General features: G+C 40.1%; 1 long non-coding RNA gene across 2 annotated transcripts; it reads left to right on the plus strand.

The window, feature by feature from the left end:
* The first annotated feature begins 73,889 nt into the window (after positions 1–73,889).
* LOC140125641 (uncharacterized) lies at positions 73,890–184,082 on the plus strand. 2 transcript variants are annotated; one of them, XR_011854664.1, is made up of 4 exons: positions 73,890–74,183; positions 128,771–128,827; positions 183,130–183,240; positions 183,508–184,082. It is a non-coding gene; the product is annotated as an uncharacterized lncRNA (long non-coding RNA). The 2 variants fall into 2 exon arrangements; XR_011854665.1 differs by lacking the exon at positions 73,890–74,183 and adding an exon at positions 74,607–74,984.
* Positions 184,083–288,358: the final 104,276 nt, after the last annotated feature.

The following is a 288,358-nucleotide window of genomic DNA, read 5'->3' on the forward strand; positions in this document are numbered from 1 at the left end:
TGCAGAATAGTTGCAAGGAATAGTAAGTATCGAAGTTTGCAGACAAATTGAAAAAATATCGGTCCCAGCTCTCTAATTAAAAATAGTAGCTTCCTTTATTATGACATGTTAACATACAGCGACAAAACTATCCATACTGAGCATCTGACGCATTTCAGCCAAAAGAAAAATCACATGCCCTTAGTCATAACCCAAAACGCGCCAGCTGCTTAGTATGGATAGTTTTGTCGCTGCATTTTAACATGTCATAATAAAGGAAGTTACAATTTTTAATTACGAAGCTGGGACCAATCCTTTTTAAATTTGCCTGTAAAGTTTTTTGGCAGCGGTCCAGGCAGCCTGGTCTCCGAGCTCAGACAAGAATCAATGGGATTCAGCTGTATATGGCAATTGGCTGAACTGTGAAGATCCTTACAAAGTGATTTTCTCTACTGAATACTTACTGAAGTAAAAGGGCCTAAAAATGGTCAAACATACTTTACCATCAATGGCCTTTTTAATTTTGCGTCTCCAATTTTTCCTCCCTTTGTTTAAAGATCTTTAATATTTTATGAGAAATTGTTTTCTGTGTGACATACAGGCGGTCCCCTACTTAAGGAAATCCGACTTACAGACGATCCATAGTTAAAGATGGACCCCTCTGCCCTCTGTGACCTCTGGTGAAGCTCTCTAGATGCTTTACTATAGTCCCAGACTGCAATGATCAGCTGATAGGTGTCTATAATGAAGCTTTATTGATAATCCTTGGTCCCATTACAGCAAAAAATTTTGAAACTCCGATTGTCACTGGGGCAAAAAAAAAATTTTGTCTGGATCTACAATTATAGAATATACAGTTTTGACTTACATACAAATTCAACTTAAGAACAAACCTATGGACCCTATCTTGTATGTAACCCGGGGACTGCATGTATTGTACTTTCTAGTGGTGCAATACATAATATTCCATGTCGTGTACTGGGAACAAGAAATACATTACAAATGCGTATAATTGACAAAAATTGTGCGCTTCAAATGACACCTGCACTTTATTCTCTGCATTGGTACAATCAGTAAAATACTGATATAGGTTTTATTAGGTTTTAATATAATGTTAACATTTCAAACCTTTGTATACATTTTTTTTCACTCTGTTCTGATGCTAACAACATCCTTCCATTCTGTTGTGTACAGAGCTACATAAGGTGTGCAGAACATGATGATCTTTTCATTTCTTCTATTTTTTGGGTGATATTTGCAAGGTTTAATATTTGGATAGGTTGTGATTTTTGGGATGCAACGATGTCTCACATGTTTAGGATTTTTTTGTTTATTTGGGTTTTTTATATTGTTTTTTTTTACCTTTGTTAAAAATTATTTTCCTGTTGACATTGACCCCTTAGGGTACTATAACCATAAAGGGCTCTGATCTCTCCTATCAAATACTGCAATATTATAGTATTGCAATATCTTGTGGTTTTGTGGAAAACCTGTTAAATTTTTCCAGTAGCGCACTGCAATGGATCTTCAAAAGTGACAAGTCCTAGAGTCTAGTACAGAGTCCAGGCTGTCATGATGACTGATTTTCACTTCCTGATGATGTCACAGGGAAAAGTGATAATGCCTACACTCTGATGGGATTTAAATTTGACGTGTTAACACCAGCAAAGCATGTGCGCCCTCTTCAACAACCTTAATGGCTTAACACCAACAGGGCCCTTTTAGCTCATTAGCATGATTTTAATAGATGATTTCAGAAGGAAGGTGGCCATGGATAAAAAATATAAGAAGATTACCACATTCACAACGACTGTTGTCCCTGTCTAAAATTCCCTTTGGGATTAATAGAGTATCATATCTTAACAGAATGGACACAAAGGTTACATCAGTAGAAAGTTAGTGGCATTAGGAGTTGGAAAATTAAGTAAAAGCTGTGAAAGTGCGTGAAAACTTCTTCAACATTGGAACCAATAATAAAGACCAAATGTACTACTTGAATGTATGATAGCATTCAAGCTCCCATTTTATTATGCTCAGTTAACAGCTTCTATTTTTTCATTCCGAAAATTATTTTAACAATCCAATGTGTCAGTCCAAAGTTCATTGCCAACAGCTTAAATGACCAAAGCAGAGTTAATATGAGCTGACAAAATGTTATTGAATGGATCACTGGGTTAAAAAGTGTTTACTTTAGGAAGTCAGGTAGGTTTATTATTACAGTAAGCCCCCACAGCTGCTGGATGTATATATCAGAGAAGGGAAAAATACCCAGTGAGATCCTATTTTGATATTTGCAATGTAGCAGAGCGGCTTATGTAAATATTAGTTTAATGTATTATATTAAGATTTCCTTACAGAACAGAATTATCAAAAATGTAATAATTGTTTAACAGGCATCAGATGCATTGGACTGAGCCGTATATGTGCTACAAAGCTCAATACTGACCTATGACTACAGGCATTAACAGCTGTAAATGGGAGAATGTGTTAGTTGCTAATGCCAGGTTTTACTTATATGGATTTATATGACTTTGAGTCTTCTGGCATCGAAACATTTTTTTCCTCAAATATAAAAAGAATAGTTTGAAGGGGTCAGCAAGTAGATTTAAATTCATAGGCCCAGATTTATTAAACTGGCTGTACCAGTGTTCTGTCTGACCTTGCTCATAAATACGTGTGAAAATTGCTTGGACTTGTATTCATGATGCGTTCACTGTGTCCGCTGAAACATATAACTCTGCACATAAAGGAGCGTTCTGGTAGTGATTCTGACTGTGCACCACATTTATGTCTAAAGTCCGTGATTATTATCATGACCAGTTTGCAATGGAGTTTTAGTATAGAGATAGTGGCTACTTTTTCTCTCATTAAACGGTTAAGGACCGGGCCCTTTCCTGTTTTTTCATGTCCATTTTTCACTCCCCACCTTCAAAAATCTATAACTTTTTTATTTTTACACGTAAAGAGCTGTGTGACGGCTTGTTTTCTGCGTAACAAATTGCACTTCTTAATGGTGGTATTAAATATTCCATGCCATGTACTCGGAAGCGGGAAAAAATTCCAAATGCAAGGAAAATGGTGAAAAAACGCATTTGCGCCATTTTCTTGTGGGCTTGGATATTACGTCTTTCACTGAGCGCCCCAAATGACATGTCTACTTTATTCTGTGGGTCGGTACGATTAAGGGGATACCAAATTTGTATAGGTTTTATAATGTTTTCATACATTTACAAAAATTAAAACCTCCTGTACAAAAATAATTTTTTTGATTTTGCCAACTTTTGCTAACTTTTTTATACTATGGTGTACGGAGCTGTGGGTGGTGTCATTTTTTGCGAAATTTGATAATATATTCAATGATATCATTTTTAGGACTGTACGACCTTTTGATCACTATTTATAGATTTTTTTAGATTTTTCAAAATTTTCGACTTTGGGCGCTATTTTCCGTTACGGATTGAAAAATTGTTATCATATTTTGATAGATCGGGCATTTTCGGATGCGTCGATACATGATGTGTTCATGATTTTTACTGTTTATTTATATTTATGTCAGTTCTAGGGAAAGGGGGGTGATTTGAAATTTTAGGTTTTTTTATTATAATTTTTTTTTTTTACTTTTTTTTATTTTTATTTATACTATTTTTTACATTCCCTAGGGTACTTTAACCCTAGGTTGTCTGATCGATCCTATCATATACTGCCATACTACAGTATGGCAGTATATGGGGATTTTCTTCCTCATTCATTACAATGTGCTATCAGCACATTGTAATGAAGGGGTTAAAACGAAATAGCCTCGGGTCTTCGAAAGACCCGAGGCTACCATGGAGACGGATCGCCGCCCCCCGATGACGTCACGGGGAGCGGCGATCCCAGGTAAGATGGCGGCGCCCATGCGCCGCTATCTGTTTGAGGCTGCCGGCAGCTTTGCCGGCAGCCCATGCTGTGAAAACACCCGCGATCGGTGCTAGCAATATGCAGCAAAGACTTACCGGCTATGGAGAGGGCTCAGCCCGTGAGCCCTCTCCATGCAGCGCGACGCGACCGCCGCCGTGAATACACGGCGGGCGGTCGCGAACCAGTTAAAGAGCATCTACAGCAGTACATGCAGTCCCCTACTTAAGAACACCTGACTTACAGATGACCCCTAGTTACAAACGGACCTCTGGATATTAGTAATTTACTGTACTTTAGTCCTAGGCTACAATAAACAGCTATAACAGTAATTAAAGGCGTCTGTAATTAATCTCTATTGTTAATCTTGGTTCTTATGACAACCCAACATTTTTAAAATCCATTTGTCACAGAGACCAAAAACATTCTGGCTGGGGCTACAATTATAAAATATACAGTTCCGACTTACATACAAATTCAACTTAAGAACAAACCTACAGACCCTATCTTGTATGTAACCTGGGGACTGCCTGTACTAGATTTATCTGACCTGTTCTTCAAGCAGCATATTATAGAACCAGCGAAGCTAAGCAGACTCACATATAGTTTTTTGTATTTTTTAGGATCAGGTTGTTTATTTATTTAAATCTCAGATATTTCTACAAATGATAAGTCAATGAGATGGTCCAATCAGTGATTGACATATTCTCCTCTATCAGTAGCTGTCAACTACTATAAAGCCCTCCCTCTTGAAGTTTCATCATCGAACAACAGAAATTTTAGTGGATAAATAATAAGTTATGCTGAATTTTTTTAACACTAATTATCAAACTGATCAGCAGGAGGAAATGTGTCACATTCAACTCTGTGAACTTATTGCATTATAGTATTAAATATTATTTCACTATTAACTGCATACAACTGATGCACATTATATTTGATTATGTATTATTGCATTGTATTGTACTACTACATTTCTCTGTGTACACAGACATGCTAAAATATTCTAATCTGACTATAATCATCTTTAATCCATAGTAGCGGTGTGATTCCATGTCTTGCAGCTAGTCACATATTTCCATTGCCCGATGCTGCCATCAAGTGGTTCAAAATACCTATAAGACTACAGGATGAAGGATTAACACTATGACGTTGACCTTAAAACAACTTTTTGTTCATCAGGCGTGGAACTTTCCTATAGTAGCAACAATTATATCATAAAGTAACATTAAGTACCACAGAGAGAGAGAAATTACCAGAACTGCTACACCTGATATATTAATAATCATAAAGTAACATTAAGTACTACAGAGAAAGAGAAATTACCAGAACTGCTACATCTGATATATTAATAATCATAAAGTAACATTAAGTACTACAGAGAGAGAGAAATTACCAGAACTGCTACACCTGATATATTAATAATCATAAAGTAACATTAAGTACTACAGAGAGAGAGAGAAATTACCAGAACTGCTACACCTGATATATTAATAATCATAAAGTAACATTAAGTACTACAGAGAGAGAGAAATTACCAGAACTGCTACACCTGATATATTAATAATCATAAAGTAACATTAAGTACCACAGAGAGAGAGAAATTACCAGAACTGCTACACCTGATATATTAATAATCATAAAGTAACATTAAGTACTACAGAGAGAGAGAAATTACCAGAACTGCCACACCTGATATATTAATAATCATAAAGTAACATTAAGTACTACAGAGAGAGAGAGAAATTACCAGAACTGCTACACCTGATATATTAATAATCATAAAGTAACATTAAGTACTACAGAGAGAGAGAAATTACCAGAACTGCTACACCTGATATATTAATAATCATAAAGTAACATTAAGTACCACAGAGAGAGAGAAATTACCAGAACTGCTACACCTGATATATCAATAATCATAAAGTAACATTAAGTACTACAGAGAGAGAGAAATTACCAGAACTGCTACACCTGATATATTAATAATCATAAAGTAACATTAAGTACCACAGAGAGAGAGAAATTACCAGAACTGCTACACCTGATATATTAATAATCATAAAGTAACATTAAGTACTACAGAGAGAGAGAAATTACCAGAACTGCTACACCTGATATATTAATAATCATAAAGTAACATTAAGTACTACAGAGAGAGAGAGAAATTACCAGAACTGCTACACCTGATATATTAATAATCATAAAGTAACATTAAGTACTACAGAGAGAGAGAAATTACCAGAACTGCTACATCTGATATATTAATAATCATAAAGTAACATTAAGTACTACAGAGAGAGAGAAATTACCAGAACTGCTACACCTGATATATTAATAATAACAAAATAGCAGCATCTTATTTCTCTCAGCTTAACATAAATGTAGAGCTTTACCATAATTTATCTTAACACTACCCCCCCCCCCCCCGTTTTACAAATCTCCCATTATGTGTCCTAAATAAGTCACCTAGTCCAGTCACTGCAGATCATCAGATCATTGTGATGAGTTTGATTGGAAGCAGAGACAGATTATGGGTATCATGTGCCCTGGGCTTTATGAAAATTGTGGGCCCATAGTATTTTAAAATACTTTGCTACAGTTTTTCCTACATCCTCCACAATTTACTAAAAATTAGTGTGACAAGGGCAGGGACTGTGTTTCCTAACTTTTACGCCAGTTTTCTAACATAAAATGTGTGCTACAATTGAATCCAGTCCCCTACTAAAGCCAATTGCAGCCAGGCCTTGTGCCATATTTATGATGAGACTTCACATTATCATATAATAGGCATACCCTGCACTGAGTAAGGAAGGTATCAAGACCAATGTGACAAACACAGATCCCATTATAAGTCATTTGGGTCTGATAGGTACTGCTGGTGTCTACTACATGAACAATCCACACTGCTGGCATGGTCTTACTAACCACACAAAACACACACTTTAATATACTAACCATACTTAACACACAGACACAAACATCATGCACCTATATATACATATAATACCACATACATAGATACACATATGCATAAACTAACACATACATACACACAGCATGCACTTATACACACATGTACTAGCACATACAAATATGCACATAGTATCACACATCATCCATCATACAGATTACATATTCATATAACACCATTCACAAATGAACATATGTATAAATTACCACATACATATACACAGCATTCACTTACATCACTTACATACACCTGTACTAGCACATACATACAAATATGCTTATATAACACATTCAAACATACATCTTGCACATGCAGATTACATATACATACATACACCCACACTATGCAGTTAGTTTACACGTAAGCATATACTAACACACACAAAACACTTTATATATTTACACATGCAAACAAACATCATACACAAGGACATCATAAGCAGCTGCAACAGATATTAACATAGGGTGGGGAGAGGGTATCACAGTTTAGTGCTGTATAGACAGCTCCTTTCTTCCATCAGGCAGCGTCTGTGCAGTGTTTCTGTGAACCCTTGCCCCTCCAGCAGGACCCGACAGACGGGAAGTAGACGGAAGATGATTCAAGTGACCCTCAGAGCTTCTTGAGTTCCTGCTCTGCAGGAGTTTGTGATAAAAGATCTGCCTGCTGCTGCTCTCATATATCAGCAGCAGACATATTCTGTAACTCGGTCAGCGATCCGGATGGTGATGGGCCCATCAGAAGCCCCAGGCTGTTGCCAATAACGCCCCAATAGAGATGTGCTATTGATTGGAAGTTTTAACCTCATGACTGTATGTACAATGGATGTAATGTCACTGAAGCCCAGTGAATACCAAGATATGATGAGTGGAGATGAAAGCTTAGTGAAATAAAGAGACATTTATGCCATACACATCCGTATATACTCGAATATAAGCCAAGTTAACTCAGTGTATATTCGAGTAATAAAAACCCCAGTACCATGCTGATGCCCCCACAGGGCACATGCACTCTATGATATCAGCTGCTGCTGACCTTTCGGAAAGGTGGGTATTGGGTTACTTTTTTATATACTGGGGATGGGGCTGGTTGTATACGGGGGGATTGCGGGCTATATACTAGGGTGGGCTGGCCTTACACTGCAGGCTTACTGGCTGGCTTTATACTGAAACAGGGGCTGGCTGGCTTTATACTGAGGCAGGGTCTGGCTATATAGTGGGGGCTGGCTATATAGTGGGGGCTGGCTGGCTATATACTAGTACAAGGGCTGGCTATAAACTGGGGCAGAGGCTGGCTATATACAGATAGCAGGGGGCTGGCTAGCTATATATCAGGGGCAGGGGACTGGCAAGCTATATGCCAGGGGGCTGGCTAGCTATGTATTGGGGGTAGGGCTAACTATATACTGAGAGGCAGGGGGCTGAATAGCCATATACTGGGTAGAGGCTGTGACCAATGCAATTCCCATCCTAGGCTTATACTCGAGTCAATAGGTTTTCACAGTTTTTTTGGTAAAATTAGGTATCTCTGTGTATACTCGGGTCAGCTATACGGTTATATAATATATTCATACACAACATATATATGTATGTCTATACATGTTAGGATCTATTTTGTTTTTGAAACTTTGTCTGGGCTTGTGGTTTTAATTTTGTGTAAATTATGGCATTCATTCATACCCCTTTCCTTTATATTATATAACACCCATCTTTTGCCTTCAGTATGCACCATCACGTCACCAGATTTTATGACATACATTTCATGTGCGAACAATGCATGATAATATAGAGCTCATTTATTAAAGATTAATATGTATTGTACATTTATCCAAAACTCAGACAAGAATAGGAGAATACATTTCATGGGGTAAATCTTGCCTCAGGTGACACCCTTTAATGCCTGCAGATGGCAGCATTTTGTTAGCTATGTCTAATATCTTTGCACTGAAGGCTATTTCTTTAGTTTACACAGAATATTTACAAACATATTTACTTATGTCCCCTTCTTGTTAGTGTTTGCTACATATATATGATTTGATCCATATATTGTATCCAATACATTTTTATATTGATCTGTAATAAAATTTAATTATTGTCAACTTTCATAAAAGAGAAAACAACTAAGAATTTTAGATTGGTGTCCAAGACTACAGATTTGTACAATTCATCTAGTATCAAGTGGTAAGGAGGTTCAAAAGAAGGAAATCCCCTGCTATTTGCCTGGATGTTACTTTGGTATATAGTTGAACCACCTACCTAAACATTGTTGTAGACCAAGTATATTCCTTGATATTAATAATGTTCCCTAATAGCATTGACATCCTTCCACAGGACACTGTGTCCTGCTATATTGCAATATGGCCACAAGTTTGTTGTTTGAGGAACATCATTAGAAGTGTTAACAGAAAGGGTCCTTTCCCTTTTATTCCAGTTAAGTCATCCAGTTTTGTATTTTAGCCATGATACATCAAGGCTAATGTATCCATATATATCAGAATATGGGCCTAAAGATTTAGACTGCAAAGATAGGGGTAAAAATTTAAAGGAGTATTCCAGCAATGTGAACGTTTGATACGAAAACCTATAATTATATAAACAAATTCTTACAATAAAACTCAATGTCATTCATTACAAAATGGAGCTTAAATAGTTTGCTTTTATGATTTGCAACATTCTAATGATTTTCTAAAGTAGGCAAGATGACTGATACACAGGATACTACAACTCCCATGAGCCCTCAGTTCTCAGTAACAGCTCTTTCCTCTCATGCTATTCATGCCACTGATCTCTGAATTGATCTAACAGATTATTATGCTTTGTTACTACAGTAACTTATAAACTACATGTTTCTCTCACCTCCTATACCTCATATATCTATTTGTGTAACTGCCATCACTGTACATTACCGAAGCCTCACTGAGATGGCATTTCACTACAATACTGTCCATATTAGATGTGTCACATAATTTACTGTGCTGTTTTGCTCCATGTACATCATTAATCAGTCCCTTCCCTTTTTGTCAGGCATTGGTATGACTGCTTTCTTCTACAAACAGAGCTATATCTGACTACAGTGTGTGCTGTTATTGGAGTTCAGCTGTAGAAAAATTAATGTAACTGGTGTGTCATACCATATATTATGTGTTTATGGAAGGAAGCAGACATGTTTTTCAAATCTAAGACAACCTCTTTAAATCCACCTACAAGCAAAGTACCTAAATTCACCTAAACCAACATACAGTGCTACATGTAAAGGACACCATGAATACTTCCAACGTAGTCCCATGTGAATAAACACCCCCCGTCCCCCGTCCCTCTAGCTTATTAACTGCAGTGTCATGTACTTACATCCCTCTAACCCCTAACATGCAGTCCCATGTAAATATACCCCACTAGTCCATAAAGCCCCAATAAATGACAATAAATGCATTCATCTTCATTCAATTGCTACCAATTGTCCTGTCCCTGCCCCCATTATGCTGCAACCACCATGTTTCACTGGTGGGATTGTATTTGGCAGGTGAAGAGCAGTGCCTGGTTTTCTCCACACATACCACTTAAATGTAACACCAAAACACCAGAGAATCTTATTTTTTATAGCCTTGGAGTCCTTCATGTGTTTTTTTGCAAACTGTATGCAGGCTTTCATATATCTTGCATAAGAGAGGCTTCAGGCAGCACATTCTGCCATAAAACCCTGACTGGTGGAGGGCTGCAGTGATAGCTGACTTTGTGGAACTTTCTCATTACTGCATCTCTGGACCTCTGCTACAGTGATCTTGGAGTCCTTCTTTACCTCTCTCACAGGGTTATTCTCCCATGATCACTTACTTTGGCTGGTCGGCCAGTTGGAGCAGAAGTTGTTGTCGTCCCAAAATTCTTCCATTCAAGGATTGTGGAGGCCACTGTGCTCTTAAGCACCTTGAGTGCTGCAGAAATTCTTTTGTAACCGTAGCCAGACCTGTGCCTTGTCACAATTCTGTCTCAGCTCCTTGGGCAGTTCCATGATTTGCATGTGCTTTGACATGCACAGTTAGCTCTTAGGTCTTATATAGACAGGTGTCTGCCTTTCTTAGACAAGTCCAATCAGTTTAATTAAACATGGCTGAACTCCAATGAAGGAGTAGAACCATCTCAAAGAGGATCAGAAGGAAATGCACAGTATGTGAGTTAAACCTGAGTGTCACAGCAAAGGGTCTGAATACTTATGACCATGTGATATTTCAGTTTTTCTTGTTTTTCTGTTTTTTTTCTGTCAAGATAGGTGCAGAGTGTACATTAATGAGCAAAAAATAAACTTTTTTTATCTATCCAATTGGCTGCAATGAAACGAAGAGGGGAACATTTAAAGGCGCCTGAATACTTTCTGTACCTACTGTATATGACACTAGATTACATAGCAATACATGACAGTCCAGAGTAGATATCTTCTTAGTGTTGTTAGTTCTAGTGTGTTGCAATCAGACAGTGAGTAAAACAATTCATATGACTATCTTCAACCACAATTAAACAAGGAAAACCCCAGCATATTAATTATGCAAACATTTGCAAGTTTTTCAACAAAATCAGATTAGCTCCTTGGCCTCAGATATCCATACCATGCTAAAAGTATTATAATAAATGCTGACAGTGTATTACCAATGAGCTGAAAAACTTAGTTTTGTCCCCTCTGAAACTGCTATTCCGCAAAACTTCCTCAATTAGTTATGTTGACATTGATGTAAAAATAAAATAATTATAGTTCTAAAAAAAAAGCCATGAGAAAAAAAGAAAACAAAAAATAAGGTCTGGTCATTTAATGGTAAGTGTACAGTTGATTTGCGGTGCTGGCGGAGGCCCAGGAACTTGACACTAAATGCCAGTCAGGCACCTTTCTACATGGCTATAACTGGAATAAATAGGGGTTGCATCTATTTAACTATAAGACATCACTGGGGGACATGTATCTTTATTGTTGCTTTCATTTTTACAACTTTTGCAACTTTTCCCTTTTGCTGTCGTTTTTCAAGTACGTTTTGGTCTGCACCTTGTGCAGTGTGCCTTACTTATCTTTATTTTCCAGATGTTCTGTGTGACTGTTTAGGCGCAACTCTGCACCTGGTCCACAGGGTAAGTGCAGAGGAATTTTTTTTTAATGGACCCTGTTTTAACATGTAATTTGTAATTTATTCACATCCTTTAAATGTTTAATATTTTGCACATAAACCTGTTGGGCATTGAAAGTTTTTTTTTTAAATTGCACATTTTTGTATTCACATTTTATTGAAATGTATCTGTTACACTTGCATTATTTGTTACACATGGCATTAACGTTTGCATTTTCCAACAGATTTTCTTAATTACATTGCTGTCAACATGGTGTTTACAAAACTCATGTGTTAATGCAATATTAACACATATACATCAATACAGTGTTAACATGTGGATTTGTTAATATTATATAAACATTTGGTGTTAACAACTAACATTTTGTAAATGCAATGTTAACAGCAATGTAATTAGACAACTCTCCTCTTCGCAGATGTTGTGATGCACTTGAAAATGCAGGTGTTAACACCACGTGTGACTGCAGCCTTATATGTCATATCTCTATGGGGTGTGACTACAGTGTTTAAAAATGCAGGACATGGCTTCAAATGCTAAATTTACAGTAGTGTCCACTCCTGCATATAACCTCCTCAGACGTCTTGTGTCCATGTGGATTTGTGACATTTGCAACAAAAAGTCTATGAAAAAAAAGCCAAAAGCCTGGCTCCTGCCAGGATAAGAAAAACTGAACATGTATCACAAGAAAAAAAACATGATCATACAGGAGCTGCCAAATGTTTAAATTACACACCAAAGAAAAAAAGATACATGGTCCCCACTGTCCATATTTTATGCCTCACACGACAGGTCATTATGAAAGAAGAATCTCTATTTCTACAATTCCCTTGATAGTTATCCTTTGCTGCCATCTACTGTCTGAAAGGGGCATTTACCTTTGTATTGCATCATGCCTGCTACTATGGTGCTAAATGTTTATTTATGTTATCTTTCAAATGTAACTTTTCCTGCAGAATCTCCATGGTCCATTGATTGGTGTTCTGGAGATCTGAGAAACTATAAATTCTATCTCTGTCTGGATTACCAGATCTTTCCTCTGACATGTGAGCTCTGCTCACTGCTTGCTGCCTAGGCGGTAGGGTCAAACGTGCCCTTATTTCCAGCCCTCAACACCCAGGTAAAGGCTAAGGTACTATCAAATTCCTACTTCTCAACAGAATCAGCACATTCTGGATCCACAGCCAACCAATAGACTGCATTGTGTGTGAGAAGGATTATTTACAGATTATTACCTGCTGCTTCATTGGACTGTATTCCATTAAAGAGACTAAGAGACTTGTTCAAGATTTCTGCAATTCTAGGCAGACTCTGTATAGATGCAGAGCTGCAGCCTGAGCAGAGGGTAAGGCCTCCATGGGGAGAAAGCATCAGCAGGCTGCTAGTCTCTTGCCGTAGGAGCTTCAGCCAGAGGGATTATAAATACATTTCCACTCTGTATGGAGTTCCAGGCATGGTCTGGCTGGCTATATACTAGAGGGAATGGGCTGGATGTATACTAAGGGACAAAGGGCTGAATAGCTATATACTGGGGAGGTGCCCAATGCATTTCCCATCCTAGGCTTATAATCGAGTCAATAGGTTTTCACAGTTTTTTGGTGTTAAAATTAGGTTCCATGGCTTATACTCGGGTCGGCTTATACTTGAGTATATACACTATATCTAATTCTACACAGTGGGGTTTATTTACTAAGGGTCACTGATCGCACTTTCAGTTTTGACAGGTTTGTGCTGGGATTGTGGTGCCAGACAATGCACTTACATACACCAGGAAAAAGAAGGTGAACTCCGGCGGACCTGAGCGGGGAAGTGACACATGCAGGATAACAGGTGCACGATCTTAGTGAATCGCGGCACAGTGCATTATCGCCGGACAATGCACTTTTGTGAACTCCGCAGGACCGGGTAAGTAAATGTGCTCCAGTGTCTCAAGAAGGTCACGACTGAAACGCCACATTTTTCTGTGGATTACTGTTTAATAGTTGTATACAATAGAATAAAATATTCAAACTATATTGAGTGCCAAGTTTTAGATTTCATGGTGTTTTACCTTTGAATTATGCTACCAAATTGCACATGGTAATTTAAAATGTTCGACTAAAGAGCTTTGTTAGGGTCTGTTTTTTGCTAAATAATTTTTAGTTTTTACTGGTAACCTTTGCAGGTTGAATTTTTTTAATTGTAGTCTCTGTGTTAAGTGTTTTTTGCACAGTGGTTAAAAAGAAATAATGGTTTTTTTTAAAATTTTCTTTATACAATATTTACTTTGTGCTCTAAATATCAAGCTACAAATATAGATTAAGTTGCATCAAATATGTTAATGCCCAAAGTAACATACACTCACCGGCCACTTTATTAGGTACACCTGTCCAACTGCTCGTTAACACTTAATTTCTAATCAGCCAATCACATGGCGGCAACTCAGTGCATTTAGGCATGTAGACATGGTCAAGACAATCTCCTGCAGTTCAAACCGAGCATCAGTATGGGGAAGAAAGGTGATTTGAGTGCCTTTGAACGTGGCATGGTTGTTGGTGCCAGAAGGGCTGGTCTGAGTATTTCAGAAACTGCTGATCTACTGGGATTTTCACGCACAACCATCTCTAGGGTTTACAGAGAATGGTCCGAAAAAGAAAAAACATCCAGTGAGCGGCAGTTCTGTGGACGGAAATGCCTTGTTGATGCCAGAGGTCAGAGGAGAATGGGCAGACTGGTTCGAGCTGATAGAAAGGCAACAGTGATTCAAATCACCATCCGTTACAACCAAGGTAGGCAGAAGAGCATCTCTGAACGCACAGTACGTCGAACTTTGAGGCAGATGGGCTACAGCAGCAGAAGACCACACCGGGTGCCACTCCTTTCAGCTAAGAACAGGCAACTGAGGCTACAATTTGCACAAGCTCATTGAAATTGGACAGTAGAAGATTGGAAAAACGTTGCCTGGTCTGATGAGTCTCAATTTCTGCTGCGACATTCGGATGGTAGGGTCAGAATTTGGCGTCAACAACATGAAAGCATGGATCCATCCTGCCTTGTATCAACGGTTCAGGCTGGTGGTGGTGGTGTCATGGTCTGGGGAATATTTTCTTGGCACTCTTTGGGCCCCTTGGTACCAATTGAGCATCGTTGCAATGCCACAGCCTACCTGAGTATTGTTGCTGACCATGTCCATCCCTTTATGACCACATGTACCCAACATCTGATGGCTACTTTCAGCAGGATAATGTGCCATGTCATAAAGCTGGAATCATCTCAGACTGGTTTCTTGAACATGACAATGAGTTCACTGTACTCAAATGGCCTCCAGTCACCAGATCTCAATCCAATAGAGCATCTTTGGGATGCGGTGGAACGGGAGATTCGCATCATGGATGTGCAGCCGACAAATCTGCGGCAACTGTGTGATGCCATCATGTCAATATGGACCAAAATCTCTGAGGAATGCTTCCAGCACCTTGTTGAATCTATGCCACGAAGAATTGAGGCAGTTCTGAAGGCAAAAGGGGGTCCAACCCGTTACTAGCATGGTGTACCTAATAAAGTGGCCGGTGAGTGTAGTTAGTACAGTTAAAACAGACATATGTCCATCAATACAATTCAACCAGGCCTTCTCTTGCCTAAAACAGTTACTGTATATCCAGTCTAGGTAATGCTCTGTTGTCAAAACCACATAGACACTAACTTTATACAATACAGGAAACCTCCACTGGGATTTGTGTAGCAGCTACTGTTTTGAAATCACATAGTAATGCTTTTACTGGACACTTTTTTGTTGTTTTCATTTCAGCAGTCAGAGTTTAATTTCTAAAATTTTATATGGAGAAAAAAAGGAATTCAGCTGAGTTTTTTTGTTTTGTATACAAAATGTTTTTCTCTTTTATTTTATGGAGAAAAAAATGGAATTCTGTAAGTTATTTTTCTATTTTTGTTAGTATTTCTCTTTTATTATTGCTACTTTTTCACTTTAAAAAAGCAAAAAAGTAGATTTAACTTCTTTTAGCTATTAGTTTTTAATTACTTTACATAATAGATCAATTTGTTTTAAACTTTTTCATCATTTTGTGAATTCTAAGGATAAATGTAAATTAGGCAATTACAGAAAAGCTGGCTTCAATTTTTAACTTTTTTTTTTCATTTACAGAGCGGTATATGAGCTTGTTATCTTCCTACCGTCCATAATTAATATTCTATGAAATGTACTGGGAAACTGGAAAAAAATGGCAGAAACAGTAGTATTGGCAAACAAACACAGTTGCACCATTCTATCTACAGGCTTCATTTTTATCTTTCACTATGCGCCCCCAAATGGTACATCCCCTTTATTTGTAGGGTCAGTATGATCACAAAAATCTGACAAAATAACAAACTTATATTTGTCAATCACAGATTTGAATGGTTCTGAAAAATCCAATTAGCATGTCTGCTGCATTATTCAAAACGTGTGACCCTTGTCCCCAAGAGTTGCTTCCTAGTTGTCTGACTTCTACTTTTCAAAAACTTATGCCCAATCCTGTGATAATCCTGTTGTAAAAGTCTTGGTTGGTTTTGCAAATTGAATAACACCCTTGTGATTTGCTTACAGTTAAACTGGTTAAGTGTGTCTACATCATCCCAGAATATTCCTTAAATCATATCTGTCCCCCAATTATGTAAAATGTTTTATTATGAATTATAACTACCATTATTATTATATTGCCTATACTTACCTGTAGATATATATATATATATATATATATATATAGAACAGAAAAAAAAATGCAGCACTCCGAGATTTGTGGAAATCAGAAAAACATACTCATTTATTCACACATGTGTCAAGGCTACGTTTCGGCTCCTTGCATCTGGAGCCTTTCTCAAGCAAAGGTGCATGTAACACAGTGAAAAATTTATACAAAATACACAGGAAGTGACATCATCTTACAGGTCATGTGATCACAGCAATACCAAGTTTAAATCACATATTTGAATACAAAAAGGACTTTACAATTACATATAAACATTAAGTTAGAGACCTAGTGCAGTCATGTGCATAATAAAAGGAAGATCTGGCGCCTACCTAAGGATCAGTAGCTGGCAGGATGTGGAATAGTGGCGTGCCCCCATGGAGCACCGCCTCTGACACAATCATGTGACTCATATAAACAGAGCTGGCAGTCACGTGACGCCATCTTGTGAAAGGGAGAACCATGCTGACATCAAAGAATTTTTACTCATTGAGTCACCTAGAACTCCTGTTCTATACACCTTACCCAAGATCCATAAATGCTTGGAGAACCCCCTCGGCCGACCCATCGTGTTGGGGTCGGGGTCCATCTTCAGCAATATTGCGATCTTCTTAGACAAGTTACTAAGGAAATTTGCCATTGAAGCAGAGTCGTATGTGAGAGATACCTCTGACTTTTTGTTAAAACTAGGTGATGTTAGCCTACCCACCGACACAGAAACAATACTTGTCTCCTTTGATGTAGTGAGCTTATACACTTCAATAGACCACGCTAGGGGTATTGCAGCAGTGAAACACTTCCTCATTGAGTCTTCTCAATATTCGGAGGAGTGCAACACATTAATTTTAGCGCTCTTGGAGGTTATACTGACCTGCAATTATTTTCTATTCAGAGATCAGTTCTTTATGCAGACCCAAGGAACTGCCATGGGGTCGAATGTGGCACCCACTTACGCAAATATGTACATGCGTTTTTTGGAGGAACATCATATTTATGGTTCGCATCACTTCAGACAGGTCTTATGTTGGTGGCGTTATATAGATGACACATTCGTCATCTGGTCTGGAGATGAGACACAATTACATACATTCTTTGACTATCTGAACTGTATTGATCCCACTGTAAAATTCACCTACATACACTCCAAGAAGGAGATTCAATTCTTGGATGTCAAAGTGTTACTTGAGAATAATATACTTGCCACAGATCTGTACACAAAAGAAACGGACAGGAACAATCTTTTAGACTTTCATAGTTGCCATCCGAGACGGATGATTAAATCTTTGCCTTAAAGTCAGTTGCTACGGGTGAAGAGGATTGTTGATGGGGACCCCCCATTACAAAACAGACTAGATGACATGGCAGATAAATTTCGCCAGAGAGGTTATCCTTCGCACATCTTAAACACCCATAAGAAGAAGGTGACAGATATTGATCGAAAAAAACTCTTAAGCAGTACACCCCACAGATCGGAGACTGACAGACTCACATTTGTCACTACCTACACCGAGACTAGCCCACTTATTTCTAACATTGTTAGAAAACACTGGCCCATCTTGAGAGATGCTTTAGGTACTCCTACCATCTTTGACCAACCTCCTGTATTCGCATACAGACGAGTGAGGAACTTACAGGACGAGTTAGTAAGATCTGACATTGGCCCAAAGAAAAAAATTGTACAATCCTTCTTAACCACTAGGAAGAAGGGATGTTTTCCATGCTTGAATTGCGTTAATTGCAAAACCATTGTTAAAGGGAATACTTTCATCGACCGACATACTGGCAAGGAGTTCTTTATCAGACACTATCTCACTTGTTCTTCATCTTATGTTATATACCTTTTGGAATGCCCTTGTGGCTTATGGTATGTTGGGGAAACGAGCACAGAACTGAAGTTGCGATTGAATAATCATAGGCAGTCCATCAGGGACAGGAGAGTTGACTTACCAGTCTCAAAACATTTTGTGGAGGCCAAACATACGGAATTTCAACTACGAGTCAGAATTATTGACCATGTCCCACCTCATAGATTAGGGGGAAATAGACTATATAGACTTCGTAGGAAAGAATTGGAGTGGATCCATAGATTGGACACTCTGAAACCCAAGGGTCTCAATATTGAATTTAGAACCACGGAAGTTGCTCTATAATGGGCGTAAACCTATGTAGGTTGGAATCTTGGTCACCTTATCTGAATCAGTGAAACATTGGTGTATGATATTGTATATTTATAATGATTATTTCCTACCAAGCCATATACTTACCACTTTTTCTTCTTTTTTAGATCTCGCAAACACTTCACTAGAGGCACCCCACTGTTTTCTTCACTCTGCAGATGTGATCTCCGCTGATTATCCTAAGGATCAGACACTACATATCATGATTCACCTCCTTCAGTAACCTTTATTGATCTATAGGGAGACTGCACTTATTTTGGGTTGCAAATGGTCTCTATTATGGGCCAGATATAGAGTGATAACCTGACCTGCATTATGCACCCGCTGGACTCCGGTCCTGAAAGGGTTGCTGTGGATCGGGCAGTGCTGATAACTCAGTCACGATAATGTGACTGATGTCTGTGCATGGCACTCTGTGGACCCATTGAGACCCGGCACCCGTTTTAGAGACAATAATCTCGTATTTATTATACACTGCATGGTTCTCCCTTTCACAAGATGGCGTCACGTGACTGCCAGCTCTGTTTATATGAGTCACATGATTGTTTCAGAGGCGGTGCTCCATGGGGGCACGCCACTATTCCACATCCTGCCAGCTACTGATCCTTAGGTAGGCGCCAGATCTTCCTTTTATTATGCACATGACTGCACTAGGTCTCTAACTTAATGTTTATATGTAATTGTAAAGTCCTTTTTGTATTCAAATATGTGATTTAAACTTGGTATTGCTGTGATCACATGACCTGTAAGATGATGTCACTTCCTGTGTATTTTGTATAAATTTTTCACTGTGTTACATGCACCATTGCTTGAGAAAGGCTCCAGATGCAAGGAGCCGAAACGTAGCCTTGACACATGTGTGAATAAATGAGTATGTTTTTCTGATTTCCACAAATCTCGGAGTGCTGCCTTTTTTTGCTGTTCTATGGTTTGATGGACCTTGGTTCAGGTCCTGGGAATTGCACCCGAGTTCATAACTTTTCCCGAGTGCTGCCTCACCTCTTTGTATCTATATATATATATATATATATATATATATATATATATATATATATATATATAAAATTATAAGGTACACAAAAAACCTTAAATTTTCTCAGAAATCGAAAGTGCACCTTACAGTCCAGTGCGCCTTGCATACAACAGCTGCCTTGAACTGTGCACAGGTCTGCCACCTGCTGGTCATTCATCCTTATAATCAGGTGCACCTTACAATCCGGTATGCCTTATATATGAACCTAGACGTTTTAGCAGGCATTTATTGATGTTGTGCCTTATAATCCGGTGTGCCTTACAGTCCAAAAATTCGGTGTATATTTATTCTTGGAAATCTGTTTTATGTATGAGGACATCATAAAAACATGTGGAACTCAGAATGGCTTAAATGCAACTATAGATGAACAACAGCAATAACAAATTTGCAGACCAACAGTGAGATATTATTCACTAGTGAAAAACATTAAGAGAGATGAAGTCTTCCCATGAGTAGACATGGCACATAATTTATTCAAAGGTCTTCTGTGCAAAAAACACAAGATCTACAACTCTAACTCTACAGGCCTCAGTTAGCATGTAAAATGTCCACTAAGGCAGATTTCAAAAGAGACCAAAGTATTTCTAGAAAGGTTGCCATGAGAAGGCCTGTAAAAAAAAGACATGGTATTATGGTTTACATTTGCAAAGTTTCATCATAACAAACAATAAGCATGTAATAATGTTGTTTTGATAAACGAGACCAAATATGTCTGACTATAATGCACAGGTCTACATTTGTCAAAAACCAAACAGTTCATATAAGCATAAATACTTTATACCTACTGGCAAGGATGGTGAAGAAGGGCTGATGATCTGGGTTCCTAGCCACTTTGCAGTCATTGAGTCAGTCACTAGGTCCACTGAGTGCCAAAATATTTTGGACTCAAATCTAAGGCTATCTATTCAACATATGTTACATATTGTTATGGAATTCTCTAACATTGTGTTACAGAATAAATCAATTAATACATAAGATAAAAAAATAATGAAATAAAATTCCACATTTTCCTGCATGCAACTTCTAGTCTAAGAGAGTTTTCCAGATGCTTTTAATAAAAGGGTAAAGAATATCCTTCATAAAGTTTTGATTGACTTGAGTGAAAGTTTTTACAGCTTGAAAAGAGTTATTTTGCCTGGAAAAAAGAAGATTTTGGGCACTTTTTTGCACATGTTCTCTGTACTCTTGTAGCTTACATTTTAGGTTAGTGTTAGGGACTTCCATATTCAAATTCCTTAGGGAAGAATCATATTTATCGGCATGTTTTCTTCTGTAATGCCTTACTTCCTATCACTGAAAATATTTCTACAAAGACCATTCAATTAAAAGGGTTAGAGGTTTGGCCTTAGGTGTTTCCTTTCTGCCTAAGGCACATTGAGATTAATCTGTCAAAAAATTGTATTACCTTATGTAATTTTGAAATATCATCTGCATTATGTATTCTCGAGATGTTGAACCCTTAACAACTTGCAATATTGGGATTTTAGGGTCGTTATTGGGGGTACTTTTACTAATACGCTGCCCTGCACCAGCACTAACACTTGGACTTCAGTGTCTAGGATGCTTCAGAGGGAAAAGATTTCCTCTGTCCACATTGCCACCCCACAGCAGTGGTCTCAGTGTGCTGATGACATCACAACCTAGGTTCGCCACCACTGCCCTAAAACAATCCAGTAACAAAAAGGCTCTGAAGCATATTGCAATTAATATTAATGGAAACCCACAACTATTATCATCTTGTGATAACTCTATTTCTTTTCCAGATTCAATAGAATCCTCATATGATGATTTAACGTTAGCTCACCCCCCCCCCCCCCCTCTCCCCAGGGATTACAGAGGTATCCCTGAAAAGGATGTTTAAAAAGCTTCATTACGTTAAAGAAGATCTTGATGAGGTATCCAAAAAGGAGTTTGTTCAACTAGGAGAACGGAAGTTGCAGGTGGAGATGAATGTCTCTTGCCTCATTAAATATTGTATTAATTAATCAATGCATTAATTGATACATCACATGCTTTATATGATATCATTACAAAACAAATAGAGGACCCATCCCAACAGAATAATGTTCACTTAAGGGAAGTCCCTGAATCAATCCCTGATGCTGGTTTACTAACTTTAATTTGGGATTTTATGTGTGTTGTCCTATCTATATTCTATATCAGAATTGAAAGTTGACAGAATTAATAGAATTAAAAAACCTGTGTCAGACCCACAAGGTGCTGTGAGAGACGTGATTGCCAGGATTCACTATTATCATGCTAAATAAAACTTTGTTAAAACTGTAAGACAATTGCATAATCTTCCTGAGAAATGTAAAAACATACTGTATATGTAATCAATGATTTCTCTCCGGAAACTCTTGGAAAGAGGCAAGAGTTTAGGGAAGTCAAAGCAACTGTACAATCTGTAAGCCGCAGAGGACCTGTTGATAGAATGGAAATGCATGACAGAAGTTCAAAGATATAAAAGACGGTATTTATTCATTCCGGCTAAGATGCATGATGAATGGAAAGAAATATAACTGTTGCCTTGCTGTATCTTCTGTACTGTCATTGTACTGTCATTGTATATGAACTGTTCGACCCAAGAAATTGCTGTCTGCGTGAGACTAACTTGATCAAGATATTGCAAAGATGTATAATTATCTTTGTATTTTTTTTTTACTATATACAGTATATCTATTTTTCAATGCGATGTTCTACTTCTTCTTTGATCTAATAAAGTGTAAGTGCAGATTAAATTATCATATGATGCTATAGGCCGTTGCAGTATATGCATGGCAACTATATATTCTTTTCATATGGTACTGTAGATAGTCCTTTTGCAAGAAACTAACCTTTTGCTTAAAGATATTTATCAACAAACTTTTTACAGTGGCTCTAATGCTGTAGTGTCTCCAGACATCGATACAGCTTGTCAAGTCCAAAATAGAGGTGTTGGTATAAAGTTTTAAGAACTCCATGATATATGGAGGTGTGTATATGGTAATGAGAGGAATTATATATTTTTTTTATACCCAAATGGAACATACTCCAGAATTGATTTTTTTTCTGGTTGAAAAATATCTCCTACACTATATTCTTAAAAAATATAAATCCGACCCACATTATGTTCTAACCACACCCCAGTGAATTTGCAGCTTCGGGTCTCATCTCTAGTTACCGGTAATAGAAATCTGGATTGGAGTCTTAACTCGTCCTTTAAGACAGATAGATCAATAATAGAAGCAGAAATTAATATTTTGGTCTTATTTTGGGTAGTGTGGAATCAATTGCCTCACTGTGGTGTACCCATAAGATGGCAATTAAAAAAAATTTAGAGATGTGAATAAGATGAGGGACGATTTCTTAAAGAGATTAGAAATCCTGGAGGAGTGTCATAAACCGACACAAGATTGCGTTGTTTAGTCTATTAGTACAAGTACTCCAGCAGCTTTCATCATTAATATTAAAAGATTATGCAGAGAACCTCAAAGTGCAAAGCCATGAAATTTAGTCTTGATTTCAAATCCTACAAACAGGCCTGCTATAATATTAATAAACAAAAAATACATGGCGAAATAGAAAAAAGTCATAGATGGGACGTAATGGGATTTATGACCCACACAATATTTTGGATTAATTCATGGACTTTATAATTTAAAAGAAACTGGTGCAGTTACTGAACCAAGAGCCAATTAAATAAAGGCTTTTTTAAATAATATCAATTTACTACAACTAATTAAAGAACTAAAAATGGAATTTAAGGTTCACATATCTTTGCAAGAATTTAAGTCAGCAATTGACAAATTAAAAAAATTAAATCTCCTGGCCCCGATGGATATATTAATGAATACTTTATTGAATTCAAAGAAATGTTGGCATCTTACTTTACCTTAGTGACATTGTATAATGGTTTCTGTGTGGGTTTATATAATATGGTCCAAAATTATAGACGAAACTTCATTATTAATTGGGGAACTTAAAATTTTTGCCTCAATTCTTTCTACAAGATTGTGCATTCCTTTTTTTATTTCATCTATATTCATTGATATGTATTCAAATGTTTCCTATTACAAATATAAACTAAAGTCAAATCCTTCTAATCAACAGTGATACCCTGTTAGTAAATACGTTTTAAAACAGATTACACATTTACATGATCACAGAATGGGTATACATATTTGGGAATTTTAATTGGGCCCTCAATATAATCTATAATGAAGCTAAACAGTAATAAGTTACTTCTAAGAACTATGGAAAATATCAATAAATTGGTTGGAGCACCCTTAACACGGTTAGAAATTCAAATTTTTGTGCTTCCTGTTATACTTTATGTTCTGAGCTAAACTCCTTTTTCATTTTCTAAGAAAACTATTTATACTATACAGCTTTGGTTGAAATGCTTTGTTTTTGGCACATAAATCCCCTAGGGTGTCTAGTGATATATTATACACCTCAAGATATTGAGGAGGGGCAGGTTTATCAAATATTTAGGCATATATTCAAGACTGTCTGTTGGCATCAATTAAAGAGAACTGGTTATGTATTGAAAATAAAAATATTTAAAAAATCTTTATTAAAAATCTTTTAGCTAGTATTTAGTTAGGTGCAGATATGGTTCCTTTACAGTTGTTAAGTTCTACTCAAACAATTGCAGAAGTATAGAAAAATATTGTAAAGTGGTTAAAAATGTATTTCTCACCATTGATATAACACTCCATACTCTTAGTGTTTGTATCCCATTTTCAAATATAATCAATTGGATCAAAGCTGGCATTGAACAAGTATCCGCATTGATGGATAATAATACATTTATGCTCTTGAAACAAGAAAAGGGTGGGATGCGTACACAAGGCTAGACAGAAATAACAAAAAATGTTTATTGGATAAGTAACAATTTTAAACACAATCAAGACGGGACAACAATAAATATAAAAACACTTAAAAAGTACACCAGAGGGGTGTACAAAGCTGCCAAGGGCCAAGTTGCCCTAGAAACCCCCTACTACAGTATGCCAATAGTAGAACTACAGTAACCATAAAAACCAGAATATGAATAACCATATAGAGCTAAAGTGCAAAAAATGATGCATGAAAAGTGCAATTGAACAATGTTACAAAGCTCTGATGCATTGATCCCTACATGCCCAACATATACAATACCATATTGTCATAGAATGAGCCCATAAAGCAAGGCAGGCAGGTGTAGGCAGAGAGAGAGGGGGGGTCTCTCGTAAATTGATCCTATATATGGTTGCACTGCCCTAAAATAACCAAAATTTGGAGGGAACTATTACAATTAATTAACGGTATATGGTATTGTGCAATACACCTATACAGGCAGCCCCCTACTTAAGAACACTCGAATTACATATGACCACTGGATATTGGTATTTTATTGTACTTTAGTCCTAGGCTACAATAATCAGCTGTAACAGTTATCACAGGTGTCAGTAATGAAGTTTTATTGTTAATACTGATTCTTATGACAACCCAACATTTTTAAAATCCAATTGTCACAGAGACCAAAAAAAAATTCTGGCTGGGATTACAATGATAAAATATATAGTTCCGACTTGCATACAAATTCAATTTAAGAACAAACCTACAGACCCTGTCCTGTTATGAGTCATTAGCCTCCATTTGCTTTTTATAGACAGCCAGGAAGAGTCACTGGGCAGTGTGTCTCCGCACTCCAGGGAGTCCCTTTTGATCAGTTCTCTTCCTTAAGTGGTAGAATTGACACCTATGGTCAAAGATGGTCCAGGAAGTGGGGGGTGAAAAGAACCCGCAGACTTTAGTTTTTCCCTCCAAATTTAGACAAAGGGAATATCATAGCTGTCCATAACTGGGGTATAATTCATAATTATGGGTCCCCAGTTACACAGGACAGTTATGGGGTTTAGACACACTCCTGGAGCGAAAATCAGAATGTTAGCCCCAGAGGAAGGCAGCCAATAGCAGAACACCCTTGATATTAGGCTAAGACACCCCAAGTTTGGTATGTGGTTGATGGGAATAACGTACCCATTTAGTTGGAAGCCATGGCACAATCAAAAGTTATGAGCGCAGCCAACCTACAGCGGGGTCTCCCGCGCTCCACAGCTCCCCAAGCACCACAACGGTCATAGAACCGTATTCACACCACCGCAAGCCCAGCAATTTACATTTTTGGCGTGTTTTTCGGGTTTTGTTTTTACAGCGTTCACCAAGCGGGTCCAATAATGTTTCTCAGTTACTGTACGGATTGTTACGGATGCGACGATACCAAATATGTGGGGTTTTTTGACGATTTTGTGTTTTTCTCCCTTTATTGCATGTGTATAGGGAATATTTGTGTTTAGGGGACTTTAACTTTATTTAATTAATTATTTTTATTCAAAAATGTTTTTATTTAATGTTTTTAACTTTTTTAATTTACTTTTATAGGTAAGCTTGAAGAAGCGATCCATGGATCGCTTGTTCAAGCTATTCTTCACATTACACAGTGTAATACAGACGTATTACACTGTGTAATGTAACACACTGAGCATGCTGCGCATGCTCAGTGTGTTACAGCCGGGTCCTGTCAGAAGGCACGGACCCGGCTACAGGAAGGAGGATTGCGCAGCCCTGGGCACCGGCAGTCCCGGGGCTGCTATCGGAACAGCAGACACCCCGGTAAGCGCCACGGGGGGGTCTGATTCACTTTAAATTCCCCCTAACACGCCGCGGTCAGCCCCGATCGTGGGTGTTAGAGGCAGGTGTGAGCTATAATATAAAGCTGACACCCGAAGCTTCTGGCCCCGGCTTCGTTCAGGAGCCGGGGCCAGACGCATGACGTAATAGTACTGCATTTTGCGGGAACGCACCTCCCGCGATGCAGTACTATTACGTCAAATGTCGGGAAGGGGTTAAAGTGTTAACTTTTAATTAGTCTCTGCTTATAGCCTTAAAGAATCTGAGTCTCTGAAGGGAATCACCTTACCAGAGTTCATTGTTACCATAGTCTATGTAGTAAGCGATTGCATGTTCTGTGTGAATTTATCCTGTTAAAATCGTATAAGTAGTGAGTGCATGTGCTGAGTTATCATCAGGGTGCATTGTCTGTGGCCTACGGCCTTCTTTGCGTAAGTAACTCCTGGGTGGTGGCAGTGCGGATTGGGTGGGGCTGAGATTCTGTGGAGTAAATTTAGTGTAAGGACGCCATTTTGTGGAAGTGGGCAGAGCTTAAGGTCTAAATTCTGGGACTCCATAGAGTAGGTATCCTCGTGTGTGAACTCCGGTGTCCCACAATCTTCGATGTTATTGGTCAGGTTAATGAAAATTGGAGGGTAGAACAATGCATGTGGAAGTTTCAGTGCTATCTCCTGCATCTCCATCAAGAGTCTTCAATGTTGTAAATTATTGCAATGCAATATGGTGTAAGAAAGTATCTTTAAAAAAATTTCCCAAGGGGGTTGGTAGATTTAGAGATAGAAAAAACTGCTGTAAAGGTGGAGAACCATTGTTGCTCTGAGAAGAAAGTTATACCTTAGTCACTAAGGTGCAAAACAGGTGTGGTAGTAAGTAATAAGTAAGTAATAATTCTTGCATCAAGAAACATAATATTACAGTATATTATTCCAAGTTGTACTCCTAGGAGTAGCGGTTGCTGAAGGGGATCCCAACCCACTGTAATAACCAGAGAAAATCAAAGCACAGTAATTGAGTAAATGATTTTATGCAGTCCAAAAATATGGGACATTTTGTCTTGCTTTCCTACAGAACAGATGTGCAAATTCCTGCTATGGATCCCTTTTCTGCTCTTAGAGACTTAGAGCAATTCAAGAGCTCCATAAATATGGTTGTGCCACAGTATAAAGACAGCACATTGTTCCCAACTGAACTTTATATTCCTGATTAACCCTTTAAGGACCTGGCCTTTCTTTTGTTTTTTCATTTCCATTTTTCACTCCCCACAATCAAAAATCTATAACTTTTTCTTTACACGTAAAGAGCTCTGTGACGGCTTGTTTTCTGGGTAACTAGTTGCACTTCATAGTGATGGTATTTATAATTCCATGCCGTGTACTGGGAAGCGGGAAAAAAATTCAAATTGCATTGAAATTGGGGAAAAAACACCTCTGCAGCGTTTTCTTGTGGGCTTGGAATTTACAGCTTTCACTGTGCGCCACAAATGACATGTCCACTTTATTTCTTGGGTCAGTGCATTTCAAGGGGACACCAAATTTGTATAGGTTTTATAATGTTTTCATACATTTACAAAAATTAAAAACTTGTGTAGAAATTAATTTTTTTTATTTTGCCATCTTCTGGCGCTAATAACTTTTTCATACTTTGGTGTACAGAGCTGTGGGTGGTGTCATTTTTTGCGACTTCTGATGAAGTTTTTAATGCTCCATTTTTAGGACTGTACAACCTTTTGATAACTTTCTACAGATTTTTTATATTTTTCAAAATGGCAAAAAAGTGCCATTTTTGACTTTGGATGCTATTTTCCGTTACAGGGTTAAATGCAGTGAAAAACGTTATTATATTTTGATAGATCGGGCATTTTTGGATGCTGCGATACCTAATGTGTTTGTGATTTTCAATGCTTATTTATGTTTACATCAGTTCTAGGGAAAGGGGTGTGATTTTTAACTTTTCTTAATTTTTACTTTTACTATTTTTTAGACTCCTTAGGGTACTTTAACCCTAGTTTGTCAGATTGATCCTACCATATACTGCTATACTACTGTATGGCAGTATAGGGGGATTTTCCTCCTCATTATTACAATGTGCTGAAAGGGTTAAAACAAGACAGCCTCAGGTCTTTAGAAGACCCGAGGCTGTCATGCATATGTATCCTCGTCAAGATGGCGCCCATGCACAGCCATCTTATCGCAGCCGCCGGCAGCTTAGCGGATTTGCGGATTTGCGGGTGAACACCTGTGATCAGTGCTAGCACCGATAAGCAGCAAAGACTTACCGGCTATGGAGCGGGCTCAGCCCGTGAGCCCTCTCCATGCACTCGTGGACGACCTGTGACATGCTATTATGTCACAGGTTGTGAAAGGGTTAAATACATCAGATTCAAATCTAGATTTAAGACTTTCATACAGAATTCATATCAAATTCCAAAAGTACTATATACTCCAGACCTGCTAAATATGACATAACCCCATCATCTGAACATGCAACCCAATAAGTAGAACAGGAGAGAGGTAAGTATATGTTCTTTATTATTTTTAAACCCCCCCCCCCCTTTGCCATTTTTAAATATTTATTATATCCTTTAAAAGGATTTTCTGGTGACAGCAAGCTATCATTTATTCATAAAGGCCCCTATTGAACAAGAGAACAAAGGCTTCTTGTACCCCCAAATAAAAGTAGTGGCTGGTCTAGCACATGAGCAGACTGTTGGCAAGGCATTTACACAAACACAAACAAAATAAAGAGCCTGCAGAGGGTGTACAAGGAGGCAGCACAGCAGAGGCTCCTGGGGCATGGAATAGATTTTGCTTCCAATGCCTGGATGGGCTACTCCATGCCACAGTAGCCTCTGGCAATAATTAGCATATTTCTTATAATAGATTTCCTTTAATATATACAGGTACTGTGAACTCTGGTCATGTTCTCTGGATACTGGTAATATACTGAACTTCAGTCCCAGGCTACAATGTTTAGGTGTAAGGTGTCTGCATTGAAGTTTTATTGATAATCCTTGTGCATACGACAACCTGAAATTTTGAAAATTCAATTACTACAGGGACATACAGGGACATAAAAATGTTTGTCTCCAGTTACACTTACAGAATGTACTTTTTCCGACCCAAACAAATTCACTGTAAGAATAAACCTACTAAACCTATCTAATACATAACCATATTTATATATAGAGAGGGTGCAAACAGGGTGTAAGAATAAAGGTCCGGATGGTGCAAAATCTCACAGCATACATATCAGATCAAAAAATTAAAAAATAATGTCAAATATTTTTCAAAAATCTATCCTATCTGTCAAATGATACCAAACTTAGCCCTCTGGAAGTGGAATAAGGTAAACTTTAAAATCTTAAGTGCAAATTCAGCTTCCCCATGAAAATTATGCTGTAATCACCAAAAATTTAAATGCCTGCAAAAAGTGGATATTTTGATAAATATACATCAGATCCAAAATCTAAAAATAGACATGTGCAATATTTTTCTTAAAGGGAACCTACCACCACGAATCTACCTATAAAGGTAGATTGGGTGGTAGGTGGATGTATGGGACGTGAGGATAGCCCTTTTTAGAGCTAATCCTCACGTCCCCGCTAGCCTAGCATAAACTTTATTGGCCTAATATGTTAATTTAATTAAGCGGCTACCGGGGCGTGGAGTAGCCGGACACGAGGCTACCCGGCGCGGCTACTCCACGCCCCAGTAGCTGCTTTCCCCCGCCTACCCTGTGATCTTCGGCGCGCAGCTCCTGGCAGCTGCGCGCCCTCGTCCGAGAAGCCGGAGTTCTGCGCATGCGCAGTAACTCCGGCCTCGTTCCCGAGATCGCGCATCTTGGCCGGAGTTACTGCGCATGCGCAGAACTCCGGCTTCTCGGACGAGGGCGCGCAGCTGCCAGGAGCTGCGCGCCGAAGATCACAGGGTAGGCGGGGGGAAAGCAGCTACTGGGGCGTGGAGTAGCCGCGCCGGGTAGCCTCGTGTCCGGCTACTCCACGCCCCGGTAGCCGCTTAATTAAATTAACATATTAGGCCAATAAAGTTTATGCTAGGCTAGCGGGGACGTGAGGATTAGCTTAAAAAGGGCTATCCTCACGTCCCATACATCCACCTACCACCCGATCTACCTTTATAGGTAGATTCGTGGTGGTAGGTGCCCTTAAAAAGCTATCCAAAGTTACCAACTACTTAATGTGCAGTATTCAGCATTTGAAAACTTTTATAGGCAATGAGAAAAATCTCGGCCTTTAGATGGGAGGAGAATTAATTTAATCAAGATTTTCTATGAGAGGCAAGGTGACTCACATTAAACCAGTATCCTAAAGAGAATAGCGTTTCGCTGAATGTAGTTTCTACATAGAAAAATTTAAATTCTCCACCTCACCCCTAGGGGTGCAAATAAAGGGTCAACTTTAGTATAGTTGGATAGATTTTTAAGAAATATTTGTCACCCATCTTTTTTGTTTTTCGATCTGATGTGTATTTCTCAAGATATCCCCATTTTTGAAAATTCTTTCACCCATTTTGATTTTTGCAATTATAATGCCAGTGAAAATGACTTGAATAGTAGATTGAATCCGATAAAAAGTGGGGGTGCCCATTTAAGATTTTAAAGTTTCCCCCTGGTGGTGGTAGCGGCGCAGTTTGGTATCATTGGATAGATTTTTTTAAATATTCCACCTTCCTGACCTTTTTGTAAATATATATACCGTATATTCCGGCGTATAAGACGACTTTTGAAGACAGAAAAATCTTCTGTCTGGTCTGGGGTCGTCTTATACGCCGGTAATTGACCGCCCGCCGTGTATTCACGGCAGCGGTCGGGTCGCGCTGCATGGAAAGGGCTCACAGGCTGAGCCCTCTCCATAGCCGGTAAGTCTTTGCTGCATATTGCAGCAAAGGCTTACCGGTAACACCCGCGATCGGTGCTAGCTTTGCCGGCAGCCTCAAAAAGATAGCGGCGCATGGGCGCCGCCATCTTACCTGGGATCGCCGCTCCCCGTGACGTCATCGGGGGCAGCGATCCGTCTCCATGGTAGCCTCGGGTCTTCCGAAGACCCGAGGCTATTTCGTTTTAACCCCTTCATTACAATGTGCTGATTGTACATTGTAATGAATGAGGAGGAAAATCCCCATATACTGCCATACTGCAGTATGGCAGTATATGATAGGATCGATCAGACAACCTAGGGTTAAAGTACCCTAGGGAGTCTGAAAAATAGTATAAATAAAAATAAAAAAAAAGTTAAAAAAAAATATATATAATAAAAAAACCTAAAATTTCAAATCACCCCCCTTTCCCTAGAACTGACATAAATATAAATAAACAGTAAAAATCATAAACACATCAGGAATCAATGCGTCTGAAAATGCCCGATCTATCAAAATATGATAACGGTTTTTCAATGCGTTTAACCCTGTAACGGAAAATAGCGCCCAAAGTCGAAAATGGCACTTTTTTGCCATTTTGAAAAATATAAAAAAATCTATAAAAAGTGATCAAAAGGTCGTACAGTCCTAAAAATGATATCATTGAAAATATTATCAAATTTTGCAAAAAATGACACCACCCACAGCTCCGTACACCAAAGTATAAAAAAGCACCAGAAGTTGGCAAAATCTAAAAAATTATTTTTGTACAGGAGGTTTTCATTTTTGTAAATGTATGAAAACATTATAAAACCTTTACAAATTTGGTATCCCCTTAATTGTACTGACCCAAAGAATAAAGTAGACATGTCATTTGGGGCGCTCAGTGAAAGACGTAATATCCAAGCCCACAAGAAAATGGTGCAAATGCACTTCTGAGTACATGGCATGGAATATTTAATAAAATAAAAATGTAAGGTACAGTATGGTAACATTTACAGTAAAATGGACGATGGTAATGTTGCTGTTGTATGCCTTATGTTTATGAGCGACAGTTTTCCTGCTATATACCTGCATGTCATAAGAATTTAAATTAAAAAAAGGACCATGTTAAATTCAAATCTGTTTTTTTTAAATTTTTACCGGTGTTTTGTATGCGTTGGAAAAGGGGTAGTCTTATACGGCGAATATATCTTAAACTCTATATTTTAACAGGAAAGTAGGGGGGTCGTCTTATACACCAGGTCGTCTTATACACCGGAATATACGGTATATATATATATATATATATATATATATATATATATATATATATATATATATATATCAATCATGCTAAGTAAAATAAGGATGGTGCTATCATAAAAGGTCTATCTCTGTCACATCTACCACCCTATTCCCAGGCTATGTGGCCTTTTGTCATAATAGGTATTAAATAAATTAAGAGGGAAAGGGGAGATAACAATGAGTAGCAATACACAAAATACACAAGGGATGATGACTCTTATCTAGAGCTCTTCCAGATATATAATAGACAGTGTCCTAGCTGTACACATCTTTATGTGCTCTTCATTCTGTGAAAATGCATGAGAATTATCTTTGACTTATCTGAAATGTAATCAATACTTTAATTTCTGCATTAAAGAACAGTTGGCATTTAATCACATCAATCAAGTTGTTAAGGGAGACACAGTCTTTTCATTATGGATATGTCATTTACCACTGGGAGACTGTCATTGGCAGCTGAAGAGTTCACTCCAGATTTTTAAATGTGTTTTTATGGTGACCTGGGTTACCAGTATCCTATTAGTGTAACTGAGCCTGACTGGTGTCTCTTAGTATGGCTGCTGTCTATATTAATAGACTAAACACATGTCTTATTAGACATTCGTAGAAAATGTTATGAACTAGGCTTCATCAAATAAAATCATCTAATAAATTAGATGGAATAAAATCCATCTGACATAATATGACAATAACTGTACAAATTCATACACTTATATGTTTAAATAAACTTTCTCTACCATTACCATGTATGTGAACACCATGTTATTCATCCTTTTAGCTTCTGTCTTCATGTTAGAAAACTGTTTAGATATTTCATGTGGGTATTCCATTTAGCACTTGAATATCTATGAGTAATGCACTCTTATGAAGAGCTTCTACATGGGCTACAATTTGACAAATTACAGTTTATTCTTCTGCAGAAACACTAAATATATTCTGCACTTTAACCAGAGATGCTTTGTGTTAGTGCCACCGTACAAAATTGTCATGAGACAATGCTAAAGGCAAATAGGACTGCAACAATGTTATATTGGTCAATTTAAGTTTAATACTATTTACTAGTTCTTTCACAAAGTATATCTATTAGCGTCTGTATATTTGTAGCCAGAAAAAGATGCTTTACCTCAGCTGCATCTTAAAAAATTGGGACTAGATTTACCAACTATAAATTTTAAATACTAGAAAGAGACTCCATATGGCCTCCTAATACTCCTGGTCCTGGGTGCAACTGTAACCTCTGCCCTCGGTCAAGTTATGCCTAGGTGTCTTGTTGGCTGACCGAGGCATGCAGCTTGTGAAGGAAGGTAAGTATTACATTTTTTTTTATTACCTCATACAGGGCGATTTGGGCACTAAACCACTTGACCGTAAGAACCTGTGGGGGGTTTAGTGCCCTGAATCGACCTGACAGGTTTTCTTTAATTTACCCAAGAATAAATTTACCATATATTCTTTACTTTAGCAAAACGGCAAAATATAACATAATATTCAAAAATGTATTAGATTACTATATTACATAAGTTAGTTCAAAGTTCTGAAACCCTAATTCTTGCTTTGATTCATTGTCATCTTGACTACTGTAACTCCCTACTAATCAGTCATCCACACACTAAACTCTCCTCTCCTCTACAATCTATTCTTAATGCAGCAGCCAGACTTCAGTCCAGATACAGGAGTGATGCCTCCAGCCTCCAGTCATTGCCCCTCTCCTTTCAAATACAGTTTAAACAAGTCACCCTCATCAACAAAGCTCTGCACAGTGCTTCACCTTTCTACCTCTCCTCCCTCATCTCATTCTATCGTTCAACTGGTGCTCTTCGATCTTCAAGTAATCTAAGATTTCTCCAGAGCAAATGTGCTACCCCAGATTATTTGACTAATACCTAGCCTCCAAAGATTCAAACATGTTCTTAAAACCCCTCTTTTCAGGTAGGCTTCCTAATTGCATGTGCCTTCAAATCTGTAATTATTAACTAACCCTATGCACTTCTATCTGTTATCCTATAAGCAATAGATGCCTATACACAGAATACGCTGCAACCCTATTCACCATGGACTCTGTACATAAGATGATGACTGATAACTGATTCATAAAGCAACATTTACTTATTTATTTATTTAAATGATTTATGTTATCTATTTTTTCTGATCCCGTATAAGATTCATTCAACAAGCACATACTGCCTGTGTCTCCCTATCCTCCTCATAGATTATAAGCTGTTGCGAGCAAGGCCTCACTCCTATTGTTTCAAATGGCCATGAAATTACTTTATGTCTTATTTTGTTTGTATATGTCCCTCTTGTTTTGTAAAAGGATATGCAATATGATGGTTTTATTTAAATAAAGATACAAAAGGGGTAAGAAATTATAAATGGTTGTCTAGATTTTTCAGATTGCTTCAAATCTCAAAGATTAACTGTATGTTGTATTGCATACTGAAGACTGAGCTGTTGAGACTTCTTAAGGTCCCACTGCAGACCATAATTAAAGCCAAAACAATGCTGTTTCCTATTCAGCTTTTATAATGTCACTTGAGTTCAAACAAGCCACATTGTTTGGTTTTACAATCTAAAGCATGAAAATTTGACTGTGTTCTGCTTTCACCAAACCTGATTTCACTGTGAAACTCGAACCCAACAAAAATCTTGTTCACATCTAGTAACTGACTTTGAACTTTATATGAACTATTTTTTACTTCCTTTTTTGTTCTCTCGTGTAAACATTTTTGACCTGTTCTGCTTTGTTTCTGTGCTTAACACCTGAAGATACCTCTATGTAAGATGTAATACAAGGCTGTTGTATTGTATAAGGGTTTTTTATATTTATATCAATATGTGATGCATTTACAAAGTTAGGGAAGATTAGCTTAAAATATTTTTGTAATAAAATTCCTTTCTAAATGTGACTTTTTACAATAGATTAGCGGTGGATGACTCTCCTATAATGGATGCTCATTACATCTAGGGGGGTGATGCAACCGTCTCCAGCGTAATCCAAGGTGCCTGCAGTCTTTAGAAAATAAGGTTTTAAAAATATGTAAAATCAGGCTCACATGGGGGAGCGTAACGGCATGACGTAGCACGCCGCACGTCACGCTGCACAGCCGCCCTCCACACCTCCCGTTCCCCCACGCTGACCTGGCCCTTGGACCCGGCTCGGGACGGGAAGGGAGGACCCGGGCTTGTCCGCCCTGCCCCGCGGCGGTAGCAGCACCGCCGGGCATGCTGATCTTTTTTAGCCACGGCGCTCACCATTGAAGGAGGCTGGCCGCTCGCGGCACATCTTTGGCGCATCTTTGGCGCTCAGGCGCCGAAACAGCTGGGCGCCTGCACGGCTATGTGAGCTGAGCTGGGAGGACTGAGAAGACGAGCGGGGATCTGACGAAATCCGGAGCCGGATGCACGCTGACCCGGAGGAGGGTGTTCTGAGATCGCGGCCGAGGCAGTGTGGCTGGAGTGCTATCCTGGGTGTCGGCGTGACCGGAGACAAAGGCTACAAGAAGTTCGTCGTGTTTGGTCCCTGCTCTTCAAGCCTGAGATGACTGCATTCTGAAGCCGTTCGTTTAGATGGGTGAGATGTACCTGGCCTGAGATGTCGGCCGCTCGCAGCAGTTCGTTTGGATGGGTGAGATGTACCTGGCCCTAACCTTCCTCTCCCATGTATTAAGCTGACTGCATATGGTACTAACTCTGACTTTTTTCTAACCAACTTAACATCTGCATGACTTCTGCCTGCTATCTCTTTGCTATTTGTCCGCTATACGTCAGCCATTTGCACCCCTTTACCTAACTTTTTTAACATTGTCAGTAGCAAGCTATATCTCTGCAACTGCTTCCCATGGGGATAACATGCTATCAAGATCGCAGAAGATAAACTAATAACCACAACGTGGCATTTGTGTTATACTAACTCCGCACACAAAACTTTCTATCAACTGGACAATCCATTGGGGTGAACGGACCCTGCTTTTGGTTATGCCTGCCTTTTAGGACTCGCTTTCCTGGCTTGCAGAACATTCTGTGTTTTTCGATTAATCTAAATCTCTTTTGGTTTCAGCTTTCTATATTGCTTGCTATTTTTTCAGTGGCTTGTATCTCGCCTACCGTACCAATTTAATACTGATCATTGTCAATCGTGCAGTATATGTTTTGCTACCGTTAGGCTGCTGTAATTGGGTCCTTGTTTATTTGCCCAGTGGTATAATACTTTGGTTTAGAGGGTATTTACTTTGATATCAGGTATGCCTCCTAAAAATACCTCAAGGAAGTCCTTGGGGGCAGCCTCCCCCAAGGAGAAAGAGAAAGGAGGGGCTAAAGGAGACAATTCCACAAAGTTGGATAAATTATGGAAATCCCCCCCAGTTAAAACACGTACAGGTTCGACTATACAGAAAAATCCTGAAAATGAGGCTCAAGACCCCAAAAATAAACCACAAGGCTCGAGATTGGCTACGGTAGAGGGGGAGGAACAGGACGGGGACGAGTCAAATATGGGGGGAGAAAACGTAATGTTAAAAGAGATCTTAGACTCCATAAAAACATGCAATGCAGCAATATTGGGTCTGACAGATCAGGTTGGGGCCTTGAGAGGAGATGTCTCTCTTATGAGAGAAGAGCTGAATAGGGTAAGAGATAAACAAAAAACAGCAGAAGAGAAAATTATTAATATTGAGAAGGAGGTGGGCACTCTCAAAAAAATCACCTCCCGTCTGGAGGTAGAGAATAAGGCCCTTAAAGGAAAAATTGCGGATATGGAGGACCGCTCAAGAAGAGCCAACCTAAGACTAATAGGGGTTCCAGAAAAAGCTGAGGGGGAGAACCCTGTAAGTTATATTAAAGAATGGTTCTTGAAGGAAATAGGGAAAGAGCATCTCTCCCCGCATTTTGACATTGAGCGGGCTCACAGAATCCCGGCAGGTCCCTATATTCCGGGGAATACTCCCCGTACCCTTATTTGTAAAACATTACTCTCGAGAGATCGGGATATGATATTGAAACGAGCCCGTGATTTAAAAGTTCTATCAATCCAAGGGGCTAAAGTTGCAATATACCCGGACTTTTCTAAGGACACCCTCCAGAAGAGGAAGAGTTTTCTGGAGGTGAAAAAAAGGTTGAGAGACAAGGGAATCATTTATTCATTAATGTTTCCGGCCAAATTAAAAATTATTTTTCAAGGCCAGTCCCAGTTTTTTAGTACGCCAGAACAAGTCTCGGACTGGTTAGATCTTAAGGGACTATGAATATGGATATTTAGGCCATCATATCTTGTTTCAGGTCAGCAATGGGGGGGATGGGGGTGAGGGGGGGCGGGAAAGTGGCTGAAGTAGGTAGAGTTGTACTACGGTAGAACAGGTGGGGGGATTTGGGGAGGGAGGGATGATCCGATGCTGGGGATGTTGTTTGGTCGTTATGTGGTTTTTTTCTTTTTTTTTTCTTTTTTTTTTCTCTCTCTTTTTTTTTTTTCCTTTTGGGTCTGTTCGTGCTCCTTTTCCCCCGTCTTTGGTGTAGATATAATATATGGGTAGTAGGTTTATATTATGGAACATAAGAGGTTTAAAAGATCGCCTGAAACGCTGCATTATTTTTGATTATATTGTTAAACAACTACCAGCAATCGTTATTTTATTGGAGACACATCTCGATAAGGAATCTTTGGCTCTTGTAGAAAGGAGGTGGGCCAGTCAGGCGTATAATTCAGTTTTTTCATCATTTTCTAGAGGAGTCTCCATCCTGGTGCATAGATCAGTTGGCTTCCAAGTATTAGAAGCAAGGTGTGATCCAGACGGAAGATATGTATTTTTGTTAGGTATACTAGATGGCATTAAATGTGTTGTGGCAGGAGTCTATATACTTTAGATATGACGTCCTGATAAGTCTACTGCGGTTTATGGAAAAGGTGGGTGATTGCCCGGTTCTGGTCCTTGGTGACTTTAATGCTGTTATGTCGGATAAGAAAGATCGTATAGGGAAAAAAAACCCGGCAAGTATAGAGAAGGGAGACACCCCCTTCGCTAGGTTTTGCCAGGAAGTGGGTTGGAGAGATGTGTGGAGATCTTTAAAGGGGGATCAACCGATATTTTCATGTTACAATCGCTCCCATAATACTTTTTCCCGGATTGACTTAGCGTTGGCTAATGATCTTGCCATCGATTGGGTGGGGAAAATTCGGTATGATAACCGTTCCATCTCTGATCACTCCCCGTTGGTTCTTGAGTTGTCCGGATCTGGGAAACCTGCTCTTAAGTTTTGGAAGCTCAATGCGCATTGGTTAGTGCTATTGACAGACGAGGATAAAATCAAGGAAGAGATTTGTAGATTTATTGTGATGAATAGAACCGGGGCCAACCTTGGGTTAATGTGGGATGCTTTGAAATCCTTTCTTAGAGGGATATTAAATTCAGAAATTATATACCTGCGTAAGCAATGGGCCAGAAAGGAGAGGCTATTAAAAAAGGAGGTAAAAGAAAAAGAGGGGGCCTTTCTACAGTGCGGCTCGAGAGAGCGGCACGATAGCTTTATTAGGGTACAAGAGGGATATAATAGACTTATGGCAGATAAGGCGACGCAGAAACTATTTTTTTTGGATCAGAGGGCACATTGTGAGAGTGGGGTACCCTCAAAGGGGCTTTTGCAGAAAGTTAAAAAACAACAGGAGGAAAATAGAATAACAGCCATTAAAAATAATTTTGGGGACATAACTACTAATGCCGAGGAGATTAGAGATACTTTTTTAAAATTCTTTCAAGGTATTTACTCCTCAGATTTGGAGGTGTCAATAGGGGACATAAGACACTTTCTAGATAATATTCAATTCCCTTCTCTCTCGAGGGAAAGGTCAGATGTGCTATCGCGCCCTATTACGAGTGCAGAGCTGGAGGAGTCCCTCGCATCCTCCAGACGTAATTCCGCCCCGGGACTGGACGGGCTCCCCCTAGAAATTTATAGTAGATTTGGCTCTATTCTTCTACCTCTTATGGTGGAGATTTGGGAATCTGCGCAAAGGGAGGGTAGGTTGCCAGATTCGTGGTATGAGGCAAGTATAGTTCTGATCCAAAAAAAAAATAAAGACCCATTGGAAGCGGAATCTTATAGACCGATCTCGCTTATTAATGCTGATGCCAAGCTGGTGGCCAAATTAATGTCAAATAGATTAAAAGAGTTTGCGCCAGTACTTATACATGAAGACCAATGTGGTTTTCTGACTGGTCGTCAGAGTAAGACCAATATAAGACGGCTCTTCGCGGGTCTGCAGATGGGCCGGGGTGGGTCGCGCTCCATCCTGTCACTGGATGCCTCTAAGGCCTTTGATAGGGTGGAGTGGGACTTCCTCTGGGAGGCCCTGTATAGATTTGGGTTGGGTGCCCCGTTCGTGGATTGGGTCAGACTTTTTTATAAGTCCCCGAGGGTCTGTATTAAGGTCAATAGCGACTTCTCCCCTTTTTTTACACTGTCTAGGGGTACTAGGCAGGGATGCCCCCTGTCCCCGTTGTTATTCGCGTTCTTTATAGAACCTCTGGCAATAAAACTTAGGGCAGACAGGGAGATAGAGGGGGGAGGATTAGCTGGGTCCGAGGATAAGATAATGCTATACGCTGATGATGTTCTCCTATTTCTCAAAGACTCCGAAACATCGGCCCCAAAAGCCCTGAAGGTCATTCAGGAATATGGCAGATTTTCAGGCTTTCAGATAAATACCCATAAGTCGATCTTGGTCCCTTTGGATGATGACCCTCATCCCAATTATTTGCAGTCTGAACTGAAGGTCTCCTCTTCATGTGAATATCTCGGCTTAAAGATCACGGCCAAGGTTGATGATTATATTACTCTAAATCTTGTTCCCTTATTAACAAAAATAAAAAACAAGGTGAATACATGGAATACGCTACCACTAAATCGTGCAGAGAGAGTTATACTTATAAAGAGTGTATTGCTACCTCAAATATTATATGTATTATCTAATTCTCCTTGCTGGATAGGTAAGAGATGGTTTGGGTTTATTCGTGCGATTTTACATAAACTACTTTGGGGGAGAAAAAGGGTGCGCATTAAACAAGAAACTTTAATGTTTAATAAGGAAAGGGGCGGTCTTTCGCTCCCATCCTTTTATCATTATTTTTTGGCGGCACAGACCCAGTTTATCTTGGAAAACAGACAGTCTAACATATTCCATGCGATTTCTTTGCAGTTGGAGCGAAGATTTGATTCAATGCTGGCTCTATTGGAGTCAGGCCAACTGAAGTGCCTTAACGTTAAAAGATTCCCCTTGGCACGGTTATTGGAGTATACTTGGAGAGATCTTAGGAGTTTATTCGGCATTAAGGGAGGATTTAAATTTACTCCTCTGTGGGGTAACCTTAACTTTTCGGAGCTAGCTAAAATGGAAGACGTTGGGTTCTGGGAAAGAAAGGGGATTAAGTCCTTGGAGCAGTTGGAAGAAGATGGGACATTGCCCTCCTTTCAGGATTGGTGCCTTAGGGATATTTTGGAGGAAAGGGATTTTTTTAGGTATTGTCAAATTGTGCACGCATATAGGAAAGAATTACATCATGATAGGTTCACGATACACTTAGGGGGTAAATTTACGGAATTATTAGATTTAGATGTATCACGACTTAATTTATCAAGTATTTATTGTCGACTTAGGTCTATTATAGACCAGAAGTTTAGTCATGTTACTCAATTGAAATGGTCAAACCAGGTCGGTTTTATCACTGTGGCACAATGGCGAGATATTTATAAGAATGTGGTCAGATCAACGATCAATTTAAATCACAGATGCACACAACTACACATATTATATAGAATTTATTTTTCACCATATTTAATGTTTAAAATTGGCTTAAGTGAAAATTCTAACTGTAGGAGGTGTAATTGTTCCCAAGCCGATATCCTACATGTTTTATGGGACTGCCCGAAGATCAACCCTTATTGGGAGGAGATATTCATGAGATTAGAGGATCAGCTTCAATGCTCTTTCCCGCGTGTCGCCACCTTTGGGGTCCTGGGCCTGCTCCCGATTTCCTTAGATGATAGATTAAAAAGTGACTTGGCCTTGAAGATTATCTTCCTCGCAAGACTAGTATTAGTCAAACACTGGTTAGATGATAAATCCCCAACAGTGAATGAATGGAATAATTTAGTTAATCGTATAAAATCATACGAATGTGCGTATGAGAAACGTTATAGGAAGGGCAGCAGACTTAAGGATATTTGGAATCAGTGGAGTTTATAGAGGTTTTCTCTGTACTCCACTGTGTATCTATTGTGTCCACTCAGCGTCTCCAGCATCGGTAGAGGGTGGGGAGGGAGGTGGGGTTTGGGGGGGTTTATGCTTATTGATTTTTGGACATTCTTTGCGATAGGATGATGGCTCTTAATATGATGTCATTTACAACACGACATGTAATGATTCAATGTATTTTGGATTTTGTGTGATATTGCAAAAGATGTCTTGTAACATGTATGGATAACTGATAATATAAAAATAAAAAAAATAAAAAAATCAGGCTCACATAACCTAAGCATGCCGCCCAGTTCATTAATATTCACCCACTCGAGAACTTATCCCTTATGCAGCGGCACTGGTAAGCCGCGTGTGGCGCAAGGGTGAAGTTCTCATGAATGAATGATTTCCAGACAGCCAGATTACGTCCCGGGCTGTCTATTCTCGAGCGAGCGGACAGAGGGAGTGGATATTAATGCACTAGGGGGCATACATAGTTATGGAGCGGAAGAGTGATAAGAGGCATATTGATTTTTGGCAATCATAGCGCTATCTGTTAATGAAAATAAATTTGATTACATATTGAATCAATGAATTTTTTCCTAGTTAACCTGAATCTGCAAAAAAGAATGGGAGTTCCCATTTAAGATTTTAAAGTTGCTTCCTGATCATCACTGTTAGATTGGGGGATGGGGTTGAGTTTGGTATAATAAGATCTATTTTTTACAAATATTTGACAGGTATTTTTTACTTTTACTATCTGTGTATTTCACTAGATATTCACTGTTATGACCTTTTTGATAATAATTATATTTCCAGAGCATTCGATGAAAGCTCTTTATGAACCTCAGTGCTGACGCTGGCCTGCAAACAGGAGCTGCTCCACTGACAGACCCGCCATCTCTGCAAGCTGATTTACTCCTCTCACAGCCTCTACTCACCTTAGGGTCATCGTCCAGTAACCCTGCGTCCACGTCAACTCCAGAGAGTCATATGATCCTCCAAGTGCTGGAATCACACAATCTGCCTACACCCACGCCAGCGCTTTTGGTCACTCTGCAGCAGCCACAAGGGGATTCATCTCTTTACCACTGAACCATATGTGGTACATGCCAGCATTACCAGGACTCCCTGCCTTCTCTGGTGGAGATGGTACCAGCTCCGATCAGGCCCAGCGACAATGGTGGCCATGAAGCTACTGCTTAATAACCTTAATGTATTCAAAGAGCTGCAGCTCTCTCTCCAATGTATGAGAGCTGAAGTCTCCATCTAGGGAATGGTGGAGTGGACCTCTCAAATTGAGAATAAGATGGCAGAGCTGACGTGACCACAAATATGAAGGAAGAAAAAGAAGCTCTGAAATCCAAAATCCAAAAAGCCCAAGCAGTTAGCGGCTGACATACCATGTGATAGAATTACACATATTCACTTTTGCTTCAGCCGCAAGGTCTCCTCCAGATCTACCATCTAGGTTCTCTAAGATCTCTCTTTTCACAGATTTACCTAATGCCATGCTGCCGAAAATATGGGAATTTGACCAGAGCACTTCCATCCTGAGGGAGCACAATATTATAGGACGCCGTAATTCAAAATGTGGAATTTTGTCTCCTAGGAGGACCAATCCACCCCATACAAATGACTTATTCCCAGAGGAATGGCATATGGTCACAGAGGGAAGAAACTTGCCACTTAGGACTTCCAGGGTTGCTGCTGGAGTGGTGTCGGGCATTGGGTGAGATTTTGTGGGTTTTTTCTCTTTTCATCTGTACTACTACTCACCATATTTCTAACAGGCCAGCTTTAGGAAAGACCACAGATGGTACACTCTTACCGGTCTTGACTGACATGGTCCTAACATGGACTTATTTCTCTTGAACTGCAGACATCTTAGTCGGATTGTTGTTTTTGTTTGGATTTTAAGTTCCTGGTTAGTTCTATGTTTGATGGTTGAAAGGCAATCCTGTACATTCAGCATGCAATTAGGAGGTATAGAGTGGATCATTTTAGTAAGCCCTATGCCTGTAAGCCCTAAGCCCTATGTCTGAAGGACCAGTACTAGGCAACTACTCACACATTTCCCTTATCTAGATTAATGGTAGTTTCTATCAATCCTAAAGGTCTTAATTCACCTTGCAATTCACCTTGTCTTAATTCCCCAGATGGAAACCTGTAAGTCCAAAGCAGATATCATTGTTTTCAGGAGACTTCATTCAATGCTGAAGACTAGGCTTAAGAATAAGAGATTCCCCAATAAGAGCTTCCCCAATGTATTTCATGCTCTAGAAATTAACAAAAAATGTGGGTTTATGAAAAGGGACACTGTAGCATTTCAGATGTCTGACAAGCTTCTGCATGAGAAAGAGCAATTCATAATATTAGTTTGCTCACTGAAAAAAACCCATCCCATTTAGGGTTGTTTCCCTTAATGATCCTAATATTAAACAATATACCTACCTCAAGACGCTTTTCAAAAAGATTGTCAAACTTTAACATGGTCACCTTATAGTGGTGAGCAATTTCAACCATACCATCTGACCCTCAATGGATTCTACGTCTAAGAGTCCTGTCAGCATATTTTTAGGTATCTGCTCTTTGAGGCTTGTTGTATCCGCCACCCAACCAATCGGGAGTTCAATTGTTATTCTAAAATGCGTGGAATCTATACGATCATTGATTATTCCTAGGTGGGGCACCTTATATAAAGGAGAATTGGCACTTCAAACCCTTTCATTAGATATTGGGTTAAATGACTTGATTATATGGGTCATGGTAGTCAAGAAGAGTTGTAGAAGTCTATTGCATAATCTGTAAACGTCTTTCTTATTTCATTCATTGTACCTTGTAAGGTGCTCTTCTATATTGTAGTTCCTTTAATAATACTTGTGTAATGTATGGCGGAATTGCCTTGTTTCTCTAGTTTAATATGTCCCCCAATTCATGGTCTCACTTTAATTACTATACAAAAATGGTGAAAAAATGATGATTGTAATTTTTTTCTTTTGTATTTTGTTTTTAGTTGTCAAAACATTGCATGCTGATTTTTTTCTCAGTGTTTAACCTTTAAGCACATTAATTAATATTGCCTCTTTTAAATAATTTAACAAGTAAATCAAGTCATTTGAAGGTTGATGTATAATGAATAACTTAAACTGATACTGAACTTGACTTCATCGTTAACCAATATTAAACCAAAACAAAGAGATGGCTGATAAGAAAAGGCTAAAAAGTTCAATCTGTCTGAACATTGATCTATTTTACCCCATCCCAGATAATTACTCAGATAAGTAGTCTCATAATTCCAAATATATTATTCGACTGGTTAATATAATGTGACAATTTGTGTTACCAAAGATTTTAGTTATGTAGAACAATGCAAAACATGACTTTATCTACTGTCCCAATTCTCTTTAAATACTGTTCCTATTACAAGATAGAGTATATGCATACACATAATATAAAACATTAGATAATACAATTCTTATTTTATAAATAATAGCATCTGAAATAAGTATCAATTTAAATCACAAATTTAAAAAAATGTAAATATTCATATTACATACAGTGACTCTACTGATGTGAAAAGTAATCACAAATTCTATACAAATTAATCTGCTGATGGCTTGTCCAATGGGGGCAGTATAGAGGGAAAAGAGAAGAGGACCTAGAACTGAGCCCTGAGGAACCCTGACACTGAGAGGAAGAGGAAAAGACAGAGAACCAGATAAATAAAAACACAGAAAGAGCAGTCAGAGAGATAGGAAGAAAGCCAAGAGAGTGCCCTTCAGGCCAATGGAGCAAGACAGCCTAAGGAGGATCTGGTCGACCATAGCATTAAACACTGCCAAAAGATCCAGAAGAAGGAGGAGGGAATAGTTCCCTTTGGATTTAGAGATGAAGTTAATTGGAAACCTTAGTAAAAGCAGTTTCAGTAGAATGCATAGAGCAGAAACCAGAATGAAGGGGGTCAAGTAAAAAGTTAGCTGAGAGATAGTGGGTTAGTTGAGAATGGACCGGGCGTTCCAGGAGTTTGGAGATGAAAGGGAGATTAGATACTGATCAGTAGTTAGCAGCATTGGATGGGTCCAGAAAAGCTTTCTTTAGTAATGGGATAACAGTAGCATCTTTGAAGCAAGAGGGATAGACATGAGAAAAAGAGAAAGAGGGTGAAGATTTTAGTGAGGTGAGAAGGGACCACTGGGGAGAGAGAGATGTAAGGGTATCACTGGGGGTCACTGATACAGGTAGTGGGGCAGCAGAGGAGAGGGGCCTGGACTCTTCATCCTCTGTGACTGGTCTCAAAGGAAGATAGCGAACAGAGTTAAGTAGCCGAGGAAAGGGGATTTATTAAATTAGTGGATTAGGAAATTATTTCCTGGTGAATGCAGTCAATTTTATCTTTAAAGTAAGTGACCAGATTTTTAGCCCCATTGTGTAGGTTGAAGAGTAATTTTGTTGTATTGCATGGGTCTTTATGGACATGACAATGAATATTAATTTATTTTTATTTAAAAAACTTTTATTTTACTTGTCCCACTATGGAACATGAACACGAAATTGTATTATAATACCCTGCAGTACTGATGTATTTCAGGGTATTATCCCCGTCAGTCCATGCTTATGCATAGGCTAACACACTGGGGCACATTTACTTACCCAGTCCCTGCGCAATCCCCGAGGTGCATTGTACAAAGAGGATGAAGTCTGCAGCGATTCACTAAGATTGTGCGCCCGAGATCCTGCATGTGTTGCTTTCCCGCTCAGGTCCGCCGGAAATCACCTTCTTCTTCCCGGTGTATGTAAGTGCATGTCTTGTGACACAATTTGAATTTTAAATCCCACACTTAGTCCGAATCAGTCGGATTGTCCGACGGCCACGCCCACCGATTTCTGTCGCATGCGCCAAAATACAATATTGTGTGCAAAAAAACCTTTCTAAATGATAGTGGAGTCCTTGGACCCTTAGTAAATAAGCCCCACTGCCTTTAGAGTCCGGTCACAGACAGGACCTTACAGCCATTTATTACGGACATCCCTGGGATCCTAGTTCAGACCCCAGGGTTGCCATAGCAATGATCTGCGCCTCCACAAAAACGCTTCAGGGGGCACCGATAATGCAGGGAATCTTCCTGCAGCCATTTAAATATCACAGTTGCCCTGACTGTGGCACTTAAAGGGTTAACACCCACGATCAGAGCTTGACCAACCACATGTTTTACTCAGGGATGTCAGCATGAAATTACCGCAGACACCTGACGAAGAGCTGGAACAGCATCGGCTCCATGACGTACAATTATGTCATGGAGTGCTATTAGAGGGACTACACATTGTAATAGTATGCTGCGGAGCTGCAAACATTACTGTTTCTGTGACTAATCTTAACCTCCACAATGGTCACAATAATCAAATGGTATCTATGAGATCAGGAATCTATCAAGCTTGTGCTTTGTTTCAGCTTCATAGATCAGTGTTTAACCCCTTAAGGACCAAGCTCATTTTCACCCTTAGGACATTGAAAATTGTAAAAAAAAAAATCCTATTTTCCTGATTTCTAAATGTTATACTCATCATACAGCTAATCTAACTGCCCAAATTGGTTGCTAACTAACATTAACCATATATGTGCTTTATGCTAATTTTTTATATGTTTATTCATTGTATTAGGACTTAGGATTAGGAGGCTTACAGTTCGAAAAGCAATTTTCCAAATTCAAGTAAATTTCAGATTCAATTTTTCTAGAGGACAATTTACCTTCATAAGGATTTTCAGATTTTGTTTTGCAGTTTCTTTCGAGTAAGGCAATACCCCACATGTGACTGTGAACTACTTTAGGGGCCCACAGCAGGGCGCAGAATGGAAGGTGCCATTGAGCTTTTAGAGGGCAGATTTTAATGACGTTTTCAGGTGCTATTATATATTTAAAAAGTTCCTGAGCTACGAGTGAACAGTGAACCACTCCCCATAAATTATCCTATTTTGGAAACTACGGCACCCAGAGAATTTATCAATGTTTATATTGAGCTTTTTACCACCATTTACCACCTTAGATTGACGCATTTTGACGCATATGACCATGGTTAAGACTATGACTAGCTGAAACATGTCAGTGTAAGGGTTGCATCTTTGAATTTTAATGTCATAATAAAAAGGACTTTCATTTTACCATCCGTTGGAATACTGGAATACATCTTTTTTCATGCATACATTTTTCATACATTTACAAAAATGGAGCCATGGATGGTGTCGTTTGTTTGCGACTTTTGATGACTACAGTATGGCAGTATATGGAGATTTTCAATGTGCAAATCGTACATTGTAATTAATGGTGTAAAATGAGTTGGTTTCTGGTCTTTGTATGACCCAAGACTGTCGTAGTAAGTGATCGAATCCAATATGGTGGTGCACATGTGCAGCTAGGTTTTAAATGCTTCTGGCAACTTTGCTGTAGGCGTTTACATGGTTAACACCCGTGGTCAGTGCAGCAATTTGCAGCAAACGCCCAACTTGTATGCAGAGGTCTCAGCCTTCTTCATACACCCACAGCTGACATGTGTCGTACTATTACGTCGCACATCAGGAAGAGGTTGAAGAGTTACTGCAAAGGTTTTATATTTTTTACAAATCAATAGCTCTTGGGATGTAAAACAACTTTGCCTATTATATTTATTACCTATATTCAGTAGTTTCTTTGCTATAGCCCTCAGATTACCTTAGTGCTGCAATGTCTGCCTCCTCTCCATGTGCTGATAAGCCTTATGAATCAGTATGTTGTTTACAATTTGTTTCTGGTCAGTTTCCTGGGAGGGGAGGAGCTTTTGCTAACTGCTTACAGGGAATAGGTCATGTTTCAGTGAATAAAGCAGGGCTGGAAGCATGCAGAACAGTGAATGCAGATGTCTCCTTCACAGAATAGTGAGGTATAAGATCTCCATGTTCCCTATCAGTCCCTCCATCCCAGTCTGTGATTCTACAGAACTTTCTCTGCCTGTCTCTGCTCTTCTCGCTGCTCACCTCCCACACCATGTCATCAGCAGTATCAGCTCAGTCCAGATAAGCTATTACTCTTAGTGCTCACACAGAACAGGCTATAGACTGCATATAACTGGTTTACTTATGATTTATTTAACTTATTACATGTTCCCTGCTCTTCCATGTGATTGAAGCTGCCAGGTTGTCACCATATAAATCCTGTATGTGCAATGTGTATTGTTCACTGGATACGATTGTGGGAAACTAAATGGATTTAATGTTAAATTAATTTGAGAGAACACAAAGCATCATGAGATCTTTGGGCAAGCTAACTGGTCTCAGCCGAAGGGCATAGACTGACAGACATAAGTCTCTGCACAGTTCACCTCTGGTGCAAAAGATTTTTGTCAAACACTTTCAGAACAGAAAATGGCAGAACTTGGAAAGAAAAGGATAAGCAGGACAAAGTAGGCATCATTCTGTTTGTTTTCAAAGGGGGAATCACATATAATAATTTGATAAAATCACTATAGTTTTACAGTTACACTTTAATGAATCTGAGGGCAGCATAGAACTGTAGTAAGGAGCCAGCCTAATGATAATTTTCTCCCAATTAATCAGCTGTGATAGGAGTAATCCTTTAACCAGTAAAGGACAGGGTAATTTTTCTCCCCATTTTTCAAAATCCATAACATTTTACTTTTCCTTCTACAGAGCTGTATGAAGGGTTTTTTCAGCATAACAAATTCTGCTTCCTAATGATGGTATTTCAAATCCCATACCATGTATTGGGAAGCTGGAAAAAAATGTGGTTAAATTGTAATAAAAAAGAAAACATTTTCACTATTTTTTTGTGTACCCTTTTTGCAACTTTTACTGGGCAGCACAACAAATAACACCTCACATGTATTCTTTTGGTTGGTATGATCATGGGGATTCCAAATTTGTATAAGTTTTCTTATGTTTTACTAGATTTAAAAAAATTAAACCTTTTGTTCAAAAAAAATATCATACTTCGGTATACAGAGCTCTCTAAGGTATCATTGTTTTAAGAATAAGCTGGTGTTTTCACAGGTACCATCTTGTGGACTGTTCAACTTTTTGATTGCTTTTTATTCAAAATTTAATATGTGGTAAAATGGCGAAAAAAGTGGTGATTCGTATATTTGGCACAAGGGTTTCACCATCAGGAATAACTGTTTTTAAATTTGATATATCGGGATTTTTGGGATTTGGTGATACCTAGGATGTTTATGATATTATTTGCTTATTTTATATGTGTTCTAGACAAAGGGTGGTGATTAGAATTTTTACTGTTTACATTTTTTTAATATTTTTATAATTTTTTTTTACTACTTTTTTAGGTCCCTTTGGCTGTTTAAAGGGGTTCTCCGGTGACAAAGATTGACCTCACTATTCCTTATCTCCCCACATTTATCACTTTACTAATTTAGTGTCATTAAATCTTCTGCCCCCTTTTCATGAAATCAAAGTCATTCCTGTGCACTGCCAGCTCCTGCTAGTCTTACAGTATCCATAGAAACGACCTGTATACTGTCTCTGCTCTCCAGTCTGACATGTGCAGTCAGTTCCTTGTTCCCTGCTGTGGGGGGTGGCTGCATGTTCTTCTGTATGAAGGAGCTATGCAGACCAGGGGGATTGTGGGAGATGTAATCTTTTAGCAGAATGGGGGCAGCCATCTTGGAGTGATGCAGCTGCAACAGTGATCTGTGAAGTGACAAGTGAAGGAAAAGAAAATATACAGCCCTAGGTGCTGAGGAAAGGGTGTGTAACTATAATAAATGCAAAAGAACTGGTCAGTTAAAAAAAAAAGTACATATAGTGACCGGAGAACCCCTTTAAGTTCTAAGAGGACTGTATTGCAATATAATGTGAATACTGAATATACAGATCATTCATTACAGTCTGCATCCAGTAAGCTGTGAGAGAGAGCGTTAATTTACAGGCAGAAGAGCTTCCCAGAGACTCCTAGCTGCCATAGCAATCAGCAAACCCTGATGATGTTGTGTGGTTGCTGAACCCGAACACCAAACCTGAATTTAAATGCCGAGTTTCTTGCTTATAGCATTTTCTGGTTCCACATGCTTTGACATCACTTTGCCAATGATCTATGGTCCTTGTTAGAAAGGTTGCAAAAACTCTCAGAAAGTGCCTTAAATTGTTGATAAATGTGGTGTATGGCACATACATATTTTTGACATAAGTTATCAATATTATTATTTTTTTTTTATTTATAGAGCACCTTTAATAGCATGGTACTGTACAAGCGTTTCACACATATTTCATTAAGAGAACAATTGCAAGTACAAATACAAAACTACACAGATCAGGAAACAAGTGAAAGGAGGACCCTGCCTGAGAGGACTCACAATCTGTAGAGTTACACCAGATTTTTTGTAGTGAACCTGCCCAAATATTTTTAGGAACTGAATATCATCTAAAAATTCTTTGTAATGATTTTCTATTTCACAAATGCATCACAAGTGGTAATTTTTTGAGAACATATTTCGGAAAAATTTTAATTGGCCTTAATTTTCCACCTGCTGGAGTATCTAACTTATCACCTGCCAGTTATTTGAGGCCTTCACTCGCCACAGAAATGGGGCTTTTTTACATGTCTTATCTGCCATAAAAATGGTGGACAACACATGGTAAATTCCCCCAGTTGTGTCTACTTTAGCAATAAGTGCTTGTGATAATGTGAAAACTTAATGAAAGATGCAAGAATTCTTCACTGTATCAGAAATTGTTATGAGTGAAAGTGGGTCATCCCTCTTTAAGGAACAATTTCATTTTGTTACTGCACTTCCAAAAAATTATTAGTGGGATTCTTCACAGAAATCTAATTCTCAAAGTTTTGACTTTTGACAACTACTTAATATTTGGCCACATATGGAGGGTGCATGAAAGCTATTTCATATTAAAGGTTACAATTCTTATATTGGAGTTTTTATATATCAGTTTTTTTCCTGTGGGGACATTTTAAACGATTAAGTAAATGATAAGTCAATATTTATATGGGTATAAATCCCTGCATTCTATATAATACTGAGGCTTTCACCCATGTGCACTAGATGGCTCTACAGTATACATTTTAAAAGAAATAACATCAGAAACATTTCCATTATACATTAAAAACATTATATGTTTTGGGAAATTAGTTCATTTATAAAATCCCTTTGATACCTTTTTCAATTTGTTACTTCAATTGGAGGTCAATCAAGGAGGAATTAATTACTCCTACTTTGATATCAGTATCAGTTCTATTGAAAAATAATATTAAAAAGTTAGAAAGTAAAAATTAATTTACTTGCAGAAAAGTGAAAATTACTTAAATGTTTAAGATAAATGGAAGCAATTTATCTACATGAAAGTTGTTATTCTAGTATTTTTCAACAGGTACATTAACATCTCCATACAAACAGTAAAGATATACATTATATGACTTTAAATAATGGGAAATAATGTTGGCATGTAACCTAGGGTCCATGAACAGACACAAGCAGTGGGACCCTAGACTAATCTCCTTCCCAGCTGTCTCTAACTTCTTGCCTTAATATCTATGGTATTAACCCCTTCCCGCTATAGCCCTTTTTTCCCAGTAATCTGTTGTTTTAGAGAAAATTAAGTTTACATTTTTTACTTGAATTGGCTTCTTGTACTAGAGGTTTGAACATTCTACCCATGTATGTTTTTTCCATGCTACCCAATAAACCTCACTACACAATAGAGGTAATTTATCTTAGGCTTTTCCCTTTTTTTCTCTTATATTTGTGACAGTTTTTGCACATTGCAAATTTGCGCCCAAGTTAGGGACTTTTTCACTTGCTTAGCACAGTTAGACGTGCAAGAATTTTTCAGCGTTGCGCCTGATATTTCTTTAAATTTAAGATGTGGCTGTATTGAAAAAATATATACGCGCCAACAAGCTCCCATCCAGAGCATACATATGCAAAAGTTTAGAAGAGGATTGCAGAAGATTTTGTGACTTGGAGTTGGTAGACCCATTTAGGGTTCATCCCTACAATTACATGCTTTTTGTTGTGTACTATGGAATGGTATAAGCCACACTTAACCTGAGTAGATGACATGTTTCTCTTTTACCCCTGCACGTAACACAATTGTCTTGTACCTGTATTTAAATTAGCTTTAAATGCTACCTACATTAGTGACAATGTCCTCTTTCCATATTAATTATAAAAAAGCTTTTTATCAACCACATCATTGAAATAATCAATATCTGGCAGTATGATAGTACTTTTAAAAACAGAAAATTTTTGGCTGTTTCTCATTGAAAATAAAGTCTTTATCTAATATGGACGCAGTGAATAAAGAATTGTCTCCTTTTTGTTATCTGGAGCAACACCCAAATGATGCATACAAAAGATTCACACATTCATGTCCAAAGAATTCCATTGTGCAGTATTGTCATTCTGCCTACTGGTAATTGCTGTTGGCACCATTATTACTCCTGCACAGTTAAGTGTTTATAGTGGATAATGGTTTCCTGCTTTTGTTGTTAATACCCTGCGTTATACTACTAGTACAGTCAATATTTTATTGATATATGATAATTGATATATTATAACTGAAAGTAACATAAATGACATAAATGCAAACTGGTGAATGATGCAATTATTTCTCATTATCATACCATAACAGATTTACCTTTTAACAATTGCCACAATACATGTATTAAGTTTGTCGGCAATTCAAATATGTCACCAGGGTCTGCTTTGCTTTATACAGCAGAGTCCTGAAGCTATGGCCTGTGTCCATGCACTACTAACCTTCCAACTTGGGTGATCTACAGTAGTTCTCAGTGTTGTGTTTCTGGTTGTTCATCAATTGTAGCCTGTCCGTGTGAAAATACCATACACATCAATACCGTTTTTTTCAAAACATGCTGTACAGTGTTTGTTCACTTCCAACGCCACCACATTTGGCCTTTCTTTACAGATTCAAGTGCATTGCAAAGAATATTAACCCCCTGCTGCAAACTGACATAATACTATGTAAGGGTGTGGTAAGGTGAGTATGGCAATGGCTCTAGTGCAATTTGCAGTAAACACCCACCATTAACACCTGTGAATGGCGCTGACAAGATTACAGGTGCTAACCCTTTACATGCTGCCGGCAAAGTTGCTGGCAACATGTAACAACTGGCGGAGCTTAGTCGCCGGCATGTTGGTGGGGATGAGGTCACAGGAGGCTTCGATCCTTTATTTCTTCCCATCTGTTACAAAACTTCTTTGCCCTTCACTACTATACTGTAGTGTGTGTTCAAATGGGTTGAATATAAATGGAAAAACACAATTTTATTAGGCATGAATTTTACTTTTCAACAAGAACTCCAAATTATTAATTTATATTCAATTTATATCTTCATACCTGGCTTTGGGAGGTCACTAAATATATAACTGTAATACATATTGTAAAATCATTCATACAACCTAGGGTTAAAGTACCAAACAAAAATTTTTAAAAGTTAAAAAAATCTTTGTTTAAATAACGCCTCTTTCTCTAGAAGTGATATAAAAATAAACAGTAACAGTCATAAACATGTTATCGCCGTATTACAAAAGTCCCACTCTATCGATAAATAAAAATTGTTATTCCCAGCTGTTAACCCAACATTAGAAAATAGTGTCCCAATGTCCGAAAAGACACTTTTTTGTCATTTTGCTAATTAAAATAAAACGTGATAACTAGGTCATACAGTCCCACAAATGGTATCAATTTAAAGATCATTATGACCTAAAAAAAATTGACACCCTACACAGCACCATACATGTAGGTATGTAAAAGTTATAAGCATCAGAATAAGGGAGAATTAAGAACTTTTTTTTACAAAAGGTTTTAAACTTTTTTTACTTACTAAAACCCCATAAAACCTATATAAATTTGGTACCCTCATAATCACACCAACCCTGACAATAAAGGAGAGGTGTCATTTGGAGCTGACAGTGAAAGCTATAAAAACAGAGCCCACAATAAAATGGTGCAGAAGCGTTTTTTTGTCAGGCTCATTACATTTGGATTTTTTTTACAGCTTCCCAGTACATGGCATGGAAAATTAAATACCACTAAAGCTCTGTACACTGAAAAAAATGTTATGGATGTTTAAAGAATGAGAAAAAAACATTGGCATTGGCAGGAAGGGGTTAAATGCTGTCAGTAGGAAATATATTTTTTTCTGCAGCAAGTGTTCATACGTCTCTGTAAAAAATAGTTATGGCTGCTTAAACGCTGGGCGTAAAAATTTTTCATTTCTTAATAAAAGAAAGGTTAAACATGATTGGGGAGATTTATTACTACCTTTCTTCTAAATGTTAGAACAGAAAAGTCACATGCAGAGACTTACATGCAAACATTTTTGAGACTTTTCCATTTTTGCGCCATAATTTGTGGTGCACTGTTTTTCAATGGGTTTGTTGTGTTTATCTTACAAATCCAGCAGTTTAGGCTAAAGTTAGATGTATTCGCCAACTGGGACTTTTTGAAAAGTTTTTTAATAGCTGCAAATGCTATACAGCACTGACCTGTCTAACTTCACCACCTTAAAAAAAAGTTGCATCCTTCACACTAGGATGCAATGTCAGACTAAAAGGCACAAATGCAATTTAAACCAAGGAAAATCCACTTAAAACAAATTAGACTAATAAGTCAAGACAAATAAGGACCTAGACAGCTAGAAAGAGAAAAGATACATTTTCCCCGATGTGTTCAACATGCTTGTGAGTCTTCATTACACTTAAAGAAATGCAATAAAGCCTAAACTTTTTGGAATGAAAGTAACTGCTCAACTGTTTGTTCAACATTTCACTAGACTCAGTAATGACCTTATTGTTTATATTTTACAAAAGGGTGAAAAAGTGACTTTGAGCACTATTTTCCATTACAGGGTTAAACCCCGGGAATAACTGTTTTTATATTTTGATAGATTGGACATTTTGGGACGCAGTGATACTCAAATTGTTTACAATTTTTACTGTTTATTTATTTTTACATCAGTTCTTAGGAAAGTGGGGTGACCGACATTTGGAGCGACAATGTAAGCTGGTGGTGCCCATGCACCACTGTTTTTTTACCGCCACCAGAAAACTAGCACCAATCGTGGGTGTTACTGCAATATGCAGCAAATATCCACCTTGTATGGAGAGGGCTCAGCCCATAAGCCCTCTCCATACATTTGCATCTGACATGCGTCACATGTTGGTAAGGAGTTAAAACTATGGGGGGTATTTATTAGTTTGCTAGGCGGGTTTTCTGATGTTTCTCTGTAACAGTTTTTTCCCTGCTGTGTATTTTTGTGCACCACTTGAGCGAAGTGTACCCAAACTTGCCAGGACTAAATTGTTACTGAAATCAATGCAGTTTGCACTACAATTACTCATTGATGAGTGGTTTAGCAACCAATTTTGCGCATATTCTAGCTAAATCTGCATGTTTTTCTGTGACTTAACTGCTCTGCACTTCTGTACTTTACTTTACCTGTACAAGTAACTTTATTTTTATTTTAAGGAAGCCCAAGTCTTTCAGAGGGTGTCACCAGAACCCCTCCAGGCTCCAGGGGCTCTGGCTCCCCCCCCCCCCATGCATTCTCTCCTACTTCCCTGCTTTTTCTTCCAAAAAAATCTCTCAGCGGCAAGGATTATTAGCTCACTGCTAGCATGCTATTTCCAGCAGGCAGTGGGAGGGAGGATCAGGGAGGTGGGCGTTAAAGTGCTTTGGTAGGCCGGAGCCCATGCCTCCAATACAGCAATTCCTTGGCAGATTAATAGCAAATTCAAATGGACTTTGAATCCCCCCTTTACATTTGTACTGTACTGGATTGATTAAAAAAAATGTAGACACAATACAGGCAGTTATGTACAAGATAGGTTCTGTAGGTTTGCTCTTAAGTTGATCCAAAGGAGGGGAAAAGAAAGCAGGCAGCTGCATCTTCTGTGCAAATCTTGCACTATTAGGGTATATGACAAATCTTCAGACACTGGCATATATTAGGCTAGGTGGTGCACTCTTCTTGGAAATCCAAAATCACATATAATCCAAAATGTAAGAAAAAGGAAGACGGGTCACTCTCCAAAAATGCAGTCTTTATTCAAACCAGCAGGGTAACATCGAGAGGTGCCGAGCACGCCACAAACAACAGGCTGTTTCACACATGACGCGCTTTCTCAAGTCTGTGACATCATGTAATGGGCTGGAACCTCATATTAAACGAGTTCCGGCAAGGTTACCATAGAAAAATTAAACAGTGAACCTCCACCACATAATAAGACGATAATAACTACACAGGTTCTAACTACAATAGCTTTTTTTAAATAGAGACTTTCAGTTATTCATATATATGTGAAATTAATCATAAAAATACACCTAATTAATTGCGGTCATTTAGACCTACTGGTCCCATGACCATCTAGTCTCACATCTCAATAGTTCTCTACTCCTATCCCCACCTGATGGGCTGACATTAACCCTATCGATACCTGCAAATCATAACACCTCTGCACAACTAGAGTGTGTTGTCCTGATATGCTCTATAAGTCGGGGAGAGCTGTGTCCGGTCCTAATAGAGCTAATGTGTTCTCGGAACCGGGTATGTAAATGTCGGATCGTTTTCTCGATGTAGAACCTGCGGCAGGGACAGAATATGGCATACACCACATATTGTGATTTGCAGTTAAAGAAATATTTCACTGTGTGGCAGACATCACCCATAGTCACTGTCTTTTTTCCGAGATTAAAACTACAATAATAACATTGGCCACATTTAGAGTTGCCATGTGGGACAAAACGGTCTAACCATGTGCTCTGCCTCGGGGAGAATCCACTGTGTACTAATTCACTTCTCAATGTTCTGCTCCGTCTGAAAGAGATGAGAGTTCTAGTGTTCGTTATCTCTTGTAGTTGCGGGTCCATAGCCAATAGATGCCAAAAAGTAAAAGTAAACCTCCTTTGTTGTATATCTTTTTTCATTAGAGATGACTCAATTTTGGATCTATCTAAAATTCTGGTCGTTTAATTTTCGTAATTTTAGTTTTTAACACCCGTGTTATCCTCTTTCCTTCAAGCGGATTTCCAATTCGTCTGCCTGGGAATTAAAGTTATCCTCTCTGCTATTAATTCTACGGAGCCGCAGAAGTTGAGTGTAAGGGATACCATCCCTAGTGTGTACAGGATGGAAGCTTTGATAATGTAGGATAGAATTGGTGGCTGATTTTTTCCTAAACCCTTCAGTTGAGATCCCTTCAGTACTGATAATTACCACCACATCTAGGAATTCTAGTGATTCCAGGCTGAATTTAGATGGAAACTTCATATTCATACCATTCTTATTCAAGTACATAACGAAATTCTCAAATTCTAATTCTGAAAATGCCCATACGAGAAAAACATCATCCACATGTCTAGAAAAGGATTTAATATACTTTATATGTGGGTTGTTAGTCGTGAAAATGTACTCTTCTTTGAACACAGATAGGAAGATATTTGCTAGGCTGCAGGAGACCGGGGTACCCATACCCATACCCATCTTTTGTTAAACTGGAAAGCGTTATGGGATAGAATAAATTGGAGAGAGTCACAGACAAAGTTAACATATATTTCACTCTTGTTTGTGGTTTGTAATACCCTTCTGACTGCGAGAACCACCATCTCTTGGGGGATTGGGTATACAAGCTTTCCACATCTATTGATGCTATGCTATAGCTGTCTGTCCATTCTATCTCTTCAATACTTCTCAGGAAGGAATTTGTATCCTCAAGATATAAAGGAATGTCTTTAAGTAACGGACGAAGCAACCAATCTATGTATTTTGAGAGGGGCTCTGTCAGAGAGCCGATCCCGGCCACAATTGGGCGGCCTGGGGGATCTGTGAGAGATTTATGGATCTTGGGCATTTATGGAATTGGAAATCTGCTTGAAGTAAAGAGGATACCCCCCACAGGTGTTAAAAAAAGCTTGAACTAAAATTACGAAAATTAAACGATCAGAATTACTAGTTAGATCCAAAATTGAGTCATCCCTAATGAAAAAAGATACACAACATCACTTTTACTTTTGGGTACAGTTCTCAAGAAAACATCATTCGGTCCGCTATGTTAAACAATTGGCATCTATTGGCTATGGACCAGCAACTACAAGAGAGCGAACACAAGACCTCTCATCTCTTTCAGACAGAGCAGAACATTGAGAAGTAAATTAGTACACAGTTGATTTTCTTCAAGCCAGAGCACATAGTTAGACCGTTTGGTCCCACATGGCAACTTTAAATGTGGCCAATGTAATTATTGTAGTTTTAACCCCTTAACGCTCTGCGCCGTAGCTCTACGGCGCAGAGGTATAAGGGAAGTATGAAGAGGGCTCACGGGCTGAGTCCTCTTCATACAGAGGTGGGGGTTTTTGCATTTTGCACAAAACCCCCACCGCTAATAACCACGGTCGGTGCTTGCACCGATCGCGGCTATTAACCCTCTAAACGCCGCCCGCAAAGTCGCGGGCGGCGTTTAAAAGACGGCGGCGCGCGGGCGCCGCCATCTTTTTTTCGATCGCCACGCCCCCGAACGTCATCGGGGGGCGGAGATCGGTTACCATGGTAGCCTCGGGTCTTCTCTTGACACGAGGCTACATGGTTTATGCAGGTTCGTTACAATGAGCCAGTGGCTCATTGTAATGTAAGACCTGCAAAAACGCCATATATTGCAATACTGTAGTATTGCAGTATATGGTAGGAGCGATCTGATCATCTAGGGTTATTGTACCCTAGATGGTCTAAAAAATAGTGAAAAAAAAAAGAAAAAAAAAAGTTTAAAAAATAAAAAAAATTAATAAAATATTAAAAGTTCAAATCACCCCACTTTCCCTAGAACGGATATAAAACATAACAAACAGTAAAAATCACAGACATATTAGGTATCGCCGCGTCCCAAAATGCCCGATCTATCAAAATATAAAAACGGTTACGGCCGGCGGTGACCTTTGAGGCGGGAAATGGCGCCCAAATGTCCGAAATGCGACTTTTACACCTTTTTACATAACATAAAAAATGAAATAAAAAATGATCAAAATGTCGCACAGACCTCAAAATGGTAGCAATGAAAACGTCGCCTCATTTCGCAAAAAATGACCCCTCACACATTTCCGTGCGCCAAAGTATGAAAAATTCATTAGCGTCAGAAGATGGCAAAAAATTTTTTTTCTTTTTTGTACACATTCGTTTAATTTTTGAAAATGTATTAAAACACAATAAAACCTATATAAATTTGGTATCACCGCGATCGCACCGAACCAAAGAATAAAGTAGGCGTGTTATTTGGAGCGAAGAGGGAAAGTCGTAAAAACTGAGCCCACAAGAACGTGACGCACGTGCGGGTTTTTTTCAATTTTTCCACATTTGGAATTTTTTTTCAGCTTCGCAGTACACGGCATGTTAAAATAAATAACATTACGGGAAAGTAAAATTTGTTACGCACAAAATAAGCCCTCACACAGGTCTGTACACGGAAAAATGAAAAAGTTATGGATTTTTGAAGTTGGAGAGCGAGAAATGAGCCGGAAAACCCTCCGTCCTTAAGGGGTTAATCTCTGAAAAAAGACAGTGACTATGGGTGATGTCTGCCACAGTGAAATATTTCTTTAACTGCAAATCACAATATGTGGTGTATGCCATATTCTGTCCCTGCCGCAGGTTCTACATCGGGAAAACAATCTGACATTTACATACCCGGTTCTGAGAACACATTAGCTCTATTAGGACCGGACACAGCTCTCCCAGACTTATAGAGCATATCAGGACAACACACTCTAGTTGTGCAGAGGTGTTACGATTTGCAGATATCGATAGGGTTAATGTGAGCCCTTCAGGTGGGGATAGGAGTCCGGTGATCTTGAGTAGGGGACCGCCTGTATAATTATTATTTTTATGTTTGTTAAATATTAGAAGTTCATATTTTCCATTTTAAAAGCAAAAGTTAAAAAAAATACAGATACAAAATTTTGCTTTGATGTATCATAAAAACCTTACGTCAATAAGGTTGCAAATAATTGTTATTTAAACTGACTTTTTCATGAATATTTACATCATAAAATTCATGGAACTGACGTTAAAAAATAATCAGCAGATTTTGTGATAACAAAGTTGTGGTTCTGTCCGCGTACATCCTGGTTTCAGTGATAATTTGCATTTTTATCTCAAATCATTTTGTGCTTCCTTTACATAAGATCAAACATTTAGATTACTTATGAAGCAGCAACTGACGGGGAGAATGTGTGTTTTACAATTAAAATAAAACTAATGTTTAATACAAGTTTTATACAAGAATGTTGAAATATTTGCAACTTTCCACTTGTCTAGCAAAGTTAGCTGTGCAAACATTTTTTAGTCAGTGTTGAGACTTATATATCTTTAAAATACAGATGCGGACGAATGAATAAGTCACAATTTAGGTACAAATCATGGTAAAAAAAAGTTGCAAATAAACTCCATTCCCAATCAGGAGTAGGAAAAACTTTAGAAGGGGTTATGCGACTTTTAATAAAAAGTAGCAAAATCCCACAGACCCAGCTGCCTGATATATCAACCTCTAAGATAAATCAGATCTAAGGTGAAGTCTGAAACTCTGGAAAACCAAGAAAAGACATGCACAAATGTTCTGACCAAAGATAAATGACCTCTAATGACTTCTCCAAACAATGGACATATAGAAAATGGTGCTAAATATTTTATAAATCTATGAATGGATTTAATAATATTATATTAAGGTTAGAGATGAGCAAATTTGTAAACAATTCGATTCTCAGAGTTTGCCGAATTTTTCAGACAAAATTCAATTCGACCCGAATCAAATCATGACGAATCACGTTAAAAAACAGCTATTTCCTGGCTGCAGAGAGCCTGTAGGGTTTTGTAGAACATTGTGCCATGCTCAAATATGCATGGGGAGCGTGGTTTGGTCTTCAAGCAATCCTGCGTTTTAGTATGACAGCCGCAGCTCTTAGAATCGCTTCACTCTTCATGGGCACTTACAGAGACCAACTTCACCAAATAAGTGAAGTGGGAATGCAGCCTGACAAGGTAACTTCTGTGCCAGCTCGAAAGGACTGAGCTGAGGACCAAGATCCCACTATACCATCAAAGAGTGTACTATGTTGATTTGACACTGATTTACTGATATCTACTTTAGCAACAAAAAAAAATTGAAATTTGGGGAATACAGAACCCTAAAAAGTGATACCCTGGACTTTGAGAAAAAATCATTCCAGCAACTATGTGGATTTGACAAGGATTTCTTGATCTACTTTAGCAACAAAAACGAATAAAAATTTGGGACACCCTGGACTTTGAGGAAAAATCACTCCATCGGCTACTAAGTACAAGCAGCTAGTCGCTAGAGACAGCACATGCAGTGTGAAATAACCGGATTTCAAATGGCCGCCTGTTTTTATAGGGCTGTGACATTACATAAGCCTGCCGGTCGCTGATTGGCTTACATGTCTGCACATGTGATTGAGGGTGTTTCTTTCTTCTTCCTAGAGTTCTCTGCCCCATGTATCATGTTGTGCTTGCGGCCATTTTGCTAATAAAGGGGGGAAAAAAAACCTTCCCACCAATCACCGTAAACTTCGGAATCGTGCAGAACCAAAGTTTTCCTGAAATACTAAACGAATTCCACTACCAGTGACAACTGCTATAAGTGCTGACTGGGTGTTAACTGTTTAAATGCTGATGGAAAATACTTCAGCATCATGTAAATTTACTACGGCCACCAGCAGGAAATGACATGCACTGACAAGAGCGCTGCTAGTAAAAATTAATTGAAAATTAGAGGTCCCACTCTGAATATGAATGCTCTTATTTCTTAGATATTGCAGTCCCCGGGTTACATACAAGATAGGGACTGTAGGTTTGTTCTTAAGTTGAATTTGTATGTAAGTCGAAACTGTATATTTTATCATTGTAGTTCCCGACAATTTTTTTTTTTGCCCCAGTGACAATTGGAGTTTCAAATTTTTTTGCTGTAATAGGACCAAGAATTATCAATAAAGCTTCATTGCAGACAATTTTAAGCTGATTATTGCAGTCTGGGACTATTTTAAAGCATCCAGAGAGCTTCACCAGAGGTCACAGTGGGCAGAGGGGTCTGTCTGTAACTATGGGTTGTCTGTAAGTCGGGTGTCCTTAAGTAGGGGACCGCCTGTATATATTTCAACATATATAAGCCTTTCTACAGCAAACAAATTTCCCCATGTGTCATCTTGGTACATTTTATATTACCAAATATAGTTTTAGTCATATTCTAAGAATATTTCATAGTTCATATCGATAGAATGAAAAAGGAAAATGAATGATTGTAAACTGTTGGCCCTTGGGTTAAAGGGGTTGTGCACTTTCAGCAAATAATGGATATGACTTGTGTAAGGAAAAGTTATGCAATTCTCCAATATACTTTCTGTATCTATTCCTCATGGTTTTCTAGATCTCTGCTTGTTGTCCTGCTGTAGAACAATTTTATGTTTCCTTCCTGTGGATAGAAATCTGTACATGATCTTGTTATGGACACGTATGTGTACGAGTCATTATTATCACAGAGAGTAATCAGAGACTTGACTGACGGCTCGTGCACCTGCGTGACATCACATGGCCAGAGACAGATTTCTATCCACTGGAAGGAAACATAGAAGCTTTCTATGAAGTGCATAAAAAACTGTCACGGTCACTAGAGATTATAGAACTCTATGGAGAGTTTTTTTCCATACACTTTACTTCAATTAACTTAAGGAGAATGGGTAAGAGGAAACGTGGAATAATGAGTATATACTAAAATGTGATAGAAAATGCTAAATTATTCAATAAGAATTACTGCCAGACTACTGGACCACACAATATAGGGCATACTGTTAAAGTAAGTCTCTATTATCAAATCTAGTTATTCAGATACACAAGAAAGTAACACAGTATGCCACAATAATAGAGTCCACTTCATTCACTATTATAAATTGCACGTGTCACCAAAGTACACTAAATCTAATACACTACAATTCCCACCAAACTATTTTTGTCCCCTGATCTACTAAAGGATTAACACAGGAACACGCAAACAGGCAGTCAACCAGTGCTTACAGTAGAATCAGAAAGATTATATCATTTAAGACATTTGATTGTGTCTCATATTTCCTATCACATTTTAGTGTATGCTCAATAAAAGCTAGTTTTATCTTTTCCACTTTTCCTCTTATACAATCCCCCTGAATTCATAGTAATATAGATTTTACTGTGCAATATGAGTAGGCATGGAAATTTTGTCTTTCTTTTCCTCTTCTGCTTGCTTTTAATTAAGTTATAACATCCAAAGTTTCTTACTGGATCCACAAGGCAACTTTTGTTGAGACCGATATAACAATGGAAACAATGGAAACATTTTGATAACACATTTGGGATTAGCCAAAGCCAAATATATTTTGGTGATACAGTGGGTCCACACCTGCTGCATAACAATATGTTATAACATGAATAATAAATGTGTGAAATTATAATATACATGTATTTTTTATGCATTGTATGGAATATATGTAATGATGTATGTATGACAATAATAAAGATTGTACTGTATTATAATTAAAGAAATGTGTTCCAGTGTCCACCTTTTTTCTCCTTGTTTAGGAGGTCTGTGTAAGTCACCTTTCAGTCCTGTATTCCACTGGCAGCTAGAGGTAAAGGAACCTGAAAATCTTCCTAATGACCTAATCATTATCCTTATCTGTGTGAAGTGGACGGCCCTCAGAAATCTTTCAAACACACTGCTCACTACAGGACAATGGGGCAGATTTACTTACCTGGTCCATTCGCGATCCAGCGGTGCGTTCTCTGTGGTGGATTCGGGTCTTCCGGCGATTCACTAAGGCAGTTCCTCCGACGTCCACCTAGTGTCGCTGCTGCGGTGAAGTCTGACGAGGTCCGCCGGAATTCCCGATCCTATTCCCGAAGCGCCACAATCCAATCGTGTGCACCAAAAACCCTGGGCAATTCAGGAAAAATCGGCGCAAATCGGAAATATTCGGGTAAGACGTCGGGAAAACGCCCTTAGTAAATGACCCCCATTGAAACAGAATAAAGGCAGAGAGAGGCTACTTCTCTTAATTAGGTTTTTACAAGGTTTTGTATTATCACATGTTCTAAATACATTACTCTGTAATGATTTTCTAAATCTATGTGCAAAATAATTCATATATCTCAAAACAAATATTTGAGAACAGTGGTACAAAAGTGAAAAACAAAGTTTTATTTTATATTACCAAATAGTTATTAGTTTTCCTATGTCCATAACATTGTAACTGTATCCATCACATAGACCCACCACATGTTACATGTTATGGAATTATTGCTAACTCTTGCAAATCTTGTGAAACAGCACTCAAATTGTGCTGTGTGAATGTGACCAAATAAAATTTGGTTTCACAATTGTTTCAAGTTGTTTTATGTCCCTGTATTAAGGTATTAGGACTTTTGGAGTAAAGATCTAGCATAGGTTAAAATGAAATTGTATTGCAACCCTGTGCTAGGATGCTGTATTTTCAAAAATTTTCTTTAAAAAATTATTATATCCTAAAAATTATATCATTACATTTATCAGTTAAATACAATAATCTGCAATATCTATTTTATCATATATGTCTTCTTTGATAGTTAGCAATAGTTAGCAATAACCAGCAATAAGGAGATTAATTCTGCACCAAGATATTTTATATACATGCACTAGGGTGGATTTTGAGCCAGAGAGCTCATAGGAAATACACATAATCATTAGTAAACGGCTTTTAACTATAACTTTTGGAAAAAAAAACTAATATACTATTATACTAATGGACTAATATACTATTATATGCTAATAATACCATGTAATGGAATATGCCACTAACTTATATTACCATACTTATAATTGTAACAAAAGACCTACACATTTCACAGTTAATAACATATTATTTTTGTAAGGGAAATGGCTATAGAAATTACCTTCTGTTTGGAAAACATGATGTATCAGTATATGTCAAAGGTTGAAATGTGAACAAATCACTCTGAAAATTGCCTTGCCATTATGTTGAAAATGTTTTGGTAAGGAAGAGGAAATTAACTGCCCTAAAATAGTAAAAACAAGATAAGGGATTTCTAGTATGCATAAATCTAATAGTGAAAGTTGGACCTAAAAATATATACAAAGTGTATAAATTAATCAATGTGAGTTCTCAAGAATTCTGAACTTAAGTGGGTGTGTATTAGTTCACGGGTATGCAAGTGTCTGCCAGATAATCCGGAAGCAATATAAATGCAATGTTAGTTTTAAGAGATAAAGCACATTGTAAATTCTCTATTTCAGGGGCTACATGTGGTGATCTTTCTTCATTTTATATACATATAATGCTTTATAGTTTTATTACCAAATAACCTGTCAGTTGTTCTTCTGAAATGCTGGTAAATAAAAAAAAACTCTGGTAGCTGGTAGTCAAAAAAACAACAACCCCATACTCATACTCAATAATATAATTTTACTGGTTATTGTTTTGATATAATATTAACTTATACAAGTACATGTGTTCAAATGCATTGCACGGAGTACTAATAAGTATATAACCAGCTGTAAAAATTGGTGCAATCACTCCAGCAGTGGTGGTCATATCCAAGGACAAAAATCTTTTTTCTAAGGATCAACATGGCTAAATTTATGTGAAATTTTCTTTACAGGAGTACATTTTTTAACATCAAATTAAAGAAATGAATATAAATGGCAAATAAATTCAATTAAATGTCAATGCCCAGATGGGAATACCCCTTTAAGTGAATTTTGCCCTAACAATAGGCATCCAAGCCACATTGGTAACCCAAAGCGCAGGAGGAGTTCTTGAAAGAACCAATGCAAACAAGTTTGCTGCCTACATGCTAAATCATAACTTACACATGATAAATGTCATGTACACATTTGTATGTTCCTTGCATTTTAATGTTTTTATAGTAATCATAGATTTACTTGCCTTCCATGCAGACTAGAGATCAGGTATGAAATAAACTATGTAAAGTATATGTGGTATGTAATTTTCTACATCTCTACTTGCTGTCCTGCTATATAAATCTTCAATGTTTACTTCCAGTGGATAGAAATCTGTCCATGGTCTTGTGATGGGCACGTGGGTGCACAAGCCATTATTATCACACAGAGTAATCAAAGTCATGTGATAATAACAGGTCATACACCTGCATATCCATCACATATCCATCCACTGGAAGTAAACATAGGAGCTTCCTACAGGAATTGATATAGAAGGAATATTGGAATATTGTATAACTTTTCCTTAAACAAACCATATAAATTTTTAGCTGAAAGCAGACAACACCTTTAATTTCATAGTTTATACGGTTGAAAAAAGACACTTGTCCTTCAAGTTAATGATAGTGTATATTACAGATAGTAAGCAATTTTAAACATCTACAAAGTTCTGAGATCTTGACAAATAAACAAACCTTTAATAATAATTGTCAAGCAACATCATACATACATACTTCTTGATTCATATAAAATGTCCATGTTCAGTTTTGCTGTAGACAGTCTCCCCATGACTTACCAGATGTTGCTGGCTGTTAGCCAGGTAATGTGAAATAAAGTTTTAAAAAGTAGCGGTAGTATTCAAAATGCTAACACAGGCATTTAAATCAGCATAGGCTATTGCAATCTATCACCAGCTAAAAATGACATTTCTGGTGAGAGGTTCACTTGTTACATTACAGAGCAGCACTCTACACCAGTGATTTTCAACCTGTGTGCCGCGGCACACTAGTGTGCCGCAACACATGGTTGAGTGTGCCCCCGAACTATGGTGCCCCTGTGTAGCGCTGCCGCCGCGCCCCCATATTTCTGCGCCCATACTTACCTACAAGCCCCGCGTCGGCGATCCGCCCTTTTAATTAGTAAAGGGGGGCCTCTAGGGCCTTTTAATTAGTAAAGGGGGGCCTCTAGGGCCTTTTAATTAGTAAAGGGGGGCCTCTAGGGGCTCTTAATTAGTAAAGGGAGGCCGCTAGGGTCTTTTAATTAGTAAAGGGAGGCCGCTAGGGTCTTTTAATTAGTAAAGGGAGGCCGCTAGGGTCTGTTAATTAGTAAAGGGAGGGCCTTTAGCATCTTTTAATTAGTAAAGGGAGGCCACTAGGGGCTCTTAATTAGTAAAGGGAGGCCACTAGAGGTTTTTATTAGTAAAGGGAGGCCTTTTATGACTGTTTTAGTGTCATTTTGTGCTATTTTGGTTGGTGGTGTGCCCCAGGATTTTCTAAGTATAAAAAGTGTGCCGTGGCTAAAAAAAGGTTGAAAATCACTGCTCTACACCATTGAAACCATAGCAGTGTAGGCGCTGCTGTAAAGTTCATAATCTGTAAGGAAATATCATTTTGTAGATAAATTAATTATTTTGTACTAGAATTGATGTTTAACACATATTGGGCCACATGTATCACTTGTTTTTTTCTGTTGTTTTTGCGCCTTTTCATTCAGGCGCAATGTTTTTGCGACTAAACGCCAAATTAGCCACGCAGCAGAAATAACAAGCTTTCCCTCATTTATGATAGCAATCCAGATGTTTTGCTGCACCTAATGATATTCATCACTTGCAACGTTTTCATTTAGGCTCAAAAACGGGTGCAAAAACACTCCAGCCCAAAGGTGGCATTAACTGAGAAGTAAGCACTGAGCCCCTTTGCAGAACAGCTCATTTCTAGCAGCAAAGCTCAGCCAGACACTAGACAGTGGTGGCGAACCTATGGCACTGGTGCCAGAAGCGGCACTCAGAGCCCTCTCTTTGGGCACCCAGGCCATCACCCCAGCATGAAGTTCCCCAGACCTCACTCAAAGAATATTCCTACAGAATCTTCCTACAACGATAGGCAAATTTGCCCTCCTCCTTTCAACTGCGTTGGTGTCTTCAGGAGGCTGAGGGATTGAAAGCTGTCAAAGAACAAGGAGAAATAAATTACTGCTTAATTTGCTGTGCTGGCACTTTGCAATAAATAAGTGGCTTTTGGCTGAAGTTTGGGCACTCGGGCTCTAAAACGTTCGTCATCACTGCACTAGAACATATAATACAGACATTAGATACACTGCAGACAGGAGCTGCAGACTCTATTTACAGTTCATCACCTTCTATTTACAAAACATTCTGCAAAATCCTGAGCTCAAAGCAAGAGCCGAGAACTTTGCAGAATTTTGCAGAAACTACAGACAAGTGTTCCCAGTGTAATTCTGCACAGTTTCACCAGTGTGTCTAAGGGGGATACTGTGCAGAATTACAGGGGTGCAGCAGGAGACCAGCACTGGGCGATCCCCTCCAGGAGACGCCACTGCTGAGGAGATCACCGGGTGCTGGGTGTCACACACCTGGGTGCTGCTGTGAGTGTTATCTTCATTCTGGGATGTGGGAGAAGCAAAGAGGAGCTTGTAGCAGGATCACATGTAAGTGCCTGAATCTAACATTGCGTCTAAACTGCGCCAAAATTGTGCCTAAACTGTGTTAAAGTAAAGTGATTAATATGAAGCAGGAAATTGACTTATCACAGATGGTTGTAGCTTGTGATAATTCTGGCAAAACAGTGCGCCAGAATTTAGGAGCAACTACTACACTTAGGCGCACAAAAGTGATAAATGTGGCCCATTAATCTCAACAAAGGTCCACTATACAAAAAATCCAATAAGAAACATGTACAATTGCCTATTCATGTAAGAATATGAAGCTGCAAAAACTAACTCCCAGTCCTACTCTTTTTTCCTAGTGTAAAATCTTAAATTAAATTTCCAAACCCTTCAAAAAAGGGCAAAATAATTTGACTTGAGGTAAGACCAAACTTTAAGAATAGCAACCACAAGGACTCCCTATGTTCCCGTGTTTTTAGAAGGCTTGTTTAAAACCACCTCAAAAAAACATATCTCTTATTCTTCAGATGCCATACTTTGTTCTGTTTATTGTTGAGCTTTTCCCTATCACATGGCCATTGTGAAAGTGCCTCATCATATGAATACACTAATAGTACGATGTTAGCTGCCAAAGAGATCTGTCTGCACCTCAATATTGTGCTACAGTCTAGTTTCAGTTTAACAATTTTCATATATGATTTTGCATTTCTCAAAATGTTCTCAATATCTGCTTATTGGGGCATATGTATAATAGTTTTTTCTCTCTGAGGTGAATTTTAGAGACTTTTGGCGGCTAGTTTTTGCACCTTATATATGATCCTGTCTTTTTACTTGTGATACATGTTCAGTTTTTCCTATCCTGGCAGGTGCAAATTTTGGCTTTTTTTTTTTTTGAGACTTTTGTTGCAAATGAGGCGCAGAGTTAACACCCAACCATGGGTGTCAGCGGTAGGTGTTTGCTGCAATATGCAGCAAAGGCTCACCAGCTATGAAGAGGGCTCTCTCTGAACACCTGCAGCCGACAGGTAACTACTACGTCACACGTTATTAAGGGGTTATCATGCAATTTAATTTTAATTGAAACCAATTTCTAAAACTCAATGGTAACAGGAAATAATGTGTTATTTTCTTAAGTAATGTTAGTCACATACATTTTCAGAGAATGTTATAGTAATCGTTTCTTTGACATTTGGATTGGATTTGTGTATGTTGACATAAAATATTTCTTGTGAAACACAACTAGACTAATCATTAAAGTAGAGAAGAGCAGGGTAAATTCCCCAAGCTCATTTTGATCTGTACTTTTAAGTGCAATTATGAACTTAGCAAATATCTAGCAAATATAGTTCAGTGTATGAACTATGATCTTCAAAGACCATATTTCAATAGGTTGCTGTGTAGTTGAAATGAGGGTACACTGATTATGGGAGCTTAAAACCGCAGACAGTACTTTATAATATTGTAATGAGTTGTATCAGCAATGATTTGTCTCCGATATGTGAGGATTAAAATTTAACAGTCACGTTATTTTAAAGGGGTTGTCCATTTTCACCATGATGGATATGGTTTGTGTAAAGAAAAGTTATTCAATTTTACAATATACTTTCTGTATCAATTCTTCATGTTTTTCTACATATGGGCTTGCTTGCTGCCCTTCTATAAAATGCTTCTATGTTTACTTCCAGTGGATGAAAATCATGGTCATGCACTAGCTGTTATTATCACACAAACAGATTTCTATCCACTGGAAGTAAATATAAAATCATACCAACCCAAAAAATAAAGTAGACATGTCATTTGGGGCATACAGTGAAATCCGTAAAATCCAAGCCCACAAGAATACGGCACAAATGCGTTTTTTTACCAATTTCACTGCATTTGGAATTTTTTCCCCGCTTTCCAGTGTAATATTAAATATTAAATAAGTGTAATTTGTTACCCAGAAAATAAGCCATAAAACAGCTCTGTACATGGAAAAATAAAAAAAGTTACAGATTTTTGAATGTGGGGCAGTGAAAAAGGAAAACAAAAACGATAAAGGGCTGCGGCGTTAAGGGGTTAAGGACTCTACATCACTGAAACAAAAGAAGTGAAGGCACTGCTTGTAAAGTTAACAGTTTGTAAGAAAATATAATTTTTTTTAAAATTGATATCTTGCTAGAATAGTTGTTCAACACATATTAATGTCAACAAAGTATACAAAATCAAATAAAAACATGTACATATTGTATGACATGTGCCCAACACCCCGCTTAGTAATTAAAGGAGTTGCCGTTTCAAAGAATTGGTCTTTCATGTAAGAATATCAAGCTCATCTATGCCAAATCTAACAAAATAATACTCAGCTATGCAAAATAATTTGAATTGAAGTAAGACCACAGTCCGGTTGGCATTCCACTGTTTGAATATACCTTTAGACTGTGCTTGTCTGCACCTTTGTTCAGTGTGCCTTATGTATCTTTGTTTTCCAGATGTTTCATGCGACTTTTGCCGTTTTTGCACCATTTTTGTGCCATTTTTGGTGCAAATCTGCACCTGGTTCAGGGCGGGTGCAAAGGAAATTTCTTTTTTCATGGACCCGATTTTAACATGTAAATTGGAATTATTTCACATACTTTAACTGTTTAACATTTTGCACAGTAACCTCTTTCAAATTCAAAAATGTTTTTTTTTAGTGGTTACTTCTAAGGGTGAGGTCACACATAGCGGTTTAATTGCAATTTTAATGCATTTTGAAACTAATTACAGCTGAGGAAAAGGTGATTTGCTTTATTTCATTACTGTTAACATTTGCGTTTACAAAATGCTATAAAATGCCACATTTACACATGTGTCAACATTGCATTTACTATGCGTTTTGTAAATTCAAATGTTAACAGTAATGTAATTAGGAAAATCACCTCTTCTCCACTGTTGTAATAGGTTAAAAATGCATTAAAAATGCAAAATGATAAATCCCAAATTAACAGTAGTGTCCACTCCTGCATATAACCCCCCCTCACGTGGCTTGTGTTCTCTCCTGTATATAAATCCCATCACGTGGCTTGTATCCATGTGGATTTGAGACATTTGCAACAAAAAGTCGCAAAAATAAGCCAAAATTTGCACCTGCCAGGATAGGAAAAGCTGAACATGCATCACATGTAAAAGAGAGGATCATACATAAGGCGCAAAAAAGAGCCGCCAAATGTCTCAAAGTTCACCACAGAGAGACAAAACTATGATACATGTGGCCCATTATCATTGATTGTGTATTAACTCTTCAGCCCTTTATGTATCTCCTTGGTAGCTTTCTCATTTAAATACCTTAAAATAGTACAGTTTCTATTTGGGTTGTCAATTAGAAAACACAAAGAATTGAGAAATAAGCTTTTGATTATTTTATACCCTTTGACCCTTTAGACAATGTCCTGGACCTTCTTTAGACCATGGTATAATTACCTGTCTTATCTTTTCCAATGGTTAGGTTTGCCTGTCCCAATGAGCAGCACAGGAATGGTCCTTTTTAGTGTTAGGCTGACCTTGACCACACTGCTTCAATAACACTAACAAGATAATCAAATAATGATGCATTTCTTTTATCTCCACGAGAAGTCATTGTTAAACCTTCTCTTATGTCTTTTACATTTGACTCTGTGTTAATTAACTAAACTAACTTTGACTTTATTTTAGGCAGTTATTATTTTGATTCCAAAGTGTTTGAATTCATTTCATCCAGCTTCAAAGTATTTACAAATTTCATTCAAGTTGTTCCAAAGTCGAATTAAATTTAGATGGTTTTAATTATCTTTCCATCATCTGTTTATATAGCATAGCAACATTTTATAATAAGATATTTTATAATCAAAATGTATGTACCGTATTTTTCGGACTATAAGACGCTTCTTACTATAAGACGCACCCCAGATTTAGGCTTCCAAAAAAAGGAAAAATATATTTTACACCAATTAAAATATGTGTGTCGGTTGCACTAAAGCACAGCGCACACAGACATACATTTACACACACAGCTCACCTATACGCACACTCACACAGCTCACCTATACGCACACTCACACAGCTCACCTATACGCACACAGCTCACCTATACGCACACTCACACAGCTCACCTATACGCACACTCACTCAGCTCACCTATACGCACACTCACTCAGCTCACCTATACGCACACTCACTCAGCTCACCTATACGCACACTCACTCAGCTCACCTATACGCACACTCACTCTGCTCACCTATACGCACACTCACTCTGCTCACCTATACACACACTGCTCACCTACACACACACACTGCTCACCTATACACACACACTGCTCACCTATACACACACACTGCTCACCTATACACACACACTGCTCACCTATACACACACACTGCTCACCTATACACACACACACAGCTCACCTATACACACACACACAGCTCACCTAAACACACACACACACAGCTCACCTAAACACACACACACAGCTCACCTACACACACAGGTCACCTATACACACTCACTCAGCTCACCTATACACACACACACACAGCTCACCTATACACACTCACTCAGCTCACCTTTACACACACACACAGCTCACCTATACACACACACAGCTCACCTATACACACACACAGCTCACCTATACACACACACAGCTCACCTATACACACACACAGCTCACCTATACACACACACATACTTCCCCCATTCCTCTTCTTCTCACCCTGTCCCAGTGCAGCATGAGAGTATGAGACCTGCAGTGATGTAAGAAGCATGTGATCAGTCACATGATTCTGACATCACCGCAGGTCCCGTACAGTAGGACTTCGGGGAGAGGTAAGAGCAGTGCGGAGGCTCTTCTCTGGGAGAACGGGTGCAGTTCTGGGTAGCACCCGATCTCCCTTACAGAGGTCAGGAGGGTCTGGCAGTGCTGGATCCTCCTGACCTCCGGACTATAAGACGCAGGCACTTTTTAGCAAGATTTTTTCTTGCTAAAAAGTGCGTCTTATAGTCCAGAAAATACGGTAAATGAATATATATTGAAAAGAACTTCAAGTCATGATTCGGTGGTAAATCATAGTCCTCGGATATTGTTCTGCCTCCTGTAGGATGATCTGGAAGGGACTGTTACAAGTTTATAACTAATTATTGCAGTCTAACAGTTTCCACATGCATGTTTGATCAGTTTTTGCTGCATTTTGTCATCCCTTTGATCGTCACCAGCGACGCTGCGGTCAGCAGTAAAAAGTAGAAGCCACCATGTTGGCTTAGATATTCGTTCCCCATGATGTCAACGATTTTTAACATGGACCACAACTGCGACAAAACAATGCCAAAAAATAGACAAAAACCCAATGATAAATCCCCCAACTGTAATGAATCCAGCTGTTAACACTAAAGTTAGCTGTATACAACTTTTTAAAAGTCACAGAAAATTGCACAAAAGCTCACCTGGTCTCAGGAACTAGTCTGACTAGAAAGAGAAAAGCTAAATCTCCCCCAATGGGATTGAGTCCATTGCACATCACAATCAAGTGCATGAAAAACACCTGTGTGAAAGGAGCATCTTAAGGCTTGTTTAATTGATTGTAAAGATTCTAGTAATGCCGCACTGCTGGTGTCGTATTAAGAGGCCATGTAAGTGAAACCACAACCAACTATAAGTCACAGATGGGATGTGGCAAGAGGTCATGAAGAAGAGTAGTAATAATAATAATAATGACAATAATAATAAGATTTATAATCTTTATTTAACAGAAACATACCATACATCATACAATCAATTCATTTTACCAGGTTGAAGACACAGAAAGTGAAGTTCAAACAATCATATATAAGCCTGTTGATTTTATTCTGAATTATAATCCCACTTTATACATACAGTAGACCTGAAATTGTAGCAGATTTTCAATTTTTCATGTTTTTGATAGTACTACTCATCCAGAAATGAATATGATATGGAAGAATTTTATACAAAGAAGGCTACAATAGCAAATGTCATTTTATACTAAATATGAATGTACACTCACTAACAGCTCTAGGATTTTTGGTGAGCAGTAACTCATTTAGTGGATGGTGTTTACTGGCTAGATTTTTACTGAATTGCTGCTTACAAATAGTACTCTCAGATGGTGCTGTAATATTTGAAGGATAAGGAGACTGTTCAAGGTTACTTGTACAAAATATATGGATGCAGTATGAAGGATGAAGTAGTTATATAATATAAAGATTAGGAACATCACCCAGCCTCATCACCCAGTTATATACTTTATAGTGATCCTGTGGCACCCATAACATTTTAGATGAATACTGTTGGATTGCCCTTTTCTAAAATATTGTAAAATTAAAATAAAACACTTGCAAATAGCTCACTTCTAATCATGTCATAGTGTAAATTTGTTATTCTCTATTCTATCACATTGCTGTGCCAGCTATTATTATAGTTATTTCAATAAAATGGTACTAGTTTATGAAAAGTTGACAGGTGATGAATAGTTCTAAACACAGTGAAAAAATGTAAAATAATGATTTCCTGACAGTTTGATTATTTTTTTCTTAATTTAAAACCTAATAACTAAGTTGATAATGCCTTCTATATTGTAATCTTTTCATGTATTTCATTTCATCTTGTCTATAATCCTGCATGTTCCCTGTGATCTTAGTTGAATAGGAAAGGGTGTTTTGCATAAATATGCTTTTAGTGAAATGTGATGCATGAGTGGTTGGCAATATATAAAAGTAAAATTAAACAAATTGGGAATTATTAGGAGGAGTAAATGAAGTGCATGGTGTTAAGTTTATCTACTAGTATTTGTACGAACATGAAATATATGAAAATGATGAGGATATAGTTACAATTGCACCGCCCATGGTTCAATTCAAGTTCCATGTGACCTATCTGAATTCTATGTGAAAGGCAATGAAAAGGTTTTTTGTGAATTTGTAAATACTGTTGTTAATAAGGGAAAGCTTTCATAAAAATAAAAAGTAAAACATTATTGTGGAAACATACTTATTATTTTGGAAACATTGAATTTACTAGTACTGTAGGGAGAACCCAAATCTGATCAGGCAGATGTCTATCACAAGGTTTCAACTAATCAAATTTTTGTGTATCCCTAAAATGTCATTGTTACTACCTTAGTAATGTGATTGTGCCCTTTGTTCAGAGTATATAATGTTAAGAGCACTTTTTATTACCAATGCTACTATATCTGCAAAAAATACACAAAATTGTTGTAGAATGTTTCATCATTTTTCTCATTTTTTTTGCATGTTCAGGATTGCTCTTGGTAGCAAGTCCTGACTTTATTTCATATTCCAGATTAAAATATGGGCTAATTTGATTAAACCTTACACTGAATGTTTAAGTGGCTTACTAACGTGCATCTTATGATGTGCATTTCAAGTAACACCGAAACATGTAAACTTACTGAATTATATAATTTAATAATATTCCATCATTTTAATTTCACATTCACATTCACCAGTTGAAAAGTAAATTTAAGTGATAACAGGGAAAGTAAAACTTAGATTGGATATAATATATGATACAAGGAGGGTCATTTACTAAGGGTCCGATTCGCGCATTTTCGTCGGGTTTCCTGTATTTTTCTGATTTGCACCGTTTTTCCCTGATATGCCCCTGGATTTTGGCGCACACGATCGGATTGTGGCGCATCAGCGACGGCATTCAGCGCCGGAAATTGGGGGACGTGGCCATCGGAAAACCTGACGAATTCAGGCGCTTGACACGCGCTTACCTGCACCAGGAATAGCAGCGACACCTGGTGGACATCGGGTGCACTACCTTAGTGAATCGCCAGAAGACCTGAATCCACAATGGAGAACACGCCGCTGGACCGCGACAGGACCGGGTAAGTAAATGTGTCCCAAGGAGTCCATCTGTAGCTGAACAGCAGTGCCAATCAACACAAGTTAATTTCAATGTACCAAGCACATTTATGTGCAAGGGGCCTGGGTCTAAGGTTTTTGACATTGGGGTTGCCTTGGCAAACCAAATGTACAGTTTTGCTGTGATGTTATATTAAAACCACAGCAAAATTGCAGTGTGAAAACTGAGTCCTTTGACTCGACATTTGATCAATTAAGTTCATATCTGACAATATCATCAGTTAGAGTTTAGTCAAGAGACATTTTTCTCTTATATTTCATGTACTAAACATTGCATGTTTGGGTCTGGGCTCAACCACAGCAGGTAACCATTTAACTGCCAACACGATCAGGGATGCAGGTCCTCGAACACGAACCAGAATCAAACTTTCAGGATAAGGCTCTTACAAATTCAGCAAACCTGAAAGGGTTAACTCATTCCTACTGCAGGGCTAAGTTCACACCTACATTCCAACAGGTTTCATTACACATCACATGTTTAATACAGGAAAACATATTTTATTTCACTATTAATAACTGATGAGTAATGGAAGAAAATGAAGAGTCTATGATGATCAGAAGGTGAACAGTTTTCATTATGCTCTTCTTAAAGGGCGAATGTAACAGAAAACCCACATGCAAGTGTGAACTGGACCATAAATAACAGGCTTGACATGGAGTGAAGTGTAAATCTAAATCTAAAAATATTTTTTGTAAAAGCTTGAAATAATAATAATTTTAAAGCTACAGATACAATCAATTATAACAATATATAATAATATTAATAATATATCAATGTATTTATATGAGTAAAAAATAAGTTGTTGAACAAAAAACAAAGAGTCATACATACAAAAAATTAGCTAAAGTCAGCAGTGGTGAATAAAAAAACTCAGTTATGGGGTGCAATTGCCTTGAGAATGGAATATAAAGTAAAGTATATGTCTTTGCAAATTATATAAAACTTTGTAGAATACTGAGAGGACATGTACCATCAGTTTACTGATGGTAGAGTAGTCCTACCAAATAGTTCCTGAGGAACTATGCTTCTCGGGATTTCTTTTATTATTATTTTAAATGGCGAAATTGCAGCAATATAGAGTTATATAAGTTATGCTAATCAGTCTGGGATGCTCCAGATACATCACCGGAGCACATCAGAGTGGCTTATGTTATAATTTGCTCACTCCCCCATTACGATATAAGTTCTTCCTGGTCCCACCGGTTCCCACTGCATAGAGCAGCTGACGTGCGAGACCTGGTGGGACTTGGATTGTAATGGGTGAGCGAATAAATTAAACAATGAGGCACTCTCAGCTGCTCTGGTGATATAGCCAAAGCCCTTAGACTGATTGGCATAATTTTTATAACTCTATATTGAGTTATAATAGGGAGCAAAGTTCCTCAGGAACTGCTTAGTAGGATGCACCTACCATCAGTAAATTTATGATATATATCCTTTAATAATAAATTTGATTGTAAAGTATGAATATGCTTGTAACATGGCCATGTACTGTACATGGTAGATAAGGTTAAATGCTGATAAATATTAAATAATTCACCCAGACAACATGTAAAAATCTAATGCTGTATATATAATAAATGGTGTAAAATGTTATGTACAGACTGGCAGTAAATAAATCACATTAAAACATCTGACAGCAGGATCAAGGATTATGAGCCAAACACACTTACATACTGGTGTGTGCCCCTTTTGTCAAGATCCACTTCTCATGCCCTTGTTTTTATGAAAAAGGGATTTAAAAATCATGGAAGAGTGTCTGAGGGGTTCTAGGCTCCATTAACAGTTATAAAACCTGGAGCCCATCAGGCTCATTTGCATAACGTTTACAGCATTTTTTGTCAAATTAAAAAGGGCATAAGAAGCTAAAAGAAGAGTGCATCCTGCCAGAAGAGGCCCCCACCAGCATGTTAATGTGCTTGGTTTACAATCTTTGATCCTGGTGGTAGAAGTCTTTAAAAATGTTGTAATCTGTTCTTTAAAAAGTAGCAATTTTTAAAAACTTTCACAGACATTTAAAAAATAATATGTTACCAATTTTATAATGTAATCAGCATAGGTAGAGGTACAGAGGTGCACTTTACGGGGGCAGACAGACTGGTCTTGGGGCTTTCCATATTCCCCGTTTCATCAGTGTATGAGCTGTGCTCACTTGCCAATAGAAGAAGACAACCCAAGCCACAAACTCGGAGACAACCTGCTCTATAATTTGCTGAAATATATTTCTATATAATCAGGCAGTCAGCTCAGATGCAGAGCCATAGAACTTACAGCCATGTGTGAGACCATAGAAAGATATTAGGACGTGTGCTAACAATGGCTAGTACCTATCCAAAAATGATGTTTGTGTGCATGCATCTTAAGCCTCAGTAGGTAGAGTTTGTGAGTTTAGGAAAACTGGCCAGGATTTATACTCTAATCTCATGATTAGGTAATTTGAGAATTGGGCAATGGTGATTCAGCAGTATCTAGTAAAGGCAGTGTTCCGGTTCCTATTGGACCTAGTGATCACTTGTGGCGCTAGGATATATGGAACTGCTTGACCTTATAAACCAACAATGGCTCTGCAGGTCATTGCTGGCCTCATGGTTGACTACAAAAAAATCAAGTAAAAACTTCACTCACAAACACACAAACACAAAACATTGTACCGTATTTTCTGGACTATAAGACGCACTTTTTTTCCCCAGAAAATGGGGAAAAAACAGTGGTGCGTCTTATAGTCCAGATGTAGGGAATGGAGGGCATCTGGCTGCGCTCTGCCAGCTAATGCTGGCAGTAAGCGCAGCCCTTCACAGTGAAGCGCAGCGGCTGTGCTGAGTGCCGCTGCGCTCCTCTCCTCTTCTCAGCCCTCCACTGCTGGAGGGAATGGAGGGCTGCACCCCTGCGCTCTGCCAGCTCTGATGTATATCATGTATATCAGGGCACTGATATACATGATAATTATGGCAGCAGTGGAGAGAGAGAGGGGGAGGAGAAAATCACTGACAATCCCCGCTTGTAAGTAGCCCGAGAGGAGCCGAGCCTGTACAGCGCTGTGTCTGACCTGTAACTTCTCTCCCAGCACAGGATCAGATAAGTGATTAGTGCTCCCTTCCCCCGGGTCTCTGCTCTCACACTCTTAACCACTTGTTGCCTGGTATGTAGTGGCTGCTGTCCCCCTGGTAGATTGTAAGCTCTTGTGAGCGTTGTACAAGCACTGTCATCTCCTGTGTCCCCCTCCTCATAGATTGTAAGCTCTTCTGGCCATTGTACAAGCACTGTCATCTCCTGTGTCCTCCTCCTTATAGATTGTAAGCTCTTGTGGCCATTGTACAAGCACTGTCATCTCCTGTGTCCTCCTCATAGATTGTAAGCTCTTGTTACCTTTGTACAAGCACTGTCATCTCCTGTGTCCTCCTCCTCATAGATTATAAGCTCTTGTGGCCATTGTACAAGCACTGTCACCACCTGTGTCCTCCTCCTCATAGATTGTAAGCTCTTGTGGCTATTGTACAAGCACTGTCAACCTCCTCTGTCCCCCTCCTCCTCATTGATTGTAAGCTCTTGTGACCATTGTACAAGCACTGTCATCTCCTGTGTCCCCTCCTCCTTATAGATTGTAAGCTCTTGTGGCCATTGTACAAACACTGTCATCTCCTGTGTCCTCCTCCTCCTCCTCATTGATTGTAAGCTCTTGTGACCATTGTCACATATACTCATACCTATACAACCCTGGTAACTCTTGAGACCCCCTGACTACGTGCCAGAATAATTCTATCTAAAGATAGGCTGCTCGCCCCTGCCCCTCTCCAAAGAGGAACATGGCTGCACTGCCCAGTTATTTACTGTTACTTTTTTAAATACTTTGAAATACTATTTGGGGAAAAAACATTTTTCTTATTTTTCCTCCTCTAAAACCTAGGTGCGTCCTATGGTCCAGTGCGTCTTATAGTCCGAAAAATACGGTAATTGTTTGCCCAAGAGTATACATATTATATATCAAATTGACCTATTTAAAACATTATTTTCGTTTAATAATAAAAAATTTTAAGAAAATAAAAACTATAAGTACTTTTTTGAATAATTAAATAGCTGAATGTGTCATTGCAAACATTCTTTTCTGTATCTCACCAAGAGAAAATGTAAAGGTAGCTGAACCAACGCATCTGTAAAACCACTCAAAATTATCTGGGCATTAAGGCCTCTTTAGGCCAATTCATTAAAGAAGCATGTTAAACGCTTATTTAAAATTTAAACAAATCTATTTCTAAGCATATTATTAATCTTACAAAAATTCTGTGAACCTCCAAAGCAAACTAAAAAAATGTATATAGGTTCAAGATATCCAAAATGAATCCTTATAGCTAAAACAATTCACAGCTAATTTATTTTATCTATGCTGTATGAGTTTACTATTGAATAATTCATTAAAGTCCTTGGGATATGTTATAATATAACAATGTTCTCCAGTGTGAATATGCATTCACTTCCTTCGGGCAATCTCAGAATTAAGAAATTTAAAATGTTGCTCACAAAGCATTTACTTTCTTTTCAATACTTAAAAAATAAAGGTGCAAATCTAGTTTTCTGGTTGCAAAGTCCAGTTCAGTCATTTGTGTCCTGTAATGTTATGTACTGTACATTATTATTGCACCTGACCTCCTTTTTATGAATTAGATTTGCTGCAGAACTTGCATGGTGACTCAATTGTGTTATGAAAGAGCTTATTAACTTGGCTGCCATCCCAACTGAGTTTTCTGGCTCTTGCCAGCTGGCTAAAAATAATTCAGAACCAAATTAATTAATGAAGAACGTTTACACATCTGTACAGCTGGGAGGGTATGTAGCAGTGGGGTAGGAAAAGTACTGATCACTAGTATAGTAGATTCACAGGCATACATTCCTTAGAATAAAGAATGGTCTTCAATTAGAAGAATCTGAATTAATTCTCAATCAATTCAGAAATATAATGTACCGTTCTGCTAAAGTGAAATTTAGAAAACAAGATCTACATGTCCAAACTTCATTACACAGAGGAGACAGTCATAGGGTCTGTCAGGGTCCTCTCCTTTCTCTTTTGCCATACTTTTACCCTCCATCATGGTGTGAAGAGCTTTTTTGGATTGGGCAGATAATAAAGAAGGTAGAGCTGAAGATAGCGATATCAACATATACCACATTGGTGTCTTATTTGAAACAGTGCAGCATGGCACAAATGTCCCTCATCGAGGCCCAGTCATTGGTGCTTAGGTGCTGTTTGTCAATACTTCTAGCCAACCGGGCATTCTGGAGCTGTAACTCAACTACTGTCTGCTGCTCCTGCCCACACACCATTCCCAGTATAAGCAAAATTGAATTCTACATAGTTGGTACATCTCATATGAGGCTGTGGATGAGAAGGCTAAAGTTGTGCAGGGTGTGAATTCTGAAAATGTGCACACACACCACCCACTTTATGCAGTAGCTCAGGCAGGTCTGTGTAGTTGGCCAGGATTCTATATGCCAGTAAGTTCAGCACATGAGCAATACATGGGACATGTGTCAACTTGGCTTGGCCCAAAGCTGCTACAAGGCATGGGAACAAAACATTTTGAAAATAGTGTAAATGTAAATAGTGTAGGTTTTTTTTTTCAGTTTTGTTTTCGCAAATTTTTAAATTTTTTTTTAAAGTTTATGCTTTTGTAAATAATTGCAGTTGATCCAGAGAGTTACCGTAGGAATCCAGAGAGTTGCCCTAGGGGTCCAGAGGTAATTTTTCAAAATTTTGGGCGGTGTGCAGACTGTGGTATCTAAAATGATAGTATTTAAAAGGTCAGCAATTTTGGAATTGTCCCAGTCAGCACCAGGGATCATTGGTAAGATGGGTCAAATTTACACCTTGTTTCTATTGCATGGGGGCAAAGAAAGCTGAACACTTCCTTTGGATCATGTGAACAGGCTTGGTGATGGTTGTGTCACATCCTCCATTTGGCAACAGATTGCCTTGTCACTTGGGAGGCAATGGTAGAGGCTTAGACAACAAAAGAAGCAGGGGAAGTCTCAGGTGTTTCCTTGGTTTGATGTGTCATCCACTGCAGCTCTCGTTTTGTTTGCCAGGGTCCTGGTCATACACCTAGTGCTCAGATTGTTGCTCATTTCAGGGACACAAAGCAAGCAAATGATACATATTCTGTCTTCTGAAAATGGCCTAAAGAAAGCAACATCAGGGAGAGCCTCTGGATCAGCCTCTGCGTGCTAAGCCTGGGTACAGTGGGCAGTATCAGGCCACTTCATGGCTATGTGCTGCCCAATGTGCATTTGCAACCTTTTGTATCTGCTGCTGGCTACCTAGGGCTTTGCGAACACCACCTCTTCCTCTGAACTATCATTGACTTTGAGTTTAGGACATCATCATCCCCCTCAGATCACCGCTGCCCTCATTGATAGATGTCCTGCGATTGTCCGCTGTCCACATCCTCATCCTCCAACATAAGTTTTTGGGCATCTGGGAACTCTATGGGGCACATTTACTTCCCCGATCCTGTCGCTATCCCCACTGTGCATTGTCCGATGATCATGGATTCTGGCGCAATTCACTAAGATTGTGCGCCCAATATCCTGCACGTGTCGCTTGCCCGCTCAGGTCCGCCGGAGTTCACCTTCTTCCCGGAGCATGTAAGTGCATTGTCTTGCGACACAATTTAAATGTTAAATCCTGCGCTCAGTCCAAATCCATTGGATCGTCCGACGGACCGCCCCCCGATTTGTGTCACATAAAAGCCGGTGCGATTGGGCCAAAATCCGATCGTGTGCGCCATAATCACCTTTTAAATGCAGAGCAAATCAGTAATTGTCAGGCTATCTGATGTTTGTGCGGTCCGCGGACCCTTAGTAAACGAGCCCCTATATCTGCAACTGGATCAGGGGCAGGTAGATGGCCCACTGAATCCCTGCTAGGTGAGTTATCTTACAGCATTTGTGACTGCTCTTTGACCTGTGATTGAGACATCCTTGCCTTTTTGAAAAGGAGTGAGGTGGCTTTGCACAAAGAGGGGGAGATGGTTGAAGGCAATCCAATGGAACTTAAGGCACTCTTTTCAATGTAATTGACCAAAACTGCCTTAACTTCCTCTGGCATCTCCATTCTGGGAAGACACATGCAAAACTTCATTGTCTTGAAATGGACAATTATTTGAAATTTCTAGCTTTCTCTCACTGTCATTCTAACTGTCCCGGAACAATGCTACTCTTGTCCACTCATCACTAACCATACGTTAACATAATTTTTTAAAATTATTTTTTATTGTTTCTTTGTTTATTTTGATAATATGTTGTTATTTAGAGTATTTTCCATAGCCCATTTTTGTCAGTGAAACTGCCTGTCACGGGTGGTCCTGTGATGCATATCGCCTCCCAGGGCAAGCGCGCCGTCTTCTCTAAATTTAAAGGACCAGCGTGCCATTAAATGGCGCCAGTCACTTCCACTAATTCCATATAAGCCTGCTTCTATCTGCAAAACGTTCCGGATCTTTGTGCCTATGCCATTGAGAAAGCTTCCCTGCAACATTTCTGAGTGTTCCTGCGTGTTCCTGCTCCTTATTCCTGTGTTCCTGCTCCTAAATCCTGTGTTTCCACTCCTGTGTGTTCCTGCATTCCCGTGTATCCCTGCTCCTGTGTTCCCAATCCTGCATTCCTGTGTTCCTGTGTCCCGTATTCCTGCGTTCCCAGTCACATCTGTCTGGACCTCCTGTTGCTGACCCCGTATTGGACTTGACCTTGCATCTCTGCTGTCTGCCCTGAGCCTGTGCCTGGACCTTACCACGAGACTGTCTTGCGCTAAGGTACTTCGGCTGCAACCATGGGCTAGTCACACCTGTGGAACGACCTGGTGGTACCCTAATGCAGCAAGACCATCCTGCTTTGCAGTGAGCTCTGGTGAAGACCAGGTGCCACTTAGACTCTGGTCCCAGGTGTTGGCTAGTACCACCTTCCTCAGTGGTCCCGAGGATCCACACATCCTGAATCCTGACACTGCCATGTTGTTACCACCATTTTTTCAGCTCTATACCCCTTACTACTCCCATTTTACAGTGATTTTTTTGGTGTTATAATTAAGGTGTTCCATTGATATCAATCTGGTGCGTGATTGGGTTCAAGTTTGTGAAGAAGTCCTTGTTCTAAACCAAAATTTTTCCCAGTACTTGGGCGAACTCGATTTTGCCCAACCCACTCAGCACTACTCACAAACCCAAGTGATCTTAATTCTAGACTTCTGTAATCCTGGATATATACTGTAGTCAAAAAAAAAAGTAAAAAGGAATTAATTTGCATTGCTTTTCTCAGTTTACTAAGACAGGAAAGTTGTTTAGGATTGATAATGGATCTTATGATATGTAAATTAAAAATGATTTCTGTTTTTTATTAGATTTCTTTTATCTTTACAGCAAATGACTGACACCTGTCTGCTCGGAGGAAAAAAAAACTGATTGAGGGAAAAAAATTAAGAAATGTGATTAGCCAAAACAAAGCTACATAAATGAGTTTATTATATGGAAACTAAGAGTCATTTTACCAGGTGAGAAGTAACAAGCTGTGAAGTAAACACATAAGAAGGCTTCTCTCTTCTCAGAGTCTGCTGCCCTCAGGGCTCTGCTATTTTGGCCAAAGATACATGTTGCTCATACTTTTTAAATTAAATTATTTCAGGCAGCTTTTTGGCATGCAATATAGCTTTAGAGGATACATAAATCATACAAATTACCATCGCAAAAGAGAAACTGCAATTACCCACAAACTCTGACATGTCAAAAGGTGTTTTAATTTGATAAGTTAATAAATATTTCACTGTTCCAGGCTGTAATTACAGCTTCAAAAGTGACACTAACCATCTTGATGTCAGTTGCCAAATGATCCTGCATTTGTTTAATTCATAATATCAGTGCTATCACATTATTAGTTTGGAGTTCAATTAAACAGATACCATGATCACACATATATACATCTTTTTACCCCTTTGATGTTCTACATTATTTTTAATTTGCAGAAAATAACACTTTCAGAATGTAATGATTTTACCTAGTGCATAGTAAAGCAGTAGAACAAATATTCAGTATTCACATAAATTATTCATAAAGGGGGGCGCATGCAGGGGGGGTTACACAGAGGTAGATTCATGGGAGGAGAGTTCCGTGCTGGACCCGGTATTACAAGCTTACTAAGCACTAACTTATAAGCTTCACCACACCAGAATAAATCCATTTGACCAAGATGATGCCTCCCAAGCACCCAAAGTATGGTGAGTTTGAATGGATTCGCAGTCTATTCTGGAGATCTTTCGGGTTGATCAAATATCCAACATGGTACCCGGGCCTCATCGGCTGCACCCTCCACTTGATCTCCAGACCAGCTATAACTCAACATTCAGAGGCAGTTCCTGTCAGGATCAGAGGAAGTGGACCCTGTGGACCACCACGGACGATGACGTAAGCCGACACCTGGGACCGGAGTCTAAGTGGCATCCGGTTTTCACCAGAGCCCGTCGCAAAGCGGGTTGGACTTTCTGCGGCGTGGTACCACCAGGTCATTCCACAGGTGCACCATTGTCTGTGGTGGCAGCCAAAGCGTATTACAGAATCGTCAGGCAAACTCGTGGTCGGGGACAGGCAGGAGGTTGAGACAGGCAGCACAGGATCAGAGTCAGGGAAGTAGTGGTAGGACAGGCAGCACAAAATCTGAGTCAGGAACAGAATCCAGGTCACAATGGGAAATCAAGATAATTGCAAAGGACATGGAACAAAGCTTTCTCTTATGCATTGAAGCACAAAGATCTGGTAGGCAACACAGGAAGGGGCTGGAAATTTATCTGGGAAGGTGGCAGGCCAGCGCCAATTATCAATTACCAATTACCCTAGGAGACAGGGACTTGCACGCCGGACCGCAGGAGCCGCAGAGACTGTTGCTAGAGCCAGGAGAGGGGAGTTATATATGGGGCACTCGGAGGTACACGGGTGCGCCTGCAACCCGGTACATGGGTCGCAGGGGTACCCGTGACAGTTCCACAATGAACTAACCCAAGGGCTGTCGGAGGTCTCTAAGCAGGTACAGGAGTTTTTGCAGAAGGTGGCAGAGGTGGAGAATAAAACAAGAAATGAAACTAGAAAGCTTGGGGAACCGCTCATGGCAGACAAATATTCCCATTAGCACACCCCATAAGATGTTTACCACACCCTCTGTGGATTTATATATGGATGTAGCTCCCACTGCTTTGGAGCTTATAGGAAACTCATTTTACCCTTCAATCTTATCCAAAAGATTTACAGTAGATATCCATCCTTTTACATGTCTTCTTTCCACAGAGACATTTTCTAATGATTCTGGGCACCATGCATGATAAATGAACCTGTTTAGTTAACACTTATGCTCCTACAGAATCTCCCATTTTTTGGAGCAGATGTGTGACACACTTGAAAACCTACAGTATGATCATTTATTATGGTCTGCTGATTTTAACTTTGTGTTCAATGGCAGGTTTGATTGTTCCTATTTGGCTACACTTAGGCGTACAGGTCTATTGTTGGCTTATGTTTTGAGAGAGAATAATGGGACCAATATAAATTACTTTTATTACTTACCCAATCATTCCCACTTCACCTGAATTGTCTGGATACTTTTTGACAACGCTCTTCTTCCTCATTTATCCTATACTATGTATGTACACTATGCTTGATCTGATCATTATATTATCAAGATCCTACTGCTCCATTAAATACTGTGGAAGCATCGGAAATTGCCAAGTACAGAGTTTAGCCATCTCCAGCACTTTCATTCACTGTCAATGGAAGTACCTGAGAAAGTCAAGTGTAGTGCTCTGCCAGCTCTAACACTCCTATCTTGAATGGAGCAGCAGGGTGCATGCTCAAACCGCTGCTTCATTCAATTGATGAGAAAGGGACCTTGTGAACTATAGGTGTCCAAGCTTTTAAACCCCATATCCTTTGGATAGGGAATAACAATCAAAGTTGTTGAAACCCCTTTAAGATTATTCCTATTCACATCAAGGGCAGAATCTCTGGATGCTTCCTGACTACAAGGAGGAAGGGGGGATTTTTCAAGACAAGTGCATTGAAAGATTTGTACTGTACTGTACGCTAGACTCCTAAAAGGCTTCTGTTGCACAGTAAATATTTAAGTGTGCTTCACTGGCAGAATGAAATCTTTCAGATGAGATTTCATATGTAATCGATGCTGGTTTTCAAGCAGAGACTATAGTAAATATGGCAGGCCAAAGAGACAGGACCCCATCCAACTCAATTAAGGAAAAAGTGTCAAGCGGGTTGAGAAACGGGACAAAGTCACAATTCCCATAAGACAAGGCATAGTAAATGTCCCCCAGGGTACTTGAAGGGTACAGTTGAAGCTTAATTTGGTTATAATACTATAGACTGGTTTCAACTCACCAAGAAAAAATGAATGACAGGTCTGTGGACCTCTAACCTTGCTTCCACCTGTCCGTGGACATTAGGGCTCCTTTTCATTAGGAAGCCCCATACTATGCCCCAGTCTTATACCATTTTATATGAATAATGGCATTTCTTTTCATAAACATATTTCATAAACTGACATAGGAATTATAAACCAAATTAAGTTGAATAACCCAGATGTGGAATGGTGGATTATGATGATCTCTGTTTAATAAAGAACAGCACAGTCAGCTTGCAATCAGAAAGCACTGGCTCAATGGCTTTCTGTCACTGACACAAGGTTCAGGACAAAGGTAGGCAGAGGTAGGCGATCTCTGCTCTGGCAAGTGTGCAAGTGTGTATCCGAAACTCCTTCATGTGTCAGTCATACATGAAAATATGCAAATACGTTTTCCAGAATGGGTAAAAGACTCTCTCTCAGCTAAACCAGTTCCCTATACTGTACTGAAGAGACACAAAAATGTCAAAACAGCTGTCTACAGTTGGGAATCTGTACCTTCTGGAATCCACTGGTTTGGCTTTAATCCCACGTCATATCATAAGGCTTCCAGAAAGTCATGCTTGATGGTAAGGGGGCTGGCTTACAAGGATATAAAAGCAGCATGGTTCTCTTTCTTTAATTGGCAGTCTTCTTAAACTTGTATTCCAGGAATCAGCATAATGCATATAAAAAAGGGTCCTTAAAATATAATCTAATATGTAATTAGTTGTTATTTAAATTGTTGCTCCCCTTAGCAGAAAAATGCAGTTGACATACACTGTAATGAAGAATTTAAATGCTACTGGCCCTTTAATCAGTCCATTGATGTTCTGTGTGGAGCAGACACAGGACAGACGATGACTGCTGGTAACATGTCAATATCACATGTCCTGCACCTGCTTGGACAGAACATGTGATCATCTCTATATTTGGCTGTAGTTGGTTGTTTGCAGTGCATCCAGTATGGCCAGTGTTGTGGTGATCCATCATTTCAGTGAGGTAATGTGCAGTGATGGCAGTTACACATCATTACTATGGTAACAGAGCAAGAAAGTCTGTTACTCCATCACTGGGAGAAGAGCATACGAGGGAGGAGGGGTTTCTGAGAACCAAAGGATCATGGGACTTATAGTTCCCGTGCAGCCATCTTGGTGATAACTCCACCTACTTTAGAAAGCCCATTACTTTTGTATAACATAAAATCAAACTATTTAAGCTCAATTTTGTGACTTATGACATTGAGTCGTGTTATATTCATTTATTTATAGCATTATGGGTTTTTGTATCAGTTCATATTCATTCATATTACCAGAATACCCCTTTAAGGATAACTTTTACATCCTGACCCCAGCCATATGTAATAGGATAAGAGGGATGTATGATGTGTGGAATCATCAGAAATGATTGGTAAAGAATAGAAACTAGATGTAAGAATAAATAGGGACCACTGTAGGACCTAGGGACCTAACCCTATAAGGCCCGGCCAAAGAGCCACCTTTTACCCAAATAGCCTCAGATCAGGACCGTAGCCCTAAATGGCTGCCACCCTGACTGGAAGTTTTCCCTAGAATCACACTATCCCTTTTTTGTTTCCTAGGTGTATGGTGGTGTCCTAGTATAATGTGGAGAATGGAAATATTGAAGTCACTCAAGTCAAGATAATCACTGAACTTAAGATAATTCCAACATGACATGTTTCAGCAGGAGCATTAATTGTGACCATAAAAATCCTGCTTCACTCTCTACATGCAGACATAAGTATATACAAGCAAGCAAGTAATATGTCGGGTCAGGGGAAATAGCTGTAACAAATCTCTCCTTTGGGGGTAAGAAGTAGTGGGATTAAGTGCAGTGCTTCCGTGAGCCAATCCGGGGGAAGGGGGAGGGAAGATGAATGATCCAGCTTTCTCTTATCCCCCCCTGTGGTTGCCTTGTTTAGGGGACTAGCTTTATTGAAAGGCTTATGAGCAGCCCATCAACCAGCATTTAGCCATTAGCAATCAAAGTAACCCCCCCTTATGGGCATAGCTGCTGTTAGCCAGACAGGACACATGACCTCTCTGTACAAGAGGCAGGGTCATGTGTCCCAACAGCAATGCAGCTGGGAGAGAAAAAGGGAGAGGCTGCTGCTAGAGATATGGATAGTCATTCAGGGATTTCAAAAAATAAAATAATTATGTGTGTATAACCATATATCTTAAAGTCCAGTGGGAGGGATTGCAGTGATGAGGGCTCAGTGGATGATGGTCCAAAGGGTAATGACAAGGTACTAAAAGCAACATAGATTGAAGATAATAGTGTTTGAAAAGGTTTGTGGCCACACAACCCCAAGTAACGTACAGAAGGGTGAAAAACCATCCCATAGTCACAATGTTGCCGGCCACTGCCCACTTCATCCAAGGACTGAGTATAGAAAAGGACCCAGATGATCCCATCATCATGACCTTTTTTCAAACAATGTGCAGAAAAACATGTCATAGAAAACACATGTCATTTGCAGGCTGTTTTGACAGGGACGGGAAATCACAATAATCAAAGGGAACACAGAAAACAAGCTTTCTCCAAGGCACAAGGCACAAAGATTAGCAGGGGATATAGGCAGTCCATTTATTAGGGCAGATGACCAGCAGCACCAATTAGCAGAGCACTGGCACTTTAAATCTCACATAGCTGACGCGCACGCACTAGAAGGAAGATGCATGCGCGTCGGACCACAAGATATGCCACTGGAGCCGGGAGAGGTAAATAGAGCTGCGGACTGAGTGCTGGGGCACAGGGAGGAACACAGGGTCACCTTCGACCTGAGACTTGGGTCACAGGAGCACCCATGACGGTACCCCCCCCCCCTTCGGCATCCCCCTATTTTTGGCCCGAAGGAACCTCTGAAGAAGATTATGGTCCAGGATGTTGTCTTCAGGCTCCTAAGATCTTTGCTATGGCCCGATGGCCCGAACCCCTTCCAGCCGATGAGAAAATACTGCCTCCCTCTAACTAACTTCATGTCTAGGACCTCTTTGACTTCATAGACATTGGTGGAATCAGACAAAGGAGAATGGGGGAGTTATTTGCCAGGAGAAACAATTCAAGATGACCAGTTTCAGGAGACACATGGAAGGAGTTCATGATGTGCATGGTGGGAGGAAGACGAAGTTTGTATACCATGGGATTGATGCGTCTTAGTACCTCGAATGGACCCAGAAAACAAGGACTGAGTTTGTAGCCACGGATGTTCAGCTAGACCTATCTAAAGGACAGCCAGATTTTCTCTCCAGGAGAGAAGACTGGAGGCCTACATTCACTCCCAGATGGACTTAAAATCTTGTAGCAGTTCTTCTACAGCAGGAACATCAGAAGGAAAGGTAAGAGGGAGAGGTTGGCATGGATGTCGTCCGTAGACAATGAAGAAGAAAGCAGCAGAGGCGGATTCAAAGTCTAGCCTGTGGATGGTATGGAGAGGAGAATTCCAGCTTGACCTGCAGATGATTGCAAAGGGAGTGCTAAAACCTGGAAAGAGACTGTACCCCACAGTCCAAGACAATGGGGCTCATTTACTAAGGGTCCGAAAGCGCATTTTCGTTGGGTTTCCTGACGATTTTTGAATTGTGACACATTTAACAGGGGATTTTGGCGCACAAGATCGGATTTTGGTGCATGTGTCTTTCACGAGACACAAATCGGGGGTGGGCCGTCAGACGATCCGACGGATATGGACAACGCGCGGGATTTAACATTGGAAATGGTGACGCAAGACACGCACTTATAAGCACCGGGAAGAAGAAGGTGAACTCCGGCAGACCTCGGCGGGGAAGCGACGGATGCACGAAATCAGGTGCACGAGCTACATGATTGCGGCTGGCTCCAGCTCCTACAAAGGAAGCGCCATCTGCAAGCTGGAACGGTTTCTCCGTATCAGGCCGCATGGGAACAGGAGCAGAGGGAAAGACAGACTTCAACTTAGAAAATGCTTCTTCAGCCACCGGAGGCCAGAGCTTAGGATCAGCGTTTTTCTTTGTTAACATCATAATAGGTGACACGAGGGAGGAGAAATGTAGCATGAACTGCAGGTAGTAGCTAGCGAAGCCCAGGAATCTATGTATAGCTTGAAGTCCTACTGGGGGAGGCCAGTGGAGAACTTCAGACAACTTTGTGGGCTCCTTCTGTAGACCCTTGTCAGAAATGATATAGCCGAGGAACGGAACACTCTTCTGGTGGAACTGGCACTTCTCGAGTTTGGCATATAGGTGATTGGCCCTTGGATGCCTGAGAACTTGTCGTACGTGGGCCTGATGGGATTTTAGGTCAGTAGAGAACACCAGAATATCGAACAAGTAGACCATGATACAGGTATATAACAAGTCTCTGAAAATGTAATTGAAGATTATTTGAAACATAGCAGGCGCATTGCAGAGTCCAAAGGGCATGACCAGATACTCGAAGTGCCCATCTCAAGTGTTGAAGGCTGTCTTCCATTCATCCCCTTCATGGATGTGGATGAGGTTTATGCCCCCCAAATGCCCAACTTAGCGAAAACCTTAGCTTCACAGAGGCGGTCATAGAGTTCTCTGATCAAGGGTAGTGGGTAGTAATGGTAGCTTTATTAAGCCCATGATACTCTATGCAGGGGTGGAGAGAACCATCTTTCTTGGCCACAAAAAAGAATCCAGCATTGGCAAGATATGAAGACTTGTGGATGAATCCTTTCTACAGATTCTCCTTGATATAGGCTCATATAGCCAAGGTTTCAGGTATGGACAAAGGGTATACCCAACCTCCTAGTCGGCTGAGATGTGCTTGGCAGCTGTATAGGACAGTCGGGCAGGATGGTGTGGTGGCAAAGTATCTGCTTGCTTCTCTGAGAAGATGTCGGCAAAGTCAGTATGAGCAGCAGGAAGACCCATCAGAAGCTTGAAGGATACCGATGCAGACAAAGTGGAAACGGGCGGAAGAGTCATAAGACAACGAGATTGACACTCTTGACCCCAGCAAAGACCACAGGAAGGTGATATCGGGAAACCAGGACAACATCTATGAAATTTCCTACAGAACCAGAATCCAGAAAGGCAGAGACTTGAATTTTAGTTCCTGTCCTGGAGCTGCGTAGAACAGGCAAGTTCAGTTGTGGAGAAGCTTTGTTCTCACCAAAGGATGCTCCTCCCAAAAACCCTAGGTACGTGCATTTCCCGGAAGCTGCGGACGGACTTAACATGACTCAAGAAAGTGTCCCGGGCCGGCACAATAGAAGAAAAGGTTCTCCTGTCTTCATCGGAAGTGCTCTTGAGGGGGTCAGACAAGCTTTATCCACCTGCAAGGGTTCCTCAGCAGCAGGCATGGAGGAAGGCAGAGGTGGTGTTTGGAAGACAAGAGCCAAGCAGGGTAGACATTGGGTCCTGGTTTGCCCTTGTTCTGCACATTGCTCCTCCAGGCGCTCAGAGAAACGGATGTCGATCTGAGTAGCCAGGGAAATCAGGCCAATCAGGGAAGATGACAGGTCCCGTGCAAACAAGGCGTCTTTGATTTAGACAGCCCTTTTTTTAAAAGTGCTGAAAAAAGCAGCTTCATTCCACAAGAGCTTGGATGCTAAACTGCGGAGTTGAACCGTGTAGTCACCTGGCACAGATTCAGCAGGACGGTTTCTGCAGACAACGCCTGGGCTGGTTCCTCAAATTCTGCGAAGAAAGTGGAGATATTAGCCGTGACCGGGTTGTTTCTGTCCCAGAGGGGAGTGGCCCATGCCAGGGCTTTCCCGGGGAGAAGACTTAGCATGAATGCCCCCTTAGACCTTTCCGTGGCAAACTGGTGTGCAGAGAGCACTGTGTGATGAACCCAGCTTGGGGTTACAGTCTGTGTTCTGTCACAGATGATGTAGCCGCTGTAGCTAAAGGCATTGCAGGAACTTGTTGCTACTGCTGCGTGGCCAACAATTGCTGCAAGACGGAGGTCAGCTGATCAATTATGCTGAACCTGCACAGCGATCTTCTGGGATTGCTGGACAAAAATGGTGGAGAGATCAGCAACTTTGGGTAGCGGAACCTTGGATCCATGGCCGGTTCTTACTGTCATGGGTCAGGGGTAGTGGACCCACTACATCTGGGATCGGAGTCTAAATGGCACCTGGGGAGTCGAAAATGGAAATGAAAAAACAAGAAAGAGCTAGGTCATTAAGGGGTTAAAATCTTAAATTTGAACCCCAAAATTTTATTGCACATTTGGACAGAAATGTGCAAAAACGTTGAAAAGGGGGCTATTTCAATAAAAACACATCAGATCCAAAATCTGAAAGTCAACTTATGCAATATTTTTCTAAAAGCTATTCAAGGTTACCAAATTTGAGCACTTAATGTAGAGCATTCAATATTAGAAAATTTTGTAGGCAATGTGAAAAATCAACATCTTCAAATGGGAGGAAACTTAGGTTAATCAAGCTCTCCGATGTGTGCGAGGCAAGGGGACTATTAAACCAGCACCCCAAAAAGAACAGAAAGCTACTAGTCCACGTTGTTGTTCCTGGGTTATGCTGAATGTGGTTTTTACATAAAAATTTAGATTCCCTCCACCTCACACCCGGGGTTGAAAATACAAGGTCAACTTTAGTATCATTGGATTTTTTGTAAACATTTGTTTAATTTTTGGAAATGTATTAAAACGCAATAAAACCAATTTGACATGCTTTGTGCAGCGCTGCGTAATCTGTGTGCGCTATATAAAGAATTATTATTGTTATTATTAAAACCTATGCTGAGTTCAGTTCCGGTTTTCAGCGTTCGGGCCAGGACATCCTGTGTTTTTCACGTGCGTGTTCTGTGCACGCAAGTTTAGAACGGGCCTTAGTATTGTTACAGCACTAACAGCCACATTTTGCAGCAGGGAGAGGAGTGGGAATTGAGTAAATGCTACTTGACAGGAGAGAAAGCTGCTGGGGAGGAAAGAAAAGGCTCTAAGTACAAGTACAACGCTGCTAAGCAGAAGGGGTAGAAAAAAAATGGTAGAATAGTAAGAATAGTATTGGTAATAAGATGGAATAAAAATGGGCAATGAAAAGGCCAGTCCAGCCTACAGGTAAAAACCATTGCATAACTATCAGAAAGGAATTGTTGGGAATTGTGGGCAGAGGGAGAACCCTGGGAAGCGCGGCCAGGGACTATTACCTGTTTATATTTAACTTTGAAAGTTATTTTTATTCAATGTACAGTAGAGTATTATTATTTATGTATTGTTATGCACCTGAAGTAAACCACAGTAAATCGAATATAGAATTATCATAAAACACCAGCTGTGACAAACCTGAAACATTTTGGTTATCCTTACAAAGGCGAAAAGAAATCCAGGGGAGAGGTGGAATAAAACTATGGCATCTTAGCAATACATTCATGTCAACAGTTCACAGTGATACATAAATTGTTAACAGAGTAATTTTATAGTATTACTGTATGGTTGCCTAATTTGGTTGTCTAATTTGGACCTTTTTTTACATTTGCAGAGTTACCATGGTATATTAATGTGTGTGAAAATAGGTAATATTCAGGTAGGACAACTTGTATGGAGCGTATATTGAATCTGTAATGTGAAAAATAAAGAAATATAGCTTGTCTTTTGTTAACCGTGGATGTGCCAGTTGCCCCTGTAGAAATTGTACTATTTCGCTTGTGCTTTGGGCATCTGAGTCCAGAAACTCCCATAAGCACTTTCCACATGAATACAGTTGTATCAGAACTGTGAGCTTGCTATATTTCTTGTTCAGTGCTATTAGCTAACTGGACAATAATTTTTGTGCTTTATGAGTTAATCTGGCTAATATTCTGTATTTCAATGTGACCCTTAAAACTAAGCTTGAACATCTAAAGTATAGCTTCCTGCAAAATTTCCTACACCAAACTCCGGAGTGGTAATTATCTACCTACTTGCAATGATTGCATTTTACTTTTAATTACCAGTAATAACCTTTCAAAGAGTTTGGATGAAGGGACAATTTTCACACTTACTGTACGTTATTAAATACAAATGCAATTTTATAGATGAAAGTGTCCAGCGGGTAATTGTTTTACAGAAAAGTGTATAGATCTCATTGTTTTATTTTCTCAGATGTCATTCTGTAAGAAGACCATTTTATATGCTGTTTGTTTTCTGTGCTTGCCAATATGTTATCAAATGTGAACACTGTATAGCTTTATAGGCAGTATCACTGGAATATATACAAGTTCAGAACTCTAACACCTTCAAACAATGCCCTTTTCAGGGTTTGGCCTAAACAAAATAGTTTGTGGCCCATTCAGTAAATGTCTATAATGTCTTTACCAAACTGTCCCATTCCCAGTATCTGTCATGAGGTCACATGACCCTCCTGCTTTCTTCCAGTGAAGGATGAAATAACTGGGGACCTCAGTGTCACACTACTTCCAAATCAGACCTCTCCATTTCTTGAAAGCTCACCACTCTTCTCACATGGACTAGCTCCTCCTTCCAGCAGAAACCTTGAGCGTGGTAGAAACACATGTGTATGTGGCTAAGGCACATACAAATTAAACCCTGCCCGGCTGGGCACTGCCTAATACAATAGCAGGTCCCTCTCTATACATGCATCTGGCTGCCAAGCACCTACTCCATAACAAGCAGGCCTAGTACGGACCTTACAAAGGTGTCTATGCTAGCGAGGCCAACATAGACTAAAAAGACTGCTCCTGCTTACTTTTTTTTATGTAAGAAGGGGAGCTTCATTTACACCCCATTGTCTGCAGGGAGAGTCCGGGAGTCCGTGCATCATTGTTCAGTGTTATACAGGGAGTCAGTCATGTGCAATATGACCAGAATACAAGTCTGTTTCCAAGGGCTGCAGATGTTCGTCTGCAGCTGGCCCAAAACACACTTTATTTTCTTATTAGACCTGTATTAACCTTGTGGTAGGCTCCAGGAATATGCATGGATATTCTTAAAATTGTATAATTCTTTACCAACTACTCTACAGAAAGTATGAGATAAAATAAAGAGAATGGCTAAGCTAGCTTTAAGCGGTCTATATCTTATTTTCTGTTTTCATGTAAATACTATTTTGACTAAATCACAAGGTGAAAAACTTATTTAGAAATTGTAATGCATTCACATAGATGAATAACCTGCCTTCTAACAGCAAAGGCAAGCCTGACAACAGACAGTATTCTGGAACTGCAATGCATTTAGTCCATATTATCCATCCCAGAGAAGCTTTGACATGCATCTGCTTCTTAATCTCAAAATAAGCCTCTTATTTTTCTTGGGAGTTTGAGCCTATTTTGTTCACACTGGGCAGATTATGCCTAATGTTCATTTAATGTTTTGTATTTCAAATGAAGAACCATGTAAAATTGCCCTATGCACTGTAACAGGATCATTATTATAAACTAGTCTTCGGTTTAGGATAGTTTGCCTACTCTTTTTCTACAAAAAATATGATATGCTTGAAATATATTTTTGGGTATTTGAGTGTCCACAGTTTTATAATTATTAAATTCACACAATAGCATCAAAATATATAATGCGTTTTTTTTCATATATTGTAAATGTAGACATTTTCTAGTCGTTTATAATATTTTCATCTTTGTGATCCATTCATTTAGGCTCCACCAACACAACTGTATGGGGACCCGTAATACAAATCTCTATACAGCTCTATAGCACCCTGTCAAAGTGCGGTGAGAACAAAGTGGGGCAGATTTATGAAAAATGTTGTAGGGCAGAGATAGACAAGGCAGTCTTATATTGTTACTGGATGATATATCTGGTGTAGTATAGGACCATCTATTTGTATTTGGACCTCCTATTATTTGGTTTATTTTATGCCAAAAACTAAGACAAACTTCTGTTGTTTCAGCATAATATTTGGTGAAGAGTTCTTTTCACAGGTCACGCCCCTTTTGTCCAGCTAGTTGTAGGAGCCTTTATAAATGGGGTGCAGACAGTTTTTAGTGCAATTTAAGGCAAAATTCTGTCATGTACTAATTAATAAATATCCCACAGTGTCTATGTTGCTGCCCGGCTTTCCATGGAGAGGGAAGGGGTGAGGCCCCATTGAGTGCTATTATTAACTCTGCCACCGATTCAGATCACCAATTGGGATGGTGGCCTTGCAATAACTCTAGGTGTCGGGGCCCACTGATCCCCCAGGCCAACAGTGGGCCAATCCAACACCGAGTTTAGTAATTTTATTACACAATTATTCACAATTGAGGCAGAGAATAGTGCCAAAGAACCTGAAACATAAAAAATTCTAACACACTGGGGTGCATTTTTGCAAATTTGCTCCAGCTTTACATTGAGTCACCTCTAGAACTCTTGTGCCTTATTTTCATTTGTGTTGCGCCACTATTCTTACTCTTCTATGACCCTTACGACTTTTCAAAAAAGGGGCATGGCCTAGGGCGTGCGCGCGGCTCCTGCCGAAAATTTAAAGGGCCAGCGCACCGCTAATTGGTGCACTGGCTGAACACCTCACCTTTAAGAATCCTGCCTCTTCCTGTGTTCCTTGCCGGATCTTTGTGCCTCATAGCCTTAGAGAAAGCTTCCAAGCGAGTATTCCTGCGTTCCTGTGTATTCCTGTATTCCTGCGTATTTCTGTATTCCTGCGTTCCTGTGTATTCCTGTGTGTTCCCGCTCCTGAGTCCTGTGTTGCCGTGTTACCTGAGTTCCTCCGTGTTGCTGTGTGCCTGTGTTCCCGTTCCCACCTGCCTGGACCTCCTGTTGCTGACCCCGGACTTTGACCTGACGTTGCATCTCTGCCGCCTGCCCTGACCCTGTGCCTGGACCTGTCTACGAGATTGTCATCCGCTAAGGTACCTCGACCTCGGCTGCCACCGTGGGCTAGTCACACCTGGGAACGACCTAGTGGTATCCTGCGGCAGCAAGTCCAACCCGCTTTGCGGCGGGCTCTGGTGAATACCAGGTGCCGCTAGGCTACGGTTCCGGGTGTTGGCTAGTTCCATCTCCTGCGGTGGTCCAGAGGATCCACTGATCCTAACAAAACCCAGAAGAATATTTCAAGTTGTTGATCTTTAAACCAACTTGGACATTATATTCAGCAAAACCTTAATAGCACGTTCAATTTTGGGAAATTAATGTTCAATGTCCGGGCTTCTCTGCTCATCCCCTTCAAGTAAAGGCTACAAAAAAGCCTTTTGACTTCAAATATATGTCATTCTTTATTGTATTCTTTGTTCGACTGCAAAGGTTTATTTTAATTTTTATGGAAATATGTACATTCTATAGTATAGTGTTGACTTTAGCATACCTGTTTTAATTTAGACACACAGCTGGTTCATTAGGTGAAGTTTCGGATGCGGAACTTGTTCTTTACCATAGATAAGAATGGCTTTTGTCGTGCGTCTAAAAATAGACGCATGGAAAAAAGTTAGAAGCAACAAAATTGATAAATGCCACCAAGTAATTTTTAAAGACTGCCTACATCTTCTCTAAATAATTAATTACACAAATATTACATGATATTGGAACAAGATAATGGAGGTGGCTGTGAGCTGTGGAAATGCCCTATGCAAAAAAGGGTAGTGCTTATTGGTTGCTTAGTGTATTTTGGATAATGTTGGATGGTATGTTGCAACAGTCCAGTCTAGGTCCCTTATCTTTTATAAGGGAGAGGGGCATGTTTTCTTATGTGTAGTATGATTAATTATTGTGGATAGCCCCCTTGTCTACATTTTACACTCATAGGTGAAATTTATCATGTGCTTGTGCTCTGTCATATGATAGCAGCCATGCCCCCCTTGTCTTTCCAGATACATCAAAAGGAGTAAGCCTCCTATTGTAGCAGGCGGGTATAATGGCTGACAGACGCAAAAGTTTCGTGCATAGTTTTGCTTATAAACCTGCGTGTAAAAGTTTTAAGGTTTATAAAAAGTACACAGGCAAGAGGGGCAGGATACCCCCATGTCAGCCCACTGCACCGGCCACGCCGGTCTATGCCCTAGGCAAGGAGTTGGCATAGTGGCAATTACTATCACAAACTCTGGAAAGTCCGTGCAAGAATTTGCGATTATATCAACTGTGCAATGCCAAAAACTGCCATAGAAGCGTCAATAAATCTCTCCCACAGATTTCCACAGTGTTCAAGGTTGAAGAACATCTGTGTAATACGTTTACATTTATTTGAATGTAAATGTCAGTTTACATGCTGTACAATAGAGGTCTATAATGTAATGGCCCTGTGTGTATATTGATATGGAGGTGACCAGGGAGGCAATGTGTGTGCAACCACAGTAAAGTATAACATCTATTGCAGGGTGTATATTTTTCAAAAAGAGGTAGAAACTGTCGTTGAAAAACAACACCAGACCAAAAAAATTGTTGGAACAATTAAAGGGATTAAATGAAAACTTCTTCATTGGCTACCCTATTTGCATAGTGACAGTTTTGAATATTTAGCAAAATACACAATCTCTAGCAGCCCACTGTACACCAAGGGTAAGAAGTAGTATATGGTATGCTAGATATGTTGCATACTCTGTAAGATAGAAGGGTATACACAACTGTAAGATAGTTAATCTTTCATATAAAGAAGTGATTTTACACTTTGATGGCTTGCTCAATTTCGAATGGTGTATATGTATACAGATAAAGGTTGATGGGGTCAGGCATGGTGATAATCCAATTGTATTAGTACAAGTGTACCCCAATCATGTTTTTACCACTTGGTAAAAGTCCTCACATTTGTGTGCTTACAGAGTCCTTCAATTTTCACATTCTTTATAGAAATTAATCATTCATCAAATTTTTATTCTCCTTCAATTAATAGCAGCCATCCCTTAATCATAAATCATGTTTAATCCCTTTTAAAATGCCTTTGACACAACAGACATGAACATGATGTGTCACCAAGTGGAGTTGAAGTCTGACGATCTAATTGACAAAATTTTAGTTTGTACTAAGTGGAAAAATTGTCTTGGCAGAGGGATTTTACATATTAACGAAATGTGATTTTACATATGGTTGAGTAAATACATTTTATGGTAATGATTATATTGAACAATTATCATGTTGACCTTATCACACTTAGACTTTGTTTAAAACTTTGAAGAAAAACTTTTCTATGGGCCATTGCATTATGGAAAGTAGAGAAATCTTTACTGACTAAATAATTTTACACAATACTTATGGTTTATGTGAATGGCAACTGCATACCGGAGACTAAAAAGATTTTTTGCATTTGCCCCATATGTTTTTCTGTTAGCATGAGGCTAAAATCTGTGGGTATAATTAAAAAATATAAAATAAGCTTTATGTTAGATTTCTAAAATAAATTAAATAAAATTGCTTTATATAGTTTAATAGAAGGGAGGTTTACTAACAAGATATGTCAGTAGTAATAGCTTTAAAACGTGTAACTATTTGCAAGGCAAGTTAGATTTCTCAAACCAACATAAACACATAAATAAAATATGCCTAGAAAGCTGTAGAACTCTATTGTGCAGGACCCTTGCACTAAATACACTATATGATGTTCAGATCGGGTAATTTTAGAAAAGAAAATATAAAATAAAACATACAAAGTAAAATGTAGCAGCACAATATATTGCAACACATCCAACAAATTAAAATAAATAATAGTAAATGTGGGCATAAAAAAGTCTTGTTTTATTCTCTATTCATACTTAACATAAAATGCCATCATAGCATAGACTGTCTGTGTATGAATAGTCCCTTGGGACTATTATATATTGGGATATATTAGTATTTTGGCTTGGGTTTGAGGTATGACATAAATAGCATTGTAACCAATGGTATATACAGTAGGTCTGGATGTATACTCAGTAAAGGTAAAAGTGACTGTTCCTACTTGTGCAACAATGTATGGACATACTAATTTTAAAGGGGTTGACCACCCTCCTGAAAAAAAATAATAATAACCACTTTCTTAAAATTTATATTTTAATCTCCTCAGTACTACTGCTAAAGAAAAAAGAGTACTTTTTCTGCTTCCCTCGTCCCTGACTAAGCAGGATCAGCAGGCACCATCTTCTTCCTGCTGGCTTGTCTGTGCATGCGCAGTGTTTTATAGCTGTGCCTTCACTCACTGAGCGAAGGCATAGCTGTGAACACTCACAGGATGGACTGTGTCGCTGGAGCGCACCCAGTACAGGAGGAAATTCACATGTTCCCTCTTTCTATGGACTGGCCCAGACATGCAGCAAGGACAACAAGACATAAGATGAAGAAGATGCCGCCAGATCCCCCAGGAGAATCGGGACTTGACAATTTCATTTGAAGGTAAACAACAATATTTGTGTTTTCCTGCGCCAAAGCCCCACAGCATTAATTTATTAAAGTGGCCGACCCCTTTAAATACATACTAATGTAAGAAAAATATATAAATACCATCGTGTTTGGATTTGAGCAGATGTTGCATATCTGATGTTTCCAAAATTTGCTGTGCATAACTACATAAACACTATAAACCAAATGTACCTCAGTTGTAGATATCCAGATACAAGTAAACTCTTGATATAAAAAAACCACCTAACGGTGGTAGTTATCAGAGCTAAAATCAGAAAAATATGTACCTCAAACTTGAGGGAGATAACATATCAAAATGTGTGCATGACTGGGATGCACTGTGGTTTCAGAAAATCTGTGTGAGTGTTAAATCCACTATCTAAAATCTTACCTCTTTTTTTTTTACTTGCTGGTGCATTTCCTAATGCTTTACAATGTCCTATTACTGAAATGTAGAGGTTTCATTTAACTGATGACATTCACTTCTTATATCATTGGGCAATTGTCTTTAATATGTAACCTATTAGTCCACCATGGTCCCTTTCAGTACATTTTTATACAAGTTATACTTACTTCAGAATTTATGCATAAGAACATCTAGGAAAAATAAAACTATATTTATATAAACTTACATGAGGGATTAGAAATAAAAAACAACATTGTACAAGACAATTCATGTTTTAGATATTTTAATATGACATAAATCAAAAAGACATGAGTCATTTTAAGGGCATGTACCTTATTTGAACCCTTAAAGAAATAAAAACAAATCTTTGCATTGATGCATCACTGATGATATCATCCAGGAAACTGTGTTTATAACTAATAAAATATTACAACTAAATATTACGCAAATAAGATTGAACATGAAAACATTGTACAACACTATACCTGATTTTCAACAAAAAAAGTCTCTACATTATATGTAAATATTTTATATGATTCATCCATAAAGACATGTGATAGATTTTGTAATGTTCCTGATAAAATGTTATTTATCTTCCATATGTCTTTACTTGTACACAATAAAGGTAAAGGAGAGCACCCACAAACAGGTTTTTGGAACATGCTATTTAAAACCCACATTTACCAACTGCTTACTGTACTATGATTTTAATAATATTTAAAATTGTTCCTGATATGCAAATCCATGTTGACTTTCCTCTGCAGTTTTAAATGAGATTTTGATGATGACATTCACAAGTATTTGGGTATTTAGGTGATTAGATTAAAAAAGTGGCAGTTCTCTACTTTATAAAAATATTCTAATATTTATTTACTTAATGTTTTCCCCCCAACAAAGGTTTTTTAAGGCTTTGACTTTTTTGGATTCATTTTTGGACAGTAGGGTTGATGGCTCAGGATTGAAAACTTGTGTTGCTGCCTTTCATTATTATTTGAAAGATGAATATAAAACATACAACTATGTTTATGGGATTCAGCAGTTCAAAAAGCCAAGGATATAATTTGACTCATTTGCAGCCGGTTCCCTCCATGCACAGCTATGTAGGGTTTGTATCGCAAAGCCGCATTGAGGAGCACGTGCCTACGTACTGAGGGAGCTAAGTGCATGCACAAGCATACCCAAAAGCCAAGTGATGTCACTGGCTCTCCTGAACTGCTGAATCCGAGATAGGGGGCAGGATAGAAGTGGAGTAGGAGGCATGAATAAAGTATCAGCAGAGGAACACTGAGCGCCCTGTACATGCATATATGAGTGCCCAGTGCTTATTTGCATAAATTAAAAAGGCATGAAAAAAAGTTACAAGCTTTTATGGATAATGAAGACAAGTGCCTGAATAAGGGTGCCAACAGCTAAATGTGAGTTTGGTCTAGTTTACATTGAGCTTCTGCATTTAAAGGGGTATTCTTCACATCCAGATTCATTAATCTTCCATATATAAACATTTCTTTAATAAGATGTTATTAAAATTTTTTTACCTGTATGAAGATAATTTCTCATAAATGTAGTGATATGGTCCCTTAGAAACAAGACTGTCTCCCCGGATATGGCCACCTCTGCTGGAGTGATTGCACAAAGAAACAAAAGGTTTTTGTATATGAAATGTCTGTGAGTTACTGCAGGTCTCACAGCCGTCCTGTGGTAATGAATGCTTAGTCCAGGTGGTCAGGCAAGGCTCAATAGCGCATGTCTGGCCATTGCTGCCAGAGTGTGAGGTGGTCGTATCCGAGGAAGCTATCTGGTTTCTAAGGGACAACATGGCTACATTTATGAGAAATTATCTTCACACAGGAACATCTTTTTTTAATAACATCCAATTGAAGAAATGTTTACATATGGCAAATGAATTCAATTAAATTTAAATGCCCCGATGAGAATACCCCTTTAACTGGTAGATTTCCTTTAAATATATTATCTCGACATTCACTTGTTTCCTTCTTCGTTTTTTAGTGATGATTGTACCTTTTATTAAAATCAACATTACAAAATATTTCTTATTTAGTCTCTGATCTCTTTTTTTTCAACCAGCTCTTGTATTAAATTTACAAAATTAAACAGGGAATGTGGTGGATAATTTAAAATCGTACAAAGTGTTATTATTGAACAGCCACAAAACACTGAAACTTGAACCCACCATTTAGCCTACTTTTCTATTACATTTTTCATGTTTATTAAGATACATTCACTTCATACCAGTACTAAAGTTTATGAAACCACAGTTTCATAACACAATTTGCTTCCCGTGTTGGAGGAACTCTACCCAGGGTTATACTTTGCTGACAGCAAATTGTAGAGAAATACACAGTGATTGCACCAAGGTTCTTATTCCAACCTAAATGACTTCCCTATTTTCCAGCATTGCCCAAAGCTTCTCAGAGATCAGAGCAGCAGTTTATCTGATGGAGATTATAGTGGTCCAGGCAAGAATAGCTATGCTACAGGTGCTAAGGACACAGCCTTGGAGGACCAAATGCCTCACAAGCATTACGCTTTAATTAAATGGGAATTTCTCAAAAACATTATAATAAACAGAAAGTCATAGGCCCAAATTTAACAAAAATAGTGCAGAAAAAAAATGGTGCACAGTCCGACTATGCACCAGAATGCCCCTTTATGTGCAGAATAGTGCCATTGCAGGCACTTTTTAAATACAAGTACAAGCAGTTTGCACTAAAAAGTGATTTGTCTGTGCAAAATCAGACAGAAAATTGGCACAGGGGCTTTAATAAATCTGGGACACTGTGCATTTCTCTAAATCATGCAGCCTGTAGTTTTTAACGCTTGGTGGAGATGGTAGACTCCCATCAGAGCTTTCAACGGAAAAAAAAAATCTTTACTTTTCTAGTAGATCTTATTGTAATTTTTTTCCTCCACAATGAAATACATATGCATTGCAGAAAAGGCCTTCTACGTATACATAATAATAATTATAATAATAATGATTCCTTTATTTATAAAGTGCACACAGATTATGCAGCACTACACAGAGCTTGCCAGATCAGTCCCTGTCCCCATGGGGCTCACAATATAATCAACCTACCAGTATGTTTTTGGAGTGTCTGTATGATCACCTGTCCGTAGTGCAATGGATGCCTACACATTTGTGCAATTGTTAACATACAGTGCCATTGGCATCATGTTTTTACTTGCCAAAACCCTAGCAAGATGAAATGAACAGATTTTCAGTCTAGTAAATTTACTTGCTACATTTGCTATATTTACTACTGATTGTTCGAAAGTATCGGCCTGGCAGAAATATTAAAGAGGCTTTGACCCTTTAATAAGTCTGTCTGCAGTGTTCATCTACAATGCTATCTTTTTGTGACATTTTTCTTAAAGTCACATAACAGTTGCATGTACCAGGTTGAATCTGGAGTGAATTTTGTATCTTTTTATACAAGCTTATAAAAAGTTGCAGGCCTGTCATTGTGAGGCACTAGCAATGTTAATTCTGTCTGTTAGTGATTCTATGTTCAAGTGGGGAGAATCGCTCCGTGTCACTTTATGATGGTAAAAAGTCTCAATAAACAGGGATGGGACTATTTGTAACTTAGTGCTGCAAAAAAAAAGTGCTTATAAAATTAATGATAAATGTCTTCCATATTCTCTGTTTAGAGGGTAATGATTACAGCTTAATCACTGGTGATGCAACCCAAAAAGTCCCCCTTAGTGCTTCATGTGAATGTAGTTCAGGTGCATATGCTCGGAATATTTAGAATATGCATAGGAATTCATGACCCCTAATTTTACTGGATTTTCATATGGATTACAGCCTCCACTGACCATCAATATTGTAACTGCTAGGGAGTTGAGGACTGAAAATCCCAACTAACTTATCAAAGTGACCTTATCAGTTTACCCTTTGAATTTCTGAAAAATTTTCATCATATAAGAGTGAAATTACTTTCCAATTGCAAAATTGTGATTTCTTCACTCCAGCCTGATTAATAACCCCAGTTATCACCTATGGGGAAAAATTTTAGGTTTTCAGACCAGCCCTAGAACCACTTAATGTACATAAAAAGATAGATTTCCGATTTATTTGTTTATCTATTACCATATCTTTTCTTAATTACACATGACATATGACACTATGGTTTAGGGGAAACATACCCAGCTAAGCATTGTTTTTGAAATCTGTTTCTCTAAAAACGAATTTGGCAAAGCTGTGTTTCTCTATAACCTGAAGCTCTGTATAAATTACATTTCAAACCACAAATATACGGTTTTATACAGCAATTATAATGGTTTTTCTCATTAAGTGTTTATTGCATACAGATGTTTAAAAATATGCCATCACGCAAGTTCTAGCAAGACAAGGTCAATTAAATAATTTATTGTTCAATATAAGACCAAAATGTACTTTATTAAATAGCTCATATAGAAATAGCCAGCTGTCATATTCCATTAACCTATATATCATTCATGTCATACATTAAACTGTTTAATGAACACTTAACTCACCGTTTTATTGCTGTAAGCACAGATCTTATGAATACAAAGGTAAAGATTTAACTCTCAAATGGCATAACAATTTATTTTGTACTTAGAAACGATCACCATCAGATATATTTTACTAAATCAGAATAATGCGTTTTACTTTCATTTCAATAAAAATGTTCTTTATTCACATGTATTGCTATGTTAATTGGGTAATGAGAACAAATATCAACACCCGGAAACTTTTTACACATGCCACTAGGAAAATAAGCATGGCTACTATAAGTCATGAATACAACACTTCACCTAAGTCTGAATGTACCTAGGTAAGAAGCTGCTGTATTTCCACTATTACAACAGATTTCAATGCTAAAGTACATATAATACATCTATGATTAACGGTCTGCTTAAGACTTAAAACACATAAGATACATTTCCTTATATGCCATTTATATGTAGATGTGTGCTGTGTGTCTAATGGATTAAATAATCAAGGATGGATTTTATTTCACATTGATAGACTTGCTAGCTATTCTTTCTGTCTTGTACTAAATAAGTCTGTAATGCTTTAAATACTTGACCAAAACCTATATTTACCATTAAAGGGGTTGGCACTTTGCCTCATGTTTTTTGTAATGTGTGTCTAAGTGTGGGGGAGGCAGGGTTTCAGGTAATTTACCAATATACATCTATTAAAAGTTCTGCTCTGCTTTCTTGATATGTGAAGTGAAGCCTCCTGTCTATTACTTCTTCAGACAGACCTTCCTGACCATAAAATGGCCTCAGATGGAGGGTCATGTGTCCTTGAACAATTGCCAGTTAGAGATCACATGACCCTCCATCTGTGGCCATTTTATGGACAGGAATGTCCGTCTGATGAGGTAAAAGACAGGATCTTCACTTCACACTTCATAGAGGGAGCAGAACTTATAATAGATGTGTATTGGTAAATTATCTAATACCCTCCCCCCCCCCCACACACACACACACACTTACACACACATTACAAAAAATATAAGGTAAAATGGCCAACCCCTTTAAGGTATTTTCCCCAGTGAGAGACCACTACATACAGTAATATGAAAAAAAATATCAATTTCTCCAGATGTCATTGGTTATAACAAAATATACTGGGGAGATATTTTCCTGGTGTTGAGAAGAAAGGATTCATCATTCGCTTGTCTTCATAACAGTTTACCATCTAAGTAATGCCAGGTTCTCTTGAAGATAATAACCAAATTGGTGAGCCAACTTAATCAAATGACTGTGTTATCAAAAAAGCAGTTAAGAAACTGATCTATTTTCAATGATGTTGGAATAGTTTACTTTTATATTTATTTTATTTATTATATATTGTGTCAAATTTTAGGTACAACTTTCTAGATTTGTCTCACGTGATAAAACTTAATTAAGTATTTTGTATTTTTGGAAAAAAAGTTGAAAGGAATAGCATTGGAATTGTACAAATTAAAACTCCAAGTTTAAGTATTTTTACACCTGGGACCCAAACATCTCTACGTTCTTTGGATTATCAAAGGTGCTTAAAGTTCAGCCTTGAGGTTAGGACCCTATATATATATATATTTGAAAATGGAGAATTTTTTGAATTTTCACCAAAGTTATAATTTTTTCATAAATAATCGCAAGGCCTATCACTTAATAACCTATCAACAAAAATAATCTCCAAATCCCCTGGATATGTTAAAGTTTCCAAAGTTATAACCACTTACAGTGACATTTTAGATTTGAAAAAAAGGATGTCATGATGGTGCAAAACGACCATGTTGTTGAGGTGTTAAATCTATTAGCCCAACAAAGAGAGTTAAGGATTGGGACAACCTATTCTATGTAAGGAAACTGAATTGAATCTGCCTAAATGATCAACTCAACTTTTTATTTAGGTTAAGGATGATTTTTAGATGATGACCATTTGGTCTAGTTCTGTTGGAGACTTGTACTAAGGTGGTTTTCTCCTTTTAAGCATATTCCAGCAAATAATTTATATTGTTTGTGTAATGATGTAACACCATGGACTGGTGTTTGTCTACAAGTAAACATTAAAAAGAGATTTAGAAAACTGTGAGAAATTGATAAAGAAAGGATAGTGAAATATTTTATAACTTTTAATTTTACAAACAATATCAATAAATTGTTGCAATATGCTGAAAGTGGACATAACATTTATTGTATCATCATAATTGAGCTATGTTAATGAAAGCCATACTAGGTAGCTATGATGCTGCTTTTGTTTTGAAATTCGGTAAGCTGACTATAGAAGGAAGTATTAGACTTGTATGATGTCCATTGCCATGATTAGCCATGGACTGCTTCTCAAATTATGTGTTAGGGACCCCATCTATATTATCTTGGTGTCTTCGTAGAAGAGTGTTGCTATTAACAACAAACTATCTATATGGTAAAATCATATCTTACATTCCCTGAGGCTAAAGATGTTTGAGAAACATGTACAGTCTTTAGTAATGGTCTGGGGCAAGAGATGGGTGGACTGACCCTTGCTATATTGCATTTGTGAAGTATATCACTGCATTTCTTGAGCACCGGTACTACTCCATTGGTAATAAACCAAACTCAAGAGTTGTTCAGCTCCCTCCAGATGCATAGACTCCATCCCCAAAGTTCTTCAAAGGCAAACACCAAGCAAGAACATTAGTACCCAGCATGACTCCAATGCGAAAAAACTTTCTGTCATGCAAAATGTAGAAAATCTTTAAATCCAAATAAAGCGTACAAGTATAGCCAACAGTCAAAAATCTCCCATGTGTTTCAACTGCAAACAGTTTTATTCATGGTCGAATATAAAATACTGTATAAATATATAAACTAACACGTAGGTCATTTTTGACTGTGGACGATTTAGCTTTTAGTGGACTTGAATAAAGATTTTCTACGTTTTTTGCCAAAGAAAGTTTGTTGGCCTTGGAGTCATGCTAGGATTTATGGTTCTTACTTAGTAATACTCATTTAGCCAAGGAAGGTAGTCTCTTATAAATCAATCAGATCCAAGGTGACATGATCAAATACAATAACACTTCCTGCTTTCCTATTAGTAAAAAAGTACTAAAATGTTAGTAGTCTTTATACAAGTTACCTTTCGTATGCAAATCATCTTTAATATTTAACCAAAGATTCTGCCTCACTGATGATCCCTTTTGGTTTGTTTTTGAAAAGCCAGATTGCAGAATTAATAGTGAGTCTGTGTTACGAAGTAAAATACATGATATTACACTTATTAAAGCTTCCTCTTTATATATACATACTAGACAAATACACAACATGAAAATGTATTTTTGGGACTTAGCATTCATAGGAAAAATCTAGACTGTTGATGAGTCTTCTTGATGTTATCAGTATAATGTCTTGCACAGAAGATCATTTATCATTTAGGTATTCAAAGTGAAATTACTTAGTAAGGAAAACTGTACTTTCCAGATCTACCATATGAGCAGTACTTCACTAAAAAGCACGCACTAATTTAAAAGGGTATAAAAAATAATTCTTATCTCAGGAAAATGTATAAATATGAACCAGTTCATGGTCTAAAGATATGCTTTAACCAGTTTTGACCCTCTTGATGTCTTTGTTTGATGTCATAGCATACAACCACCAGAAATGTTGCTTTTGGTAACCAAACACGAGCAGTTTCTCTGCATCAGATTTTCTAGCTGCAGTAGCATACATCTATGCTAACATGGATTTAGAATCTCAGCAACACTTGGGGACAGCTAAAGGGAGGTAGTATGACTATGTCTCATAGCCAACACTTACCCTTTAATAAGAACGTATGTGTTATGAGAGCTATAACCTTTTTGGTCCTCAATTAAAAGTGAGGTAAGATAAACTTTTAACTGGTTCTATTTGGGGTATGTCTGACTTTTTGATTTTTTTTTAGTTTCAAAGTTGTTTATTGATATTTATCATACGTTATGCAACAATTTACCTCACACAGGATTAAAGTATAAAATATCAAAAAAAGCAAATAAAGCTAAATTTTGAACACTTTTTATTGCATTTTTTCGGGAGTTGAAGCAGGAACCTATAAAATATCAATTTGACATTGTTTTATAAATTTTTTTAATTACTTTCATGCACTGTTAGATGCAGCATTGCCCGTTTTGAGTTTTTAAATTATAACATATAAAAATATAAAATATACCAAATAAAATTACCAATGGGAAAAGGGAGGGTTTTTTTTGTTTTTCATTTTAAATATTTATAATGTTTATGTTATTTTACCAAACAAAGCTGTTGTAATGTATTACATAACGCAGTCAAAACAGGACGTGTGACCTCACCGTTAACACCACGTGTGACCGCAGTCTCAAATGTCATCATCTCTCTGGTGTGTGACTTGAGTGCTTAAAAATGCAGGACACAGCCTCAAATCCAAAATTGTAGTGTCCACACCTGTATATAACCCCCTCACATGGCTTGTGTCCATGTGGATTTGAGACATTTGCAACAAAAAGTCTCAAAAAGAAGCCAAAGTTTGTGCCTGAAGGAAAAATATACATGATCATACATATGATACATATATACAAGACGCAAAAAAGACCTTCCAAATGTCTCAATTATACAACAAAGGAAAAAAAACTATGATACATGTCCCCCTTTGAGTTTGTTTCTTTCCTCCTCCTCCCTCTCATTTCAATGAACAAGAGTTGCCACATGCATATATCCAATAGGCATGTATGATTATGTAATGAAGGAGCATTAGAGTTTTTCTCTGCTGCTACAGGCTGTTATCAGTCTCTAAAACAGTGTTTATCGCTGCAAAGGGGCCTTCCTGGGACTTCTCAGCATCCGACAAATCACAGCAGATCAAACTGCTTGTATGTGACATTGGCTAAAAAACACTTTTTTCAAGAAGTTGTTTTTTTTTAAACGGCTGATAATTGTAGAACATCATAAAGACGCACAAAATATATTTACATATTATTAACAAATGTAAGGACATTTTCTACTAGTACAAATTGCAGATTTATTGACTACAAAGCGAGATGACCTTGCTTTGTGAAATATAGAATGCACATAATGGCTACCCCTATACCTGTCACTAGAGTGACAACTTTCCTACATAACAGTACCAGTATGCAGTTATGCAGTATGACATTACCTCTTACATTTCAGTATCTGTACACAGAGCTGAGCTATTTGTGCTGAAGAGTAGAGTAAATAATCTGAAACTAAACATTCTTAAAACATTTTTCATGATGGCATTTCTTCGAAGCAAGCACTTTTTTCCTATGCATATGAAACTAAATGCTAACATTGCATTATATTATCTGATGTATCAAACTTTAAAGGGGTATTTCAGGAATCAGCATAATTCATATACAACTCGGTCCTTAAAATATAAGCTAATATACAATTAGTTACAATTAGAAAAAAATGCTGCTAACATACACTATAATGAAGAAATAAAATGCTACTGGCCCTTTAATCAGTCCTTTGATTTCCTCCTTCCAGACACAGGACAGAAGATGGCCGCTGGTCACATGTCCAAGCATCTGCCTAGGCAAGTCATGTGATCATCACTTTGTTTGGCTGTAGTCGGTTGTTGGAGTGCATCCTGTATGGCCAGTGTTGTGGTGAGACATAATCTCAGTGAGGTAATGTGCAGTGATGGCATTACTATGGTAACAGAGCAGGACACTCTGTTACATCATCACTAGGAGCAGAGCATAAGAGGTAGAAGGAGTTACAGAGAACTAAAGGATCATGGGACTTGTAGTTTCCAGTGGCAGCCAGCTTTGTAATAACTCTACATACTTTAGAGAGGCCATAACATTTTGTGAATCATAAAATAAAACTATTTAAGCTCCATTTTGTGACTAATGACATTGACTTTTGTTATATTCATTTATTTATAGCATCATGGGTTTTTGTATCAGACGTTCATATTCCCGGATTACCCCTTTAAGGATAAACCTAAGATTGTATTCAATTTGAGCAAAGCCAAAATTTAAAAATATTTATGATAAATTATAGTAGATGGTGAGCGTTATAGCAGCTGTTTCCAGAAAATACTTTTCTTCCAAAAGTTTATTATATTTCAATATTCCTTACAGGAAAAACAGGAGGCACAGTTAAGGCCTCATTTCCATGACTGTGTGCTCGCCCAGACCAGATCAAGGGCCAACACAGGGCCGGGAAGAGGAGGTGGGAGGGGTGAGCCCTCTTCACCCCTACTCCAAATGAAATAGGAAATATGATATAGATTTATACATAAATGATAGATTTAAAGGTACGTTTATAGATGCATAAATATAAAGTAGATTAAATATGAAGTAGATAACCCGATAGATGATAGAAGAGATATAGAAGATTGATTGACAGATAGTAGATAGGAGATAGATAGAAGATATATAGATAAATAGATAGACAAAGAGCTAGACAGATAAATGTTTAAATAGACGAATATATAGATAGGAAATAGACAAATTATAGGAGATAGATAACAAGACAGATAGATGATAGACAGGAGATAGATGATAAGCATCTTCTCCTGGTCATTCACCCAAGGAGTATTAAAGGATCAATGCATCCTCTGCCCACAAAAGTCCACATTCAGGGGGTCCTAGGCAAATGCCAAGTTTGCTGCCACCTATTGTTGGACCTGGATGTGCCATTTTTTGGCAGACTTGCACATTCTTTTATGTAGGTACTGCAAAGTCCAACAAAAATGTCACACCCCCTATGTTTAAGGTGCACCAAAAAGAAGGTGCACTCTGTCGGGGCAGTACAGGGAACACCAGATTATGCAGAACATGCACCAGAAATCCTGAATCACATAGTGCAGCTTGCACTGTTTTTAGTAAATGTGCCCCACTGTATGAAGGTTCAAACAAAACTTCCCATTATAGGTTCCTGGTATTGGCATGCATAATTTAAAGGGGTTGGCCACTTTACTTCAAGTTTTCAGTAATGTGTTGGGAACAGAATATTAGGTAATTTACCAATACAGCATACATTATATTTATCAAATATTCTGCACTGCTTTCCTGAAATGTGGGGCACACTGATTCAGAATTTTTCCTGTCATCATCACCTGTCATTTCTGTCCATATAATGGTTGCAGATGGTCATGTGATCTCTAACTTTCCATGAACAATCTACATTCCAGGACCTTATGAATACAAAATAAAGTTCCAGAAAGGGCAATTGGCCATGACCAGTTACAGCCCTCAATCCATTTCATGGACAGTAATCTCACCTGATGAGGTAAAATACATTTTTGTAGGGAGCTTCACCATCTTTTAATAGATGTATTTTGGAAAAATACCTAATATGCGGCCCAACTACACATTACGAAAACATAAAGTCAAGTGGCCAAACCCTATAATATAAAATTAAATAAAATAAATAAAATTTTGAGTAGAATATTGTCATGAGATAAATGTTGGACCTCTTGCAAAAAACTTGTACAGAACAGTATTGTGTAATTGATCCTCATCAGATTCCAGCATATAAAATCTAATAAATGTTATAATCGGTTGCTATGGGTAACTTATCCTCTTTTTGACAATATGAGGGCCAATCTGTTGGTGGTAGTTTCTTAGTATTTGAGTGTGCACAAATGTTCTGAGTAAAATGACAGATTTGCATTAAATCCAAATATTGAGTTGCATATGGAAAGCTATTTAAATATTTAATCTTATTAAAATGGCACAGCACAAATGATAAGAGAAGACCTAATGACAGTGATCATAGTGTACAACACCCTGCCTCAAAACCTAATTTTACCATGGAAATATGATAGCATGTTATATTTCTGTGAAGAAATTCAGCTTCCATGCCTACAAACTATTGATGAACATAATTTCTCATATTTTCGCTCCAGTGGTTGAGAGTAGGGCAGGTAATAGTCTTTTATTACAGACTTCCTTCACCACTCAGACTAGCAATTAGTCCTCAGCCATGCTTCACGACCCCTGGCTGCCTGTGTGTTGGCTTTGATCAGAACTTTGCTCACTGACACACATCTAATAACCAAAAGTGGCACAAACTTAGCTATCACATCTGAGATTTATACCCAGCCTACATCCTATGCCAAATAGAGTTGTAATTACCTATAACTTAAAATCCTAGGTTGACCTCGGTTCTTGACCTTTTTCTGTTACAAAGCAGACTGAAATCTTTCTATGTCTACACCTACATTGTATCTGATGCATGGCTGGCCACAGATGTAGGTTATAGAAGTAAACACTTAAGTTATATGGACACAAAGAATATGCAAAGTTTTCTTAAAGACTGTAAAAGGTCAGTAGGGTCTTATTGGATAAACATTCCAGTTACTATAGTTCATTAAGAACTTCCCATGCCTGAAGGATGTTGGTGTAAAAGTCAGCCATACCTGAAAATTTCATTATAAGTAGAATAAGCAGGGAATTGGTTGCTCTTTGAAAACAGAAATCAATTACAAACACAAATCCTAATCCACCCAGACTTTAGAAGATAAAAGGCAAGTCTATATCTTTACTTAATAAAAAAATAAAATAAATAAATGGCTGAAACAGTTCATTTTAAAGATTGTAGACTTATCAAAGCAAGGTAAGAAAATGAAAAGTAAGGCAGACGCTAAAATGCGTGAGCTCCTTTGTGTCATATGGTATAATCTAGCTGTAAAAGGAAACTTGCTTAAATTTAATATCAATGTAACCAAGGGCAACCATTCCAAATGCTGCACCCTCTCTATAACATAATAAACACACTATTTCCTGAAGATATATATATCTTGAGAAGGGATTCGGATGAAGTTGAAACATATCAGCTTGGGAATAAAAACCACTTGAATTTGTTCCACAACCTGGCACCCTTTTCTATTTTTTTTATTATAGGATCTGATCCGGTCCTTAGTCTTGGCACCCGTAATTATCACCATAGCGGTAATGTTGAAACATTTTTGTTTATATATTTATATATAAATAAATAAACATTTTGTATAATATTATACATTACACATATCTTGGCAGATATAGATTTCTATAGGAATGTAAGTACAAGAATATGATAAACACAGGGGTGTTGGTTGGGTGTTGGTTTCCTTCTCATTATATATATGTAAGATACACTCAAAGTATTTTCATACGGTGCTCACACAGCATGCAGTTACAGTTCTATGTGGGAACTGAAGTATATCTTTCCAAAACTGCGAATCTATAGAATATTTGCAGCAAAAGTTTAAAAGCGCAAAAAACCAATGAATTGATATTGAAAGAGCTGTAAAATGTCTGCATCATTAATTTAACATCCCAGCTTTAGAAACTATAGACGCACAGCAAATATTGCCATAGCTGGCTTTACCAGTGTAGTGCCAGCCATTAAAATAAATGTGATTGTTATCGATAACATTGATGAATGTCCTCCAGAGCTATCATATGTTTTTAAACTATGATATATATGTTATTCTAAAGTTCAAACTTTCAGTTGTAAGATGTAACATTTAAGTGCTGTAGTGAAATACTGAATGGGGCGAATTAGCAACTCCTTATGACAGTTCTATGTCTGTCTGTTGAGTTCTACTGCAGTCAGATTCATTAAAATGGCTTTGGCCCTTGATAAATATCCTGGCAGTGTTTTTGCTGTGTGGGTTGTTTGTGACAGTTGCATGAAAAGTTGCAAAAAGCCCCAACAGAAGTCGCAACATAGAACAGGGTGGGGACTAACATAAATTAGCCCCAAAACTTACTCCTAAACGGAAATTTGCACCAAATTGCGAATCATGAATTCAGTCGTATTGTGAAAACTAGTCTATGCGAATAATGAATTTGGAGCAAGTAGGGTCTATGTCAAAGTGACTTTGCCACGTCCTATGTTCATTTGCCACAATGGAAAGTTGCAAAACAGTATTTGTACCACAACTGCGCCAAAAAAACGCCAAACATAGACAAAAAACCCAATGATAAATCCTCCCAAATGAATACATGTCAGTGTCTATCCTATTCATTTATTGTTATTGTGCTGCATAGAACAAATCCACTTAAAATTGTGATAAAACATCTACATTTGATATTCATTTAAAATATATTTTTGTATGTAAACCTTACATGAACTATTACAAGAGTTGCCGGCTATTAATTACATTTATTACACCATTTGATGCCCAAATTAAAGTAACAAATTACAACTCAAAAGGGAAATTTCTTTAGGATGAGTAACCAGGTTAGTATGCCCAGAACTGTTCTTTTTATGCCAAGTAAATGACTCTTCATCCAAAATTCTGTAAAGTAGCTGGGTGATGTCTCTTCAGATTGGTATATTGAAAACATTGTCTTGCATTTAGTGGGAATTTTTATCCCATGATTGAAGTTTTGGAATGTAGATAAGTGAATCCTGTTTATGTGGTGGCAAAGATCCCAAAAAACACAATTGGTCTTTTCTTAGGTAATTGACAAATAGTGTGGCCAAATTGGTAGATCATCCAATTCTGCTTGAATAATTGGTACCATCAGTCACTCTAACTGACATACCTATTTATTATGGAAGTGTACAGTGAAGAATAGATGATTTAAAGCCATCCACATAATCTGTTCATTCCACTTTCTTTTGCTATTTGTGTTTTTATTTTTAAAATATGTAAATTCATATCAACATTATATATTGATATACCAAATACTAAAACATTTCTGAGTATCATTCTTATGATGATTTGTTAATGGAATGAATGTTAGATATTCCAAACATTATGAGATAAAGATCTGAAGGGAATCCACATTGTCTATGCCCATCCTAGTGCAGCAGTTTATGAAATCACTATGTTGATGTTATACAGCATAATGGCACTTTGGTAGTATTATTTGGTTACTGTTTTGACTTTGTAATGCAATTTTGTTCAACAGTGGTCGACACACATTAAGTTTTTGTAGCTTTCTTGGTGCTGATTTGGCTTTGGGGTTTTTTTTAGTACAAACCATGAGTGGGTTAAGAAGCAATGGGAAACATAAAGACATGACTCGTTTTGCTAATTTCTGCTGAATTCAGTCTTGGCTTTGAAATAACCAACCTGTGGCATTAAAGTGGGGGCACTGTGTAGCAATCTTATTTTTACACTAGTGGTTTTATTAAGAACAAAGCTAAGCTTCAGTGATCAGCGCACCCAAACTGTAAAATTTGGGTCTCTACTGAATTTCACGTGTTTGGTGTCCGCTTGAACATCTACCACTATTCATAATCTGGGTTCGTATTCAGGAAGAAGCTCCAAGCAGCTTGAGTGACTGCTGAAGTAGCCAAACAAGCAGCTGGAAGCAACAGTCATATGGAACAATAGGAGTGAGGGCCTTGCTGTCCGTCAATAGCAAGGGCTGATGCATAGATCTTAAAAGTAATGTTGTCCATCAACAGCGCACACCGATACATGGATCCTTAATGTACTGTCGTCAGTTAATAGCACCTAGTAATATCTTGATCATATAAGTGCTGTCATAGTATAGTCTTTTGAAATAAGGAAAACAGAAAATAGGAGAAAAGTGGCCGTGGTGCTCCTGGTGGTGGTAATGGAGCTGGTGCTGCAGGGGGAGCATGTGTTCCGTCTCTGCTTGCAACAATTTTTTTGTTGTAAAAGTAGGTGCCTTGGTGTGCAGCGTGTATTGTTAGGCCCCAATAGGCCACATGAAGTTGAAGTATTGGTCAATTACATGGCACAAAGTGCATCAACTTCCATGGGATAATCTTTGCATGCTCAGCCTCAATTGGAAGTGCAGAGCCCTCCATCTCAACCCCCTTTAAATTAGCAGCTACAATTCATGGAGTAGTGAGCCATGCTGTTTGATGATTCTCCTAGCTGATAATCTGTGGCCCATCCACCTGCTCCTGCCCCAGTCCCAGAATTGCAAGATTCCCAAGAACTTATATTGGAGGATGACGTCGTGGGTGACAGACCATCAGAAGAAACCTCTGATGAAACACAAGTGCAGATGGAGAAGGAGGGCAGCGGTGAGGGCTTGGTGAAGGGAGGGTTGATGTGGAGTTCCTGGACCCGAAATGGATAGAAGGCACTGATACTTGTATTAATAGGTGGTGGCCAGGAAGCAAATGGGGGCCAAGGCACAGTGTTCATCTCATAGCCTCATTGTCGACTGCTATTGCCCACGCCCTTGGAGCCAGCAAACAAAGGTCCTCCCACAGGGTGTTTGCGGCTTGGAATTTTTTCTCACAGAATGCAGAAGACAGAAAATATGTCATTTTCAGTTTGTGCCACCAGTCCATAAAATGTGGCAAAACAATCTGAGCACTTAACGTATGACCAAGCACCTGCAGACGAAACATGAGCCCCAGTGGCTGAAACACCAAAAAGCCTGGAAACACCTAAGATTTCTTCTGCTTCTTCAGTTGACCTAGACTGTTCCATTCCCTCTCAAATCAGCAGTGAAAAATTGATGTTAGTATCTATTTTTCATAGATCCTTATGAACTATAAGCTATGAGTTATCTGAGAAAAATATGCTTTACTTTTCAGAGATTATTTGCATGGTCTGTTACAACAACAGCTTTTTAATATTTTCTTTAATATTCTGTGTAATGCAGCTATGTGGCATCCATTTAAAAAAACGGGTGGCATGCATCCAATTTACTTATCACGTGTGGGTCTGTACATAGTATTTTACAAAATCTCTTTAAAAATGTTTACTATTTTAATAAACTAAATGTAATAATTATATATAATAAATGATCATTCCCCATCATTTTGTACATATATTAAAATATTTAACAAAGAATGAATATAAAAATTTACAACTGACACATATGCTATATTGTGAATGTGAAGTTTCAATAAAATACAAATGAACTTTCGTCGTATATCTATGCATTTCAATTTAAAGGAATTGTTTAACATTATCACTAACCCCTTTTGTGTATAAACAAATCTTTTTATTTTTGTAGATTTGCCATCAGCATGTTTGATTGCCTTTGTCCTCTATCTTATGCTGATAAAGGTTATTCTTTTCATAAAATCATTCATTTATTAGGGTAATTTGCATCTCTCCTATTTCCAACCAAACAATAAAGCATCTTTAAAGGCTTGCTCATATTTTTTCATTGACAAGGCACTGACAGAATCAAAGAGGGCTTAAGCAAACATACAAATGTGTCATCTAATGGCCCATCAAACAGCCCTTGTCACACAGATAAACCTTTTATCTCTCTTTCCCAGATTCTAATCAGAGGATCAGTTTGCATGTTTCTAATGTCACTGCAGCAACAATCTAAAGGAGATTCTTTATGTCCTGGGAAATAAACTCATTCTGGGCCAAATTAAACATTTCAATGCCTTGTTTTATCTCTCTCTCTGTTCACATTAGCATAATGGTCTTTAATTGGATTTTATTTTGTGATTAAAAACAAAAAAGGTGAAGCTGGTCTGCCGGGATTAGTCAGAAGACTTTCTGCACCACCAGGGAATTTAGCTGAAAGACAGAGAATGATGATCTCTAGAAATATGATTACTGGTAACTTCTATCCAACCTCTAGATGAAAACTGAAAACAATCTTCTTGGATTTTAGCTACCCTTTTGGAGAGTGTTCAGATTTACATTGTATTCTAGAAAAATTGTGTTTAGTGAATGGAAACTAGATTTATTATATTTGCCAATAACACAAAACATTTTCAAGAATATCCTTCCTCTTACATTTTATGTGGCCATATGAACCCAGGGTTTTAATAAACAGTTAGAATGACTATTGATCCTAACATTTTGCAGGTTGTGATGTAATGATGTTATAATATCGTATCATGTGGGCAACTCAGCCCCATTTATATAAAAGGGTCTAAGCTTCGTAATGAAATCATTACACAATTTCCTGAAGAAGTGTTACATACAAACAAAATATATGCTCTACCCAATCATACCCATAAAACATATTGGAATGTAAATTAATAAAATAAGATAAAGTAGCCAGGAATGGGGGGGAGTAGTGCTAAAGAATAAATTGATATACATTGCCTTTGATATGCACTTTACAGATTGAAATCTGGAAGAATTTTTTGTACTATTTTATATAATTTATATATTATTTTATGCTACAGGTTTTGTTTTTGTTGGTTTTGGGGTTTTTTGTTATACAAAATGTTGAAAGTTGCACCTTAATATATACGTGATAATACATTTAACTTTATTCCTCAAGTTATTCCCATGTTCTCAAAGCATTTTGGTTATGCCCAGTCTCATCCAGCCACATCAAGTAAGAGATCCTTGAGCTAAACATTCCTGTTATGCATAACTTTCAGCAGACTCTACTGAAGATAATAGTGACATGATTGTTTGAAGGATAATGACATTGGACTCAACTGCACTTTTTCTCTGAAATATACAATTTTTAATGTTATATTATCATATTTAATGTTAGAATAACATATTTCTGCCTTTGGTATTGCTTAAGAATTCATGTTTTGAAACATTTTCCTGTTTAAGGCCTCTAACACACAAAGTGATCATCACCCTAGTTTCCACAGCTCGTGTATGAGACAACTGCCCAAAAAACTCAGGGTAGGTCGTATTCCCGTCTTTTCTGTCATCAGCGTGTAAGGGGAGATCAAATTAATGACCCCCATTTATATAATAGATTAGAGCGCCACTCTTATAACATTACTTTGGTAGTTATCAAGGCATTGTTTAAAAGGGAACCTATCACAGCGATTTGGGACACTAAACCACCCACCGGTCCTTACAACCTATGATAACAAACAGCTGAATTAAATGCAATAGATTTATATGGAACAATGTACATCTCTGTCAATTTATATAATGGATCATGTTACAGTAAAAAGTAGAGCATGCCCTAGCCTGAATGATTTTTCCCAGATCACAGATCCACATTTTATGTGGGTTGGAGAAAGAACAGATGCCAAACAGATGCAATAAAAAACACAACTTAGCATACATTTTTCATGGGTGAGGAGCAGCTTGGTTGTGGGCAGGTTCAAAGTTGTCCATTGGCAGTTTATTGTATATTAAACTAGTAAACTACATTCCTTATAACCCGGCTATGACATAGTTAACTTTTGAAAATTCTTTTATCATGTTTAAAAAAACACCTAAAAGCCTTTAACTGTAGAAACCCAATACTGAAATACTAAAAATAAATAAAAGCAGTTGTGATTGTTGTTTTTCTTTTAGTTGTGACATGCCTTATAGCATAGGTAGTTTGTAGCTGACGCATTAAAGGGATATTCTCACCTGGGCATTGACATTTAGTAATAATAATTCCTATATTTACATAGCACTCACAGATTATGCAGCACTACCCAGAGCTTGCCAAATCAGTCCCTGCCACAGGGCTCGCAACGTAATCAACATACAAGTATGTTTTGGAGTGTGGGAGGAAACTGGATGACCCCCACGCAGACAGAGAGAGAACATACAAACTCTTTGCAGATGTTGACTTGGATGGGACTTGAACCCAGAACCCCAGCACTGCAAGGCCATAATGCTAACCACTGAGCCACTGTGCATTTCATTTAATTTATTAGCCACGTTGTCCCTTTAAAACAATATTGTTGTCCTTTGATACGCCACTGCTGCTAGTGCAATTGCACAGAGAAACAAATTGTTTTTGCATATGCAATGAAAGGGAATTACTCCATGTCCCATAGGCATCTTGTGGTACTGATTCCTGAATCTAGACACTTAAGAAGTGGAGAGGTGTGTAGTAACCCAGTGGTCATAAAATAGCCCACACACTAAATATAATAACATGGGTCCCTGAGGTTTGACCGAAGCTTCCCACCTCTTGATTTTGTGACCTCTTTTTGCCTTGAGTACCTAGGACGTGCTTTGTACCATTGAGTTACCCTATCACTCGCCAGTTGTTTATCTTTCTACTGTTGAGTACCTCAGCGAACTAGGGACCCATGTTGATTGATATAGGGACTACTGCAGAAGTCTTTCTATCCTCTACCTCCCATTATCCTAGCTGTCCAGGACTGTCTTGTATGGGTTATTGTGATTTTGTGGGAATTGATTGTATTCCTCTTAGTATTCGTGGCTGAGTGTGGACCGACATATATTGCTTTGGTCCACTCGTTGTTTCTTGATGTGTGTCTCCACACTTTTAATTGTTTTTATGCAATTTTAGATGCATGGCGTTTGTTTAAAGAAATATTTTGAATTAACAAAAGAAATGTACTTTATGCCTATACATACTATTCTTTTCTTCTTTGTTACGATTTCTGAATCTAGGTGGTCAGGCGGGGCTCATTAGTGCATTTCTAGCAACCACTGCCAAGCTGCAGGGGTGGTCATTTCCAAAGACAGCTATCTCATTTCTATTGCTATTTGTTATTGCTATTTTTTATGGGAAATTATCCTCTCCCGGGTAAGAAGCAGATTTATTAAATTAAATGCTAATACCCAGAATGGAAAATGTCTATAAGGTCTATGGAGCATTTACTGATGAATGTAGCTAGATGTAGAAACAGTAAGCTGTGTGTCAGAACTTGCTAATGCTTGCTGCAAGGTTCAGAGTTTTAGCCACACCTGTTTGCTGGAAGCCTTGATTGACAGCTGCCTTGCAGAGTCCAGAAACTCCTTTGCATATCTGCCCAGTTCCATTACACCTTGCTAATTTTACTAATCTCCTAAAACATTTGTCCTATTTCAACTTGCTATTGCTTTTGCTATTCTGTGTATCTGACATCTCCTATGTTATTTGACCACTTTTTTGTTATCTGATTATGTGTTTTTTACCATCTTGGTTTTGACCCAGTTCTGAACAACTTTACTTGTCTACCTGTTATCAGTTGTTTGTCTCTCTATGTTTGGTCATCTTTCCTGTGCACTCACTCTGTAGGGATTGTTAACCAAAAGTCCATAACCCATAGGATTTGCAAGACTTTTCCTGTAGGGGACAGGGGTTGTGGGTGAGTCTAGGACCTGCAACCCCTTGTCTATTGTGACACTGTGGCATTATCTATTGTCAGTAGTTGATGTAAATATAGTGGTTTCTATAGTTGTGTTTTCTATTGTAATCTTTTTTTTTGTGATGTAAATGATTTAACTACTGCAAAGAAAAGCCCTACAGCATTAGAAAGTGTCAGTCTACTATAAAGCCTGTTGGCCAAAGTGATAATTGCAGAATTTTAGGATTTTTTAAACATATAGATAGTGACATGAGAAACTTTATAAAACATCATCTAAAATCACAAAAATATTTTAAACATAAAAACGGGCATGTTGAATCCAAGGGATTAGACTAATATAAAGGGATACTCCACCAAAGAAAACTTATTTCCAACATTCTTTGTCTACCTGTGATTTATGCTTTTCAAGAAGTCTGCTTGAATGGATACTTAGATTCAAAAAAAGGCAGTAATTTTATTTTTCATATTGGTTCATGGCTTTTTAGAAGTCAGAAATGTCCCTTGATTGTTTTTTTGCTAAATTAATTACACCTATTCCCAACCAACAAGACACCGGGAGTCCAATAGTTGGACCCAAAGTGATCATAACAATAATTCACCTTAAACTTGAGGTTTTTATTTGAGCATGGAGTACTAAGGGACCCTTGTGGTACCTTGAGAACTAAGGGATGCTTGTGGCCCAATTATTTTTGCACTTGCACAGGCTTCTATGGAGCAACCATGCCCCAAATATGGGCGTAAATAGGACATGCTCCATATTTTGTGGTGCAATCGCACAGGCTGCTCTTGGTATGATGGGAAATACGGCCATCAATTGGATGACTGTATTTCTCATTAAAAACATTTGGCCATGTGCCCAGGTTGCCATACATATAGCACATGTAAACTCACCAAGAAAAATGGGTCACAAAATAATAGTATCAACATCTGAAACAATGAGTCAAAATGAACCAGATAGAAAGACAGATGTTATGTTGAAAAATACATTTTATTATGATCAAGTGAACATGATGATAAAAACAATTAAAATTCCCAAAACAAGGGAAAACAATAGAACCCCCGGCGTTCAGCCCCCGTAAAGAGTACATGAAAAGTGTGACAGAAGGTAAAACACAAGTGTCAGAGTAGATACAAAAATTATAATATAAGCCACATTACCAGATGAATGATGCCGGGCTGGAGAGACCAGGGGGTTACAAGTGGGGGGGTCACAAGGCTTCCTCAAGGAAGCCCGCTTGACGGGCGATACGCGTGGGGCACTTGTGACCCCCCCGGTCTCTCCAGCCCGGCATAGTTCATCTGGTAATGTGGCTTATATTATAATTTTGTATCTACTCTGACACTTGTGTTTTACCTTCTGTCACACTTTTCATGTACTCTTTACAGGGGCTGAACGCCGGGGGTTCTATTGTTTTCCCTTGTTTTGGGAATTTTAATTGTTTTTATCATCATGTTCACTTTATCATAATAAAATGTATTTTTCCACATAACATCTGTCTTTCTATCTGGTTCATTTTGACATATAGCACATGTCCAAGAAATACGGTTGTACGCATAAGGCCTAACTTGAATACCAATGAAGAAGAAAACATGCATATAATTTTATCAACATGTAAGGTACAGTTCTCTTATACATCATGGGTGTCCATTACACTATTCTTTTATAGAAAAGCATAACAGAGACAAACTATAGAAGGTAAACACAAGGTTTTTCATTCAACTTATGTTCCCTATAGGATACCATATATGGTACAAGCATTATTTTGTCCTTAGGACCAAAAAGGGTTGTCCAAAAGTGTTTATTAGTTACATGCAAAATATATGTTAAACAAAATAAATGAGGTCAGTACAGGCAGTCCCCAGGTAACATACAAGATAGGTTCTGTAGTTTTGTTCTTAAGTAGAAATTGTATGTAAGTCGGAACTGCATATTTTATATATATTATATATTTATTTTGTGACTCCAGAAAATTCTTTTTTGGTCTCTGTGACAATTGGATTTTAAAATGGATTTGGATAGGCATAAGAACCAAGAGTAACAATAAAGCTTGAATAAGCTTAACCTTTAATAACTGTTATTTATTGTTTATTGTAGCCTACGGCTAAAGTACAGTAAATGACCAATTACCAGAGCTCCGTTTGTAACTAGTGGTCGTCTGTAAGTTGGGTGTTCTAAAGTAGGGGATCGTCTATATCTAATTTTTTATTTTTATCTGTGAAATGTCACCAAAATAGCTGGATATGATTTGATTTGATCTTTGTATCTTTTGTTCAGATTATAAAAAAAAACATTGACCTTATTCCCAGTTTCCATGCTACCTCTTTATAATCCATGCAGAGAACAATGCAGATTCTTCTGTTTATTGTGAATTGGCATATTAAATCGGAGAACATTTTTTCAAAGACATATGAGGCGGCATGCATTCTTTTTCAAAGGCACGTACTGGAACCAGGATTAAAACCCCCAGTATTTCAGGTGTCTACATTTAAAAGGCTTTGTTTATGTTGAAGCGCAGGTCAACTTAACAGGTATGTTTGAGTGAAAACATTACCTCTTGCTGACCTGATAGATTTGAAGGTGAAAATGCAGTCAGCAGAAACTGGAATCCTTATTGTCATGGATGAAATCTTAAGCTGCAAAGCAATGTATTCTTCTTTGTCTCTTCTACATGGCCTACATATTTCTACCATAAAGTTAGGGAGTCAGGTATAGCTATAATTGTCAGCTTATATATTAATATAAGCTTAAATATAATATATTATATAGGCTTATACCCATTATATAAGATATGAAAACATATTTTTATTAATATTATAGACTGCAGTCAAAAACCTCAACATTACATTAAAAGGATATATCCTTCACATAGTATGTAGCTGACAACTCTAAAACTAGATTGCTCCCTCTGTAAGTGCTGGCACAAGCAGGACGCAAGGTCCTTCAAACTTGCATCAGAAGTACCCTTAATGACTGCTGGGGAAAATCGATTTGGCTGTCATTAAGGGTTTAATCTATCCTATATGTCAATTAAATCAGTTGTCAATACATAGGATATGTCAAGATTCGGAGGTAGTGGATCCTGTGTGCCATCATGGACGATGACGTAAGCTGACACCTGGGACCGGAGTATAAGTGGTACCCAGTTTTCACCATAGTCCGCCGCAAAGCAGGTTAGACGTGTTGCGGCATGGTACCAACAGGTCATTCCACAGGCACAACTTTGTCTGCGGTGGCAGCCAAGGCAAAGTACATAATCGTAAGGAAAACTCATGATCGGGAACAGGCGGAAGGTTAGGACAGGCAGCATGGGATCAGAGTCAATAACGGAACCAAGGTCACAACGGGGATTCAGAAACACAGTGAATCGCATGGAACACCTTTCTCTGAGGCAACAGGCACAGAGATCAGGTGGGGAATGCTGGCCGGCTTTTATTCATATGCTGGAAATGGGCAACACCAATCAGTGTTGCGCTGGCCCTTTAAATCTACGAATGCCAGGGTGCTCGCCCTAGGAGGTGGTGGCATGCACACCAGGCAGCCAGGATGGGAGCAGGACCACTGAGAGGTGAGTGAACCCAGGGGGAGCATGGGGCACATACAGGGGCACGGCTGCACCTGCGATCAGGGAGATGGGTCGCATGAGCACCCATGACAGGATATTTTTGAAAGAAAATATAAAGAATTATCTTATAAGGATCTGTATACGGATCACATCATTTTAGATATCAAATATTATTCTTAATATTTTCTTAGTTTATCAAAAACAGCATTATTTTTTTTTAAATGTATTTTATGATTTCCTAACAATTATTGGTTAATATATATAAATTTCCAGTGCAATAATTCATGCCTTCTATTGCAGCTTTACCTCCTTAATTCATAATGACAGGCTACACCTATTAATCATGTCAAATATTGCAATGACTACACAATAAACATTTTCAGTTTTCATGCTCCAGGATATATATCCCATTCTACCTGCTGTATTTCTCTAATACTAATGACTAAATATGATTAATGAACGACTTCTGTTGAATTTCTTTTTCTTTTCCTTTAAGGCATCTACAATGAACCAATATTTTGAGACACAGTACTTTCCACAAGCAACACAGTAGGTATGGAAACAGATACTGTAAATCACATGATCATATATCTCTGTGCCAAAAATATGTATTACATTGTGAGAGGACTCTATATACTTTGTTTTCCTTAAACTTATATGATAAAGAGCTTTGTATAAGCAGATATAAACTATGTACATGTTTGTGTTCATTCATTAATCAGAGTTATCAAGTTTCTTTTTCATTTTTAAAAACAAGGATCTATCAAATGCTATATAGTGACTCTTTGCTGTTCATCATTAAGAAGGCAATTATAGCAGCGTAAATTGTTCTAAAGGAATTTGCACAAGGTTGGTTTCTGACTTTGAGGCCATGGCAACCTGTCCATGAAAGTATAGGTGCATTGACTTCTATTAACTAAAATGTGGTAGTCTGATATTGAGATTTTATGTTACTTGTCTACCAATACATATACAGCCTAAGGCTAAGCCATAGATGAACTCTCAAATAAGTCTATGGCTTAATTCCAAGATTTGTAACAAACAAAGCTCTCTCACATACCCTGTGCCGTTTAATATTACTTGTTATGTGACAAAGGTTCCTGGCTCTAAGATTTCGGGACCCACTTGAAACTGCCAATTCTACATCCCTTATTGCTAAACTTTTGAAGAGTAAACAGTCTCTTCTGTGACCATCACAGTGGACAAGAAGGGGATTTACTCACAAGTGCAGCTTTGTTAGAAAAAGAAGATTGTTGTTCTTCTGAAGTTGCTCAATATAAAGTACACAGTAATTCATTATATTGAAGTAAATACATTGGATAATTTTAATAAAACCACAGTCATTCTTCTAATAAATTATTTTATAAAGCATAGATTGGGTCACCTTTAAAAATAAATTCAAATGGATGATTTCTCATAAATCTGTTCCCTCTACAGTTTATTAGCTGGGAAAGCACAGTTTAGAAATGTTAGTATACACAAAATACTTAAAATAAACTATAAAACGCCATATTTCCTCTATTCGATGAGGACTGCCAAGACTGAAGACAATGCAGAAAATGGTTTAAATTATAAACAGCTTATAGCCTGAATTACTTTACCCAACACAGAATTCCTTAGTAACAGATCAATAGGTATGACCTATTAGTATAAACCTTTAATGATGACTTCACCAATGGGAAATTATGTACCTACTCTTTAGAAGCTCAAAAAGAAAAAAAAATAGTGGAAGATAACTGTCTTTTTTCATTTGTAAACTTTTTGACTGGCTTGTCTTGCTGTGTGGATCCAAGCAGGAGGAAAACTAAAATACTTTGGATTTTCCTTTATTTCAATAACTTATACTGCTGGTCCCTAATATATTACGTGCTTGTGCATATATAGTCACTCACTTTGTTCAATGCTTTATGTCTGCATAGATTTCAACACATATTACATGACAGGATAGAAAAACCACACAAATTCTGTCTCCCATGTTTTAATTTAGAGCCAAGTGGGATTTCCTGCGTGCTTCTTCCAGTAAAGGAAGTTTATTTGAAATCAATAGCAAGTGTACTTTTAATGTAGTCATAGGATTTTGGTTTGGTAAAATACTCCAGTGACTCTGCTGCTTCCCAGAGCTGCTCCAGTGACTCTGCAGCTTTCCAGAGCTGCTCCAGTGACTCTGCTGCTTTCCAGAGCTTCTCTAGTGACTCTGCAGCTTTCCAGAGCTGCTTCAGTGACTCCGCAGCTTCCCAGAGCTGCTCCAGTGACTCCGCAGCTTCCCAGTGCTGTTCCAGTGGCGCCCAGCCTCCCTTAGCTTGCCAGTGCTGCTCCAGTGGCTCTCCAGAAGTCCCCCCAGCCTCTGTAGCTTGCCAGAGCTGCTCCAGCTTTTCCAGAAGCCGCTCTGGTGACTCCGGAGCTTCCCATGGCTGCTACAGTGGCTCTGCAGCATCCCGCGGCCACTTCGGTGACTCTGCAGCTTCCCATGGCTGCTCCGGCCTCCCCTGAGGCCGCTCCAGAGTCTCCACCAGCCTCCCCTGAGGCCGCCCCAGAGTCCCAGCATCCCCTGCCGGATCTTCAGGTCATTCTACTGAAGAGAAAGCCTCCTGAGTGTCCGGTAATCCTGTGGCTTTACTGTAATCCTGTGGTGGTCCGGTAATCCTGTGGTGGTCCTGTAATCCTGTGGTGGTCCGGTAATCCTGCGGCGGTCCTGTAATCCTGCGGCGGTCCTGTAATCCTGTGGCGGTCAGGTTATCCTCTGGCGGTCCGGTTATCCTGTGGCGGTCCAGTTATCCTGTGGCGGTCCAGTTATCCTGTGGTTTTCCGAGGTCCGGCTAGCCGTCCTTCCGAGGTCCTGCCAGCTGTCCTTCCGAGGTCCTGCCAGCTGTCCTTCCAAGGTCCTGCCATCCCGAGGTCCTGCCATCCTTAGGTCCTGCCTTCCTGTGGCCCTGCCTTCCCCTGGCCCTGCCTTCCCTGTGTCCCTACCTTGGCTGCCACCGCGGGCCTAGTCGCACCCGTGAAGCGACCTGGTGGCTCCCCTCCGCAGCAAGACCATCCTGCTTTGTGGCGGGCTCTGGCAAAGACCAGGAGTCCACTTAGACTCCACTCCCAGGTTGCGGCTAGCATCGTTATCCCATGCGGTGGTCCAGGGAGTCCACAGACTTTAGCCCCAGAGACCCCGCACCCTGTGGCAAGGTATTAATTTTTTTAATGTATGAAAACATTATAAAACCTATACAAATTTGGTATCCTCGTGATCGTACCGGACCTAAGAATAAAATAGACATGTCATTTGAACATTCAATACCATCACTATGAAGTGAAATTTGTTACACAGAAAACAAGCGCAAACACAGCTCTTTAAAAAAAAAAATAAAAAGGTAAAAGATTTTCGAAGGTGAGGAGCGAAAAATGAAAACGCATAAACGAAAAAGGGCCACATCCATAAGGGAGCTTAAAAGCTTATTATTGCAAAAAACAGCACAGTGTGCACACCACCCTGCTAATGTGCTTGGTTTACAATCCTTCATCCTGGAAGTAGATGTCCTTTAAATGTCCCTCTTTCTGTAGGCCGAAGCTTATACTCCCCTTTTTGTATGAAGAAAATGATAAGCTATGAAAATGGCTGAAAACATGGATTATTGTACATGAACATTGTTCTTCAGTATAGGCAAATATCTGGCATGAACCCCTTTCCAATGAGAGCCATAGTAGTATGGTGCAACGGGAAGGTATTTGCCAATAAGCACCATACTATTATGGTGTTGACTCCACTTATAAGTTGGCACCATAAAAAACAGGTGTGACACCCTTCTGTGACACGCACGATCGAAGATTCCTCCGATTGTGGGTGTTAACCCATTAAACACCATGTTAAAGCATAACATGGTGTGTAAAGGGTATGTGACCACTCTCCACATTGATCAGACCCCCCTACATACTGGGGGGGGTCCGATTTGTACTTGGGGGACCCAAGTGTAAGTCTCTGAGCATGCGCAATTGTGTACTGCAATTGTGTATTGTACTGAAGCAAATTAGGTGCATCAGAGGATAGCCAACCTGTTAAAAAATAAATAAATACACATACATTTCCAATAAAGTGCAAAAAAATTCATAAAAACTCCCAACATATTTGGTATCACTGCGTACATAACAATGTGTACAATAAAAAGAAAACATTATTGGACTTGCTTTAGGAATGCCATTAAAAAAATTTTTCATCAAATCCCTTCACAAAAAATGTTCTTAAAAGTGATCAAAAAAGTTACAAGCAACAAAATGGTACCACTAAAAAGAACTTGTCACGGAAAAAAATAATCCCTCAACCAGCTACAGTATGTCAACCAAAAAACACTAAAGTTATTTCGTGTTTATTATTTCTTTTTTTGTTCCAAAGTTCTGACCACTTATAGTGCCACATGTCAGATTTGACAAAATTGTCCGTGTCAAGAGTCATAAAGGGGTTAAAACTTAATTTAAGGTAAATTCTTCTTGATATTTACATGAACAATGCTTCCCATTCTTCTACTTGTTGCTTTGCTCTATTAGAATTGCATTTTCAGGCGCATGTTTGGCACCACATCTTTCATTCCTCTTGACCACTTCTGTTGTTTGCTTGCAGACATTGCTGTCAATATATCAATTACAAGTGTCCATTGAACCTTTGCTGGTGACCCAATGCATCCCTTGTTCCCATTCGGCTAAAAATTTCATAAGGCTCCAGCCAAGCCGACCGCTTGCAGTACCTACTGACCTCTCTATAGTTAGCCTTATTATGGTAATTGCATGACTGAATACAGCAGAGACGAGGCCAATTACACCTGTCCCTGTCTAATTCAGTAAGGGCTTAAATTACTTTGCTGGAACATAGAAAAGTAAAGAATCTCAGGTGAACAACAAATTTTTCTTTATTCACATGATGACTTTAGACAGACATCTCTAATTATGCTTGTCATTAATGCACTTTAAGTTGGAATTCTCAGAAAATCATTATAATGAACTGGGACCCAGTACTATAAAGAACTTTAATAAATTGAATGTATGTTTAAAGACTGCAGTGATTCTAAAATACACTGTATTCATGAGTATGTTTCCACATTTTACAACTTCTTTTCTTTATACACTGATTATTTAAGAAACACTAAGAAAAAACCCCATAAAAACAAAATGTTACTTTTTAGCCTTATTTTATTCTTCCCGTATATATAGATACATCAATATTCAATAAAAAAAAAGAAATACCGTATATTCCGGCGTATAAGACGACCTGGTGTATAAGACGACCCCCTTACTTTCCTGTTTAAAATATAGAGTTTAAGATATATTCGCCGTATAAGACTACCCCTTTTCCAACGCATACAAAACACCGGTAAAAATTTTAAAAAAAACAGATTTGAATTTAACATGGTCCTTTTTTTAATGTAAATTCTTATGACATGCAGGTATATAGCAGGAAAACTGTCGCTCATAAACATAAGGCATACAACAACAACATTACCATTACAGCACAGCCCCCAGTAGTATACAGCACAGCCCCCAGTAGTATACAGCACTGCCCCCAGTAGTATACAGCACTGCCCCCAGTAGTATACAGCACAGCCCCCAGTAGTATACAGCCTGCCCCCAGTAGTATACAGCACAGCCCCCAGTAGTATACAGCACAGCCCCCAGTAGTGTACAGCACCGCCCCCAGTAGTATACAGCACAGCCCCCAGTAGTATACAGCACAGCCCCCAGTAGTATACAGCACTGCCCCCAGTAGTATACAGCACTGCCCCCAGAAGTATACAGCACAGCCCCCAGTAGTATACAGCACAGCCCCCAGTAGTATACAGCACAGCCCCCAGTAGTATATAGCACAGCCCCCAGTAGTATACAGCACAGCCCCCAGTAGTATATAGCACAGCCCCCAGTAGTATATAGCACAGCCCCCAGTAGTATACAGCACAGCCCCCAGTAGTATACAGCCCAGCCCAGCATTAAAAAAAAAAAATACTTATATACTCACCCTCCGGTGGCCCCGATGTGCTGCGCTGCTCCCCCGATGTCCGCGCGGCTCGTCTTCAGTGTTCCGCACCCGTCTTCTTTCTTCTGCCGGGCGCCGCCATTGATCTTCCCCGGCAGGCGCCTAGTATGATGCCCAGCAGAAGAAAGAAGACGGCGCGGAAGACTGAAGACGAGCCGCGCGGACATTGGGGCCAACGGAGGGTGAGTATGCGCCCCGATGTCTTTTTGAGGCTGCCGGCAGCTTTTTGAGGCTGCCGGCAGCCATCGCTGTGCAAACACCCGCGATCGGTGCTAGCACCGATCGCGGGTGTTACCGGTAAGCCTTTGCTGCAATATGCAGCAAAGACTTACCGGCTATGGAAAGGGCTCAGCCCGTGAGCCCTCTCCATGCACCGGGACCCGACCGCCGCCGTATAAGACGATTACCGGCGTATAAGACGACCCCAGAGAAGACAGAAGATTTTTCTGTCTTCAAAAGTCGTCTTATATGCCGGTATATACGGTACATTTTGGCCAAGGTTGTTGTATTGCTCCCAAATTTCTATTTCTCATAGCAGTGTAAAGAGAAAAGAAAGGAGAGATTTACTATTATTGTCCAATAGTAATAGAGCATCTACCTTGATCAAGCAGTTTAACCCTTACACGACAATGTGACAATGTGAACAAACAATGTGATGACACATGTCAGCAAATAAACAGGCAGTAAAAGATTTTTTCTTTTTTAAAACAATATATACAAATAAAGAAAGGTAGGAAATGTCGGATCCGAAAATACAAGTTTTCAGCAATTTGCTTCTTTAACAAGGGATTAACCCTTCAACAAACATATTTATTATATAGCGATTCTCCGGTCTAAGACCTTACCCTATAAAATGCAGACAGGTCTGGGACCTGAATGTACGCAACCAATAACCGTATGTGGTGCCTGAAATTGTTAGCCTCATAACTGAGGTTTGTAATTGGACTTATCCGCTTATGAAGTAGCTCATTTCCAGCAAAAGTCCTAATACACAAGAAAGGAAAAGAGAACCAGTAGAAGAGAAACAGGGACCTCAGTCATACCCACAGGGACAGAAGACAACATATAAATTTCAAGACAGAACCTCCTCAAACAGTTGGATTCTCACTTCACTCCTCCCCGCGCCCCAACTCCTCCGCCCAGAAGCGATCCCACTGACCCCACACTTTATCGAAGGCCAGGATGCGATCATCCAGGGAGGCAGTTAGGGACTCCATAGTGCGAATACCCCTCACTCTGGAAAGGAGGTCCAGACGGGAAGGAGGGGCCTGCCTCTTCCAGAATTGCGAGATCAGGCATCTGGCTGCCGTCAGAATGTGAAGGCACATCTTGGTGATTGTCTTGGCCAGAGGCCGGGGAGAAACATTCAGTAGGTAAAATAAAGGGGATAGTGGTACATCTACCGCTGTGACTGCTTGAATCAGGGCCTGCACCTCTTGCCAGAAGGGCTGTATGAGTGGGCAGCTCCAGAAAATGTGCTGAAGGGTCCCGCCGGCGAGACCACAGCACCAACAAGTATCGGGTGTGTCCGGAAACAGTTTATGTAGTAAGGAGGGTGTATGATACCATTGCAACATTAGCTTGTACTGGTTCTCCTTGCACGTGGCACAACGAGATGTCTCCGCAGCCCTCCGCCAAATCAACTGCCAAGTCTCCTGCGTTATCGCCTCCCCCACTATGGCCTCCCACTTTGTCATGTATGGATGTGAGATTACTTCTTCTGGGTCTGGGTGCAATAAGACCATGTAAATGTCTGAAATGAGACCAGCCGTGTGGGTAGCGTTTTTACAGATATGCTCAAATACCGTGGGTATCGAGACCGTTTCAGTGCTCTCCAGGGATTGCAACAAGTGCCTAACCCGCATGTAATATAAGTTGGCGGAGGGCGGAAGATTGAACTTATCTCGCAAGTTCTCAAAGGGTAAAACCCTCCTATCTAGGTAGTCCACAATATCTGCAAATCTGAATAGACCCTTTTCATGCCAGGGCTTGGAGTCCTGTGCACTCCCTGGGCATTGCAAGGAAGGAGTGTGTAAGAAGGACTGCATTGGGGAACACTGTGACACCAAAGGGAATTAGTTCATACAAGCTTTCCAGATTCTGATTGTGAAAGCAATGGGACCTAGTAAGGAGCTAGGTGTCGGGGGCGGTTTCTTAGACCAAAGGTAGGAGTTGAGATGAAAGGTAGCTAACCACAATTTTTCAATCTCCATCCATTTGGAGAAGGCCCACAGGGTGGACCAAGCTGGGATTCGTCTCAGGTGGGTTGCCCAATAGTGCTTAATTATGTCTGGGACTGACAAGCCTACTCTGGACTTATGGGATAGCAAGACTGATTTGGAAATCCTATGTCTCTTTTTGGCCCAAATAAAGTGCAAAATCATCGCCTGCAGAGATCGCAGGATGCTCATCGGGATCGACACCGGTAAGGTCTCGAATCCATATAGCAATTTGGGCAGGATGGTCATTTTGACCGCAGCTATCCTGCCAAAAAGAGACAGGGGGAGGGGGTTCCACTTGTCCAGCAGGGTTTTTATCTCCCGGAAGAGACCGGGGAAGTTCTGCGTATAAAGGGAGCCATAGGAGGGAGTCAGCTGTATCCCAAGGTACTTAATGGCATCTGTTTTCCAGTTATACTTGAATGTCAGTTTAAGGTTGTCCACTAGGGGTTGCGGTAGATTAAGCGGCAGAGCCTCCGTCTTTGAAGTGTTGACCTTATAACCGGATAGACGTCCGTACTGTAACAACCGAGCTTGCAAATTGGGCAGGGAAATGAGGGGTTGGGTTATAGTAAGCAAGATGGCATCTGCAAACAACGCCAATTTAAATTCTTTATCTCAAAGGGCAATGCCGCGTATGTTGGGATCTTGCCTAATGATGGAGGCTAGGGGCTCTATGCACAGAATAAACAGAAGCGGGGATAGTGGGCAGCCCTGTCGAGTACCATTTTGAATCTGCAGAGGTGGGGAAGACGCATGCGGGAGCTTAATTTGGGCTGTGGGATTTGCGTAAAGCCCTTTCAGTGCCTGAAGGAAGGGACCTCGAATTCCTATTTGTTCTAGAACCCGGAACATAAAGGGCCAACTGAGGCGGTCAAACGCCTTTTCAGCGTCCAGGCTCAAAACTAACGCTTGATCACCCCGTTTGTTAACCAGATCAATGAGATCAATCGTTCTTCTGGTGTTGTCGCCCCCCTGCCGGCCAGGGACAAATCCCACCTGATCTTTATGGATCAGATGGGGGATCCACTGGATCAGATGGTTGGCTAGTAATTTTGTAAAAATTTTAAGATCTGTGTTCAAAAGTGCTATTGGCCTGTAATTAGCACACTCAGTCGCGTCCTTCCCCGGTTTGGGGATGAAGGTAATAAACGAATGGGTGAGGGTCTCAGGCAGGGGTTCACCTTTAAGAAAGGTATTAAATAGCTGCGTCATTCGGGGCAACAACACATCAGAGAAGGTCTGATAGTATAAGTATGTGAGTCCATCCGGCCCAGGGGACTTCCCATTAGGCATATCTTTTATTACCTCTCCTATTTCTTCCGGTGTTAGTTCTGAGTTAAGGGCCTCAACTGCCTCCCGGGACAACCCAGGGAGAGAGCAGGAGTCTAAGAAGTCTACCAAAGCTGCTTCTCTGTGATTTGCATCACGAGGCAAGGTGTCCGGCAGGGAATACAATTTGGCGTAAAAATCGTGGAAGCGGGATGCTATAGCCCTCGGTTCATGTAATAGGCCCCCATCCGCGTCCCGTACTACATGGGGAACCTGATGGTCTCTTTTTTTCCCTCAACTGTCTCGCCAACAGGGAGTGTGGTTTATTGGCCTGTTCATAATACTTTTGTCTAGTAAACACAAGTAGCTTTTCTACTGCTTGGGTTTGGATTTCCCGAAGCTGCTCCCTTGTCTCTGTCAGCCGGCGTAAGCGACTTAAAGTGGGGTTAGCCAGGAGGGCTGCCTCCTTCCACGTGCAGCCTGTTTTTTGTGAGTCTGGCCCCTTGCTCCATACAATGTTCCCTAAAGACTGCCTTGTGAGCCTCCCATATCATAGGAATGGAGGGTATAGATTCCTCATTGAAGTGAAAGTACTCTTTCAAAGCTGCAATAAGCTCCTCCTTAATTAGGGTTTTTTTAAGAAGGGACTCAATTAAGCGCCAGTGACAGGCCCTGACAGAGGAAAAATCCTCCTTGAGTGCCAGATGGACAGGCACATGATCTGACCACGAAATATCCCCCACCTCTGCAGATTGCATCAACCGCAATATCTGTATGTCCCCGAACCAGTAATCGATCCGGGTGTGCGTGCCGTGGGGAGTGGAATAGAAGGTGAGGAGCGGTCGCCCGGATTACCCACCCTCCATAAATCATACAAAGCGAATCGTCGGATAACCCTACGAAAGGCTGATGAAATGCTGTTTTGGGATCTTGCTGGAGTTGTTGGGTGGATTGCCAAGCGGTCCGTGGTTTCTGAGAAGATTACATTGAAGTCACCCCCTATCAGTAATGGCGCTGGTGGAAGTTTGGCTAATTTGCTCAGGACTTTGGTGATAAATCGAACCTGAGACTTGTTAGGGGCATACAAATTGCATAGGAGAATTGGCGACCCGAACATTTTACCCTGGATAATAATATATCGCCCATTGGGATCTGAGGTCACTGATTCCGGGACAATGAGAAAGGAAGTAGAGAATAAGATTGCTACTCCCGCTTTCTTATTGTCTGTGGAGGCCATATAGGAGACGGGATAAAGGTGCCTCGCAAAGTTTAGGTTCCCTGTGGTGTCAAAGTGCGTTTCTTGCAGGAAAACTACATCAGCTCTCGACCTTTTCAGCTCATTGAGCGCTAGGCGGCGCTTACGGGCTGAATTGAGCCCCTTCACATTCAAAGTTAGAAACTGAACCATGATGAGCTAAACAGTTAGGGCGTGGGTGCGGTGCGGCTGATATACCTTAAGCGGGTTTTACCTTAGACCGGCTTCTGACGGACGAGGTCTATACACTGCTACTACCACTCCTCCTTTAAGTGCAGGGAATGGAGTCCCGTGTGCAGAGCACCCTAGAACAACAAGGAGACAAAAACTACGCAGACACAGACACAACAAATACCTGGAAAGACAAACACTCGGTCCGAAACAACGGGAAAGGGGGGACAGCTAATATAGTACAAATCCAAGAAAAGGAAAAAAGAGGGGGGGGGTAGAGGAAGGGAAAAAAGAACGAAGAAAACAGAACAATCAATCTATTACTAGAGAGAGGAGAAACCTCCTGTCTTCAGTGTAGGCCTAATCAGCCGATCTACCCCTAGACTCGGGGAGCACTGTCGGCTGGTCCAGAGTCCTTCACCACCTAAGGGTTAGGAGGAAAAGGTCTGAGCAAGACCTACTTACCGAGGGTGTTGTGGCAGCGGAAGCCTCTAATAGGCTGTAAACCTTGTAATATGCAAGTCAATAACAGCTTAAGAAAAGGATTAAACAACAGAATACAATAAGACATCACACTGGGAGAAGCACCCCAGCGCCTTAGTGCACGTATGTATTTAACAAACTTAGAGAGAAAGTACCCCAGAGGTACACCCAGATAAAAAAAAAACCTCCCCCCCAGACCAACATAGCTAAAGCAATTAACTTCAAAGGATATGTAGCAGGGCGGTCAGCCGCCCTCAATACAGTCCCTGGAGAAGGTTCTATTTCTCGGTCTTCGTCGCTTCTGCTGGGGCTGGCTTCCCTCTCGCCTCTGATATATCGGTAGAGGGAGGAGGTCCCAGTCATCCATCTCCGGAATCGGGATATCCCAGACCTTGCAAAATTCTTGCAGATCCGCGCTCGCAGATAGAGTGGTCGTGACTCCGTCTTTAGTAGCTGATAGAGCAAATGGAAAGTTTCAACGGTAGGAAATCCCGTGTTCACGTAGCACAGTCAGCAAAGGTTGCATCATCCTCCTCTTCTGAAGCGTAATTCCTGAAAGGTCCTGGTATAGCTGCACATCTGCGCTGTTAAAGGTGAAGTCTCTCTTCTTCCTTGCCAGAGACATGATCCGCTCTTTTAGCTCGAAGTCGTGAACACAGCAAATGATATCTCTCGGGTTCGCCCCCAGCGATTTAGGCCTCAGTGCTCGGTGTGCCCTGTCAAGCTTAACTTGTGTCTCCGGCTCATCCAGCAATGCAGAAAACAAGGCCTGTAGAGTGGAACGAACATCCTCTTTACCCTCCAATTCGGGGATGCCCCTCACCCGGATATTGTTGCGTCTGCCCCTATTATCCAAGTCTTCCAGATGCCTGGCCATATCTTGAATCACAGAGGACTGAGACCGCAAGGCTTGTTGCGCATGTGTGATTTGGCGTTTCGTCTCCGCTTGTTCGACCTCCATGCTGCCAATTTTCTGTGTCATTGACTGGATGTCGTGCCTCATCTCCGAGAATTCGGATTTGAAAGTTTCTTTAACATCCGCAATCAGACATTTAAAGTCCTCTTTAGTAGTCAGGTTCTGTAAGTGAGTGTGCCAGCTTAAGTCAGGGGCTGGTGTTCTCCTATCCGCAGCAGAAGCTGTAAATTGTTGCTCAGGTGGGGATTCCCATTCTGGTGAAGGTGCCGCATACCGTACCATAGCAGGGGTAGTGCTGATGTCGTCTCCAAATGGCTGTGACAGCGGAACATACGGTATTCCAGGTGTAAACACCCCTGGTTGCGGGATAATAGGAGAGCTGAGAGGCGGCACCTTTGTTAGAAAGTCCTCTTGGTCAGATGCCGTGAGGGCCAAGCTATCCTTGTTAGGCGGGGGATAGGTAACTTGGGAAGGTTGCTCACCTTCATTCTGCTGCCTGGGAGAACCCTGCTGTGATTCCTGTGTCGATGCGCCAGAATGGAGCCCTGCTGTATTTGTGGCACAGGGGCGCCGCGATGGCGACCGGAGACTGCATGGTGCGGGGAGGCGGCCGCATGGCCTCGTACCTGTGGCGGATCCGCGGTAGCGTCCGGGTAGCCGCGTTTGCCTGCAGGAGCTGTAAGCGACGGCTTGGACCCTGGAGGAGCTGATGGCGCCATTTTCGGTGGCATCTTGTTACTGGGTGCAGGCCCTGTCGGCGGTTTAGTGGCGGGAACAGAGCGGAGGTACAGGGTAAGTGCCGTAATCCCTTCTGATGCAGCTGATTTTGGTCCAGGGGTCTTCACTCCCCTTGCAGGGGTCTTTCTGGGTTTGGGGGCCAGGGTAGCTCCTCTCTTTTAAGCTGAATTAGGCACCGGGGTGGCAGAGCTCTCTCAGTGTGCGGCCATCTTCCTTGAGGTCCAGCTACGCCCCCCTTACACGACTCTTTTAAGTTTAAAGGAAATTTACTAATTAAATCAAGCAAGATAAACCACGGACACATACTCATAGATATTATAACCTCAAAAATGTACAATAGTATCTATATAGAGCTTCTCACATAGCCTAGGCAGCCAAAATATAAACAATTTTATTGTTATTACATATTACAAAATTTCTCTGATTTTTCTGGTTAGGCAGTGCGAGCTGCACTTTTGATGGTGTCCAAGTTGATTTTATTAACTTCTTCTGGAAAGGCTATGGGTGGGTATGATTTGGATGATACCTAATATATATATAAAATAACCTTTTTTATATAGCACCATCAAGTTCCGCAGCGCTTTAGAAATCATAGGGGACATACACAAATATAATAATATATTACAGAGTACAAACAGTCATATGGAAGAGTAGGAGTGAGGGCTGTGCTTGCAAGAGCTTAAAGTCTATGAGGATGAAGGGGTTGTCACAAGATGTAAAGAAGATGGTAAACTGGACCAGCCATTCTTTATAAGGGAACAGTATAAAATAATTTAATAAATAAAAATTCTGCTGCTTGAACCAGCCATCACCCGCCATCTTATATACAAAATCCAAGGGAAAGTGACTGCAGAGAAGCCTGGATCTTGGTATATATCTGGTGTTTGCTGAATAACCGATGGGAGGAGGATATAGGATTGGTTACTAAAGAGAGAGGTGACATTTTATGCAGTTAGCAAGTGTTATAGACATTTCTAAAGAGATGGGTATTAAGAGCATGTTCGAAACTTTTGAGTTTGGTTATTACTCTAAGAATCCAGGGAAGGTCATTCCAGAGAATTGGTGTAGTTTGGGAGAAGTCCTGGAGCGATAGATTGCAATGAGATTAGAGAGATAGGAGGCACAGCATTATACAGAGCTTTGTGGATGAGGGTTATTATTTTAAACTGTATTTGTAAGAAGACTGGCAACCAGTGTAGCTGGAGGCATCCATGGTGTCCATGTATCGTTTGGTCTAAAAGATGAGCCTGACTGCTACATTAAGAGTAGATTGTAGAGGAGAGAGTTTAGATAGTGGAAGACCAATCAGTAGGGAGTTACAGTAGTCTAGTCGAGAGTGAATCAGAGCAAAAAGTAGCATTTTAGAGCTTTTAATTGTAAGAAATGGGTGGATTCTGAAGATGTTTCTGAGATACATGTGGCAAGAGTGAGCAAGAGATTGAATATGCAAAGGAGAGGTCGGAGTCCAGCAAAACCAAAAGACAGTTAGCAAGAATAGACCAGGCATTCCATGAATTTGGAGATGAAAGGGTGATTAGAAACTGGTCAGTAGTTAGTAGCCTAGATGGGTCCACGGAAGGTTTCTTTAGTAATGGAGTAGCAACCAGGTGCTTGAAAGAAGAGGGAACAACACGAGAAAAGAGAGAGGTTGAAGATTTTAGTGAGGTGAGAAGTGACTGCTGGGGAGAGAGGCTGTATCAGTTGTGAAGGGATGGGGTCACTGATAAAGGCAGTGGGTTGAGCAGAGGAAAGGAGTCTGGTAACTTTTTCCTCTTTTTCCTCTGTGACTAGCTCAAAGGAAGAGAACAATAACAGGGTAAGGTACTGGAGGGAAGGGAATTAGTGGAGTGAGTGAATTGAGAGATTATTTAATGGAGACAGATATATATATATAAATATAAACATCTACAGTATATTTATATCCATATCTATCTATCTATCTATCTATCTATCTATCTATCTCTTAATCTATCTATATCTATCATATTACCTTATATTACCTCACATATTACCTCACATAAAAGCTAAATCTATATCTGTTTTATCTATCTTTCAAAATCTTTACCTCATATTACCTCACATATTACTTGGGTATCAAACTTTGTGGAGCGTTTTGTCATTTAATCCATTGTGAAATTTAAATTTTTGGGCCAAATTACAAATTGTAAATTCCACCTCTTTTTGTTTTTACCCCTGTAAAACACCTTAGAGATAATAAACTTTTTTAAGTAGGTTTCTCATACATTGAGGGGTATATTTTCTATAATGGGGTAATTTATGTGGTTTTACTATTTTAAGGCTTCTCAAAGTCACTTGAAAAGTGAGCTGGTGCCAGTAAATAAAGGTTTTGTCGATTTTTATAAAATTGTGAAAAATTGCACTTACAATTCTAAACCCCATAACAACCTAGAAAAATGAGAGGATGCTTAAAAAGCCATGCCAGCATAAAGAAGACAGTCAAGAAATGTTATTTATAAAGTTATTTTGGTGCTATTACTAGCAAACAATTTAGAACTTGGGTATTTTTCAAATTTTTTGAAAACGCAAAAAATATCATCCACATTTTTCTAATAATTTTAAATACAATATGTCACAAGAAAACAATCTCAAAATTACCTAAATATGTTAAAGCATTTAAAGATTATAACCCTTATAGTGACACAGGGCAGATTTAAAAAGCGGCCTTGGTCGGGAAGCGCTAAAGTGGTTTGGTCCTTAATGGGTTAATATGGGAAAAGATATCTTTGAATTCCTCCAGATGTTCATCATTGCCCTGTACCATCATGGTAAATATTGTCTACATTGATGTTGAGAGGGATGATGTCATCATTGTCTGGGTCTAGCATTGATCTACCTGCCCTTATTGATGCTACCATGCTGATATAATCTCATAGTTGTGTGCCAAGCCAGGTACTAACCACTATAGAATAACAAGTTTTTCTTTTGCCCTATGTTTTAGAGGTGAAGTCAGCAAAGAGGGTTTTTGGATTTTTACTGATTGTTGTTTTTTGGCTTTTCATGCCTCAATGCTGCTTTGTTCTTTAGACCCCTGCTGGCTGAGGCTCGGGTTGAGTTCCTACTTCTTTATGGGGTATTGAGAATATTCCTATGGACTTTTCCACAGTTTTTCTTTGTGTTACAATTTTTCATTTTTTTGGATATTTATTTTCTATGGGTTTGGCTTGCTAGCTGGTTTCTAGTAAGTCTAGTGTTGGTGAAGGTTGTTCTCAAGATCTTCTTAACTTTTAATGTTGAGGTCTCCACACGTCTCTGGGTTATGGTCTGCGTGGTGTTTTGTTTGGGAAGAGGACTTTCTTTTCTTGTTTTTCTCTTTAAATCTTAATTTTTTTCAAGGCAACCTTTTATGCCCTGCTGTTTCTGTATTCCATGGCGTTAAGCTTCAGAGCAATCACACTGCCAATGCACTATGAAGCAGCACTGTTGGTGCTGATGACGTCATAGTGTGGCAAAGAAGTATCTATGTGCTCTGTTATATGAAGACAAGAGGAAAGAGGGGTGATGGGGAGCTTTGGAAGGTACTGTAATTTTTGGACTATAAGGCGCACAAGTAGAGATGGGCAATTCGATTTTAACAAATCGATTAGAATTTCAGTAAAACTTCGGTTAGGCACAAATCCGAGGTTTACGGTGAAAAACAAATTTTTTTCTTTCCCCTTATTAGCAAAATGGCCGTGAGCACGTGTTACATGGGGCAGAGAACTCTGGGAAGAAGAAAGTAACACCCTCGATCACATGTGCAGACATGTAAGCCAATCAGCGACCGGCTGGCTTGTGTGATGTCACAGCCTTATAAAAACAGACGTCCATTTGCAATCCCGTCATTTCACACTGCATGTGCTGTCTCGGTACTCAGTAGCTGATGGAGTGATTTTTGCTCAAAGTCCCGGGTGTCCTTTCTGTGGGATCTGTCTAACCAAATTTCAATTCTTTTTTTGTTGCTAAAGTTGATATCTCGAAATCCGTGTCAAATCAACATAGTTGCTGGAGTGATTTTTCTCAAAGTCCAGGGTGTCAGTTTTTGGGCTTCTGTATTCCCCAAATTTCAAAAGTTTTTTGTTGCTAAAGTAGATATCAATAAATCTGTGTCAAATCCACATAGTTGCTGCACATTGTGCTACTCTGTGGCCTACCATGTTGTTGCCATCTCCAGAATTTTTCATTGTGCCAAGCTCTGACCTCCTGCTGCTGCTGCTGCCACCACCTCCACACTCTGTCATTGTGCCACACTGTGGCCTACCATGTTGCTGCCACCAATGGAATTTGTCATTGTGCCACTCTCTGACTTCATGCTGCTGCTACTGCTGCCTACACACATTTTGATTGTGCCACTCTCTGACCTCCTGCTGCTGCTGCCACCTCCACACTTTGTCATTGTGCCACTCTGTGGCCTACCATGTTGCTGCCACCTCTAGAATTTGTCATTTCGCCACTCTCTGACCTTCTTCTGCTACTGCTGCCACCACCTTCAAACTCTGTCATTGTGCCACACTGTGGCCTGGCATGTTGCTGCCACCAACAGAATTTGTCATTGTGCCACTCTTTGACCTCATGCTGCTGCTACTGCTGCTGCCCACCTACACACACTGTGATTGTGCCACTCTCTGACCTCCTGCTGCTGCTGCCGCCACCTCAAAATTTTTGTCATTCTACCACACTTTGGCCTACCATGTTTCTGCCAGCTCCAGAATTTGTCATTGTGCCATGCCTTGACCTCATGCTGCTGCTGCCACCTCCACACTCTGTCATTGTGCCACACTGTGGCCTACAAGGTTGCTCCAGCACCATAATATGTTGTTGTGCCACTATGCAGCCTACTCATGTTGCTGCCTCCTGCTGCTGCCACTACCTCCACACTCATGTTGCTGCCAACTGACCGTTGTCTCCCTGGAACACCCTGTGATTTCCATAATGCTGTTTTAACCCTCCACCACTCTATGACGTTGGCGCTATATTTGGTTTTCCCCTTCATTTAATCTGTCAGAAGATTTGGCTTTAGCAATACTGATGGATTATTAAAAGCGGACACTGACGGATGAAAAGAAGGGCAAAATGATCAGTAACGTCAATACAACCCCGTCCACTCTTTTGGGGGGTTTCTACATGTATCAACGTTTAACAGAACAGCTTCTGTCGTAATCTATGGAATCATCTGATTTCAGTCTAAAAAGAGTGCACTCTTTGATTTAATAGTGGGATCTTGGCCCTCAGCTCAGACCTTTCGATGTTACCTTGTCTGGCTGCGTTCCCGATTCACTTATTTGGTCAAGTTGGCTCCTGTAACTACCCATGGAATTGAAGACTGAAGCGATTCTAAGAGTGGCGGCTGTCATGTGCGTGTCATACAAAAAAAAAAGGATTGTTTGAAGACCAAACCACGCTCCCTATGCATATTTGAGCACGGCATAACGTTCTACAACACCATACAGGCTCTCTGCAGCCAGGAAATACCCGTTTTTAACATGATTCACCCTGATTCAATTCGGGTTGAACTCGGCAAAAATTCGGCGAACTTGGCGAACCAAAGTTCGCCCATCTCTACTCACACCAAATTTGGACACCATAAAAATATATTTGATAACAATTACATATCCTGTTGGTCACACACTCATCTCTGCAATAGCTCCGCTACCTAAACATAGAGACAGCTGTGCTACATGTGCCCACACAGCTCTGCAACACTTGAGCACCCCTTCCTCACCCCTCATAAGCTCTTTATCCCTTATAATAAATAAACCTCCAAAATACCCTAAGCTCCCTACATAGCTCTCCATATTTCCTAAATCTGCTCCCTATCCTTCTATTTTACCCCTACACACATACAATCAGTTCACAACCTCTTCTAAATAATGCCCACATTTTTACTCAATAGGTTAAATAATATATTTCATTTATAGATTATGAATATGAATGCAGCATTATAAAATATGCAATATCAAATATAGGAGGGGGGCTTTAAGTGCATTGTTTATTTTTTATTGTAATGCTATGTCCTACCATTTTGGTCAACTCTGGCAGGCAAGGGGGCCCTGTCACTTGGCTGCCATGGGAATGCACTAGCACCAGACGATGCAGGGAGGATATCCATAGGCCCACCCTTCCAACCTCCTCCTCCTTGGCCCTGCGCTCTCTAGGGATCGGGTATGGGCGATATTAAGCTGTGTTCCTTTTACACTAATCCACAACCCTCATTGACCATAGTTTATAAAAGTGCCTAAAACACATAATAAATGCAGTGTTCTGTTGTTTTTTTTAAAAAAATTGTCCAGTTAAGTCATTCATTGATGGTATATGTGACATAATAAATTTCTCACAATGGGGCAGATTTACTTACCCGGTCCTGTCGCGATCCAGCGGCACGTTCTCAGTCGAGGATTCCGGTCTTCCGGCGGTTCACTATGGTAGTGCAACCGATGTCCACCAGGTGTCGCTGCTGCACTGAAGTCCGCAGGAGTTTGTTGGAGTTCACGATCCTATTCCTGGTGCAGGTAAGCGCGTGTCAAGCGACACATTTTTTTAAAAAATTCTGCGGTTTTGCTGAATCCGTCGGGTTTTCCAACGGCCACGCCCACTGATTTCCGTTGCGTGAAATCCGGTGCTGATGCGCCAAAATCCGGTCCCGTGCGCCAAAATCCCGGGGCAATTCAAGGAAAGACGGCACAAATCGGTAATATTCGGTAAACCGGACGAAAATGCGTGAATCGGACCTTCAGTAAATAACCCCCAATGTTTTCTCTATTTTCAACAGATTTCTTTTTGTGTTTACTTAACACAATTAAAGTCACTGGCATAGTAAATTGGAAATAAAATATAAATTTTAATAATAATGATTAAATTCACTCCAATGGGTGAAGGTATGTTGCTGCTTAGAGTGTAATATTTCAACAAATTCACATAAGATTTAAAAAAGGACTAGAATGGGCCAGCGAGTACACCAGAGAATCCTTCTCTGTCTTTGTTGACACCCTCAATGATAACAGCCTGGGCATCAGATTGACCTATGAAATTCAATCAGAGATAATCTCGTTTCTAGACCTCCTTATAACCATTATGAATGAGGGCAGCCTAAAGACCTTGGTCTATCGAAAACCGACTGCGTTCAATAATCTTCTAATGTTGCAGATGCAACATCCCCCACCAGGGCCTAGCCTTTTCTTGGGGCCTGGAGGCAGCCGGGCCCCAGAATACCGGAGTGGCTGGCGGTTGCGGCCTAGGCATGCTAGTGTCACGGTGCTTGGTATGGGGACCGGAGGGATGTCCTACAGCCTGGCAGGTCTCCAGCAGGTGGTGTGTGCAAGAAATTATATAGAGGGAAAGGCTGAAGTACTGGTTCTCCCTGGGGCAGCCCTTAGAGTCTGTAGTATGTGTCCCTGGTAAATAGGTGGGCGCCCTTGATGGTGATACAGCCGTAGTAGGGACCAGACGGAGGTAATGTTGTGCATAAAAGTAACTTACAGTTCTTTATTCAACCTACGGTAACAACATGCCAAACAATTCTGTACAAGTGCAGTATTGGAGTGATCTTGGAGAAGAACCTCAGGAGTTGTGTCACCAGCCTGGATGCAGGGGCAGGCTGGGATGTAGCTGTGACAAATGCTGGAAGCTGCAGCTTTGTCCTGTTTGTCCTGTGTCACTCTGTGTAGAGTTGCTGAGGCCAAGGAGCTTCTCATGTAGTGAGAGCTGGGCCTGAGAGATCTGCTCTCTCTGAAGTTTCTGGAAACTCTGTTCTAACTCCTCCCTTGACTAAGGGTTTAGTTCCTCTCTAGTCAGGTGGTCTCCTCCTCCAATCACACTCCAGTTACAATAATGGAACATCATTGGATGATAACATTAACATTCCTTTAACCCTTGCCTATCCAGGCAGAATCTAACGCTGCTCAATTACCTCTATATGTACTGGTGAAAGGGCTTATTCGCAACTACTCCTCTGCCATGCGCTTTGGCAGGGACGTTGCACAGAGTTATCACCTACACTGAAAAAGGGTAAACACAAAGGACAGTTCCTACATATTAGAAGGAATTGTTTGTCTCAATCTGATTTTGAGACCAATGCTGGGGAACTTAAAAATTGTTTCCTTAAAAGAGGTTACCCTGAAACAGTCCTTGATGAAGCCAAATCTCATGCTAGGGACCTGGATAGATCATCTCTCTTGGTCCCTCAACAGAGGAATGACGGTGATAATAAGATCAGACTCATTGCCACGTTTGATGATAAGGCCCCAGAAATCAAATATTCTGGGGGATCCTGAAACATGACCAGGATTTAACGAACAGAATCGAAACATATCCTGCAGTCACGTATAGAATGGGTAGAAACCTTGGTGATCGATTGGTCCACAGTCATCTGGCACCGGTCGCCTCTGACAATACCTGGTTACACAAATGTAGGATCAAAGGTACCTACAGATGGGGGGATTGCAAAGCATGCAAGTACATTAACCAGAGCAAATCCTTCTCTAGCGTGAACACTGGGGCCTGTTACCAGAATCGAGAATTCATCAACTGTCGGACCTTGGAAGTAGTCTGCCCAATAATACTTACCCTGCTGCTCACTGATCTCATTGTATCTGTAATATAGATAATAGAGGGCCACTGCTGCCAGCTGGTCCCTCCCCCCCATCGCACCTTGGATCAATCTGCAGCTGAACCAGAGTGAGACCGACTCATCCTAGTGGGATGTGACTAAGCACCTTTCTCCAATGATGACGGGTTTGTCCACACCATGGGGCGGATCTTGCTGGATATAAACTTCAGCTGATCCGCTGCGCTGGCGGCTATGACTAATAGACGCCGGCACCCAACCTTCAGGGCGCCGATGTTCTTCTTTTTTGTTTTGTTGTGTATCTGTATGTAACGAGCACTACAGTTAGACTCATCCCTCTGTGTTCTCCTGAAGAGCCCTTAGACTATGGGCGAAATGCATAGAGGCTGAGAGATGAGATGTGAGACAAAACATAGCATTGTCTGTAGCACACTAGGACTTAAAGTGTAACTGTAATTTCAAAAAACTTTTGATATGTTTGATATTTTAAGCACTTTTGCAATTGGATTAGTTACCCAAATCTTGCTCCTTCCTCTTGTATTCTGCAGACTTCCCCTAGATGGCAGTGACTGCTCAGATAGCTGTTACTATGGACAGTCCGTCTTCATAAAGAAGACTACGGAACAGGAGACACGCCCCTCCCCCTAAAATCAGCTGATCACCTCATGTCTCCCTGCACACAGCTGTTACCTCATGTGTCACTGCCCTAGCCATGTGCAGGGAGAATACCTCACTAATATAGTGACCAAACACCTAAACACATATCTCTCCTCAGCTTCCCCTACACCTGTATACTTTATAACAAATAATCCCCCCCCCCCTTCCCCCAACACCTCACACACACAGGAAATGGCAGGAGACTCTCTCCAAGTCTGCAAGCTGTCCTGTCATGTGCTGTGCTGGAGTGTTACTTAGGTAGGTAGACCGATAGACATGGATACGTAGATAGATAGATAAGATATAGATGGGATATAGATAGATAGATAGATAGATAGATAGATAGATAGCTCTGGTGCCATTGGTCAGAAGCAGGCACTTGTGATGAGGTGACAGGAGGCAAGCTCTGCCCCTCCTTATTGCTGATTGTAGTTATTTGAGAGCTGGAAACCATGGTTGCTATGGGCCAAAAAAGATACTAAATGAGGACCGAGAGGGAAAATACTTTGAGGAATGATTCTCAGGGACACCTGGAGCAGAATTATGTATTTTAGGGGTTTTTTTGCTCAGAATGACGGTTACACTTTAACTTTAAGGCAAGCATCTCTAGGAAGCTTAAACGTTATCTATCTATCGCTTGTTGGTAACACAACAGTGAATGCCTCTAGTCAATGTTAGAATCCTGTGCTTAATCATTCATCTGGCGAACTAAAATTTATCACCTTGCAAAACATATACTATTGTGGGCAAGGTGTACTCCCTGGATCTTGTAGTCCTTATTTAAATCTTATGTGAACTTGCTGAACTTGTTGTTATATTTCACTCTAAGCAGCAACATAGCTTCACAAATTGGAGTGATCAATCATTAATCATTTTTATTAAAAGTTATATTTTATTTCCCATTTACTATACCAAATAATGGAACTTCATTATTTGGGGTGTCACTAAAGCTCCTCAGTGACTTCCTACTTAACACAATTAAGTAACCATTTAATATTTATCAATAATGTAATTTATGACACTTATTTTAGTATATTATAATGGTATTATATACTGTACTTCATGGCAATCTTTATATTTGCATCTTTATAATCTTTATATTTGCATGGTCCTGTAGTTTTTAAGGGGACCCCTCAAGCATTACCTACAGCCATACAATGTAGCTTGAACAGGGGTGACGCTAAAATGCATGAATACTCTATATGACATTAGCTAATTAATGACAAAAATGTCATGTAAGGTAACGTGTGAAGCTAAGTATTAGTTGATTCCCAAGACGCTACACCTGGGCTATGAAAAGGTGTTCTGACCATTTTCCACCTTATACTTAATAAGCTTTACTTTCACATGAATTGCAAGAGATTTAAAATATATCTTCTCTGAAATATCTAGGTGGAATTTAAATAAATTTATAGTTGTCTGCAGTTTGCCTGGAAGCATTTTAAATTATGGTAATGTGGTTAACAACTATACTGCCTTCAGGGCCTTCTACATTTTATACAATCTAAACCCTTGCTACTGTATATACATAAAAGTTTGTAACTAGAGATGAGCGAACATGCTCGTCCGAGCTTGATGCTCGGTCGAGCATTAGGGTACTCGAAACTGCTCGTTACTCGGACGAATACTTCGCCCGCTCGAGAAAATGGCAGCTCCCGCCGTTTTGCTTTTTGGCGGCCAGAAACAGAGCCAATCACAAGCCAGGAGACTCTGCACTCCACCCAGCATGACGTGGTACCCTTACACGTCGATAGCAGTGGTTGGCTGGCCAGATCAGGTGACCCTGGGATAGACTAGCCGCTGGCCGCGCTGCTCGGATCATTCTGTCTCTGGATGCCGCTAGGGAGAGAGCTGCTGCTGGTCAGGGAAAGCGTTAGGGTGTTCTATTAGCTTACTGTTAGGCAGGAGTGATTCTCAAAGAACCCAACAGCCCTTCTTAGGGCTACAATAACGTTCTACTTTTTTTATTTTAATTTGCATCTTTTACCATTTTGTGAGGAATTAGCAGGGGGACTTGCTACCGTTGTGTTTAGCTCTTAGTGGCACACATATCCATAGCAAAGACCGAAGTGGGAAAATTCAGTAGGGGTTGGATTTCTATTAGGCAATAACTCAGTGTCATCTCATCTGGCATAGTAGTGTGCTTCCTTTGATACTTGGCTAGAAAATAGCCATAGGAGAATACAAACAGCTTCTTGAAGCCTACAGTAGCGTTCTATATATTTGATTTCTGGTTGATCTGCTGGTGGCTGTAGTTTCTGCAGTGCATGTACTTGCCAATTCTGAGCAATTTGTAGTGAGACTTGCGACCGCTGTGTTCTGCGCTTAGTGGCGCACATATCCATAGCAAAGACCGAAGTGGCAAAATTCAGTAGGGGTTGGATTTCTATTAGGCAATAACTCAGTGTCATCTCATCTGGCATAGTAGTGTGCTTCCTTTGATACTTGGCTAGAAAATAGCCATAGGAGAATACAAACAGCTTCTTGAAGCCTACAGTAGCGTTCTATATATTTGATTTCTGGTTGATCTGCTGGTGGCTGTAGTTTCTGCAGTGCATGTACTTGCCAATTCTGAGCAATTTGTAGTGAGACTTGCGACCGCTGTGTTCTGCGCTTAGTGGCGCACATATCCATAGCAAAGGCCGAAGTGGCAAAATTCAGTAGGGGTTGGATTTCTATTAGGCAATAACTCAGTGTCATCTCATCTGGCATAGTAGTGTGCTTCCTTTGATACTTGGCTAGAAAATAGCCATAGGAGAATACAAACAGCTTCTTGAAGCCTACAGTAGCGTTCTATATATTTGATTTCTGGTTGATCTGCTGGTGGCTGTAGTTTCTGCAGTGCATGTACTTGCCAATTCTGAGCAATTTGTAGTGAGACTTGCGACCGCTGTGTTCTGCGCTTAGTGGCGCACATATCCATAGCAAAGGCCGAAGTGGCAAAATTCAGTAGGGGTTGGATTTCTATTAGGCAATAACTCAGTGTCATCTCATCTGGCATAGTAGTGTGCTTCCTTTGATACTTGGCTAGAAAATAGCCATAGGAGAATACAAACAGCTTCTTGAAGCCTACAGTAGCGTTCTATATATTTGATTTCTGGTTGATCTGCTGGTGGCTGTAGTTTCTGCAGTGCATGTACTTGCCAATTCTGAGCAATTTGTAGTGAGACTTGCGACCGCTGTGTTCTGCGCTTAGTGGCGCACATATCCATAGCAAAGGCCGAAGTGGCAAAATTCAGTAGGGGTTGGATTTCTATTAGGCAATAACTCAGTGTCATCTCATCTGGCATAGTAGTGTGCTTCCTTTGATACTTGGCTAGAAAATAGCCATAGGAGAATACAAACAGCTTCTTGAAGCCTACAGTAGCGTTCTATATATTTGATTTCTGGTTGATCTGCTGGTGGCTGTAGTTTCTGCAGTGCATGTACTTGCCAATTCTGAGCAATTTGTAGTGAGACTTGCGACCGCTGTGTTCTGCGCTTAGTGGCGCACATATCCATAGCAAAGGCCGAAGTGGCAAAATTCAGTAGGGGTTGGATTTCTATTAGGCAATAACTCAGTGTCATCTCATCTGGCATAGTAGTGTGCTTCCTTTGATACTTGGCTAGAAAATAGCCATAGGAGAATACAAACAGCTTCTTGAAGCCTACAGTAGCGTTCTATATATTTGATTTCTGGTTGATCTGCTGGTGGCTGTAGTTTCTGCAGTGCATGTACTTGCCAATTCTGAGCAATTTGTAGTGAGACTTGCGACCGCTGTGTTCTGCGCTTAGTGGCGCACATATCCATAGCAAAGGCCGAAGTGGCAAAATTCAGTAGGGGTTGGATTTCTATTAGGCAATAACTCAGTGTCATCTCATCTGGCATAGTAGTGTGCTTCCTTTGATACTTGGCTAGAAAATAGCCATAGGAGAATACAAACAGCTTCTTGAAGCCTACAGTAGCGTTCTATATATTTGATTTCTGGTTGATCTGCTGGTGGCTGTAGTTTCTGCAGTGCATGTACTTGCCAATTCTGAGCAATTTGTAGTGAGACTTGCGACCGCTGTGTTCTGCGCTTAGTGGCGCACATATCCATAGCAAAGGCCGAAGTGGCAAAATTCAGTAGGGGTTGGATTTCTATTAGGCAATAACTCAGTGTCATCTCATCTGGCATAGTAGTGTGCTTCCTTTGATACTTGGCTAGAAAATAGCCATAGGAGAATACAAACAGCTTCTTGAAGCCTACAGTAGCGTTCTATATATTTGATTTCTGGTTGATCTGCTGGTGGCTGTAGTTTCTGCAGTGCATGTACTTGCCAATTCTGAGCAATTTGTAGTGAGACTTGCGACCGCTGTGTTCTGCGCTTAGTGGCGCACATATCCATAGCAAAGGCCGAAGTGGCAAAATTCAGTAGGGGTTGGATTTCTATTAGGCAATAACTCAGTGTCATCTCATCTGGCATAGTAGTGTGCTTCCTTTGATACTTGGCTAGAAAATAGCCATAGGAGAATACAAACAGCTTCTTGAAGCCTACAGTAGCGTTCTATATATTTGATTTCTGGTTGATCTGCTGGTGGCTGTAGTTTCTGCAGTGCATGTACTTGCCAATTCTGAGCAATTTGTAGTGAGACTTGCGACCGCTGTGTTCTGCGCTTAGTGGCGCACATATCCATAGCAAAGGCCGAAGTGGCAAAATTCAGTAGGGGTTGGATTTCTATTAGGCAATAACTCAGTGTCATCTCATCTGGCATAGTAGTGTGCTTCCTTTGATACTTGGCTAGAAAATAGCCATAGCAATAGGATAGGATTGTTTGGTTTTAAAAACTCAAAAAAAAACAAAAAACACAAAAAAAAAAAAAAACACAAAAAAACACCAAAAAAAACAAAAAGAAGTAAAAAAAAAAAAAAAGTTATAACTCTCATTTTAAAAATGTTTAACCCGAGGGCTAGGGGTAGAGGACGAGGGCGGGGACGTGGGCGTCCAACTACTGCAAGGGTCAGAGGCCGTGGTCCTGGGCGGGGTGAGACACCACCTGCTGATGAGGGAGCAGGGGAACGCCGCAGAGCTACACTCCCTAGGTTCATGTCTGAAGTTACTGGGACTCGTGGTAGAGCACTGTTGAGGCCAGAACAGTGCGAACAGGTGATGTCGTGGATTGCTGACAATGCTTCGAGCAATTTGTCCACCACCAGTCAGTCTTCCACGCAGTCCACCCATGTCACCGAAATCCCCACTCCTCCAGCTCCTGCACCTCAGCCTCCTCCCCCCCAGTCTGCCCCCTCCCAGGAAAATTTGGCATTTGAACCGGCATACTCTGAGGAACTGTTTTCTGGACCCTTCCCACAGTCACAAACCACTTGTCCGGTTGCTGCTGAGCAATTTTCCGATGCCCAGGTTTTCCACCAGTCACAGTCTGTGGGTGATGATGACCTTCTTGACGTAGTGGAAGTGTGTGAAGAGGTGTCCGACGATGAGGAGACACGGTTGTCAGACAGTGGGGAAGTTGTTGTCAGGGCAGGAAGTCCGAGGGGGGAGCAGACTGAGGGATCGGAGGATGATGAGGTGACAGACCCAAGCTGGGTTGAGAGGCCGGGTGAACACAGTGCTTCTGAGACGGAGGAGAGTCCTCGACCTGAACAGGTTGGAAGAGGCAGTGGTGGGGCCAGACGGAGAGGCAGGGCCAGAGCTGGTGCATCAGCGCCACTGTCAACTAGTGAAGCTCCCGTGGTGAGGGCTCTTGCGGCGAGGGCTAGATCTTCAGAAGTGTGGAGGTTCTTTAAGGAAACACCGGATGACCGACGGACTGTGGTGTGCAACATTTGCCAAACCAGGCTCAGCAGGGGTTCCACCACTACTAGCTTAACTACCACCAGTATGCGCAGGCATATGAATGCTAAGCACCCCACTCAGTGGCAACAAGCCCGTTCACCTCCGGCCGTGCACACCACTGCTCCTTCCCCTGTGTCAGCTGCTAGTCAGCCCCCTGCCCAGGACCCTGGCACAAAAACCCCATCGTCGCCTCCACGATCCTCCACAGCATCCACCAGCGTTCAGCTCTCCATACCCCAGACGCTGGAGCGGAAACGCAAATATAGTGCAACCCACCCGCACGCCCAAGCCCTTAATGTGCACATCTCCAGATTGCTTAGCCTGGAGATGCTGCCCTATAGGCTAGTAGAGACCGAGGCCTTTCGCAACCTCATGGCGGCGGCCGCCCCTCGGTATTCGGTCCCCAGCCGCCACTACTTTTCCCGATGTGCCGTCCCAGCCCTGCACCAGCACGTGTCAGACAACATCATCCGTGCCCTGACCAACGCCGTTTCTGACAAGGTCCACCTGACCACGGACACGTGGACGAGTGCTGCCGGGCAGGGCCACTATATATCGCTGACGGCACATTGGGTTAACTTGGTGGAGGCTGGGACCGAGTCTGACCCTGGGGCTGCTCATATACTGCCGACGCCGAGGATTGCGGGGCCTACCTCGGTCCAGGTGTTTCAGGCCTACTATGCCTCCTCCTCCTCCCACCCCTCCTCCACCTCCTCCTCCGAACTACCATCCGTGGGCACGGCGCCATCAGTCGGTAGCTCTAGGCACAGCAGCAGTGCCGTCGCTAAGCGACAGCAGGCGGTGCTCAAACTGCTGAGCCTAGGCGACAAAAGGCACACCGCCCAAGAGCTATTACAGGGCATCACGGCGCAGACTGATCTGTGGCTGGCACCGCTGAACCTCAAGCCGGGAATGGTTGTGTGTGACAACGGCCGTAACCTGGTGGCGGCTCTGCAACTTGGCAGACTGACACATGTGCCATGCCTGGCCCATGTGTTAAATCTGATAGTGCAGCGTTTCCTCAAGACATACCCCAATCTGTCTGATTTGCTCACGAAGGTGCGCCGCATCTGTGCGCATTTCAGGAAGTCCAGCCCAGATGCTGCCACTCTCAGGGCAGCGCAGCGCCGCCTCCAACTGCCCGCTCACCGACTGTTGTGCGACGTGCCCACGAGGTGGAATTCAACACTGACCATGTTATCCAGAGTTTACCAGCAGCGCAGAGCGATTGTAGACTGCCAGATGTTAACTTCCACCAGAACTGGTAGTCAGGTCAGTCAGCTTCCTCAAGTCTACAATGAGGAGTGGACGTGGATGTCTGATATCTGTCAGGTGCTGAGTAACTTTGAGGAGTCAACACAGATGGTCAGTGGCGATGCCGCCATCATCAGCCTCACCATCCCGCTGCTTGGCCTGTTGAAAAACTCTCTGGTCAGCATGAAGTCGGAAGCTTTGCGCTCGTCACAAGAGACGGGGGAAGAATATTCCCTTGTTGATAGCCAAAGCACCCTGAGGTCTGTTTCTCAGCGCATATCGGAGGAGGTGGAGGTGGAGGAGGATGAGGAGGAAGAGGAGGAGAATGTTGGCGAGACACAAGAGGGGACCATTGTTGAGTCCTTCACTGTTCAGCGTGTATGGGCAGAAGAAGAGGAGTTGGAGGAGTTGGAGGAGGAGGAAATGGACAGTCAGGCCAGTGAGGGGAGTGAATTCTTACGTGTTGGTACTCTGGCGCATATGGCAGATTTCATGCTAGGCTGCCTATCCCGTGACCCTCGCGTTCAAAGAATTTATTCCAGCACCGATTACTGGGTGTTCACTCTCCTGGACCCACGGTACAAGCAAAATCTTCCCACTCTCATCCCTGGAGAGGAAAGGAGTGTGAGAATGCATGAATACCAGCAGGCCCTGGTGCACAAGCTGAAACAGTATTTCCCTTCTGACAGCGCTAGCGGCAGAGTGCGTAGTTCTGCGGGACAAGTAGCGAGGGAGAGTAGGCGAGCAGGCAGCTTGTCCAGCACTGGCAAGGGTACGCTTTACAAGGCTTTTGCCAGCTTTATGTCACCCCAGCAAGACACTGTCACCTGTCCCCAGTCTCGGCAGAGTAGGGCTGATCTTTACAGAAAGATGGTGAGGGAGTACGTAGCTGACCATACCATCGTCCTAAATGATCACACAGCTCCCTACAACTACTGGGTTTCAAAGCTGGACATGTGGCACGAACTGGCGCTGTACGCCTTGGAGGTTCTTGCCTGCCCTGCCGCTAGCGTCTTGTCCGAGCGGGTTTTCAGTGCAGCTGGTGGCATCATCACCGATAAGCGTACACGCCTGTCGACTGACAGCGCTGACAGGCTGACGCTTATTAAAATGAATAAAGGCTGGATTTCTCAGAATTTCCAATCTCCACCAGGTGAAGGAAGCTCAACCTGAATAATTGATCCACTCCTCCTCCTCCTCCTCATTTTCCTCCTTCTCCTCCTCTTTGTACAGTAAAGCAGAGGAAAATGGCTATTTTTTGACAGGGCCCACTGGCTCTTGCTATAGTACTTCATGCATTTAATTTTTCTGGAGGGCCACCTACCCGGTCCTCTGTTTGAAACAATTTTTGTGAGTGCCACATACAGGCACTCAATCTATTCCATTTTTCTGGAGGGCCACCTACCCGGTCCTCTGTTTTAAAAAATTTTTGGGACTGCCACATACAGGCACTCAATCTATTCCATTTTACTGCAGGGCCACCTACCTGCTCCTCTGGTTTGAACAATTTTTGGGACTGCCACATACAGGCACTCAATCTATTCCATTTTACTGGAGGGCCACCTACCTGCTCCTCTGGTTTGAAACATTTTTGGGACTGCCACATACAGGCACTCAATCTATTCCATTTTACTGCAGGGCCACCTACCTGCTCCTCTGGTTTGAACAATTTTTGGGACTGCCACATACAGGCACTCAATCTATTCCATTTTACTGCAGGGCCACCTACCTGCTCCTCTGGTTTGAACAATTTTTGGGACTGCCACATACAGGCACTCAATCTATTCCATTTTACTGGAGGGCCACCTACCTGCTCCTCTGGTTTGAAACATTTTTGGGACTGCCACATACAGGCACTCAATCTATCCCATTTTACTGGAGGGCCACCTACCTGCTCCTCTGGTTTGAAAAATGTTTGGGACTGCCACATACAGGCACTATCCAAATTAAATTGTCTCCATAGCAGCCTCCACACGTTGTCTCCATTGCTACCTCCAAAAGTCGTCCATATAGCTGCCTCCATACATCGTCCCTTTATCAAACGAGGTGTGTCAGGCAGAAATTTGGGTTGTTTTCATGGATTCCACATCAAAGTTGTTAACTTTGTCGCCACCCTGCTGTGTTATCCACAAAATATACTGGCAAACTTTTACCATTTAGGGATATTATTTCAGCGCTTCTTGCGCATCTGTTTACATTCCCCTCACCCGGCATATCCTAAACTTATAAGAACGCTACTACACTTGATCTTATACAAAAGGTTCTTAGAAGTGCTGTTTGGGGAGTAGCCTAGAGACAGGGGCTTGGATTGGCGAAAGCTCGCCTGGCAGCGGAACGCCAGCTCCATGCGCATCATGCGCTTCTTGCGCATCTGTTTACATTCCCCTCACCCGCCATATCCCAAACTTATAAGAACGCTACTACACTTAACTTGGTGCAGGCTGGGACCGAGTCTGACCCTGGGGCTGGTCATATACTGCCGACGCAGAGAATTGCGGGGCCTACCTCGGTCCAGGTCTCAAAGGCCTACTATACCTCCTCCCACCCCTCCTCCACCTCCTCCTCCTCCGAATTACCATCCGTGGGCATGGCGCCATCAGTCGGTAGCTCTAGGCACAGCAGCAGTGCCGTCGCTAAGCGACAGCAGGCGGTGCTGAAACTGCTGAGCCTAGGCGATAAAAGGCACACCGCCCAAGAGCTATTACAGGGCATTCCACATCAAAGTTGTTAACTTTGTCGCCACCCTGCTGTGTAATCCCCAAAATATACTTGCAAACTTTTACCATTTAGGGATATTATTTCAGCGCTTCTTGCGCATCTGTTTACATTCCCCTCACCCGCCATATCCTAAACTTATAAGAACGCTACTACACTTGATCTTATACAAAAGGTTCTTAGAAGTGCTGTTTGGGGAGTAGCCTATAGACAGGGGCTTGGATTGGCGAAAGCTCGCCTGGCAGCGGAGCGCCAGCTCCATGCCAAGATCCAACTAACATAGTTTTAACTGCAGCACCTTTAATCTACTACTAGTTCACTGCCTCCATACATGGTCCCCTTATCAAACGAGCTGTGTCAGGCAGAATTTTGGGTTGTTTTCATGGCTTCCATGTTAACTTTGTCGCCACCCTGCTGTGTAATCCACAAAATATACTGGCAAACTTTTATCATGTACCGATATTATTTGAGCGCTTCTTGCTCACCTCCTTTGGTTCCTCTCTGCCACCCATTGGTTTGAAGCCTGAGTCCATTTAGGGTATGTCGCCATGACACTCTCTAGCCTGCTGCCGCTGCCTCTGCATGCCGTCCCCTATAGTGTCAGGGTCAATTATTGGATGTTTTAGATGCTATCTAGCTTCATTCTGTCACTCTGTCATGGCCATGCTGTTGCCCATAATTTTGGCATAATGGTGCGATTATGCAGCCTCAGAGGCATCCATGCATGCTGCCCCTGCTGTTTCCTGTCCATTTCCGTGGTGTTTCCATCCTTTTCTGAGGTTCCCAGGTGTTTGGCCAAGCTTCCCTGTGCAGAGCCTTGGTCCCCTTGAAAAATGCTCGAGTCTCCCATTGACTTCAATGGGGTTCGTTATTCGAGACGAGCACCGGGAAAAGTTCGTCTCGAATAACGAGTACCCGAGCATTTTAGTGTTCGCTCATCTCTATTTGTAACATTTGAACAATTTGGAAATTTTTTATCCATTTATTTCCCTTGCTTGTTTGAAAACTCTTATGCATCTTTAAGTAAATAATGTACATTTTATATTATAAAAATTAAACAATGCATATACTGGCGGTCCCCTATTTAAGGACACCCGACTTACAGATGACCCCTAGTTAAAGATGGACCCCTCTGCCCACTGTGACCTCTGGTGGAGCTCTGTGGATGCTGTACTTTAGTCCCAGACTGTAATGATAAGCTGTAAGGTGTCTGTAATGAAGCTTTATTGATAATCCTTGGTCCGATTACAGCAAAAAATTTTAATACTCCAATTGTCACTGCAGCACAAAAAAAAATTGTCTGGGTCTACAGTGATAAAATATATACTTACAAACATATTCAATTTAAGAACAAACTTATGAAACCTATCTTGTATGTAACCTGGGGACTGCCTGTACACCTACTGAGCAGTGTTGTGTGCCTCCAAAGCCCACACTGCGCTGGATGTACTAAGAGGCTTGGCCAGATGAATTGTACAGCAGGTCCAGCCTGACACAGAATTCTGCTATATTCTGGCACAGGTTATAGTAAACATCCCGAGAATTTCAATTCAGCCCAACCAGTCATGCCCACATGAAAGGAGGAATCCATTCAACAGGAATTGCAAATTTTTCATGCCTTCTTTTCCAAAAAACTGGCATATAAGGCAAGATAAAGGCCACCCATTATATGTTCAGTGGTCTGTATTCAATTTGGTTGAAGTGGCTGTTTTACAATAGGATAAGGAGTGAGTTAAAGAGCTCAGCAGATCAGGGGCAGTGTGTTGTTAGTAGACCCCAGGTAGACTTGTGCCTTTCTGTCTCCTGTTTATGTGGAATGCTTTATATTCTCCATACTGTTGCGCTGAATACTGCATAAATGGACTAAAGCACATTAAATATTCAGATACTTACAGATTCAGGAGCTTTTTTGACATCCCATGGGCACCAACTGTTTGAAAAAAAAAATTAAATTACAAAATATATATATATATATATATATATATATATATATATACACTCACTCACCGGCCACTTTATTAAATATAAAATATTAAATATTCCCCACACCATGACACCACCACCACCAGCCTGAACCGTTGATACAAGGCAGGATAGATCCATGCTTTCATGTTGTTGATGCCAAATTCTGACCCTTCCATCCGAATGTCGCAGCAGAAATCGAGACTCATCAGACCGGGAAACGTTTTTCCAATCTTCTACTGTCTAATTTCGACGAGCTTGTGCAAATTGTAGCCTCAGTTTCCTGTTCTTAGCTGAAAGGAGTGGCACCCGGTGTGGTCTTCTGCTGCTGTAGCCCATCTGCCTCAAAGTTCAACATACTGTGCGTTCAGAGATGCTCTTCTGCCTACCTTGGTTGTAACGGGTGGCGATTTGAGTCACTGTTGCCTTTCTATCAGCTCGAACCAGTCTGCCCATTCTCCTCTGACCTCTGGCATCAACAAGGCATTTCCGGCCACAGAACTGCCGCTCACTGGATGTTTTTTTCTTTTTCGGACCATTCTCTGTAAACCCTAGAGATGGTTGTGCGTGAAAATCCCAGTAGATCAGCAGTTTCTGACATACTCAGACCAGCCCTTCTGGCACCAACAACCATGCCACGTTCAAAGGCACTCAATTCACCTTTCTTCCCCATACTGATGCTCGGTTTGAACAGCAGGAGATTGTCTTGACCATGTCTACATGCCTAAATGCACTGAGTTGCAGCCATGTGATTGGCTGATTAGAAATTAAGTATTAACGAGCAGTTGGACAGGTGTACCTAATAAAGTGGCCGGTGAGTATATATATATATATATATACTGCTTCCACACGAAAGAACCACACACAGATACTCTAAGTATCTGAGTAAAGATTCTCCTATTTGTTACTGAAGAGTATTTATGGAGCTTAAAAGAAAGCCATCCTAGGTACTATATTTGGTTGTGATTGGTTAATCTTAATTTAGTCATACATAAAAGATTAATAACATGTCACATGAGAAATGCTCATCTACTTTACAGTAGATAAAGAATGTACAAGAAGAGCCTATTCAAGGTACTAGAAATTGTGTTCTCTCACCGAGGTCATTACAAAGTTAACTTCCCACTTAAAGGGCACCTACCACCACAAATCTACCTATAAAGGTAGATTGGGTGGTAGATGGATCAATGGGACGTGAGGATAGCCCTTTTAAGGGCTAATCCTCACGTCCCCACACTTTTTTGATAACTTTTATTAGATATATATTCAAATTTACTTATGTGGTTACTGGGGCGTGGAGTATCTGCATCTGAGGTTACACGAGGCGGCTACTCCACGCCCCGGTAGCCTCTTTTCCCCTCCTACTCACCCATCTTCGGCGCGCAGCTCCACGTTGCTGCGCGCCCTCGTCCGGCGATCCTGCCGTCTGCGTATGCGCAGAAGAGCGGGCCCGCACCTGCGCGGTCACTGCTCCGAAACAGGCGCGGGCCTGCTCTTCTGCGCATGCGCAGACGGCAGGATTGCCGGACGATGGGTGAGTAGGAGGGGAAAAGAGGCTACCGGGGCGTGGAGTAGCCGCCTCGTGTAACCTCAGATGCGGCTACTCCACGCCACAGTAGCCGCATAAGTAAATTTGAATATATGTCTAATAAAAGTTATCAAAAAAGTGTGGGGACGTGAGGATTAGCCCTTAAAAGGGCTATCCTCATGTCCCATTGATCCATCTACCACCCAATCTACCTTTATAGGTAGATTTGTGGTGGTAGGTTCCCTTTAAATAACTTCACTAGAAAATATATATTGTTATATCTGTAAAAATTCCACCCTTATCAATAGGTGACAATTGTCCCCACTTAAATAATATGTAGAATAGGGATAACTATAATGGTTCAACCATTTAAAATTAACCTACTGCTATGTTTTAGCAGTGGTGAAGGAAACCAGAGCACCAGAGGAAACTGAAAACACAAGAAGAGTAATAAACTCCATGTCGATGCTCGCCCTGGTTGGATTTGAATCAGTGTTCCGAGAATATGAACGTCTGCTATACAAAAAATTTCACCTGCCCATATATACAACATACAGTGCTACATATCAGATATACCGTGAATCCTTCCAACATAGTCCCATTTAAATGCATCTCTCCTGTCTCTCCAGCTATCTATCTGTAGTGCCTTGTAACTACATCCCTCCTTTCTCCCCAGTCTCATAACATACAGCCCCATGTAATTTCACCCCTTCTGTCCCCGAGCCTCCTAACATGCAGTTTTATGTAAATGAAAAAAGGTCTATGCAAATACACATCTCCTTTCCCTTTATCCCTAATAAATGACATCACTAATGTCCTTTCCCCATGCATACCCAATAATGTCTGGACTAACAAACCTTCAATTTTCTCCTCCACGAACTGACCATTCAGCACTTTATGATGGCTCCACCCCTTAATTGTGATAAGCCCTGCCCACTCAGGGACATCAACCCCACTGCAAGCAACCAAATAAAGGCAAAAGTAGTGATGATCACATGCCCAGGCAAGTGCAGGACATGTGACCAGCAGCCATCTTCTGCCCTGTGTCTCCTGACTGATGAAAGGTCCAGTAGCATTTTAATTCTTCTTTATAGTGTATGTCCACCTGCTGAGGGGAGAAAATTTTCAAATAACAATTAAATACATATTGGCTTAGATTTTAATGACTTATTTAAATATTAATTATGGTTATGTCTGGAATACCCTTTTAAAGCCAACACTCAGCAAGGTAACGGTTCTAACTGTTGAGCCACCACAAGAACATTTACCCTACTGTTCTATGATACATAGAAATAAGGTCTGTACTGAGAAACTATGAATAACAGAAACTTAACTGGACATGATTTCTCTATACAGAAAAGTAAGGAACATTTCATAATGTATTAAAGCAAGGAAAGCTGAATTGGCACATCTTGGTTAATGTTTGCTTCTGTTATCAACAAGGGTGCGATTTATTCAGTTTTAAACACCTCAAATCAAAGTTCAATAAACATCTGGCAACTATGAGCAACTGGCAAGAAGCAGAGTAAGTCATAGATACTGTTTTTCCTACACACAGTCTAGTTCCCATTGCTTCTATAGAATGTCAGCTATTTATGCCTACAGCTATGTGACACCTCACAGTATGTTTATTCATAAGTTGTTAAGAAGCCTCGCCAGCACTATTTAACATTAGCATATCCTTTACCTGCCATCAGTGCTAGACAACATACAATTTTACTTTGTTTTAAAGTGTAACAGTTACAAAGGTGCATTTAAGTGCACATCTCAGGCTGGGATTTATGACAATTAGCAGTGAAATTCCTAATTAGCAAGTGGTAACAGATAGGTAGATATATCCAACTAAGTGACACATCTGACAGATTGATACACTGCAAAATGCCTGAAAGATTCATGTCATGACTGTGACCATTCTAAGACAAAGTCTTGGCAGGCCTTGTTAGACTTGTCAGGAGACCTGTAAAGAGACATGTTCTCACAAGCTTCAGGAAAACTTGGCACAAACATAGAGAAATTTAATAAAAAGGATGAACATTAATGTGTATAGACTATGATAAGAAACCAAACATTGCAATTACTTCCTGTCGTTATTAGATCTTGGATATCAGGTGATAAATTCAAAACATCACCATGAAGCACCACGAAATAGGTACTTTAAGTGCTAAAATCTATGCTGGCCTTTTTAATTATAATATAAGAGATTTTTCAGACATGCCCATTGTGAGTTCACAAAAAAATGCATATTTTTCGGTCCATTTTGTATCAATATTGTATCCACGTCCTTTTTTACGCCCTTATGGCATCGGTTAATCGCTTTATTTTCATGTCCGCAAACAAACGGAGGGTTTGCATTAATTAGGTGGCAAACAAATGGTTCTCCAGCATCATCAATGAAAAGAAACTGATAGCACACAAATCTCTACATTTATTTTTACAGACCCACTGGCCCAGACATATCAAAAGTGGTTCAAACTTTGTGTAGGTATTTTTTTATACGTCGCTGCTTGTGCCCTCTAGGTGCGGCTGGATACATCAAGATGCCTTTTGATGTATTCGACGGGTGGCACTGCAGCATTTATTTCTATGCTTAGTCTTACCTGGCAAAAAAATAAGCACAGCCGATGACTTTTCACTTATGAAAAGTCACCGGCTGCTGCTAGTGGGCTGGCGCAGGGACAAAAACATCAGATGCCGGACGCCTCCCCTGACAGCCGTGCTCACTCTTTGGCCACCTTCGCCATTATTCACGCCCCTCCATGCCCCCTGGCATGGAAGTGGTGGAAAGGGGAAAATAATAAGCAGAAATGAACTGCTCCATGAAACAGCCCCTTGATAAAAAAAAACGTATATACTTACCCTCTGACACTCCTCTCCCATGTGCTCTGCAAGCTCAAAAACACTATGATGTCCCAACGCAACTTTATACATGCTGCACACAAACATGTGAAGCCTGTGGAATTGGCTGTATCTTGACACAAGTCAGTGGATGGGAGTCCCTGCATTACTTAGAATCGTCCGATCTGCCAAACAGCCTTACTATATAATGCAGGGACTCCCATTCACTGCACTGTTCGCAGTCCATTGGATCAGTCCAAGATACAGCCCGATTCCATTAGCTTCACATGTTTGTGTGCATATGCAGGAAGCTTAGAGAGTAGAAGAGCTGCCGGGGAGATAAGGATCTGCGGGTGAGTATTTGAGGGTATTGGGCTAAGCCTTCTACATACAGCCTGGGTGTTAGCTGAAAATAGCAGCAAACACTTGCAGTTAAAACCCACATCGGCCCTTAAAATAACTGTGTTGAAATAACTGTGTGTGGTGTCTTTGCCTTTATCCAACAAACAGAAGAGGGTCTAAAAGGTAAAGCTGGGCAAAGAAAGCCCCAGCATATAAACATCACAAGTACAGATTATTAACCACAAAAGCAAGACAGGATGTATGTAAATTATATCAAAATCTTTATTAAGTCCAAAAATACATAAAGGTGATACGCGTGGGGAATCTTTCCTCCAGCTCCCTCCCTGACTGCACTATGCAGTTTAGGTAACTATCTTCATTATTTCCTTCTTGGTCAAGCTACTTGTATTTATATTGTTTCTCACATGTTTGTACTTTGAATATGTCAGTATTTAACTGTTGGTAGTCTTGAGCCAAACCAGGTTTCACGGCCTGGCATGTATATTCCATTCATCTTTCTTCCTGCATTGAGCTCAGGGTTGGTTGCTGGACCTCAGCACACTTAGGTCTTTGCCTTTATCTTGTCAAAGTTCATTTGTAGTGATTTTTTCCACCATCAAGCTTGATAATCCCTTTATGGAAAAGGTGAAACGTTGCTGTTTGATGGTGGAATAAATCACTTTTTTTCTACAATCTCGAGTGCAGCTTCATCGTTTGCTACATACTGTAGGTTTATGTGATTGGAAACAGAGTTAATCTTGGCAGGATTTGTACAAGAGACATTAAGATTCCTAATTTCCCCATTCATCCACACCGATTGAGCGATTTCATTATTTCAGTGTGTGTAAACAGAAGATTGCCAATGATGGTGTGTTGGTGGGAAATGCATAACTCACATTATCTCACTCGGAGCCCTGTGAGGGTTTCCTATATTCTTCCCCTAAATATAGCTTTCTCCCCTATAACTAGTTGCTCACGGATAAAAAATATGATAAGCAATGCAAACAGATTCAAAAGTGTTTTTCTTCACTCCAAGTAAATATGTATAAGCAGAACCAAAATCAAGGGAGTGGTAATAGGGCCTAAAAACAAGTCCTTTATTAAATCACATTTAAAATGCACCACAAAATAATGCGACCAAAAAAACAAAAAACAAACAATGGTCACCTGTCTAATAAACGAAGACATGTACCATACGGAAATACGTAATGTAAAAAAAAAGTACTTTGTCTGCTAGTGGTATTACACCGTTGTTCCTACCGTGGTTCAGATGTACTTGAATCACCAATCTAAGCGGGGATGGGGTACAAACTTGGGGTGACTTTCCCTATCGGGTCCCCAAATAAACTCCCGCTCTTACAAGAGCAGTACCCAAACTGTCCCTGTGTCTTTTATGCTAGTCCTCATCCAGATCCGCCTCCCTGACGTGTTTCATCACCGTAGAATCCTCAGAGGGACTTGCGTTTTGAGGTAGCTAAGAAGAAAGATTGCACTTAGTTTAACCCCTTAACGCTCTGCGCCGTAGCTCTACGGCGCAGAGGTATAAGGGATGTATGAAGAGGGCTCACGGGCTGAGTCCTCTTCATACAGAGGTGGGGGTTTTTTCATTTTGCACAAAACCCCCACCGCTAATAACCGCGGTCGGTGCTTGCACCGATCGCGGCTATTAACCCTCTAAACGCCGCCCGCAAAGTCGCGGGCGGCGTTTAAAAGACGGCGGCGCGCGGGCGCCGCCATCTTTTTTTCGATCGCCACGCCCCCGAACGTCATCGGGGGGCGGCGATCGGTTACCATGGTAGCCTCGTGTCTTCTCTTGACACGAGGCTACATGGTTTATGCAGGTTCGTTACAATGAGCCAGTGGCTCATTGTAATGTAAGACCTGCAAAAACGCCATATATTGCAATACTGTAGTATTGCAGTATATGGTAGGAGCGATCTGATCATCTAGGGTTAATGTACCCTAGATGGTCTAAAAAATAGTGAAAAAAAAAAGAAGAAAAAAAGTTTAAAAAATAAAAAAAATTAATAAAATATTAAAAGTTCAAATCACCCCCCTTTCCCTAGAACGGATATAAAACATAACAAACAGTAAAAATCACAGACATATTAGGTATCGCCGCGTCCCAAAATGCCCGATCTATCAAAATATAAAAACGGTTACGGCCGGCGGTGACCTCCGAGGCGGGAAATGGCGCCCAAATGTCTGAAATGCGACTTTTACACCTTTTTACATAACATAAAAAATGAAATAAAAAATGATCAAAATGTCGCACAGACCTCAAAATGGTAGCAATGAAAACGTCGCCTCATTTCGCAAAAAATGACCCCTCACACATTTCCGTGCGCCAAAGTATGAAAAAGTTATTAGCGTCAGGAGATGGCAAAAAAATTTTTTTCTTTTTTGTACACATTCGTTTAATTTTTGAAAATGTATTAAAACACAATAAAACCTATATAAATTTGGTATCACCGCGATCGCACCGAACCAAAGAATAAAGTAGGCGTGTTATTTGGAGCGAAGAGTGAAAGTCGTAAAAACTGAGCCCACAAGAACGTGACGCACGTGCGGTTTTTTTTCAATTTTTCCACATTTGGAATTTTTTTTCAGCTTCGCAGTACACGGCATGTTAAAATAAATAACATTACGGGAAAGTAAAATTTGTTACGCACAAAATAAGCCCTCACACAGGTCTGTACACGTAAAAATGAAAAAGTTATGGATTTTTGAAGTTGGAGAGCGAGAAATTAGCCGAAAAACCCTCCGTCCTTAAGGGGTTAAAGTGCTTTAGATCGTGCAGGGCATGCTGTACGCTCAGCCCTTAAACAGCCGCTAGTCCCGCGTCCTAGTGGTGGATCGCAGGACCTTCTCTGTAAGTGGTATGGCAGTAGGTTGGCGCCATTGAAACATACTTCCGCCTTTTTAAACCCATGACTCCGCCCACATGTTACCCTATTGGTTGGTGCCGTTCCCAGTCTCTCAGTGGTTGACGCCACGGACCACAGTGGAGACAGGCCTTCAATCCACTCGGTAACAATGCGCATGCGCATGTTCGTGCTAAGGGAGCCGTATGGATGCGTCTCCTAGGAGACGCTTGTTCCTGCTTTGCAGGTCAAATTTAACAAGTATGCTGTTGCATTTGTGTGTTGCATATAGAGGTGGTATTATGTAGCAGATAGTATTGCTTTCAAGGCGGAGGCTATTTTTCATACTTCGCCTTGGTTATAAGAAAGGTGCAAAGGTGAGTTGCTCATTTAACCCCTTCGGTGCCACGGTGTCATGAGTATAAATCCACCTCGCCTCTTTTTGTAGTATGAGTCTGTCCCAGTCTTCTCCCCTCTCTGGGTAGGGTACGAGGTCTATTCCCATGAATTGTAGGGCCGCGGTGTCGCCATTGTGATACATGGAGATATGGTTAGAGAGAGGTTTATCCCTCCTATGTGTTATATCACCTAGGTGATCACCGACTCTTCTCCTGAATTCTCTGTAAGTTTTACCCACATATTCCATACCACATCTACAAGTTGCTTTATAGACGACACCTACGCTTTTACAGTTTATGTACTCCTTTATGGTATATGATCTCCCTGTCCCATTGCTCAAGAATGTCTTTCCTGTTTGCATGTAGGGGCATGCCACGCATCCCCCACATTTGAAGCAGCCCTTAACTTTCCTATCTAACCATGTGCCTTTTGATGTGGGGGGTCTGAAATGACTATTAACCAGACGATCCCTGATAGACCTGGTATTGCGATACGTGATCAAGGGACGAGGACCAATTAGCTCTCTCATGTCTCTGTCCATTAACAAAATGGGCCAGTATTTTTCAATAATTTGTTTAGCTTCATCTGCCCCATTATCATATGTGGCTATGATCCTCATATTTTTGTCCTCTCTCACATGAATTTGTTCTCTTGGGGGGCCTTGTAATATTTCGTCCCGGCTTTTTTTAAGGCAATTTTGGTAGGCCTCCCTTAGGAACTTATCAGGGTAGCCCCGTTCCCGGAACCTAATTCTTAAATCGTTTGCCTGATTTTGAAAGTCTTCTGCTGAGCTGCAATTCCGGCGTACCTGAAGGTATTGGCCTCTAGGGATACCCCTCCTAAGTGGGAGTGGATGGTGACTATCCCACTTCAAAAGGGAATTAGTGGCGGTGGGTTTACGAAAGATGTATGTATTCAGAAATCCATTCCTTGATTTCGTTATCAAGACATCCAAAAAAGGTAATTGTTTTTCGTGTATTTCTGATGTGAAATGTAAACCTATAGAGTTTTAATTCAGGTGGTTCACAAAATCACTAAAACTCTCCGCGTCCCCCTTCCATAATATGAAGATGTCGTCGATAAAACGTAAAAAAAGTTCGACATGTTCAAGTCCTGGTGGTGGATCATCCCACCAGCCCAGGAGCAAATTGGCGTAGGAGGGAGCACAAGGGCTCCCCATAGCCGTGCCCCTGAGCTGGTGGTAAATGCAGCCATTAAAAAGAAAGACATTTCTGGTTAGGGAAAACTGTAATAAATCGTGAATTAATTTATTATGTGGTTGACACTGTGTTCCCCAAGTGGAGAGAAAAAACTCTACTGGCTCCAGATTCCTATCATGGGGAATGGAGGAGTAGAGAGCCTCTACATCGATACTGCCGAGTAGAGTGTGTTGGTCCACTTTTAATCTGTCTATGTGACACAGCAGATCAGAAGTATCCCGCAGGTATGTTGGGAGCGCAGTAACAAACGGATGTAATATGGTATCTATGTAGATACCGACGTTTTGGCAGATGGAGCCCACCCCTGACACTATTGGCCCCCCTTTTAGAGGGGTGATCCCCTTGTGTATCTTGGGGGTGTATGGGTGGGAAGTAGAAATTTAAACTCATCCTCACTGATCAGGTTGCTTTGTCTTGCAGCCCTCAGTATACTTTCTAGTTCAGACTAGAGATGAGCGAACATACTCGTCCGAGCTTGATGCTCGTTCGAGCATTAGCGTACTCGAAACTGCTCGTTGCTCGGACGAATACTTCGCCCGCTCGAGAAAATGGCAGCTCCCGCCGTTTTGCTTTTTGGCGACCAGAAACAGAGCCAATCACAAGCCAGGAGACTCTGCACTCCACCCAGCATGACGTGGTACCCTTACACGTCGATAGCAGTGGTTGGCTGGCCAGATCAGGTGACCCTGGGATAGACTAGCCGCTGCCCGCGCTGCTCGGATCATTCTGTGTCTGGATGCCGCTAGGGAGAGAGCTGCTGCTGGTCAGGGAAAGCGTTAGGGTGTTCTATTAGAATAGTGTTAGGCAGGAGTGATTCAACAAGAACCCAACAGCCCTTCTTAGGGCTACAATAACGTTATACTTTTTTTTTTTTGTTTGCTTGTGGCTGGGCTTGCTGGCACTAGTAGTGCAGCTAGTATCATATTGTGAGGAATTTGCAGGGGGACTTGCTACCGTTGTGTTTAGCTCTTAGTGACACACATATCCACCTCAAACACCAAAGTGGGAAAATTTATTAGGGGTTTGATTTCAATTAGGCACAGTCTGCCATTTACTTTTTATTTTACGTTTATTTTTTTAATAACTCAGTGTCATCTCATCTGGCATAGCAGTGTGCTTTCATACTTGGCTAGAAAATAGCCATAGGAGAATCCAAACGGCTTACTTACGCCTACAGTAGCGTTATATATATTTGATTTCTGGTTGATCTGCTGGTGGCTGTACTTGCTGCAGTGCATCTACTAGCAAATTGTGAGCAATTTGTAGTGAGACTTGCGACCGCTGTGTTTTGCGCTTAGTGACGCACATATCCATCGCAAAGACCGAAGTGGGAAAATTTATTAGGGGTTGGATTTCAATTAGGCACAGTCTGCCATTTCCTTTTTTATTTTACGTTTATTTTTTTAATAACTCAGCGTCATCTCATCTGGCATAGCAGTGTGCTTTCATACTTGGCTAGAAAATAGCCATAGGAGAATCCAAACGGCTTACTTACGCCTACAGTAGCGTTATATATATTTGATTTCTGGTTGATCTGCTGGTGGCTGTACTTGCTGCAGTGCATCTACTAGCAAATTGTGAGCAATTTGTAGTGAGACTTGCGACCGCTGTGTTTTGCGCTTAGTGACGCACATATCCATCGCAAAGACCGAAGTGGGAAAATTTATTAGGGGTTGGATTTCAATTAGGCACAGTCTGCCATTTCCTTTTTTATTTTACGTTTATTTTTTTAATAACTCAGCGTCATCTCATCTGGCATAGCAGTGTGCTTTCATACTTGGCTAGAAAATAGCCATAGGAGAATCCAAACGGCTTACTTACGCCTACAGTAGCGTTATATATATTTGATTTCTGGTTGATCTGCTGGTGGCTGTACTTGCTGCAGTGCATCTACTAGCAAATTGTGAGCAATTTGTAGTGAGACTTGCGACCGCTGTGTTTTGCGCTTAGTGACGCACATATCCATCGCAAAGACCGAAGTGGGAAAATTTATTAGGGGTTGGATTTCAATTAGGCACAGTCTGCCATTTCCTTTTTTATTTTACGTTTATTTTTTTAATAACTCAGCGTCATCTCATCTGGCATAGCAGTGTGCTTTCATACTTGGCTAGAAAATAGCCATCGGAGTATCCAAACGGCTTACTTACGCCTACAGTAGCGTTATATATATTTGATTTCTGGTTGATCTGCTGGTGGCTGTCCTTGCTGCAGTGCATCTACTAGCAAATTGTGAGCAATTTGTAGTGAGACTTGCGACCGCTGTGTTTTGCGCTTAGTGACGCACATATCCATCGCAAAGACCGAAGTGGGAAAATTTATTAGGGCTTGGATTTCAATTAGGCACAGTCTGCCATTTCCTTTTTTATTTTACGTTTATTTTTTTAATAACTCAGCGTCATCTCATCTGGCATAGCAGTGTGCTTTCATACTTGGCTAGAAAATAGCCATAGCAATAGGATAGCATCGTTAAGTTTAAAAAACTAAAAAACACACAAAAAAAACAAAAAACACAAAAAAAAGTAAAAAAAAATTAAAGTTATAACTCTCATTTTCAAAATGTTTAACCCGAGGGCTAGGGGTAGAGGACGAGGGCGGGGACGTGGGCGTCCAACTACTGCAGGGGTCAGAGGCCGTGGTCCTGGGTGGGGTGAGACACCACCTGCTTATGAGGGAGCAGGGGAACGCCGCAGAGCTACACTCCCTAGGTTCATGTCTGAAGTTACTGGGACTCGTGGTAGAGCACTGTTGAGGCCAGAACAGTGCGAACAGGTGATGTCGTGGATTGCCGACAATGCTTCGAGCAATTTGTCCACCAGTCAGTCTTCCACGCAGTCCACCCATGTCACCGAAATCGGCACTCCTCCAGCTCCTGCACCTCAGCCTCCTCCCCCCCAGTCTGCCCCCTCCCAGGAACATTTGGCATTTGAACCGGCATACTCTGAGGAACTGTTTTCTGGACCCTTCCCACAGTCACAAACCACTTGTCCGGTTGCTGCTGAGCACAGTCTGCCATTTCCTTTTTTATTTTACGTTTATTTTTTTAATAACTCAGCGTCATCTCATCTGGCATAGCAGTGTGCTTTCATACTTGGCTAGAAAATAGCCATCGGAGTATCCAAACGGCTTACTTACGCCTACAGTAGCGTTATATATATTTGATTTCTGGTTGATCTGCTGGTGGCTGTCCTTGCTGCAGTGCATCTACTAGCAAATTGTGAGCAATTTGTAGTGAGACTTGCGACCGCTGTGTTTTGCGCTTAGTGACGCACATATCCATCGCAAAGACCGAAGTGGGAAAATTTATTAGGGCTTGGATTTCAATTAGGCACAGTCTGCCATTTCCTTTTTTATTTTACGTTTATTTTTTTAATAACTCAGCGTCATCTCATCTGGCATAGCAGTGTGCTTTCATACTTGGCTAGAAAATAGCCATCGGAGTATCCAAACGGCTTACTTACGCCTACAGTAGCGTTATATATATTTGATTTCTGGTTGATCTGCTGGTGGCTGTCCTTGCTGCAGTGCATCTACTAGCAAATTGTGAGCAATTTGTAGTGAGACTTGCGACCGCTGTGTTTTGCGCTTAGTGACGCACATATCCATCGCAAAGACCGAAGTGGGAAAATTTATTAGGGCTTGGATTTCAATTAGGCACAGTCTGCCATTTCCTTTTTTATTTTACGTTTATTTTTTTAATAACTCAGCGTCATCTCATCTGGCATAGCAGTGTGCTTTCATACTTGGCTAGAAAATAGCCATAGCAATAGGATAGCATCGTTAAGTTTAAAAAACTAAAAAACACACAAAAAAAACAAAAAACACAAAAAAAAGTTAAAAAAAATTAAAGTTATAACTCTCATTTTCAAAATGTTTAACCCGAGGGCTAGGGGTAGAGGACGAGGGCGGGGACGTGGGCGTCCAACTACTGCAGGGGTCAGAGGCCGTGGTCCTGGGCGGGGTGAGACACCACCTGCTTATGAGGGAGCAGGGGAACGCCGCAGAGCTACACTCCCTAGGTTCATGTCTGAAGTTACTGGGACTCGTGGTAGAGCACTGTTGAGGCCAGAACAGTGCGAACAGGTGATGTCGTGGATTGCCGACAATGCTTCGAGCAATTTGTCCACCAGTCAGTCTTCCACGCAGTCCACCCATGTCACCGAAATCGGCACTCCTCCAGCTCCTGCACCTCAGCCTCCTCCCCCCCAGTCTGCCCCCTCCCAGGAACATTTGGCATTTGAACCGGCATACTCTGAGGAACTGTTTTCTGGACCCTTCCCACAGTCACAAACCACTTGTCCGGTTGCTGCTGAGCAATTTTCCGATGCCCAGGTTTTCCACCAGTCGCAGTCTGTGGGTGATGATGACCTTCTTGACGTAGTGGAAGAAGTGTGTAAAGAGGTGTCCGACGATGAGGAGACACAGTTGTCAGACAGTGGGAAAGTTGTTGTCAGGGCAGGAAGTCCGAGGGGGGAGCAGACTGAGGGATCGGAGGATGATGAGGTGACAGACCCAAGCTGGGTTGATAGGCCGGGTGAACACAGTGCTTCTGAGACGGAGGAGAGTCCTCGACCAGAACAGGTTGGAAGAGGCAGTGGTGGGGCTAGACGGAGAGGCAGGGCCAGAGCTGGTGCATCAGCGCCAAATGTGTCAACTAGTGAAGCTCCCGTGGCGAGGGCTCCTGCGGCGAGGGCTAGATTTTCAGAAGTCTGGAGGTTCTTTAAGGAAACACCGGATGACCGACGGACTGTGGTGTGCAACATTTGCCAAACCAGGATCAGCAGGGGTTCCACCACTAATAGCTTAACTACCACCAGTATGCGCAGGCATATGAATGCTAAACACCCCACTCAGTGGCAACAAGCCCGTTCACCTCCGGCCGTGCACACCACTGCTCCTTCCCCTGTGTCAGCTGATAGTCAGCCCCCTGCCCAGGACCCTGCCACAAAAACCCCATCGTCGCCTCCACGATCCTCCACAGCATCCACCAGCGTTCAGCTCTCCATACCCCAGACGCTGGAGCGGAAACGCAAATATAGTGCAACCCACCCGCACGCCGAAGCCCTTAATGTCCACATCTCCAGATTGCTTAGCCTGGAGATGCTGCCCTATAGGCTAGTAGAGACCGAGGCCTTTCGCAACCTCATGGCGGCGGCCGCCCCTCGGTATTCGGTCCCCAGCCGCCACTACTTTTCCCGATGTGCCGTCCCAGCCCTGCACCAGCACGTGTCAGACAACATCATCCTTGCCCTGACCAACGCCGTTTCTGACAAGGTCCACCTGACCACGGACACGTGGACGAGTGCTGCCGGGCAGGGCCACTATATATCGCTGACGGCACATTGGGTTAACTTGGTGGAGGCTGGGACCGAGTCTGACCCTGCGGCTGGTCATATACTGCCGACGCCGTGGATTGCGGGGCCTACCTCAGTCCAGGTCTTTCAGGCCTACTATGCCTCCTCCTCCTCCCACCCCTCCTCCACCTCCTCCTCCGAACTACCATCCGTGGGCATGGCGCCATCAGTCGGTAGCTCTAGGCACAGCAGCAGTGCCGTCGCTAAGCGACAGCAGGCGGTGCTCAAACTGCTGAGCCTAGGCGATAAAAGGCACACCGCCCAAGAACTATTACAGGGCATCACGGCGCAGACTGATCTGTGGCTGGCACCGCTGAACCTGAAGCCAGGCATGGTTGTGTGTGACAACGGCCGTAACCTGGTGGCGGCTCTGCAACTCGGCAGACTGACACATGTGCCATGCCTGGCCCATGTGTTAAATCTGATAGTTCAGCGTTTCCTCAAGACATACCCCAATCTGTCTGATTTGCTCACGAAGGTGCGCCACATCTGTGCGCATTTCAGGAAGTCCAGCACAGATGCTGCCACTCTCAGGGCAGCGCAGCGCCGCCTCCAACTGCCCGCTCACCGACTGTTGTGCGACGTGCCCACGAGGTGGAATTCAACACTGACCATGTTATCCAGAGTTTACCAGCAGCGCCGAGCGATTGTAGACTGCCAGATGTCAACTTCCACCAGAACTGGTCAGGTCAGTCAGCTTCCTCAAGTCTACAATGAGGAGTGGACGTGGATGTCTGATATCTGTCAGGTGCTGAGTAACTTTGAGGAGTCAACACAGATGGTCAGTGGCGATGCCGCCATCATCAGCCTCACCATCCCGCTGCTTGGCCTGTTGAAAAACTCTCTGATCAGCATGAAGTCGGAAGCTTTGCGCTCGTCACAAGAGACGGGGGAAGAAGATTCCCTTGTTGATAGCCAAAGCACCCTTAGGTCTGTTTCTCAGCGCATATCGGAGGAGGTGGAGGAGGATGAGGAGGAAGAGGAGGAGAATGTTGGCGAGACACAAGAGGGGACCATTGTTGAGTCCTTCACTGTTCAGCGTGTATGGGCAGAAGAAGAGGAGTTGGAGGAGTTGGAGGAGGAGGAAATGGACAGTCAGGCCAGTGAGGGGAGTCAATTCTTACGCGTTGGCACTCTGGCGCATATGGCAGATTTCATGCTAGGCTGCCTATCCCGTGACCCTCGCGTTCAAAGAATTTATTCAGCACCGATTACTGGGTGTTCACTCTCCTGGACCCACGGTACAAGCAAAATCTTTCCTTTCTCATCCCTGGAGAGGAACGGAGTGTGAGAATGCATGAATACCAGCAGGCCCTGGTGCACAAGCTGAAACAGTATTTCCCTTCTGACAGCGCTAGCGGCAGAGTGCGTAGTTCTGCGGGACAAGTAGCGAGGGAGAGTAGGCGAGCAGGCAGCTTGTCCAGCACTGGCAAGGGTACGCTTTACAAGGCTTTTGCCAGCTTTATGTCACCCCAGCAAGACACTGTCACCTGTCCCCAGTCTCGGCAGAGTAGGGCTGATCTTTACAGAAAGATGGTGAGGGAGTACGTAGCTGACCATACCATCGTCCTAAATGATCACACAGCTCCCTACAACTACTGGGTTTCAAAGCTGGACATGTGGCACGAACTGGCGCTGTACGCCTTGGAGGTTCTTGCCTGCCCTGCCGCTAGCGTCTTGTCCGAGCGGGTTTTCAGTGCAGCTGGTGGCATCATCACCGATAAGCGTACACGCCTGTCGACTGACAGCGCTGACAGGCTGACGCTTATTAAGATGAATAAAGCCTGGATTTCTCATAATTTCCAATCTCCACCAGGTGAAGGAAGCTCAACCTGAATAATTTATCCACTCCTCCTCCTCATTTTCCTCCTTCTCCTCCTCTTTGTACAGTAAAGCAGAGGAAACTGGCTATTTTTTGACAGGGCCCACTGGCTCTAGTTATAGTACTTTATGCATTTAATTTTTCTGGAGGGCCACCTACCCGGTCCTCTGTTTTAAACAATTTTTGGGAGTGCCACATACAGGCACTCAATCTATTCAATTTTTCTGGAGGGCCACCTACCTGCTCCTCTGGTTTGAAAACTTTTTTGGACTGCCACATACAGGCACTCAATCTATTTCATTTTTCTGGAGGGCCACCTACCTGCTCCTCTGGTTTGAAAACTTTTTTGGACTGCCACATACAGGCACTCAATCTATTCCATTTTTCTGGAGGGCCACCTACCTGCTCCTCTGGTTTGAAAAGTTTTTTGGACTGCCACATACAGGCACTCAATCTATTCCATTTTTCTGGAGGGCCACCTACCTGCTCCTCTGGTTTGAAAACTTTTTTGGACTGCCACATACAGGCACTCAATCTATTCAATTTTTCTGGAGGGCCACCTACCTGCTCCTCTGGTTTGAAAACTTTTTTGGACTGCCACATACAGGCACTCAATCTATTTCATTTTTCTGGAGGGCCACCTACCTGCTCCTCTGGTTTGAAAACTTTTTTGGACTGCCACATACAGGCACTCAATCTATTCCATTTTTCTGGAGGGCCACCTACCTGCTCCTCTGGTTTGAAAACTTTTTTGGACTGCCACATACAGGCACTCAATCTATTTCATTTTTCTGGAGGGCCACCTACCTGCTCCTCTGGTTTGAAAACTTTTTTGGACTGCCACATACAGGCACTCAATCTATTCCATTTTTCTAGAGGGCCACCTACCTGCTCCTCTGGTTTGAAAACTTTTTTGGACTGCCACATACAGGCACTCAATCTATTCCATTTTTCTGGAGGGCCACCTACCTGCTCCTCTGGTTTGAAAACTTTTTTGGACTGCCACATACAGGCACTCAATCTATTTCATTTTTCTGGAGAGCCACCTACCTGCTCCTCTGGTTTGAAAACTTTTTTGGACTGCCACATACAGGCACTATCCAAATTAAATTGTCTCCATAGCAGTCTCCACACGTTGTCTCCATTGCTACCTCCAAAAGTCGTCCATATAGCTGCCTCCATACATCGTCCCTTTATCAAACGAGGTGTGTCAGGCAGAAATTTGGGTTGTTTTCATGGATTCCACATCAAAGTTGTTAACTTTGTCGCCACCCAGCTGTGTTATCCACAAAATATACTGGCAAACTTTTTTCATTTACCAATATTATTTCAGCGCTTCTTGCGCTTCTGTTTACATTCCCCTCACCCGCCATATCCTAAACTTATAAGAACGCTACTACACTTGATCTTATACAAAAGGTTCTTAGAAGTGCTGTTTGGGGAGTAGCCTAGAGACACGGGCTTGGATTGGCGAAAGCTCGCCTGGCAGCGGAGCGCCAGCTCCATGCCAAGATCCAACTAACATAGTTTTAACTGCAGCACCTTTAATCTACTACTAGTTCACTGCCTCCATACATGGTCCCCTTATCAAACGAGCTGTGTCAGGCAGAATTTTGGGTTGTTTTCATGGCTTCCATGTTAACTTTGTCGCCACCCTGCTGTGTAATCCACAAAATATACTGGCAAACTTTTATCATGTACCGATATTATTTGAGCGCTTCTTGCTCACCTCCTTTGGTTCCTCTCTGCCACCCATTGGTTTGAAGCCTGAGTCCATTTAGGGTATGTCGCCATGCCACTCTCTAGCCTGCCGCTGCTGCCGCTGCCTCTGCATGCCGTCCCCTATAGTGTCAGGGTCAATTATTGGATGTTTTAGATGCTATCTAGCTTCATTCTGTCACTCTGTCATGGCCATGCTGTTGCCCATAGTTTTGGCATAATGGTGCGATTAAGCAGCCTCAGAGGCATCCATGCATGCTGCCCCTGCTGTTTCCTGTCCATTTCCGTGGTGTTTCCATCCTTTTCTGAGGTTCCCAGGTGTTTGGCCAAGCTTCCCTGTGCAGAGCCTTGGTCCCCTTGAAAAATGCTCGAGTCTCCCATTGACTTCAATGGGGCTCGTTATTCGAGACGAGCACTCGAGCATCGGGAAAAGTTCGTCTCGAATAACGAGTACCCGAGCATTTTAGTGCTCGCTCATCTCTAGTTCAGACCCATACTCTAGTAAAGGATTGGATTTCAGTATTTCATATCCAGTTGCGTCACTCAGTAACTCCTTACATAATTTCCAATAATCTTTTGTATCAAGGATCACGATATTCCCACCCTTGTCTGATGGTTTGACTGTTATTTCTCTGTCCTTCTCCAGGTTACAGAGAGCCTTAATTTCACCTGCCGTACAGTTATACATGGGATTTTTTACTGATAGTTCTTTGAGATCTGCACTGACCAATTCGACAAAAATATCTGTGTAGGAGCATTCCCCTTGTGGTGCCATTTTTTTACTTGTGTTTTATTAAGGTGGTGAAGGGCCCTTCCCCAGGGGGTTTGGGTTCTGAGTTTTCCAAACTCGTTAATAATCTCACCCCTTCCACAAGTTCTGGGGGGATCCCTAGTTCTCGACCAGCTCTCTCAGTGTTTTTCTTAAAGAATTTCTTCCAGTTCAATTTACGCGCGAATAGATTAATGTCCCTTGTCCAAGTGAAGGCGTCAAAGTCAGATGTTGGGACGAATGAAAGGCCTTTAGACAGGATTTCCGTATGGTACATGTCTTCATTTATTAGACAGGTGACCATTGTTTGTTTTTTGTTTTTTTGGTCGCATTATTTTGTGGTGCATTTTAAATGTGATTTAATAAAGGACTTGTTTTTCGGCACTATTACCACTCCCTTGATTTTGGTTCTGCTTATACACATCACAGATAAAAAAGCAGAAATTACCTGACAGGTTCGCTTTTAATACATTTGATATCACAGACATTTAAAGGGGCATTCTCGTCTGGGCATTCACATTCAGTTTCATTAATCTGCCATATATAAACATTTCTTCAATTAGATGTTATTTTAAAAAAAATGACCCGTGTGAAGATAATTTCTCATAGATGTATTCATATGGTCCCTTAGAAACAAGACTGTGTCCTTGGATACGGCCACCTCTGCTGGAGTATTTGCACAAAGAAACAAAAGATTTTTGTATATGAAATGTCCGTGAGTTACTGCAAGCCCCACAGCCGTCCTGTAGTAATGATCACTGAATAAAAGAAGGTCAAGCAAAGCTCAATAGCAAATGTCTGGCCACTGCTGCCAAAATGTGAGGTGGTCGTATCCGAGGAAGCTATGTGGTTTCTAATGGACAACATGGCTACATTTATGAGAAGTTATCTTCATACAGGAACATTTTTTTAATAACCTCCAATTAAAAAAATGTTTACATATGGCAAATAAATTAAATTAAATGTAAATGTCTAGATGGGAATACTCCTTGTTTTTCATTTTTCAGGCACACACCTCCTCCCCCATTGTTATAGATTAGAAAGCATCATCTAACACTATCTGTAACAGCATCAGTATTATTTCATGGTTGTCAATATAGGAGCATTGTCAGTGGTAATTCATTTTCTTTGTAGTAGATGTATCATCTAAACAGTTTTTGATAAGAAGTAATGATAAAGTATTAAATACACAAGCAATGACTAAGCTGATTTTACATTTTTTCCTAACCAACAGGGATTTCAAGCGTTTGGCAATATTCACTGCATATTGTATAATGATGAAAAGATAAGCACGTTGGAACTATATTTAACCACAGGAAATTGTATAATTCCATTAGCTTTGAATAAACTTAAATGTATTTTCCCGCTTTAAAGCATTGTTCTCTTTAGTCTTTAATTTTCCTCTTTGTCAACTTTTATTTTACCCCAAAATTGAGCAGTTTCTTTGTACTTTTATAATGTGATATCATGACGTGTTAGTGTAATGAAAAAGTGGGGACTTTCTTTAGCTCACAGGAAAAAAAGTTACTTTTATAAATTACCTAGTAAAACAGTTAGGTCTGTGTATTGCCTTAGTTCAGTCAAAGGTCAGTCAGTCAGTAGAAATATTAAAATAAATAATGTACAGATACTTGTTTAAGTAGTCGTCCCTAGACACATGTCTTAGCACCCTGACATTGGCTGACTTACGAGTTTTGCTACTGCTGACTCAGTTCTTCATTGTATCAAATTCCATTAAGCTGTTTGTAGTTCTAGTTTAAGTTTGCTCAATAGTGAAAGTCTTAGCGTTGACTGAAGTGTAAAGTTGTCTAAACTAACAGACTATATGGCATTACATATGTGCTACATTCAATGGATTTCCTGGGGTTTTATTATCACATGGGACTTTGGCCTTGCCTGTGACAATGTTGAGGACATTCTGTTTCTTATTAAGCTTTGTTATATACAGATTTTAACCTTCAATTTTCTATTTCACTTTTCCAGGGAATATAGATGCCACATAAAAGAAATATGAATAAAGTCCGCTATTGAAGAAATATTTCATATCATTTCACTCACTGTTTTTTTCTTGGATAAGGAAAGGGTTACGTAAAGGTGAAGGATAAAGTATTATAGATATAAACATTATAGATATACATTTTTTAATTGGGGCTTTTGTTATTATATTAAGAAAATCTATATCATACAAAACCAGACAGCTTCATGACTGAAATGTTTTTACATGACTAATAATGTTCATCTTGCACATTGGATTACTGATGGCTCCACCCACCAATGTGGGCGGGCCAACCAAATATCCAATATATTTTGTTCAACTATAAGTGGACTGTAAGTAGTAAAATACTGCATGTTTTTTTGCAGAATATTCAGTGAAAATGTAGAGTATCTGAGGATAGTATTTGTCTGAAGATACGTATCGTGGTTTGACCATCTGGACTGCCTGAATCATATAAAGAAGCAACACATGACACAACATTATCGCCATATGTTATTTTGTTCTATAATGATATATTAATTGCAACAAATTGAGCTCTGAGGTATATGCATGGCAAACATGTCATTCATTTATGTGGTAGACACTCTATGCCCTGGTAAATCAGTAAATGTTTGTACCTCTCCTTCTTTTCCTATCTATACATTAGTAACTGTAATAACAGAACATGATATCCTCCTTAGTTAAAGGCTGCCAGAGTTTAACAGAGGATCCTCTATTCTTCTAGTACACCAGTCTAACCCGCGCTTAATTAGTTTTGCAATCACTTCTGTGACGATTATGAATACTAAACTTCAAAATGCTAAAATATAGTCTAACTCAGCTTTATGTTGTAGTTGCATAATTATTTTTATGTGTATGATATTTTTTTTTTACTTTGCATAGACTACAGATTTATGAGTCTATGAAATGTCTTTATTTTACCAGCTCTCTAGCATGCCACAGAGGATATTGTTATGCTAACATGCTCACAATGTAAATGCTTGCTTGCTGCTTGATTTTTATATAAAACCTTCATTTATGATAGCATATTGACCAATAAATATTTTACTGCTTTTTTACAAAGTCTTTTGGTGCCGACTTCTGTTTAATATTTAATAATTGTTGTAGTATGCCTTGCCAATTCCCATTACAAATCTGCTCCATTAAACATGAACTCATTCACTCCCGGTAAACAGGCCACTTTCCATGGTAGTTTGCCATCCCTTTCTTAGTGTACTATACCGTGTATAGTAAATACCCAGCTTCTGACCTTCATTAAACTCACTAGTTCAAACATGTATCTCATAACTATTTTTTATGTTATACCTGAAGGCATTCACAGAAAAACACTTTGGGTGGTCTAACTCTAGATATCACATATTAACCTGTTTTGTGAGGTTCAATAACCAGTTTGAAACGTATGAAAACTGATACTTTATTGAAAAGAAACTTGAATTACATTTACTCTAGTGTTTACTTACAAAATCATCCGTCTTACGAATGATATTTTCAATATACTCAAACCGCTGTATGATATGAAGTATTTTTGTCCAGCTTGTCCCAGTTTGCATCGAACATTTTTCTTTACACTGTATAAATTACAAAAGAGTAATCTGTAGACACAAGTCCTGAAGATAGTTATGTGCACAAATGCTTGTCTTGTAGATATCAAATCAAGAACTCCATATTGGTTCTTCAAACCTTATTAAAGAACACCTAAGCAAGTGTAGGACAAATAATAGAGGAGCATCACAATGCAGAGTTCCAATAAAAGGTGTTACACAACCTTGAAACGCATAAACAAAAGGTTAGGTAAAAAGAACATTAGTAAATGGAATGTGTCATTATGAATTGCAGCTTAAAGGGGTTGTCTTATAATATATAATATATACAGGCGGTCCCCTACTTAAGGACACATGACTTACAAACGACCCCTAGTTAAAGACGGACCCCTCTTCCCACTGTGACCTCTGGTAAAGCTCTCTGGATGTTACTATAGTCCCAGACTGCAATGATCAGCTGTAAGGTGTCTGTAATGAAGCTTTATTGATAATCCTTGGTCCATTACAGCAACATTTTTGAAAATCCAATTGCCACTGAGTAAAAAAAAAAAAATTGTCTGGTGCTACAATTATAAAATATACAGTTTCCATATACAAAGTCAACTTAAGTACAAACCCAACGAACCTATCTTGTATGTAACCCGGGGATAACATATATATATAACATTGCACAATTTCCTAAACGGCAGATGAATTAAATGTGAATGCTCAGGTGAGAGTACCCCTTTAAGCCTTTATAAGAAGTTCAACAGGTTGTATATCTTTGATAGCACCTGCAATAAATGGGGCTTATTAGTCAAAAAACAATAACAATTAATAAAATTGCAAGTGCCACTGAAACCAGCAAATGCAGATTAGAACTATGCCAAAACATTGACCTACACATTTATCTCATTACTTTGTGCCTATTGAATATTAAGTTTTTACGTTTCATTTTCTAAAAAAAAGGTTTGAGCTAAACTTGTGACACCAACAGGATGTTTTCACTTACTTTCATGTTTCTAAATCATTTAAACTATTCTGAGATTCTTAATCCTAGTTCAAATATCAGGTGTTTTTAAGGACTTCTTCCAGTTTACAAGTCATCCATCATGATGAGCATTTTTGGCACATCATGAACAAGGGATAATTATATGGCAGCTGAGAGCTCACAGTCTTGTCACTTTACCATAAAGCCTTCCTAATGCTGTAATATCGTTGATACCTTCATAAGATAACAGAGAAGTGTCTACCGGCTATATCATTTGAACCAGCAGTTAACAATGAGAACACAACTTTCATTAAACATACAACCTTTCCGTCACTTTAAGCTGATAGGGATGCTGATAAGAATGACTAAATTCTCCTTATGTTTCTCAGTTTGCTTTTAAAGATAATACCTTTCAACTTATCAATTGGCTATGAAATAAGCTCTATATTATAAATGTAGTTAAGATTAAGTACAGAGATGGGTAATACTATTGTATCCTAATAGCTGCCTTTATTTATTTAATGGTCTTTCCCTCGGAGATATATTAGATTTATGTGGCCAAAGGATGATTGGAAAAGTTTTCCTAGGGCCAGAGTAGGGATCACTTGTTACATATGTTAAGTTTGTTAAGAGGTTTAATCAAAATTACAGTGTTTATTTTTCTGAAATCAATATATAGGGCCTGTATACATATTAACCCTCTACAATAAATAGGGACTATATATTTATTGACCATCTACATATGATTGATTGGTCTAAACCACAACACAGCGCATTGAAGTGGCAGTAATTCAATGAAATGCAATCATCTGTAGTTAAGAGATCATTTGTAACAACCAATGTCTGCCCAATACTTTACATTATTGTTGACAGCACAACTTCCCGTAATTCTGTTGACCTTTTGGTGCAGCTTGTCACTTCCGGGTCTGCCAAGTTTCAGGATATAGAAGGCAGGTTCTAGTGATCAGGATGACACTGCCAGCCTCTGTAACATTTTTTAATCCTTAAATGCCTACTTATTTTTGCCCTACATGCAGTTGACCATAACTGGGACCAAGCATTCATAAAATGTTTTTTTTTCCAGTAATGTGAAGGGGTTCAATTTTATCATATATAAAACAAACAAACTACTAATAAAAAGATGAATCTGCATGATTTTATTTAGTATCAGCCTACAAAATGTATGTTTTATCAGTCAGTATTAAAATGAAAATATCCTATTTCTATAATTTTTTTTATCATACTGAATCAGTCTTCACAATCAGCTATCCTGTTCAAGAATTTTCATTTTTTTTGTAGCTTTTTGTGAAAAAAAAACTTGACTGAACCAGTGCTTTAACCTCATCATTCAACCTCATACAATAAGATTTATAGCCAACTGACAGAATAAAACAAGGCATCGTACACATGAATCATTTTCATAAATGAGAGCAGAAAGAGGTCATTCCAGGGGATGCAGAAGGTTACATGAGTTACAAAGATAAACTCTCATACATCTTCTTCATAATGCCTCCAATAGTGTTGTTTTAGACTTCCATAAAACACTATTTGCTAAATCTGTACAGGTGGTTGTATAACATCTATTCAATCGAAAATTCTATGAAATGTTATGCTGTAAATAGAAATATAATTGTTAAAATAATGGCTTGACATTGCAATAGACCGTACACAATTTTACGATAGAATTTGCAGTATAACATTTATCATAAACTATAATTGTAAGGATGATTACCATATAAAATACAATAATCCTGAAAATGGATCCTGGAGAACTATATGTTGCTAGTACTGTGATTAAATGGTACAGTTCTAAAAAAAATACTGTATTGTAGTAATACTTGAATAAATTGTAAGGCCACACAAGGATAGTGAGCCCTTACATCAACTCCCTACTCAGCTGTCCCTACCCTAGGTGGCAGATGACAACTGGTCGACATTCCCTAAAGGACAAACATAAATACAATAGTCTACACAGCCAACACTGTACATTGGCTGTAATTAAATGGAAGCTTTCAATTACAAAATGCCAAACCTGCCTTAAAGAATTTAGCATGGCTGAATCTGATCTTCACAAAAATAGTAGACTACATAATGCCTTATGCTAAGGAATACCAAGTACATCAAGACTCTCAATTATAATAATAATTATTTTATTTATATAGTGCACACAGATTACGCGGCGCTGCACAGAGCTTGCCAAATGAGTCACAATTACATTTTAGTAATCCTGTGGAAAGAAAATCTCGCTGTTCTTAATGGGGGTATTGTGATCCATCCTAACTATTTCACTTTAATGGTTTAATATTAGTAATTCTTAACAGATGCATATGTTACCATTAGAGATGAGCGAACATACTCGTCCAAGCTTGATGCTCGTTCGAGCATTAGCGTACTCGAAACTGCTCGTTGCTCGGACGAATACTTCGCCCGCTCGAGAAAATGGCATCTCCCGCCGTTTTGCTTTTTGGCGGCCAGAAACAGAGCCAATCACAAGCCAGGAGACTCTGCACTCCACCCAGCATGATGTGGTACCCTTACATGTCGATAGCAGTGGTTGGCTGGCCAGATCAGGTGACCCTGGAATAGACTAGCCCCTGCCTGCGCTGCTCGGATCATTCTGTGTCTGGATGCCGCTAGGGAGAGAGCTGCTGCTGGTCAGGGAAAGCGTTAGGCTGTTCTACTAGAATAGTGTTAGGCAGGAGTGATTCTACAAAAACCCAACAGCCCTTCTTAGGGCTACAATAACGTTATACATTTTTTTTTTTATTTGCAGCTAGTACCATATTGTGAGGAATTTGCAGGGGGACTTGCTACCGTTGTGTTTAGCTCTTAGTGACACACATATCCACCTCAAACAGCAAAGTGGGACAATTTATTAGGGGTTTGATTTCAATTAGGCACAGTCTGCCAGTTTCTTTTTATTTTACGTTTATTTTTTCATAACTCAGCGTCATCTCATCTGGCATAGCAGTGTGCTTTCATACTTGGCTAGAAAATAGCCATAGGAGAATCCAAACGGCTTACTTAGGCCTACAATAGCGTTATATATTTTATTTCTGGTTGATCTGCTGGTGGCTGGCCTTGCTGTAGTGCATCTACTACCATATTGTGAGGAATTTGTAGTGAGACTTGCGACCGTTGTGTTTAGCGCTTAGTGACGCACATATCCATCGCAAAGACCGAAGTGGGACAATTTATTAGGGGTTTGATTTCAATTAGGCACAGTCTGCCAGTTTCTTTTTATTTTACGTTTATTTTTTTAATAACTCAGTGTCATCTCATCTGGCATAGCAGTGTGCTTTCATACTTAGCTAGAAAATAGCCATAGGAGAATCCAAACGGCTTACTTAGGCCTACAATAGCGTTATATATTTTATTTCTGGTTGATCTGCTGGTGGCTGTCCTTGCTGTAGTGCATCTACTACCATATTGTGAGGAATTTGTAGTGAGACTTGCGACCGTTGTGTTTAGCGCTTAGTGACGCACATATCCATCGCAAAGACCGAAGTGGGACAATTTATTAGGGGTTTGATTTCAATTAGGCACAGTCTGCCAGTTTCTTTTTATTTTACGTTTATTTTTTCATAACTCAGCGTCATCTCATCTGGCATAGCAGTGTGCTTTCATACTTGGCTAGAAAATAGCCATAGGAGAATCCAAACGGCTTACTTAGGCCTACAATAGCGTTATATATTTTATTTCTGGTTGATCTGCTGGTGGCTGGCCTTGCTGTAGTGCATCTACTACCATATTGTGAGGAATTTGTAGTGAGACTTGCGACCGTTGTGTTTAGTGCTTAGTGACGCACATATCCATCGCAATGACCGAAGTGGGACAATTTATTAGGGGTTTGATTTCAATTAGGCACAGTCTGCCAGTTTATTTTTATTTTACGTTTATTTTTTCATAACTCAGCGTCATCTCATCTGGCATAGCAGTGTGCTTTCATACTTGGCTAGAAAATAGCCATAGGAGAATCCAAACGGCTTACATAGGCCTACAATAGCGTTATATATTTTATTTCTGGTTGATCTGCTGGTGGCTGGCCTTGCTGTAGTGCATCTACTACCATATTGTGAGGAATTTGTAGTGAGACTTGCGACCGTTGTGTTTAGTGCTTAGTGACGCACATATCCATCGCAAAGACCGAAGTGGGACAATTTATTAGGGGTTTGATTTCAATTAGGCACAGTCTGCCAGTTTCTTTTTATTTTACGTTTATTTTTTTAATAACTCAGTGTCATCTCATCTGGCATAGCAGTGTGCTTTCATACTTAGCTAGAAAATAGCCATAGGAGAATCCAAACGGCTTACTTAGGCCTACAATAGCGTTATATATTTTATTTCTGGTTGATCTGCTGGTGGCTGTCCTTGCTGTAGTGCATCTACTACCATATTGTGAGGAATTTGTAGTGAGACTTGCGACCGTTGTGTTTAGCGCTTAGTGACGCACATATCCATCGCAAAGACCGAAGTGGGACAATTTATTAGGGGTTTGATTTCAATTAGGCACAGTCTGCCAGTTTCTTTTTATTTTACGTTTATTTTTTCATAACTCAGCGTCATCTCATCTGGCATAGCAGTGTGCTTTCATACTTGGCTAGAAAATAGCCATAGCAATAGGATAGCATCGTTTGGTTTTAAAAACTGAAAAACACACAAAAAAAAAAACACAAAAAAAAGTTTTAAAAAAATTAAAGTTATAACTTTCATTTTCAAAATGTTTAACCCAAGGGCTAGGGGTAAAGGACGAGGGCGGGGACGTGGGCGTCCAACTACTGCAGGGGTCAGAGGCCGTGGTCCTGGGCGGGGTGAGACACCACCTGCTGATGAGGGAGCAGGGGAACGCCGCAGAGCTACACTCCCTCGGTTCATGTCTGAAGTTACTGGGACTCGTGGTAGAGCACTGTTGAGGCCAGAACAGTGCGAACAGGTGATGTCGTGGATTGCCGACAATGCTTCGAGCAATTTGTCCACCAGTCAGTCTTCCACGCAGTCCACCCATGTCACCGAAATCGGCACTCCTCCAGCTCCTGCACCTCAGCCTCCTCCCCCCAGTCTGCCCCCTCCCAGGAAAATTTGGCATTTGAACCTGCATACTCTGAGGAACTGTTTTCTGGACCCTTCCCACAGTCACAAACCACTTGTCCGGTTGCTGCTGAGCAATTTTCCGATGCCCAGGTTTTCCACCAGTCGCAGTCTGTGGGTGATGATGACCTTCTTGACGTAGTGGAAGAAGTGTGTAAAGAGGTGTCCGACGATGAGGAGACACGGTTGTCAGACAGTGGGGAAGTTGTTGTCAGGGCAGGAAGTCCGAGGGGGGAGCAGACTGAGGGATCGGAGGATGATGAGGTGACAGACCCAAGCTGGGTTGAGAGGCCGGGTGAACACAGTGCTTCTGAGACGGAGGAGAGTCCTCGACCAGAACAGGTTGGAAGAGGCAGTGGTGGGGCCAGACGTGGGGCCAGACCTCCGAACTACCATCCGTGGGCATGGCGCCATCAGTCGCTAGCTCTAGGCACAGCAGCAGTACCGTCGCTAAGCGACAGCAGGCGGTGCTCAAACTGCTGAGCCTAGGCGATAAAAGGCACACCGCCCAAGAACTATTACAGGGCATCACGGCGCAGACTGATCTGTGGCTGGCACCGCTGAACCTGAAGCCAGGCATGGTTGTGTGTGACAACGGCCGTAACCTGGTGGCGGCTCTGCAACTCGGCAGACTGACACATGTGCCATGCCTGGCCCATGTGTTAAATCTGATAGTTCAGCGTTTCCTCAAGACATACCCCAATCTGTCTGATTTTCTCACGAAGGTGCGCCGCATCTGTGCGCATTTCAGGAAGTCCAGCACAGATGCTGCCACTCTCAGGGCAGCGCAGCGCCGCCTCCAACTGCCCGCTCACCGACTGTTGTGCGACGTACCCACGAGGTGGAATTCAACATTAACCATGTTATCCAGAGTTTACCAGCAGCGCAGAGCGATTGTAGACTGCCAGATGTCAACTTCCACCAGAACTGGTAGTCAGGTCAGTCAGCTTCCTCAAGTCTACAATGAGGAGTGGACGTGGATGTCTGATATCTGTCAGGTGCTGAGTAACTTCGAGGAGTCAACACAGATTGGCAGTGGCGATGCCGCCATCATCAGCCTCACCATCCCGCTGCTTGGCCTGTTGAAAAACTCTCTGATCAGCATGAAGTCGGAAGCTTTGCGCTCGTCACAAGAGACGGGGGAAGAAGATTCCCTTGTTGATAGCCAAAGCACCCTCAGGTCTGTTTCTCAGCGCATATCGGAGGAGGATGAGGAGGAAGAGGAGGAGAATGTTGGCGAGACACAAGAGGGGACCATTGTTCAGTCCTTCACTGTTCAGCGTGTATGGGCAGAAGAAGAGGAGTTGGAGGAGTTGGAGGAGGAGGAAATGGAGAGTCAGGCCAGTGAGGGGAGTGAATTCTTGCGCGTTGGTACTCTGACGCATATGGCAGATTTCATGCTAGGCTGCCTATCCCGTGACCCTCGCGTTCAAAGAATTTATTCCAGCACCGATTACTGGGTATTCACTCTCCTGGACCCACGGTACAAGCAAAATCTTTCCACTCTCATCCCTGGAGAGGAAAGGAGTGTGAGAATGCATGAATACCAGCAGGCCCTGGTGCACAAGCTGAAACAGTATTTCCCTTCTGACAGCGCTAGCGGCAGAGTGCGTAGTTCTGCGGGACAAGTAGCGAGGGAGAGTAGGCGAGCAGGCAGCTTGTCCAGCACTGGCAAGGGTACGCTTTACAAGGCTTTTGCCAGCTTTATGTCACCCCAGCAAGACACTGTCACCTGTCCCCAGTCTCGGCAGAGTAGGGCTGATCTTTACAGAAAGATGGTGAGGGAGTACATAGCTGACCATACCATCGTCCTAAATGATCACACAGCTCCCTACAACTACTGGGTTTCAAAGCTGGACATGTGGCACGAACTGGCGCTGTACGCCTTGGAGGTTCTTGCCTGCCCTGCCGCTAGCGTGTTGTCCGAGCGGGTTTTCAGTGCAGCTGGTGGCATCATCACCGATAAGCGTACACGCCTGTCGACTGACAGCGCTGACAGGCTGATGCTTATTAAGATGAATAAAGCCTGGATTTCTCATAATTTCCAATCTCCACCAGGTGAAGGAAGCTCAACCTGAATAATTTATGCACTCCTCCTCCTCATTTTCCTCCTTCTCCTCCTCTTTGTACACTAAAGCAGAGGAAACTGGCTATTTTTTGACAGGGCCCACTGGCTCTAGCTATAGTACTTTATGCATTTAATTTTTCTGGAGGGCCACCTACCCGGTCCTCTGTTTTAAACAATTTTTGGGAGTGCCACATACAGGCACTCAATCTATTCAATTTTTCTGGAGGGCCACCTACTTGCTCCTCTGGTTTGAAAACTTTTTTGGACTGCCACATACAGGCACTCAATCTATTTCATTTTTCTGGAGGGCCACCTACCTGCTCCTCTGGTTTGAAAACTTTTTTGGACTGCCACATACAGGCACTCAATCTATTTCATTTTTCTGGAGGGCCACCTACCTGCTCCTCTGGTTTGAAAACTTTTTTGGACTGCCACATACAGGCACTCAATCTATTTCATTTTTCTGGAGGGCCACCTACCTGCTCCTCTGGTTTGAAAACTTTTTTGGACTGCCACATACAGGCACTCAATCTATTCCATTTTTCTGGAGGGCCACCTACCTGCTCCTCTGGTTTGAAAACTTTTTTGGACTGCCACATACAGGCACTCAATCTATTTCATTTTTCTGGAGGGCCACCTACCTGCTCCTCTGGTTTGAAAACTTTTTTGGACTGCCACATACAGGCACTCAATCTATTTCATTTTTCTGGAGGGCCACCTACCTGCTCCTCTGGTTTGAAAACTTTTTTGGACTGCCACATACAGGCACTATCCAAATTAAATTGTCTCCATAGCAGCCTCCACACGTTGTCTCCATTGCTACCTCCAAAAGTCGTCCATATAGCTGCCTCCATACATTGTCCCCTTATCAAACGAGGTGTGTCAGGCAGAAATTTGGGTTGTTTTCATGGATTCCACATCAAAGTTGTTAACTTTGTCGCCACCCTGCTGTGTTATCCACAAAATATACTGGCAAACTTGAATGATTAACCGATATTATTTCAGCGCTTCTTGCGCATCTGTTGATTACACTGCTGTGTAATCCACAAAATATACTGCCAAACTTTTACCATTTACGGATATTATTTCAGCGCTTCTTGTGCATCTGTTTACATTCCCCTCACCCGCCATATCCCAAACTTATAAGAACGCTACTACACTTAACTTGGTGGAAGCTGGGACCGAGTCTGACCCTGGGGCTGGTCATATACTGCCGACGCCGAGGATTGCGGGGCCTACCTCGGTCCAGGTCTCAAAGGCCTACTATACCTCCTCCTCCTCCCACCCCTCCTCCACCTCCTCCTCCTCCGAATTACCATCCGTGGGCATGGCGCCATCAGTCGGTAGCTCTAGGCACAGCAGCAGTGCCGTCGCTAAGCGACAGCAGGCGGTGCTCAAACTGCTGAGCCTAGGCGATAAAAGGCACACCGCCCAAGAGCTATTACAGGGCATTCCACATCAAACTTGTTAACTTTGTCGCCACCCTGCTGTGTAATCCACAAAATATACTGGCAAACTTTTATCATTTACCGATATTATTTCAGCGCTTCTTGCGCATCTGTTTGCATTCCCCTCACCCGCCATATCCCAAACTTATAGGAACGCTACTACACTTGATCTTATACAAAAGGTTCTTAGAAGTGCTGTTTGGGGAGTAGCCTAGAGACAGGGGCTTGGATTGGCGAAAGCTCGTCTGGAAGCGGAGCGCCAGCTCCATCCCAAGATCCAACTAACATAGTTTTAACTGCAGCACCTTTAATCTACTACTAGTTCACTGCCTCCATAATAATAATAATAATAATCTTTATTTATATAGCGCCATCATATTCCGTAGCGCTTTACAAATCATAGGAAACAAATACAAATGTAATGTAACAGAGCACAACATTTGTATGGAACAACAGGAGTGAGGTCCCTGCTCGCCAGAGCTTACGGTTTATGAAGATGATGGGGTAACACGAGGTAAAAGAATATTTAATGGTCAAGCCATTCTTCTTAGGGAATAGAACAGAATATAATAAATGGAATTGCTGTCGCTTGAACCACTCAGCCGTCATCTTATATACCAGGTCCAGGGTGAATGGGACTGCAGAGAAGTCTGGTGCCTGTTGGTTGCTGGATAACAGATGGGAGGACGACACAGGACGGGTTAGTAGAAGAGTTAAAACTTCATGCAGTTGATGAGTGTTATAGGCTTGCCTAAAGAAATGGGTTTTAAGAGCACGTTTGAAACTTTGGAGGTTAGGTATTAGTCTGATAGTCCGGGGCAGAGCATTCCATAGAATTGGTGCAGCTCTAGAGAAGTCTTGGAGACGCGAGTGGGAGGTCCGCACTAGGGTAGAGGTTAATCTAAGATCACTGGCGGATCTAAGAGCACGGGTTGGGCGATAGACTGAGATAAGAGAGGAGAGGTAGGGGGGTGCAGCATTATACAGAGCTTTATGGATGAGGGTTATTATTTTAAACTGTACTCGAAAGGAGACTGGCAGCCAGTTCAGCGACTGGCATGAACTGTAGGTATACATGGTCCCCTTATCAAACGAGCTGTGTCAGGCAGAATTTTGGGTTGTTTTCATGGCTTCCACAACAAACTTGTTAACTTTGTCGCCACCCTGCTGTGTAATCCACAAAATATACTGGCAAACTTTTATCATTTACCAATATTATTTCAGCGCTTCTTGCGCATCTGTTTACATTCCCCTCACCCGCCATATCCTAAACTTATAAGAACGCTACTACACTTGATCTTATACAAAAGGTTCTTAGAAGTGCTGTTTGGGGAGTAGCCTAGAGACAGGGGCTTGGATTGGCGAAAGCTCGCCTGGCAGCGGAGTGCCAGCTCCATCCCAAGATCCAACTAACATAGTTTTAACTGCAGCACCTTTAATCTACTACTAGTTCACTGCCTCCATACATGGTCCCCTTATCAAACGAGCTGTGTCAGAATTTTGGGTTGTTTTCATGGCTTCCACATCAAACTTGTTAACTTTGTCGCCACAAAATATACTGGCAAACTTTTATCATTTACCGATATTATTTGAGCGCTTCTCTCTGCCACCCATTGGTTTTAAGCCTGAGTCCATTTGGGGTATGTTGCCAAGACACTCTCTAGCCTGCCGCTGCTGCCGCTGCTGCCGCTGCCTCTGCATGCCGTCCCCGATTGTGTCAGGGTCAATTATTGGATGTTTTAGATGCTATCTAGCTTCATTCTGTCACTCTGTCATGGCCATGCTGTTGCCCATAATTTTGGCATAATGGTGCGTTTAAGCAGCCTCAGAGGCATCCATGCATGCTGCCCCTGCTGTTTCCTGTCCATTTCCGTGGTGTTTCCATCCTTTTCTGAGGTTTCCAGGTGTTTGGCCAAGCTTCCCTGTGCAGAGCCTTGGTCCCCTTGAAAAATGCTCGAGTCTCCCATTGACTTCAATGGGGCTCGTTATTCGAGACGAGCACTCGAGCATCGGGAAAAGTTTGTCTCGAATAACGAGTACCCGAGCATTTTAGTGCTCGCTCATCTCTAGTTACCATCTTTTAATCAAGCTATTTTGATTAATCTTTGCATAAATCAAAAAATCGTATAGATCTTATCTACGCAAAGTGTTTACTTGCACATCTACTTACTATCATTGTCACTCCTTACCTCCTTTTTACTCAGACATTTTGGTGAATTCCATCTTGCAAGCAACAACACAGAAGTTCATTGAGGTGAGATTGCATTTCAGCTCTTTGGAGAAGGTAGAGGAAGCAGTAAGTCAAAGGAGCAAAGTCTATTTGAAGTCACATAAATGGAAATAGTATATTCCTTTTGGACATACACCGAACTGCTGATATCTCCGATTTGTTTAAAGCTAGATTCACCTTAACATTTGATAATATCCTGCACCCAACATAAATAAATGCCATTGAAAGAAATGGAAAAATAATGGTTTTGGTTTTACATGGCAATCATATAGAAATTTGTAATATGCATTTTAGGGTATGTTTATCAGTTGACAGTGGAAATCATAATTTGCATAAAAAGTCTAAAATCTAAAAAATATTTTCCCCATTTAATGACCTCCGTATTTGGTTTGTACATTGTGTCATCACATCACAGTATGTCCCCAATGGATCAGACCCCCTTGGTGAGCTTACCAGAAGATTCGATCCTTCCTCCAGCAGCCCTGCAATTTTATAAAAATAATAAAATAAATAAAATAAAAGTCCCCTAATAACCACAATTAGATATAAAATCCAAATAAAGTATATAAAACACAAAAAAGTACATATTTAGTATCACTGCACCAGTATTAATTTGTACAATAAATCTAAATTAATATTGAACTCGCAAGGTAAACGATGATGATGTTAAAAAAAAAAAACAGGAAAAAGTTCTGGTATACAATTGTTCATCAAATACCCTAACATAAAATGTTCTAAAAAGCTATCAAAAAAAGTTATGCATCCTAATATGATATGACTTAAAATAACTACTCTTTTTGTAATAAATAAGCCCTCAACCAGATCTGTCAACAGAAAAATACAGAAGTTATGCTCCTGAAAATTTGTTGATAGTAAAAAAATTAGTTTTTTTCCAATATAAATGAGGTATCACCACAATCGTAGTGAACCCGAGACTAAAGATAAAATATTATTTTTATGGTGTGGCGAGCAAAACAAAGAGTGTTGATTTTGTTGGTGTCCCCCTTGAAATAGTTAATAAAATCTTGTGAATAAGCTACAAACCCCAAAATGAATTATCTAGACAGTCTCATCTACACATCTCATCCCGCAAATAATAAGCTGTTTACATACCATATATATGTTCGCATTACCAAAGAAATTTTAAAAAATTATCCTGTACAATGGGACAATGAATGGCGCTCCTTCCATTCCATGCCCGGTCGTGTGTGCCCATACAGTAGTTTACCACCACATATGGGGTATGGGTACACTTGGGAGAAATTGGGCATCAAACTTTGCAAAAGCATTTCATTATTCATTATGAAAGTGTCATTTTAGCCTAAATGAATGTATTTTTTAAAAAAAGGTAAAGGTTTCTATATTGCACTTTCATTTTGTTTTAACCCATGTGAAACACTAAAAGGGTTAATCGACTTAATAGAAGTTATTTTACATATGTTGAGGGGTGTAGTTTCATAGTGGGGTAATTTATGGGGTTTTACTATTATTTATCTTAAAGTCATTTGAAAGCTGAGTGGTCCCTCAAAACGTGAGTTTTGGTAATTTTCATGAAAATGAGAAAAATTGCACATAAAGTTTTAAGCCTCACAACGTCCTAGATAAATGAGAAAACACTTAAAAAAACCATGTCATCTTAAAGCAGACACTCCAGAAATTATAGTTATCAAGCTTTTTGGGCAGTTTAACTATCTGCCTACAAATCAGAACATTTCATACTTTGAAAATGAAGAATTTTTCCGAAATTTTTATCTTTTTAGAACAAAAACTTACCACTTAAATTTAACAACTAACATTGAGTGTAATCACAAGAAAGCAATCTCAAAATTACCTGGATATGTTAAAGCGTTCCAAAGTTATAACCATTTATCGTGACACATGTCAGATTCTAAAAGTCGAGTCTGATCATTAAGCTGAAAACAAGTGTCAGTGATCCGGGGTTAATCTAGTGTTTTGGATTGTTAATTGATGACATCACAAAAAAGTGGAAACAAAAACCAAAATGTAGAAACTATAAAATGACACTTTATTAGATCAATTAAAATAAATCAATTTAAAAGAACAACAAACACAGAAAAAGTCCACCAATGGTCACAATGACTAAATATACATATTTTATTCTATGTATCCAGATTCTTTTCTCCAGGTTATGTTAATTACATGACCTGGTGATGCCACACAAGGTCCTTGAATGGCCAAGAGAGTGAGGGAAGAGGCTCTGCTCTCTCCAAGATTGAGGGAAGCAGTCTGTGAGTGTCTTACCTATCTCCAGCACAAAGGTCAGGAGGGTCTGGCAGTGCTGGATCCTCATGACTTTTGAACTATAAGACACACGTACTTTCTCTTGCTTAAAAAGCTTCATATAGTCGAAATATCAAATGCAAAACTGTACTAAACAGTCTTTGCGGATCATTTATCTCATTTGCACCAGTCTTTTCTTTTTCACAGGGTTGTATCTGGCATCCGGGTCTGTGGATTATTGCAACTTTTTTTATTTAAAAAGTTGCACAAAAGTCACAAAATCTTCTACAACCCCTCTTTCCTATGCCTGCTCAGAAGGAGACATAATTTGAGACTTTTTTAAACGTACACATCTAGATTCTAAAGATATAACAGGCAAACACTGAAAAACTCTCTTGCGGTGAAGTTTGCTGAGAGAGTTGCAACTATAGGAGTAAAAATAAAACTAAGATAAATGACCATTTAATTTAATATTCAGCATTATGTAATTTGAAAAAGTATCTGGTGCAGTTTAAGACTGTCTTAATTCATACAGTTTTTTAAAGATATTATTAATGAGTGTGCCCAATATTTAACAAAAAAAAATATGTATTGTTTTTGGTTCTGCACTTATTCTACAGTGGAATACTCTAATTTTATTAACTAATAAAATATTTAGCTTTCCATTGAAATAAGATAAAGGAGCTGATAACTGTTGTAGAAACACAATACGTAGGCTGCTTACACTGTTCATGTTTATTTATCTACAAATCTTTAGAAAAATAAAGCATGACCTGAGATGGGATTGTTTTTCCAGGTACTCTTTTTAGGAGTGTACCCATGATTTTTGCATAAATCATGCTCCCCATCCATCATACAGTTACATATGTGAACACGGGTCAAATGGTCATTTAAAACTGCCCACACAATTGGGGGAATAGTACATTAATAATAAATCACTGCTCCAGTGAAAGGATGTAGGACTCTGTGACTGAGATTACAGGCGATGTAAACGACTAAGCTTCCTAATAAAAAGTAACCACAATCTTTTTAGTACATCCATAAATAACTACATGTCATGTCCATTCAATAGCAAGGAATCATTTTACATTATTGCTGGATTATTCAAGAAAAGTAGTCAAATAGGGCACATATCTCTATATACAAGAAGTACAAAAAGTATGAAACATTTATGGCTGAGCAATGAAACTCAATAATGACATCTGCAATTTGGAAAAAAAGACCCTCCTAGGGGGTATTGATGTCGATGTGAATGAAGAACTCTTTGTATCACAAGGATCTAATCTAACAGAAAATTATTCTTTTCTTTTAAAAAGTCAGATGGCATCTGTTACTACCACAAAAGTGACATTTACGCATCAACATCATCGTTTTGTTTTACGGTAGTAATGTTTGAGCCATTTAACTTAGTGAAGGAGGAAGTGTTATTTTATAAAAGTATTATACATATCTGAAAATTCTAGTCAAATTCAAGTATTTCAAATTTCTTCTGCCAAGAATGAAAGTTTAAATAATAGTAAAAAGGAAATTAAGGTGCTTCATGGAAAAGTTGTACTCAATAGGTAAAAAAATGCCTTTTTCTTTTTTTTGTGATTTTTCATGGCGCATGTGCTCCTTTGCAACTTTTTGTGCTTCCTTCAAAGTTTGCCATCGTCTATTTTTCTGTAGTGTTCCCTGAGTTATCAACTTAATCCAGATTTGAAAGTTGATACTTTTTTAAAAAGTAGCAAAAAAAAAATCAAATATCTAATTTGATGCCAATCTACAGCTTGTTAATGCTTTTATATTATATTAGAACTTGTTGCGACTTTTGGAGACTTTTTGCGATTTCTGTTTTAAAAAGTCACAAATTCAATAAAGACCAAGTGCAACATGTATCTGTTAAGGAGATCGCACTGGTTTCGGACGCCATCGTGACTTAAGAAATCCCAAAATAAGGGACTGTCCGCCATTTTAAGTATTAGCCAAGGGTCACGTCATGTAACCTGTTTGCTCGCCTGTTAGCTAATTCCCTTTGACATTTAATGAGAAGCCAGTGTGTCCTTCATCTTTAGTTCAATATTTTGATTTTTGGTGCCAGTTTATCTCTTTATTCTCAGGAAATTAGTATAAACAATATCTGTGTACAAGGTCCCTGAGAACTGAGTACAATTAATTAATTTTTTCCCAGAATGTGCTGATGACCAATAGCTTTGCAGTATACTATTCTCGCCTCTTTGATGACTCTTCAGTCTGTGATATTATGCATTTGAGATATTAAAGGGAGAAGATCTTTACATACACTAAGAGACTGACGTGTCTTGGTTTTATGTTCAAGTCCCTGGTACCAGGACAACCATGAAAGGGTTAATTTGAAAGCCACTGTACAACATGAAATAAGGACTGTTTGAAGTCCTAGATAAAAATCTCTAACATATCAATAAGGAAAAACTGCTAAGATACAGACTGACTTATAATACATGTGCCCCAATGACTACATTATGCAGTTCTCTTGGTACAAAAAGTTATTGTACTTGTTTTACTGTCTATTGGTTAACAGACACCATTGACAATAGCAGACAGAAAATACACAATACGTGGAGCAGCTGGGAATACAGGTTAAAACTGATGTAGAGCTCAGAAGGGTGTTGGGGGAAGTCAAATTCCTTCCATATACCTAAATGCTAAATGTATTAAAACACAATAAAACTTATATACATTTGGGATTCCAAAGAATAAAGAGGACATATCATTTGGGGCTCAAAGGGAAAGTTGTTAAGCCACAAGAAAATGTTGCACATTTGTTTTTCCAATTTCACTACATTTGGATTTTTTTCCCGTTTCCCAGTACATGGCATGGAATATTAAATATAATCACTATGAAGTGCAATATGTCACGCAGAAAATAAGCCTTCACACAGCTTTATACATGGCAAAAATAAAAGAGCTACATATTTTTGAAGGAGGGGAGTGAATAATGAAAACACAAGCATTAAAAAGGGCCTGGTCATTAAGGGGTAAATGATACTGTAACATGTTTTAAAGCATGGATTACTGTGACAATGTGAAAAGATATATATAGCTTTGATTTATCATTAGAGATGAGCGAGTATACTCGTCCGAGTATACTGCTCGGTCGAGTATTAGCATACTCGGACCGGCTCGTTACTCGGACGAGTATTTCCCCTGCTCGCGATCGAGCATTAAATTAAGTGAAGAACAGTGAAGAACAGTGTTTTTATTGTTTAATAAAATATTACAGATGTTTTGCTTGTAAGAACACATTGAAATAACACTATTCTTCACTTTGCAGGTATGCGCGCGTGTCTCCCGCTAGGTTTGGAGATGTTCGGAACATCTGGAATGTGAAGAATATTGTTTTTTCAAAGTGTTCTGCACGTAAATGGTCCTGTATTCACTGTTTTTAATGTTTTAATTCTATTCTTCACTTTCCAGATGTGCACGCGTGTCTTCCGATAGGTTCGGAGATACGCGCACACATCTGCAAAGTGAAGAATAGAATTAAAACATTAAAAACAGTGAATTGTGTTCTAACAAGCAAAACATCAGGAAACATCTGCAATATTTAATTAAGCACTGTTCTTTTACTGTTCTGTTTTAGCAAAAAAATGCTCGGGTCTCCCATTGACTTCAATGAGGCTCGTTATTCGAGACGAGCACTCGAGCATCTAGAAAAGTTTGTCTCGAATAACGAGCACCCGAGCATTTTAGTGCTCGCTCATCTCTATTTATCATCCTTAGGATACTACAACTGTGTGTGCCATGTTTTTCTGTTTGCGTTTATAAAAATATTAATATTACAAAAATGTTCAATAAAAAACATTTTGAAAAAAAATAGATATAAGAGGATCTCTTCTGGGTTTGGGTGTCTGTGAGTTGTAGAAGTAGGCCATAGTTTGCAGAATTAGCATGCTTTGAATGGGTATTCTCATTTGGACAGTCACATTTAATTTAATTTATCTTCCATATATATACATTTCTTCAATTGCATGTTATTAAAAAGAATTTGCCTATGTGAAGATAATGTGCCATAAATGTACCCATGTTGTCGCTTAGAAACAAGATAGCTATACTTGGATACAACCACCCCAGCACTTTGGCAGTGGTGACCATACATACGCTATTGAGCCCTGCCTGATCACCTGGATTCAACTGTCATTATCACAGAATGGCAGTAACTCCTGGCCATTTCTTATGCAAAAACTATTTGTTCCTTTGTGCAAACTCTCCAGCACAGGTGGTCTTCTCCAAAAACAACACTTCTAGGTAACAAAGTTATTATATTCATGGGAAATTATCTGCATGCAGGAACATCTTTTTAATAACATCCAATTTAAGGATGACATGTTAATTCAATTAAATGTCAATGCCCAGATGAGAAAAGTATTTATTTATTATTATTTATTGTTATTGTTTGTTCCAGAGTAAGGGAGATGCACTGGAGAAGTCCTGGATGCGGTTGTGAGAAGAGCGGATGGTAATAAAGTGAAGCTGAAGGTCCTGTGAGGAACAGAGATTACGTGTGGGGAGGTATTGGCTGACATGTTCAGAGATATATGTAGGGGACAGGCAGGGGTGCACCTACCATGAGACGAGTTGAGAAACTCGCCTCAGGCGGCGGCGCCTCCTTGTGGACGGTGGGGCGGCATAAGGCATATCACTCACCGCAGCTCGGTCTCTTCTGTCTGCGGCCGCCTTCTGACCCTCCTCTCCCGGACCCCTGGCTAGCCTCTCCAGTCCGTGGTCCGCCCCCCTCCTCCTCTGCCTCTGGCCAGCCCACATCTCCCATCCGAGGCCCGTCTCCCCTGCCCGCCTCATGCATCCGCGGCCTGCCCACGTCTCCCGGCCGCCCGCTTCACCCATCCAGGGCCCGCCACTGCTGGCCGCCCGCCTCCACGGCCCGCCCGACTCTCCCGGCCGCCTGCTTCACCTGTCCGCGGCCCGGACGCCGGCCTCACACCTGCGCGGCCCGCCAGTGTCTCCTGGGCGCACGCTTCAAGCCTCCTCGGCCCGCAACTCCCGGCCGTCCTCCTCATGCCTTTATTATATGTATGTATTTATTATATCCTAAGATGCATCTAAATTTACATGTGTATACATGTATATACACATATATATATATATATATATTATCGAAATTTGCTCACCGAAATTTTGGTTTCCTGTAGTCCGTAGGCAGCACTGAATGGGTTAAGTCTCACGTCCTCCTATTGGACAGAAGATAACAATTGATTAGCAATAGAGATTGGCAGGCTGACTCCCTATAAAATACCCCTGAGCCAATGAACACACGTGTTTTTTTATGCAGCAATAAGTATTTTTTATTGGGGGGGATCTTTGTGCTGCCTACGGACTACAGGAAACCAAAATTTCGGTGAGCAAATTTCGATATTCCTGGTCGTCCTACGGCAGCACTGAATGGGACTTGAAAAGCAGTAGAACATAAGGGGCGGGTTACTTCGAGGCAGCCGAACAAATTACACTCTTGCCGAAGGCCGAGCCTACCCCGGGGCCCACATTGAGCCTATAGTGCCTGACGAAGGTTGAAGGACCCGACCATACTGCCGCCTTGCATATTTGATCCAAGGATATATGGGATATTTCCGCCCATGAAGCAGCCGTTGACCTCGTTGAATGCGCTTTCAAATTAAGAGGAGATGGAAGGCCTTCTAGATCATAACACATGGAAATTGAATCTTTAATCCATCTGGCTAGGGTAGACTTACTAGCCCGTTTTCCCTTATTTGGACCTCTGAACTGTAAGAACAGGGCTTCAGATTCCCTAAAAGCTTCTGCCCTCTGGAGATAAGCGAGAACTGATCTCTTCACATCCAGGGCTTGAAGCTTTGCTTGCTCTTCTTCCGGGGCATCTGTACCCAGGACAGGAAGGAAGATCTCTTGATTTAAAGCCGATTGAGAAGGTATTTTTGGCAAAAAACCTGGCATTGTACGAAGAATTATGCAGTCTTCCATGACTCTCAGATACGGTTCCTTACAGGAGAAGGCTTGGATTTCACTAATCCTCCTTGCAGAACAAATGGCCACCAGGAAAACAGTCTTCCAGGAGAGAAGATGCAGAGGGATATCTGAGATTGGTTCGAATGGTTCTTGACATAAATGTTTTAAAACAATGGAAAGATCCCATGACGGTAGAGGTGACATAACTGTAGGCTTTAACTTCTTCAGACCCCTGAAGAATCTCCTGACCAACAGGTTCTCAGAGAAGATTCCGCCTAAGGAAGAATTAATGGCAGTAAAATGGACTTTCAGTGTATTAAACTTCAGGCCCTTCTTTAAGCCATCCTGCAGAAATTGAAGGAGGGAAGGAACATGAGTAGAAGAAGCTCTTCTTGATAAGCACCATTGCTTATAGATTCCCCAGACACGTTGGTAGACTTTTAACGTCTTCGGTTTCCGAGAGGCCGCCAATGTGTCAATGACCTCATCCGAAAACCCCGACCTTCTTAGATTCCCCCTTTCAGCTTCCAGGCCACCAGATGGAGAGGTGCTGGGTTGGGGTGAAGGAACCCGTTCTGGAGTAGCAAGTCCTTCCGGGGAGGGAGAAACCAGAATTCCCCTTTTGACAATGACAGGAGAAGAGGGAACCAGGCCCTTCTCGGCCAAAACGGAATCACGGCTATAATTGTCGTTTTCTCTCTCCTGATCTTCTGTAACACTCTCGGAATGAGAGGGAACGGTGGGAATATGTAAAGAAATTGGTCTGTCCAGTCGAATGAGAGTGCATCCACCACTACTGGGTTTTCCTGCTTGTACAGGGAGCAAAACTGGGGAAGCTGAGAGTTTGACCTCGACGCCATCAGGTCTATCTGAGGAAGACCCATTTTCTGGACAATTTGTTGGAACACTTGTTTGTTCAGAGACCACTCCGAAGGTCTGACTGGATTGCGGCTCAGCCAATCCGCCTGCACATTCAAAACTCCCCTGATATGAATCGCTGAGATGTTGTGAACCGTCTGCTCGGCCCAGGTCATCAGGAGGGAACACTCTCTGGCAAGGGACCGGCTCTTCGTGCCCCCCTGCTTGTTGATATAGAAGACAACTGCCAGGTTGTCTGATCGGACCAAAACTTCTTGCCCGAGTAGGAGACTGGAGAAGTGAAGAAGTGCCAGACGTACAGCTCTCATTTCTTTGAGGTTCGAAGGCAATTTGGACTCGGACCGTGTCCACCTCTTTTGAACCCACTGGCCTTCCAGAAGGGCGCCCCAGCCCCAATTGGATGCGTCTGACGTAAGGATCACTGGCTGAAGGAATTGGATGGATCTGCCTAATAGTGGGTTTCGGAACCACCAGATTAAGTCCTTGATAGCTTGGACTGAGACCGTCATTGGTTTGTCCAAGGACCGCAGACTCCTTGACCATTGGGAGAGAATGGACGCCTGGAGACCCCTCATATGGGTTTTTGCCCATGGGACTGCTTCTATAGCCGAGGTTATTCGACCTAGGACTGCCATGGCTTTCCTGATTGTTGTCCTGGGGTGCAGAATCAGATGCTTGATCGCTTTCTTCAGAGCGGTAATTCTGGCTGATGACAAAGAGAGCGTCATGTTGGAAGAGTTTATTATAAAACCTAGAAATTTCTCAGAGGTTGCAGGAACCAGAGACGACTTCTTTTTGTTGACCACAAACCCATGAACCTCCAGAGTCTTCAGGACTACTGCTAGATCGTGGTACATCAAGTGCTTCGTTTGAGCTATCAGAAGCCAGTCGTCTAGATAGGGTATCACCTGGATGCCTTGTAACCTGAGGGCTGCCGATAACACCACTGCGACCTTCGTAAAAACTCTGGGCGCTGAACTCAGACCGAAGGGTAGACACGTGAACTGGTAATGCAGTACTGTTTTGTCCTGTAGTATAGCGACCCGGAGAAACTTCCTGTGACTCTGAAGTACTGGAATATGCAGATACGCATCTTTCAGATCCACTGTCGTCATGAAGCAGTTCCTGGAGATTAAGGGTATGGTTGTCCTGATTGATTCCATCCTGAATCTCTTCTTCAGAATAAACTGGTTGAGGTAAGTAAGATCTATCACCAGCCTCCAAGATCCTCCTTGCTTTGGGACAGGAAATACTCTGGAATACACGCCTGAACCTCTCTGGGGATAGGGGACAGGCTCCAAGGCACCCTTTTGTATGAATTCTTGAAGAAGATGAGGAACAATCAGATCGCCAGATCGGTTGATGAAGAACCTGTCTGGAGGAAAGCTGGTTAGCTCCAGAGAATAACCTCTTTTCACAAGAGAATTGACCCATGCGTCTGAAGAAGTTTTGACCCATATGTGGGAAAACTGGGAAAGCCTTGCTCCGACTTTGACAGGCCTGGCGTCATAATTCAGACTTCTTGGAGGGCTCCGAATGAGGTTTTTTATTCTGGACAAACCGATTCCTGAAACCCCTTTTGTCATCTCTTCTAAACTGTCTTCTGACTTGTGGAGATCTTTGCCTAGAACGAAAGGACTTAAAAGCTGTTCTTTTCTTAGGCCTAGGAAAAGAAGTGCCCTTGTCATCATTGATGACCTTCAGGATCTCTTCCAGCTGTGGACCAAACAGACTTGACGGCTGAAATGGTAGATTACAAAAATGGGTTTTAGCGGGGACATCTCCCGGCCAGAGCTTTATCCAGAGCGCACGCCTTATAGAATTTATGGCGGCCAGGCTGGCTGATGTTAGCTTGATTGTATCCACATGAGAGTCGCAAAGAAACTCTGCCGCTGATTTGAGAAGAGAAATATCCTCTACAATATCCTTCCTTGATGCACCATCCCTGACATCATGGGTAAGCTGGCTTAGCCAGATCCTCAATGCCCTCGCCACTGGAACAGAAGCCAGAGAGGTTTTACATATATTTGCAGAATGGGTATAAGCCCGCCTTATGAAGGAGTCCATCTTCCTATCAATAGGATCTTTCAGGAGGGTCGCCTCCTCAGCTGGAAAGATGGAGTTAAGTGCTAACTTAGCCAGAGACATATTCACTTTAGGGAGAGACTCCCATTCAGCGGATAAAGCAGGATCCAATCTGTACACAGACTTAAATCTAACCCCAGGGTTGGGGTTTCTATCAGGTTTTTTCCAAGCAGCCTCCATCAGATTCTTCAAATCTGGATGGCTGGGCAAATATTTGGCTTTCTTCCTAGGGAAATAATAAAGAGCTTCTCTCTTAGAGAGATCTTCAGTGTCTTTATCTGACTCCACTGCTTCTTTCACAGCTTTTATAAGCCTGGAAACACCTTCTTTATTAAACAGATAGAAATCATCTGGAGAGGCTTCTGCCTCGTCCTCTGAGCTGACCTCCCCCTCAGACCTATACTCCTCATGGCTAGAGGGCCCTGGAGAGTCTGATGGTACAGGGTATGATCTCTTCCTATTTGTACATTGGGAGAGAGAGGTTTCAGCTACCGCCTGAGCGATAGTAGTTTTAAGCCAAGAAAAAAACCTGGTGGAATCTGCCTGTAAGCTCCTCTCCTCCTGGTGTGGAGTGCATCCTGCACACAAGTCTGGTTCCCAATCCTCTGGTAAGGGCTGGTGACAGGTAGTACAACATCTATGCCTGCTCTTTCTGGCACTTTTTCTTCCTGAGGGCATCTGGAAGACACACAACATTAGGAACACTATCACACTGTCATAAAACAGAACCAGCAGGGCACCGGAGGTGAGCACTTACGATTCCCGTGGGTAGGCTCTGCTGCCTGGCGAGCGCTACCCACGCACCGCGCCATATCTGTTTAAATGGGAAGTCTCGCGAGACCGGACCTCCTACCTGCGCATGCGCAATGGCCGCAGCGCCCGTGCGACAGATCGTGCGCATGCGCCAGAAAAGTGGCGCGACAGAATTTCTGTCGCATCTCCGCGCACGCGCAGACCGCCCCACCGAGACGCTGAGGCAATGCAACAAGCGCCATGACACCCAGCAAGCCCAACTCCACCCCTGGCAGGCGTGGTAAGGCAGGGGAAACAGAATACAGCGGGGAACACAGGGATACTTGCCTGAGGTGATAACAGCTGATATCAGCATACAGCAAGCCAGACATCCTGTGCTGTGCAGTGACCCTGTAACACACTCGGGTTATGCAACAAGCTGCCATCGGGCAGCGGTCCCAAGGGAATGGAGCACCCAAACCGTGGGACAGGGAGCCAACGCTCGACCAAACTTCTTGTTATCCACTTCCACAGAAGAAAAAAACACGTGTGTTCATTGGCTCAGGGGTATTTTATAGGGAGTCAGCCTGCCAATCTCTATTGCTAATCAATTGTTATCTTCTGTCCAATAGGAGGACGTGAGACTTAACCCATTCAGTGCTGCCGTAGGACGACCAGGAAATATATATATATGTATATATATACACACACACACATGTATATTTATATGCATCTCTGTATACATGTATATACTGTACGGTGAGTGTGTGTGTTTGTATACTGTATGACTGTATATAAGTGTGTGTATATGCATGCTATATGAGTATATATGCTGTATATATGTGTACATGCTGTATGAGTGTGTATACTGTATATATATATATTTATATATATATATATAGCGGCTCGCTGTATGTATTGTATGGTATAAGGCGGCACAATGTGTGTATTTTAAATAACATGGCGGCCCGCCAATACGTACAATATACATATAATACATACAGCATACCGCCATATAGTATATAATACATACAGCATACCGCCATATAGTATATAATACATACAGCATACCGCCATAATGTATATAATACATACAGCGTGCCACTATATAGTATATTTTATATGGGGGCACGCTGTATGTATTATATGGTATATGGTGGCAACTGTATGTATTACATGGTATATGGCGGCACGCTGTATGTATTATATGGTATGTGGCGGCACACTGTATGTATTATATGGTATATGGTGGAACACTGTATGTATTACATGGTATATGGCAGCACGCTGTATGTATTATATGGTATGTGGCGGCACACTGTATGTATTATATGGTATATGGCGGCACACTGTATGTATTATATGGTATATGGCGGCACGCTGTATGTATTATATGGTATATGGCGGCACGCTGTATGTATTATATGGTATATGGTGGCACACTGTATGTATTATATCGTATATGGCGTCACACTGTATGTATTATATGGTATATGGCGGCACGCTGTAGGTACTATATGGTATATGGTGGCACACTGTATGTATTACATGGTATATGGCAGCACGCTGTATGTATTTTATGGCATGTGGCGGCACACTGTATGTATTATATGCTATATGGCGGCACACTGTATGTATTATATGGTATATGGTGGTACGCTGTATGTATTATATGGTATATGGCGGCACGCTGTATGTATTATATGGTATATTGCGGCACTCTGTATGTATTATATGGCATATGGCAGCACGCTGTATGTATTATATGGTATATGGCAGCACGCTGTATGTATTATATGGTATATGGTGGCACGCTGTATGTATTATATGGTAAATGGCGGCACACTGTATATATTATATGATATATGGCGGTACGCTGTATGTATTATATGGTATATGGTGGCACGCTGTATGTATTATATGGTATATGGCGGCACACTGTATATATTATATGATATATGGCGGTACGCTGTATGTATTATATGGTATATGGTGGCACGCTGTATGTATTATATGGTATATGGTGGCACACTGTATGTATTATATCGTATATGGCGTCACACTGTATGTATTATATGGCATATGGCAGCACGCTGTATGTATTATATGGTATATGGCAGCACGCTGTATGTATTATATGGTAAATGGCGGCACACTGTATATATTATATGATATATGGCGGTACGCTGTATGTATTATATGGTATATGGTGGCACGCTGTAGGTACTATATGGTATATGGCAGCACGCTGTATGTATTATATGGCATGTGGCGGCACACTGTATGTATTATATGCTATATGGCGGCACACTGTATGTATTATATGGTATATGGCGGTACGCTGTATGTATTATATGGTATATGGTGGCACGCTGTATGTATTATATGGTATATGGCGGCACGCTGTATATATTATATGATATATGGCGGTACGCTGTATGTATTATATGGTATATGGTGGCACGCTGTAGGTACTATATGGTATATGGTGGCACACTGTATGTATTACATGGTATATGGCGGTACGCTGTATGTATTATATGGTATATGGCGGCACGCTGTATGTATTATATGGTATATTGCGGCACTCTCTATGTATTATATGGCATATGGCAGCACGCTGTATGTATTATATGGTATATGGCAGCACGCTGTATGTATTATATGGTATATGGTGGCACGCTGTATGTATTATATGGTATATGGCGGCACGCTGTATATATTATATGATATATGGCGGCACGCTGTATGTATTATATGGTATATGGTGGCACGCTGTATGTATTATATGGTATATGGCGGCACGCTGTATGTATTATATGGTATATGGCGGCAAGCTGTATGTATTATATGATATATGGCGGTACGCTGTATGTATTATATGGTATATGGTGGCACGCTGTATGTATTATATGGTATATGGCGGCACGCTGTATGTATTATATGGTATATGGAGGCAAGCTGTATGTATTATATGGTATATGGGGGCACACTGTATGTATTATATGATATATGGCGGCACACTGTATATATTATATGGTATATGGCAGCACACTGTATGTATTATATGGTATATGGGGGCACACTGTATGTATTATATGATATATGGCGGCACGCTGTATGTATTATATGGTATATGGCAGCACATTGTATGTATTATATGGTATACGGTGGCACACTGGATCTATTATATATTACACGGAGGACACCGGATGTATTTTATAATATATGGTTTCATGATGTATTGATTTTATATTATATGGCGGATTGTTGTATGTATTTTGTTCTTTATGGTAGCTCGCTGTGTGCATTATATAGTACATGGTGGCACACTCTTATGTATTTTGCATTGCTTTATTTTCAAATTAAACCAATATGATTTGGGTCTGGTCCTGACACTCCTTGATATATTACATATATGGAGTGGGGGGCGTCTTTTTATATCTCGCCTCAGGCAGCAGAAAGGCTAGGTTTACCCCTGGGGACAGGTTGTTGATTAGTAATTTAACTTGAATTCGCTGTGCAATGGAGAGACTGGCAGAGAGGAGATGCAGAGGAGAATCGAGAAAACAAATGGATTAGCTGGGCAGCAGCATTTAGGATGGATTGGAGATGTGTTACAGAGTAAGCTGAAAGACCACAGAGAAGAATGTTGCAGTAGATCAAGCAGGAGAGGATAAGAGCATGGACTAGTAATATTGTAGACTATGAATTGAGGAAGGGCCGGATGCAATAAAAGTTGAGATGGAGGCGGCAGATCAAGGAGGGGGAGGACAGAGTAGTAATGTTTTTCCTTGGTTGATAGTAGGTCATCAGAAACGTTGGTCAGGGCAGTTGGATAAGAGATTGTTTTAGGTAGACATGTTGTTCCAGGAGTTTTGAAACAAATGGAAGTATTGTATCAGGTATCAATATATCTGTCATGGGTGCACCGCGACCTGTGTGCCTCTCTGTGCCCCCTTATCTCAGCAACAGCCAAACTTACCTGTCTACGTTCCACCGGCGGTCTCCTCCTACTTGTGATATTTAAAAGACCAGGCGCAAATAATTGCCAATGACCGGCCGGCTTCCCTGTTAGATTCCCGTGCCCTTCCTGTGTCCCCTGCCGGATCTTTGTGCTTCCATGCCATTGAGAAAGCTGTGTCCCATATCTCTTGCATTTAGACTGATTTCCTGTTGTGACCCCGGTTCTGTTCCTGATCTCACTTTTCCGCTGATTGCCCTAACCTTCTTCTCTGCCTCTGACGTTGAACCTGTTCTGCCTGTCACGACCTCCGGCCTGTCCCTGACCACTATTCTGCCTCACGACTCTGTACCTCGCCTTGGCTGCCACCACGGACAAAGTCATGCCAATGGAGTGACCTGGTGGTACCACACCGCAGCAAGGCCAACCTGCAGCGGGCTCTGGTGAAAACCGGGTATCACTTAGACTTAGTTCCCAGGTGTTGGCTTATGTCATCATCTGCGGTGGTCCAGTGGGTCCCCTGAATTCTGACATTGAGATCCGGCAATGGATCCCGCCACGGTTCCACTATCTGACCTGGCAGATCATACCACCATCATGGCCCAGCAGTCCCAACTGTGGCGCAAGGTCAGCAATTTGGACAAGTCAATGCCATGTAGCAATTGAGGGCTACTCAGCAGCAGGGTCAAATTCCTTTAGTTTCTCCTGCTACTACAGTTTGTCTACCCAGCGCAGAACCTAGGCTCAGACTCTCCTCACCTTCCAAGTTTAATGGGGAACCAAAGTTGTGCAGGGGCTTTATCGCCCAGTCTAAATTGGCCTTCATCATCAGCCTCCTTTCCAGGAAGGCACTGTCATGGGGTACTCCCCTCTGGGACAGGAAAGACCCAGTCACAGCCAATATCACCATCTTCTTTGTTGAGGAACCAGCCCGAGCGTCTTCTGCTGAGACCTTCCTGCTAAATCTACACCAAGGGGACTCCTCAGTTGGTGACTAGGTGGTCCAGTTCCGTACTTTGCTTCTGAGCTGAATTCGAATGAGGCGGCCTTGCTCGCTACCTTAAAAAAGGACTCTGTAGTCAGATCAAAGACGCCCTGTCTGCACGGGACCTGCCGTTTTCCCTGACCGACCTGATCTCTCTGGCTACCCGGATTGACATATGCTTCTCTGAGTGCGAGCTGAACTAATGCATGCCAGAGTCCGATGACTACCCCCTTTGGCTAAAGTCTTCCAAAGGCCCCCTTTGCTGTCCTTCATGTCTGCTACCGAGGAACCCATGCAGGTGGATAAAACCCAGCTAACACCCTAAGAGCACTATAGACGAAGACAGGAGAGCCTCTGCATCTGTTGTGCCTGCCTGGAAAACTTTGTACAGTTCGACCTCAGCATCTGGGAAATGCAAGCATCTAGGGTTCTTGGGAGAAGCTTCCCTAGGTGAGAACAAAGCTTCTCCATGCCTGAACATACGCGTCCTAGTAAGCTCCAGTAGTACAGTCAGATAGAATGAATAAATATTGCAATTGATACATAAAAGGACTTGAACACATGCAATATTAAATGATACATAACATTATGATAAAGACTGGATACAATGTAATGAATGTAATAGGCAGTAAAAAATACAGTAAAAAGAAAAAATACAAATCTATATATAAATATATATATATATATATATGTAAAAATATAAGTAATAGAATAAATATATGTGTAATGGGTATATTGTGATATGAGGGGGAAAAATTACTATATATTATATGATGGTGGTGGTCATGGTATGGTGGTGGGAGGGGTAATCATATAAGGGAGAAGGGGGGGTTAAAAGAGATGTGGAGAGCAGGCTTACCTGGATGCAATGTAGAAACTCACATATGCTCAGCTGGGGTGGGATCTAATAGACCTAGTCCTGTGGTCTTGAAAAAAATGCCTGAGTGGGGAGGGTGGCATCACAGTTAGTAAATAGATAGATTAATGGATCTAAGGAAAGACCTTAGGGGGGGGTGAATGAGGGAAGCAGTTACCTTAAGTAGTGTGTGAGCTGGTTAGAAGGGCTGCAGCACTGTAGTGAGGCAGGAGAGAGGCCGGTCTGCAGGGAAGGCAGGGATATATAAATAAGGTAATAGACGGGGGGCTTTGAGGGTGGTGTGTGAAAGTGGCATGAACCAGGGAGGCTGAAACTTACCACTGGTGGAATATGGGGTGTGAGTCTCGCTGCACGCCAGAGTATAACAGCGGCGTGGGGGACTTCCCGGGTTTATATGCTAGAGCCAAACTTTGGGGGGAAAAAAATTGTTCATTTTGCCACAGCCAAATAAAGAGTTGTTCATTTGGCCATAACCAAATAAAGATAAGAGAAAAAAAATTGTTCATTTGGCCACAGCCAAATGAAGATAAGAAGGGAAAAAAAAAATTAAAGGCAATTTTGAAGGGATTAGATGAGAACTTAGTGGAGAATGGGGGAGTTGATTGATATGGGGATATGTGGCTGGATAGTGTGTGCAAAAAAGTGGAGGATGGCCGGATTGGGAATGGATGAGGATTAAAAGGATAGTGTTAAGATTGGGGAACACAAAAGACAGGGGATAGTGTGCCCTGAGCTTGCCCCAACCTCTGTCCCTTCCTATAGCCCCCCCACGCTAAACCGTGGGGCAACTACTTGAAGACTCGAAATACACTGGATAAGTGTGGGAAGGGAAACACAAACAGACTGACAAACATAAAACACAAAAGAATGGTAAACTAGCCAGAGTCACAACGAGAGGGTATGTCAATAGCAAAATCAGTAGGCAAAGAGTCAATGTCAAAAACGAGCCGAGGTCACAACGATACAGATACAGAGCAAGTCAAACCAAATGCTGAGAGCGAGTGGAGAAGGGATTTCAAACACTGGCACAGGTGACTAGTGAAGCTGCAATTTATGCAGCCAGAACTCCACCTCCAGAACCTGATAGGAGCTGGAAAGCTTCTGGGAATTAACCCCTCATGGTGCAGAACAACCAGGCACCAAGCAGAGGTACCACAAGTCCCAGCAACTCCTAGACAGCGCGAGATCTTAGCAGCCGCTGCCCAGGACGAGAGGTGGAGTTTGCACGGATACGCGCCGGGGTTGGGAGAACGCTGCTGGCACCACCAGAAGAACCAGAAGTCCCAGCATTCTCCCTAGCGAACCTGACAGATAGAAGCTATATTACAGATTAACAAAGATTATATTATAAATGTAAAGTGTCTGCCGGGTGGTTGTATAGTGGACATGTGACTGAAAATAAAAATAAAGACAGACTAGAGGAGCCATTTGTACGGGCAGCAGACGTTTTTAAATACTCAGTAATAACATAGTGAGACATTAAGTAAAATGATTTAAATAATTAAAAGTCCAGCTGCTGTATGGGCATGTGTCACCTGAAAAAATGCCCAGAGGTCTTTGTGCGACTGCTGGGGGCCAGACAATCCTTCTGTGTAAGGGCCTGGGATTTTCTGAAAGCATTTTTGAGAACTTGGGGAGGGTACCCTTTCTGTGTAAATCTGCCTCTTAGGAGTTTGGACTGTGTTTTGAAGGTGTCTATGTTTGTACAGTTTCTTCGGACTTGCTTGTATTGGCTATATGGTATGTTGAGCAACCACTTTTTGTAATGTGAACTGGTGAAATCAAGAAAACTGTTCACGTCAACCTTTTTGAAAAAGGTTTGGGTGGTGATACCATTGAGTTGGGGGTTAACAGAAATCAAAAGATCTAAGTATTCGATGTTCGAGGGAGAGATGTTGGCCGTGAGTCTGATGCCCCAGGAGTTGGTATTGATTTATTCAGTGAAATGATGTGCCTGTGTTTCGGTTCCTTCCCAAACGATGAAAAGATCATCTATATAGCATTTAAAAAATATGATATTCTGGGAGAAGGATGGGTTCTTTTTTGAATGCCCCCATGAATAGGTTGGCATAACTGGGGGCAAACCTGGTTCCCATGGCCGTCCCCTTGATTTGTCTATAAATTTCAGATTCGAATAAGAAAGTATTATGTTCCAGAATGAATCTGATGCTGTCCAGTACAAATTGGGTCTGTTTGGGTGGCATGGATGGGTCTGCTGCTAGTGTGTCTGATATGGCCTGAATGCCTAAATCATGAGAAATATTCGTGTACAAAGCAGTTACGTCCATCGTCATGAGGAGATAATTGGGTTGCCACCGAATTTGCTCCAACTCAAGTATAAGTTGTGCTGAGTCTCTCAGGAAAGTGGGTAATGCTACTACGTGTTTCTGTAGGAGAATATCCACATATTCTGATAAGTTACAGGTGAGTTCACACCAGAAATTATTGGTCGCCCAGGAGGTTTCTCGGGGTTTTTGTGGATTTTTTATATCCCATATGTATTTCTGATTTGGTTTCACCTTTCTATTAGCCACTACAATTTTACGCCTTTCTTTTTACCCATTTATTTATGATACCTCTTTATTTTGTCGTCCATAAAAATAAAGCCTTTAACACACATCTTGGACTTTACTATTACATTTTAGCTCTAGGGGCAGCGCGCACCTATATACCTGTGTTTTTTGCACCTACTTTTCTATTACTCAGCTCCAGGACAGGTAATCAGTTTCAAGTCTCTGTCTTCTTGGATTACGGCTCTGCAGGAAACTTTGTGGATGCTGCCCTAGTCTCTCGGTAGCATCTTCTTGTGGTACATCTAGAGAAGCCGCTGGTCATATCATCTGTCAGTGGGCAGATTTTATACGATCCGGTCCAATACCGCACCAAGCCTCTATATCTGCAAGCATTGCACAAGGAGAGAATTTAATTTTAGGTGCTACCCGGTCCACGTCTACTTTTCTTCTGGGTCTTCCATGCTTGCAGCGCCACGCACCTGTGCTGAACTAACAGACAGGGAAGTATCTTCATTGGGGACCAGTCTGCCGGTTTCGCTTTCTGGTGGCACTTCACCTTGTGGCCTCCGTGCCTTCTCCAGTGTCCTCCAAAGCTATGCTGGGTCTCCCTGCTTCTTATATACACTTTGCTGACGTCTACTCGGAGAGGCAAGCAGAGACTCTGCCACCGCACCGTCCATATGACTGTCCTATTGACCTATTGACTTTCTGCACATTTTCTCCACAGGGTCGGATATACCCACTTTCTGTACCTGAAACCGCAGCGATGTTTGCCTAAGTGAAGGAGAACCTGCAGAAGGGCTTCATCTGCAATCTTTTTTGTGTCCAAGAAGGATGGCTCCCTCCGTCCATGCATCTATTACCGCAGCCTCAATAAAGATACAGTGAAAAAACGCTATCCACTACCTCTGTTCACTGAACTTTATGATCGTCTACGTGCTGCCAAGTTTTCACCAAGCTGGATCTATGGGGGGCATAAAACCTCATCCGCATCTGTGAAGGCGTTACATGGAAGACAGCCTTCAATACTCGAGTTGGGCACTTCAAGTACCTTGTTATGCCCTTTGGACTCTGTAATGCACCAGCAGTGTTTCAGGAATTTGTCAACGACATTTACATAAACTTACTGTTTACCTGTGTCATGGTCTATCTTGATTATATCCGGGTGTTCTCCAAGGACCTTGAGTCCCATCTAGTCCACATACGCCAAGTTCTCAGGTGCCTTAGGGCTAATCGCCTATATGGCAAACTCAAGAAGTGCCAATTTCATCAGAAGAGTCTTCCATTCCTTAGTTACATCATCTCTGACAATGGATGGATCCTGACAAGTTATCTGCGGTACTTCAGTGGCCTCGCTCAGTAGGACTTTGTGCTGTCCAGAGATTCCTGGGCTTCGCTAATTACTACTGGCAGTTCATTCCGCATTTCTCCTCCCATTTTGGTACTGACAAAGAAAAATGCCACTCCTAAGCTGTGGCCTCTGGTGTCTGGAGAAGCTTTTTCCAAGCTTAGGTCTGCCTTTACCTCTGCTCCTGCTCTCACCTGGCCTGATACAGAGAAACCGTTCCTGCTCGAGGTTGACGCCTCCTTGGTCATGATTCCGACCCAGAAAGGGCCCAAAGGTTGAACCTTCACGTGCGGCTCCTTTTCTAAGACCTTTCCAGCCGCAGAGAGAGGAACTACTTTATTGCTGATCGGGAGCGTCTGGCCATAAAAATTGCTTTGGAAGAGTGGTGTTATCTTCTAGGGGGAGTTTGTCATTCCTTCTGTATAAATACTGATCACAAGAACCTCCTGTACCTCCAAACTGCTTAGCATATCAATCCTCGACAGGCTCGCTTGTCCCTCTTCTTTTCTCGATTCAACTTCTTGATTCAGTTTCGTCCAGCCGAGAAGAAGGTTAAAGCGGATGCCCTCTCTCATGCCTCCGATATTGTTGGTGAAGAACCACATCCTCGACATATCGTTCCTTCTGAACGATTGGTTTTTGCTGCTCCTGTGGACCTACGACAGCTTCCTCCTGGCAAGGCCTATGTCCAACCAGCTCTTTGCAAGAGGATACTAACTTGGGGACATTGTTCTCGTGTGGCTAGGCACCCTGGGGTGCAGAGATCTGTCGCTCTCATATCTCGTTACTACTGGTGGCCAGATCTGGTCAAGGGCGTTCAAGATTTTGTGAGTTCCTGTACACAAGTTGTCACATTTCAAGCCAGCAGGTTTGCTCCTGCCGCTGCCGATACCCTGTTGCCCGTGGACTCACATAGCCATGGACTCTATTATGGATCTCCATCCGATAATACATTCATCTCAGTGGTAATGGATCGGTTCTCCAAGATGTCCCACTTTGTTCCTCTGCCAGGTCTGCTGTCAGCTTCACAACTTGCCAGTCTGGTTTTCCTCCACATCTTCTGGATTCATTGTCTTGCTCAGCATCTTGGGGCAGATTTATCAGGCTGTTGGAAATTCAGAATATTTCTAGTTGTCTATGGCAACCAATCACAGCTCCCCTTTAAAATATTCATGAACACTGGCAAAATGAAAGCTGAGCTGTGATTGGTTGCCATGGGCAACTAGAAATATTCTGACTTTCAGACAGCTTGATAAATCTGCACTATTGTCTCAGACCATGGGGTTTAGTTTGTTTCCAACTTCTGGCGATCTCTGTGCCGTCAACTTCAAGTGAAGCTTGATTTCTCCTCTGCTTACCACGTAGAACTCTCTAGGCTCGGAGTCTGCCGGTGCCACTCCTTTCTTTGTTGTTTATGGACAACATCCATAACCATCTCTTCTTTTCTCTGTGTCTGCTGATGTTTCTGCCGTGGAAGAGTTGGTAGAAGATCTTAAATCCCTCTGAGAACAGAAACCTCAGTCTCTACTTCGGGCGTCCGCCCGCACCAAAACTCAGGCCGATAAGAAATGCAGACCTTCCCAAGTTTTTTCTCCAGATGATAAAGTGTGGCTCTCCTCCAGATATGTCCAGCTGAAGATTCTCAGCTATAAATTAGGTGCACGTTTCCTGGGTCCATTTGAGGTTCTGAAGTGCATCAACCATGTGGCCTATAAGCTCCTCCTTCCTTAAACTATGCACATCCCAAACTCCTTCCATGTCTCTCTTCTGAAGCCAGTCCTGAAACGCTTCTCCCAGCAAGTGCTCCCTCCTACATCTATGGCTGACTCCACCAATGTCTTCAAGATTAAGGAGGCCCTGACTACGAAGATGGTTAGAGGAAAGCAGTTCTTCCTTGTCAAAGAGGTTCGGGCCTGAGGACAGATCATGAGAGCCTGCGGATAACATCTTGGACCGTATTCTCCTGCAGAGGTTCCTTAAGACTAATTTTCCATTGTGACACCGGTTCTGTTCCCGATCTTGCTTCTCCGCTGTCTGCCCTGACCTTCTACTCTGCCTCTGACAAAGTTGTGCCTGTGGTGCGACATGGTGCTACCATGCCACAGCAAGTCCAACCCACTTATAGCCATTGATGCTGGGATTATGGGATAATATGCAAATAAGTGTTCTGGGATGCAATAAGAAAAACAACACCTCTTTTAGCTACCTTGTAAGGCAGCTCCCTTGACATCAATCATGAACTTCAGGAAGCCTAATGACATGATGCAGGATTAAAGTCACATCAATGTACCTATTCCAGAAGGAACAGATTCCCAACTGTAGACAGAACTGTTTTGACCTGGTTGGGTCTCTTCAGTATAGCGTAGCATTAAGAGGAAGGAGAATCCTTTTCAAAATCCCTCAGTTATACATGTAGTTTACCACAATTAATTTGGAGTTTGTGGTGTTTTTTGTTATAAAAATGTGTACTATGACATTGTTTTGGGTCTTCCAGGGTAAGGTATGTATAATGGAGTAAGGCAATCATTTCAGATTGTGTTGATGTTTTCATCAAAAACTCTTTTTCCCTTCCTTGCGACATTGGGATTGATATCCTTCCATAGACTAAATAGACAAAAGGGAAGGATTTATCAATTTATCTCCCCCAGAGTGTGAGGCTATGTGTAAGTATATTCAGGACAGTACAGAAGGGACAGAATCACACTTCTAATTCTCCTGTGGGGGCAGATTTCTTTGTGGAGGTGGCTGTCTCAGACCCCATATTTATTATATTCCTGATGCTTAAAAAAGTAAAGACAGATGCTTATTCTTGTAGCTTTTGTAGCAGCAATACCTCAGAGGTTACTCCTCAAATAATCTGTCCCCTGGTGTTGTAATTGCTACCTTATTTATTTTTGAGATTTAGAATCCAGAAACACTCCTTTGTATAAGTTGCTTGTCACCCAATCTTCACCTCCTGGTATTAGAAGAAATTTATTGTATTGGCAGAAAACCCTGGTATTGCAGGTACCATATACCTGTTGGTTAGGTTTTACTGTTGGCCTCTCATTAAGTGTTTGTATTCTATTTTTTAATTGTTTGCAATAAGTCTTATTTAGAGCTTGCTGCCAATTATCTTTAACTCCTTTATTTTGGATTCCCTTTGCCTCTTTTCTAACTATTTGTTTGCCGATCAATTCTGTACTGGATTTGTTGAGAATTCTTCATTGCTTATATTGCCCTGTCTTTGTCTCTGTGTATGGACTTTGTTGTAGGAAGAGAACTTCAACAGTTGTCACCTACTGCTAAGGGTAGGATGGGCAATTAGGTAGGAACAGCTGGGAATTGGGTTTTAGGGCTCACTGTCCTTGTCTGTCCTTCCAGTAAATCCAGATCATTCCCTTACAGCAGCATGACACTGCAAAGCAGCACATGGGAAAATACTTCTTTGTGTGCCTACATTGTCTACAGATTGGCAGTACTATATGATCCGAATCATTTAGGATGTACAACAACAACATTTTCTAATTAGGTTATAACCACATTACAACGTCTAAACCATAGACATAATTTTTAAAATAAAAAGATGGTTTTTAATTCAGGGGAAATGTGTCAGAGTTTCATCTGTTACAGATGTTTGCTTTTAATACACAATTGAATTGTTTTGGTGACTTTAATTAACTGCAACCAGCCCATGCACCTTTCAACAAATTCCAAAGAATTTAATATAAAGAAAAATCAGATGGAAAATTGAACAAATATTAGTTCTACACCTACTCACCTCTAGTTTCACAGCCTGTTCATCCTATGTATTTTACTTTTATTCCACTCATCTAATGACTAAAATACCCATTTGCTAAAATACCCAAAAATAAGTTATCTGATTACTCCATATCCACCCAATATCTGCAACCCCTTCTGGTAAACAACATATCACCAAATCTGTGCTCAATTCTACAATTTATACCGAATCCCTTTACATGAACGAAATATTTCCAGTTTCTTCCTGTGACAATTAAAAAGACCTGTTACAACCAAAACTTTACTGTTAGGATAGATAACATCTAACATGAACTGATCCTGAACTCTAGTGAGAATCTTGATTCTTCAAATTCACACACAGTTGTTGCATTAGAAAATGTAGCCAATAAATTAGAAAGCTTAAAGGTTAGTTTGAATTTACTTTTACATACTTCTAAAGCAATATCTATGTGATGCTTTGTAAAACATCATGAAGTTGACATGTCCATCATGCAATCTGTGGCAAGTGTAAGGATGGTTACAGACATAGGAGATGAGACCTGATGTAGAAAACTGGAACAAAGTGCCTCAAGTAGCATGGTGGTAAATTCACTTGAAAAGTGGGACCATCGTTACTGAGCACCTTTTCTTCATGGAGAATCAGCATGTTTATTAACTGTTCTGTGAATAGAAATTCCCTTTCTGCAGCTTAGAGCTTCCCAATCAGTTTTTAGCATATGCATGTAGCTGAATTCTCATACCTGCTTCAATAACACAATGGGACAGACTTTGGCGCAAAAAACTATTTTATATATGGTTCCCCTGACTGTCATCATGATGATTGCATTTTTATAGCAATAGAACAATGTGCCCAAATCACAACAATAAACACTAATTATCCACCATTGCCAATACACTACCTCATTCTATAGCCTTCGGGAAACAATAAAACATATAGCAGACATATATATTTTTATTACATAATTATACATTAATCAGTTAAACCTTTTCATTGTTACTTATTAAAAGGTCACTAAAAATATGGTGGGTCCAGTATGTTGGTAGTTCCTAATAATACATATACAATATAGGAGAATAAGCTAATCTGTAATGTAAATACTTTTACAGGCGGTCCTCTACTTAAGGACACCCGACTTACACATGACCCTTAGTTAAAGACGGACCCCTCTGCCCACTATGACCTCTGGTAAAGCTCTCAGGATGCTTTACTTCAGTACCAGGCTGCAATGATCAGCTGTAAAGTGTCTGTCATGAAGTTTTATTGATAGTCCTTGGTCCCATTACAGCAAAAAAATTTTAAACTCCAATCTACAATTATAAAATATACAGTTTCGATTTGCATAAAAATTCAACTTAAGAACAAACCTTTGGACCCTATCTTGTCCATAACCCGGGGACTGCCTGTATTGTTCCTACCAATACTGTACTTATTATTGTAGCCCTCCTTTCAGACACAGGAATACCTAAGCCATGACTTGTCATGTGGTCAGGCTGACTTGATAAGTACATTAGTACATAATTCTGGCATAAGCACACTAAAGTGAGAAGTTGAGATGGCAAAAAGTTGCAAATTTAGTGCAAATTGGCAGATGAGACAAGACAGAAAATTGCCGCAATGATACATCCTCTATAAAATGTACAAACAGGAACAGGGAAACTGCATCTTTGCAAGTCCATGGGGGCATTCATTATTTTGGCCCTAGTTTGGCACCCGATTTTAGCAGTGATTTGTACTATGATGTTATATTGTGGCGTAGGAAGAACAAATGAGTGTCAGAAAATCAAACCACATTCATTAAGGGTTTAGGCCTGCTTTCACTTATTTTGTGCCAAAAATTGCACCAAAAAACCTTTTGGGAAACTAGAAGTACATGAAAAGTATTTGGCTTGAATTGCTCCACACAAATTAAGCACCAAAAATAAAACTTTTTGCTGAAAGTGGACAACCCCTTTAACCCCTTCCTGACGTGCGCCGTAATAGTACAGCGTATTTCTGGTGCGGGTGCAGGGAGAGGGCATAGGCGGTTAGTCTTTGCTGCATATTACCAGTAACACCCTCGATCAGTGCTACCACTGATCGCGGGTGTTATCCCGCTGATCGCCGCCGGAAAAAAGCTGCCAACGCCTTCTTCATGCTAAAGATTTTTGCTCCTGTGATCTCATCAGAGAGCAGCGATCCATTGCTATGAGAGCCTCGGGTCTTCCGAAGACCCCAGGTGTTCTCGTTTTAACCCATTCTTTACAATGTGCTTATTGCACATTGTAAGGAATGAGGAGGAAAATCCCTAGGGGTCTGAAAAATAGTAAAATAAAAAATTATAATAAAAAAACATAAAAATTCAAGTCACCCCCCCCCTTTCCCTAGAAGTCATATAAATATAAATAAACAGTAAAAATTGTAAACACATTAGGTATTGCTGTGTCCAAACATGCCAGGTCTATCAAAATATAATAACGGTTTTCACTGCGTTTAACCCCATAACAGAAAATAGTACCCAGTCGAGAATGGCACTTTTTTGCCATTTTGAAAAATATAAAAAAAACTCTATAAAAAATGATCAAAGGTTGTACAGTCCTAAAAATGATATCTTTGAAAATGTCATCAATAGTCACAAAAATTACACTGCCTACAGCTCTGTAAAAACAGAAGATTAAATTTTTGTAAATGTATGAAAACATCATGAAACCTATACCATTTTTTTAATACCATGATTGCACCGACCCAAAGCAATTAAGTAGATCTGTCATTTGGGGTGCACAGTAAAAGCGGTAAAATCCAAGCCCACAAGAAAACGGCACAAATGCATATTTTCACCATTTTCACTGCATTTGGATTTTTTTCCAGCTTCCCAGTACACAGCATGGAATATTAAATACAGTCACTATGAAGTGCAATTTGTTACGCAGAAAACAAGCCGTCAGCTCTGATTTTTGAAGGTGGGGAGTGAAAAATGGAAATGAAAACACAAAAAAGGGCCAGGTTGTTTAATGGGTTAATCTGTCATGGGTCTATTTTTATACTTTGAACATTTTATTTAATTAACCCCCTTTTGTTACATAAGAAAAATCTATTTACATTACTGACGTACAAGCCTCCTTTCCTGTGTGCGCAAAAACCATTTTGCCCAAGTCAATGAATGGTGATAAACCAATGAAGCTTGAAGAAGAGACAGTTTTAGAATTTCCAGGACTCTTAATTCATGTCCTTGTAAATGATACCCTAGGGACAGAGTGTGTTAACTCACCACTCCTCCAGATACTAACTACAGAAATGCATATGTGAGAGTCCTGGGAAGGAGTGGGAGCTAATAACAAGATAATTTATTCATTTGTCCACTGGGATTTGCTGTGCTGAAATATATTGCTGGGATTTCACTCTCACAGCATTTGTACTCTACATTATAATTGCAAAACTGTTTTTTCAATTAAAGGAGTGCTTCAAAAAATTAAATATTATTCATCCCTTGTGTTTTGAACCATCAAAAGATAATAAGTTTATTTGTAACAATGCACTGTGTGACACAATGTTAATCTTGGAGCCATTCACAGCCATTGAAAAACCATTTTGCATCCTCACTGCATTCCAAAGGCACGACAAGTTTAAACTGGCGCCTATAGTGCAAGCAGCAAAGAGGAGAGAAAAGTATATTGAAATACATTTCCCAATATAGAGCAGCTTTTAAACTTCCTGTTTTATAGAACTGATATTAAAAGTACACTGAGTTTCTATAAAGCACCCTCCTGACATTTCCAGACTTATTAACCAGTTTTCACAGTGACTTCAATCAACCTCTTTAATCCTCCAAGGAAAGAGCATTTTTAATTCAACGATTGCCTGATAAGCTTGAAGCCAAAAAATGATTTACACGTAGATGAATTGTGCTTACAAGATGGAACTCTGAGCATTAGAAGCAGATCTGAATTTCCTATCTGTCATTTTATTTGCAACGTTCATTTTTTCTCTGCCATTACCCTTGCTGATTAGGATCTTTCAGCGCTATTGGGCCCCTGCTTCCACAGTTTTTAATCTGCCTTTAATCCCATAGATTTTAAATATTCCCGGCACCGAGAGACTGGAGGCAATTAACTGCCCTTCTGATGCTCTTCTTATCAGTTGCCTCCTTCTATCTCTCAGAAGCAGCCTCAAGACTCTTCTAGGCTGACAAATACTACCATCATTTCCAGCAAAGCAGCTGCTGCTAATGCAGTCTTTCAGTCCAGCAGTGTGCAATTTGATTCAGAATTTCTAGTAACTCAAAAACCCCACAGATATGCTTACTGTTCTGATTTGATTTAACTGGACATAAACTATGGTCCAGTGCTTCAGTAGCAAATAGGAATCTTTATGTGGATACAAAATAGAGAAACTCCATGTGTATTTGTATGTGTATACATGGGAAATGTGCATAGAATAGAGCAAACAGGCACAAAATTCAGACCAAATGCTAAAATCCCTCTGGAAAATGTTTAACCATTTTTTCACAGTTTTTTAAATAAAAATTGCCATGTAGATATAAAAGTATAAGATGTTATGCTCATCAGTAAAGGAGACATGTTGTTATCAAATACCGCACATAAGAGAAGGATACCTGGAATTAAAAACTATGCAACTTGAAGAAAATTTTGGAATGCCAAAAAGTTTTTTGAGATATTAATTAGGTATTCTTAAATCTAGTTAAGAATAATTCCAGAAATCAGTGATATACAGAGCTGCAAGGACTTTACTATGCTTCTCACCGCTAAAAAACTGGTGAGGATAGCATATAACAAGTGCTATCTCTGCCACGTTATAAGTTTTGTCTGAGGGAGCAGATGGAAGTAGGATGGGCAAGAGGCGGGCAGGGACGTGAATGCCATGTCCCTGTCCCTAGGAATTCCTTGGGTCCACTGAAAAAAATTATTCTGATGACCCATTCCCTATCTGTACACATCCTTTCAAGACCATTTTTGATTAAATGCAGAGGGCACGCACCAATAAAATCCAACAAAGCATATCATTGAAATCAGGAGAAATAGACTTTAGTATCAAGTGCCCAATGGAAAAGCCCTGTGCTTTGGGGACCATAGTTTTTTAAAAACATGGTTCACCAGGACATTCTGTTAGGCCAGACCATGTCTAGCTGCTCCATACTAACCAAAAGGAAGGCTACTCAAGTTTTCCTTGTAATAGACACTAATAGGGGGCATGTGACCAAAACCATACTTGAGCCTCCATACAATGAAATAGCTCTTGCACACTTAGCCAAATAACCACTAATATTTTGGAATAAAATTCACTTAAAAAGGCCAAAATACAATGGGGCAGATTTATCAAGCTGCCTGAAAGTCAGAATATTTCTAGTTGCTCATGGCAACCAATCACAGCTCAGCTTTCATTTTACCAGTGCTCATGAATATTTTAAAGGGGAGCTGTGATTGGTTGCCATGAGCAACTAGAAATATTCTTACTTTCAGACAGCTTAATAAATCTTCCCCATAGTGTGAAGTTGTTATCTTAAGAAGGAAATTTAAAATAAGATTATTGCAATCCATGCTGTAAAAAAAGTGTGCTGTTATCAAAGTGTGCTGTTATTATATACTACGGGCAAAAATTACAGTTTTTATTTTAGACAATGCATTAACACACCCTATGGTGTCATATTATTGAAGCCCCTTACAGCTCCTTAAAGGAAACCTACCACTTGTAGTGGCAGGTTTCCGATGGCAATACCGGGCACCAGCTCAGGGTGAGCTGGTGCCGGAGCTTATTTTAGTTAGTGTTTTAAACCGCGGTATCGCGGTTTAAAACACTTTTTAAACTTTATAGCCGGCGCAGGCAGGTATGCGCTCGGCGCTTACCGTGCACGCGGCTACATAGGAAGTGAATGAGAGCCGCGTGCACGGTAAGCGCCGAGCGCGTACCTGCCTGCGCCGGCTATAACGTTTAAAAAGTGTTTTAAACCGTGATACCGCGGTTTAAAACACTAACTAAAATAAGCTCCGGCACCAGCTCACCCTGAGCTGGTGCCCGGTATTTCCATCGGAAACCTGCCACTACAAGTGGTAGGTTTCCTTTAAATTCAACCCAGCAAATTCATTAAAGTGACTTTGGCCCTTTAATAAACGTTCTTATGGTCAATTCTCTGTCTGGGATTTTTTTTCCCAAAAGTCTCAAAAAAGTGGCAAAATGCATAAAATGTCCAAGCACATATACCAGCCGGGGATTGGATTAACTGTGAGACTTTTTTTTATGAGACTTTTAACAAAAGTCTCAAGACATGAATCAGGCTTTGCAAGGTGTTGCACTGCAGTAGTTCTATGATTACACCAAATGAATGAAAAGATGTGTATAGTTCTGTGAGACTTTTTAGCAGTGAAAAGCCTCAAAAACCTCAGTGTGACTACTTTGAGTCTTTTTTTTATGCCAAAAATTCCAGGAAACCCAAAAATAAATGACCTCAATTGCCCTTAAACTTTATGGGAAACATTTTACTAAGGAGCTTGAGCCAGTTTTCTGTCGGACTGTATTTGTCCCTTTTGACCCTTTCGTGTCGTGGCTGAACTATTCTTTGCATGACACAGATTTCATCTGAAAGGGGCGCTCTGGTGGTCAGTCGAACCATGCACCACATTTAACATGCAAAGACTGACAGAGGTGTGTCTCAACGCCCCTGGTTAAAGGTGCACTAAAAAAAAGTTGGTACACTCTGTCTGGGCAGTGTAGAGAGCGCCAGATTCATGAAGAACATGCACTACAATTCATTAATCTGGAGCCCTCTTCACACTACAGAGGCTCACTGTACTTAGTGCAATTTGCACTGTTTTTAGTAAGTTTGCCATAAGTCAAACTGGTCAAACTTTTTGGATATCCTTCGTTATTTCTCTGACATTTGCCAAATAAAAACTATTTTGGTAATCTTAATTTACCATATATACTCATGTATAAGCCGAGTTTTCAGCACAGAAAATGTGCTGAAAAACCTCAACTCGGCTTATACACGAGTCAATACTTTAAAAAAACGTAAAAAAAAGCTTACATACTCACCCTTCGGCGGCCCCGATGCACAGCGCTGCTCCCCTGATGTCCGCGCTGTTCCTTTCGATGTCATCATGGCCCCTCTTCTGGCTTCCCGCCTCCTCTTCTTTCTTCTGTAACAGACTGCAGGATGCGGCCATGTTATCTCACAGTTGGCAGGCGCATAGTATGAAGTAGGCAACGGCCGCGTCATACTATGCGCCTGCCGGCAGATAACATGGCTGCCTCCTGCCGCCTGTTACAGAAGAAAGAAGAGAAGCCGGGAAGCCTGAAGAGGAGCCACAAAGAGATCGGGGGAGCAGCGCGGACATCAGGAGAGCAGCGCTGCACATCAGGGCGGCCGGAGGGTGAGTATGTAAGCTTTTTTGTCTTTTAAGTGCTAGGCTGGCTGTATACTTCGGGGGCAGAATGGGCTGGCTGTATACTACTGGGGCAGGCTGGGCTGGCTGTATACTTCGGGGGCAGAATGGGCTGGCTGTATACTACTGGGGGCAGGCAGGGCTGGCTGTATACTTCGGGGGCAGAATGGGCTGGCTGTATACTTTGGGGGCAGAATGGGCTGGCTGTATACTGCGGGGGGCAGAATGGGCTGGCTGTATACTACAGGGGGCAGGCTGGGTTGGCTGTATACTACTGGGGCAGGCTGAGCTGGCTGTATACTTCAGGGGGCAGAATAGGCTGACTGTATACTACTGGGGACAGGCTGCGCTGGCTGTATACTACAGGGAGCAGAATGGGCTGGCTGTATACTTCAGGGGGCAGAATAGGCTGGATATATACTGCTGGGGGCAGAATGGGCTGGCTGTATACTACAGGGGGCAGGCTGGGTTGGCTGTATACTGCAGAGGGCAGAATGGGCTGGCTGTATACTACAGGGGGCAGAATGGGATGGCTTTATACTAAAGGGTAAAGGGGGCAGGCTGGGCTGGCTGTATACTACAGGGGCAGAATGGGCTGGCTATATACTACTGGTGGCTTGCTGGCTACATACTGGGGGGGGGGGGGCTGTCACCAATGCATTTTCCACCCTCGGCTTATACTCAAGTCAATATATTTTCCCAGTTTTTGGTGGTAAAATTGGGGTCTCGGCTTATACTCGGGTCAGCTTATACTCGAGTATATATGGTACCTAAAACATGAAAGATTTATTCTGATTTCATGTCAGAAAAACATGTATATGTGTCTTTTTATATAATGTATGTAAACTTCTGATTTCAACTCTAAATAAAGTTTAGGAGGAGTAAAAGGGCTCAGCAACAAGATTTCAACCTGCCAGCTCAGAGAGGACAAGAAACTTATGAACAGAGATTAAAGGAAAATTTGCTTCTAGAAAACGGAGATTGCAAGTCACAGAATGTCGAGAAACAGTGTTACCTATTGTATACAATTATTTGATGTTATTTCTGCAAGCTATGCCGAAAGGTGAAGCTGACTCTGAGCTTTTTCATGTAAATGACATTATGTTAAACAAAAATACATTTTAAAAATGGTACATTGCATGTAAATTCTCAAGGGAGTGTCTGCTGGTTTTGTCCTGACTTTTACAACTCCCTGGGCTATTGATTGACATGGTAAAAGTGCAGAATCAATGTACCTTGCCTTGCTGACACTTAACATTTTGATTAGGTTAGTAAGCTGACATTTATTCACAGATTGTTGGATAGTCCTCTTTTTCACTACAGTTGTATGTGAGATGAAGTTATACTTGCAAAATGTCAATTGAAGTATTTATTGCTTTTTCCATGTACTGGAGGCATAAGACTATATTAGTTTGAAATGTTCTTATGTTATGCCAGATATTTTCCAATCTATGCTATTTATGACATATCAGGATCTTTAAAAAATAGTTGTGGGAGCAGGAGTTTACTGACCTCCTTCCTGCAGCTGGTCTGAGCAGAGAGTGTGTGGCACATACACAGCTAATCGCAATTCAACCCAATGGGGCAACGACAACAGCCAACACTACATTAGACAAGAAGCCAGCAGGGCACAATCTTATTGACCTTATAGGTTGCTAGCAACATACCTTCAAAATGCACAAACTCTGAGGCTTGCCTGCTGAAACGACACCTTTCATCAGGTCACTATTTTTGGCACCTCTACCTGTTAGAGCAGCTCACAAGAATCCCATCCCAGCCTTTACCTAGTCAATTCATACATTAATCATTATAAAATAATGTTTTCTTTATTATGTAAATGAGGCTGGTCACATGGTCAGAGGCAGTGATGTCACCCCTGTTACCCCTCCCCTCTCCTCCCCCTGCTCAGGTCTGTGTGTAATGTATAGTAAAGAATTCCTAGTGTCTGTGCTTCATCTGCTGACATGTTCTCTCCTCCCAATACACATGTGTGAGACACAGACATCAGCTACACACAAATCTGACATGTTCTGCTATAACGTGGCTGCCTGGAGCTGTTGTATCTCTCCTATACATACATAGGCTGCAGGAGGCGCAAGCACCAGGAAGCACATGGAGGAGCCATTACACCATTATACCTCACATAATTATACAGGTTGTCAGTCAAGCACAGGGGGTGTGTCTGTGCCTCCCACTCATGAATAAGCTGGACAGCTTGAATATAATAATGACTCATTGGACATCTCACAGGTCATTTGCATACAGCTCTAGGACCTCATTGCTTACGTTCACAGGCATGTAGAGGGACAATGAAGGGATAGAGGCAAGGCTTTCTAATGGCAGTTTATGAAAATAGATTTAGTTTAGGGGGTTATTTTGCCTGACGGGTTCTCTTTAACTGTGTTGTGGGTAAAAATGTCTCTAAGGTCCCTGAAACTGAAGGACTGAGGGAATGAAATCAATGTCCAGTTCAGAATCCTAACATCTACCTGTCTGTATAGACTACCATCAATTTCTCCTGATTCTGTATTTTAAGCTTCCAATTGTATGTTAAATGTCACAAAATCTGAAGTAATCACTATAGATAGATAGACTCCCAATGATTTCCCTCAATATTCTGATAGATGTAATGTAAGGAGTCATCAGGGTACAGAAGTTTTACTGTGGTTTGATCCCTCCTGGCTTGAATAAGGTCCAACAGGATTAGTAGGTCATCCATTGACCTTGCCTATGGGGCATTAATCAAGCAGGAACGAGACGGCCAGTGTGACTGTAACTTTTTACAGGGATCATATAAAAGGACAGGCCTTAACCCTGCAGATTCATGAAAGACACAGCAACACTTCCATTAAAATCTTAAAATTACATCAATGTGAACCTTTCAATGACCAGAAGAACAGGTTGGCAGCCATTTATGGGTCACATTCCTGATCAAAGGTACCCTTTTATATATAGTTAGTGGTTATATTTTGATGACAGTAAAGTTTTCATGGGTAATTTGGTTGCTTGTAAAAAGAGTAATTTAGTGCACAGATATATTTGAGGTACTTAACATATACTATTAGTTGCAGGGCTATAAAGTAGGAGCTTCAATTGGGTAGCATAGCCAAAATAAACAAACTAAAACATGGATATAGGACTAAATTTTAAATTATCACACACATTAATAAAATTGATTACTTTGTAGTTAAACATATAATATGTGAAATTGCATTAAATAAAGTACTATAGAAATGCATTATTATTAACAAGTATGTCTTTGTATTTACATGTACAAATGCACAGCTGTTTGTTGTATGCACATACACTCTCATCTTCTGTTGTCACATATTTAGGAAGATGATAGATATTTTTTTGGTCTAACACAAGAAACCTCATTGCTGTAGCCCAGGGAACATTGCTCTGCTATGACTTACAGCTTCGCTTGAGCATGTTAAGGGTTCTTGCAGCTCTTTTCAAAGCTGCCAATGCTAGCCTGGGAATTATGGTAATGTGCCACTTCTGAGCCCTCGGCAGGATTTGCAACAGAGAAATCACATCAGCCTATGCTGATTAACAATTCCATTCCATCCAGAGATTTATATAAAAAAAACTATCTTACATTTTGCTTTTTAATAAGAATGATCACTATCTCAAATTGAGTCCCAGTAAATTTTAATAAAGGCCCAAGGTTGAGTGGCATTTTGCATGCTGATTTAGCTGTGATTGCCTGCTTTTGATGAGCACTGGGCTGGCATATATAGCTTTCCACAGAGCAGGTTTAAAGACCAATACTCAGGAAAAGGATAGCAAATTATGATAAAAATGAAAACTTCCTGCTGTATTTCTCCAGATCTTATTTATCAAACTTTGCTGAAAAAACTAACTATATGTGTTCAGTGAATAAACAGGGCAGCCAAACATCTTCATTTTGTCAAGAGTGGGCTAGTGCCATAACATGGTCCATGTGTATTGCTTGTAAATATATTGAAATATACAGAACCGGTGTGCTCTAGACAAGCCTGCCAAGGAAGATTATTTTTAATGCTTCCTAGCGTAGTTCTAGAACATTGAGCTAGAGCTGTCAGTGAGCGTGCCTGAGCAAAGGATCACATCTTGTATCCAAAAAAAGGTTTGAAAATATAACCATCATCATATGTACACACATGTGTATGTACTAGATGCACTGTTGTCAGAAAGGTCCCACATGGCCATTTTCCAACTAGAATAAAGAAATTTACATGTGGGAATTGGAAGAAAATTTCCCATGCAGATGTCCAGAAATGCCGCCAGTTCATAAAGGGTAACGCTATGATCACACATTTGCTTAACATCATAGATGTTATGCAGCCTTGTAAAATGTACAAAATGTGGCATATGTTTTTTGGGGATACTCATAGATTATAGTCCACCTGTAATTCATGAAGAAAAGGCTATTGTATGTTAATTTCTATTGTATGTTGGGGACATGACATTATACAATTTACCAATATATATTCATAAAGCTCTGTACAGTTTTAATGAAATCAGAAGTGACTCCAGAAGAATTGCCTTCCTGCTTAGCAGCCTGCTGCTCCCATCCACAAGATGGCGGGAGATGGAGGGTCATGTAACCATAGACTCCATACCACTCACTTTTCTACAGTGACCTCCTTTCCCTGTTACACAGCCTGTTACTGCAATGTCATAGTGCGCTGTGAGAAGCTTTGTGCAGTTCGGAGAGAATGCACTGCTTTGACTTCTGGTTTGATCTATCCTATCTATCTATGTTATGTCCCCCTGCAATGTTTAGGCTGTTACTCCTTCTTTTGCTTATAAAAACTGAAGCAGTTTAGTGTCGTCCATCCATACAGAGCTGCGCACAACTTCTCATCACAGCTTCCTGTGACATGGTAGTAACCTTTATTCTTCTTTATTGAGTGAAACATATACTTACAAGTGGTAAGATAGGCACAATTTGAGTTCAATGGGTTAGTCCAAATACCGAGAAATATTTTCAGACGGGAACTGAACTTTGGCACAAACTTGAACCCACACATGAACCCCATTGAAAACCCAAAAAGAGCTGTAAATGGGTGGTAAGGGCTAGAGGGCTGAAAAATTGTGGAAGTAAGACCTAGGGAAAGTACTTAAAAATATCATAACATAAAAAATTTAATAAACACTGAAACAATAGTACAGAAAAAATAATTTAAAAAAATGTTACAGTAGTTAAAGGTACTCTAGGTGTTCAGACCCAGTTGTTCTAATAGCATTACAAGAAGCAATGGGAAACGACAAACCTTTCCTCTCACTGCAGTAAAAGTTGCTCTGGGTGTTCAGACCTAGTTATTCTCATAGCATTAAAAGAAGCAATAGGAAAACAACCCCTTCATCTCACGACAGTTAAAGGTGTTTTGGGTGTTTAGACCTAGTTATTTTCAGATCTGTAAAAGAAGAAATGGGAAAACCACAAATCCTTCTTCTCACTGCATTTAAAGGTGTTCTAGGCGTCTAGGTACTGCAGAATTTGACACAGACAATTAACGTGGAGTCCGTGCCTGGTATATCTTTATGAATGTGAGGATGTCCTCATAGCCCTTTAATATGATGCAGGGCCCTTTAATATTCATTTTGGCAATCCTCTTTTAAGGATGACAGTTTCACTACAAAATAGATAGTGATAGGAAATCATAAGGACGTCAACATTTGGATCCACATCATGTGTTTTTCACTAACCAAAATTGTTTGATTTTACATAGGTTTATGAGTAACTACCCGTATTGCCAAACATCCTAGTAAGCGTCATCATGGGAAACTGACCATAAAGCCAAAGAGAGTCAACCTCCAAAAATGTTTCTGTTTTTAAACAACAGGTTTTCTTTTAGCTTCTATGCAAATCTATGAAAAATTTTATTGTGACAGGTATCATATACAATATTTTCATATTTAGCAAAAGGAATGTGAATTTACAAGCATAAATGACTTACATAAAACATGCTTGAAAACATTAAAATAGTCTCATGTGATGAAAATCTTATAATTGTATGTTTTTCAGCAGAAATCATTTATAGTTTAAAACCTACATTTTGTGGTACACAGAATGAGGAGATAATATATCATGAAAAATATCTTTAACCTCTTAACGCTCAGCGTCCGATATATCGGACGCTGAGCTCAGTGGCTTAACGCTCAGCGTCCGATATATCGGACGCTGAGCAGATGCCGGTTCAGCTCAAGATTTGAGCCGAACCGGCATCGGGAAACACGGGGTGCCGGCTCTGACTGATAGCCGGCACCCCAGTGTAACACCCGCGATCAGAGTTGTCTCTGATCGCGGGTGATTAACCCGTTAAATGCCGCGGTCATCGCGACCGCGGCATCTAACTTGCATCTGGGGTGTCTTTCCCCCACGATCGGCCCCCCCGAATCATTTTCGGGGGGCACCGATCGTTGCTATGGTAACACTGGGGTCCGATCTGGACCCCAGTGTTACCTGCAGGAACTGCCGGTAAGATGGCGTCTGTGACGTCATCTTACTGGCAGAGTGCCACCCTATGCAAGTGCATAGGCTGACACTGATAATGCCCTGCAATACATAAGTATTGCAGGGTATTATTATGAACAAGCAATCAGAGGATTGCTTGTTCATTTCCCATGGTGGAAAAAGTGAAAAAGTAAAAAAAAAAATTATTCAATAAAAAAATAAAGTAATAAATCACCAAAAATGCCCAAAAGCCCCAAAACATATAAAAAGACATATAACTAAAAAAAAAAGTCTAAATCATAACACAAACCCCACATATATAGTATCACCGCGTCCGTAACAACCCGTAGAATAAAAATAAATAATTATTGAACCCGCACGATGAACGCCGTAAAAGAAATCTGTTATAAACCCTCCAAAAATTATGATTTTTACCTATTCAATCCCACAAAAAATGCTATAAAAAGTGATCAAAAAAACATATGTACTCTAGAATGATACTGGTGCAAAGTACAACATGTCCCGCAAAAAACAAGCCATCAACCAGCTCCGTAGCCAAAAACGTAACAAAGTTATGCCACTTGGAAGATGGCAATACAAAAATGATAGATTTTTCCCCACAATAGGGTTTTATTTTACAAATTTAGTAAAACGCAAGAAAATATATTCGTGTCTGGTATCCCCGTTATCGTATCGACCCATAGAATGAAGATAATATGATTATTAGTCTATACGGTGAACACCACAAAAAAAAAAGTAAAAAAACCAGTAGAGAATTGATGCTTTTCTACTCCTGCCCTCAAAAAGAAGTTCCTAAATTTTCAACAATAGGTGATACCAACCCCAAAATGGTAACAATGGAAAAAGCATCTCATCCCGCAAAAAAAATGCCGTCACATGACCCTAATAGCGCAAAAGCGAAAATTTTACAGCCTTCAAAAGAGGCCAATGAGGAAAGTAAAATCCTGGCAGCTGCAGGGTGCTCCTTCCCTTCTGCGCCTCACTGTGTGCCCATAACACAAGTCACGGCCACATGTGGGGGGTCGCTGCACTCGGGAGAAATTGTAGAACAAATTGTATGGTGGGTTTTGTATTTTTATCTTTTGGAAATGTGTAAATTTTAGGGCTAAATGAACGTATAACCGGCACAATTTGACTATTCTAAATTTCGCCTCCATTTTGATGTAATTACTATGAAGATCTCAAGGGGTTAACATTCTTCGTAAAATCTGTTTCTGATAGCTTGAGGGGTGCAGATTTGAAATTGGGTTGGTTATATGGGGGGTTTTGATGCTAAATATGTAAATTTTCATTCAAAACTGTATTTATCCCCAAAATAGTCAATTCTGAAAATCCGGAAAAGCGCTATTCGATTTGTAAGCCGCGTGACATCAAAATAAATTATCCAGACATTTCAAAAATGGTGAAAATGTAAAGTAGACATATGGGAAATGTTATTCAGCAATTTATTTAGGTGGTAAATCTATCTGCCTGAAAACGCAATGATTTCAAATTTCAAAAATGGCAAATTTTTCAGAAAATTCATCATATTTTCTTTTTTTTGTAAATAAACGCAAAACTTATCAGCCAAAATTTACCACTAAAATGAAGTACAACATGTGGGGAAAAAACAATCTCAGAATCGTTTTGATAAGTAACAGTGTTCAAAAGTTATAACCATATAAAGCGACGCAAGTCAGAATCCAAAAAATCGGGCTGAGCCTTAAGCTGTAAAATGGCTGCGTCCTTAAGGGGTTAACCATGTTTATTTATATCATCAACAGGTGCAGCAAGCAAATTAAGATATACCAAACCTCTCCCAGCTTAGAGCTGAAACCGCAGCATTTAGCTAAAAAAAATCACACAGCTTTAACACTTTTTTGTAATAAAAATTTTTGTAATAAAAATATTAAATAAGGTCTGCCATTTGCTAATAAAAAGCCTATTATGCATATTACCAATAATATAGACTGTGATCATTTAAAATATAGCTCTACTTTTATTGAAATGCTTGCCAAATATAGATGAGCTACTGTACCAGATATTGGGCTAGCTAAATGACTAGCCCGAGGTGCCTTCGATGATATTAAAATACTGGAACTTCTTGCCTTTTTCTTAAATGTTTTTGCCTTTTCATGGTGCTTGGTCTCATTTGCAACTTTTTTTTGCAACTAAAACTGTCTCCGTTCAAACTTCGCCATTGTCTAGTTTTCTGCAGTGTTCCCTGAGTTATCACCGAAATCCAGATGTGAGAGTTGCGACTTTTGGGGCAAATCTACGGCTACCCCTTACCCGGCATAGAAATTAGCTTAGAGCTGATTGTGACTTTTGTTTAAAAAATTTGCAAATTCACTTAAGACCAGGCGCTACATGTATCAATAAGGAAAAAAACACTAAAATACATCTGACCAGCAGAAAAGCCAGACCTATGATACATGTGGCCCACTGTACCCCAAAAAATATTATATTCCAAAATGCACCCTGTCCAACCAAAGAAACCTCATACAGCAACGCCAACAGAAATAAAAATAAGTAATGGGCTTTGGATTGTAAATGTAAAATTGCAAAAATATTCTTGGTCCTTAGGAACAAAAATAGGCTGTGAATTGATTCTTAGTGAGAACTGAGTTCGTTTTCAGTTAATATATGCAATTAATAACATAGCTCTGCAATGTACTACATTTCATTGGTTATAAAGCAAAGTGGGCGTATGCTTTCTCTCTTGGCTACAAAAGTAGCTTTTCACAAGCGAGGTTGGTGTTAATTTGTCCTAAAAGTAACATGTAAAAGTGCTGTAAACCTGTACTGTTAGTTTGACATCTTAGTTCACAGCCTTGACACACGTAGAGCAATGCTAATTTTGAGCATCTCTATAAATATCACTGGTTTCATTTTTAACATTGGATTTTACTGATAATTGATCTACTTTAAATGTAATGGCTTTTGTTAGAAAGTCATAACTTTATCCATAGTGTTTTGGTGTTTATCATTTTCTCCATTCAATCCAGGGTTGAATGTAATTGTGTTGAGGCTGTTATTTGGACTACTCCATTTTTCTTCAGAAAAATTAGGTAGAGATAAGTGATTCAGCTAATTAAAATTCCTTGCAAAGCAGCAATTTTATTTTCCTTGTTCTGTGATATCGGAAAGCCAAATTATTTGAAACAATTTGCACAACTTTCCAGTAACAGTTATTTGTTTTGCCTGCTGATAAAATGTTCTATATAGCTGTTCCCAGATAACCATGGATGTATTGTTTTAGTAAACATCAATACTTTGGGAATCTATTTACTCAGCAGATAATACCTTTTAGTTTTATCAGTATTTTTGTAGACTACCTAATATAACAGTAATCTTGTATGTAATCTGTTTATGGAACTATATAATTGTAATATAGATGAAAGTCACATTTTTTGTATATAAGCATAAAAGACATATTCTTGTATAATCTTCCTTTCGGCCATGTACTTACTTGCCTAGGGATTTCTTAGATTAAGTAACTACTGCCTGAAATGTTAGTGTTACCCTAAAATGACATTAGCAATCATTTTAAACACTTTTAAGCAGCAAAGTATATAAATTTCCCATAAACTATTTTTTTTCTCTGATATGCTTTGTTCAGGATGAATAATTCCAAAATTTCCTCATAAAGCCTAGATAAGCAGTGTATTTACAAGGCCATCAAATAACTGCATTTATACACATTTACCTCTAGGGTTATGTATATAGGGCTGGCATTCAGGAGTCAAAAACCATCTTATTTATAGTAAAAATTGCAATATATTTAGGGATCAAAGTGTGTTTTGTGCTTGTAGGGTATTTTTAATTTAGGAGCACAGTGTGGGACAGTTTTAATCCAGGGTACACCAGGGTAAGTGATGATGGTATTTCAGGGGCACAGTGTGGAGATATGCTGGAGGAATCTGGTAAGACATTGTGCGGCAATAAGTCACAGCAGGAAGTTATCATGAAGATCTATACCTAATTGGAAAGAATAATCAAATATGAGTTCCAAGATTCCCCTTCTTTCTGTGTCTGATCAATATTGTAGTAAACTCTGTATAGTATCATTGAATATTCCACATCTTTCTTTCACATGTGGGCCACTAACTTTCACCAGAGTTTTGCAACTTTTTGAGATATCTCTAAACATTTTGATGTACGTAAAGTGAATGAGAGCCAAGCAGACCTCTAGCACAATGATCATGAGTCTTTTGCTAAAGCTCTAAATGAAATCACTCTAATTAACAAAATTAGTTCAGTTAAATGTATTATTAGCAAAAAGACCACACCAGTCACACCAGGACAAATAGTACAAATTCTTTAACAAACAGCACAGTTTTTACAATGGAGAAAACCCACATAAGCATCCAAGTTGTGTGCGAAGCATCTAGGGGCTTGAAGAGCGAGCACTCCAGTCATCTGAGAATCAGCATTAGTTGACTTACTTGTTATATCCCTATAGAACAGGATTGAAAACAATGTTCTTTGTTGAGATTTTGTAGTTGATTCATACATTAAGAGTTATGGTCCTGTCTAATGGTCTTATATGTGAAGCCCACACAACTACTGAGTCCACTGAAAAATATTTGTTCTTGTTGTGTGATCCAATGTATTGACCTAGAGGTACTATTTTTTGCCATATGTTTTCTTTGTAATGCATTTTGTTATTACATGTAGATTGAATTTAAGCATGTTTGTAAAATAGATATGTGAAATTTAAACAGAGGTTTTATTTCTTCTTCTTTTTGTAGATACCAGGAGGCCTATTTAGTGTCACAGCTGTGGCTTATAAGGAAAGGCACCTAAATGACATCTGTCTGAGTTAACCACCTGTATCAGCCAATGAGTCTTAAAAGAACTCAACTAGTTTTTCCTAAAATATATAATTTTCATATGTAATATGCAATTTTCAAATATATACTCGAGTATAAGCCAAGTTTTTCCAGACAATTTTTGTGCTGAAAAAGCCCCACTTGGCTTATCCACGAGTATATCAAAATTATAAACTTATATACTTGTCCTCCAGTGCTTTGCCTGAGCACACATTATGACACCTAAGGTATCTCGGCTAATACTCGTCGGATTATGCTTCTGCAACACCCCTGCCAAGGCATATTCAAAAGTGGTTGTTGCGAATAGTGCATTCTCCATGTTAGGAGCAGTTAGGTCTCTAAATACTGGAGAACTTTGTAATTGCAGCGGTAGCCACTGCCTGGTAGGGCAAGAGTTAACAATGTGAAATGTTTTTGTCCAATAAGAATCTCCATACTATTGTAAAGCAATCTGATTGGAGAGTGCTATCACCTGATCAAGGGAGTATAAAAACCCATGGTGGGCTGGAGCACATGGTCCTTGGAGCACTCCATCTTGGAGCACATGTCAGTACCAGTAAGTGGAGGAAAGAACAGCACATTTCTGTGCTGCAACAACCAGTGTTCTAATACCAGGAAGCATAGGTGCCTCAGGCCACTGCCTAGCACCTTAGGGCAAGTAAGAAGTCTTAAGTCCCTGAGCAGAGGTCCCTAGCTGGATTCCTACCAGGCTACTACCAGGCTGGGAGTAAAACTTCCTGTGAACCAGCTATCTCCATCAACCTTCCTGAATCTGCTGATACCGTTTGACCATTGCCTGCTGTCTGAAGTTGAATAAAGAACTGTAAGTTGATTTGCACAACGTGCCTCCGTGTGATCCCTGAATCAGGCTGTATCACCACCACAAGCTGCCCAGTCTCCATCATCCAGGGACAATATACACCCAGGGGTTGCCACATGGAGAGACCTCTTTCATCAGCCTCTCCCTCCATATTTCTTGCACACACCACCTGCTGGAGACCTGCCAGGATGTAGGCCCGTCCTCCAGTCCCAACACCAAGCACCGTGACCATAACGTGCCCAAAGACGCATAAGTCAGCCACTCCATTATTCCGGGCCCTGGCTGTCTACATTCACATTCAAAGAAACTAAGAACCAAAAAAAAGAAAACAAGAGGAAAAGAAATCAAGGCTTTTGGATTAAACATGAAAGTGGTAAAATCGTTCATAAAATGAAAACATCTCAAGAAAAGTAAATACATGCACTCCAGGTAATAGATCGTAGTATAAAATACAGTACTATGATTATGATAAATGTAATAAGGCCAATGACACACTAATAATAAATGCCACAGTGGCAATGATATATAAGGTGTAGATTCCACAAAGGATAATAATGGATAATAATGTAGCCCACAAACCCTAGGATATGATGACAGAAGTAGTAAAGAGATAAACGCCAATAAACGGCAACAAATAAACAAGTGTGGGACAGAGACGAACAAACTATTACCAGGCGTGCACCCCCATTGCGCGTTTCAACAACAGCAGATATTTGTCAAAGACTTTATTATTAGAGATGAGCGAGTATACTCGTCCGAGTATACTGCTCGGTCGAGTATTAGCATACTCGGACCGGCTCGTTACTCGGACGAGTATCTCGCCGGCTCGAGATCGAGCATTAAATTAAGTGAAGAACAGTATTTTTATTACATAATAAAATATCCCAGATATTTACTGATGTTTTGCTTGTAAGAACACATTGAAATAACACTATTCTTCACTTTGCAGGTGTGCGCGCGTGTCTCCCGCTAAGTTAGGAGATGTTCGGAACATCTGGAATGTGAAGAATAGTGTTCTTTCAATGTGTCCTGCACTTAAATGTTCGTGTTTTCACTGCTTTTAATGTTTTAATTCTATTCTTCACTTTGCAGCTGTGCGCGCGTATCTCCGAACCTATCGGGAGACACGCGCGCACACCTGCAATGTGAAGAATAGAATTAAAACATTAAAAACAGTGAAAACACGAACATTTAAGTGCAGAACACATTTAAATAACACTATTCTTCACATTGCTGATGTGCGCGCACATCTCCGACATTATCGGAAGACACGCGCTAACATCTGCAAAGTGAAGAATAGAATTAAAACATTAAAAACTGTGAATACAGGACCATTTAAGTGCAGAACACATTGAAAGAACACTATTCTTCACATTCCAGATGTTCTGAACATCTCCTAACATAGCGGGAGACACGCGCGCATACCTGCAAAGTGAAGAATAGTGTTACTTCAATGTGTTCTTACAAGCAAAACATCAGTAAACATCTGGGATATTTTATTATGCAGTGTTCTTTTAATGTTCTCTTTTACTAAAAAAATGCTCGGGTCTCCCATTGACTTTAATGGGGTTCGTTATTCGATACGAGCACCCGAGCATCGGGAAAAGCTCGTATCGAATAACGAGCACCCGAGCATTTTAGTGCTCGCTCATCTCTATTTATTATCCTTTATTATCCCTTTTGCCATCTACACTTTGCCATCTACTATCATTGCCACTGTAGCATTTATTATTGTTTTTGTATTTCTTTGTGTCCTTTAGTGTGTCTTTGGCCTTATTACATTTATCATAATCATAGTACTGTACTTTATACTACGATCTATTACCTGGAGTGCATGCATTCACTTTTCCTGAGATTTTACCACTTTCATGTTTAATAAAGATCTTTTCCATATTTTTGTTGAGTGAAGCCTTGATTTCTTTTCCTCTTGTTTTCTTTTGCGATTGCTTCTCTATATATGTGTATATAGCCACCAAAGAAAGGCTAGGCCTCGTTGCGGGATGTTGCTTTTGAGTATATATACAATAGTAATATTTATACGATGGTAATAGTTATTCTTACCAAGAAATAATTTTTCTGGAGGATATTACAATTTTGTCCTGTAAGATTTGTGTTATTCTGTAAGTGCACACTGAGCTTAACCCCTTCTAGCCGCAGCCCTTTTTGTTTTTTGCATTTTCACTTTTTGCTACCCATCTTCAAAAATCTATAACTTTTTTATTTTTCCATGTACAGAGATGTGTGATGGCTTGAAAAGTGACATTTTCGACTTTGGCTGCTATTTTCCATTACAGAGCTAAACGCAGTGAAAAACAGTTATTATACTTTTATAGATCGGGCATTTTTGGACATGGCGATAGCTAGTGTATTTATGATTTTTACTGTTTATTTATTTTTATATCAGTTCTAGGGAAACTGAATTTATAGTTTTTTAAATTATAAAACAGAGGCAGCCTTGGGTCTTTGGAAGACCGAGGCTGTCATGGCAACGGATCTCCGCTCCCCGATGAAGTCACAGGGATCAACGATCCTTGGAAAGATGGTGGCGCCCATGCGCTGCCATGTTTTTGAGGCCACCGGCAAAGAGTTGTCACCCGCGATCGGTGTTGGCACTGACCACAGGTGTTACCTGTAAGCCTTTGCTGCAGTATGCAGCATAGACTTACCGGTTATGGAGAGGGTATATATATACAGAATATATAAGAAATCTATGTGGATACTTAAGGCAATGATAACAAACTATGGGGAGATTTATCATATGCTGGCACAAGATGCACCAGCATATTATGTCTCCCCTCCCTCGCAGCTTCACACGGCAGATCTATCAGGAGGTTCCAGTCTACTGATAGATCTGCCGTCTTCCACAGGAAAGGCAGTTCTATGCCAGGTCCGGACTGATGTAGAAGTGTGCTATAGCCTGCCGCTTGCCGGACGACTGCTGCCGGCCATGTCATGTACGGAAGAATAAAAAGAATAAATACCCTCAAAATATCCTCTTAATATGCTACTATCTCACCTACATTTTGATATTTTATTTCCCGTTTTCACAGTACTTCTGGACCTTAAAAAAAAACAAATAATAAAACCACATCATCTTAGAGATGAAAATGTTTGGTTAAGTACAGCAGGTGTTCACACAAGAGATCCCAATATACGATATATTTTTCAGTTTGGCTGATTCACTTAGCTCTGACTTATTTTAGATACTTTGATGAAGCTCAGGTATGATATTATCACTTTCTTCATGAATATACCTCTATTTCTTTAAAGTTAAAATTAGAAATGGCAAAAAGTTAAAAATAGGTCTGGAGGAAGTGCACATTTCATATATTCCAGATGTATGCTTTCAGATAAGAAATCTTAAATTCCTCAACACATAAAAGTTCTCACTTCTTTGTCACATGCTTGAAGTAAGTGGAACAACTTGATTTTGTTTTACAACAAATCAGAATTTCCAACCTCATTTTTGAGTGTAGTTGGGACCCGTGGCAGTGATTTTTTAGGGAGTACAATTTGCATGTATATTATAAAACACATTTTTGTGATATTTCAATAATTGTTTCTGTATATTTTTCATAAACGTTTCATTAAATAATTTAATACAACAAGAGCAGGTAATGTCAAAAAATGTATATGCCCATAATGTTGCTTTATTTTCATGATTCATATTCTAAAACCATTTACCGTATATACTCGAGTATAAGCCGACCCGAGTATAAGCCGGGACCCCTAATTTTACCACTAAAAACTGGGAAAACCTATTGAATCAAGTATAAGCCGAGGGTGGGAAATGCATTGGTCAGTAGTATACAGCCAGCCCCATGTAGTATACAGCCTTCCAGCCCAAATGTAGCATAAAGTGTTAAAGCACATATAACAGACTCTCTCACATGCATAGTTTCATTTCAGTTTTGTGAGTAAAAGAAAGGTCCCCAGTGTAGAAGGTGACCACTTGCTCTACTTCAGCAAGTTCTTGTGATAACCCCATATTCCTCATAGATTTTAAGCACAGGAATCAGCACATGAAATACCCTACAGCTGCCAGGACCTTCCTCAAAGATGTCAGCCAGAAAATGGACACAGATTGAGGAAGATAACTGTATACATCTGTATTAAATACTAATCATGATGTCTATTGTTTACTAAACAATATTGATTTTAACTCACCATGTTTTATCTTTATCATCTTCATGATATTATACTTTGTTCAGAGACTTTCAGTCTTGACAACTTGCCAGTTTAATAAGGTACCATTTAGACATATTTTCTATGTCGTACTAAATATTTCTGCAATGCTAAGCACGCCAAAATGCATTTGCATGTGTTTAAAGGATTGTCCACTTTCGGCAAATATTTGATATGGTTTGTATAAGGAAAAGTTACAAAAAGCATTTCTGTATCAATTCTTCACAGTTTTCTAGATCTCTGCTTGCTGTTCTTCTATATAAGCTTTTATGTTTACTTCCAGTGGATAGAGTCTGTCCATAGACTTGTGATCTCATGCAAGTACACAAGGTGTTATTATCACAGAGAGTTATCAGGTCTGTGTGATAATAACGGCTCGTGCATCATTGTGTCCATTACATGACCATGGAGAGATTCTATCCATTGGAAGTAAGCTTAGAATCTTTCTATAGTAGTACAGCAAGCAGAGATATTGAAAAAACCATGAGGAACTGATACAGAAAGTATATTGGAAAGTTGTATAACTTTTCCTTACGCAAACCATATTAAAGTTTTGTAGAAAGGGGTCAAACCCTTTAACCCCTTAGTGATGCGGCCTGAAAAGGCTCTATTGACCATGTGAGGAGCGGAGAAGTGGTAACGAACTACATCTCTCTTCTCCATAGGGTCTCCGGGTGCCTCTGATACCCGGAGACCAGGTCCTGCTGCCTCAACTAATGCGTCTAAAGACGTCGCTGCAGAATCCGCACCTGCACCCGCTGACGTCTAAAGTCAGCGGGCGAGCAGAGAGGAGTTAAGTTTCACCTTACCAACCCTTTTGGCAGAAACAATTGGTTTTTCTCATATTGCTTTAACAGGGTAGAAAAGCTTAGCAGCATTTTGTGAAATGACTATTAAAAAAAAAGTTGTTAGTAAACAACAAGCACAATTAAGGAAGCATGTTCCAATTCCCAGTAGGGTGTAGCACATCTTTTCCAGGTATATAGAACTTTGTTTTCATTTGTGATAATTAAAGAAAACCTGTTATGGGGATTTAAATAGAGAAGCCGCCGCCAACCTCTTATCTGGGACAAAGATGTCTGATAACCGTAACCTCACTATAAAACACACCCCAGGTTTGGCCATCAAAGAAAAGAGGAAAAATATATGGGGGGAGGTTGTTGGTGTAGCAGGAACAGGTCTCACATATATTCGCCTCTTTTGCCTCATAGTCATCAGGACACTGATATAGTCACATTTCACAGAACTGAACACGGTTCTGGAGTCAGAAGTCCAAGCATCATAGCTTTATATATGATGCAAATACTCCAAGGTGCATGTAGAACTATCAGTCCGGAGCTCTGGGAGCTCTGGAACAGGAACGCTGCGGTCCCCCAGCTCCAGACTGCACACCAGGCACTAATATCGAACTAACTTGGATAAGAATAGTACTCAGCCTAATTTGAATGGAAACAGACCTATATGTATAAGTATTTGTCCACATCCATAGAACCCACGGACGCTCGTGTGACTATATTTTGTGGACCGGATGAATGGAGCCGTTTGCCCCTGAAAGGTGTTGTCCGTTTTTACAAAGCCCTCATGAAATAAATGTACTTAAAAAAGAGCAGCGGATGTTATGTATCCTGTTTTTTTTTCCTTCTCTGATGAATGTACTTCACTTCCAGCACAGTCTTATTACCAGATACCAGGTTACGCTGGATCGCTTGACTACCACTACCCTCAGAGATTCCACTAGTTTCCCTAGGGGTCTTTAACCTAGAGTCTGTTCATTTACATCATTTTATATTATTTTACATTTGTATCCATTGCGCTGTGTGCTCTCTTTTATTATATTAGATATTTTTAAAATATGACATTTTTCTTGGATGTACAAAATGTTCAACATTTTTCTCTTATACACCCTCCAATTACAATGCCAGCCAGGCATTACCATTCATATGCCAATTACACATTGCCCCATAACAGACTCTGCCCCTATAACATTGGCAGTCACATAAAGCACCACTAGTACTTATCTGTCTCTGCTCTTATAGAATGTGTTACTTCTTACCACAATCCCGGTATTCTGCATGGAAGAAGCCACTGGAGGGCATATCCTGCTGATATCTAATGATGTCCAGTACAGGCAGTCCCCGGGTTACGTACAAGATAGGGTCAGTAGCTTTGTTCTTAAGTTGAATTTGTATGTAAGTCGAAACTGTATATTTTATCATTGTAGATCCAGACAAATAATCTTTTTGCCTCAGTGATAATTGGAGTTTCACATTTTTTTTGCTGTAATTGGACCAAAGATTATCAATAAAGCTTCATTACAGACACCTTACATTTGATTATTGCAGTCTGGGAATATAGTAAAGCTTCCAGAGAGCTTCCCCAGAGGTCACAGTGGGCAGAGGGGTCCGTCTGTAACTATGGGTCGTCTGTAAGTCGGGTGTCCTTAAGTAGGGGACCGCCTGTATGTCTATATGCTGAAACATGTAAACAGCAAGCAATTGTGGGTGGACAAAATTGATTCCAGTAGGATCACTTTACTATACGCTCAGGTTTTGGGGCTTGGGGCTTGTGCTGCCCCGGCAGGAGGCAGATGACCTACTTTTTATTACAAATGTTTATCTTATAAAAATACATTGACCAATTTGATTTTGACAATTAAGCTGTGTCACTTTCTGTAGAATTAAATGCCTCAGGAAAGGAAACAATGGTTTGGTAGTTTGTTTATTTTAACTTCTTCATTTTATACAAAATTCCTTCCTTATGATGTTTTGATGAACTTTTCGCAGGGCTGTTGCATATTAATGAGACTTTGTGCCTTTTCTTTAAATATGGTATATTTATTATGTAGCTTGCCTTTACAGACAAAACAGAAAGCTCAAAAAAATGTCAGAACTTGTAGTCAGCAGTTTGGACATAGAAGGGACTTCTAGAAACATTGTTTACTGCTGCCTATGATATACAAAACATATTATGCTTTACTGTATGCAGATGCCACAGAATTTTTAGAGTTTTTTTTTATTTTTATACATACTTAAAATCACCATATTTACCCCATTAATCTGCTTGCACCCTCAGGCAGGGTGTGAAATATTCTTACTAGAATTCCCTTTCTTATGTAAAAAATGAGCAGATAAAAGTCATATTTTGTATGAAATGAAGAAAGTTCAGAGGTTGCATGGGGATTGTCACTTTAGGCAACCCTATCTTTGGTTTTATATTACCTAGAATTGTGGCACTTTTGGTGTCATATTAAAGATAATCCCTGCTTATTTCTTTAATTAACTGTATCACTGGTTATATAGTTCACAGCTGGATACTTTCTGAAAGATGAGATTCTTATCGTATAGAACATAAAAGTGACAGTCTTCCTGCAGCCTCTATACCTGACTCGTGATAGGCAAAATATAACTCTTCTCAGCTCACATGGATATTGAAAGGATATTTTTATACCCTACCCTACCTGCAAGTATTTATTTGGGTAAAATCTGGTGAGTGGTAAAGTTATATAATCAGACAAAAAAGGCAGAAGTTACCCAATGGGGCAGATTTACTTACCCGGTCCATTCGCAACCCAGTGGCGCATTCTGTGTGGAGGATTCAGGTCTTCCGGCAATTCACTAAGGTAGTTCCCCCGATGTCCACTAGGTGTCGCTGCTGCGCTGAATTCCGTCGGAATGCACTGAAGTTCACCAAGCCAGGCCGGGTGCAGGTAAGTGCGTGTCAAGCGACACATATTTTTTTTTAAATACAGTGGTTTCTCCAAATCCGACGGGTTTTCCGACGCCCCCCCCCCCGATTTCCATTGCGTGCATTCCGGCACCGATGCGCCACAATCCAACCGTGTGCGACAAAATCCCGGGGCAATTCAGGGAAAATTGGCGCGAAACGGTAAAATTCGGGTAACCCGACGTAAAAACACGATTCGGGCCCTTAGTAAATGACCCCCAATATGTCTACTGGAAAATTTCCATATGCCGGGGTAGATTAGGTGACTGTTAAATAAACCATTTGTGCTGCTAGCCCTGGGAATTGCGTAGCACTGATGGTTGTACATGTTACTCACCTAGGTAAGACAAAATTTTAGCAATTGAAGAACTTTGTAAATTCTTATAGTATATTAAGATTACACAATCATAAAGGATGGATACCACTTGAATCCTTATTTATACTTGGATACTTGATAATATGACAACAGTAATTTAACGTTGAAATGCCAAATGGTTTTACACCAAAATATAGATAAAATGTTGAATTAAGACTCAATAATATTCTGTTTAGTTGACATAACTAACGTTTGGCTAACATTTTAGCCAACAACAATGTATGAAACCTGCAAAATACAAGCAGACAAAGCCAATTTTACGAAAATAATGTTAGCAACAGACAATTTCAAGTAACATTGCTGAATGTCATCAAGATCATTTTGTAAAATGATACCAAAAGAGTCATTTGTTCTAAAGAGCGTGATGCTACTTATAAAGGGATGCCATGGTATACTTTTCTTTAAAATATGTCAGTTAAATGTCTTATGTCCTGTCATTTCCAAGATAATTGTTCACTAAATAAAAAGGGAAAAACTGCATCAATTGAATCTGCCTTTTGTCTACTCAGCTTCATTGGGGTCATAAGGCCTAGAGCTAGCTCAACAAAAACACAATGAACTTGTCAGAACAGGTCTTATGACTATAACCACTGGAGTTAAATATGAAATATGTCCTGAAAAAGGCATTTAAGTATGATTTAAAGAAAATCAAATATATATTGCCAAAGTGCACTTCTTTTATAGAAATCACATTTCTTTGAGAAATGTGTGTTTGCCCAGAAGCATAAACAGATAATTTCATTACAGCATTTTCTAAAGGTTATTTTAATCTAAATGTATGTCGCTGATTCTTTGTATTTAAAAAAATGGATCTCCTAGTCTCAAAAACTACCCCTATAGCAAGTAGATAGTATCATTTAATACACAATATTTTTCATATTGTCTTTTAATTAAAGTATTTATTAATCATTTGTAATATGTTTGCAATTTATGATGGCTCAGTAAAGTTAAAGAGAAATTGTGGGAATTTATCATTGTGGTCATGCCACTCTTCTGCATGAAGTGTTGGGATGTTGTCACAGGTGTTCATATGGGTCGCGGGCTTACCCATGCCCCTCGCTCCCCGCAGGTGCAGCGCCAGTGCCACATACCTGTCCCCGCTCCTGAGTCCCAGCCTCGCTCCATGCGCACGCGTCCCCGTGTCCTAGGGCGCGCACGGCGACTTCAGGAAATTTAAAGGGCCAGCGCACCATTAAATGGCGCTGGCCATTTTCCCAGAAGGCTATTTAAACCTGCCTCTCCCATCACACCCTGCCGGATCTTTGTGCCTTACAGCTTTAGAAAAAGCTTCCTTGCAATTCTTCTGCATCCCTGCGATCCTGCGTTTCTGTGTCTCCAGCGTTCCTGTGTGTTCCTATGTATCCTGCGTTCCTGGTTCCATGTGTTCCTGCTCTCGTATGTTCCTGCTCCTGAGTTTCCCTGTCCTGTGTCCCGTGTGCCTGTGCTCCCGATCCCATCTGCCTAGATCTCCCATTGCTGACCTTGATGTTACATCTCTGCCCCCTGCCCTGACCTAGTGCCTGGACCTGACCACGAGACTGTCTCCTTCTAAGGTACCTTGACCTCGGCTGCCACCACGGGCTAGTCGTACCTGTGGAAAGACCTGGTGGTACCCTGCCATAGCAAGTCCAACCTGCTTTGCGGCGGGCTCTGGTGAACACCATGTGCCACTTAGATGTCTAGGTGTCAGCTAGTACCACCTCCCATGGTGGTCCAGTGGATCCATGCATCCCGAACTCTGACACATGTGTTGCCATGGGAAAATCCCTTTAAGGCTATATTCACACTGCCGTTGCCTGCCCGTACCGTACCGTAGCGGGCAACGGCAGTGCACGGGGAGTGGAGGAGGAGGTGAGCGCAGCTCACCCCCGCCCCTCTCCATAGGAAGTAATGGCGCACGGCGCCGTACTACGGGTAAAGATAGGACAGGTCCTATCTTTTTCCCGGGTACGGAGCGGTATGCTGCCGCACATGTGCTGCACCGTACCGCTCCCGTAGGGCACCGTGCGCCCATTGCCGTCTATGGAGGACGTATATCGGCCGTATATATGTCGGCCGTATATACGTCCTCCATACATTAGTGTGAATGCAGCCTAAGCAGAATAAACCACTTTAATACATTGTCCTGGCAGCAGAAACAAATAATCTAGATATACCCTTCCTTTAAACTTTATCAGCATTTATTTTAAAAATCCATTGTATTGCCATGATAAACCCTCCAGATATTTGTATTTGTCAATTATTTTCACAATTTGTCTATCAATGGACGGCTGCTCACCCTCCTGAACAGCAAGACCATCGCTTTTTAAAAGAACCATCAGAAATCTACTAGCAGAAGTAGAGATTGTGAAAACCAAATTCAAATCTGTTATTGAAATCAATTTATCCTGAGTATGGGAACACCCCACATGTGGATATTACTTGTTGTATTGGAGCGTAACAAGAAGGGCCATGTACCAGCCAGCTTTGCCCTACAGGATATATTGGTTTAAAGTTTCCTCAAAGGTACAATTTTGTGAACAATAAAATATTTGTTTTTCCATTAATGTGGCCATGTGAGGGGTTCATTTTTGCAGGATGAGATGTATTTTCAAGTGATACTATTTTGGGGCTACTAGAACCTGTGACTAGAACATTTTTGAGGTGAGGAGTAGACCAAATAACCTAATAAACATTTTAAGTTTATTTTATGGGTCAGTACGATTATTATCATATTTAATAATTTTTTCTTACTAATTTTCTAGAGTAAAGTTAGCCAACTACTAGGAGGTGTAGAGTACGACTAGACAGATTTATCACCCATCACCAGACACTAATATAAATCTGGTGCAGAATAAGACTGACTAGTCTAATTCTGCACTGTCTAACCTTAGGAAACTATTTGTAAATCTGCCTTGGTGTGTTAAAGATTCACCAAAAAAAGATGGTGCACACTTCCAGAGCAGTGCCGGGGGCTCCAGATAATTGAAGACTGTGCTCCAGTTTTCAATAATCTGCCGTACCCTGCACATTCATGAGGCAAACTGCACTTAGTGATAAATCTGGGCTGTGTCTTTAGTTATGTTCAGTTTATTTCTGTTTATTTAACATCCATTTTTTTATGGAAGCAACTATATGTAAATGCTGATGGTAGTGTGAAGTGAGCCTGTAATGGGAGCTTTGGGGCATTTTATTCATTTTTTTTTTAGATTTAAAAAACTTTTTTAACTTTTTAAAATCTTTTTATTATTGTTACTATAGGGCATGATCAAGCAATCATCTGCTTGCTTGTTCTTGTTAATATCCTGGAATACTGATGTAATGCAGGTTATGAAAACTGTCACCCTGTGCAAATGCATAGGCTAAAACAGAGCCTGTAAGATCCTGCCTGTGGTAGGTGGGTTCTGACCTAGTTCTGGTAACCATTCTTCTCTGTTTGATTTGTCTTGTCTTTGTCTCTGATTTCTGCACTTTGGAGCCTTTTGGGGCCTTCTTTCTCTGTGTTATCGACCTATTCCCAGATCCTGCATTACACAAGGTTCAGGTTTTTCCAGTTCAACTCCTTAGTGACCAAGCACATTGTGACATTGTGCTATGACAGCCGGGTCACTGCTCTTCCCTGCACAGGGGACCCATGCAAAACTTATAGTGGGCCGACGGTGAAACCCTTTGGCCTAGCCTAAGTCCCCTTAGTGACCAACATAAAAGCTGTGTGGGTGGTCACAAATGGGTCAATATATAATGTACAAAGTTTAGTAATATATTTCCATGCATTGGGTTTTTGTTTCCACTGTTAGGTACCAGATCAATATTACGAGCCATAGTGGGGTCATGAGAAGCGGCAAATTACATTCTGTGACTGGAGTAACAAGGTATTGGGGCTCATTTACTAAGGGTCCCCGGACTGCACAAGCGTTGGATATTCTGACAATTACCATTTTTGTACCACATTTAAAAAATCATTGTGGTGCACATGGTGACACAAATCAGGGGGCAGATCTATTGGATCCGACGGATTTGGACTGAGCGCGGGATTTAACATTTGAATTTGTGTCGCAAGCCATGCAATTACATGCACCAAGAAGAAGATGGTGAAGGCGGACCTGAGCGGGGAAGTGTCACAAGCAGGAAATCGGGCGCACAATCTTAGTGAATCGCACCAGAGTCCATGATCGACGGAAAACGCACAGCGGGGATCGCACAAGGGACGGGTAAGTAAATGTGCCCCATTGTGTATGGCTATATGTGTTAAGTATATTTTGTATATTATTTTATTGCTGTAAAACTCACATAGTGATCATGTCAGTGGAAAATTCAATATGTGTAAAAGGAAGTGTAAGTAAAAAAATATTTACAGGATATGGACATGTACTGTAATGTAATAATATGACTCAAAAGGTAAAGTCCCTATCAAGTCATAGCCTTTAGCAGTTTGTTACCTGTTCACATAAGAATATCAGAGGCCTTTGATCAAACTTTATGGAAATGTATTTTACAAATATTTTGTGAATTGATTACATTTTTTATTATTTTTATAAAATAGGTCATGTCATAATTATAGCTAATATCCTGACAATTATATTATCTATGTTGAGAAATGCTGTACTAAAGGACATCTATAAAAAGATGTTCACAACAGTCAGTACTATAGTAAAATAACAAGTATTGTGCAATGTTGATAAAACATTCCAATCATTTTGGCTCTGTCAGTATTTTGATGCAGAATTTGCAATATTTTACAATTATTGTTAGGGCATTTTTTACCACAGTCATGTGCGACTGAAAATAAAATCTATGTTAAGTTATAAATACGCTGCAGATTTTCAAACCTACTTATGCTAAATCATAAACTGCAGATCATACCCAAGTGAAAATAAATTTGATCGAGCATACTCAGATGTTTACCCCTAAATATTTGCCATGGGCCTTTTCTAATTTCCTCATAAATATGAATAAATAGGTATCTGTACATAAAGAGTAAACTTGCAACATCAACGCTGTAGCAGGTCAATCAGTGTCTGATTTATTTTCATATTTATGACTCTATGGTTACATGTGTGATCATTCATAAAATAAACGACTTCCCTCTATTTTCAGCAGCACCCACACGGTTCACATATGTATAGGGATGTGCCATAGCCAAATATTTTTAATAAAGTTTTCCATAAATAGAAAGTATATAAACAATGTGAAATGAGTCTCTTATTGTTTGTTAATCAGTTGTAGGACATGTTTACATATAAGGCAACTATCTATTGGAATAAGTGATTGTTGGGACTGGTTTTATCTAAAAGGGGAAATTTATCATGGTGTATGCATCAGTTTTTTTGTGTACACCCCCAGAAGTTGCAATTCCTGTTTGTGGCTATTTTTCTCCATTTATGCCACCTTCACCAGACCTGGTGTAGAACTGTCCCTCCACATCCCCTGGCCTGATATATCTGATGCGGGTAGCGTGGTGTGGGGACCATCATATGCCCCAGCGTATGATACATGTTCCCCAAAGGATTCAAGGGTGCCTTGACTTCACTTAACAGCTAGGAGAAGACTTCATTGTGGAGCAAACTCATTTTTTTACATTATTTACAATTGATTTGTGCAATCAAGAAAACAATATATTCAGAAAAGATGGGCAAATGAAGTCAGGAACATTTCATTTCGATGCTAACATTCTACAATAGCCAGTATTAGAAAGAATTTGAAAATCAGAGATGACAATGCTTTAGATAGAAAGATACCTGATACGTGGAAAAGAGATTTATCTAGTGACCTGACAAATGAAGAAATGGAATTGAGATTGTGACAGGATAGAAATACATTCAAAAAGTTACCACTTCTGAAATACTGAGAGAAATGCAGTGAGAATCACAACAAAGACATGTTGGGCCTTTAAGATGCCTTTTGAATATAATATCATGGACTATAAAAATGAATGCCCAAAATATGGTAATATCAGAGCAGGTTTGCTTCACTGTATATGGCTAAGGATGACTGAGCTTTTTATAAGCTTTGTTTTAGGGGAATAAAAATACTGTGGCTGCAGGAATGTTTATTCCATTATCAAACAGAAAGGGAAATTAAAGGAAACCTACCATTGTAACATTCAGGACCTTGGGAAAGCTGGATCAGTTTGGCTGCCTTGATCAACACATTACACAAGGGAGCTAGGAATTACAAATGGTGGTAAGTCAAGCATGACTGATCAACCTGAGCTGGATCACTCATACATAACAGCTGGGGGACGGTGCAGCAATTGATTATTCTGTCTGGCAGGGAGAAAAGTGATTGCATCATCATCTCCTGCAGAGAAAAACTCACAGGCTAGGAGAAACACAGAACCAAGAGCAAAAAAAGCAATAGAAAGGACAGAGCTTAATTAACATAATGTAATATCTGTTTTATCAGCAAAACCACTCAGCACAGGGATTAACCAAGATATGATCCTGTATCAGTGTAGCTACAGCAGTCTGTTTGCTTCATAATGCATCAAATCAAATGGTAGGTTTCCTTTAAACAGAAGGATGAGTTGGTGAATCTGTCTCTGAAATACTGTCTGTAAAAAAAAAATTTTCTAGCAAATTGGATAGCAACACATTTTCCAAAAATGTTAAATATAAGAAGGAAATGGAAAGAGTTTGTGAATTTTTATTGGTTAGAGAAAATAGATTAATTTCTATAAGGCATGTGTATGATTTGAATGTTTACGTAATAATTGTTTTTATTATATGATCAAGCATTAAAGGGGTTATCTGGGTATATAAATTTACTTTGGGCTATTTAAAAATAACAAGGTGTACTTACTTCCTCCGGCGCTGCTGATGTCCCCGCGGTCCGCCTCATCTGTGTGTCAGTTTGTTTACAGGGCCGCACAGGGAGCTTCCAGCCAGCCGAAAGCTCCCATCCGACACCATCTCCCAGCGCTTACAACGCTGAGAGATAGGGACGGATGGGAGGAGCTGGCCACATCGTGGACCAGAAGTTCCCTGAGGGCGGTTTCTGTGCCCCTGTAAACAAACAGGGGCACAGATCAGACGGACCATGGCGTGGGACATCAGCTGCGCTGGAGGAGGTAAGTACACCTTTATTATTTTTAAATAGCCCGCCGCAGCCAGGCCATAAGTAACTTTTTATACGCGGATACCCCCTTTAAAGAAGTCACCCAGTGATGGGGGCGAGATGTTATGCAAATAAAAGAAGTAAGAAAAAAAATAGATTAGAAACACTTGATTGGGAACAGCCTGTTTTAGGTACTTTGATTATGACACATCATTGAATTCTCAGTAAAGCTTTTTAACGACAGGGTGTGTCAAACAATACAATCATTAAATGAAGATGAGAAAATGCATATATAATCGGTTGAATAAATACATAATACACATACTTTATGACCATTAAATTTACAAACTTGAGCAATATATATTATGTATTAAAAGATTATAACATATATTATGATTTACATTTTCAACAAACTGTCCGTGTATGTCTAGGTTTCTTTTTCTTCTACTTTGATTCCTCTGGAAACCTCTCATCTTCATTTCACATTAAATATGCCACCAAAAAATGTTAGTTGGACCATAAAATGTGTATCATTAGTATTTATTTACTGCTTCTGTCTTGAATTTTTTAAAAGTCTGTATGATATAGTAACGTTTTTCTAAAGTGATATTTATTGGTATAGTGTCAATTCTTCTTATATAGTGTCAGCTGCTGCCGATGGGCATTTCCCCAGTGATGTCACTGTCCTAATATAGACAGTTACATCATCAGGTCACCCCCTCTTGCCGAGCGATGTATGAGCTTGGAGGGGCTGTGGGAAAAAGTGCGTTGTGCTTCCTCCACTCCCCATAGCCATCCATTGCCTCCGCTGAGCGCATATGTTGCTCAGGTGGAGGCTACAGGATGAAAATAAGTAGCTTGCCACGTCTCTCTATTTTTTTTCTTTTTTTTAGCGCATAGGATGTATAGTGGCCAGACGGAGCCAACAACTATGCCTCCATCTGCCGCTATTTGTCAATGTATGCGCTAAGCTCTCCCGAGGTATATGCTTACAAAAAGTGTGATGTAAACCCAGCCTTAGGCTGCATTCACACTGACATATGCCCGGCCTTAGCCGTGCGGGCACACATCAGTGTACGGAGTAGTATGAAGCACCATATCGCTCCATGAGGCCATTGCGGCTTTACATACTTCCCCCTACGGTCATGTGAATGCGGTGTTAAAGAGATAATAATACATATGTAGTAACAAAAGTCATCTAAATGCTGAGTATTTCAAATATGTATATTTCCCATTTCACAGTAAGAATTTAAGGTGACTTTCAGTGAACCAGCACTTTTGTAAGACTCTCATCTGAAATGTTTTACATTCTTTGCTTGTCTTCAGTGGAGTGCAGGGTCAAGTGTAGGCTACAGTATGTGCAGTGCTGAAGTATGCTTAGATATCTGACATGTTGCAGCAAACCTGTCTTGTGCCTAACATTAGAGATGCCCTCTTGCTCTAGCGCCTATACTTTTAACTGTCTTTTATGGTTGTCTTGTCTTTCAAAGAAAAGTATGAATCTTTCAACACTAAAATAAATAAAGAAAAAAGTGAATCCCAAGTTTGTTTTTTTGTGAAAATAATAAAAATATAACCTTAACCCCCTACAAGGGGTTTCTGTGTTTCTGTTTATCACTTTGCCCCTTTCACAATCAAGAACTTTTAGATTTTTTCATTTACAACGCTTTATGTGGTGGAATTGGCAAAAACACAGTTGCACCATGATGACCATTATTTATATATAATATAAATATAATAATTTTTAGTTTGGATGAGTACAATCACAGAACTACACATATTATATAGTTTAGTTTAGCTCTGACACCCATAACTTTTTTATACTTCACTGTAGGGAGTAAGGTGTCATTGTTTGCAGGGTGTGAGGACATTTTCATTGATACCATTTTGTAAACTGTACAACCAAATTTTATTAATATTTTTATAGCAAACAAAAAGGCAAAAAAGTGGCAATCCAGACATTTAGGTGTTTTTTTTCCACTACGGGAATCACCGCCAAGAATAATTGTTTTGTTTATGATGATCCATTTGATTTTTAGCCATCTAACTTTATATTGGAATTAAAGGACATTTTTTTAAAAGATTAAAACATAAAGTTGAGATAGGGGAATGGTTAGCAAATAACACATTTGAGTAGTAAAACGATCTGTCTGAAAAACAGATAATTTTGAAAATTTTGAAACAAGAATTGTTTCTGTCATCCTAATATATGATAAACAATGCATAACAACGGTGGCTTGGTGGTTAGCATTACAGCCTTGCAGCACTGAGGTCCAGGGTCAACATCTGTAAAGAGTTTGCATATTCTGCATTTGTGTTTGTGTGGGTTTCCTCCCATATTCCAAAACATACTGGTAGATTGATTAGATTGTGAGCCCCATTGGGGACAGGGACCGATTTGGCAAGTTCTGTGTAGCACTGCGTAATCTGTGTGCGCTATATACGGTAAATAAAGAAATTATTATTATTAATTAAATAATTGAATTATAAAATAGAAATATTTATTTTCTTTAATAAAATGCTGATATTTAGCTTGAAGACAGTAGCCCATCTCTTGATCTGCATAGTGAGGGATCACCACTGAAAAAGGTCACTTTGTCACTTTTTACTTCCTCCTTGTACAAACACAAATGAGTGAGAGGGTTAAGAAGTCCCAACAGTTTATAGTGTTAACCCGTAATGCATTTCTTTAACTTAGCCAAATGAATGAAGGTCTTAAAGCTGACCTTTGCCCTTTAAGCATTGTTGACAGGGAACACTTCTGTATCAATCCTAACTTTGATAACAAAAAGGTAAAACAAACAATATAGAGAGCCTCTAGCATCATATGACCAGGTCACAACCACAGGGTGGATAATCTCTACATTATCTAAGGAGTAGTGCTTTCTCAATGTACAAGGCAAATGTAATTGAAACACCAATAAAAATAAGAGCATATTTAAAATCCTGGCATGCTACTAGATAGATAGATAGATAGATAGATAGATAGATAGATAGATAGATAGATAGAGCAATTAATCATACGCCGGGAGGGTTAGAAATCTTGGCTATGCCCCCCTCACACCCTCCCCACTCCAACCTGCCATAAAGTTGGCAAAGTCACATGATTAATAGCCATTTCTTGAAGTGCATGATTATTTCAGTGGTTCAATGCCAGAGTAGAAGCACTGATAAATCTTGCCCATAGATTGGGAGATTCTGAATTTTTGAGCATTGTTCTAACCTTTAATTAATCTGATACAATATCATTTTTTTTTAAGATAGTCTAAAGTAGCCTAATGCATAAGATAATGTTATACATTATAGTATTATGTAATATATTATATATAATATAATGTATAATATAATTAGTAAAGTAGCCAAAGAGATATGATAAATCATGTGAACAGTGTTCCTGATTGTAAGTCTAAGACTCATGTCTATGACCAACTTGAGAGCTGTCAGAAAGATAGCAATTCTTTTACCATCTTCTATATAGTCGGCTCAGTTCAGAGAGATACACGTATCCACCAGTGCCTCAAATCTTAATTAAATTCACTTTATTTGATCATTTAAGTTTCAATGGTAACATTCATGACATGGAAACACCCATTACTGTTAACACATAAGTGAAGGATAAAGTCAGGGCTGAAATATCAGCCAGGGTGCATTTTCCTGTTACCTGTGATGGATGTTACTATGGTGGGGGAAAGTTTGTTTTTTTTACATGGAAAATCATGTGCTAAGTTAAAATTAAACTTTTCTTACTTATCATTAAAACCAATACACCCAATTCTATAATTATTCACAAACAGGGTGTGGTGGGTTACATTTCCCAGTAATTATGCCCTAAGGCAGTGGACTGATTGACTCCTTGAAACAATGACTGAATATGTAATAAACCCCATTAAAGGGGTTTTCCCACCTAACAAGTTAGGCCCTTTCCACAAGCTGATTGGTGGGGGTCTCAGTAATGAAGATCATAAGAACGGGGGGTCCAAAGTACCTCCGTCGACCCTTTGTCACTCTCTAAGATGAATGGAGCAGGCGGCTGCTGTCCGTTCTGATCCATTCATCGCTGCGCTCAGCAATCTCCGTCAGATGGCTGCTGTCCATTCTGATCCATTCATCGTTGCGCTCGGCAATCTCCGTCAGCTTCATAGAGATGAATGGAGCAGAGCAGATAAGTTCTACATTCAACTTGAGGAGCAATGAGCGGGGAGACAGAGGTACATCACTGAGACCCCAGTCCCCATCTATAAGCATTTTTTGCTGGGAAAACCCCTTTAACCTTTTATTCAACAGTCACAAGAATATTATTGCTCCTATTTTAATCTCAGTCCACCTTCACGTCATTTCATGAAAACCCTCTCATATTTATAGATTCTTATTTTGTATCCCAAATGATTTCCATGGAAATTGTAATGTTGTGGCTCTTTTGGCAGGCAATTCCTAAAGGGGCATTCTAGATCCAACAATATATCCCCTACCCAAGGGATATAGACCCCCACATAACAAGAGAAGGTTTTATATTTGTACTTAATACAGTGGTAGGCTCAGCATGAGCTCTGCAGCTCCTCCATTCACATTCAATAGTATTGATTGAAGTTACTAAGAACTTCTACTTACCTCTTGGACCTGTACAGTGGGCTTGTGTTATAGCTGTAAACCAGAGGATATATTACCATTTTTACAGTTATGTAAAGCCTAAAGCTAGCCATGCACATTAGAAACCAATTGGACAAACAGCCCGCCCATCTGACATGCCTAGAGGCTTCCATTTTTAACTGCCAAATCTGTTTGTTTTGGGGAGGTTCCTTTTCTACCTCAAAAATCAGTGTAATGCAATGCTTGGCAAAACCAAAAAATGTTTGTATTCTGTATAGAGGATTAAGGTGAGTCATTTATGAAGCCTATGAAATCCTAGTAGCCTACTAGTCCTCTCATTTATATATTTGCACACAGAAATTTGAGGAAAACTATGAAATCACCATAGTAATATTGCATAAGAACATACTGTAAAACATTTTAAGTGCATTTAAATCTTTAATTCATTGTGTTTTTTTACAATTGCTATGTATTGTACATAATGTTATACCTCACAAAAGGTCTTAATTCCACACACTGGTTTTCGTTCTCTGAAGTGACAGAGACACATTAGGGAACAGTTATTGTCTTCAGCGCGTGCTTAAGTGGTGCGATGTTACATAGATTTGGCATGTTCTTTTGTAAAAACCAAGCCTCTCCTTCCTGGGGCAATATGTTGAGCCTGAAATTATCAGTGGACTCCTGACTGTGCCATAGGCATAGCCAAACAAGATAAGACAAAGTTTACCCAAGGAGAATGAACCTGAACCTGCATAAATCAGAGTCTGACACTTTGAAAAATATAACCCCCTAAAGTTAGAATAATTTGCTTTATCAAGAAGGCTGAGATAGCTTCTGAGGCATCACATTTGTATTAATATGGGTAAAGGTTACTGAGTGTTTATCAAGAAAAAGTCTAAACCTATTAGCAAAAGATTGCACTTGACTTTAGTCTTCTGTATTACAAACATAAAAATAAAATAATGTATGTTTGGTGGTGGCTCCTAATGTCTTCTGTAATGAGAACCCCAAAAATACATTCTGCAGATATCATTTAAAGTTCTTTGTTTTTCTGCTCATATCCAGACATGTGTGACTTTGCAGCCAGCTATGAATTCCATTACGAAACACTCTCAGAATGAGTCATGTGATTCAGATGACATAATTACTCTAAATATACGACATGGAGGTAACTGTTAGGTCCCCTGCAAAGATGGGATTGTGAAGCATCCAACTCACATCACACTCACAGTTTGTGTTGGCTGGAATATCCAGCCCAAACGCTGAGAACCGGAAATGAATGAAATACCATGATAGGAGGTATTTAGTATATTGTGGAAATGAATTAAGCATGTCAGTTTAGTTCCAGTTGTCAGCATTTGGGTAGGACATTACAGCCAACACACACTGATGCGAGCTAGATGGGGCCTTCCATACAAGTGACATCTTTCTAATCACCAGTGTAAACTAAGCATTCAAGTCGTCATCAAAATTTAAATATATATATATATATATATATATATATATATATATATATATATAAAATTATACATTTTTTTGTTTTCACACTTGCGTGATTTATATCCGTATGCTATCAGTGATTTTCATGGATACCATATCTTGTTTTATTGCACTGATCATCATCATAGTCATAGTATCATCATAGTATCATCCATGGTCTGTGCTTTATAAATCACACCATTTATATTTTATTCTAACATCTACACCACAGACTTCTATAATAGTCAATTGATCCACACAAAAAAATAATAGACAGCACTATTATGCTATATATTTTTTTTTCTTAGATGATGGAGAAGAAGCAGGTGTTTTGCTATCTAATTTAAGCCAACCATCCAATTTTTTTTTGTGGACATAAAAAAATGGCAGATGTACGAATGTAAAAAGTACAGACACAGGTACAACAAGGATAACACACATACTGCCAATAGATGCAATATCTGCAGACATGCAACAGTCTAATTAGTGTGAAAGAGCCACTTACCCTTGACATTTGTAAACTAAATAAAAATATTAATGTCGGCAGTATTGGTGGTTGCTACTTTCCAAACTGATTTTTTTTCAATTACATTCAACTGCAAATGATTAAAAAAAAGAATTACAAACCAAATTTCCAATCAGAAAATGAAGGGCTTCATCCTGCAAAATGGAGAAGACTTTTTACAGAAAGAAAGTGGTGTTTCTGAATACTCGTAGGATCATGGGGCTAAGTTAGGAATTTGACAAGAAATTTTTCAGGCACTAGCACTCACTTTTGTTCTATTTTTATCAGTTTTATAAAAATAAAACTAAAGTGTCCATGCTTTCTTATCAATAGAATGCCTGGAGTCTATCAATATCAATAGAGTGTCTGGAAAATTTACTCCAATGCAATAAGTATTAAAAGAGAAAGACATGTAAATGCTGCAGATTTTATTAGTATGATACCTGGGATTTCCAAGTACAGCAAACTGACTCTTTTTAGTCTATGGGGCACATATATCTAATTTTTGGCTTAGCTTTTTCTTCTTTATTCGTAAATTAATGTGTTGTCTTCATTATTAAGCAGGAGCTACAGCAAGCAAAAATTCATAGAAAAAGATTGGTATGCTAGGATCAATCTTTATACCTTTCATAGGCATATGAATCACAGCAAGCAGAAAATTAGGAAGTAAATACCCTGTTTCCCCAAAAATGAAGTCAAGCTAGGTCTTATTTTCAGGGGATGTCTAATTTTTTGATGTACAAGAATTCAAATTTATTGTTGAACAAAAAAAAAAAAAAACATTTATAAATATTCTGTAGTCATGTCCTCACAAACATCGGCATAACCAGCCAAACTCTGAATTTCATCAAGAATTTCTTGTGACTATATTTCCATGTACACCAATCTATGGTACATTTGCCAATCCCGCTATTTTAAGACAGTTGTATCCTCTTCTGGGACATCATCATAACTCTCCAGAACCTGAATTTTAGGATGAATTTCTTGTGACTTCACTTCTTTTACCATTGGCCTCAATCTCTCATGCAATATCAACTCCCATCAGTTTTACCAAGTAATTATTTTTTATTTCATATTACCTATTTGCCTATGCTGATATACTCATAGAGGGGAATTCATTATGGCTGGAGCATTACGTGCCAGAATTAAAATTAACCCTGAGGATACTCCGGCACGCATATCTACTAAGAGGCTTAGTCCTTTTCGTAAATACAGGGGCTATCTCTGCCAGGTGTGATCTGGAGGAGTTCTTTGGCCAGACATTCATGCCTCTGCCTGTCCACCCCTTATCCCACTTCCTGCCCGCTAGCTCCCTGACACATCCAAGTGGCGTGTGGGTCGGAGAAGTCAGGAAACTGGCAGAGCGGAGGAAATTTATGTGCCTTCTCCACCAGAAAACCAGAGAAATGCCGCAATGAATCTCCCCATAGTGTTTACTTTGTATATGAAACAGTTTCACTTTCTATATCTGACATGCTTTACAAGCAGGAATTGTTTTTTGCTGTTGTTTTTTCCTGTTATTTGTTACCCCCCCCCCCCTCTGAAATACGTTATACTTGCAAATGTATGATGCTGGGTAAGGTGCTTGATGTTCGGGAATATACATCCTTTTTTTGTAACCCTTAAAGGGAACCTGTTTCAAGAACAGGCACAATAAAACTCTCACCCACTAACTGTGCCTTTGTGCGGGACAGAATGGGACAGGATGAGTCTTCTTCTCTTCAGATATTGACTCATGTCTACTCATTTACAGATCAGAAAAACGGCCTCAGTGGCAGATAATTTTAGGTGATATGAGGAGGACTTATAACCTATACAGGTGTGAGGGGTAAAACTCTTTAGACAGGTCTTCTTTAAATTTAAAAATGGTCTGCCTTGCAACTACTTCCCAAAAGGAAAGGACATGTAGATGCCTTCACACATCCTCATATACTGTGAGTTTTGCAATTCAGATGAATGGCTTGCACACAGATCCATTGAAACCATGGATGTGTGCATGAGGCCATAGAAATGAAAATGCCTGTGTTCTATCCATTGAAATAATTATAGCAAAGGACAAAAACAATATTTATGGGCATTATGGCTCTATCTGCAAAACTGTTCGGTTTTTAACACTGTCCTTCCAGCTTACCAGGCACCTGAAACATAACGACTATTAAATCATATATATTCTACTGGGGTATTAAAATATTGTACATGTCCTAGCAATACAGGAATTCGCTAATCAAGCTACTGTAATGTAAAGGACACAATGTTAGTTTCCCATGGCATCTGTAAGGGTACTGGGTGGAGGTGTTGCTGTCTTTGAATGGTGATTAAGTATTTAGTTTGTTTATTTAAGGAAGTAAAGTGTCACTTGTATTTGTCCACAGTGAGCAAATCCCAATGTCTGATGGATTTAGGACTGGTAAAATAGTAGCATGTGAAGCATTATACACAAGAGGTTTATCAATGGCTTATACTGAGTGAGATAAAAGTATTCACAGTCCTTGTTTGCTGAGAAACCTGACCTGGAGGAGAGTCTTACAAAATAGGAAGCAAAAAGAGAAATGCTAATACTATTCTCAAGCATCTTTAGGTAATAGGCAAAGTGACAACTTTCATGGCATTATGCTCCTGTCTTGCAGCTTTTCATGGGGTAATTGCATTCCAAATTAGGTCATGAACTTTGCCTACTCCTATGACACAAGAGGATTGCACAGTTTTAAAAAGTACATTTTAGTCAAATAGTGGATGGAATGATTCTAATTTTTTACAAAAATTTGTTTTGAACAAATTTATTATGAATCACGCAGTATAAATGCCATTTTAAAGCACTTGTGTAATTGCAAAATGCCACTTAAATAAATCTGATGGGCAGAAGATCTCCAAAAGCAGTCATAGAACTATTACAAGGAGCATTCCTAATAATAATTATTGCCTATATGTGCATATCCACCACTCTATGTTGCTGCAACATGTAGATCCTTTCTGGCAGTGAAACACTTACAGTGCCCCCAGTAGCTAAAAGTCACAGAGCCCCCAGTCACAAGTAGTCTGTAGTCAAGGAGCCCCCAGCAGCCAACAGTCACATGGTGCCTCAATACACATCACTAGATACAAGTGCTACATTTACAGCACTAACTACACAGAGGCCAGAAGGGTATTGTGAGAAGAGAAGTGCGTCCCAGAATGCTGATCTATCAAAATATAGAAGTCCAAGAAAATGTCCCTGCTATTCCACTTATAGCTGCAGACTGCTATTGATACACTTTTCCTATTGCCTTCATCTCCCTCCTGTCTCTACTTTCATGTAGCAAAGAAAAGGCTAAAATCATGCAGGATCCATCTTTAAAAGGGAATGTGACATGGCAAGGATTGGCAAGCTGCTGAGTATCTATGTGAGCTTAGATCAAATCCTAGTTTGGGAGGTTTGATTTGCTCATCTCTATTTTAATCATCATGCTATTAAATATAATTATTAGTAATTATTATTATTGCCACCTTTAGGTCCTGCGGTTATTTAAATTTTACGGAATACCCTTATATTTTGTGTCCACAAGGAGTTGTTATGCTAGCATGTCTGTCTCCATTCATTTTAACGTTATTTCTGAGGTACTCAGGTCTTTTTTTTTAAAAAAACCTGGTGATGTAGGGGGAATTTATCATTGAATTTAGCAATATGACCAGAGGAGAAAACTACCATAATTTTTCTTTGATTAAATATGGTCATAAATAAATGATTAAAAATGACTAAAAGAAAGGCAACCCTTTATCAAGTCCAATTAGGCACTGCTTGAATCCAATGTGATATTTCAGTTTCTCTTGTTTAATGATGAAAAATATATACATTTCAGTTTTTCTGTCAAGATGGGGTGCAGAGTTTACATTAATAAGAAAAGAAAAAAACTTTTTGATCTTAACAATAGCAATGAAACAAAGAGTGGTAAATTTAAAGGAGTCTCAATACTTTCTGTACCCACTCTACAAACTAGACAGGACCACCAGCTTCCAACATATTTAATATCTTCTTCACCTGTAACCTTGTGTAACAGATGACTTAAACCAATGCCCGTCACATCACCATAAACTATGAACACATTCCAATAGTGCTTGGTGGCATCAAGACTGAAAGTTTGGTTACTTCTAAACCACCTTTGAAATGACAGCTCATCCTTTATACAAACTTAATGCGAAACTGACATTCAAATTAACCCACCAAAAAAATACTTGATAAAAAAACTCAAATAAATAGGTAGAAGGAGCAGCACTGTGGATAACCGGATTAAATCCAATGTGGGTGCAGGCTTCAGGATTCAGGATTCCATATGCATACAAACTCCAAGGAAGGAAGCAGCACTCCAAGATAAATACTGAATATTTATTCCACCAGTGGTAAGTGCTACGTTTCGGCTGACTCTATGCATGCTTGAGAATGGCTGCATAGAGTCAGCCGAAACGTAGCTCTTACCACTGGTAGAATAAACATTCACAATTTATCTTGGAGTGCTGCTTCCTTCCTTGGAGTTTGATAAAAAAAACTCTGATATAAAAGTATTGTCTTTATCCCTAAATGGTTCCTTTCCATGTCAAATCAGTTTGCATATTATATGCTACTCACCTGAGATGGGTAGCTTGACTGTGTACTGCTGTTCCCTGCCTTCATGACTGGAACAGAAGACATCAATAAAAGTTTTTTTTAGAAGAATGGTGTCTCTAATACCATGGAAAGAGGTATCAGTGGAAAATGTATTAAGCCATCTAAAATGTACTGTGTGCGATTTAGGGAGTGGGGGCGTGCTGGTGACAGGTTCTCTTTAGTCTACACTATCTAAGAGGCATGGGTAATAAAGTTTGTAAAAATTATAATGCTACAAAGAACTTGAATGAATATACATTTTCCACAAAAAGGATGGAATCAATCAAGAATTCTGGACACTGCTTATTTCAATATAAACTTTACTGTGAGTAAAACCAACAAAAAATACTTTCACATTATACATATCACAGATGAATTGAAAATACTTCTTCAACAAAAAAGTGGTCTGCAAGAATCAAAATGACCTACAGCCAGTTTGTTGATTAATCAGAACAGCGCCGAAGGAGTTTGTAAACAATGTGGCAGCAATAAAAAGAATTCTGGCACAGGGCATCGGATGTCATCTAAGTCAAAGGAATAAAAGGCTCAGCACATTGTGCCAGTGTAACCTGCCAAGAACACAAAATAAAATAGGCTTGTTTATGATTGAAGTAGAATAAAGAGTAGAGACCTTAATATTTCCTGCCTTTGTTATGCACTCAATAACTCCATCTTAATTGTTGGGCTTAAAAACTAATATTTACAAGAACTTCTGGATGCCTTAGTTATGTTTTTGAAAACACAACGACTGATATTGTTTATGTCTAAAAAGAAAATATGTCCTTTCTGTAAATATCACTTTCCTTTTATTCTTCAAAGTATAAGATACTTCAAAGATAATATTTTGTTATGAAATCCTTCTCAAGTTATGAATATAATGTAAGCCAAATTGCGATCTGATTGTTTATGATGGAAATGATGATGTAAAGAAAGAACTATTTTATTGTCTTTACAGAGAGGTAAGTAAACTTTCTGCTTCACTTAAGACCCCTTTACATGGGCCAATTATCCGGAAGTGGCCTTTCCAGATAATTTACCTGCTTGAATTTGCTAAATATCATCCAACAAACTAGGAAACAATCTTTGGCCTGGGTATTGCATATTTTATGCAACATAAAAGACACAAGGTTGTCAGTAGCACATTGCCCTGAGTTGTTGACAAATGCAAACTGTAGGCTGATGAACTAAAAGGCAATAATCAGAAATAAAATAACCCAAAAGAACAAATTTGAAATTCAGCGACAATGTATTCAGCTTTAAACCGTTCCCACCATACACATTCTGACCAAGACAAAATAAACAGTTTTGCTTTGTCTTAATTTATTTGGTCTCACCCTTTTCATATATCCATAATGTGATCTATTCTTTATCAAGAAGAAAGGTTTGCATCCGTGGTATTATTTTGCATTATTAAATGTAGTTTTTTCCCGATTTTATCTACAACAGTTTCCTAATAAATTTTTCACTGTTAAATGCCACTAGATATTATTCCTTAACTTATAGATATGTTATTTATGTTTCTTTGTGTTTATTGAGCCCTGTGCATGGCCTAGAATGAAGGGTCTCCAATTTGGTGTAAGCATGCTTTTGCTTTCCCCAATGATTTTTAGGCACCACATTTGCCAAGATCATGTGGTGTCAGAACATAAAACTACCCTAAAATTTCTCATGTAAAGCAGAGCATACAAATACATTTATTATGGGTATAATTTTCTCAATAGCCATTCAGATCTTGCCAAAATCTGACATAAAATGTAAAAAATATGCATGTCACTATGTCTTTTCATGACAGATATAAAGAGCCTTCTCAAATTAAGTAATGGACATTTAACACCAGAAAGTTTGCAGATGAGAAATATGATAGTACAAGGATGATGAAAGGTGGCGAGTAGGATAATAATTTGCAATATTATGTTTTTTGGAATGGGGTTTAGATATAGAGTAAAAAAAATGTTCACTCCTACCATTCTCCAAATATCATAGTACAAGCCAGTCTAATCCACCATTTCCATTCTTCCATCAGGAAAAGAGGATTATACCCCAAAAGATTAAGGTTTGCTCTCCAACACTGATGATCTAGTATTCCTACCTTTGATAGTGTCACACCGCTACTGAGATTGATCCATGCATGTGTCCAATATGGGTTCTAATAAAAGTTTGGCAAACACATAGTTCAAAAACCTTCAGATAAGAGGTTTAAAAGTAATTTATTTTATCTAGTCACAAACATAGTTAAAAGTGTGCAGTATTTCACATGCCAACCGCGTTTTCACTGCGTTTTCACCTCTTCACCTCATCTGTGGCATTGTACTCACATGTTTCCTGTTTCCTTAAAGGACATCTATCACCAGATTACTGGTGGAAGACTGACCTATTATGCAAGCTTATTACCTGTAGGGGACGATTGCACAGTTTCCAGCTAAGTCCAGGGCTCCGGTATTGCTGAGAAAATTGCTTAATAATAGAGATGAGCGAGCACTAAAATGCTCGAGTGCTTGTTACTGGAGTCTAACTTTTTCCGACGCTCGAGTGCTCGTTTCGAATAACGAACCCCTTTAAATTCAATGGGAGACTCGAGCATTTTTCAAGGAGACCAAGGCTCTGCACAGAAAAGCTTGGCCAAAAACCTGGAAACCTCAGAAAATGATAGAAACACCACAGAATAGTAGGCCTGATAGACAGTGACCGAGGTAGGCCCTGCTATCCTCGGCGTCGGCAGTACATGAGCGGCCCCAGGGTTAGACTTGGTCCCAGCCTCCACCAAGTTAACCCAATGTGCCATCAGCGATATATAGGGGCCCTGCCTGGCAGCACTCGTCCACGTGTCTGCGGTTAGGTGGACCTTGTCAGAAACAGCGTTGGTCAGGGCACGGATCATGTTGTCTGACACGTGCTGGTGCAGGGCTGTTACAGCACATCGGGAAAAGTAGTGGCGGCTGGGGACTGAATACCAAGGGGCGACCGCCGCCATGAGGTTGCGAAAGACCTTGGTCTCTACCAGCCTATACGGCAGCATCTCCAGGCTCAGTAATTTGGAGATGTAGACACCCCACAGTCCGATGGTCATCCGCTGTTTCTTTAAAGAACCTCCAGACTTCAGAAAATCTAGCCCTTGCCACGGGAGCTTCACCACGTGAAACATTTGGCACTGATGCACCAGCTCTGGCCCTGCCTCTCCGTCTGGTATAGGACTCGCCTCCATCTCAGAAGCACTGTCTTCACCCGGCCTATCAACCCAGCTTGGGTCTGTCACCTCATCATCCTCCGATCCCTCAGTTTGCTCCCCCCTCGGACTTCCTGCCCTGACAACAACTTCACCACTGTCTGACTACCGTGTCTCCACATCGTCCAACACCTCTTTACACACTTCTTCCACTACATCAACAATGTCAGACAGACTGCGACCGTTGGAAATCCTGGGCATCGGGAAAGAGCTCAGGAGCAACCTGAGAAGTGGTTTGTGACTCTGGGAAGGGTCCAGAAAATAGTTCCTCAGAGTATGCCGGATCAAATGCCAAATTTTTCTGGGAGGGGGCATACTGGGGGGAAGTTGGTTTAGGCGGAAGAGTTGGAGGAGTGCTCAATTGGGTAACATGGGTGGACTGTGTGGAAGACTGACTGGTGGACAAATGGCTTGAAGCATTGTCCGCAATCCACGACATCACCTGTTCTCACTGTTGTGGCCTCAACTGTGCTCTACCACGAGTCCCAGTAAGTTGAGACATAAAGCTAGGGAGAGTAGCTCTGCAGCGTTCCCCTGCTCCCTCATCAGCAGGTAGTGTCTCACCCCGCCCAGGACCACGGCCTCTGACCCCTGCAGTAATTGGATGCCCTCGTCCTCTACCCATAGCCCTCCGGTTCAGCATTTTGCAAATTAAAGTCTATTTTATAGACAAAACAGAAATATAAACTGTTAAATTTTTTTGGGTAATTTTTTTTTGGTTTTATAGAACAAAACGTGCAGAAGAAATCAGACAGCAACCTCAGAAGATGATTGCTATGGCTAGTTTCTAACCAACACTGACAGCACACAAAAGGATTTTGTGCTGTGACTGTCACTTTAACTTTTGAAAAACGCTAATGTAGCCCTAACAAGGACTGTTGGGTTCTTGGAGAATCACTCCTGCCTAACAGTAATCTAATAGAACACCCTAACGCTATCCCTGACCAGCAGCAGCTCTATCCCTAAAGGCATCCAGACAGAGAATGATCCGAGCAGCGTGGTCAGGGGCTAGTATATTCCAGGGTCACCTGATCAGGCCAGCCAATCACTGCTATCGACTTGTAAGTGTACCACGTGATGCTGGGTGTACTGCAGAGTCTTCTGGCTTGTTATTGGCTCTGTTTCTGGCCGCCAGAAATCTAAACGCCGGGAGATGCCATTTTCTCGAGCTGGCAAAATACTCGTCCGAGCAACGAGCAGTTGCGAGTACGCTAATGCTCGAACGAGCATCAAGCTCGGACGAGTATACTCGCTCATCTCTATTTAATAAAAAACTTGCACAACCACACTAGTAACCTGTAGGCTATAAATGAACAAGTTCTTGTGCATGCGCAAGGTTTCCAGACAGCCAGCTGATGTCACTGTCTGTCTGAGCATAGCAGGCGGGAAGGAGGGGGCGTGCATAATTATGGACTGGTGGAGCCATGAGGCGCTCAGATGTAAGCCTGATTGCCTCATGGCTCATTTACATATTTTTATAAAGTAATTTCTCAGCAAGACGGGAGCCTTGGAGTTAGCTGGAAACTGGGCCATCATGCCCTAAAGCAGTGATGGCGAACCTTTTAGAGTGCCCAAACTATAACCAAAATCCACTTATTTACCGCAAAGTGCCAACATTGCATTTTAAGCAGTAACTTATTGCTACCTGTTCTTCAACATCCATCAATCGTATCGGCCCCTTGAGGCCACCAATACAGTTAAGAGAAGGAGGGCACATTCAGACTATCATTGTAGCTTCTCACCAGCGTCTCTCTGTACATGAAGGATGGTGGGTGGCAGGATGACCTACAAAGATTATGCAATTCTATCAACACCTTCTCACTTTTCCTGCAGTTCGAAACAGCCAATGAAGTGTTGCTTTAAAATAGCATTGAGAGCAGCATCTCTTAAGTTGCCTGGGACTGCAGGAAGATTTGATGAATTTGGTCCTGTTATGTGCACTCTGTCTTGGGGTCAATGGCCCGGGTGCCCACAGAAAGGGCTCTGAGTGCCACCTCTGGCACCCGTGCCATAGGTTTGCCACCACTGCCCTAGAGGTAACGAGAATGCATAATAGGACAGTCTACCACCAGTAATCTGGTATTAGTTGTCTTTTGAGTACATTCACATTGTACTGTAACTATTAAACATTTACATATCAGCGTCAATATGCTTGAAAAGTATAAAAGTATAGAGAGAATGTTCCCATCCCATAATGCCATCACAAAAGCAATGAACAATTCAAATATTCATACTTCTATCCACCAATTGGAAAATGCCTAATTTACATATTCCACTTTCTTTTGAGTTTCCATTCGGGTCCATCTTATGTCACCTTCTCTATTATTCCGGGTCTCCATCTGGTGCGCTTTAACATGATGTGCAATAGTTAGATGAAGCTAGTGTGACCAAGAGGAGGACATGATATTACCTGGCGTGCAAGAGGAGGACATGATATTACCTGGCGTGCAAGAGGAGGACATGATATTACCTGGCGTGCACGCCAGGTAATGATATTACCTGGTGCACGCCAGGTAATATCATGTCCTCCTCTTGGTCACACTAGCTTCCACTCATTTTGCACTATTTGTATGTGTTTATCCATGTTTATCATTTGGCGTCTGTGACCTCTGTTATTATTACAGTATACCTGTCAGCTACATAAGGGCTCTACCTCATCATTACTTTACACCCATTGTCGTTCATTACTGTTCATTACATGTTTGGGTCCCTTATATTGTACATTTTACATTTGTTTATGTATTTTAGGACATATTACCTGGCGTGCTTTTTTGTATCTTTTCTGAGATGCTTCTCAGTCTATTTTATGCATTCCTATTGTTGTTTACTAAATAAAGATTTTCCCTTTTATGTTGTTGCATTGAAGCCTTGTCCTTTCCTCTTGTTTTCATTTATTTGGTATTTTGTAGTTTATCAGTAAGAGGCCTTCCTTTGGCTACATTGGTCGATATCACTGTCACTAGATTCTACAACTGTTACACTGTGCTTCTTTTGTTATTTTTTTGTATGTCAATTAATATTTTTTAATGTATGTTTCAATTTCTATTTATAATTATGACAATTTTTTGTGGTTTTTTTTCCAAACAATCCCCCAGACTCCAATGTTTTCTGCATAAAGACCATTAAAATGTGGCAGACTAGAATATACTGAACTACGAAAGAACTGAATTAGTTTATAGCGTAAACTAGTTTACTATAGTCACCAAGGTTTAGTGGACATGCTAGGGGATTTATGTCTCTGAGGATTATCTCTCCTCTCATAATTGTACATTACATTGTACAGTGTTGCATTTGCAATTTATTTACAGCTTTATAACATACTAGGGCACCTTTACTAAGGGCTGTGCGCCATTTTTCTGGTGGACTTTGCATGTTCTTTTAGGTGCAAACTGCTTGCACAGGTATTTATGAAGTGTCTGCACCACATATGTGTCGCACATGTCACTCCCCTTGAGAAAGCCATAGGCAAAACACGTGTCAGGGCCCTGCGGTGTATGCCTACTCTGTTGTATGGTCATTATACTTTTGGTCTTTGCTGTTACTCTGTTGACATGTTTTTCATACTTATACTTATTGACTACAGTGTCTGACCTGTATTATCCCTTACTCCATTGCATCCTATATGTTCTATTAGTGGTAAACCACTTTTACGTTTGTAAGGAATGCACTGGTTTCAATATAAGTCTTTGTTTCCATTGTTCTGCTTTTTTATATTTAACTATATGTATAATAAAATTTATTGTCTTGTACTCGTAATTTGAATATCTTCTTTATTTTGCTCAATATTTTTTGGTACATAATTATATAAGCAGGGGATAAGTTTGCATCTTATGCAGTGCCCATACCCCCTGCTTTGTTATTTTTTGGGGTTTAATTATTTTTTACAGGACAGATATAGTCCTTCCACATATTTAAACTGGACACTTTTTGATTGAATAAACTCCCTAAAAGATGCACAAGATATAAAATATTCACAAGAAATTTTCCACACACAAGTTTGTTGTACCTGGACATTGTTGCAGATAAAACTTGGATTGTAGGGAAAATCCCCATGAGAGCTGGGCAGGGGCAGCAAAGAAAACATTTTTTTATCACACCTACCCCAGTTCGGAAGAAAATATATGTGTCAATATCGATGGTGTCCATGTTTATGTCCAGAGTTGTCATAAATATTGATACCACCTGAAAGGTAATGCTAGCTGAAGATACCCAAATAATATGAGGCCAGTTCTTCCACATCACCCTGCAACTTTGGCTACAGCAAAATATCTCCCTAGGCCTACATTGCATGGTGACAGAAGCCAGGCATTGCTTGTGTCTAGGAACAACTGCAAAATGCTCTAGTATAGGATAAATGAATTATTATCAGCTACACCATCTCTTTTTCATATAAAATTTAACATACCTGTCATTATGTTTTCATTTAACAGCAGATTGATTAAAGAACAGAAATTATTCATCTGTAAAACCAATTCTACATCATCTGTCCAAACTGTTGTTTTATAGATCTTCTGCTGTTGAAAGCAACCATCCCATAGTTCAAACATAGTTTACATGTTACCCTTGTACATACACCTCAAGTATTGCACCATCTATTTTGACACACCTGTTCGATAGCTAAGAATCATCATATTTACTGGAATAAACTGTATTGCATATAAAGGCAAATACACATATCTTTCTATGTTGTGCTTGACACTAAAGGTTATTAAAGGAAACCTACCATCAGAAATCTATATATTAAGGTAAATGTGATGGTAGGTTCCTATTAACCTACTAAACAGTAATCTATCTTTACCTAATCCTAGAATGCTTTCTAACTTAAACTTTATCTACCTAATATGTACATTTTACAAAATCTTTCCATAATATTTTATTATAAGAAAAAAAAAGTTATGGCTTTTTTATTTTTTAAAAAAAGAAATGCTACATAATGTAGTGTGGCAGAAGCTTTTTAAAAGTCAGAATTAAAAAAAAAGAGTTTACATTGTATAGTATAAGGTTCCAATACTTTTGCTAGTTGTTTTCAAGATCTCCGCTGTTATCATTAAATAGTATCCTTCTATAAATGGACCGTCTGCTCATGATCCAGAACGGCTGCAGAATGACCACAGAATATATGTGGCTGAATCATAAAGCGATTTCCGAAACTTGCCACTGCAAATTATAAATCTATGAAGGGACAGAAGCATCAATACACTGAGAGGAATCAATTCTATTTGCTCCTTTAAGAGGCACCTCAAATCATTATTAGAGCCGTGCAGGACAGGGCCTGCTCCAGGTTTTAGTAGGCCCCTGGATGACAGAGCCTTAGTGGGCCCCTTTGCAGTGTACTCATGTGGCGGCATTAACAATTCAGAAACTAAAATGGTTCCCAATTCCCTAAAATATTCCCTAGTTTATCATTCCAAACAGCCCCCACCAGTTATATTATATACAGTCCCATCTTGGTTATTTTATATACAGCCCCTATGGTTTTGTTATAAAAGCCCCCCTCATGTGATCAGTAATAAAGAGATAAAAGAAAGTAATACCCACCTCAGTCCACAACTCAGGTCTGGCCAGGGCTCCGACTCTCCTGTCTTCATCCAGCTCTTCTGCAGAGTACAGAGACACAGGCTGGCATCCTGCAGTGCCACTTTTCAGTGCCAGGGGATATTTGGTCATGTGGGTCCCCCAGCAGCTCTGGGCCATGGCACTTGCCCAGGTATGCTTGGTGCTGGCACCGGCCCTTGTGCAGGAAAAGCTATCTCACTATGTGTGGCAAATTTACTGCAAGTATATATTTTTATTCAGGCTTCAATGTCAATGACCCAAGAGTGGTTGTCTTTTTAGATTTTGTTTTTAATGGCACGGGGAGCATTACATTTTTTCCTTAGGCATCAAAAATACTAGAATCAGACATAAGTGTTCAATCGGTCACTATTCCATCCATGACAGAAACTAAATAAAGGTACTTACAATTCAAACTCTTTACAACATTCTTTTTAACAATACAACAGAAATCTACTCTAAAAGCTATATTAGCTATAAAACATTGCTTCAGTTTGTAAACAACAAAAAGTGATGAATGTACTGATTCTCTTGCTTTTATGTAAACCACATGGCTGTGTATGACACAAAAGTTATAGGCATGTTTATTGTTAATGTATCATAATAACAAATTTGAAAGGATCGACAACAGTGTGACGTAAAAGTTTCATATAAAATATGTAGTGAAAAATAGATTCCATTAATCTCTTTGGATATTCAATCAATCCATAATTAAAATGATGCAATATTGAAGCTGATAAAATCTAGAGTAGATACTTCCATAACAATTTAATTTCACCCATCATTATTTCATGTAATGTTATTTAACACTGGCTAACAAAAGAATTACAACGACCATTGGTTGTACATAGGAAATCATTTATTAAATGTGTGTAAAGTCATGTCACCATATGCTTAGCTTAGTCTATGCTTAGCTATGATTTCAGAACCCTTAAGGCTAGGGCTTGTCTACTCTGATTACCAGGGAGCAGTGCTCAATTACTTAAGGTTCTCTTTATTATTCAGTAAGAGTCAGCTAATCCAACAATAATTTGGACATAACCCAAAATTCTAAATTGTGTGTTAATATTAAAATTAGATAAAGTATTAGTCAATGTCAAAGTGTAACATATTTGTTGCATAGGTAAAGCAATGGAAAGCCATAGAAGGAAGCAAATGGTGATGATTGATACTGATGGAAGAGTATTATAGAGTGATTAGTGAGCCCCTTTGCTTGGAACACTACTATGAAATACAATTGTGCAAATGTTGGTTGTTTGATGAAATAAGATTTACTGTTTAAGTTTAATTTGCAAATAATGGTGCCTGACACTTCTCTAATGACATACAGGTTGCATCTTTTAATATAAGAACTTCCAACATATTGAACAATTTTTTTTCTTTAACCCAGTTTATTCTATTCCTTTATGAAGAGCTTTACCCCTGCAGTAAAAGACACACTCAAAAAAGAAAGTATGCAAATTTGAAGAAACCCCTAGCATGTGGGGGAAATATAAAAAATATAAACATTTTTACCTCCCAAGGCACCCCTGGCTTCAGCAGCAAACATCTGTAAATTGACACTTCCAATGTGTTAATTGCACATTTGAAGCTGGGTCAATCCCTGGCCTTCACAGTACGAGGCCAGAGATTGGTGTAGAAGGCATGTGAATATTGAACATAAAGTGATCACTTCGGACCAGTTTGGAGAGAAATCCTTGAAGAATGGACATCAGCATGGCAACCAGAGACATCCTCATGAGGGGTGACACTTGGATCTCTTTATTACTCCCTAAATTCAGGGCTTTTTTGCAAAAAAACACATAAATTCAGTTACTGTAACATCTGTGCCTGTTCAGACTTCAGCACTGTCCATGGACTGTAGCAAAGGTTGCTCTGGTAAGTGTAATTTTGTTTGATTTTATCCTTACTAGTCTGAAGACTGGTTTTCTCCTTTCCTAGTAGTGTCTTTTATTCTGGATTACAAAAATGAATCTACTGTTATAGACAGATTCCGTCTCCACTCACGTTCCTGCCCTGTGTGGATATCAGTGAATTGATCCAATCATTTTCTGGACTAGGACTCTGGCATCTCAAAAATGTTTGTTGACTAATCCCTCCTTGCTTGCTCTCGTCTTATTTTAAGCTTGCTGGTGTTCATCTTGACTTATGGATTATTTGAACCTTTGTCTGTTCTCTGATCATTCAATTGACTATCTATTTTGTACTGCCTTTATCCTTGTGGTTCTGACCCGTATCCTGTTGTTACTGCATTATACCATAAAAATTCTAGATGTTGGGTAAGTCTATTAGGAAAAAACATTTTTAGTTTTTTAGAGAATAGAAAAAAATTAAGGTATTAAACAAAAAACTTTTTAGATTTTCTATGTGTTCTTAATAGGTTCTATAATGTTCTTAAAACAAATCATGTTTTATTTGCAATATTGTAAATATATACATTTACAGTTGTCCTTAAAAAGTGAAACCAGTGCATGCGTGTACGTCCACACAGTTGCTTTTACAGAATAGCAAAGCTTTTACATTGCTTTAATATTGTTGAATTGTTGTCCTGAGATCTTGAGATCATACTTGTACCTCTACAATTCTTAAGCCTTTTACATGTAATAAAACAGCAGCTTTTATCCCCAGAAATCCATGGTATTAGCATTTCCCTGTTAATTAGAATTTTTCAGTAAGTTCATTGATTTTTCAGAAGGTTATCTCTTTAATAAGAGAGTATATAGTCATGGCAATGAACAGAATCAATTGTAATAATAGCAATCTGCTTTACAAAAGGTCCCCCTTGTGCAATAAAATAGCAGCTGTCACATAGTTCAGTGTGTTTTCTTTTTTTACTGCATTAGAAAAAAAGGTTTACCAAAGTAAATTAAAACTCAGTGTCTCTAAATTTTTCGCAGTAGCAACTTTATCTTATACAGAGATTTTTTTAATAGAAAAGAAATGTAGGCAAGCAAACAAATTAACCTCTTCCTGACGCAGGAAGTAATAGTACAGAACAGACCGAGGGGACTTGCCAACCCATGTTGTACTATTATGTCCTGCTTTTCCCAGACTGAGCCAGTGCCATAAGCTGCGGTGTCTCTGTAACACCCACAACCAGAGACTCTGATCGTGGATATTAACCCCTTACATGTGGTGGATGCGTAGTGTAAGGGATTTCAGATTTGGATTGGTGCACCTTATCAGGGGTCCTATCCTACGATGGCAGCCTCAGGGTCCGACGAGTGCCCCAGGGCTTCAATCTCCTCTGGAAGATGGGCCATGCCTCTATGCAGGACCCGGCTGTAATCTACTGAGCATGTGCAGCTCAGTGGATTACTTAACACAGTACATTGCATGTCTATTGCAGTGTGTTAGCGCAAAGAAAGCTTGAACAAGCTTGCTCAAGGCAACCTGTAAAGAAAACAAAAAATTATTTTGAAACAATGGGTACATTTTTTAAAATAAATAGAAATAATTAAATAAAGTAAAAGTCCCCTAAACACCACCATTCCCTATACACATTTAATAAAGTAAAAAAAAACACTTAATTGCAAAAAAGCCCCACATATTTGGTATTGTCACATCCATGACAATCTGTGAAAAAAAATCCATAACATTATTGGACCCACTCAATGAATGCTGTAAAATAAAAAAGGTAATTTGCAACTGACATCCCAGTGGAACACCTGCTGTCAGAGCAAGCACCAATCATGGGTGTTAACCCTTTAAATGCAGAGGTCAACATAAGTATAACATTTAAATGCCTGTAGGATGATTCCCTGCATGATCAGTGACCCCCAAACATTTTTGCAGGGATCCAATCGGCGCTATGGCGATCCTGGGGTCTGATCTAAGTCCCTAGGGCTGTCCATAGTAAATGCCTGTAAGGTCTTGTGTGTGACAGGAGCTTACAGGCAGTGATTCAGCCTATGCATCAGCATAGCCTGACAGTTCTAATACTCTGCAATACATCAGTATTATAGGGTACTATAATGAACAAGCAATTGAACAATATAATACTTAGATCTAAAATAAAAAAATGTTAAAATCACAATGCAAACCCCCCATATAGGGTATTGCCATGTCCATAATGACCTGTACAATAAAACAAAATCATTATTAAACCTGCATGAAAAAAAAAATGAAATACCAAAAATTATGATTTTTACCTATTTTGTCACATATAAAACACAATGGAAAGTGATCAAAAATGTATCTATCGTGCAAAACTTTCAATGCATGGTCCTCCTTTCCTTCTGTGCCTCGTTATGTAACCATACAACATCTAAGGCCCACATGTGGGGTGTCTCTGTACTAGGGAGAAATTGTATAACAAATTATAAGATGGGTTATCTCTTTTAACCTTTCGTGAACATGTACATATTGGGGTTAAATGAACATATTACTGACAAAATTGAACCATTCTAAATTTCACTTCCATTGTGTTTTAATTACTATGAATCTCAATGGGTTAACAATTTTCCTAAGAGCTATTTTTTATAGGTTGAGGGGTGCATATTTGAAAATGGCGTGATGTATAGGGGTTTTCTAATATTATATATTTTAAATCTCATTAAAAACAATAATGATCTCCTTCACAATATGGAAAACCGATGTTTGATTTGTAAGCCGCGTGATATCAGAATAAAATATCCAGACATTTTAAATAATAATGTGTCCATTTCCTTTTGATCCTCCTCAACATGGTCATACTGCTTGATTGGAGTCCAACTGTGTTTAATTAAACTGATTGGACTGATTAGGAAAGAGACACACCTGTCAATAAAAGACCTCACAGGTCACAGTTCATATCCCAATACATGAGAATCACAAGGTCTAAGGAACTGCCCAAGAAGCATAAAGGAAGAGCCCAGACCTAAACCCAATTTAGAATCTCTGCAGAAACTTGAAAATGTTTGTCCATCAACATTAACCATCCAAACTGATGAAGCTACATAGGATCTGCAAGGAAAAATGGCATAGGATCCCCAAATCCAGGTGTGAAAAACTTTTTGTATCATTCCCAAGAAGACTTATTGCTGTACTAGCTCAAAAGGTGCTTCTACTCAATACTGAACAAAGGGTCTGAATATTTATGACCATGTAATATTGCAGCTTTTCTTGTTTACTAAATTAGCCAACATATCTATATTTCTGTTATCTGTTTTTTTCTGCCAAGATGAGGTACAGTGTGTGCATTAATGAGCAAAAAAAAGGGGGTCTGAATATTTCCTGTCCCACTGTAAACTCCTCTACTAGTTTTATTAAAAATATAATCTAGTCCCTCATATCACAACACCTCACTCAACTTTATGTGTCAAAATATAAAAAAGGCAATAAAACAAAACATAGACTATATATATATATTTGGTATCTCAATGATCATATTTACCCAAATATGAAGTTAATGGGTAATTTGGACCACAAAGTAAAATCCATCAAAACAGAGCCTATAACAAAATGTTAGAACTGCTTTTTACTGCATTTGGAATTTTATTTTACACTGTTTGGAATATTACATGGCTCCGCTTGGAAGTACAATTTGTTCCACAGAAAACAAGCCCTTACATCACTCTGTTAACTGAAAAGTTAAAAATAGGTAAAGCTTTTGGAAAGTAAGAAGTATGAAAACAATATCAAGGTTTATGCCCTAATTTAAGCATTGAATACACTCCTAAAAACTGAGCATATAATAATGTCTTGAAAGGTAACAAAATAAGCCACTATTGCGAAAGTTGTGATGCAGCCAGCAGATTGGTGACACAGAGGTAGACTTATTTTTTAGGGCTTTATTGATTACTATAACAAAGTCAACATTATTTCTTAAATTGGAGATGAAAATCTGAATGGTTAATATAAGCAAATAAGAGAGTTTCTCTGTTACACAAATAATTATTTTGGCTGTATAGTATTTTTTTTTTTAATTATTTCATTATCTTAAAAGGTAACATGATATGTAATAATTACACCATATTTGGAAGGGCTCACAATGGCTGATTTGTACAGACAACCACTGCTAAAACAAGTAATCTGTGCTGGCACCAACAGGGGTGTTAACTAGAGATGAGCAGACTCAAACTTCCCATTTGGGTTCAAGTGTGCACCATGCAATCCGGACAAATTGCAGTATTGGTTGCTGAACAGAAAATTAACAGCACTAGCAAATAGCCATGGCTATAATTGTCCAGTGATGTCCCCTTGGCCAATCACAGTTATGAGTAGTAGTCATGCTGTGGTTTCAGCTATCCCCCTTCAGTCAGCTCTCTACAATTCTCATGCATGAGCAGTAGTAGACAAAACCTATAGAAACAATTTGGGCTGTAGGAAAGAATGCACAAAGGCACAACAGAGCTCAAAAGTGCGGCAGGGCAGAAAAAAATCAAGAAAATTCATATGCTCAAAATAGCAAGCACTACCAAAAAAGAGGGGGAGCATATAATACTAAAATGGTCAAAGTTTATTGAATACAGTTTAAAAATAAAACATGTAAACAGGGTGGTTACAAGGCATAAAATATGTAGGTGCTGGGCAGCAAATACACATATAAAGTTGAGTAGTAACTAACATTCATAAAGTGCATGGTGCAAGGCCAGAAAATTGATACATAGTGACACAAGTAATATTGCATGTAAATGGCGATGCATACAGACGCACAAAGTGCATACAGAGTAAAGTGACAAATGTTACCTGATGGCAAGTAGTGATACAGCACAAGGGGTGAGAGGCTGCCCCCTGTATGCATCGCCATTTACATGCAATATTACTTGTGTCACTATGTATCAATTTTCTGGCCTTGCACCATGCACTTTATGAATGTTAGTTACTACTCAACTTTATATGTGTATTTGCTGCCCAGCACCTACATATTTTATGCCTTGTAACCACCCTGTTTACATGTTTTATTTTTAAACTGTATTCAATAAACTTTGACCATTTTAGTATTATATGCTCCCCCTCTTTTTTGGTAGTGATGAGCAGTAGTAGGCCTATTGTGTTATATAAATTCAATGAGGATATTACCGTGCATGCGCAAGAATTGCAGAGAGCAGACTGATGTCACTGGCTCCCCGGCTGGGGCGGTGAGGGAGAAGGTGGGATTGAACGTGAAAAGAGGTGTGCATAAATATAACACAGCAAAGCCGGTTTATTTTTTAAACAACTTTTTAGGAAAACAAGGCCACAAGGTAATAAAGTATGAAGAGATCTGAATATATGGGATACACACTTACATGTAAGTGTGACGGCTCTACCAGTCGCCATTCTGCTGGTAAATTCTGTTTAAAGAGAACCAGTCAGGAAAAATAGACCTAATAAATAACTGTGTGTGTTGCATGCAGCAAGTTTGAGAAGGAGGACTGCAAAGAGGGGCAATGAAAAATGTAATTGAAGGTTTATGTATAATTGGGGTGTTGGGGGCTCACAAAAATGCAGATTTGTTGTATTTTCAGGTGTGTGATGCTTTTTTGGCTTTCAAGTTTTTATATCACAGCAGAGCTTAAATCCTTTTATTGCATTTTTATTTTTTTCATGTTAAATATGTGGTTTTTTAATTGTAATCACCATAGAAACGGATGGGATATTATCCAATGCCCACATTTTTAAGGTCCTACTTTACCTTTATAAGGGATGCCCTGATTCATAAGCCAGGTAATATTTGTGTATACAGGGAGCAGAAAAGAAGCAAGGAAAAAGCTGTATAAAATATGACTTTTATTCCATATTCTAGTCCATAAAATTAAATACTGTAAATAACAAATGATGCACATGTGAGAATACTTAGTTATTATCAAAGGTGGTAAAAAGAGGGCATTGAAAAAATATAAGTATGATGGGTCACCAAAAGCTGAAAAGGTGGCCAAGGGTATGTAAACAAATCCCAAGAAATTCTTTATTATAGTGGAAAGGTTAGTAAAAGACTACATACAGGAGTATGTGACATCACATAGTATAATAAGTGACAGCCACCATGGGTTTACTAAGGATAGAAGTTGACAGACCCGCCTGATCTGCTTTTATGAAGAGGTGAGTAGATCACTGGACGGAGGAGCTACTGTGGATATTGTGTTCTTGGACCTTGTAAACACATTCAAGACATACAAGGTGGCAAAAAAAGATGTGTTGTTTTCCCTATCCCATCCCGGAATACTTTACATATTTTCCAAGACATTCAACACTGTCTCTTATAGATACCTAATGGGTAAGATGTGATCTATTGGTTTAGCGGGAATTGTTTTGAAACTGGAATAAAAAACTAGCTAAAGTCTGCCACCATGTTTGAATGCTGGGATTGTATCTGGTAGGTTATGTGTTTGGCTTACTCCACATATACTGCTTAGAATTAAAATCAAAAGTTCAAATTAAAAGTTCAAAAGTTCTTCATCTCATCAGACCAGAGAATTTTATTTCTCATAGTCTGTGAGTCCTTCATGTATGTTTTAGCAAACTATATGCAGGTTTTCATGTGTCTTGCACCGAGGAGAGGCTTTCATCAGCAGGCTCTGCCATAAAGCCCTGACTGATGAAGAGCTATAATTATAGATGACTTTGTGGAACTTTCTTCCATCTCCCTACTGCATCTCTGGGGCGCAGACACAGTGATCTTGGGGTTCTTCTTTGCATCTCTCACCAAGAGGACAAGTTGTGGTTGTCCCAAACTTCTTCCACTAAAGGATTATGGAGGCCACTGTGGTCTTAGGAACCTTGAGGGCTGCAGAAATTTTGTAACCTTGGCCAGATCTGTGTTCTGCCAGGATTCTGTCTCTGAGATCCTTGGTTAGTTCCTTAGACCTATTGATTTTCATGTGCTCTGACATGCACTTTGAGGTGTGAGGTGATATTTCAGTTTTTCTTGTTTAAAGGATTTATTTGAGATTAGCAATATATTAAAGACTGGCCGGGGAAGGCTTTAAAAAAAAATAAACGTGTACTCACCTCATCCATTGCTGCTAATAAACAAACAGGGGCACAGAAACTGCGCTCGGGGTGCTTCTGCCTGGCAGAGGAGGCCAGCCACTCCCATCCGTCCCTATCTCTCAGCATTGTTGGTGGTTGAATATAGTGACGGATGGGAGTAGCCAGGTCGACAGATCGTTGCTCCCTAATGACGTCAAACGGAGTGACAATCTTAGCCAAGATGGTGGCACCCTTTCACCACCAGCTGTTGACTGCTGTGGGTGTCACCAGTTTCTGCATTCTGCATTTCTTACGATTTTGTGTAAAATTAACTATTGTTTCCATTATATATACCATGGAAATATGCCAATAAGTTTTAAAGATTTGCACAAGAAAAACAATGCCACTTTTGCTAACCTTTAAGGCAGTGCCTTTAACATCAAGCAAGACTTTTGGGTGTATGAGGTATATGAGTTTGGTGCTCTGTGCATATGTGTGTATATGTGTATTATCAAGTGTAATGTGCAGGATGGGGGTGTCAGCGAGAGTTTAGGTATATGGGGCTTCGAAGTAAAGTTCGTATCAGGGCCCACTAGGGTCTTGTTATGCCACTGATGCTGCTGTCTCTTAAATTAGTGGCTCTTCTGACTCTTGCTGGCACTTGCGAGGCACTTGGAGGTCTCCATATGTGGTGGAACTGCCATGTGGTCCTTTCTTTTTGCACGAGTATGCCATACACCAGTTTCCAAATTGCCAGGAACTTGTCCTCTACTTAACCTTCCAAAAATAATGGACTAAATTTGTCACAGTTATGGCACTATCTTATGCACTATGCACAGCCATTTATTACTGTCTGCATCTTTTACTATAATTATTTTTAAATCTGTTCTGTTTTGTTTAGTTTCTTCATCGATTATTTTTTTTTTTAGTGGTTTGTACCACTGTTAAAACAGTTATATTGTATGACCTTTTATGATATCACATATTGCATTCACAATGTCTGTTTTCTTCCTCACATCAATGGTCTATTTAATATAGCAAATCTTTAATAAAAAATATTAAAAAAAATAAAAAACAAGGTAATCATATGTTCTGGGATAATTATAATAGTATTACAGGATCCCAGATTTTCAATGAAGCATTCATAGATATGTCATAAATGTCTTTAGTTGAAATAGTCCCTTTAAAAGCAATTTTCAGAAGGAAAAGTCACTGCCCAATTCTAAGCATTTTCTTCCAGGTTAAGTGCACAACCCGGCAATTTTGTAATAGAAGAAATTCCAAATATTTCATAGAATTTTTTTTCAAATTCACTTAATAATATAAGATATGAAATCCCATTTAAAAAGCACATTGACCATAGAATACTTTTACATGGGTTCAATTCTACTTAAAAGGATTTTAGGACTATGTAAGGACACAGGACACTTGTCATCAAAGGTCTAGTTTAGGACGTTAGTGAAAAATGTGGCCTCCAGCACCTATTTGTTTAATGATTTAATTATGCCCTACAATTGGAAATAGCAGAGTGTGTCTAACACAGCACTCCCTCCTACAGCGGTTATCAGTAGAACTGTTAATAAGCTTTCTTCACGGCCCTTGACATATTACCTTGCTAACTTTTTTCATGGTCCTCCAGTTAAATAAATCCATAAAATGTCTATAAAAGGCACATGAATTCTGCTTCATTTACATTACATGAAATAGACAGATATTCCATAGCTGAACACAGCATGCAATAAAAATAATAATAATATAGATCTATGAAATAATTGTAGAAAAATAGCTATAGTAATACTGGCAGATAACAATCCATCAATTAGTACTCTGTCTGATTTATGTAGATGCACCCAATAGTTTAGTAGTTCCAAGGGCTGTAGCAGGCATTCAAGGGTCAAATAAAAACTTTTTTAGCAATAGAGAGCAGAGACTACATTTGGACAAAACAAGATTTAACTTGTACTAGATTAAGGGTCCAAAAATATGTTGGTTTGTACCTTTGGAAGGCCTTCATCATCTAAGAGTTTGTCACAAAATGAAACCCTCACTGGACACAGCAATAATTTATATCTGCATTATACATAGTATACATTATTCCTTCATAAATCTTCAATGTGCAAAATTCAAATGAGTGACCATGACATCAGGGCTGGCACCAGGCATACCCAGGCAAGTGCTGAGGCCCAGAGCTGCTAGGGGGGCCCACATGTCCGAATCTCAGTCCCCAGCAGACTGGCAGCATCTGTTGAGGGGGGACCGTATATAATGAATCCAAGAGGGGCTGTATATAATAAAACAATGATTAAACTATGAGTGGGTTGTATATAGGGGGGACTGTATATAAAATAATAGTTTAGGAATGTTTAATGCTGCTACATGAGTTCACTGCAAAGGGGCCCACTGAGGCTCTGTTGACCCCTTGATAAAGACCTGTGTGGTTAAATATGCATCGGGGTGGACCTCAGGAAGTTTGTCCACATCTTAAATCTCCATTGTGTGCAGGTATAAGGCTATTATTGTGTTTTGATACATTTTGAGCAACATACTTACCATACATGTTTAATAAAGTGATATATTTACATAATGCTAATCTGGTTGTGGACCAGAGTTTTTCAATTTTTGTATTGGTTGGTTGTGTGTCTGTAACCCAGGAGCCTACTGAAACCTGGAGCTGGCCCTCTATGACATGCTTTTTAAGATCATTGGAGGGAGCAACTTATAGGGACTATGCATGCATTGAGCATGGTCAGTGGAGAAATCTAGTCTTTGCTAAGCCTCTAAGGATGGCATATTACTCTAGCCTAATATACAGGTCTCAGATAATCCCGGTCTCTCTAAGCATTTTAGTACTACCTGGCCCTTTTTTGTTTCAAGATTTACATTTTTCACTACCCAGCTTCCGAAACTTTTTATTTT

The sequence above is a fragment of the Engystomops pustulosus genome, chromosome 4 (assembly GCF_040894005.1).
Source record: "Engystomops pustulosus chromosome 4, aEngPut4.maternal, whole genome shotgun sequence".
NCBI classification, from domain to species: domain Eukaryota; kingdom Metazoa; phylum Chordata; class Amphibia; order Anura; family Leptodactylidae; genus Engystomops; species Engystomops pustulosus.